Source organism: Lutjanus erythropterus, chromosome 6 (assembly GCF_056507025.1).
Source record: "Lutjanus erythropterus isolate fLutEry1 chromosome 6, fLutEry1.hap2, whole genome shotgun sequence".
Lineage (NCBI taxonomy): Eukaryota > Metazoa > Chordata > Actinopteri > Lutjaniformes > Lutjanidae > Lutjanus > Lutjanus erythropterus.
The window spans coordinates 42,695,033-42,934,470 of NC_139322.1; the positions used below are offsets into that span (position 1 = coordinate 42,695,033).

The 239,438-nt window shown below is 40.0% G+C and overlaps 3 protein-coding genes across 7 annotated transcripts; 1 reads left to right on the top strand and 2 right to left on the bottom strand.

Annotated features, from left to right (window-relative positions):
• The first annotated feature begins 4,011 nt into the window (after positions 1–4,011).
• LOC146326241 (immunoglobulin superfamily member 21-like) lies at positions 4,012–51,272 on the top strand. Of its 2 annotated transcripts, none has more exons than XM_084722002.1 (10): positions 4,012–4,149; positions 18,631–18,755; positions 25,004–25,125; positions 25,322–25,440; positions 33,021–33,136; positions 41,911–42,433; positions 44,084–44,184; positions 46,852–47,044; positions 47,131–47,169; positions 50,311–51,272. In XM_084722002.1, exons 1-10 carry the CDS (start codon positions 4,086–4,088, stop codon positions 50,391–50,393), a joined length of 1,485 nt encoding a protein of 494 aa, XP_084578128.1. In that variant the 5' UTR covers positions 4,012–4,085; the 3' UTR covers positions 50,394–51,272. The 2 variants fall into 2 exon arrangements, with proteins under 2 accessions (XP_084578128.1, XP_084578129.1); XM_084722003.1 differs by having other exon boundaries at positions 18,631–18,743.
• A 5,490-nt stretch (positions 51,273–56,762) lies between these two features.
• Positions 56,763–160,204, bottom strand: vps13d (vacuolar protein sorting 13 homolog D). Of its 4 annotated transcripts, none has more exons than XM_084722005.1 (69): positions 159,656–160,204; positions 156,286–156,430; positions 154,878–154,955; positions 151,266–151,456; positions 148,214–148,294; positions 146,771–146,887; positions 146,353–146,457; positions 145,868–146,038; positions 144,452–144,552; positions 144,021–144,189; positions 143,255–143,356; positions 142,403–142,592; positions 142,020–142,202; positions 140,945–141,075; positions 140,777–140,831; positions 137,066–137,245; positions 135,654–135,784; positions 135,439–135,571; positions 133,048–135,321; positions 132,761–132,912; positions 128,081–129,136; positions 126,381–126,471; positions 126,126–126,252; positions 125,858–126,038; positions 124,301–124,525; positions 113,090–113,240; positions 112,517–112,733; positions 110,521–110,692; positions 109,075–109,190; positions 106,867–107,091; positions 106,457–106,752; positions 105,258–105,391; positions 104,651–104,806; positions 102,139–102,325; positions 101,788–101,862; positions 101,476–101,676; positions 100,798–100,887; positions 98,713–98,853; positions 98,447–98,572; positions 90,654–90,756; positions 89,270–89,422; positions 88,760–88,895; positions 88,595–88,642; positions 87,628–87,778; positions 86,863–87,079; positions 86,526–86,773; positions 86,251–86,442; positions 86,012–86,138; positions 84,238–84,380; positions 83,311–83,441; positions 82,921–83,096; positions 81,234–81,357; positions 80,412–80,647; positions 78,323–78,425; positions 76,921–77,078; positions 76,688–76,796; positions 76,352–76,522; positions 75,920–76,024; positions 75,553–75,702; positions 72,866–73,015; positions 71,369–71,465; positions 71,137–71,285; positions 69,795–69,929; positions 64,382–64,549; positions 63,967–64,099; positions 62,483–62,678; positions 59,676–59,807; positions 59,357–59,597; positions 56,763–57,657 (listed from the first exon to the last, which is right to left on the bottom strand). In XM_084722005.1, exons 2-69 carry the CDS (start codon positions 156,380–156,382, stop codon positions 57,526–57,528), a joined length of 13,122 nt encoding a protein of 4,373 aa, XP_084578131.1. In that variant the 5' UTR covers positions 156,383–156,430; positions 159,656–160,204; the 3' UTR covers positions 56,763–57,525. The 4 variants fall into 4 exon arrangements, with proteins under 4 accessions (XP_084578131.1, XP_084578132.1, XP_084578130.1 ...); XM_084722006.1 differs by having other exon boundaries at positions 142,020–142,199; positions 156,286–156,490; XM_084722004.1 differs by having other exon boundaries at positions 156,286–156,490.
• Positions 160,205–203,310: 43,106 nt separating this feature from the next.
• lrrc38a (leucine rich repeat containing 38a) lies at positions 203,311–227,082 on the bottom strand. The gene is made up of 2 exons (XM_084722008.1): positions 226,189–227,082; positions 203,311–204,228 (listed from the first exon to the last, which is right to left on the bottom strand). The coding sequence occupies exons 1-2, from the start codon at positions 226,814–226,816 to the stop codon at positions 203,981–203,983; spliced, it is 876 nt and encodes a 291-aa protein (XP_084578134.1). The 5' UTR covers positions 226,817–227,082; the 3' UTR covers positions 203,311–203,980.
• Between the last annotated feature and the right edge of the window lie 12,356 nt (positions 227,083–239,438).

Here is a 239,438-nt window from a genome sequence, read left to right on the forward strand (position 1 = left end):
CAGTAAAAAGACAAACAAACTACAAAAGTTCACCTGATTGAGTACGAGGAGAACTTAGAGTTCTAAACCAAAAATATTTTTCAGTATTTACTCATATTGTCAAGAATATTGTCATCACTGTGTACCCTGAAAAAAAACCCTCAGTGAAACCTCCTGCTCCTGTTGGAGCAGAGACTTCTTCTCTGTGTTGTTACAGTGTGTATTCAGTGCAGCGAAGCCTTTCCAGTAGGCCAACATGCTGGTGGTGATGATCATGATATAATGAGATGTCATTATCTGTATCTGTATCTGTGTCTGTGTTCTCACAAACAAAGTGATCCGTCTCTGTATCTGTGTTCAGACAGAAGATCAGAAGTAGGAGTGGTTTATATTGGAGATCACACTCAGTCAGGCAAATGTTTTATTTTATAATCTAATATTCATTGGCAATGCAACTGTTGTGCCTTCAAAGCATCAAAATGTTTTATTATTGGCATATACATAATTAAGAAATATATTTCCACATCCTCATTCTGAGCTTTTAATCTCTCTCTCCCTTTTTATCTTTAACTTAACTAGCTTTTATATGAACTGAAGCCCTCTGCCACCTCCCTTTTAACTCAGGCACACTGAGCAGTAAGAAACTTAATAAATGTTTTAGAAATCAAAAGATTCTGTCAGAAATAGAAAATCTGCAATAAAGATATGCAAGTATATAAAATATCCTATAGTTTAAGGGAATAATCTTGGTGCATTAAATCAGTGATTGATTAAGTTGGATGTTGTGGGACATTTTTTGGAAGAATCAGCCATCTGTGTGTGTCTAAACATCTTCCAACTGTACAGTGTGGCTCTGAGCAGTGGCCTTCATGTATGTATTTAGTCAAGCCATCAACTTACTTTTGAACAACAGCCAAGCAGGCCAGCTACACAGAGAAGAAGTAGCAAACATGGGGTATGGTAATGCACAGCAATGCTGACACAGCCAAATACAGTCTAACACAGCCTGACACAGCCAGGCACTGAACCATGGCCATCTCTGTGTGTGTATGCAGGTGTATGTATGTTTTTAAAAAACACTCATTGAAAAGGCTCAAACCTAAGGGTGGGAGACATAGCCAGCTATGGCCTATGTGGACAGTATTTAGAACACCAGATAGTTGTAGACTGGTTTGTTTGGATTTGAGCCGGAGTGTTAAAAGAAGGAGGAGTCGCCAAAAAGTATTTAAGAAGATGTATTGAGTGTCTTTCATCAGTCTGATCCTCAAGTTTGTTGGTGTTGCTGGCTTGGAGAACACAATGCTTTAAAGCTGACTTTGTTCCTCTGCAGTGAGTTTCATTTTTTGTTACCATTACTGACTCAATAAGACCTTCCAAGACAGAGTTTTTCTACAGTTTTTGATAAGTGTTGTGGCACCAAACCCAGAACATTCTGGCCCACCTCAAGGTTTTTGTCACAACATGGGTGCAACCTTTTTAAACCATGCCAGGTGTCTGAAACCTTTACACTCAAAATAGCCATTTTTGGTTAAAAAAGAAAAAAAAAAAGAAAAAAAAAAACTGTCTGGAGCTGCAACTACTAAAGTCTCTTTTCCCTGAAGACTTTTCCCTTCTTTTTTGGTTTGACATCTGTAGCTGGCTTAATGTGACTCAAGAAGACAACATATAATTGAAAATTAATTGACAAAATATTTTTGGTGTACAGGCTGTATATTTTTACAGTTAAAAATGGTAAAACAAATGGTTGAAACTACTCAACATTTCAAGGCAAGCAACTGCAATAAATTGTTGAGTTTTGAGACCAACAGAAACTTTAAAAAGTTTTGCCAACCTATAATCTTTATTTGAGATAATTTACTTTTCTTCTGTAAATAAACTTGAATCTTTGAGCTTTAGAAATTAAAAAAATAAAATAAAATAAAATAAAATAATGGTTTTAATTGAAAATATTAAACCCTAACCCTAACCTTTTCAAAATTGAAGAATTTTAGTTAAAAAATCTGTTGCCTTTAAGTTTCAGTTTTCTCAACTTTGTTGTTTTTACAGTGTAGACCTACAACAAAGATAAATGAAAATTAAAATGTAAATAAAAAAGGGAGCCATGTGAGGCTCTGAACCTACAGGTTGCAGACCCCCAAATTATGCTGAAGTAATCATGAACCTGACTCTTTCTAAATAATAATGAACAGAATTATCTGTTACCATCACATCATTGGTGCTTTGTAGAATACTGTATTCTGATTCAGATGCATCTCTACTATGGACTGGGAGGGTTAGTCCACACTTTTTTCTCAGGATTGCTCCTTATTTTATTTAAAGGAGCAAAATGTAGCAATTCTGTGTGCACAAATGAGTCCAGTAGTCCACTAAAGAGAGTTGAAGCCATAGACTGTGTATTAAACAGGTTGAAATCCTATTTAACATACAGCCTATGGTTGAAGCGAGTTGTTTCTCCCCACCCTTGGGCAGGAGCTTCGCATTACACGCCAATGCAACGATGAAAATGTTCTGAAAACATCCATTCTGGACTTTGAGTTCAGTGACTGCTGGTTGAAAGATTAGTAATGATTTCTTATACTCATAAACAGACACGCACTCTTTCAGCAAACATTCAGCAATAATTTGATTTCTAATTAACGTTAAAGTAGTTTACAAAAAGTTATTCCAGCCTAGAGTAGGAGGTCAGCGTAGCAGGAGCCTTGATATCAGAGAAGAATTTTAGCATGTTTCCTTGATCTCTGATGACATATCAAGGCAGTGGAGAGATAATAAACTATGATACTTTACTTTACTCTACTACACTCTGGACTCTCTGGCTTTTTGTCTCCCCAAACACTGGTGTGACTCAACCTTGGATGTTGGAACTGGAGTGACATAACAAACTGTTTAAAGTGATGTCCACACAGCTGTGGCACAAATCAGATGACAGTACAGTCTGTCTAAGTGTTCCTTCCTTCATCCCCTGCATCACTCTCTCTCTGTCCATGACATGTACTGTCCTCCAACTCGTCGGATCTGACATCCTCAAGCTGTCCACTAGATGCCCTGGGACCTTTTCCCCTGTCTTCCTCCCACTTCCAGACCATCTCACTTGTCCTGCAGTCACCCCTAGAGGGTATCATGCCATCACTTGTGTGTGTGCGTGTGTGAGTGTGCGATCACTGGACCTGCAGCTTGTCCACAGCTTATCTCACATACTGCTGGACCAGGTTGTTGGTCAGCCTAATTCTTTGTGCACATTCATGACTGTATGCTGGACTCCTTAAAAACCTTGAAACCTTGAACTTTTTTTAATATAAAGTTTTCAGGTCATCCCAGTCTGGTTAAAAAAATATCTCAAAAACACCTTGAGGAAATTTCTCCAAACTTGGTACAAATGTTCACTTGGACTCAAAAATAAACTGATTAAATTTTGGAGGTCAAAAGTGAAGGTCACGCTGACCTCAATAAACACATTTTAGGTTTGTTAGGTCTGTTAGGTTAGTAATTCTATTTTTTAACTGTTCAGTTTTTTACCGAACACTGACTGACTTCTCACTCTTCTTAACTGGCCAAGTTATCAACAACTGCTTCAGTTTGAAATCTTGTTTCAGCTTGGGACAGCATATATGGAGGTCTTGTTAATGTTGGCAGAACATAACAAATGTCGCATTGCAGTAGGTGCTTCACCATCTATTGCTGGGTGGGGACCTGCACTCTTCTATTTTGAGTTCTGAAAACAAAGCAAATACAAACTCAAATATATATTTTTTACATGTGACCCTAATCCTCTTCCATACCGAAGACATATATTGATTTCCCATAAAATGAAAAGTATTCTCGTCAGATGGACTTGGTAGCTGAAATGCTGTGAACCGCTGCAGCTCCTTCATGCTCCTCAGATTGGAGGCAGTATAAAAAGAGAAGCAGAGGTGGAGAAACAAAGAGACAAGCTGAAGAGAGAGTCTGGGGCAGAGAGAGAGCGCTGGTGTAATCCTCTGCCTATAAACGTGAACAGTGGAGTGAGGCAGCCTCAGTGTGAAGGATGGGAGATCAGACGCTGCCATCGTCCTCCTCTCTGATCACAGATGGAGCATCGTTCAGTCTGAGCAGCAGCAGCCAGCAGGATGACTGGTCCTCTCGCCCTCTGCTGCCTCCTCCTCTCTGTTCTCACTGTCAGTCTTGCAGCCGGTAAGTGGACACAAAACATGAGACGCAGCTTCTCCAGAACACCTCTGTGTGAATGAGCTGAAGAGCAGGGCTGTAGAACAGGCTGCAGAAAGCTGTATGGAATATTCAGTACTTTTTGTTTGGAGGTGGCAAAATATGCTTGTGTTTTTGATTTTTTACTTTTGTTCTTTGGGATTATTAACACTATTTCAGTATTTTTGTTTTTGAACCATTGCAGCAGCAGTTATTATATTAGGGTGCATGCCGGTGAAAATTTCAACCTATATTCAGAGTTCACATTTAATTTTATATGTAGTCCTTTAACCTGCCTTATTCTTTCTTGTTCCAAAACAACAAGATGATGAAATGTTGTGACTGCAACGGTAGAGTTATGCAGTCATTTTGGGAAACAGAATCTTTTCGACAGTAATATCTTGATAAGATGCAGCGTTTTGGAATACAGTTTATGATGTGTTCACTTGTGGTTTCTAACTGAAAGCTGTGTGTGTGTGTGTGTGTGTGTGTGTGTGTGTGTGTGTGTGTGTGTGTGTGTGTGTGTGCCAAACCAGTGTTTCTATATTTTTTTAACCCATGTATTACATATCATCTTATTGATCTTTTGGAGAAATAATAATAATAAAGTTTATTTGTAGAGCACTTTTAAAAACCAGGGTTACAAAGTGCTTTACACATAGAACAAAACACTGAAATACACAGTAATGTATGAGTAAACAGGCAGGCATAAGGAGTAAAGGAGAAATGGATGATGAAAAACTAGAAATAAATAAGAATAGAAATAAATACCAAGACTAAAGTACAACAGCAATTTGGGAATTTTGGAAACACTGCTATAGAGTTTCATTGATTTTGTGTCCTTTCCCATCCCACATGGAATTTTTTGTTTTTTTTAACCATGTATTATTAGTAACAAGATACATACTTATCTGTCATAATGTAGTGAAATGAAGTTCTCCTTTAAACATAATCTGACCAATATGATGATAAATATGATCTTTTCTTCAGCTTCCTTTGTCAACTCCATCCTTCTGGATAGCTGACCAGAATTATGTATTGATATACAGAGGCAGCAAAATGTACACATAGAAGTACTGAATCAACATCTTTACTGCAGTAAAAGTGAAAAAGTACAAGCTCTGAAATATATTCAAAGACCAAAATAAAAGTACAAAAAAATGTACTCAAAGTATAAAAGTAAAAAGTTGTCATCAGCAGGACATTTCTATGAGCTGTTTCTGTAGAAAGCTAACTGAAACTCACCTTTTCTCCACACTGGAGTCTCCCTCACTGTTTGTTTTGTCTTGTTACATCTGCCATGTGTACACTTATGGACACACCATGTGTCATTGCTTTGCACATTTAGACTGTAATTAGTCTTGATGTTGCAGATGATGCAAAATAAAAATAATCAGTAATTCCTAAGCCAAAGCTAAAGTAACAAGCCCATAAACAAAGTAAAACAAGTACATTTTTGTGCACATTTGTGTTAAAAGTTGTCAGAAAAATAAATACTCAACTAAAGTTCAGATACCTGAAAAATCTGAAGTATAGTAATGAGGTATTTGTACTTATTTACTTACCAATTTTGTCAATACTGTAAAAAGACAGAATTGTTATATTATTGTTATGTCATCAGACATTAAAACAGTAGGGTCGAACAGAATCCAGGGTTTTGTAGAAACATCCAGTATGGATGATTTCAGTTGAGGACAGCACATTATTGAAGAGGGCCCTGTAAAAGGTTCATCCGGCCCTGGTGAGGTGAATGGAAACCAGTAGCTGCCATGGAAACTCATAAAACATCAGAAGGATTAGAAACATTTGATCTGCTTTGGAAAATATGTAAATGAATGTAAATGAATATTGGCTCCTGTTGATGACAATCTGAGCAAAAGAAAACAGATTTTGTATCACAGGGAATTCAGATGTTTATGCAGCCTGGTGATGTGTCTTCTAGTAAGTTACCTAACACTGTTGGAGATTTTGCCTCTCGGGGATAAAAAGCCCATTGTCTGACTCTGACCCATATTGCTCAAGGTAATCTGTGCTTAAAAATGATTAAATGCTTGTGGCTGTTCAAACCACAAAGTGCATGGATATTAATCCCAAAGCAGAATTCACAGATTTTCTGTCTATGATCTTGGAGGCCTCCGTCTACATTTTGGATTATGAATGAATTTCCCTCCCCTCTGGCAGAAAGCACAGAGCTGAGGCAGTCGGGAGCACTGACACAGTCAACAGAGCCAGTGTGGAGGGGGTGTCCTCAGGGTGCAGCCACTCAGTCTTTTAATAAGATTGACAGACAAACTGCAAAAAGTTACAAAGCATTGTGTAATGATTAAAAAAGTATACATATTACATTTTAAAAAGTATATACATATTATAAATATACTATGCTACTCTGCTGCCATCATTCCAGCATTACAGTTGGGCTTTGGTTTTTCATTTTATTTAATTATAACTGAGGTTTAACTGATTAATCCACATTAAGCCACATTATTTGCTCCAGTTCATTTTCAGTTGGGGATGTTTTGTCATTTTTATCCATCCTGAAAGGGATAGTTCACCCAAAAATGAAAATTCAGTCATTATCTACTCACCCTCATGCTGATTGAGGGTCAGGTTTGTTTTTTTACTCCACAAAACACTGCTGGAGTTTCACAGGAAAACAGTGTTGCATCTCACAAATGATGGAAGAGAATGGTGACCAGTTTTCAAAGGGAAAAACAAAACAAAAAAAACAAAAACAAAAAACAAGCAAACCATGAAATGCCTCCATACTTCTTGTCTGGCATAATTCAAGTGCCCAAATACTGTTCACTAGTGCATGCACTAATCACACCACACATGATGGTGTACATGTGCACATGAACGTGGCTCCAAGCTAAGAATCTACAGTGAAGCCTCAGGCTAAAAACATGGTGTAACTTTTTCAAATTTAACTTGACATGGTGGGGCTTTAGGAGTCTTTGAGGAATTATATGGGGTTATTTTTTCAACAGTTTTTAATATGTCTGGTCACCATTCACTTCCATTGTTTAGGATATAAAAACATTAAAAAAAGGAAAAAAAATATATAAAATGCCTCCATACTGCTTGTCTGGTTTAGATCCTTAGCTTGGAGCCATGTTTATGTGTGCATGTACACTGTTGTGTGTGGTGTACGTTTTTTTCCGTTTGAATACTGGTCACCATTCACTTCCGTTGTTTGGGAAATTCTGCAACATTGTTTTCCAGTGAAACTCTAGCAAAGTTTTGTGAACTAAAAAACTAAACCTGACCTTCATTCACCATGAGGGTGAGCAGATAATGACAGAATTGTCATTTTTGGGTGAACTATCCCTTTAATGGCTCAATGTTTTAATTGCATGATCTTTAAACATTTTCCTGCTTTGTGAACCAAAGTGTTTGATGTCTAAGCCATGCTAAAACCTTTCTTGTTCTTCATTTGGACAAAATATGTCAGTTGCATGTTTATCTGGTCGGTGTAGATTGTGTAGGTGTCAGTGTAGAACTTTTTTGTTCTTTTGTTCTAGATAGAGTTCCTGATGTTTGGGTAGATGAAAGGTGTTTGATATGCAAGTTCTGTTTCATGAAGGTTTTTTTGCCTGAAGTTTGGCAGCTTGTTAGCCAGATGACAGATGTGGTTGCCCTGAATATAGAAATGAACTGTGTGATCAAAGACGGGTATTAACATGAGGTGAATCTGCCATATTTCCCATTCAAAGCAGCTTTTGTTTTTCCTGATGTCCACAACCATTCCTAATGCAAAGAGCAGCAGCACCAGTTGAAGTGTTTGCGTATTCTTTCAACTTGCTGATGTGTTTGAATGTGGAGTGTTTAGCTGGCAGCAGGACACACGCTCTGCCTTCTATACTGGGAGAAATTTAGAAAAAGGAGAGCAACTTGGCAGGATAAGCCAGCTTTATCTCCTGCAGCAAAGACAACACAAGACATGGAATATCAAGCACTTTAGAGTGCACAGCCCTCTATAAAGGCTAAGCTGTTGAATTGTCCTTTCTATGTTTGTCACATTTAAGTAGGGCAAAAGCAGCCATAGTCCACAGCCAAACCTAAGCTGAGCAGGGACAGTCATATCACTCCCCAGTATCTCATTTCACTAACCTTAATCTCATTCCAAAATATGCTTCCCCTCAGTTTAATGATTGCTCTCTGTTGTTGAACATTATAAATCAGTTATCATGAGTGAGTGCTTTTTTTAAAAATTGTATTTATTTTTTTTATCATTATTTCAATGTTATTCTGATATGTGTTAATCTCTCTGCCACATTGTTTATGTGTGTGTGTGGAGAGACCCAAGCTTTGGCGAATGGCTGGCTCTCTGGATGAAAAGCTGGAGGGAGGATTAAGAGGAAAACATGGGAAAAATAATCTGTAGGCAGGCTGACGTCATGCGGCGCAGACCAGTGTGGTGGAGGTGAGGCCGACTCTGATGACAGAGGGCATGAGAACGCCTCGCAGCACCACCAGCCTGCCGTTCTGCAAGGTGCCTTTGGTCCTGGTCCATGTGTCAGAGTGCAGCCGCTCAGCCCACACCAACTACACACACACACACACACACACACACACATAGTCTGTGAAGAGTACAGCAGGCTTTGTTTCCCTCCCTTACACATGTGAAATTCATCTTTTCACATGCAAAATTTTACGTCATATTTGAAGTGTAATATTTCACATGTGAAATGTTCAAAATTCATATATGTTGCATTTAAATCACATTTGCAAAAGTATGAAATGTGACAGCATCATGTGAAATATCTGGAAATAATTTCACGCGCAATGTCCAAAATCTTAAATGTGAATTAAATAAATAAATAAATAAATAAATAAAACCCTACTAGTTTAAACTTTAAAAAATTCATTTATTCAAGTCATCATTTCAAAACACCAAGTGAGAAGAACTCATGACTATAAGTTCTGTAGTGTTCTGAAAATAAATACTTGAATTTTTAAGTTTGATTAACTTAAATAAATACAATTTGTATATTTACATCAAGTTAATGAGAAGGGCTTAGTTGATTCGTCTAAATTCAGTGAGTTTTTGCTGTGTATTGTATATGAATCTTGAATGTCTGAGGTCTTTTTCAAGTTAGATGTCTGAAAATCACATGTTCCTCTATCACATTATTATTTCACATAGGACTCAATTTATCACATGTGAAACTAGAATGTGAAATACAGAATCTAACAATTTGCTAAGCACCAATAACATATGCATTACATGTAAAATGCTGTTTAACACAATAAAACCAAATATGTGTGCAAAATTCATGTTTTCTCAATTGAACTCTAAACATTATATACAACATGTACAGATATCATGTGCCTATATGTGAATTCATCATAAATATTTTTTTTCTTCTATGTGATACTTCAAATTGATGTTCACATGCGTGTGTAGTTTTACATTTAACCTATGTAATAAATCACATGTACCTGTGTGGATTTCCACATGTGAAACAGTGTTTTGCATGTAATAAACATGTGAAATGCATTTCACATGTGATTTTGTTATAAGAGAGTTGTATATTCATGCAGACTTGCAATTTGCATTAACCCATTTAATCCCAGTGGTCACATAGCACAGCGAGCCGGTGTAAATACTGTTGCTCCAGAGGATTAATACGTAAGCAGTGAGCTGTGCGAGCTGTCTGTGTGTGTGTATTAAACTGGCAGCGGTCAGTTTTTAGTTCACTGTGGAGTACACTTGCAGGGTCGCTGGCCTTAATGGATAGAATGATTAATACACTTTGCTGTTTTAACAGCACCACCTGATGCTGAGCTGCTAATCTAACACTCAAGAAAGCCGTAAAGAAATGCAGCAGCAGCAGCAGTTGTGCATTACAGCTAAATTTAATCCCATCTTCTCCAAGGGATCGGCGTCCATATTAAACATTTAAGTGTCAGGAAAGAAATCTGGAGCACCGTACCAAATACTGCAGCTGTGAAGACAGAAAAGCATTTTTGTTAGTTGAAAGTTTTGATCACTTTGTCATGGCACTGACTGTAGATGAATGGTCACATGGACTTAGCATTCTTGGCTATTTGAGGCTATTTGTGCTGTAGAAGCACTTTTTGTTTCCTCTCCAAGAACGTTGGTGTGCTGTGTGCATGTCTAATAAAAATGTTGAACTCTATTCAGGTGAGTACAGCAAAAAGAGAAGATATTTATGGTTAACGTTATATTTTAATTGTCAGTTAAACTTTATTGGCATGATGTTTTAGATTAAACATGTTGCCAAAGCAAAAAATCATATTATAGACAATACAAACAATATAATATACGGAAAAATGTAAATGTTAAAAGTGAAAATAAAAAGAAAATAGAGAGAAAAGAATAATAACTTAGGCATGCTCCAATACCACTTTTTTTCAGACCGACTACAAGTACTTACATTGGGTACTTGCCGATACCAAGTACCGATACAAGTACTTAATAATGCCATTAAAGTTCTTACAGTAACTTTTAAATCATATTTTATTTTCATTAGATGGTCATTTTCTAAATGTAACAAATCATTGTTGCCATTTCCTGCTACTAGTGTAACCATGGTTACTGTACACATTACATTTTTAGGTTGTTTGTAGTAAGTTACTTTACTGATTTTGTGGTCCTTATTAACCTGTGCAGTTTATTGTCTATATGATATATTTCAGTATAATAATTTCACAACATTATTGTGGACTTGCAGAATTTCGTTAACTATTATAAATTGTGTTATATATGATAATTATATCATTATCATTTACAGCATTTTAACTGGTATTTTAATTAGACCTTTACATATGTAGTATTTAAGTTTCTTCTTCTTGTCCCTCTTGTCTAAGAGCTAATAGTTCTTACCTGTCATTGTTTAGGGGGGACAGGTATGAGTGTGGTGCCATGTGTGTAACAGTTTTGTTTACCCTGCTGTGAATCCCAAAGAGTGAAGTTGTGTGTATTGTTCTGTCAGGACATTTCGGTGAAGATTAAATACACAAAGAGAAGTTGTAGCTGCTTATTATAAAGAAAAGATGGTTATAGACTGGTGGCAGTGGTGTTTTTTATTCATCTTCAGATTAATCAACTAGTTTTCACCTGCCAGGACTTACTGGACAGTGGCTGACTGCGGTCTACAGGTGCAAGCTGTGCATTTATTTCAGTGTTACATGGAATTTTACAGACAGTGTCCAAAGTCATTGTGGTCATTAGCAGTGTTGGGTGTAACGCGTTACTGTTATAACATTACTTTTTTCAGAAACTAGTAGTGTAAGGCATTACTCGTCTGAAAATTGTAATATTATTACAGTTTTCCCAAGCTAGTTACTTGCGTTACATTTGCCAGTAGCACCTTCATCACACACAATGCACACAACACAGAGAACAGAAGGGAAGGGGAGGGGGGCGTGATTGGTCTGGGTTTGGCACGAGGTATCATTTACCATCACCGATTGGTCGACACCCGGCAGCAGAGCGGCACCTGCAAAGACAGATGAGAAAAAATGGAAGCGTCAACAACGGCAAGCTCTTTTTCAGAGGAAGGTTCCCAGCAGCAGAAAGCTAGTTTCGACGGGTGGAGATTAAGACATTATTTTGAATATGTTCAATGGAAGGAAAATAACTTGATGGTGAAGTGCACACTCTGCCCGGGGAGAAAGCTGCTCTCCACTGCTTGTAACTCTACCTCCAACTTGAAGAAGCACCTGGAGCGACAGCACAGACACATCAAGCTTGTTGCGAAGCGACGGAGTGACATGAACGAGCAGCCCTGCAAGCAGCAAAAACTTTCATTAGAACATAAAGTACTACCAACATCAAAATCCAAGATAAATAAGCTTGTTGCCTCGTACGTAGTAGAAGAAATGTTACCTCTTTCTACTGTCGAATCGCTGTCTTTTCGAAAGATAACTCCTTTGTCTGTTCTCCCTCCATCTGATGCATCTCAGGCAATTATAGAGTAATTAAGAAAAAAAATGTAACTAGTAATATTACTAGTTACTTTCTCCAGGGAGTAATAAAGTAAAGTAAGATGTAATATGTAATATATTACTTTTTTGAGTAACTAGCCCCAACACTGGTCATTAGTGGATGATGTTGAGGACAGCACTCTCGCTCATTATGACGACGCATCCAAACTAAACAAGAGTACCTTACCTGGCTGCAGAGTCAACCTCCACAGTTGACAGGAAACACGTGACCTCCACAGCGGAAATTGTTCTTCTTGTCCTGTTGGTTTTTTTCATGTGAAAGTCACATTATGTGTTTTCATGGTTTGGTTCTTAAAATTTACAATTTGCACAACCATAAAAAAAAAGCATATATTCATATAATTTCTTCATTATCTATTTTAAAAGACTAAATGCTTCACACAATATTTTAAACTGCACCTTCGCCCCGTCCCACCTCCATCATTAAGACACTTCACTACAATTCACTGTTAATTTTATTCATGAATGGAAATGAAATGAGACAAACAGAGGAGGAAGAAACTGATGATCGAGTCTTAAAGGTAACCCCAGACCTGTGAACGATCTCGCAAGTCTTTTAATAACTTCTGTGTTCTATAACAGTCCATTAAAAACACACCACGATCCGACGAGTCAATGCAATGCATGGCGAAACGTCGACCTTCAGACTGGGCTATGGGATTTATGAATCACAGTTTGTGAGCTAAACTAAATCCAGTGCTAACGTTAGTTTAGCTGTTTTTGGAACAGGCAGACAGGATGCTGAAAGGTGCTGTGTATTCACCTGTCTGTGCCCGACCTCACAGTGACCCGTTAACTGAGGAGGTGCTCTCTTGTGGAGGTCCGTCATGTTGTCTATTTCTATTTTTTAATTTTATTGGTGTATTCTTAATGTTTAATAAATGATTTATGTAAACATTACAGCATTTTAAAGAATAGGTGACATTTTAGACTTATTGAATTAAGTTCATATCCTCAATGTAAATTATTGTATGAAGGCTTTTAAGTCAATAGACAATTAAAATATTTCATGAATAAACTTTGTCTATATATTTTTTTTAATCCATGTGCTTATTTTTTATGTGCCAGTTTTAAGAATAAAATAGTAATTATTCAGAATGTGGCCAAAAATAAACATCTTCTGCTGTGGAGGTCACGTTTCCCGTCAACCGTGGAGGTTGGAGGTCTGCAGACAGGTCCCCCTCAAAATAAGAGGGTAAGCATCACCAAACGTCTTGAGCTCTGCATCATGGCGGTGCTTTAGATGTTTACTTGTATCGAGCAGCTACTTTTCGTGACATGGTATCAGGTGTGGGGTACCAGAGTAGTTTTATGTTGCTGGTATCAGTATTGGTGCGTCCCTGATAATAACCCTTACAATCAGAGCTTAGGCCATCTTTATATAGAGAAACAATTCTTTTCTTCAGATCCTCAGAGAGTTCTTTGCCATGAGGTGCCATGTTGAACTTCCAGTAACCAGTATGAGAGAGTGAGAGCAATAACACCAAATTTAACACACTTGCTCTGACACTAACGAGTCACATGACACCGGGGAGAGAAAATGGCTAACTGGGCCCAATTTGGACATTTTCACCTAGGGGTGTACTCACTTTTGTTGCCAGCGGTTTAGACATTAATGGCTGTGTGTTGAGTTATTTTGAGTAAATTTGACAGTAAATTTACACTGTTACACAAGCTGTACACTGACAACTTTACATTGTATCAAAGTGTCATTTCTTCAGTGTTGTCCCATGAAAAGATATAATTAAATATTTGCAGAAATGTGAGGGGTGTACTCACTTTTGTGAGATACTGTATTAGATCATTATACACTGTACAGTATAATACACAACTACACTCTGTAGTCTGACTCAATGTCCCGCCTACAGCACAGCACATCTGATAGGTTAGAAGTCATGATCAATCAGCAGACACACTGTGTCACAGACGGGGTGAGACAGAGCTGCACCGGTGAGCAGAGAGGAGCTGTGTAGAAGTTAAGATAGCCAGTGGTGGTAAGGGTATGAAAAATTTGTACTCAAGTATTGCTAAAATATTACTCAATTACAAGTAAAAGTACTAGTGTTAGAAAAATACTTCAGTAAAAGTACAAAGTATTTGTCAAAAAAAAGAGTGACTGATTTAAAAGCCGTCACAATGAATACTTAAGTACAAGTAAAAGTACTGACCTGAAAATCTACTTATAAAAGTACAAGTACCCCAAAAAAACTACTTAATTACAGTAATTTGAGTATTTGTAATTAATTACTTCCACCCCTGAAGACAGCTGATATCATTAAAGTTTCAATGAACATCACAGTTTTATGATCTGTTTCTTTGGTGATAGCATAGTTACATCAGTGAAAAAAGTTACGGTCTGGATTTCACTCAAGGTGATGTGACAGCTTTTAAATCAGAGATGTGCTGCACACAGCAGCATCTGTCCTGTCTTTTCACTGCAATTCCGCATTGAGATTTCAGGTATTATAACTTACACAAAAGTAACAGTGACAGTAAAACTATGATGCTCACATATGGTCCGTGGAGGGCAATCTGTACCGGACACGGGTCAAATGCGATCCGTTGCACCCTAGTTCTCTGGGGTCACATCAATAATTTCTCCCCTCCCCCCACAGAGAGCGAGCAGGTACCGATCAGCTGGAGGAGGAGGGGTGGGGGGGGACTTATTTAGTCTTATCATTTGTAGTAATATTAATTGGACATTGCTTTACATTTGAATCTGTGTTAGCTTTTCCATTTTAAGAGTTAATAGTAATAACTAGTTTTTAAAATAATTATATTGAAGGTGAATTTTTTCCCGATTTTGTGGTGCCCCCTGGAGGCCACAGTGCCCTTAGCATTTGCCTATATTGCCTAATGGGCTCTGGTTACACTGAACAATCTCTTGCTGTGTGACATGCAGAAACATACTCTCCTGCCAGTTCTACTGTAATGTATCTTCTCCTAGAAGGGTTTGAATGAGTGGGGAAAAAAAATCTCAATTTTTTTAGTATTTGGGGTAAGTTATGAGAAAATGTGTTTCTCTTTCAACTTCTCCTGTTCCACAGTGCACACAGTCTGTTTTTATTCTTTCTGGCCATATTCTATTACGGCGACCAGTTTCGATTGTGAGTTTATGATCACTCTGTCTATATTTTGTTACGGTTTGGGTTAAATATTGGGCTAACTGAAATTCTCTGTCGAGTAAACAATAGCATTCTAATTTATTTATGTATTGATTACATCTCTGTTTTCCACTGATTGAAATATTTTAATTTATTATCTCCATCTATTTGTTTTACATCTGAATTATGGGAATTATTGTCAAAGCATCAAAGAATATTGGTGTAGCTTCCTCATTTGTAGTGTTGTTTTTTGTTAAATATTTACTCATTCTGAGTCTGAGGACTGCAACATGTTTCAAAGTTGAGACAAGAACAACAAAAAGTTGTGGAATTGTTAAAAAACACCTGTTTGGATCATTCCACAGGTAAACAGGTGAGCTGGTAACAGGTGACCGTATCATGATTGGGTATTAAAGGGGGGTCATTATCATTAAAAGTTTCAGATAATGCTCAGAAATCTTTGCACACGGGAAAAAGACTGAAAAGCAACTGTGATGTCTTGAAAGTTTGGGAGCTTTTGTCTTGGAGCTTTTGAGTATGCAGGAAATGAAGCCAATCGTTTTTCCCAACTTGAATTCAGTGTATTCAGTCTTGTATTCAAAACAGGTCAACTTAATTCTTGCAGTCAAAAGAAAACAGATATTTAAATCAATACTCAAGTTCACAGTCTTCTTTGTGGCAAAAGAATTCCTCCTCTCAGTACATGTCTGACAGAAGGCCTTTCTCATTTCTCCGTTTGTATATCTTTGATTCCTCTGCTCACCTCTTCTCCTCGTGTCTCAGTCCCGCCCACCTGAGATGCGAGCAGAGGAGTTGATGAAGCAGGCATTTAACAAAATGAGGTCCTTGTTCAGAAACATCATTATAAAAAAACATTGATTAAATATGACATGTGGAACATCTGCATCTCAGAGATCTCAGATGACTTTAACAGTGTTCAGAACAATTTGTATAGGCTGATGTTATATACTTTTAATTAAATTCACAAGGTGGCATAAAGTGACAAGAATGTACAGATGATGTTTTTGCATTTATTATTTATTATTTATACACACAGACCTACTGTATATATACATAGCCTATATTGTGTGAAGCACCGGAGGAGATGAACAAAATGAATCTGATAATCTGTCATTTTTTGCTAGGACCAGCAGCTCTATAAGTCACTCCGTCAGATAGAGAACAACACAACAAAACAAGAGACTTGGGATGTACCTGATCTCCCCACACAACCCCAGGCTCATCTGAGATGGACTGACGCAAAGTGCAAAAAGTGTGCTGGGGTCTGACGAGTCCACATTTCAGATTGTTCTCACTAATCATGGACATCATGTCCTCCAGGCTAAAGAAGAAAAGGACCATCCAGATTGTTACCAGCACTAACGTCAAAAGACAGCAGCTGTGAGGGTATGAGGGTGTGTTACTGTCCATGGCATCATGGGTAACTGTCACATCTGTGAAGGTCCCATTAATGCTGAAAGGTAGAAACAGGTTTTGGAGCGACATATGCTACCATCCAGGTGACATCCTTTTCAGAGACGTCCCTGATTGTTTCAGAGAGACAATGTCAAGACACTTGTGGACGTGTTCCAACAGTGTGTCTTCATAGTAAAAGAGTTCAGGTACTAGACCGACCTGCCTGCAGTCCAGACCTGTCTCCCATTGAAAATATGGATTTGAAGCTCAAAATACAACAACAGAGACCCTGAACTGTTGAGCAACTTCAGTCGTATATCAAGCAAGAATGAAAGAGAATTTCACTTAAGTTTCAAAATCCTTAATGAGTATTTCAGCAAATTCAGAATGAGTGTATATTTACAAAAGACAACACAGCCAATCAGTTTGAACATTAAATATTGTGTCTTTGTGCAGTATTCAGTTAAATGTAGATTGAAAAGTATTTGCACATCATTGCATTCTGTTTGTATGTACATTTTAAACCTAGCTATTTTGGAATTGGGTTTTGTAGCAGAATCATATATATTCTGTATCATCTTTTTGCAGCTCTTCCTTGAAGCAAAACAATGTTATACTGAATTAAATATTCAAACCCAAGACTCCAAGTTTTATGGTTGCACTATTCCATCAAATGGCAATATTCTAAATGTCTTGAGAATCTTTTCACACGCATTTCACCAGAATTGACATCTTAGTAAACATCACTGAATTGACATAAAACTGTATAAACTGTAATATAAAATACAGAGCGGTTTTAAGTGGGTCTGAACAAAGTAAGTGGATATTACTAGTTAGGAAGATGTGTCTGTCTCTCAGAAGTCTTTGTTTCCCAGTGTGACTTGTGGAAACTTGTGGATTTTTCCTCCCTCATTCTTTTCCTCTCTGTGTTCTACACCCTCGATATTTCTCTTTGCTTTTGACCTTCCTCACTTTCATGTGTGTTATGCTTTTCTCTTGCTTTGAGGTATGTCTCTGTTACATATTCAGCATGAAAATGTCCTGCTTTCCCTTTTCAGCTGCTCATTTTTCTGGGGGAAGTTTCCATTAACAACACCAGAGTGTCTGAATAATGCAGTATAGACATTTCTACCATTTCACCTTTTCTATTTGAACACTAAAATATGTTACTTAATTATACAATTTATAGTTGTATAAGTTAACGAATATGGCACATAAATAAAACTCTCTGATATCTGAAGGTGTGGACACAATAACATAAACACCTGTACATTTGAATACAAGAGCAGAGTTGAAATGTGCTTCCATGAGCTCATGCCCAAACTTGGAGAACAGTGGAAATACAAACAGAACCTATAACAAATTACATTTGATTAAAGGGATAATTCAGCCAAAAATGAAAATTCAGTCATTATCTACTCACCCTCACACCGACTGAAGGTTGGGTTTACTTTTTTAGTCCACAAAACACTGCTGGAGTTTCACAGGAAAACAGTGTTGCAGAATCTCCCGAACAATGGAAGTGAATAGTGACCAGTTTTCAAATGTAAAAAAACAATTGGAAAAAAAACCCCAAAATGCCTCCATACTGCTCATCTGGTGTAATCAAAGTCTTGTAGGAGACTCCTAGGAGACTTGGATTACATCATACATCCCTTTAAGCTTCTGCAATATGAAAGTCCTAAGAGAGGTGTTGGTGTAACTTTTGTTGTTGTACCTATATATTGTTAAGGGTTCATGTTACGTTGACGTCCCTCAAAAGAAATCAGTGCTACATGTTAGTTACCTTGACTGAGTTTCGAATCGAGCTGAATGATTGCAGGGTTATTAATGCTGCAATGCATCACATCCAGTAATGCTTTTACAGTGGATTGCTTTTTGAAATGCATAAGAACATTACCTAACATGACAATTCACTATGGCAGCCATGCAGGGGAATGTCATATCATTTTCTCCTTTCTTCTCTCTTTGGCAGGTTATTTAACTGTTTCCATTGAGCCTCTCCCTCATGTTGTGATTGGAGACACAGTGACACTCAAGTGCAACTTCCAAACAGACGGCAACCTCAGAGAGATTGTGTGGTTTCGGGTGAGCACACAGGTGAACGTCATGCAAAACAGTTGATATGTGTGCGTGCAGTTGATGAATGTCTCTCCATCTCCTGCTCTCTGTGTGTCTGTGTCAAAATGTTCATTTTCAGTGTTCAGTTATGCTGCTCAGCTCATTATCCCTGTTGATTATCAAGAGCAATGGTCACATGTTAGAACAGAAAAAGATGTACGTTCTCTTCAAAGGTGACATATTTGCAGTAGTGGAAAGTATCTAAGTACATTTATATACTAAGTACTGTACTTAAGTACAATTTTCAACTCACTTTTCAATTTAGAATTTCCCATAAAAATATATATGAGAAGCTTATAAATCCATCATTGTTGCTACTTTTCAACCATTTCTGACAATTTCATTGACCAAAAGATTAATTAATTGAACAGATCAATGATCTGCCTATAAATTGTTAGTTACATTTTCAATTAGCACTAAACCACAGGTGTATTCTCCAGTAACAGGGGAGACTAGGGATGGTTGTAACACAGGTGTCAGTACCTATAATTTGGGCAGTAAAGTTAATCAAAATTTTGTCAAAAATGCAATATGACTTCTGCAACTTTCAAATCGCAGGAGGTGCAATATTTGTTAAAGGCAAAATGTTTCAAAAAACTTTTAAATTAATGAATAGCATGAAGCAGAGATGTCCTGTCCTACACATCAGATTTTACAGACTTAAAAAACATCTTCATTTGGTACAGATTCCTGCAAAAAAAATGTTTTTCAATCAAAATAAGAATAATGATGTAAAAATTATCATTACATCTGCAATAGTCAGAATTATTACAATTAGATATTAGATAAAATCGCTCAGCCCTTCCTATATCCCACTGAATATTTGGTTAGAGCTCTTGAATTTTTTCAGATAGAACCCTTATGCCTCTACTCCTGCACAAATATCAATGTTTACATCTTCTCCAGCTATGTCACAGAATTTTATTGATGTCAAATACCAGGAGTTCCACTTTTACAACCTGCCCCACTACTGGGATAAGTTGTAACATAAACTGGGGGAAGTTGTTACAAAATCAGTCAAGGTTTTAAAAATTGAGACCACACCACAAAATATTCATCTGAGAAATTTATTCCTCTTTTCATGAAGCCTGAGAACTAATCAAGACCTGGCCTCTTGTTCTTAAAGAAATAGTGCACTTCACTTAATTATCTACTCACCCTCATGTCAATTGAAGGTCAGAATTAGTTTTTTGGTCCACAAAACACTGCTGGATTTTCACAAGAAAACAATGTTGCAGGATCTCTCAAACAAAGAAAGTGAATGGTGACCAGTTTTCAAATGTAAAAAACACATCTGAGAAAAAAACATAAAATAAAATGCCTCCATACTGCTTGTGTGGTGTAATCTATCCATCCATCCATTGTCTTCCGCTTATCCGGGGCCGGGTCACGGGGGCAGCAGTCTGAGCAGGGGCACCCAGACTTCCCTCTCCCTGGACACTTCCTCCAGGTGTTCCGGAGGGACCCCAAGGTGTTCCCAGGCCAGCCGAGCGACATAGTCACTCCAGCATGTCCTGGGTCTTCCCCGGGGCCTCCTCCCAGTGGGGCATGCCCGGAACACCTTCCCAGGGAGGCGCCCAGGAGGCATCCAATATAGATGCCCAAGCCACCTCAGCTGACTCGTCTCGACGTGGAGGAGCAGCGGCTCTACTCCAAGCTCCTCCTGGGTGACAGAGCTCCTCACCCTATCTCTAAGGGAGCGCCCCACCACCCTGTGGAGGAAACTCATTTCAGCCGCTTGTATCCGAGATCTTGTTCTTTCGGTCATGACCCAAAGTTCATGACCATAGGTGAGGGTAGGAACGTAGATTGACCGGAAAATCAAGAGCTTCGCCTTTCGGCTCAGCTCCTTCTTTCCCACAACAGACTGGTGCAATGACCGCATTACTGCTGCCGCCGCACCAATCCGTCTTTCAATCTCACGTTCCATCCTCCCCTCACTCGTAAACAAGACCCCAAGATACTTAAAGTCCTCCACTTGAGGCAGGGACTCTTCTCCGACCCGGAGGGAACAAGCCACCATTTTCCGGTCGAGAACCATGGCCTCGGACTTGGAGGTGCTGATTCTCATCCCAGCCGCTTCGCACTTGGCTGCAAACCGCCCCAGTACAAGCTGAAGGTCCTGGTTCGAAGGAGCCAACAGGACAACATCATCTGCAAAAAGCAGAGATGAAATCCTGTGGTCCCCGAATCGGACTCCCTCTGGCCCCTGGCTGCGCCTAGAGATTCTGTCCATAAAAATAATGAACAGAACCGGTGACAAAGGGCAGCCCTGCCAGAGTCCAACATGCACCGGGAACAGGTCTGACTTACTGCCGGCAATGCGAACCAAGCTCCTGCTCCGGTCATACAGAGACCGTACAGCCCATAGAAGAGGGCCCCGAACTCCATACTCCCGAAGCACCTCCCACAGAATGCCACGAGGGACACGGTCGAATGCCTTCTCCAAGTCCACAAAACACATGTGGACTGGCTGGGCAAACTCCCATGAACCCTCAAGCACCCTGCAGAGGGTATAGAGCTGGTCCAGTGTTCCACAACCAGGACGAAAACCGCATTGTTCCTCCTGGATCAGAGGTTCGACTATCGGCTGAATTCTCCTCTCCAGTACCCTGGAATATATTTTACCAGGGAGGCTGAGGATCCCCTTGTAGTTGGAGCACACCCTCCGGTCCTTCTTCTTAAATAGAGGGACCACCACCCCGGTCTGCCAGTCCAGAGGCAGTCTGTCCCCAACTGCAACATGACATTGCAGAGGCATGTCAACCAAGACAGCCCTACAACATCCAAAGACTTGAGGTACTCAGGGCGGATCTCATCCTTGCCACTGAGGAGCTTCCGAACTACCTCAGTGACTTCAGCTTGGGTGATGAATGAGTCAACCTCTGGGTCCCCAGTCTCTGCTTCCTCTACGGAAGGTGTGTCAGCGGGATTGAGGAGATCCTCGAAGAATTCCTTCCACCGTCTGACAATATCCCCAGTCGAAGTCAACAGCTCCCCACCACCACTGTAAACAGTGTTGGCAGGGTAGTGCTTCCCCCTTCTGAGGCGCCGGACGGTTTGCCAGAATCTCCTCGAGGCCGACCAGTAGTCCTCCTCCATGGCCTCCCCGAACTTTTCCCATACCTGAGATTTTGCTTCTGCAACCACCCAGGCCGCAGCGCGCTTGGTCTGCCGGTACCCATCAGCTGCCTCAGGAGTCCCACAAGCCAACCAAGCTCGATAAGACTCCTTCTTCAGCCTGACGGCATCCCTTACCTCTGGTGTCCACCACCGGGTTCAGGGATTGCCACCACGACAGGCACCGGAGACCTTATGGCCACAGCTCCGAATGGGCGCGTCAACAATGGAGGCAGAGAACATGGTGCATTCGGACTCGATGTCTCCAGCCTCCCTCGGTATCTGGTCAAAGCTCTCCCACAGATGAGAGTTGAAGACCCCTCTGACAGATGGTTCCACCAGATGTTCCCAATAGACCCCCACAGTACGTTTGGGCCTGCCAAGTCTGTCCAGCTTCCTCCCCTGCCAGCGGATCCAACTCACCACCAGGTGGTGATCAGTTGACAGCTCAGCCCCTCTCTTCACCCGAGTGTCCAAGACACACGGCCGGAGGTCAGTTGACACGACCACAAAGTCGATCATTGACCTCCGACCTAGGGCGTCCCCATGCCACGTGCACTGGTGGACACCCTTATGCTTGAACATGGTGTTCATTATGGACAAACTGTGACTAGCACAGAAGTCCAATAACAGAACACCACTCGGGTTCAGATCAGGGGGGCCGTTCCTCCCAATCACGCCCCTCCAGGTAACACTGTCGCCACCCACGTGAGCGTTGAAGTCCCCCAGCAGAACGACGTCCCCAGTCAGAGAACTTTCCAGCACCCCTCCCATGGTCTCCAAGAAGGCCGGGTACTCTGCACTGCCGTTCAGCCCATAGGCCGAAACAACAGTGAGGCACCCATCCCCGACCCGAAGGCGCAGGGTGACAACCCTCTCGTTCACCGGGGAAAACTCCAACACATGGCGGCTGAGCTGGGGGGCTATAAGCAAGCCCACACCAGCCCGCCGCCTCTCACCGTGGGCAACTGCAGAGTAGAAAAGAGTCCAGCCTCTCTCAAGGAGTTGGGTTCCAGAGCCCCGACTGTGCGTGGAGGTGAGCCCAACTATCTCTAGGCGGTACCGCTCAACCTCCCGCACCAGCTCAGGCTCCTTCCCCCTCAGCGAGGTGACATTCCATGTCCCCACTGTGAGTTTCCATGTCCTGGGATTGGGTCGTCGGGGCCCCCACCCACGACCACCACCCAAATCACCCCTCCACCACGATAAGGTGGTGGTTCAAGGAGGGGTGGTGTAATCCAAGTCTCCTAAAGTACTGACATGCTGTTTGCACACCATCACAACACACACACACACACACACACACACACACACACACACACACACACACACACACACACAACGTGGCTCCAAGCTAAAGACCTGTAATGAAGATTCAGGCTAAAAGCATAGTTTAAATAACATTTTTTAAGTCAACTGGGCATGTTGACTTACAAAAAATGTGTCACCCTTTTTACATTTGAAAAGTGGTCACCATTCACTTCCATTGTTTGGGAGATTCTGCAACACTGTTTTCCTGTGAAACTCCAGCAGTGTTTTGTGGACTAAAAAACTAAACCCAACCTTCAATCAATGTGAGGGTGAGTAGATAATGACTGAATTTTCATTTTTTGCTGAATTATCCCTTTAACCCATGACTGGGGTGTTGTATCTTATACTCCACTGTAAGTGAATACACAAAACTCCTGACCTAAAATAAATGAAAAATGTCAAGGCTGAAATACTGCAGTGCTGATGAACTGATGAGATGCAGGTGAGGTGGAAATGGTCATGGTTGCAGAAGCCATGCCCACCTACACATACATACACACATAAACAAAGGAAAAAACACTGGAGACACCAGAAATACAGGCAGAATAACTGTCGGCAAGGTTGTGACTGTGACAGTAGCAGTATGATGGTTTGAAATGAGTATAGATGACATGCCTTACATTTTACACAAGAGACTCCTCTCTAACCAAATACAAGGTACAGAATTATTGCTTCAACATCGTCAGTGTTAATTAAATTATAGACTTGATTCAAAACATGGATTCCCTCTAACATTCTGTTAGATCACCTGAAGGTTACCTGTAGTCTGCAGACCACATTCAGAGGTGAAGAAATAAAGTGCATTCTTAATCACTGATTGAGGTTGAAATACCCCTACTGTCACATGATCCTCTGTTCTGTTATCTGCCTTGTAATGCACTTTGTAACTGTTGGTTTGATGAGTCATATATATAACGTTTATTATTATTATCAGCCACAAAATATCTACTTGTTAACAGATTAAAGCTTCATTGCACAACATCAGACTAATATATCCAGCGTTAAACATTACAGTTACACAGAAAATGAGTCTTGGTCATGGTGTTTGTGTCAAATTTAAGAGCCAATCAGAGCCTGTCAGAGAGAGAGAGAGCAGCTGCAACGCCTAGAAACTACAGCCGCCTTGATCTCATGAGGTTATTGTTGCCCACGTGATTGATTCTGCACGGCCCTGGCTCATCTCGAACACACCTGTTTTGACATGTCATAGCAGGAAACTTACAGGTGTATTAATGATTGCTGCATTCCACTTAGGGGAGGTCCTGCCACTGTCCATACTGGTTCAGTGTCACTGTTACTGGGACACTTAATGTGTGAGCTGTCATTACTGTTATTAGGTCCACCTGTGTTTTTCCTGGTATGACAACTCAAAATTTCTGCTGTGCAACCAGTTCATGACCTGAAAATCAATGCTTTGGCTATGAAATCTGCATTAATAAAATTGATCACATGAGTCTTCTGTCATCCCTTCTTGGTGAAAGTGGTCTTGGTACAATTGTCCCCCATGTTGATTCAGGTTAAAAACAAGTGTTTACCCCATAGGTCTCCATTATAAAAGAATCATCTTCAAAACAGGACACCTCCAACTACACAAACAGGTTTATTTTATTGTAAAATTTATCCATCATCCAATGTAAAGTGTATAGGGCGAACATACACTGTGAAGAACAATGTGCTGCACTGTGCAGAAGTAAACCGGAGTGAGAGAAAACATTTTAAGCATCACACATTATACATATAGATTATTATTTTTTCTACATGGTTGCAGCTGCAGTTTTCAAACTTCTCCCTCTCAGGTGATTGAAGGAGGCAGTGCCAAGCAGAAGATTTTCACCTATGATGCCATGTACAACACCAGCTACTCCCACATGGAGGACAACCACAAACGAGAGGACCTGGTCTACCAGTCAACTGTGCGGTAAGACAGGCTACTACTGTACAAGTTGGGTTAAGTTATAATTTCTGACACTGTAACATGCTTTCTTTTGAGTGTAGGGGGAGGTGATTTTAGTGCAAATTTGGATTTTTCCACATTCTGCCTGAGATATAAAAAAAATGAAAGCTAAAGTTAGAACAACGCTGTCTATAACCTTTGTATCCATGTATATGAACAGTCTCCCTGAGGTCCAGATGGAGGATGACGGCCTGTATGAGTGCCATGTGGGGATCTATGACAGGAGCTCCAGAGACAAAGTGATTCTGGCCTCCGGCAGCATAACTCTCACTGTCATAGGTATGGATTCATTTCTCAGTTTGTCTCAGACCAAATCTAGAAAAAGTTAGGGGATCGCCATATCCATTAGAATTCATCCAGGAATATCTGCGCCAGAGTTCATGGCAATCCATTCATTCATGGTATTTAAAACATCCAAAGGTTTCAATGTGCCTACTACACTAGAGAAGAAGTTAGAGCAGGGGTCAGCTAACTTTACTTTCAAAAGAGCCATTTTTGGCCAAAAAAAAGAAAAAACAAACAAACAAACAAAAAAACTGTCTGCACTATTGTAAATTCTCTACTTTATTTTTAGACTTTTCTTTTTTGGGATTTGGCATCCATAGCTTGTCAAGGGAAACTTAAGACTGGCCACTGGCAAAATTTAGAGGAAACGGTGCCAAGCCATGACATAGGCTATGACACATTACTCACATTTTAGTTGAGAAAAAATGAAAAAATGTTTTATTATTTGGTGAATAGGCTGCACAGTTTTACAATTGGCGAATGTGAGAAATCCCTTTATGCCCACAAAAATGAGATAAAAATTAAAGCTACATGAGGCTCTGGAGCTGCAGGTTACAAACCCCTGAGTTAGAGGATCACCAAGTAAGCAGGACTGATCCTCTGAAGACTGCATGTCTGTACCAACTTTCAGTTGTTGTTGAGATAAATGAGTGTGGACTGAAGAGGTGGACTGATATCTTCAGTGCCACAACACCAGCCTGGCTTAAAATCCACTCTGAAGATCACTGAATAACACATCGCATCTTGATGCTTTAAGCTGTGTCTGGACAGAAATGTGAAATGTTTTGCTGGAACTACAGTATTTTTGGGGTGCAGATCTTCCTAAAGTCTTGTCATCACAGAAGGTTGCCAGGTTTGGTACCATCATGTCTGTACAAAAATCTGTTGTAGTTAAGAAAAAAATAATTTGATCACGTTTGAATGTGCCATGAATTACACATGTTGTTTGTCCACAGAAAAGATGATATTGCAAATCAAGAAACTCTCAGTTTGTGGAAATAGGTAATCAGAAAGGCTACACAGCCAAAAGTCGCATAAGCAACATCATTACTTACTCTCTGCACAAGCTAATGTTAGCTGCTGAAGCTACAATACCTGTGTGTTTTCGTACTGGGATGTAGTCATGAGAGGAGCCTGACACACCAAATGGTTTGTTACACAGAATCATCTGGAAAGTCATCCTGAGAAATTGTTTGGAAAGGGGCAGGCACTTTCATAAAACAAACACTTTGCTGGTGATTTGATGAACCATCTGTCTGTCATGTCTAACATGGGCTAACTTCAACCGATTGGATGGATCAACCAGCAGACCCCCTGTGTTTAACACCCTTTGCCGTGTAGTTTTTTTTGTATATTGCAGTGTGTGAATTCTGGCCCGTGATTGTCCTCCAGCTTCGAAGGGCGTTACCTTCGCCATCCACTCTGTTGTTCGGCTTGCGAATGCTTGCGAGTGCCAGTCATGGCAGCTGCCTTTGTCACACGTGCCTCTCGTTGTTAGTGTTATGCTATTTTTGAATGAGGTACTCGTTTGAAGGGACTGGGCCAGGGAACAGATTCAAAACCTGATTAACGTTGACACACTCTTGCTAGGTTGTTTGTAAATTGTATTAGACACTAGGCATAGGAGTGCTGATTCTCTGTATTTTGGTTTTAAGAATTGATAAGGTAGATAGCTACAGGTTTTTCTTTTGTTTCTTCTATTTTTCTAGCTTTCGTAGGCAGCTGTTAGGCTCCCATTTTGGGAGCTCTCTTTTGGTTGTATTTCTTTCCTTGAGTTGAGCAGCACTCATCAGCCCTGTCGCCTGTTTTGATTTATCTCATTTGTGTTAATTGTCACTTTAATTGCCCGTGTAAATATATAATTTTAATTTTACCAATTACAGCTGGTTTATGTTCCTTCCCTTTTCCCATCACGAGCTAAGGGACATAACAGGAACAAAGGAATGAATGAAAGAGCGGGGTAGTTACATTTGGTAATGATTTTCTTTCATGACATATGATAAAGGGTTGAGTGTGTGTCAGTGGATGTATGTGGGATGGAGGTATAACGGTACAGATGAGTGAGGATGATAGGTGTCCGACGGTTTTGTATACACCTGATTTAATTGGTAATCTTGAGGTTGCATTTATGTATTTAAAGAGAGATGAAAGTTTTTTTCCTTTTCTTCCTTCTCTCCAATCTTTTTTCTGTAGTTTCTGTCACCATTCCTTCCTCCCTCTTTCCCTTCTGCTTCTTACTCATCTTCCCTTTCTTCCTTCTTTCCTTTCCCTCTTCTTTCATTCTTTAATTTTTCATCGTCCCTATTTTGATTTTCTTCCCTTTTTTGTTTTTTTGTTTTTTTTTTCCAGTTTCCAGATACGATAAAATTGCTGATGAAATACAATGTTTTTCTGTTAAACTTTACAAACTACTGATATGTTATTCTTTATGGCCATTGGTTACACCATGGGGTGGAGCAGGTTAACTAGCTCAATGTAGCATGTCTAAAGAAGAAAAGATGTCAGGGGTATATGTAAGTTATATATATTGTAAGTTTATTTGCGTTTTATAGTCTGTTTGTGTGTCTGTATATTGGGCTATGTTCTGGGTTATTGATCTCTACCGGGGTTTCCCCCGATCTTAAAGCAACCATGTGTGCTATAATACGTGACAGCGTGAGACGTGATGGTAGTAAATAAGAGTACAGAAACTTTTCCTAATAAATTAACCATTTGTACCTGGAATATCAATGGGATAAAAGATGCAAAAGAAATGAATGTCCTCAGACATTGTCTTTCTTCAGGAGCTTCATTTCAAACCCAGTGAAATACAATATCTTAAGAGACAGTGGGTGGCAGAGACGTTTGAGTCTACCTTCACATCCAGCAGCAGAGGCGTTGGAATACTTATCATTAAGAACATTTCTTTTAACCTAATTTCTCAAGATGCAGATCTAGATTGCAGATTCCTGATTATAAAATGTTAATATTTTTGGAAATAGATACACTTTAATCAATATTTATGTCCCTCCTTCATCTGATGTGGTATTCCTTAATAAAATCCAGAAAATACTTGATAAGTGTAGCAAACCCCAGCCATTCAATGATGAAGCGTACTGATGTTTCACAAGGCATTTATTCTGAACAGAAATTCACTTTCCTGTCCTTTTCTCCTTTCCTCAGGAAACACCATAAGAGCTACAGGAAGGATAAACAAAAACATAAATAATAAACATGAATGAGCCTTAACAAGTATACAAATATCACCTTAACACAACTTTAACCATACATGTGAAAATATTAGGCATAATATTTACTGACATATAGCACTTCTTTGTCAAAAACATGCCAAAACAGAAAGCTAGCATTACCACATAAACACTTAAAAGAAGCTAACATTTGCTTGACTGCAATGGCAACAATTCACATAAAACACCCTTTCACAGTTAGCTAAATTAAATTCACATGTCATAGAAAACCATCATAAACAAATTAAATAACATATATACCTTGTTCCCATTCCAGCTAGGTGCTTGTAAGTTTATATAAATCCTTTGCATTGGACAGCAACAGCATGTAACCTGTTTTTCCTTGTCCCTTTCATGAACTTTTGGACTGTTTTTGGAAGCGTCTCTGGCTTCTTAAATATATACTTCCTGTGCTGCCAGAAGGGTGCCAAAATAAACGCCCATTATATTTAAATACACCTTCAAAATAAAAGCATGGAGGGAACGGTTATTTAAACATTAGGAAAACAAAGGCTTGCCAAAAGTGATGAACAGATCAACAGACCCTTATAAGAGTAATTTACAATAAGACTCCAACAGGAAGAACAGGAAAGTACAGCCACCAACACGATTATCAGAATTTATCGCAATAAATGACTTACAGGATACATGGAAGATAATGAATCCCAAAAGTATAGATTATACATATTATTCACATGCTAAAAAACATACAGCAGAATAAGAGTAAATCTAACTAAAATTCATAATATCGTCATTTCAGATCATGCTGCAGTTACATGTGTAATGATACCTTCAATAAATAAATTTTCTCACAAAATCTGGAGAATGAATCGGAAACACCTTAATTATGTTAAAAAATAATATTGAGGTATTTCTAAGTACAAATATTGACAATACAACACCAACCGATAGACCTCCAATAGATATTATATGGGACGCATTTAAGGCATTTATAAGAGGGATAATGATATCATTTTCAGTTAAAAAGAAAAAAGAACTAGATCAGGAGATTGACAGAGTAGAAATATTAATAAATAATCTTCAAAATATTCATAAGAAAACTAATGCCAAGGATGATTTAGAAAGACTGCAAAAACTAAAATTACAACATGATAATCTTTTACTAAAAAAAGTTAAAGATATTAAGCACAATTCAAATAAGATATCCTATATATCAGCAAATAAAACAGGAAAAAGAAAAAGCTCTCTGGTTAAAATAGTAATTAAAAGACACACTGTAGTTTTGAAGGATACAGTTTACAACAGGCCAATAATGGATACTGAAATAATTAATCAAATATTTGTGACATACTATGGTATATTATATAAATCTGACATAATAACAAAGAATTATGACCCAATGCCATTTTTAAACTCAGTTGTTAAACTTAACTGTTGTAACTGTTGTTAAACTTAAATGTTTATCTGCAAAACAAAAAGAAGATCTAAAAATGGAAAATAACAATCTCAGAAATTAAAATTGCGATTGATAGCTTTCTCTCAAAAAAGGCACCTGGCATGGATGGACACAGATCAATTCATTATTTTTGAGTGTTGTTAATATTGCATGGAAACAACATGTTATCCCACAAACAATGTACCAAGCAATTATTAATGTAATCCCAAAATCAGGAAAGGAGGGTAACACTCCATCAGAGTATCGACCAATTAGTTGAATCAATAGTGATAATAAAATTATTACCAAAGTGCTTAAAAACTGAATAGCCAAGACACTTCCAGATATAATTCACTGCAATCAAACTGGCTTTATACAGAATAGAAATCTTAAAGCCAATATTAGGACTTGTATATCATTAATACAGAATGCTAAGAAGCAAAAATTTGATTTTACAATGATGGCAGTTGACGCAGAGAAAGCTTTTGACCGTCTGGAATGGGTATATCTTTTTAAAGTATTAGAAAAGTTTGAATTTCCTGAGGAACTAATTGGCATGATTAAGACAATTTATAAGTCATGAACAGCTCAGGTCTATGTTAATGGAACTTTATCTGAGGTATTTACATTAAGAAGAGGTATCTTATTTTGTTACAAATAGCACATTAAAAACATGGAAGAGAATTGAAAATATATTAGGTGTGCAACTTAGTACACCTAGGAACACTTAACTGGATTTCTTGGAGTGAAAGGGGAATTAAATATTTATCAGATATAATTATGCATAATAAGGTATAATCATTTACTGAACTCCGAAATAAATTTACATTGACAAATCACGAATGTGATATTTACAGCTAAAAAATTGGATTACTGAAAATTTTACTTTACAGTATGATCCAGTGCCCAGATCTTTTGAGGTCCTTTTGTTTATAGGGGGGAAAAGGGGGAAAAATCTTAGTAAATTAAATAATATGCTACTGATGGAACAATCTAAACAGTATTCACTTCAAAAAATATATAATGGATGGAACAAAGATCTCCATTTTAAAGAAGCTGAAACAAGAAGGAAGGTATTTTATACCCCACTGACAGCATCACTACAAATGAAAATCTCCAGTTAATACAATACAAATTAATGACAAGAATATGTTACACTAGAGACAAAATTCATAAGTTTTATCCAAATTCCTCTGATCGATGTGTGAAGTGTGGCTCTCATCACTCCCTTATACATTCCTTCTGGTCCTGGATATGGAAGACTGGATATATATTACATGTAAAATAAAATTATTTTTTTCAGCTCAAGTGTGTATTTTTCAATATGCTGAAAAAATAAGATACCCTTTGGGATGGCAGATTATGTTCTCCTCACTCATCTATAAGAAACTCATTTTAAAACACTGGAAAAAAACAGAAGCTCCCACTCTACAGATCTGGAAAGATTTGATGAGATATTATTTCTCCATAGAAAAGACATTATCTGAGGATAACAACAAACTAAAGCAATTCAATGAGGTTTGGGAACACATATATGTTGCTTTATAAGATTTAAGACAAAAATAACTGGTGGCAGAGAGGACAAGGGGGGACTCTGGTGGAGATCAAGGGCATAGAACTATTGTGAGTTGTGTATTAATGTGTGTGCATGCCTGAGTGTGTTTGAATGTTGTGGGGGTGAGAGCAATGTGAATAGCAGGTAGGAATGAAAGTCTTGTGTCTTGTACTTTATGTCTTGTGTATATAAATGTATGGAGGGAGTGATGTTTTGGGTTGCATGACACCATTCAAGGATAAGACATGTTATGGAAAACACTTTATGTTTTATTAGTTTTGTGGCTGAAATATTGCAAATAAAACTTAATGGTGTACAGTATGAAATCAATAAAGTTAATTATACAAAAATAAATAAATAAATAAAATAAAAATGTTTTGAAATGTCCACATTCATGGCACAATTCAAACAGGATCATGAAAATGATTTGTCTCTTTGTCAACTACCCTTCAGATTTTCACCAAAATGAGAGTCTATGGAGTTTACCCAAAGGGGGATGACTTTGCCTCTCAAAATAGTTACAGCAACTATTCATGTTGTTCTCACATTTCTCAGAGTTATTGGGATAGTTCATCCAAAATTGAAAATTCAGTCATTATCTAATCATCCTCATGCCAACTGAAGGTTGAGTTTAGTTTTTTAGTCCACAAAACACACTGGTATTTCACAGGAAAACAGTGCTGCAGAATCTTCCAAACAATGAAAGTGAATGGTGATTTCAAACTGGCAAAAATAACCCCATAAAATGCTTCCATACTGCTTGTCTGGTGTAATCTAAGTTCCTAAAGTACCAACATGCCGTTTGCACACTGTCACACACACCCATTTCAGACAGTGTGCACGGGCACATGAACATGGCTCCAAGCTAAGAATCTACAGTGAAGATTCAGGCTAAAAACACCAAACAAGCAGTGTTGAGGCATTTTATGTTTTTATTCTGTTGTTTTTTTTTACCATTCACTTCCATTGTTTGGCACATTTTGCATCACTGTTTACCTGTAAAACTCCAACAGAGTTTTGTAGACTAAAAAACTAAACCCAACCTTCAGTCAGCATTAGGGTGAATAGATAATGACTGAAGGATGGCTGTTTCCCCCTTGCTTCCCTTCTTTATGCTAAGCTAGGCTAACCATGTCCTGACTCCAGCTTTGTATGCAACACACAGACATGAGGTTGAGATCCATATGACATCTCACTCTCAGAGATAGTATATATACCTTTGATGAATTAATTGTTCACACTTGAAGGTGTGAGAGTCATCACCAGCATACTGACTCATCACTTAACCTTGATTTTTTTCATTAGTTAACTACCTCACAAGTTATACTGTATATTTACTTTCCCTCGGTAAGTGGAAGATGCTCTCTCTGAGTGTCTTTGTGTGTTTTCTCTGCAGTACCTCCAAAGTCTATCTCTGTGGTGGCAGCCAACAGTCCGGCTCCTTTCAGCCGCTATGAGGCCCAGAACTTCACTCTGGTTTGCATTGTTACAGGGGCAAAGCCAGCTCCCATGGTGAGATGGAACCTTTTTACTCTATCTCTCTTGAAAGCCTCTGTCTCCATAATCAAATTTGTGTGACTGCTTTGTGTGCCAGGAAGGGAAGCTTCATGATCCATCCGTCCAGTCAGTTAAGATCCTGGAAAACAGTGAAAGAGGATGATGTTACTTTCACTGCAGAGTGACATTAGGAGCACAGCTGGATTTGAAATATTTAGTGCTCATAGATGATAAAAAACAACAACAACAACAACAACAATCCTGTAGCTCCAGCTTTGGTCTGTACCCTCTTTGACATCTGTGGAAAATGTATTGGGGATTGATCTCAGGGGATTAGGACGGCTGTATATGTGACAAAACAAATGTTTTAGTACATGTAGCATAATCATAATCTTGATTGATTTAACTCTCTCTCTCTCTTTTTTTCATTTTCTGTGTTTATCTACTGAACTACACTGTCTGTTCAAACCCTCCTCTTATACTGGCTTATTGTAGTGATGATTAAAGACGCCGATCTCTCTGGTCATGTGACAGTGTACTCTGAGCAATGACCAAGATAAATACAGCAGCATGTAGCTGTAAGCTGACACACAGATATCTATAAATACAACAGTATACAGTTAGAGTGCAGCTGTATTGAATGTGGGTTATTTATTATAATAATATTAGAGATGTCACTGTTCATTTGCTTTAAATGACCTCATTGCCCAGAAGTGGGTCAGAGACTGAGTAGAAACAGATAATACAATAAGATATGATATTGTAGTAATCTTCTTGCTATGTAATCAAAATATTAAGTACATAGCATAGTCACATTTTAAGTTTAATGAAATAAGTCACTACATACAAAATTGATGGGAACTGTGTGAGGGATGATGTCCTGGTTTTTGTGCCTCATGCTGCTTGGGAAAAGTAATCTAAGTGAGTTACTGGAGTTCAGATAAATGTTATTATAGCATTAACTACAAGCAACATAACTACAACTAAACTAAAAAGTAAAACCTGGTGTGAAAAACATTTTTTGCTAACTGAAATTTCAAGTCTTTCTTACAGCAATATTCACATATGGATACGTACATTTAGGTGTCTGCTGAAATTGTTTTTCTTGTCTATAGGGTCTCTAAAAAGATCCTTTTGTTATGTCTGACTAAGGTGGAGGACCCAAATGCAGACACAGGAGGCAGGGGGTAGACTTCAAAAGGTATTTAATGAACAAAAAACCAAACATAAGCTTACATGAATGACGAGGGTGAATCCAAAAACAGGTAGGGAGGAACAAAACCAAAAATCCATAAATCCGAAAACACTGGGAAACACTGACCAAGACGGAGACGAGACGCGAGAGTGACAGAAACAATGAACCGACAAAGGAAGAGGACAAGACACAGGATTAAATACACTAGGAAGGGGAAGGAAAACAAGACACAGGTGAGGGCAATCAGGAACAGGTGAAAACAATCAGAGATCACAAGGGGAGGGAACACAGACAAAGACAGGAAGTAAAACCAAAACACATGAGGGAGGAACAGAAACTATCAAAATAAAACAGGAAACAACCAACCAGAATCCCAAACCATGACAGTACCCCCCCCTTAAGGGACGGATCCCAGACGTCCCTTCATAAACTAAATCAAAACTCAGTCCAAAAAAAAAAAAAAAAAAAAAAAAAAAAAAAAAAAAAAAGAGTCCAAGAGGAGCAGGGTGGGCGGAGGGGGTCCGGAGGAGGGCAAAACAAAAATCAGTCACGATCTCAGGCACCCAGCCTGGCAACAAGGATCAGAAGTCCGAGTTCATAGGCCCCGGGGACTGGACAGGGGTCAGACATGAAGGCTTGAGGGCCAGGCCGAAGCGAAGGCGAGAAGCAGAAGACCTCAGGCGGACGGCCTGAGTGCGGGGCAGAGGCGAAGCAGGAGACCTCAGGCGGACGGCCTGAGTGCGGGGCAGAGGCGAAGCAGGAGACCTCAGGCGGACGGCCTGAGTGCGGGGCAGAGGTAGGGACCTCAGGCGGACGGCCCGGGAGCAGGGCAGAGCAGGAGCAGAGCCCTTCTTGAGGCCGGCGACGAAGGCGAAGGCAGAGCCCCTCTGGAGACGGGCGACGAGCAGGAGGCCGACGGCGAGGGCTAGACCACTCTGGAGACGGGCGACGAACAGGAGGCCGACGGCGAGGGCTAGACCACTCTGGAGACGGGCGACGAGCAGGAGGCCGGCGGCGAAGGCAAGACCTCTCTGGAGACGGGCGACGAGCAGGAGGCCGGCGGCGAAGGCGGGACCCCTCTGGCGGACGAGCAGGAGGCCGGCGGCGAAGGCGGGACCCCTCTGGCGGACGAGCAGGAGGCCGGCGGCGAAGGCGGGACCCCTCTAGCGGACGAGCAGGCGGCCGGCTGTGCTGGCGAAGACGGAGGTGGAACTCCTGTGGCAGTTGAGGCGACAACTCCAACGGCAGCCCAGCCACAGCAGGAACTGGAGGCTGTGGCGATGGCTGTGGCGATGGCCGTGGCGATGGCCGTGGCGATGGCTGTGGCGATGGCTGTGGCGATGGCTGTGGCGATGGCTCAGCCGGAGCAGGAGGAGGTGAAGATGGAGGTGGCGGCTGCGGCAGTGGCAGCGGCCCAGCCGCAGCAGGAGCAGGGACTGGCGAAAACTGCAGTGGAGGCTGCGGCGGCCGCCCAGCCGGAGCAGGAACTGGAGACGGCTGCGGCCCAGCCGGAGCAGGAACTGGAGACGGCTGCGGCCCAGCCGGAGCAGGAACTGGAGATGGCTGCGGCTGCAGCGGCGGCGGCCCAGCCGGAGCAGGAACCGGAGACGGCGGCTGCGGCAGTGGCCCGGCCGGAGCAAGAACCGGAGACGGCTGCGGCGGCTGCGGCGGTGGCCCGGCCGGAGCAAGAACCGGAGACGGCTGCGGTTGCCGCGGCAGCGGCCCAGCCGGAGCAGGAACTGGAGACGACCCAGCCAGAACAGGAACTGGAAATGGCTGCGGCAGCGGCGGTGGCTGCGGCCCAGCCTGAGCAGGAACTGGAGATGGCTGCGGCAGCGGCGGTGGCTGCGGCCCAGCCGGAGCAGGAACTGGAGATGGCTGCGGCAGCGGCGGTGGCTGCGGCCCAGCCGGAGCAGGAACTGGAGACGGCTGCGGCAGCGGCGGTGGCCCGGCCGGAGCAAGAACCGGAGACGGCTGCGGTTGCCGCGGCAGCGGCCCAGCCGGAGCAGGAACCGGAGACGACCCAGCCAGAACAGGAACTGGAAATGGCTGCGGCAGCGGCGGTGGCTGCGGCCCAGCCTGAGCAGGGACTGGAGATGGCTGCGGCAGCGGCGGTGGCTGCGGCCCAGCCGGAGCAGGAACTGGAGATGGCTGCGGCAGCGGCGGTGGCTGCAGCCCAGCCGGAGCAGGAACTGGAGATGGCTGCGGCAGCGGCGGTGGCTGCGGCCCAGCCGGAGCAGGAACTTGAGAAGGCTGCGGCAGCGGCGGTGGCTGCGGCCCAGCCGGAACACGAGGAGATGATGGCGGCGACCCAGCCAGAAGAGGAGAAGGCTGCGGCGGCCCCATCGGGACACGAGGAGATGATGGCGGCGGCCCCATCGGAACACGAGGAGATGATGGCGGCGGCCCCATCGGAACACGAGGAGATGATGGCGGCGACCCAGCCAGAAGAGGAGAAGGCTGCGGCGGCCCCATCGGGACACGAGGAGATGATGGCGGCGGCCCCATCGGAACACGAGGAGATGATGGCGGCGGCCCCATCGGAACACGAGGAGATGATGGCGGCGGCCCCATCGGAACACGAGGAGATGATGGCGGCGACCCCATCGGAACACGAGGAGATGATGGCGGCGACCCCATCGGAACACAAGGAGATGATGGCGGCGACCCCACCGGGACACGAGGAGATGGTGGCGGCAGCCCCACCGGGACACGAGGAGATGGTGACGGCGGCCCCACCGGGACACGAGAAGATGGTGGCGGCAACCCAGCTGGAAGAGAAGATAGCTGCGGCGGCCCCACCGGGACAGGAGGCAATGGTGGCGGCGGCCCCACCGGAAGAGGAGGCGATGGTGGCGACGGCCCCACCGGGACAGGAGAGATGAAGGCTGGGTTACAGGACAGTGGAGGCTCAGGAAAGCTGGGCAGCTGAGGCTCAGGAAAGCTGGGCAGCTGAGGCTCGGGAACGCTGGGCAGCTGAGGCTCGGGTACGCTGGGCAGCTGAGGCTCGGGTACGCTGGGCAGCAGAGGCTCGGGAACGCTGGGCAGCTGAGGCTCGGGAACGCTGGGCAGCTGAGGCTCGGGAACGCTGGGCAGCTGAGGCTCGGGTACGCTGGGCAGCTGAGGCTCGGGAACGCTGGGCAGCAGAGGCTCGGGTACGCTGGGCAGCTGAGGCTCGGGAACGCTGGGCAGCTGAGGCTCGGGAACGCTGGGCAGCTGAGGCTCGGGTACGCTGGGCAGCTGTTCTTGGCTCGCAGAGTCCAATAGATCAAGGTAGATCTGTAACTCCCTCTTCATGTCACCCAGTCCAATTAGGAGCTGAGCAATTGGGGGGAAAATCCAAAGTCTGGGTCTAGACGACACGGTCTTTTCAACTAAAGAATAAACAAAAAGCTTACATCTGGGATCCGTGCATCCCTGGATGGCTGAGAGGAGCTGGCCACTCTCCTCAACAGTCTTCTTAAGTTCCTCTGCCAGCTCCACTGACACAGAAAAATCTGCTGGGTCCATGTCTGGTCGGTTCATTCTGTTATGTCTGACTAAGGTGGAGGACCCAAATGCAGACACAGGAGGCAGGGGGTAGACTTCAAAAGGTATTTAATGAACAAAAAACCAAACATAAGCTTACATGAATGACGAGGGTGAATCCAAAAACAGGTAGGGAGGAACAAAACCAAAAATCCATAAATCCGAAAACACTGGGAAACACTGACCAAGACGGAGACGAGACGCGAGAGTGACAGAAACAATGAACCGACAAAGGAAGAGGACAAGACACAGGATTAAATACACTAGGAAGGGGAAGGAAAACAAGACACAGGTGAGGGCAATCAGGAACAGGTGAAAACAATCAGAGATCACAAGGGGAGGGAACACAGACAAAGACAGGAAGTAAAACCAAAACACATGAGGGAGGAACAGAAACTATCAAAATAAAACAGGAAACAACCAACCAGAATCCCAAACCATGACACCTTTCTCTTCATAAGTAATTTCAGTGTGACCAATAATTAAGTAATCCACAGTCCTTCTGCATAGGCAGGTCACAATACTTGAAATTAAGTCATCAGTACCAATACCAATGAAATTCTAAGATTCTCTACACAGTAAAAAACAAAAGCAATCATAAAATTCAACCATTTTTATTTTTCTTTGCACCGGAAATAAATCTCTTTCGAGCTTCTAGGACAAAGCCTGAGGTTTTAGATTTACTCAGCCTGATGCAAATCACTGTTCCTCAGTTCTGAATGTGTCCTCTCAGGGTTCTCTCTCCACTCTGTCACATATTGTAACAGAGTTACATATTAGATATGCCAGAGGGGGACCCTGAGGACCTTCTAGTCTTCAGAAAAGGTTTAACATATCAGTATTTAAAATGTTATATTAGAATATATTATATTTGATTTATTTAATTGAATTATTAGACTATTACCTCCTAATTGTAATTTAAACCGCATATTCTATCAACTTTGCTTCAGAAATGAACGGGTTACTGTCCTAAAAACAGTAAAATAGAGTTATCGAATCAGATGTTTTTGTTGTTGTCTCGAGGCAGAGAAAGGTTAGAACTGGCTCACTCATTGGTTAGGACTTCATCACTTGGACATATGGCCATAGACATATAAACGTAAACGCCTCATTGAGCGGGTTGGCCCATTGCTGCGATACGTTGGCGTGTCCGCCATATTGGATGTGGCAGATCTGCCCCGCACACTAATGCAAGAAAATGGTCCGAACTTAATAAAGCGCCTTTCTACAAAGTGATTTAAATTAATGCCTTTTATTCACCCATTCACACACACACTAATATATTTGGAAACAAATATTTTTCTGAATAAAGAGCACGAACATTTACATTTAACTGATTCTGATTAATCATTTTGATATTCAGTGATTGATGAACATATATACATACATCTATCTGTACAGAGGGGGCACTGATGAACATATTTACATATATCTATCTGTACGGGGGGGCATTGATGAACATATATGTTACATATATATACTATATACTAACATATATATAGACTATAAGGCGCACTTAAAATCCTTTAATTTTCTCAAAAATCGACAGAGCGCCTTATAATCCGGTGCGCCTTATGTATTAATTCTGGTTGTGCTTACTGACCTCAAACCGATTTTATGTGGTACATGGCGCTCAAAAATCTGTCAAAATGTTTTAGTATGACTTTGGTAAGCTACGAAGCTGCACAGCTTGATGGATTGTCGGAGCATTACGGGTACCTTAGTCAGGAGCCTCATGGAGTAATACGTACTGTGCTTCGACATAATATTATGGTGTGTGTATAAGGACCCCAAAATGGCATCTGTTAAGAGACATGCTTACGAAGCGGATTTCAAACTCAAGGCTATCAGTCACACAGTAGAACATGGGAATAGAGCAGCTGTGAGAGAATTCAACATTAATGAATCAATGGTGCGCCTTATAATCTGGTGCGCCTTATAGTCCGAAAAATATGGTACATACATATATCTGTACAGGGGGGGCATTGATGAAAATATATACATACATCTATCTGTACGGGGGGGCACTGATGAACATATATACATACATCTATCTGTACAGGGGGGGCATTGATGAAAATATATACATACATCTATCTGTACGGGGGGGCACTGATGAACATATATACATACATCTATCTGTACGGGGGGGCACTGATGAACATATATACATACATCTATCTGTACGGGGGGGCACTGATGAACATATATACATACATCTATCTGTACGGGGCGGCATTGATGAACATATATACATACATATATCTATACAACTATACAACTATACAACTACAGTCTGTGTGTGTGTGTGTGTGTTTGTAAGCTGAAAACCTTGGAAAAGAATGGTCTTGCACAGCTTTTTCTGTGTGTTGCCACTCTGCATGAATGAATGAGGCATCTTCTCCATTCGCTCTTGCCACATCCAATATGGTGGCGACGTCAACGCATGATTCAGCGCTCAATGTGGCGTCTACGTATATGTGTCTACACATATGGCCACAGTCACAGTTTAGACAGTGGCAGGTGAATTAACCAATCATATCACATACAGTGGGTGGGACCAAAAATCATCCTCTCAGGCCTTCTTGAAGGACAGAGATCTGTAGTATCTCCTGGCCTCACAGTTATCTCCTGTATAAAGTACCTGTTTGATGTCCACACAGTGTGTTGTAGAGTTTGCATGTTTGCATGAGCATGCTGTTGAGTCCAGTTACCTGTCCCACAGTAGTTTGGCGGCTGTCTATGGGCAGCCTCCCTTGATTGTTGTTTCCCTTGCATGATTCCACATACCAGTGCACTGCTTGTGGTCTGATGAGCTAACATGCTTTGGTTTTGTTTTGTTAACTTTTTTTTATTGCATGTAGATCATAAACTCTTCAATATAACACCACTCACTGAGATCGATTGAGAAATAAACATTATTGTGCTTTTTATCCAGAAAAAACAAAGCTCCCCATTTACATGTATTTGTTTACAGGTCAGTCTTGACCCAACAAAAAAGGTAGCGACATAAATGTAACACAGGAACAAGTCCAAGTGGCCAATGTGCCGTCTACATGTATATGTATGTGGGTCTACCCTGTTACAGACAGACCAGTCAGAGCAACAAAATGTGACCTGCAACCAATCAGAGAAATTAAACCAAATTAAAATGGCAGCTATCTGTTTACAATCTTTCTCATACAACAACTAAACAGTGCACTATAATATCTTTCTGAAAACATTTTATATGAGAAACAGACAATGCAGTCACAATCTTGACTCATATTTGATCAGCACTGTTTAGTTTGACAGTTTGATCTGAGTTTCAGGAGGCGTTGTGCTGGATGGACCTGCTGACTGTACAGACTTGGCTAGACAAACAGCCAATGAGAATCATGAACTGTGTGACATGTGACTTTTTAGAACCCACCACATATTAAATAAATAGTTGTGATTGGCCTGACCGGATCCAAGGCTGGTGGAATCTTCTCCGAACAGAAAGGGGGCCAGGCGTATCTGCTAACACAAATGAAAACATTAGTTTAGCAGATCTGTCTGGTTTCCAGACTAATGTTCCCCAGCTCTACGGAGCATATAATGGTTTTATCGATAGGGGTTTGGAACATAACACCACGGGAACACAGTTTCCAGCTCTGCTATAAGCTTAATATTTGTAAAGCCTGTATTAACCAGCAGTTTCTCATGGCTTGTAAGAGTTTTACACTGAGGCTTTGTGTTTTGAAGTGATGACAGTGGCGCTGATCATAACGTCTCCTCTTCTACAATGTTTTCTGACATGATAAATGATATTTACCAGAAGGAACAGTAAAACTCTGATACCTGTCATGTGTGCAGTCCCTGAGTTGTGCTTGTTCCTGTTAAAGGGCATTACTGACTTCTTAGCATCTCTTTTAACCAGCTATAATTGTGACAAAGCATTTGGTTTAGTAAATGCTTGTCCTGGCCCTCAAGCCATCAAGAACACATTTTCTTTTCTAACCGAGGAAACAGGATCAGGGTTATGATCTGAAATGCTTCTAGTGTTCCTGTTGAGCTCACCTGCCTTTGTCTCTCTGCCTCCCAGGTGTATTTCAAGAGGGATGGTGAGCTTATTGATGTGGTTCCAACTGCTCAGTCTTCCTCCTCAGTTGGAGACAAAAGCAAAGACTCAGGTCAAGAGAAAAGCCGGGTCAGGAGCCAGGCAGGGCTTTGGAGCTCCCAGGTTCTCTCCAGTCGGGAAATTGATGACACCAAACTTCAGAAGTCCCTGTCCCTGCTGGAACAAGAGGGGAAGCCAGCTCGACTCGGCCAAGTCGGCCCTGATGAGCCCGAACCGGGACAAGAGCAAGGGTCCAAATCAGAACCCGAGCCGACCACCGAGGTGATCCCTGAGACAGTTGTGAGCAGGGAGTTTCCCCGCTGGGTCCAGAGCAGCGATCCCCTCTACTACTTTCAGCACCGGCAGCAGGCAGTGGGTGACGGCACCATGGAGGTGAGAGCCATGCTGACCTGGAGCCTCAACCCCCAGCTGGACAACGAGGCTCTGTTCAGCTGTGAGGTCAACCACCCTGCTCTGTCCATGCCCATGCAGGCCGAGGTCACACTGGGTGAGTTATGCACCAACACATGCAGGTCAGATTGTACATGAATATGAATATGACTTCCACACAAGACAGACAGATTATGCTAGCATATTAGCTGTTTAGCAGTAGCGCCAGCTCAGTTACCCCAGATAGTCATGTGATGCTCATCTTACAGCATGTAGGGGACATTTACTGTATAAGTAGATGCCACACTGACCACTTCAGCGTGTTGCTGCATTACAGTGATGCGGCTATTTCCATTAGTGGTGTATTCACAGGTTTATGATCTATGGAGTAAGGAAAGAAAAGATTTTATATAAGATTCCTTATATATGGTAAGGGACACCCAAAGAAAACCCACACAATCATGGGGAGAACATGCAAACTCTACAGAAAGGACATGTCCAAATGGGGAAAACCATTGACCTTCTTGTTGTGAGGCAAAAGTGCTAACCATTTATCAGCTAAATGTAGCATACAACTTTAAAAAAAACTATTTTTTGAATCAAATGTTAGCGTGCCTTGAACTTTTGAAGTTCTCTCAATTTTCATGTATTGAAAAAGTTTGCCTGTGAATTTAAGGATCTACAACAGGAAAGACGTCCAGGGTTGACTTGTTTATTCTCAAGGAAAATGCACATTAATCAAATGCAAATCCCTGTAAATGGGCCAATGTTTGCCAAAAAGCTGACTTTCCACTGTTGTTGGCTACGATCTTGTGATTGGAGCAGTGAGGGACAGGTTTTATTTAAGGTCAATCACTTCTCTTTCTCAATACAATTACTCAGACCACCTTGTTATAATAACAATAAAGATACACAATACTCTGTAAATACATCACATACTATCCCAGTATCTCAGGAGTCCTGACACAGTTAATATGCAATTTCAACTGAGCTAATGAGATGTATAATGAGAGCTACTGAGATTCAAACTTCAACACAACCTCATTTTTAGAGGACAAACTCAGGGCTATAAAGAAACAGAGGCAAACCACTGAATTCATTAATTCAAACTGAACTGAGAACAATAAACAGAAAGTGGGTCATCCTGAGCCTCCAGCACACTTTGTACTGCTGCACCTCAGGTGGTTTGTACCACAGTCACATGGAAAACAGGTGGACATGTTCTCTGTTCATCCTGGAACTGTGGGTAGTCACATTAAACTAATTTGTACTATTATGACTTTCCTATTAGTCAGAAGTCAGAAAGTCGTGAGAAGTTTTTCAATTAAATGTTTTTAAAATATCTATTAAGTTCTTTTGATTATTATGTAATTTATATTTTGCTATGCAGAAAAAAAGATGCAATTTGAAACAAAATACTTTTATAGCTTTCATTTGTGTATAGTTGAATATGTTATTTTATTCTTTAATAAGACACATTTTTAAAAATAGGTTGCAACTGTAGAAAAAAAAAATGCCTTTACAGTCTAAATGTAAGTGAACCACATAACATGTCCATCACTGTTCCCGCCATAATTACTACAACCACTAGAGGTCACACTTCTGTGGGAAATTAGCAGAGCTCATCTTTTCAATGTAACAGGGTTAAAGCCAAACATGTTTGTACAGAATGTATTTTTTTATTTTAAAATTACAAAGATATTTTTTGATGTATTTGTGCTATTTGTGCATCTCTACTGTCCAATGTGGTCTTTCACCTTTCTGTCAGCTGCTCCAAGAGGACCCAAGTTGTCCATGAGTCCCAGCAGGGCCAAGGTGGGAGACACAGTGCGGATCACTGTACAGGGCTTTCAGCTGGGACCTTCTGCAGTAAGTTTCCAACCAGCAGCTTTTTGAACATGGACGCAACGTCCAGTCTGTTTTTTCAATGTTTCTGTTGCATCTGGCTCCCTTCCCATTCAGATAGATTTCCACCTGTCCTGGATCTGTTCAGGCCAATCCCAACTGTTTGTTTAACATGGGGTGAACTTGATAAGTTGACTGACAGTGAATGTCACCGGATTTGAAAAATCACCCGTCAAATGTTTTGAGCATAACGCACCAGGCTCACAAATCTCAGATCAAACAGTCAAACAAGACAGAACTAATCAAATGTGAATCAAGATTTTGTCACTGCATTATTAATTTCTTGCCTCAGATGTTTCCAGAAACATGTTAGTGTTCTGTTTAGATGTAATTTGAGAACATTTGTGAGCAGGCTGCCATTTTTTTCCTGCTTGAAAACGGACCAAACATCTTCTCAAGTTGCATGTCATTCTGTGTCACAAGTTTCATTGCAGTGATTGGTTTTATGTCATATTTTGTTGCTCTTATTAGTTGTAGGTCTATTCCAGAGGTGTCAAACATACAGCCCGCAAGCCAGAACAGACAAACCGAAGGGTCAGATCCAGCCTGTTGGATGACTTTGCAAAGACTGCAAATTCCAGAACAGTCATTTGTTCCATTTAAAAAAACAGCACTTTTATTCTTGCTTGGCTCACTGGAGGTTGCACTGATAATAAACAGGCTCTATGCTGGGTCATGTGCTTATGTACAGACTATGTGACCATACTGTTCATGCAGGAGCCGCTGGTGGAAAATGTATTTGTCAAAAGAAGAAAAAGTGTAAAGAGAGTGTCAGGTTTTCCAAGAACTAACTCTGAACATTTTCAGAAAAGAAAGGGAAAAAACTGGAGATGTTGTTATTTCTAGGTCTTTATATGCACTGGTTTTACTGGTCCGGCCCACTTCGGATCAAACTGAGCCATGTATTATCCATAAACTAAAATGACCAGTGACAGTGGTAGGAGCATTTTGGTCTGTGCCTGCTGATAACAGCCCCTTGGAAATAAAAAATGAACTGAGAGATTCCAGTCTGGGGGAATGGCTACACAGTTTACATGGAGTGCTGCGTTCACCTCAGCAGGCGATGGCCACTGTCTTGCATTCACACATGTGTGACCGTACCCTAATTTGCATTTGCCCGGCCCTGTCACCATTGGGTCGGAAACATTCTAGTATCAGAGATATGGACAGAATAAAAAAAAGGAACTCTCTGACCACTTTTCAAAGTGCACCACAAGCTTTTGGATTGAGTTCCTTCCTCCCAGGCAGCAATTGGTTTCAGTTCCTGTCTGTCGACTGTGAAACCGAAACAGCAGAGACTTTAGTTACACCATGTCATGTGATGCAGTGAAGCTGTTGCAAACAGGGACAATGTAAAACTGGTTATTGGAAGGAAATGGTGGCTTTTTGAGGTGCTCTTTCACACTATAATAAAATGTGTGAGTGCAGAGGTATTTACATGTCTTAAACAAGCATTTAATGAGTGGGATTCATCTGCATTCCAGCTTTGCTATAAATAACAGTATGAGAATGTGTTTGGATGACTTTACGTCACATGTGACTGGCACTGTTGAGTGTAAACAGATGTGTTATTTTTGCCCTCTGAAGAGCACAGAGTGGTGCAGATACCTGCAACAGAGCTCCTGAAGGAGGAGGGAAGTTTCTCCAAAAAACATTTAGATGCAAATGATCTCACTGTTTCCAAACTCCTGGAATATTCCTGAAATTGAGCCCCTCTTCAGAAACAGTGGTCAGAGAATTGGTTTTGGTTTATTGGCTGGTATCAAATAACAGCAGTTTTCAGCAATGTGCAAAATAAAACCAACTTGCCAGAGGAAATCAACCTTATTGGAGTCAGTGTCATCTTTAATATCACTTAAAAAAAACTTTTGAAAGAAAATTTTAATGTAAAGTGAAGTGTTATCAGTTTTCTCTATTTTTAAACCATTAGGGCTATTCACATCAAGTGCAAAAAGCCAATGTAGAGAAAGGAGGAGAACTTAGGAAGTTTCACTGCTCAGTTCAGGATCTGAAACTGTATCACAGCTGAAACAGGACATATTTCAGGATGGCACCAAGTTTAAAGAAACAGAGGAGCCATTTCAGTGAGCTGATTGGCCCAGAGCAGCAGCTGTCTGTAGTAGAGCTTGAGATCTGTGCCTGAACCTGATGAGACCAGATGTTTTTTTTTGTTTTGTTTTGTTTTGTTTTGTTTTGTTTTGTTTTATTTTTCATTTTTCTACCCAATTTTGTTGTCCCTGTCACTGCCAGCTCCTACTGTTTGGTACATAGAGGGAAACTTGTTAAGAAAAACATCAGGCTGTAATCTGGTTCAGGCTAAAAATATGCTAATGAGGGATGGGTTTGAGTCAGGTTCAGACCAAATTTTGTCTGGCTGGGGCCTTTTTAGGCTCAACTTTTCAGGCCCAATTAAAGGCCTAAAGAGCATCACTGTCTGTACTAAAAAGTCCATTTATTTGATTGACTCTGTTTAGGAAAAGCACCAATTACAATTCTTAATAATTAGTTTCATCAGGTTAAATCTCAGTGTAATATAAAGTTTACCATCTGTCAGACTGAGACCAGCTGAGCTGCTGCAGTGCACTGTTACAGGTTCAAAATGTGTGTGTATGTGTATGTGTGTGTCCTCAGAGTGAGGTCTTCCCTGAGCCCATGTTCACGTGGACCAAAGTGGGTGGGCGTCTGCTGGATGGCAGGGAGGAGCATGATGGGAGGGAGCTGGTCCTTGAAAGAGTTCCTGCTGAGCTAAATGGCTCTATGTTCCGCTGCACAGCCCAGAATCCTCTGGGCTCCACAGACACACACACCCGCCTCATTGTGTTTGGTGAGTGTGTTTATATGATTTGCTCTGATCACGGTTAATCTAGTCAGTGTGCTCACAGTAAATACTTTTTATTTGTGTTTTTACAGACAATCCACGACTGAAGAAAGGAAAGGAACATTTTATTGGTGGGTCATGGGTCACTTCAGGGTCTGTTACAACTGTAACTGTGGTAACTTACCATTAAAGTCATACAGCAGCAGTATACACACTGGAAACTGGGCTCCTGTCAAAGGCAGTTTGTGCATTTGCAACACATAAGAGACTTATAGACACCTTAGCACTTGGTAGCTAGAGAAACAATGTCAAAGTCATTCTAAATTATCTATCTAGCTGTAAATAAACAGCACACAGACATTAATGAAATGAATGAATGAAATAGGAGGGTCTGTAATGTTGAGTTTCATAGACTTTGTTACCTGCACTACAAAAAGTACACATCTTTTTGCAAACAGATGCCTGCAGATGGCCTATAACTAGCACTTATTAATTGGAAAACACAATATGACCACAGCATTTAGCCTAACGTAGTCCAATTCAAATTTGATTAAAACACATTTCTCTAAGTGCATTAGTTTAAAGGGATAATTCATCCAAAAATGAAAATTCAGTCATTATCTACTCACCCTCACACTGATTGAAGGTCAGGTTTAGTTTTTTAGTCCACAAAACACTGCTGGAGTTTCACAGGAAAATGCCGTTGCAGAATCTCCCAAACAATGGAAGTGAATGGTGACCAGTTTTTAAATGTGAAAAACAACAGAATAAAAACATACAACGCCTCCATACTGCTTGTCTGGTGTAATTCAAGTCTCCCAAAGTATCACAGACATGTGAAGTTGACTAAAAATGTTATGTACACCATGTTTTTAGCCTGAGTCTTCACTGTAGATCTGTCTGAACTGTGTATGTGTTGTGACAGTATGCAAACGGCATCTCGGTACTTTAGGGCAGGGCTGTTTTCATGTTAAAGGGTGGGTAGCTAATGACTGAATTTTCATTTTTGGGTGAACTATCCCTTTAAAATATTTCATTTATTTTCTCAAAGGCCCAATGTGTCAGATTTACAGATATTTATTAGCAGAATATGTCAGAAATGGAACATAATATTCATAAGTATGTTTTCTGTATAATCACCTGAAAATAATGCTGTTGTCCAGTCAAAGTAAAAACTTCCGACTTATGACTTCCAAGCAACCTCCAGCTGACTGTGACAAATTTATTTGGGAAGTGCACAAACTGAATACAAGTGAACTGTCAGCAGTGCAGTGTCCTTTCTTCGGCAAATGACACAGAGGAGGGAACCATTACCATTTTCGAGTTCTGTGTTAAAGTTAATGTTACTGAATCCTTTAGAGAAAGGGAAGCCCCTCCCCTTTGGTTGTCTACGGAAAATAAATATCAAGGTAGTCAATGACAAGAAATTAATAAATTTTTGATCCCATTTGAATTGTGCCATGAATTACACATATGATTTTTGTCAGTTTCAAAGATAATTTTACAAGACAATTTAACATCGCAGTTTGTGGTAGGTTTGTTGTTGTTTAGTTGAGTGTGAAACCACATTTCTCATCTTGTACAGTATATGTCATCAACACCAACATCACTGCCCCACTTCTAGCAACTCCTGGTCCTTTTATCAGACGGGAAGAGAAAGAATGAGCAGATCTGTTGTTGTGTGATTACATCCCAGTACGCAAACACACTGGATGGATAGTTTTTGGATGGAGGTAGTTGTGACATCACTTACGCAACCATCGGGTGTGTAGTCTTTCAAAAAAAAATTCTCTTCACAATCTAATGCTTCCACAGTTTTATGACAAACTGACTTTCTTGACTTGTAAAATGATCTTTTTAATTGACAAACGTCATATGTGTAATTTGTGGTAGAATTCAAGTGGGATCAAAACATTTTTTTGCCGCAACATAAACCACAATACATATTTCTTCTGAAGCAAGGTCCCATGGTGGTCCTCCAGGAGGGTAGGACTTTGCCTTTCTATAGAACATGTTTTTACAAGACAGATCTACTCTATTTTTTATATCATAAGATCTAGCTTTTGGAGGAAGAAGTTATGACGTCACTTGCATCACTTGGCTGTGTAGTCTTTCTTACTATGCATCTTTACAGTCTTACATATCTATACACTATATACAATTTTTTTTGGACAAACTGTGACTTTCGTGGAAGATTTCTCTATAAACTATTGCAGGCTACATATTCTGTCCAAAGTAAGGTCCCATGGTAGAGGCACTTTGCCTCTTTATGTACAGAGGGCGCAGGTCCTCTTCCATGGACACCATCATAATTCCAGCATGTTTCTACAATAGCGCAGAATAGACAAACCAAACGCTGGCTCATGCATTTTTCATAAGTTTGGAACCACTGTAATTCTCCTACATGCTTGAGACAAACTGAGGTGAGTTATTCACTCTGTTGCAATCTACAACCTCATTGAAACAAACCACTAAATCCTCCACATCCTCCACATTGATCCTTTAACTAAAACATGACTTAGCTGAACATGAGGGTTGAGGACAAAAAAATGTATCATTTAAAGCACTGTTTCCCAAACTTTTTTTCTGGGGACCCAGTGTATAAAAATTGTAAACCATTCCAACCCAATTTTCAGCAGGCCTTATTAATAAATTCTTGGAGGAGGTCATTCAATGCACAAATGAACATTCCTGACCATTTTTGCTGCCTTTTCCACATAACCTTATTTTATTTTGATGCTTTTTTGAAAAAAAAAAAATATATATATATATATATTAAAACTTGAGAAATGAGAAATAAATTAATTTAGGCTGAGTTAACAGGCCATCTCATTGAATTTATTTCCTCTTTTCAGAAAAACAACACAGGATATTTTAGCCTACTTCGAAAATGAGACAAAATAAGGCCAGTTGGACAGAATTAACAGGTTCTTGTTTTGCCATTTCATCAATATATACATTTTCAAATGTTTTATAAAATGTTTACTGCAGAAATACATCTGAAAATTGCAGAATTTCTTCTATAGTCTTTTATGTAAATAGTCTTATATTTGGGGACCTAAATAAAATCTAAAATCTGAACAGACAAACCAAACACTGGCTCTAGATACGGCCTTTCCTTTTCCTACAAGCTTGGCAGGCACGTTGGTTGAAATAAGCTATTTCACTACTAGATGCCACTAATTCCTACACACTGGTCCATTAATGGTAAGTTGTTATGAGTTCACAGTGTAATCATATGGATCTCTAACAGTGTTCTTTTCTGTGTGCAGCCATTGATGCGGCAGTCAGTCAGCGTTCCCTCACACTAATCTCCACATTGTTGCTGCTGAGCTTCACCTGCGAGCTGACGTGATTTGAGGCTCTGCTGCTCCTCCACACACCTCCACCCACATCCACCTGAGGCACTTGCTCTTTGATGACCCCCTTGGCAGTAGCTAAACCTCCTCCCAGCTGTCAGCAGCCACATTCAGGCTGCTGGAACATGAAAGGTGCAGCAGGACTCCAACCCTGGGAGAGAGGCCAGATACTGATACAGCATCAGACACAGAAGAGGTCCAGGTGCTGTACAGCAGGCCCTCGCACTGTGAGCTGACTGGTTACTCTGCTCTGACTGGTTCTGAGTAGGTTATAGGCTCCAACAGCACCATCCTGACGCAAATCTTGGATGTCGACTATTCACACTGGATCCCAGGGAATAATGACATCGGAGAATGGTTGTCCCGATAGGCTGTGGGCTGGCCAATCAGCATAGCCAGACCAGATAGTACAGACACCAGTGTGCCCCTTATGAGACATTGCAAGATGCAATGTCTTAAATGTTACAAAAATAAAGGCAAGAATAGATATTATCATGAGTCTGTGGAAGGACCCTTAAGAGCTGATTAGACCAAACACTGCAGACCCATCAGGTATCGACTGGTTCTGACTGTTATTCTGTGAGATCTGGTGAAGGAGTTTTAAGGTTATTTTAGTTATCAGAAATCAACAAAGGTAGAGAACATTTGTAGTTTTTATTTCATTGTGCAACAGCTGCTCACCTGTAGCTCCAGTGACTTAGTTTGGGCCTGGTCTTTTGCTTGAGTCATTTCTTCATTTTATTTCCTTTCGGGATGTACAATCTTGAGCTTTGTACTGATCACACTGTGTTTCCTTGTTTAAATAATGGAGATTCCCATTGGGAATCTAAGAATGTGTTAATGGAAATTATTAAAAGCTACAAAATATCCTCAAATGTTGAGCCTTCACTGTATAATTCTTAGTAAAGCATTAGCTTCCACTGCATATATTACTGCATGTATCCAAACTGCTGTTTGACCAAAGGTGTGTTGCCACCTACCTTGTTTAGTCCGGTTAAAACAGACTGTGGTCTGTTTGCCCATTTAATTTGGTTTGTTTGGGCTGGTGTGAAAGCTGTCAATGGAACCCTGGTTCAGACCAAAGAACCAGACCAAGTCCGCCTGAAAAGGTGGGTCTCACTGTGGTTTGTTTTTGATGTGAAAGCAAATGAACCAACCGTGGGATTTTATGAAAGCACATGTGATTTTAGCAGCGTTGGGACTAACGCGTTACAAAGTAACGCAGTTATTTTTTGCAGTAACTAGTAATCTAACGCATTATTTTTAAAATTCAGTAACTCAATTAATGTTACTACATGATGTGTTACTCTGTTATTTTACGTTATTTTTTGTGTAGTCTTGGCTAGAGACTGAGCTGCAGCCAGAGCCGTGTAGTCCTGAATCTTCCTGTGTGTGTGTGTGTGTGTGTGTGTGTGTGTGTGTGTGTGTGTGTGTGTGTGTGTCAGCAGGAAGACGGGAGAAGACACACTGTGTGGGCATGTCTGTTTACAAGACTGGTATCATCATGGCGTCGGCGGCGGAGCCCAAGTCAAGTTTCTTTACATGGAGATATTCTCACTACTTGACCTTTGTCGAGCACAAAGACAAGAATGTTTTAGTTAAATGTAAGTTGTGTCTTGGATCAAAGATCTTATCTACTGCCCAAAATAGCAATTCAAACCTGTTGAAACACCTACAGAATCAACATGCTGCGACAAAGCCAGTAGCTAAGAGTACAGACACAGACTGTGATGCCACTTCACCTCCACCACCTGAGCAACAGCGGCTGGGTTTGAACTGAGGGACTGACTGCTCCTGCTAACCAGGAAAAAGTTGATAAAGCCATTGCAAGGTATGTTGTAGAAGACATGCAGCCAGTTTCTATTCTGGAGTCGCCTGCTTTCAGGAAGCTAGTTAGCATGATACCGGGCGTCACACGGCTTTTTCTAAGTACCTGGAGAGCGAATACGCAAAAATGGAAACCGAGCTAAAGAAAACTTAAACCTTTTTTTTCATAGTAACTAAAAAGTTACTTTTCACAGTACTGCGTTACCTTTTGGTGTAAGTAATCAGTAAAGTAACGGAGTTACTTTTGAAATAAAGTAACTACTAGTAACGGTAACTAGTTACTGGTTTTCAGTAACTAGCACAACACTGGATTTTAGCATGATTTCAAAAGCTAAACTAATAATAAATCCATCTGCTGATCATTACACCTGTTGAGAAGGCGATCAGATAATTGATAAGACAAGTATATACTTATGAAATTCATTTAGTAACAGCTAAGTACTTCAGTTTCACTTGGTTCATTTGTAAAAAGTCAACATGAACATGAGCAGTGGTTCTCAACAGTTGATTGTGAAGTACTGGTCAACTGTGGGGTGCTTCCAGGTTGATCACAAAATTTTTTGATAATGACACAGAAGCTCTGAAGTGCCAGCATCTGCATTCAACCAGTATGTGTTTATCAATTGTCACATACTGCCATCTACTGATTGGCATGCAAATACTGTGATTAATTCATAAACCACACTGTGCTGTGAGCACTAAGCTGTGAAAAAATGGCATACAATGGCAACTAGAACAGATAAGAAACAGAAAACAAATCATTTATGTGTCTGCTAGCAAAGAAGGGCAACCTTGAACAGCATTTTACAACCATACACAAAACCTTAAATAGGAATTTTTCCTGGCCAAAAGTGAGCTCTGAAAACGTATGGTTAAGTGACTGAAATCTCAACTAGCAGATCAACAGCCCATTTTCATGGGACCCAGCACCTGGGGACAAGCAGCCAACAAAGCATCATATCGGGTAAGTCACATACTTGTGAAACAAATAAAGCCATTCAAAGATGGAGAAATGGTGAAGGGAACATTTCTGGGGTGATTTTTAAAAGTGAAGCTGTAATCATGGTGGCCATCAAGGAAATTCAGTTGTCTAGAAACACTGTAACATGACGATTTGAGGACATAACAGAAAATCTTGAGGGTCAGTTTAAAAAGGACATCGACTGATGTGAGTGTTTCTCTCTTGAGTGCCACAGAGGAGATCTGAGCTACAGGTTTGTAAATGACACAGGTCCTTCATAGACTTTATTCATTATCTCTGTAATTCACCAACAAGCCTGTTTTAAGACATGATGGTTGTCGCCATGAAGACTGTGAACTCCATCCGTGCCAGAAACAGAGGAGACCCATACTTTCATGCTCAGGTGGAACATACTGAGGTGGAGCACAGAGTTGCTGCTGCATACTGACATGATGGGGTAAATTTCTGATGAGATTTTCTGCACTGTTACCTGAAGTGAAAGATTCTCTCAGGTAGTCTAAAGATGCACTGTAAGCCTAGCCTGATGACAAGCTCAGCTTAACCGTTTTTTTTTTTAAGAGTTTGTCAGACATTTTTACAGACTGTACACCACTCAAGCCAGTCGCCTCATACATGTGTTTCCGTTTGGCATTGATGTGGATGAAATCGCCTCTAAAGTGGGAACATTTTTCCTCCTGGACAGTACTGCAGTGGAGAAGAAAATTCTCACCCTTGAGAGTGACGACGTTCAGATGAAATCCAGGGCATCCACTGACATGAAAGGTGAATTCTGGCACCTGCTCTCAGAGGAGTACCCTAACATAGGAAGATGAATCTTTTGCCTGTCAGCCCTGTTTGGATCTACCTACATGTGTCAATCTGCCTCCCCCTACATGAAATCCATAAAGGCAAGTTCAGATCCAGCATGACACCTATTCATCTGACTGAGACTTGTCATCAGCTGCTACAACCCTCAGTATGAGAAACTAGCATCCTCCTCCAAATGCTAAAGATGTCATTAAGCAGGTAATCACTGCCACAGTTTTAAAGAAACTGGGAGAGTCTGACTCACAGGGCACCCCAGTTCTATAGAGAATCAAAGTCCCCCCCCATTTTGTTGGACCACCATCAGACCTTGCACTGGATAGAAATATGTATTGCAGTTTATGTTGAGAGAAAAACGTGTTTTTTAAACATGCTTGAACTGTGCCATGATTTATTTATTTACACATTTGTCAATTTAAAAGATCATTTTACAAATTGAGGAAATTGCAGTTTGTCGTAAAACAAACTGTCTCCTTCCAAAAGCTAATGTTAGCTGCTAAAGCTACATGTGTAGTCACACAAGAAACAGTCTTGCAAAATGATCTTTTAAATTGACAAACATAATATGAGTGCTTCATGGCACAACAAAAAATGTATTATCTCTTTATCTAGGGGTGTATTTGGCCTCTATATAGAATGTAACGCTGACATTAAAGGCTAATCAGCTAATAGGTTGTTTCATTTGTTAATAAAGTAGCCCAAATGTACAGTTTCTCACAACTTTAGGACACCACACACACATACACATTGCATACATAGGCTAGTGTTAAGAGTTGACCCTGGGATAACTTAGCCCATTTTCAAACACAGTTAACCAAAGCCTAAGTTGACACAGCTATTACAACCTTCAGCCCCATTTCACTCTGGCACCTTTTAGCCCTGAGTTTAGTCGATTTTCACGGGATAACCTCACAAATTGTGGGCTAGCCTTTCTCTGGAGCAGGGCTGGCCCAGAGCCAAAAACCTAAACCAAAACCCAAACACTCAGTCTGAAGTCAGGTTTATCCCACTTTAGAATGTGCTAGGATTGTACCAGTGTGAAAGCTTGCTGAGCCTGGGGCTAAGGATGTAAGTATGCTTGAGCCCCGGGCTGAGAACAGTGTGAAAAGCTCTCTGTGTGTATTGGACTTCGATATAATTTGTGGCAGATTTATTTAAGTATGTTGTTCTGTGGATGCACAGCACTACAAGAGACGGGTCTGTTTAGGCACCAAAATTACTTGGTTAGGTTAGGTTTACGGTCTAGGAAGTTACCTAAATGGGTGTGTTGTGTTCTCAAATGGACCCTTATGGATTTTTTTGCATATCTTGTTAAGACTCATTCTGAGCCAAAAGGAAATCATTATAAAAGTGATGATCTAACAACCTCCAATTTATAGACAAATTCAGCGAAATACAGGAAATTAACAAGCGACCATTGCTGCAGGGTTGTCTCCCTATAGTATCCAACATGAGAAGTTTACAATTTTCAACTTTTACACTTACTTTTTATGTAACATTACTTTTGACAATAATGTCTAAGAAATCAGGAAGAAGCTGTGTGGTTCAGCTGCTCCAACAGTCATGTCAAATTTCAACTTTGGACAAAAACAGAATGCAAAATACACAAACCTTTACTTGATGGCCTAAATCGGCCTAAATTCGCCAGTGGATTAATGAGGACACTTGGGCACATCTGATAGGTGTATCCTGCTGTGCACACCTGTGGACACACCTTGAATAAATTAAATCCATTGTGCCTCACGCTTTTCATTTGGTCTTTTGATCAGCATAAGATAGGACCCTCTGTGGTCAAAAATGAAGAGGGTGAGAAGATCACAGACAAGATTCAGGCTGCATGCAAATACTGCAAGATGGTGGTGACCTACGCAAGTAGTACAACCAACATGATGCAGCATGTCACCTGGAAACATAGTGAGAAGCTCAAGTCAACAACAGTAAAGAAACTGTTAAAAGGACAATCCACACTGAGAGGCAGATTTTCAAACTAGGAACACATATGCAAGCCTTAGTTTGTTTATTTGAAGAGATTTCAATTATTTAGTTATATTGATGTGAGATTTGTTTTAAAAATCCAGTTTCCAATTTTTCAAATCCAAAATATTAATTTATTTTTATTTAAGATAAAATATAATTTCAGTTGCACTTTTAAGAAGAAGACATATGGATTGTTTTGTACAGTTTACCTCAGAGATAAAAAATAAATTAAAAGGGATTCTCTTTGATTTGTTAAAAGTTGAATATATCTTGTAGTTTTTATATATTTAAATGTACATATTTTTTTAGTTTGTGTTTTGCAGCTACACCCTATCTTGGGCATGTTGTATTTTTTGTCTGTTTGACCAAAACTATGAAAAAACTCATGAGAGTCTCACAAACTTAGGGTTCCCTTCTAGACCCAACCAGCAGACACCAAGAGTGACAGACACGATGTGCCATTGCAGCAATGGTGACGCTGCTAGATGGTGGAACACCAAAGCGGTCGTCGGATTCATCTATACTTCAGCTGCAGAAAAGGAAGTGACAACAACTTGGATATAGAAAATGACTTGTTTTGTAGACACATTTAACTATGATTGCTGCCATGAGAAAAACCTTACAGAATGGAATCTCAGGTTATTTTGAACCTCAGGTTTATTGCAGTAAACATGACCATGACCCTCACCCAAACAGGTTCTGTGTCTGTGGTGACAGAATACAGCAAATACTGTGCATGTGGTTTGTTTAAGTTTGGAAATAACAACACAGTGAGTGCTGCAGTTGTGGTCTTTACTTTGAAGCGTTGTGTCCATGTGAGTTTATTTTACAGGATCACAGATTGAGTCCACGACCTCTCTGTCCTCTCCAACACACAGCTCTAACACAGCTCAGAATAATCTCATGTGACATCAAACCAAAAACCAAACGCTCAGGCTTCAACAAGGTCAGAGTGAAGCCTGTTGGGAGGAGGTCAACACTGTCCTTCAGAGGACAACTGGTTAGAAAGTAGATGGGGCTCATTAGAAAAAAGACTGTTAGATAAAAGTAGACATGTTGGACCTGGAGGTCTGTGTTTGTGAAAGGCAGAGAGACAGTGTCAGGCAGCTCCAGTGTGTGTGAGGCAGGGGGCTGCAGCCCCCCCCAACTAATAGTCTCTTATACACAAAATAGAGTTTAAAGGCAGTTACATTTCACATTATATCAGCTTCTGTTGTTTTTCTCCACACTTCAGAATTCATACAGTATATACACTAGTTTATAGGATTGGTATGTAGCTCTATTTACATTTCTGTCTATTCACAAACTTAAAGAACACCTGTAGCATGAGTACACCACCATAAAAACACACAAGTGTTCTCTGCATATACACAGTCAGACTAACACAGTCTTGCATATGTTTTTATGTCATGTACATGTATGTGCTTTGTCAAACATCAGGTCATGTGACCACACCAAGTGCACAGGTGTTTGACTTTTCCCTTTACTGCAGTATGTCAAACAGTTTCAAAGACTGAGGGCAGCAAGCAGTCGTATGTTCAGGACTCAAGCAGTAAGCAGTCCTCGTTCTCGCTGGGAGGCAGCATGAGCTGCTGCTCGTAGTACAGACTCTTGGCATAGTTGATTTCTTGAGAGATTTTGATGGCGAGACTCTCACTCTTCACATGGACCTGTGGACAAGATTGTGTCATGATTAACGACAGAGTGGAGACACTAATGCTGTGGTCACACACGCACGTCTGTTAGCTAACAGTATATAATGTTAATGTTATCAATAGCTAAAGGTATTGTTATTATTTAAAAAAATAATAGTTATTGTTAATACTACCGTTACATACCATTAGCTAACAGTTTTGTTGACAATAGCTAAAGGTAGTGTTGGCTAACAATATATAATGTTAATGTTATCAATAGCTAAAGGTAGTGTTAGTTATTGTTAATACTACTGTTACATACTATTAGCTAACAGTTTTGTTACAATAGCTAAAGGTAGTGTTGGCTAACAATATATAATGTTAATGTTATCAATAGCTAAAGGTAGTGTTAGCTAACAGTATATAATGTTAATGTTATCAATAGCTAAAGGTAGTGTTAGCTAACAGTATATAATGTTAATGTTATCAATAGCTAAAGGTAGTGTTAGCTAACAGTATATAATGTTAATATTATCAATAGCTAAAGGTAGTGTTAGCTAACAGTATATAATGTTAATATTATCAATAGCTAAAGGTCGTGTTAGCTAACAGTATATAATGTTAATATTATCAATAGCTAAAGGTAGAGTTATCTAACAGTATATAGTGTTAATGTTATTAATAGCTAAAGGTAGTGTTAGTTATTGCTAATACTACCGTTACACACCATTAGCTAACAGTTTTGTTAACAATAGCTAAAGGTAGTGTTGGCTAACAATATATAGTGTTAATGTTATCAATAGCTAAAGGTAGTGTTAGCTAACAGTATATAATGTTAATGTTATCAATAGCTAAAGGTAGTGTTAGCTAACAGTATATAATGTTAATGTTATCAACAGCTAAAGGTAGTGTTAGCCAACAGTATATAGTGTTAATGTTATCAATACCTGAAGGTAGTGTTAGCTAATAGTATGTAACGGTAGTGTTAACAATAACTAACAGTTTTGTTAACAGTAGCTAATGGTAGTGTTAGCTATCAGTATATAATGTTAGGGTTAAAAGTAGGTAAAGGTTGTGTTTGCTAACAGAATAGAATTCTGTTAAATAAGAATTCAATCTTATTTTTAATATATTTCTAATCCATATCTTTCATACTTTAACATTTAACTCTGGCTGAGACTCATAAAGTATGGTAGCTCTTCACTTTAGAACATGAATGCATCCTAATGACGGAAATTTATTGACTTTGTGACTTTGTATTTGAAAGGTTTGCCTTCAGAAATTAGTTCTTTGTTTGATTTGTGCCTGTTCCTTTCTGATTTGTGCTTTGTTGTCAGATGTATACCACCTGGTGTAATCTGATGCATGATTGGTATTTAAGATGGCAACTCTGTATAGATTAGTAGCAGTATGAGGAAGAGACAATAGCTCGCCATGCCAATAAGTTGTGATCCAGCACCCAACCCACTGGCCTCAAGAATGTGCACATCTTTTTCACATTGCTTTTCATGACTTGTCAGACAACAGCACACTCTTACTTTCCTTTGCAATATTCAATTGAGCATAAATCAAAACTAATTTGCTAATCATTGTATTCTTTTTTTTTTGGAATTGTGGTTGCATGAATTATATGAACTGTATTGTAAATTAGTGTTTCTGAGTAATCTGGCTGATCCTGAACCAGTCTTACTGTGCAGAGAGTGCCAGTGAAACATGAGTCAGATAGGTGTCTCACCATGGGTTTCTGGTGGGACGGGCCAGGAATGGCCACACCGCTGCTGGTGCTTTCAGCCTTCTTGGTGAGCTGCACATATACTTTCCCATGATCCTTAGAGACCAGGCAGTGGTAGAGGTCATCGTACTTGACCTCAAGGAAGATGGCCTCACGGTCCACGTAGTCCCCAGGCTTCAGGAAGTACACCACTTTGGAAGAGATGAGGACGCAGTAGCTGTCGATGGGCTCCACAGCGATGAAGCTGAAGGGGGGGAAACGCATAGTCAACTCTGGGTCTGATGGAACGGCAGGTAATCAGGTTGTTAGAATGGAGACTCACAACTCAGAGTGGATGTTGTCGGTGAGGCGGAAGAGCTGCTCCTGACCGTCTGCCTGCGTGGCTGAGTGGCGAGGCAGCAGTCCCTGAGGGCCCTTACAGCAGCGAGGCTTCCTGACCCGCTGCACACTGAGCCTGGACAACATAGCACAACACACATCACACACTGTACAGACTAGGAATATCACAAGAACCAATATTTCAGTACCAAGTCGATGCCAAAGTTTTGAAAACATGTTGTGTGCTCATTTTTTTAACAGTACTGTAGGTAGGAGATACCACAGATGCAAATCCTCTGAACATAACAGGGGCAGCATAACCGCTTACACATGCTGTAATCTGATGTTAAATTCCAAGGAGAAGAACACCTAACAGCACTGAACAACAACTACAGGTGTAAGACAGCAACATGTGCAGCAGCAGCAACAGTTCCACTTCAACTTGTCTTAAAGAAAGAGTAATGATGCTTGTATCGACCCAGTTAAGGCACGGGGCAGGCGGGCTCAGGTTGACTTTCTAGAGCAGGGGTCCCTAACTGGCGGACCACGGTCCAAGTCCAGACCCACACGCCATCCTATACGGACCCGGACCTATAACCAATAAATTATTAAGAAATTTTAAATTTTGACGGGACGCTTCTATTTTAACTGGTGCAACTATTCTAGTATTTCCTGCGCTTCTTTAGCTGATCAGGAAACACACAGACCAACTGCAGAGAAGCTGCGTGTGGAGGAGACTGTTGTTAATGACGGAGTTTATTACAACAGAAACTAACATGATGGTAATGACATTGACACCAACCAGATGCACTTATAAAATTAAACAACTGTATAAGGAGGCCTATACGTAAAACAGGAGAGTCTGTGTTTCTCTGTGAGAAACTTTCAGACCTTCTCACAGCAGAGTGAACAGGTGAGGGAGGAGAGGAGGGCAGACTGATCACTAATCAATCACTGATACCGTCATCCTTTCGGACTGATTAAAAAAATAAAAATGCCAAAATTGGTGACAAACCAAACCTGGGTGTCCACACAAATAAAGTCTTTGTGTGAAACACTGCAGAGTGAAACATCGTGCTGTTTACAGACAGTCTGCTGTCATTAGTTTGTGTCTAGAAGGGAACCCTGGTTGGTAAACCAGTCCCCTGTCCTCTGGGGGTCTGGGAGCGTCCTGCTCCAGAAGAAAAATGTTGTGATTTTAACATGTTAACAAAACATTCTGGTGACTGTTTCAGTAAAAAGAGTTAGTTCCATCTTCTGTTTGTGGTTTCTGCAGACATTACTACCTTTACTTTTAGCAAAAGCAAAAGTAATGTAATAGGAAAAAATGCAGAACGCAATATTTCTTATCTGATTACTCAATTAATCGGCAGAATAACCAATAGATTGTGCTTTAATTTTACTGGTTCAGCCCACTTGAGATCAAATTGGTCTGTATGTGGCCCCTGAACCAAAATGAGTTTGACACCCGATGTAGATGTTGATACAACTACTACACTACTTAAGTATATATCACTCTCATAACACAAGTTAGACATTATTTTAATTATAATTTTCTCTAACTGGACCTCTTTGAATTTTAGTTGAATACCCCTGTCCAAGAGAATACCACAGTTACGACTGGTAGGTCAAGTGACAAAGCAGCAATAGTAGGAAGTATTAATGACTTCCATAAACAATGAGCCTCATTCACTAACATGCAAAGAAATGTTCTTACTGTGTGCACAAAAGAAGTTCCCACGCAAAGTCACTGTCTGATGCTTGTATGAGGTTACACTGTGTTGAAATAAATTAATCAAATGTTCTATCAAGTCATTGGTTGTTCAGATACACTTCAGAATCATTACTGCTTTTGCTGTTAGCATTTAACAGGCAGCTGACATTGTGACCCCAAAATATCTTTTTTAAAAATTAATTTCATAAAAATACCAAAATTAGTCGACTAATGACTTGAACTAATGATGACTAATTGACTAGGAAAATCAGCTATTAGGAGATAACTGCACAGCTAACTGGCTAATGGCAGCTAGGTAGCAGTTAGCAGGTGTTTGTGGTGACTTGCAACAAGAAACCACAGACAATTCAGGCAGAGCAGCAGAAAACATCTTAGGAAAAACAGGAAATATTTTGTCGTGGGCAGACTATGCCTGGAGCAGATGACTCATAAAGAAATCACTATGACAAGATGACGTCTGCTCATGGCCAAAGTACAAGTATTCAGTGCCGTCTGAAGCCAAGGATTAGAAATTAAAATCTGATATTGTAACATTATATTTATGACAGAAAATAATGAAAAGCAGGATATGTCCCCTTTGACATACAGGTTTGTTAATTCACTTTCAATATGTGTTGTTATAAGCCGTAACACATTCAGACCTCCATGCTTTTTCTACAGAGAAAATCTAAAAATCTCTTGAACTCAACAGTAACACATGTAGGACTGTATCTATCCATTATTTTCACTGTTGATCATTTTCTCGGTTATTCGATTATTAATCCTGTCAGTCTTTCCTGTAGTTATTATTTTCATTATCAATGAATCTGCCAGTCATTTTTCCACTACTTGATTAGTTGTTTGGTCCATAAAATGTCTGAAAATGGTGAAAGAAGTTGATCGGTGTTTCGCAAAGTCCAAGATGATGTCCTAAGAAAACAAATAATACTCAAATTTAAGAAGACAGAATCAGATCATTTTGATTTTTCCTATTAAAAAATTAGGTGGTGAATAATTTAATAATCGATTATTAAATGAATCAATGCTACATACATGGAATCATTTTTTTCATAACACAGGTAAGAGACCTAACCCACCTGTGGTTACTGAGACTAGCCATGTCCCGGACCGTCTGTGCCGTCTCTGAGGCAAAGTCCAGAGCTCCAGCCACTGGTTTGGTCACAGTGCCGACCAGACCTTTTCCCAGGCCTGAGAAGAAGCCGCTGACTCCGCCCTCCGTCTTCACCCCTTCCACTGTGGAAGTGATGATGCTCGTCATGCCTCCAATGATACCTAGGGGAGGAGAAGGAGTTCATTTCAAAGGGACATGCAAACGTGTAGAGACAGTAACTTCACAGAGAACAGAAAGACTGTGGTCACTGAGGGATCAGCTCTTCATGTACAGCATGCTGTCAGTGGAGCCTCTGAGGTTACACAGCACAGTCATCTCAACACTGTGAACTGTGATAGCATGAAGCACTAACTCTACCCACACACACTTATTCACTACAATTGTTTGTTTGTTCTCTAGACTGAAGAGAAAGTCTGCTGATTTCATTATACAAGACTTATGCACGTCAGTCCTCATGACTCAGTGCTTCAGTCCAACCAAATTCAGATTTCCTGTTGAAACAGTAAGTGCAGGTAGAGTCTTAAACAGAGTAGAGTAGTTGAGTCTTTACTGACAAGTTTTAAAAAGTGTTCTTGAGCCCATGTAGGAAGGCGAGCTTGAGGAGACTTGAGCTCGAGGCTCATCTTTTTATAGACTGAAGTAAGTGGGACTTTTTTTTGTTTTTAATGCAGTGCTGACTGAGGGGTCAAAGGTCAGAGACTTTTCAATGTTCGGCCCTGCCTCTTAAGTGCAGAGATTTCTTCGGATTCTCTGAATCTTTTAATGATATTATGGATTGTAGATGGCAAAATCTATAAATTCCTGCACTTTTGTGTTGACAAGCATTCTTCTTAAACTGTTGGACTATTTGCAATAAATATAATAAGTATTTGTATAAGTGGTGAACCTCAACCCACCCATGCTTGTGAACAGCTGCGCCCCAGGTGTTTTTGGAGTATTCTATAAGTTTTCCAGTCTTTTGTTGACTTTTTTGAAATGCGTTGTAAGTATCAAATTCAGAATGAGTGTATATTTACAAAAAAGTTTATTAGTTTGAACATTAAACATCATGTCTCTCTACTGTATTCAACTGAATACAGATAAAAAAGATTTTTTGGGGGTGGCGGGCAGAGCTTTATGCCTTTAATATGTAATGACAGGAAAGGTGGACAGACAATGGGGGGATGACATGCAGCAAAGGGCCACAGGCAGGAGTCAAACCCACGGCTGCTTCAGAGGACTCACAGCCTCAGTACATGGAGCAAACGCTCTAACAACTGACCTGCCAGGCCACCAAACTAAAAAGGATTTTGACTTCCTTGTGATCAGGGAGCGATCACCAAGCTGGACAAACCTTTTTAACCACAACATTTTCAGGGGGCCCAGAGAGTTAAGTTGGTCACCCACTCAGCGGTTCCTTTGCCCACTAGCTGTAACTGCTGTATCTGTGATCAGACAGAAATGTTGTACCATGAGCCAGTCCATGGATCCCAGCGACCAGGTGCTCTCCACTGGTGGCTCCGTGGTATCTGATGTACTCTCGTTCACTCTGGTGACGGTTGTCCATGGTCTTCCCCAACCCATCTGACAAAGTCCCTGCAAACTGATACACAAAAACTGTGCTCATACCACAGGGCTTCTTACACTGTCACACACAGCGTCATATATTATGTGTTTATTCAGGGGGTGGCCACATTAACAGGAACACATGAACAATTTAATACAACAATGCAACAGCCAGGCAAGGAATTAAAGTGAAATGATTTGTGCTGCACCAGTGGAAGCACAAGGAATAATATAAAAATATACATACATACAGAACATTACAAAACTCATGCACCCACAACAGACAGTTACGGTTAAACACAGTTGAGCAGAGGCGTACCTTGGCAGCAGAGTTGGACACGCCGTGTGTCACGTTGCGTATGAGGCCTCCCACGTTGCCGTACTTGATGAGCTCGGACACACCCTCAGTGACATCGTTGAGGAGGCCCATGGGATTTCCCAGGAAGTCTACAGAGCCCAGGATCTGAGCTGCCTGGCTGATCAGTTCCTGCAGAGAGGAAACACCACACAGTGATGATCAATGACTAATGAAGATGACACAAACCGGACAGTCTGCTACATTGCTTGCCAGGGTTCAGACCTTCAAATCTGCCCAGTTGACTGGAAATGGAGTGTAGTGAGTTGACAATTCAGTCTACTTGTGGTCAAAAGTTTACATATCATGGCAGTCCTGAGTTTCCTATGATCCCTATAACTCTTAATTTCGTCGATGGGCATGGCCATACGGCTTGACCACGCCCTTTAAACAGCAGCCCCCCCGCCACGTTTCGCCGACATGCACGAAACTTGGTACACACGTGTATCACACCCAGACGCACAAAAAAATCTCTTGGACCCATAGGCCAAAACCGACAGGAAGTCGGCCATTTTGAATTTCCTGGTCGTTTTGGCGTTTGACTTGTCTCGCATTTTAACGAACTCCTCCTACAGGAAGAATCAGAACAGCGCCAAACTCGCTGGCTACCTTCTGCACTACACTCTCATCAAAATTTCTTAAAAGACTCTGCAGATTTGGAAGGGTGTGGCCACAGTGTGGTGGCGAATTTTGATGATTCGCCATGAATTAAATTTTTAAATTTTCTGCTATAACTTCTGTATAAATGGTTCAATTTGCACCAAACTTCACATGTCTGATAAAAGTCCGGCCCTGAACACACCTATATGAAAATATTCCATAATTATAGCGCCCCCTGTTGGCGACAGGAAATGACATGTTTTACACTTTGAGGTCCTGCTCCCATCATGTTCACCATATCAAATTCAAATCTGGTCTGAAAAGCCTTAAGACCTTGACGATGCCATATCATGAAGATCAGAATGTCTCGTTAAACGGTGTTGCCCTGGCGGCGTGGCGAATGTCCATGTTTCGCCACAACACAGGAAGTTGCTATAACTGGAGTGTATGTGGTCAGATCTGCCTGAAACTTCACACGTTTATTAACAGTCCTGTTCTGAACACATGGTATGAGTTTCGTCGATGTCCAAATGGCTTGGCCACGCCCATTAACGCGTTTCGCCAAAACACAGGAAGTGGCTTTAACCTCCCTGTACTTGGTCAAAACTGCCTGAAACTTTACATGGTCATTAACAGTCCCAGTCTGAACATGTGATATGAGTTTTGTCCATGGGCGTGGCCAAATGGCTTGACCATGCCATTTGACGTGCGGCGCTGCAAATAGTGAGTTTTGCCGAGGTTTACAAAAATTGGTATACATATGTATCACATGGAAATGAACAAAAAAGTCTCTTGGACCCATAGGCTAAAGTCAACAGGAAGTCGGCCATTTTGAATTTCGTGCTCAATTTTGGCGTTTTCCACATGACCTATTTTAACGAATTCCTACAACAGAAATATTTCAATTGACTTCAAAACTTGAGTGGAGCATCTAGACAAGTGTGTAATTAAAACTTATTAAAAGATTTGGTCAGTGTTAAATGCTGTGGCTGTAGGGTGGTCGCGAATTTTGGCGTTTTGCCATGAAACAGGAAATTGCTATAACTTTAGAGTAAATTGTCCAATCTGCATCAAACCTAACATGTGTGATAATAGTCATGCCCTGAACACATCTACGTAATACTGGGAGCAGGAAACAACATTGAATTCCTTAAAAAAGAAAATGTTCGAGGACTTCCACATAGAAAAGGAACATCATTTCTTTGCTGTGCCATTTGGGCTACAGCTTGTGTACCTGCTTCAACTGTGCTGCACGTGCTTCCAGTCTGAGAGGTTACAGTTGACAATTGGGCTGAAAACATGGTGTAAATGGTGTCTTTTTAGGTTACGTTTTACTGTCACCTCTTACAGACACTTAAATCACACCACATGAGCGGTACGGAGACATTTTGTGGGTTATTTGAGTTTTTTTTTTTTTTTACATGTACCAGATTTGGCTGCACAGCTGGTTTTTGACAAAGCTCAGGTAGCATATTGTGTGCTTGAGGTCTTCGCCTGTCCTCACGTCGGCACAGCGATGAGTGGGTATGGAGCGCCGTTTGGTTTTTGGCGCGGACCGTGGCTTCGGGGCGACGTCCAGCCGGCGGGCGGCGGTGGCCGGCCCCCACGAGCGGCGCAGGGGTGCAAGGGCCCGTTCAACGCTGCTTGCAGCTTTAATTTTATATGTTGTAATGGTTGAAACACGTGTGTCTTTGTCACAAAAAACACTGCCTTTTGGTTCTTTCATAAATTTATTACAGGTCCTCTGGAAATATGACAAAATCTGCAGGGTCAAAAATATACATACAGCAACTTGAAATATTGGTTGTGGTGATGTAGGAAGTTGTGTTAATCAACTTTTCTTGTGAGTAACTGTGATCGACTACAGATGATATCTCTACAGTAGACTCAACCACAAATGCTACAATGGGAAAGTCACTTGAAGCCATTTCAGACCAGCTACAGATCCTAAAATCAAATGTGCACACAGGTGTTTGTAAGTATAGAGTGCATGGCACAGTTGCGTCACTGGAAAACAGGAAACACAAGCTATAACCTGCTGCTGAGAGACAATTGGTCTGGATGGTCAAGACTCAACCAAGAATCACCAAAAAGCAGGTCTGCAATGAATTAGAAGCTGCTGGAACACAGGTGTCAGTGTAAACAGTGTTTTACATTGCCGGGCTGAGAGGCTGCCAAGCAAGAAGGAAGTCTTTGCTCCAGAAGTGGCACCTTAAGGCTGAAGTTTGCTGCTGATCACATGGACAAAGAAAGAAAATTCTGTGGTCATTGAGCTATTTGGCCATCATGACCAGAAAGATGTTTGAAGGAGAGAAGGTGACGCCTAACCCCAAGAACAACAAACCTATTGTCAAGCATGGAGGTGTTAGTATTTTTCTCTGGGGCTGTTTTGCTGCCAGGGGAACTGATGCTTTACAGACAGTAAATGGAATGGATGGAGCTGCCACCAAGGCAATGACCCCAAGCACACATCAAAAAAGGTAAAGAAATGACTAAATTAGGCTAGAATTAAGGGTTCAGACTGGCCTTCCCAAAGTCCTGACTTAAACCCCGTTGAGAACCTGTGGATTGAGCTGCACAAACAAGTCTGTCAGAAAGGCAACAAATTTCATTGAACTGCACCAGTTCTGTCAAGAGGAGTGGTAAAAGATACAACCAGGAGCTTGTGGATAGTGACCAAGAGAGCCTAACTGAGGTGAAAATGGCCAAGAGACATTTAAGCAAATATTAGCATTGCTGTATGTATATTTTTGACCCAGAAGATTTTATCATCATATTTCCAGAAAACCTGTAATAAATTTATGAAAGAACCAAAATACATTATTGTTTTGTGACAAAGACACACATTATATGAATCACTGGAAACTCAAAACTGCCATTACATACACTTTACAAGTGTATTTAAACTTTTGACCACAACTGCAGCATCATAGGCATGAAACTGTATTTTCTCTCTTTTGCAAAAATATCATTAAAAATATGACAATTTTACAGTTGAGATTCAGGGCATTTTATTTTATTTCAACATGCCCCAATCATATATATATATTACCACATGAGGCAGCAGTGACTAGATACATAGCAGCAACTCTGGGTAATAATCTTTGTCTAATTCAGTGTTTCCCAAACTTGTTTTTTGGGGACCCACTTTTCTAAAATCATAAACTATTGCGAGTCAATTTACGAAGAATTAATTTGTGCATAAATTAATGTTTTTTTGATGATTTTACTACTGTATCCAGATTACATTATATTATCTTGACACATCTTATCAAAAAGATATGCATAATTGAGATATAAAAGCATTTAGACTGTGTTGACAGGCCATTTTATTGTTATTATATTTCCTTTCACCAAACACTATAGGGTATTTTAACCTACATCAATAAATTAAACAAAAGAAGTGCATCTAGGTGGAATTAAGAGACTCATTATATATATTTTAAATGCTTTATAAAAGGTGTAATTCAGATCAAAATCTTACATTTGCAGAATTTCTTACATATAATCTTTTATATTTTCTGGGGACCCAAATAAAATCTCCTGTGACCCACCTGTGGGTCCTGACCCAGTCTCTGGGAATGACTGGTCTAATTGACTACAAAAATATTTGTGTCTTACATTTGTAATAATTATGAGTACATTTGAGAACAGAAAAACACATATTCTGTGTATGAGTGTAGGGGTGGATGCAGCCAGTGTCTTAGTGAAGGTATTAGTCAGAAATAGTGAGGGAGGAAAAGTTTTTCAGGAAACAAAGAGCAGGATTTCTCAAATTCTGGGGAGAAAACTCTCAATATACATTGTATACATTCAATCATTGAGGAAGATGTATTTAGGCCATAAGGAATGGGTTGGGAGGGGAGCACTATAAGACATCACAAAGAAATAAATTATTTGGGGGGATTTCAAATGTTTCTGCTGAGAAGATAAAAAAAAGTGGACACTGGACAGGTCCTGCATGTTCTGATGCCGTGGTTAGACCAGGTCGTGGTAGATGGAGGAGAGAGATGACACCTTTATAGAGGAACTGACTACAGTGTTGTTAATATGAGCTGGATCAGGGTGACAGACAGGTGAGTATGAAGGTTTTCTAACTGCAGCAATCCTCGAGGGGGTTCTAAAATACATTCACAGCAGGAAGTATCCAGTTCTGTGATGCACCCAGATTGGCTGCCCACTAATAAGAGTGAACATTTGGTAAAGCCATACCACCTCATTATTTAGGGCGTCATTCATGAATGTGTCTAGCTTCTGAAGAATTCCTGAGGGATTAGTGATGGGAATTACAGCTCTTTGAGGGGAACTGGATCTTACAGCTCCGTCTTTTCCAAAAGCTGTTCAAAAGAACGGCACATCGTTCTTTTTTTTAGGGGTCGGGAGTTACTGGGTTTATCTGTGAAATAACTACGAGGGTGATGACAGGATACAATGTGGATCAGATTCAAACTTAGACATCCAAATAAATAGAAAACTACTTATCAAAATCACAATACTGGCAAAAGGCTCATACTACAACCATCAGCTGACTGTCAACCCCCGCCTGCTTTTAACCTGTTGGTATGATCCTTGTCTGTCATCACATTCAGTTAGTGCATGCATGGAGTGCACATGGCCACAGTGTAGAGAAAATATCATCCTATTATTCTGTCTGTATTCATTTACAAAAAAAGGAAGAAAAATGAGAATGTCTCTCAGACGTGTCGCCCCGTTCACGACCAACACATCACCATCAGGGATAAAAACTGGTAGAGACTGACAAAAACAGGCCGCTTACCTCTCTGAAGTGTTTGAGGATGTCATTGATGATGATCTCCTGGGTCTCGTAGGGGTGCACTCTGGTGAATGGGTACATGTTGATGACAGCATCTTCAAACCGAACCAGAGGAATACCCAGGGTGCCTTTCAGAGCCTATGGTGACAAAAAACATCCATATGAAGAACACCTTGGCTGCCCGCACAAAGTCTGTGAGTCATATCATCAGTCTGGACCCATCGGTCCAGTGAGATTCTTCAAGCCCAGAATACCATTTTTAGGCAGTTGTGCAGCTGGATAAAAAACACAAATGTACATTTCAGTGAGATATTCTAAATAAGGGTAATCGTAAATATATTTTATAGCTCACACACTGGTTAATAAAACAAACTACAAAACAAACCAAAACGCTACTGTGATGGAAGCAGGGCAGGATGATTGAAACAGCTGGAGAGCAGCGCTCAATGGTGTGCTGGGATGTTATACCTGATCTATGAACAGGAGAATGCACATTTTTACTTTCTCTGACTGTGCAGATATCTGATGAGGAATAAAGGGTTAAAACATTGTCTCTGTGTTCTTGTTTTATGTTTTTTGTTATAATATTTCAGTCAGCTGGTAGTGTGTTATTTCATATTTTTCTTTTTTTTAGAGGCATTTCTTCATCAAAGATTATATATATTTAGTTTTAGTTTGCTTCTCCATATATCTCCCGTATGATTAAATAAAACTAGCATGTAGCAGAGCAAGAAAGCTCTATTTTAAATGAAATATTACATATTATGTTGCTGCAGAGATGTGGTTTACACATTATATTGTACAGACTAAAGAAAACATCTTTGTTTGGTACAGATATTCACACAAATCACATCATAATAATTTTAATACATTTTTCAATAAAAAAGAAGAATGTCTAGAAATTGTAAAAATAATAATTCCCTCTAATATGGCAAATCATATTGGAAGTGCAATATCAATATAATCACGATTAGATTTTTTAAAAATTGTTCAGCCCTAGATCAAACTTAAGGTCAAAATTTTAAACTGGTGCAACTGAAATCAATTTCAACCACAGGCTCTTATTAGAACAGTTCTAAAGCCACAGGCCGACAGCTGCTTTAATCCTTCAATTTTTATCAGAATCCCAAAAAGTGACATTTACCTTCTGTCTCTGTCCGCTGGCTAAGCTACCTGCATGTTCCTGTTAATTTCAATGAAATGCTTGTAAAATGCTCCTCTTTTCTGTCTAAAAGCTGCAGGGAGTAAGGTGGTGTCACCACCTGAAGCCAACAGAAGGTTAATGTTGCTCTCTATAAAAGGTGATTTTTGAAAAGGAGAAAAATAGGAGAGGATGTGAGGTTACCTTGAGATCAGGAGGCAGCTTGTGAGATGTGAAGACACTCAGTTTGACCTGAGGGAGGCTGATCTTCAGGTTCTCAAAGTAGTAGCGTTTGGGAGGCCCTGCATCCTCATTGGGCTTCTCATGGAGGTTTTCATCCAACTTCTCCAGCTCTGCATACACAACAGTTACGATTTATTTGACTTCTTTACAGCATCAAGCAAATATTAACAATGACATTGAGATAATGACCCACCCGCTTCTGTCTGTCCGTATCCAAAGAAACTGAGCAACTTGAGCAGCAGTTTCTCTTCGATGATGACTGTGAAGCGTCGGGCCGTCACCATCAGGTGCTGTGAACACAACACATTCATCATTAGCCAACACATTTTTGTTTTAATTTGTTATCTTTTCACCTTTAGTACTGAAGTATATGTTACTTTTGACTATAATACATGCTACAGACCAGTCAGCCAGAGGAGCAGAACCAAATGCCACTACAAGCGGTGCAATCACCCCAAGCAGAGGGGGAGAGAGCTGGGATAAGAGCTAAGCTAACCCAGTTTAGACCTAATGCCATTCCACTTTCTGGCTAGTGTCTGGTCCCAGGAAAATGAAGTGAAAATAAAAAAAACTCTCTCAGCAACAGAAAAACAGAGACGGCTGCATCTACATCGTCACCTTCACCAGACCTGGCTCCATCATCACATCCCTGATCAAGCTATTGCACTTGATGGGCGGAGCTTGTTTCATGCTCACAGACCAACTGTTTTGCAGAATGGTGCACAGAAAACAACCTACTGCTCAATGTCAGCAAAACCAAGGAGACACATCCCAAAGGATGGTGTGAAAAGACTACAGTAGTTTTGTCCTCACATATGAGTTACAACTGCTGGCTCCCCCGTGTTGGAGATGTTGACAATAAACAAAGTTAGTATTTTGCTTTCACTTCCCATTTATAAACCTGGGCCAACCAGGCTTTATATCTGGGATTGTCAAACCAGCCCTCAAAAAAACTTGCATTAACCCATCGTGACCATTCAGTCCACACACATCCCTCTATCAAATATCTCTACCCAAAGAGGAAATAAACTGTTGCTATATATACTCATGTTATATACAACAAATACTATATTATTGTTTCCTCCATTTTTATGCTCTTTTATGAATAAGAACTGAAAATGAGATGAAAAAATAATGTAATGTTTAAATGACGTGTCCATGGAAACAATGACGACTGCAGACAAAAAAAGTAGAAAAGATCACATCATGTCATTGCAAAACTCAAATGCTTAAAGAAGCTTAATTTGGTTATTTGTGATGCTGTTGATGTTGCTGCACTTTGTTTCAGACTAACTTGGTGGTGATCTGGTCTCTGCGCCAGTGTTTCCCAGACTTTTATTTTCTGGGGACCAACTTTTTAAAAATGACAAAACATTGTCCGAACCAATTTAGGCCTCATCAATAAGTTTTGGGAAGAGTTCATTTGTGCTTAAATAAACATTCCTGGCCATTTTTACGGCCATTTCTGCATCACCTTGTGTTATCTTAACACATTTTATTAAAATTATACACATTTTAAATTCTTCACAAATGAGAAATACATTTATTTAGGTTGAGTTAACAAGCCATCTTGTTATTCTTATTTACTTAAATATAGTAGTACAGTATCACTCTGGTGCACCAGGAATTATCTGGAAAAGAAAGACTTTGCGACAGTGTTGCATGTACCACAGCTGTGCTTTAAACTCACCTTGAAGAGATCAGTGAGCATGAGGTTGCTGGGAACCTTGACTGAGTTGACCTGCAGGGCCGGGCCGCTATCGTTGACGCTGCTGTCACTGGAGCTGGGAGTCACACACAGCATGACAGGCTGGGTGGTTCCCAGCAGCTGGTTGTCCACCTGATTACCACAAGATGACAGCACAAGAATTCAGTCAGCACTCCCCACTAAAACGGGGTCAGGACAGCCCTTACTGGATTTAACAGTTATATTAGCAGAAAATGGGTCTAAATGAGTCTTGATCATACTGTGTGAGCTTCACAATTTATATGAACTGTAATAATCTAGTGTCACTAATACCAGAATGAGTCTATCACAGTTGATTTGTAGAATAAGTTTCAGTAATTTGCAAAGTGATTTCAGTTGATATGAATGATGTGCAGTACAGTACACAGACATCACAAAGCAGCTGTTTTAACAAGTGATTGAGACCAGATGTTTCTGCTCTTTGTTCATATGAATCCTTGCTGTGTAACCAGAGTATCAGTCACACTTTCATTACAACAAACATAGCATACTCTGAGAGGTCCCACAGGGGTCCATCACTGGACCCTTCTTTTTGTCCCACCACCTTTCCCCATGGTCACATTCAGTAAACATAGCTACCTCAATGACACACACCTTGTCATGTCACTGTCCTCTAATGACATAAATTAAACCATGAAGTTCACCTTTCACTTGCGTGTTTATATATTTTTAGGCTATTCCACGATATACAATACATATCTTGATAGACACATTTTCTATAAACTAACACACTGGTTCCCACCTTGGTGTCCGGGCCCCCCTTAGGGGGACACCAGAAATCACATTGGTCTCCAAGACTTTGAGGTCCTCAAAATCAGATTTGCCCATGTCAACTAAAATCACAATTTCAGGGCTTGTACACCTTTTCCAAGATCAAATTAAAGCACTTTTCAAGCATTGTCAAGCATTTTTCCAGCTGTGGTAAATGACAAATTTATTTACAAAATGATTATTTCACCTCTTCATCATATATTATTGTGCTATTATCAACTATAATTATGTTTTGTGATAGAATTCTACAGACAGGTGACAAATTAAAGGAAAACACAACAAAACTCCATGTTTCAAACTGTGTCACCTGTCTGTAAGTAGACTTGATCTTTAAGGGTTGCAGATTTTGGGCATTTTCCTTCACTGATAGTTGAAAATGCAAATAATTGATTATTTGATTAATCATTAATGATTAATAAGATATAAAACACACATTTTCTTTCTTATGTTATTTTTCTCTTTTTTTCTTTTTTTAAGTTTCCTGATCCAATGACTGACTCCACCAGACAAAACAATATCAAGTTAATGCCATGTTAGACTGTTGATTAATTACCAATTAAAACATATTTAATAGGTTAAAATTTTATTTGACAATTAATCAAATTATTAATGATTAATCATTAACTTCCTGTACAATCTGGCTCAGCAAACATCTGATTATTTTATTTCTTTATCTAAAAAGATAACTAGCTAATTCAATCATATAGCAATTTATTATGAAAGTAATCTGACTACAATTTCACACACTTTATCCAAACATTTTTTAAACCTTGAAAACCTTCAAGTGTTTTAAGGATTTCCAGCACCTGTACAAACCTGCAATTTACGCGAAAGTCTGAATACAAAACTATTTAAAAAGAGACATTTCTTTGTCTTCAATTAAAAACAGCAGAATGGAATGATGGAATGATTCACTTATTCTGTTGGTGAATGTGTGCACCAACACACAGTTTGGATTGGGGGGGGGGGGCTTAGCTTTCCTTAGATACAAGTAACGGGGGCTAAAAGGAAAAAAGGCTGGGAACCACTGACCTAACATACTGTAAATTCTCAAACAGCAAACTGATCTTATAGAATATGATATATTGTTGTAGATTAAACTATCCATCAATATATAACAGAGTAAAAATGACCTCAACTGTTAACATCTACAGCAGTAAAATGCAACATACATATTAATGTGGCAGTAACAATCATCCAAAAACATCAGATATAATAATAAAACACTGACATGGAACATTTTACTGCACAGTTACTACTTCAGATAAGTTTTGTTAAAATACTTGCATACTTTTACAGTTTAGAATGGAGTTATTTAAGCAAAAGTATGAACCTGAACTCTTCTTTCAGCTCTGGTTAGCACACACACAGACAGGAAGGTGGGTTTGTGGGCAACCTATTTGCTGTGAGGTGACAAAGATCTATAGGGGTTGCTAGTTAGCAGCTATGATTCAGACTAAAGAAAATTAAAAGAGCCTACAACCAGAGGTCTCCCAGATAGATTTCAGTGGGTTGAGTAAGAAGCACGATTAGATGATTTTTTCCGCAGCAGAAACAACAACAACAACAACAACAGAAACAAACAAAGAAACAAAAAAAACCTTTCAGTCTGGACCAACTCTACTGTGAAGAGTATAAGGAGATGCTGTAGTAATGTTACAGGGACATTTTATTTCTTTTCTGCGGCAGTAAACAACACACAGCCTTTCAGTAAATATGTAATATGATATATTCTATCATAATAACTTACCTTGATACCTACGTCAGAAATAGAGTATGTGTGTACATATACAGTACAGTTACAAAATACAAACACAATTATAACTTGAATTACAGTAGTGAATGTTGTCATGGCTCACCTGAATGCTCTGAATACTGAGCTCCAACACCTCGTTGGCAGCAGTGCGGATGAAGTGGACGTCTATACCAGACAGAGTAGTGAACACAAGCTCCTCAGGAACCTTGTTGACCAGAGAGACCCCCAGACCTTCCTCCAAGTTCACCAACACCTGTGAAGAAATGCACAGAAAAGGCACATTCAAAAATGTCAAAAAAAAAAAAAAAAAAAATCAAGAACAGATATGATTAAAAACACAAAAAATACAGTGGGGAGTCATGAATGTATCCTGTTGTAATAATGTTTTTTGCCAGGCGTGAATGCCAGTGTCAGACCATATATGGAATTTAAATACTTCCATAAAATACCATCAGAGCTCCTCCTCATACCTCCAGCTCCTGCTCTGTCTCCCTCTTCTTCATGTCCTCTTTGCTCCGGTCCTGTTCTGTGCTGGGTGAGCTGCGGATAATTCTCCTCTGGTTGAAGTCACTGATCTACAAACAACAAACGATCTGTGAGGTTCACAGTCACTGTAATCTGTCCACAATTATCAGATGTTATCAGAGCATCAGAGAGCGGTTACATTCTGAAAGAATCTCTGTTTTCTGGTGTACACGAGTTCAATCAAACTGTGTTTTATATATAGCAGTCAAACTTGCATTCATCATTTTATCTCTGATGCAGTAAATTACATTATTTACTTAAATATTAGAGACGATAAAGAGAAGAGATGAAAATCTGAATTATCATAACTGAGCTTTAGAGTCACTGTACATTAAAAAGCCACGATTATTATGGGTTTTACCGGGTTCTGATCTCACCTGCAGGACACGTGTGGGTCCATCTGGCAGCACCTGGACTGACAGCACCCCAGATCCAGGTCTCATCTTCTTGTTGATGAACTGCTGCTCGGGGCCAGGCTCTAGCAGCCCAGAGTCTGGTCCTAGCACCACCTCTGCTCCATCATACAGGCCTGCCACGCCACCCTTCACCTGAATGGAACATGTCATCAATTCAAAATACAAATGGGGAAAATCATAGTGAAAAAATTGAATTTACTATAGCAGAATGTGAGTGTCATCGCTCAAATGTGACAACTCTGAACACATTTTTCAAATGCCACATCAGAGACATATGAAAACAGTCGGTGTAGCCACCTGTACTACGAGCCGGGGCAGGCCACAGGTCAGCATGCCTGAGCTAAAGTACCACGTCTGGGTGGTGCTGCGGCGTGAGTCTGGCCTCCTCAGCATCAATGGCTCAAAACTGGGAGAGACAAACAGGCAGAGAGACAGACGCCTCTTACATTCAGTTTTCAATGTAGGGGTCCAGTGAGCAAAACTGACTGTAAATGACTTACAGACACACAACAGGAGCACACAGTACAGACCTGTTGTCACTGACGGCTGCCAGCCCGGCAATGTCAAGCACCAGAGAGGAGTCCAGTGGGCGTGGCTGGGCTGGCTTGCTCTGGGGTGGAGATGAGCCTTCATGACACAGCATGCCGGTGCCGGTCATCCTCCAGAGCTGGGAGCGTTTCCCTGGCTCCTGCACAACAACCAGACTACAGGTTACAATACATTCATTCATGGACTTTATCTGCAACTCAAATATTTTATTTTCATTTTTGCTCAAAGACAATTAACAGACTCCTGCACAGTCTCGCTTTCTGCCGATACATTTATTAAATATTGATGTTTCATCAAGTATACTGACAGCATCAAAATATTTCCACATAAATAGAAATACAGAGACAGCCTCCATTTTTAATCATCCAATCAGAGGACTCCTGAGACTGACACCTGAATAGTGCTGAAAACACTCATTAAATCACAATAAATCTTATAAATGCATGTAATCTTACCTTGAAATACTAAGACATTGATATTTAATAATATATCAGCAGAAAGTGAGACTGTGTGTGTGAGTTTCTCTAATTGTCTTTGAGTTGAATCCTCCTCCAATGCACCTGTCACACATTCAGGTGTGCAGAGACTTTTTTTCCCCATATTTTCATTATTTCTTTCATCAGATTGTTGTTTTGATAATCAGTGAACGTTTTAATCTATAACATGCCAGAAAACAGTGATAGAATTACCAGTCACTGTTTCACAGGCATTTAGTTAACAATCATATAGACACTGGAGAAAGTGGAGCCACAGAATATTTTTTTTGCTTGACTAAAACTATTAAAATTGATCCTTTTTCATTAATTTCCTTTTTCATTGATGTAGGGCTTTGTGATAAATATCAGGACCAATAAATTATCGGCCTACAATGTTAAAACATTTCATTTGAATTCCTGGAAAAAGTGCTCCATAAAAGCTATAATATATAACAATATATCTGTTAAATTTTTTGATGTACATTACTAGAAAAAAATAAATGAATATTTGAAGAGTCAGGACTGTTATTTGGAATATTAAGTCACTTGTTGTTGCTCAGTATATCTCGACCTTTCTTAACCTCAGGTGTGCAACAATCTACAGGTTATATGAACTTCTTTATAAAATATAAAAATGAGAAATTATGGATTATCTTATTGGCATCGGTCATGAGAGGGAGGTAATTATTGGTAATCGAACTAGCTGAAAAAAATCTATATTGTGTATCCCTCAATTAATCAAACTCAGTGCTACTTTGTTCCTTCTTGTTTGTGTTTGTTGTTTGTGCGATGTTTAAAAGCAGCTGTCTGACTTCTGGGGGAGTTGTTGTTGAATTGTTTGACATTTTACTCAAACTCTGATCAAAGTCTTTTGTTCATTCTGTTCTTCTTAAATCAGTAACAGTACCTTCTTTTTTAGGATGACTCTTTGAGTCTTGGTGTCCACATCGAGGACCAGTTCAGCACAGCTCACCGGACGCTTCTTCCCAACAGGTCTCCTCTCAACATTCCTGCATCAACAAAAATACACTGCTTACTTTTATGACTTGAACTTTCCTATACAAGAAGACTTTTCTTTGAAGTTTAAGTTCTGGACATTGTATACATTCATTTGATAATGACAGCACAGAGATAGGACATGTGGGGATAGAGAATAGGGGGATGTCATGCACCTATATGGTATGTGTCCCAACCACTTAGCTATCAAGTGTTTAGGAAGAATTTCTATCCATTGTAGGTAGGGGTGTCACGGTATGAAATTTTAACCTCACGGTTATTGTGACCAAAATTATCACGGTTGTCGGTATTATCGCGGTATTTTTTAAAAAGTGTGTTGAATACATGACTGTTCAGCAAACAACAGCAATACCTCTATTGTCAAGTTTGTTGATGACACAGTGGTGTTAGGCCTGATCAGCAACAACAATTAATAGACCTATCTGAAGACAGGCCCCCTTCCTCCACACGAGCCCTATCATGCACCCTTCCCTTGTCCTTACACATATTCCATGTATATATCCCCCCCGCCACACACACCTCATTTATTCACACATACATCCCTGCACACTATAAGCTGAGCGACCAACTGCGTTTCACTACATGTCTTGCATTAGTATTACAAGCATGTGACAAATAAATCCTTGAATATGTTCAGAAGGAATTGATAGTCCTACAATAACATGCAAAATATTTAAATTGTAATTAAGTAAAAACACTAATACCACAATGTAAAAATACCAAAGTAAAGAATGTGAGTATTTTTTCCATCACAGCAGGTCAGTGATCAGTGTTTCAGTGACTCTCTGTGGATCAGTGAATAGTGTTTTATTTTTGGCAGCCCGCCACATTAAAAACATCGGCACCCCGACATGATTTTCTATTTTTGGAGCTGCGCACCTTTTTCGGTCGTGTCGAGAAGGTAACTTTTTATTTGCACAATTCTCACGAGATTTGTGTTGGTTATTTCTACTAAAATAATCAAACTCGCGCGATCTTTCGCAGGTCTAGGGTTCCCTTCTAGACACGACCCTCTCTGTCTCTGTCAAACTACAGACAGCAGACTGTCTGTAAACAGCACGGTGTTACACTCTGCAGTGTTTCACACAAAGACTTTATTTGTGTGGACACCCAGGTTTGGTTTGTCACCAATTTTGTCATTTTTATTTTTTTAATCAGTCCGAGAGGACGATGGTATCAGTGATTGATTAGTGATCAGTCTGCCCTCCTCTCCTCCCTCACCTGTTCACTCTGCTGTGAGAAGGTCTGAAAGTTTCTCACAGAGAAACACAGACTCTCCTGTTTTACATATAGGCCTCCTTATTCAGTTGTTTAATTTTATAAGTGCATCTGGTTGGTGTCGATGTCATTAACCATCACGTTAGTTTCTGTTGTAATAAACTCCGTCATTAACAACAGTCTTCTCCACACGCAGCTTCTCTGCAGTTGGTCTGTGCGTTTCCTGATCAGATAAACCAGTGGCGGAAAGACTAGAATAGTTGCGCCAAAATAGAAGCGTCCCGTCATAATGTAAAATCTCTTAATAATTTATTGGTTATAGGTCCGGGTCCATATAGGACGGCGTGTGGGTCCGGAGTTAGGGACCCCTGTTATATAGTAATACACACGTAGTGACTGTCAACTAGTTAAAACAAACGAAGTGTATGGCATTGTTGTGCCTTCAACTAGCGCTCAATAATGCCATGTCTTCATTTCACCGTCTCATCTCAAGTTTGTTAGGGGTTGTAGGCTACAAAGTGCGCCTGCGCAGCAACTTCAGCAGACTCAGATGAGATGCTGGAAAGGCTCATGGTGCCTACACCATGGGTGCGGTAATCCACCGCGATAATATATATTTTTAAAATTAAAACGGTAATTGTTATAGTCAATATTTTCACCGGGGTTTACCGCTACACCAGTAACCGCGACACCCCTAACTGTAGGAGAACACCAACTGATGTAAAATGTTATTAGGATTTAGTCGTGTGGTTGGTCCGTACTCTGAGAATGTGTGTGTTGCTGCAATGTAGATGAAGTTCTCGTAGTAGAGCTTGTTGTATTCTCTGAAGAAGTTCATGTCGGCTGTGACCTCGGAGGATCCGGCTCCTTTCACAGTCAGTGTGAGGTAGGGGGGCAGTGTGGGCTCATCACAGGCGTAGTCCAGCACAGAGCCAGCCTTCACCTCTGTGTGCAGCCGGATGTCAGCCACACCGTGCTGCCAAAATTGGATGGGCACCTGAAGGGATTCAAACAACAGAATCTATTCAGTTTATGATGTTTGGACTTTTATGTCTGTCTAACAGACGGACAGCAGGACAGCATTAAAGAAACACACACCACTCATTCATTTCAATGTCAGCAGTGTGGCTACAGAAGTATATGTGGATGGAAGCCTGGCCAGTGTCCGAAACACTTTGACAGCAGAATCACAGTCCTCTGAATCCGGAAATCAAACTTTCTAAAACTACAATGATCCTGCCCTTCTCATACAGTGACTGGCCAGATGTGTGTGGATGAGTTAACACAGGCAGCTTTGCATCTTGAGCTCTTTTGTTTAATTCTCTACAATAGATCATCAACTGCTTCTGACATATTTTTCACCAAAAATTAGCAGGTGGGTGGCAAATTCCACCCACTGCTCAGGTTCATGTAATGAGGCTCAGTGACCTCAGGGTGACGCTGTAATAATCAAGTTTACATTTTCACAATTATCTGAAAAATGTCAGATTTTGTGATTTTTCACAGTATACTTGCTCATACATAATTCAGTCCAGCCCTCAGTAACAGGTCATACCAGTGAAGCTGTTGTAACAGGGGCCTACCTCAGAGATGTTGTCAATGCGGAAGGGTGGTGGCAGCTGGTCAGTGTCAGAAAAGGAGATCTGGTAGGTGGCTCCCTTCAGGGTGATCTCTGTCCGCAGGAAGAAACAGTTCCCCAGTGTGTCCCTGTTCAAAACAACATCCACTTAAAACCAAAATCTTCACTTCATTTTTGGTACAGCATCAAAAAACACCTCGTAAACAGTGTTAGACAGAAGATCTGCAATGTACGTACTTACATACCTACATACATACCTACATATATGTACACACACATATATATATATATGTATGTATATGTACATATATATATGTATATATACATATACATATACACATATATATATATATATATATATATATATATATATATATATATATATATATATATATATATACACATGGCAAAGAGAAGTGCCATGTGACACAATTAAAGGTTAACTATGGATAGATAATGATCCAGATAGAGTCAGTTCCAGGGAACAGAGACAGAATTTAGAGATGAAAATGACCAGAGGGCTGTACTACGAGGGAAGCTCAACACAGCCAGGCATTCTTTGCATGAGCTGGTTTGACAAAACCTAAAGTCAGAGATAACGGGTATCATGACGGTGGTTATTAACTTCCTTTCTTAACTCAGGCTTTCTTCTTCAGACTCTGTGTGCGCTCACATAAAAAGGGGTGGCTGTTGGTGGTTGTGACTCATTTTCCATACAAAGTGAAGTGATCATGAACCACCCACTTCAGTCAAGATGATCATGTTATTGTAATGAAGAGCTGTGGAAAATATAAACAATATATTGCAGCAAAAAGCAACACTATGACTGCAAATAAGGCAGGAGAAGAAGAATGCTGCAGAAAATGAATGTGATTGTCCCATGGTGACAGAGACATGCAGATCTCTTCAATTTTTGGCCAAATCAAGGTAAAATGAGTGTAACTGACTGAAGATTTTCTCTGATAAATAGGATAGACTCATCTTCTAATCAGTGTTCTGAGCTGCAATATCAGCAATACAAAACTGACTTTAAATAGTAAATATTCAAAGTGTCTGTAGTTTCTTCATCTTTATCATTATTACTGTGTGGATGATACACTGCGTAAATTTAAAGTGTTAATATGATCTGAAGCAAACAGGGAAAAATGACTCTGCATCAAACAAACATAGGTTCCCATGACAGCCCAATGCAGACAGTTCATACTGCTGTTACATTTTGCTACAATTTTACATTACAGGTCTTTGTTGAGTGATATTACAAATGTAAAGCTCAGTAACTTCATTTGTAATGCCCTCCCTCAGTTATAATCTCTATCACTCATAGAACTTTGTTAGGAGAAGAATTAGTTAAAGTGCAGTGCCTTTTAAGCTGATTTAAGCTGAAACTCAGAATATAACCTGCTTTCGACCAGGTTATGAGTTCAGCATCAGTTACCATGGTGATCTAGCCAGGTTAAAAGAGAGACATCTTTGTGACACTGACTACTCTGACTTTAGACTCAACATACCTCACTAACACATTGATCTTGGATTTTAGTACAGCCCTCTGAGCAACAGAGCTCAATAACAGAGTGTGTAACTTGTGCAATTGTGATTTTTGGCTATAAAAACAAACAATTATCAACTGCATAACAAAATAAAACAAAATAAACTAATGAAAGCAGTGTCTTCAGAGCCACTGTATAGCTCACCTCATGTTGACATGAAAGGACTTGGGTTTGTTGACCTCAAAGCCACCAGACCAGGTGCAGTTGGGGGTGTCCATGAGGCGCACACACAGCAGCTGGTCGTAGTCATTACGGGGCCAGTGGAAGACAACACTGGAGCCCGGCAGGGTGGAGATGTAACCCTCCGGGTTGGCTGTACCCTGGGACAAATGTATTCATTAATGACTTGTGTTGTACTTGTATTAGTCCTCCTGCAGGTGAAACTGGGGGAGACAACTTACACATTAATGGCTGAATTTCATTCAGGTTCCAGTCTCACAGCCCTGTTATTGTGTGTGCTGGCTCACTGAACAGAGCCATCATTCATTTCATTAGTAATATGGTGAGCAGTTAATTTCTTTGTGCAATTCTCACCTTTCCTCTGGCAAACTCTCTCTGAGCAAAGGCCAGTTTGTGCGTGGAGCGGTTGTCCAGCAGGTAGCGCGGGGCAAAGGTGACTATGTGAGTGTCCCTGTACCGTCCTTTTCCTTTCCTCACACTGATGCCTGTGTTGATCAGACAGGGAACAATGACTACCTGACAAATGTTTTTACTGATTCATGTGACATTAGCTCCAAAATCCAACAGTGAACATTCTAAGAAGAAATGCCAAGATATCTGTTGTACAGTACCAGACCTTTGTTACAGGCATCAAAGTGTCAGAAAAGCCTTCTGCACAGTGTGGATGTGAAATAAGCGCTGTTTAATACCAGAAAATCTTCTATGTGTCTATACTGTAACTGTCTGCCATAGAAAAAGAACTACAGATTCAGTGCAGAAAAATGATTATTAATAATGGTCAAAAAGCAGATGTTCCACTCTATGAATACAAAGAAGGGAGAATGTTATGAGAATAATACAATTGGAGTCCTGATCAAAGGTAAAAGACAAAGAAAAAAGGAGTTGGGAAATTCAGTTCATCTGGCCTGGTTGCATCAGCATTTTGAGAACTTTTAATTATCCAAGGAGGTCATGAATACTAATTGAATAGAATTCTAATAGACTACTGCAATTCAGTTCATTTCAGTTTTCTTTGCAAAATGAGTCACTTTATGCAGGAAAATTAACTTTACAATACTGAACACAAGCTGGAAAAATACAATATCATGAAAAGCCCTCCAGTAAATCAAACTTTGATATAATAACTTTACTCAGTTCTTAAAAGTCTAATTCATTTGGCACAAAATCCCCAAGTCTGCCATAGTGTCACTTACAGTTTTACCAGTGCAGAGTTTTTCTTCTTGATCGTGTCAGGATCAGACTCTAGGTCAGTTTGTGCTGACTGTGAATGTAACAACTTGCCTATGTTGTAGATGAGGCCGGGCCTGTTCCCATGCTGGATAACCTTCACTGCCCTGACTCCACTCCCTCCATCCAGGGAGAAGCCCTGACACCAGCCTGGAACGCCATCTGGGTGGATCCCTTTCCCGATTCGCATAGTACACCTGGCATCAGAATAGGTGGGGAAAAAAGGAATATGAGGATGGATGAGTGAAAACAGCAGTAGGATGATGTTGGGTATATTTTTTCTCACTAGCTAAGACATTAGGTATAGTCCAGATGTAGGTCAATGGGACTTGAGAGAGGGATAGAGTGGTCAGATAAAAGTTGTGGTTGCACAATTAAGGGCTTGAAATGTGAGTATTCCACTTTCAAAGTATCAGTCGGGATGAACTTAAAAAAAAAAAAAAACAATGAGGAAATGTGTACAGAAGCTTTGACCCATGCATACACACAGATGGCAAACTGGCAGCAGATGTTGAGGTGCTGACCTAAAGTCAGAAATTAAATGAGAGGAATCATCATAGGTAGAATGGTGCCTCACACACATTTAATTTCACTCAATATATACATAACTAATAGATCCACATTATCATAAACAGTCAAACCAGCAGTGTTATTTGTACTTGCACTTGTACTGAGCCATAACTATTCCATAAGCACCATTACGTTTGATAAGCCAACTCTAATCTCAGATCTGCTCAGTATTTTATCAGTGCTGTCTCACCATCACATTTACATCCCCCAGAGTGAGGAGGGAAGGCCCAGACTGTATGAAAACATCATTAGCTGTAGAAATCCAAGATTACATCAAACAGCATTAAAAAACTGCAGAACAGAGTGCCAGTGGTTTGCAATAATATATTCTAATACTGTGCATGTATCACCAAGTGGCCCACCATCTGCACATGGATTGTGTAAAACAACAAAGTGTGTAAATAAAGCCAGTGACAGCTCTCCATGTCCTTGTTATCAGTCCTAACCATAATGCAGTTCATCATAATAACACTGACATTAATTAACAAAATGTGCGTAATACAACCATTGCCAAATGACATCCAGGGTGGGGGATACGATCATTTGGCGAGGAGTGAAGCATCAGTCTGATTGCTGTAAACACATATATATTAATAGTGAAATTAATGAAATGGTCTTTCTCCTGGTTGTTCCACGTAACAGAAGGGGGATCTCTGTTTCAACTTCAATTAACGATCAAGAACACACTTTATTGCTTCAGCTATGAAAGTGGTCTGCATACTTAAGATAACCTACAGGTGAACTAACAGGATGTTAGTGTCTCTTTCTGTATTTTCTCTGAAGTCTGCTGGAAACAGTCCGACTTGACTGCAGCTTTTTGTCTCCACCTCGTGCTGCGGCCACCTGATCTCGTCTAGTCTCCAGACGAGGCGCAGTTCATCTCGAATGTACCTATTAGCTGCGATGTCCAGCCCACAGGAGAAGCCAGATGTAACTAGTGACTGTAATTAGCTAGCAAACAGAGGAGAAGCCATTTTGAGCTACTTGGTACTTAATAGGAGTTGGGGTGTGTGGGCAGGGTGGGGATGATTTGCATAGTCATGAGTCCTTGAATACTAAATGAAGGCAACTATATGTAAGCCATGACCATGACTAGAATTGGACTTTAATCATTTATGGGTAATTGTGGGAGTGAAGTAGGTGGTAGTTTGGGCCAAGATGATTTCATCTGATTTACGTACATTTCGTAATTTGTAAGTTTAGTGTGGATTCTCTGCAGAGTTTTATAAATGATGTCCCTGGTCTCTGACAGACTTACATGGCAGGCTGCTCCTTGTCAGTGTAGCAGAACAATAACGGACTGAGGCTTCGGGCCAACTCGTGCTCCTCAAACTGGCCCGCTGCATCCGCTTTGCCGTTGTCCTGACGGAAAATTAACGGCAGACCTGAGGGAGGAACATGGTTTTAGAGAAGCTTCTTCTTGAAGCAAAGACTGGACTGGGTTTATTCTTGTAAAATCAGCAAAACTGAAGTTTTTAACAACAAAGAGAGCATTACCAGTCTTATTGATGAGCCAGTAGGGGGAGGAAATGAGGATCTTCAGCGCCCCCTGTGCCCGCAGGATGATGCGGATGGTGAGACACAGCAGATGTTTGTTGGTGTCGTACAGCCTCATGCGGACCACATAGTTCTGAGTCCCAGGGGGGATCAGCAGCTCTTTGCACACAGGGAAGTTCTCCAGTAGAACTCCTGAAGGACACACGTCATGAATAGCAGAGATGAGAACATGAAACATGTTCAGGAACTAAACAGCAGTGCGTGACGGTACTGACCTAGCTCCATGTTCTGCGAGGTGTCAGCAGCGTGCAGCACGGCCTCTTTGCCTGGCTTCAGAGTGCCTTTGATGGACGTTCCTTTGATGTAGAAGCTGAGGTCACAGGGCAGCAGGTTGGCCAGCACCATGGTGGGCAGCAGGTAGATGGTGTGGCCAGGCTGGCGGTAGATCTGCTTGGTACTGCCTGAAACCCTCTTGGCAGGCTGCTGCTCGGGGTAGTTCTCCTTCTTGATGACCACACAAAACCTGCAGGATGCAGAAAAGTGAGGGGCATGGTACCAGCTGTGAGGAGAACAAGAACTAAGAACAAGATGTGACTGACTGACTGTAGTTACCTGAAGTTACGCTTGAGGTTGTCATCAAAGTCTGCAGACTGGCACTCCCTCTTACTGCTGCTGATCTCTCCGGGCCGCTCCACACTTGTCCAGTGGATGGGAACCTTGCAGAAGAACAAGCCCAGGCCTTTGGGCCGAGCCTGCAGCCGCCACGATGTCAGGTGGAGGGGGACCGCCAAGGCCTGGCCAGGCAGGATGGGAGGCAACACCACTGGTTCTGTCAGCACAGGGACACAACTGGCATCATTATAATGACACAACATGACCCCAGATAAGATCAAATAATAATAATAAGAAAGATGAAATAAAATATATGACATATGTAAAATGAAATATAATAAAATAAAATAAAATACATAACATATGATACCACAAAGTTCAATTTAAAAAGGAAAAAAAAATAAAAAATCAAATAAAACTAGATAAATCACAATATAAAATAAATTTAACAAAATTAAGCATAATTAAATTTAATGTCATTTATTACATTTCATTAAGTTTACTTTAATATCATAACATATAAATTAAGGTTAAATTAAATAAATAATTAAATAAAAGACAATAAAAATAATTCTAATTAAGCTAAAATACATAGAACAAGGAAAAATATAAAAGTTAAATATAACATAAAATAGAAAAGGAAAAATAATGTTAATTAAATGTAATTATTAAAATCAAACCAAACTGGTCAGACAATCCACAGGTTTATATGATAATCTTGTAAAATGGAAATATGAAAGTAAAAGAAATGGATCAGTGTCTTACTGTCAGGAGCGGAGGGGCTGTCCAGTCTGACCTCCATAGGAACATCCAGCCGGTTCTTCACCATGAGGGCAGATCGGACAGTAATGACCTTCCTGGCACTGCCCTCCATTGTGATGGAGAAGACCACTCTGACTGGAGGCAGGGCCGAGAACTGGGGAGTGTTCACACACAAAACAAATCAGCTGCCATGGTTCAATTCATTTATTGGTCGACCAACAGAAAACAAATCGGCAGCTTTTTGGATAATCAAAGGTTTTCAAAGAAAAAAACATTCCCTAGTTCCAACTTTTTAACTGTGATGATTTGAGTCTGAATATCTTTAGGTTTTGGACTGTTGTCTGGAAAACAAAATGTTGGTGGGGTCACCTTGCATTCTGAGGAACTGTTTTGACTATAGACTGTGTGAGTACTCACATCAGAGACTTTTCAGCAGAATAATAAATAATGCAGCAAAGAGTCATTAGCTACAGCTCTAAATCTGTCTCTGTTGTGGTAGCCATTTAATTCAAAGGAATATAATAATAACTTTGATTGAAACACTGTAGAAGACACAGCAGGAATTGATTATTGACTCTGATGACTCTGTTGTTGTACTGATGGAATTAGTGTTGTGGAAATGTACATTATGCATTATACCAGGTCCATGCATTATATCAGGTCTTTGTGTGTTGCTGGCTACTATTTTAACCCCCCCTTTACTTCTCTCAATCAAAAACTATGATTCACAATATTGGGCTACATAAATACAACTGACTTGACCAGACTTGAAAATGTATTCTGTCTATAGCAGCCTCATTAGACCTATAAACAGCAATGTTGTTTCTCCTTTTCTAATCCATGCAGCTTTATTTCCTGGTGTAGACTGAGCATTACAGCTGCTACTGTGACTATAGACACAATTGTAAATGCTTGCTGTCAATGACTGCTCACTGCTCTCTGATTTAGAAACAAGACTTGCCAGACTTACATAAACATGTGGGTGGATGATGTTGGTTCTGCTAATAGGACTGCCGACCTGTGGAAGATGAAGGAGAAAAAGGAAGGGTTAACATCAAACTCTGGGCTAGTTTGTTAGAAAGCCTTAACACTGTGAACATGAATATTGTTTTTGAAGTTTTGAATTGTTGCTCACAGTGCTGGAAGAGTTGTTCCTGTCCGCAGCTGCATAACGGAAGAAAACACCCACTTTGTCCACAGACACTGGCTTCACTTGCTCCCATCCACACACCCGCACCAGCAGCTGGTGCAGCTTCAGCTCATGAGTGTGTCTACAGAGGAGGAGGCAGCAGGGGGTCAGTGATACAGAATTATAATCTGGAAATTCATTCACAGGTCAGCATGGCATCACTTATGGTAGACTGAGTTTTACAGGTTTTACAAGTTGCACAGACCAACACGCTGGATAAGTTAGCACATCTCGAAATCCCTGCCAGTAAGTGGATTTATCACACTTCAAGTCTAACAGAGGAGGAGAAATGCAGACAAATAAAAATCTAACTGTCAGATAGAGAAACCATTCACCGTTATGTTTCAGTGTGCCGTAAAAACTAGGAAGAATGATGGTCAAACAGTCCAAAGTATAAACACTGTGATATTCATTGAACAAAATCAACAGTGCAGTGAATGTGAATTAGAGGTATACCGGTGCCGGAGTTTCTCGCGGGCTTCAAACTCAAAGGGAATCTCCTCCCCAGGCAGCACCTCTCTCCACTGGCTCACATTGTGTGTGTCATCAGTTCCTGGACCGTGGACATCTGAGATGGAGTCTGCGCTACTGCTGTGAGACAGCGCTACCCTGTGGGGAACATGTGAAGAGCTTTACCTGGAGCCATTCATTAGGATGTGAGTCTACAGTTGGAAGTGTTGGTGTGCAGGGGAGAGCGTGCTCACTTGTCTGGTAACTTTCTCTATACATCTTCATACCAGAAAAAGAACTGCTTGCAAAAATGAAAAAATCCCAAAAATAATGGAAGCATGAATATACTAAATTAATTTCATGTTAAACGTGCTTAGAACTGTACATCAAAAGTAATTTGGTTTAATTTCCTGTCAATCTGGACCATAGTTTTTGAGATATCTTGTTCTGGATTAAAGTGTGCTGAACATACAGATGATTTTAATGCAAGTGGTCTCATTACATACAAGCTACACTGCACAATGAGATGTGCAAAATTTGGCGCAAATCAATAGTTGATATGATACCGTTTTCCTGTAATATCAGGATGACATGTTTAAATGTCACCAAATTTGGCAGTCATATACAGTAGTCATAGTCATACCAATTATATTTTAGCTACAGGTCACCTCATGTAACTTCTGCATATACCAAATGTGCTAGAGATGACAATACATGGTGCAAATCAGTCAGACATATGGTGGCATTATAATACAATATTGCTGTGAACTCAAAAGGCCACTTTTACCCCAGCGGCAGAACAACAACAGAAGGCCAACACAATAAAGCTAAATTGAAGCAAGAGAAAAATTAAGCTAAAACTGAAGGAAACTAAGACACAAGCAAAAGACTCAAAAACATAGTACAATGAGACAAATAAGTAAAAGAGATATGAACAGGAAAACAAGAAAAACATGACATGAAATAAGACAACAATGACAAAACAGGATTAAATGACATCACACAAAAGTAAGTCTATAAAATGGATTTTAAAAAGTGATTTAAAAGATGTCACTGATTCTGCAGCCTGATCTCCTTGGGCAGGTCGATCCAAAGTGGGTCAACATTTCAGCTATGTAGCTTCGGGCCAGGCTTTAAAAGTGATCAGTAAAATCTTAAAATCAATTCTAAAATGCACAGGGAGCAAATGGAGGAAAGCCAGGACGGGGGTGATGTGATATCATCTGTTAAAACATAAGTCAACTTTCCTTGGTCTACTGCTACCATCTAGTGCTCTTTTGGCAGCAAACTCGGTTTGAATTCTTGCTTGCAAGTCAAACAAGCTGGATCTCCGGTTTGTAGTACATGTAGTCATGGTAACATGCACAGTTATGGTTATGGGTACACCTACCTTGTGGGGGTCGTAGTCAGAGTGGCAAACCACATGGTACATCCTGTGTGGTTGCGCAGAGCATATGGCACAAATGGCTGCCTCCTCTTGGACAGCTTGACATCTGCACACAGAAATGAACAGCCAATCAGAGAGAAGAGAGGTGTGCTTGGCTGTTATTATTATATTATTCAGTACTAACAGTAGTCCTGTGTGTTCTATTCTAACAGTCATGCGCTTGCTTTCTTTTTGGTCTCTGAGACCTAAAAAGTAGCCAAGGCTCTTGACATTGTTTCCTTTAAAGGGGCACACCACCAATTTTAAACAAGTGGTAGTGACAGGGACAACTAGTCAGCCTGTGAGAACATCTGGATAGTATCTTCTGTGCCTCTGGAGACTCTCACATCATTAGGAGGTACTTATCTCAGTGTGAGGTTGGAGACTGCAAACAGGAAAGCAGCTTGACAATATGCTTTAAGACAGCGATTCTCAACCTGGGTGCTGGGACCCTCAAGGAATTCCCAAGATAATTTCTGGGCATTGTCAGATAGTTGTGGAGAATAAACTAACATAAAATACTGCTGCCAAGAAGCAGTTCTCAGTGACCTCAGGCCTTAAAAGACTTTCAACAGAAAAGACAAGCACTCAAAAACACAAGTTTGTTAAACAGTAATCCCTGAACAATCTCAGGCAGACTCAGGGTTTGCGAACACCAACCTGATTATTCAAGAGGGTTGAAAATGGAAAAGGTTGAGAACCACGGCTATATCTAGTGTTTCTGAAGCTTGGCTCATACAAGGGACTAAAAGCCATATCTGTGTCCCTGCTGATTTAATTGTGACCATTTTTAACATGCCCCCAACTTTAAAGAAATCACTGGAGTACCCCTTTAAATTGGAAACTTTTTTAGAAATGGAAAATCATACTGATTTTTTGTAAAATGTACCATCATTCTATAATTATTGTTGGCAAAATTTTCAAACTTTTACAAAATGTCAGAAAACTCATGTCCTTTTTATTTACCACAGTAAATGATTAAATTGTGTTGAAAAAAACATAAAAACAAAAAATAAAACAAACACAAATGTGAGCAGTGGACAAATAAAACTCTTTAACAAATAAACTCTTTAGCTGACTTACAACAGAGCAAAGAGAGATCGGCAACAGTTTAACCTCTGTGTCCAGCAGTTATTTAATTGGCAGAGTAGCCCTTCAATTTCTTTTTTTCTTTTTTTTTTTTTTTTACATTTCTTTTATTTATATCTCAGGCAAGAGATCGAGAAGTATCCACTGCTGTACCATCAGACTGAGGAGCAGCTTCTTCCCACAGGCTGTGAGACTGAAGAATTCCTCCTCAGCACTCTTCCTTATTAATTACTTTGATCTGTATTTTTATTTTATCTGTCAGCCAATTCCAATCAATCAATCTAAGAGGATACAACATTGAAATCTCACTATACAACCTTGTTGTAAATGATAAATAAATTGTTTTCTATCCCTGTATTTAACAGATGTCAAAACTAATATTCTTTGTTTAAGTATTTTTATACCCAAAACTACAGGACACAAAGAAACTGCCAAATCGTACAATCAGATGAAAGTTTGGCAGATCATAATCAAATGCTTTACAGTTGAGAATGTAGAGTGCTTTGCTTCATGACACAAAACACAGAAGATTACCGGCCATAATGACAAGGGAATTTTCAGAATGGAACCACAATTACTGGCCATGCAGTGGAAAGCAAATGACAAACAAGTCATGCTATTCAGGCAAAAAGGAAATTCAATCGGTCTGGAAGAGGTGGACAGAGAGGACAGGCTATAGCCATACTGAAATCTAATTAGACTGATTTTAAATATCATCATCACCACGCAAAACCAGCAACTCCACTGAATAAACAGTCTGTTGTCATTCAGTTGTGTAGCAGATTTAACTAAACTGCAGACAAAAGCACTAGACAGTATTCCTGCTATAAAACCATCAATATCTTTCCATTCCAGGTAGTTTCTATAACTAGGGCCCAGGAGGAGAGGCACAGGGTTCCAACACGTTGTTCCATTTCACAACTCCAGACTTTTACACAGTCAAATTTCTAGAAAAAGGGTAGCTATAGGCACAATATGTTAGATTGTATTTATTTAACATAATTGAATAAGTGATATTATTATTGTCCACCCACATTTTTAGTAAGAACTGAAAATGAGCTGAAAAAGTTACATTATTTAATCTTCACTGCATCTGTGCAGCCTTGTTTGTTCACTGTGCCCATGTAAACACGAACGAAGCCATAAAAGTTTTTGTTTCCTTATCAATAAAAGACTTTACTACTTTTTTGATAACTATATCAATGAATAACTCATGTTGACATGAGCATAATATCTTATTTATGGTTTGTGTATATATGCTGCTCAAAGATATTGCTGCATTTTCTTTCAAACTGGTTTGCTGGTGGATGTCTGGATTTGGTTCAGTGATAAGACACTTGGAGGAGAGCTGTGTTGGAGGCTATGACATACAGGCGTGTGCGTTCAGTTGTATGTCCTACTTCCTGTTTTGCTTTCAACAACAAGCTTGCTCTGGCCCACGTTCTCTTACACACGCTTGTGCTGGCTGCCTGCTCAAAACACCATTAAAAACACTCCTCCTGTATGATCAATTTATTTTTTACAAATACTGAATTTCATATTTTAGAACAGAATAGGAGCAACAGTCTGGAAACAAATATTTTTCTATACTTTCCTTTTTTTCCATATTTATCCAGACCTGGAAATGACTTCATCAAATTTCATAGTTTTCCAGACTGAGTAGGAACCCTGGGGTTAGGCCTGTTGTAGTTGGTTCTTAACTTTAAAACTGTTGAGTGTGAATAAGCTAAAGCCTGTGCAACACTACGGTCCAGCTTCACAAATACCTTTGTGAGAGAAATGAGTTTTAGCTACTTGAGTATAAAATCATATGAGCGATAAAGTAGCTACAAGCAATCAGCTACAAGCACTGGTTACTCACTTGATATTCATGTACCTCACTAGGAACATGAATATCTAGTGTCTTGTCAAGTTAATTTAAAGCTACCCTATGGGGTGTTCTTGTAAACATGAATTCAGAAAAAAGGGTTACACCCAGAGGTAATAAGAATGTTTTCGACTATCCAGTCTTCATCAACGTGTGCACATATAAAGTCTTCAATCACTGCTTAAATCATCAGGTGAGGACAATTGTTGGTTAATGTGAGCTCACATAGACTGCAGCCACACAGAGTAAACTACACAGCTTACTGACACACTTCACAACTCTACACACGTTCTACTGGATTTTCAGACATTGTTAATGAAAATAACTGACACACATAGGAAAATAAAACAACAGTAGTCATCACAGTTGACATCAGGTTCTTCACCGTTCAACCTCTGAGTGCGACCCTCCTTTCGTAATTCATGGATATATACAACTAGGATAATGCACAGAGGGCCAGAGTGCAGTGGTACTCTGCAGACAGAGATATTGTTCTCGTAAAAAAAAAAGACAAAAAAAACCCCAAAAACATAACTTATGTTTATATTCAGTGTCACTAATCAAAACTCAGAGTGCATATCCTTGAGGTCTAACAAACATGTTGAATGCCTTTCACTCTTCATGAAACAGGTGCAATTATTTTAAAATCCAGCATTGTTTACATCCATGTTTATGAGCTAGCATTTTTCTTCTTCCCTGTCTTTGTTGGCAAATTGCAGAAGACTTTGGTGTTTTATTACTTCCTGTGGATCAGTGGACTACTGACACACCATTGGTAAGTTTGTATATAGTGTCATCTAAATAATGTGAGAAACATAACTTTCCCAGCCTCTGCCACTGTTTTCACCCAAGTAGGCTGAGATTTGGCATAGAGGTCATGTGTGTGTTTGTGTGAAGGTGTGTGTTGGTGGTCATGCCATTTACTAAAAGGGGGGCATGCCAGTGGGAGTGGCCTGTAATGAAAAAGTGCATAATTTTTAAATTGATTCGAATAACACAATCAAACAAATGATCTGTTTGTTGTAGACTCTTGTGGGAGGCATCATTGGTCTTAGCAGAGAGTGTTTCAATGGTGTGTTATCCCTGCTAAAATACTTAAGCTACACCCCCTCCATAACTTACAGTCTTTTTGTTTCAGCCACTTGTGGGGAGCATTATTAGACTGAGGAGAGTTCATTTTTTGGGTTTATTTTACTCCTGATACCTCCTTTATTAGCTCAGTGAATCTTTTTCTTTAGCCATGGAAGACAAGTGGTTGTGTGTCTGAGTGTATGTGTGTACATACACTGCAGTAGCCAGACACAACTATTGTGAATTCATGCTTCTGTCTGTCGTACACAGTTTTACAGAGCCATAACCAAAGGAGTCAATAATCCTGCCCACTTGGTATCTTGCAGCTTACTTGTTTTCAGTCAGAGGCTGAAGATATATTATGAGAATTTCATTTAAAAATAAACTTTTTTCAGTATTTTAACATGGTTAGCCTTAATACCTAAGTCAATGGAACGCCCCATACAACAGTACTCAACTGATATTAGTTATAATTTATAATGTGATTATGTTTTAACAATTTGCTATATTCTGGAAAAAAGGTCTGCTCCTAAATGTCTCAGACTGTTGAAGTGCCATGTATCCCAGCTGTTCTGCTCCTGAACGACCAGCCTCTGCTTAATATATCACACTGTCAAAAAAGGATCATATTATCCAGTCTAACAACAGGAAAAAAAATGTTGGGATTGTGTTGGAGGCCTCCACAAAGCCACACAAAATCTAAACAGTTAAGTGTTTATGCAGATGTTGTCAACATGGAACTTTCAGAGGTGAGGATGCATCATGCTAAAGAAGAAACCATCTTGTCATGGACATTAGCTTTCAGTAAAATCCAAGATTATTTAACTTTACTGAATTATATACTTTGGTGGTACCATATTGTTTTATTTGTAGTGGTATTTTGCGAAATATTCTGTCTTTGTCAGGGAAGTGCAATTTTTGCAATTTTGGATGTAGCACTTGGCCATGTTGAGATTTGGATGGTATTTCAATTAATAGATCAGCTTTAATTAAAACTGCTGTCATTCTATACACATACTTCAGTGTATCAACTGGAGATCTATCTTGGGGTAGGGGGCGGGAGTATATATTACGCTCACCATTATTATATATTACTATTTATCATGAATAACGGGATCTACAATAAATATTTGATCACAAAAAAAGAACAATTTGCTGGCAGCAAACACATGAGGCTTTTGACTTTGTGCTGATTGGTCATAACTACAGATCGATATTGCCTCACAACACTGCAGGATGTCTAAGCAGCCATGAGGAACAGTTGGTGATGAGTGAATAAAAGCTCTGATACTCTGAGTGTGCTGCTGCGGGAGACTGTCTGGGCGACTAAATACTCTGAACTGTACCTCTGGAGTGAATCTGCTGCTCGAGGCAGGTCAAGCTGGCTGTGCTCCTAGTTCTAAGGTGAGCAAGAGGAGCACCTGACAGCAGAGAGAGACAGTTACTACACAACAGAGAAACATGCAGAGGGAACACACAACAGGGTTAGATGTTTATCATCCTCATTCTGTACTCTGTGCTGGCAGTCAGCACATCAATACTTTCATGAACAGTGCAGGTCATGCTTCACTTCCAGTCATCTCCCCTTTATTTACATGTGTTGAGAACAGCAACCAACACAACACAAGCCCATTAATTTCCTATTCAACTGAGACACCAGAAGAACTTGGCTGATGAGTGGCATTTTCATTGATTAATATTAAAATAAACTAAATGTTTTAAAAGGCTGGAGCAAAGCAGAATAAACCTCCCGTTCTGTCTACAACCCTTCACAACAGAACAACCCATCAACCAAGTTTCTTCATACAACCAAAGTCCTACCAGTCCTAAACCAGCGCCTTTAAGGATAACTGGTGTTATTCTATGTTTTTCTTGTTATCAACAAATCCCATGAAAATAAAAACTATATGTTCCACTGTCTTAATACCCTCATATCTGTAGCTCTCAGCCTCAAGCCCAATGATTCCTACTGTAGACCTAAATATTTAAAAACATCACCTCCCGCACATATTAAAAATGACAAACCATCGCCACACAGTTCACAACAGGCCTTATCGATTCTGGAAAGACTTCATTTGTGATAAACGAACATGCCTGACCATTTTTACTACCATTTTTGTATCACCTTGCATTATCTTGACACTTTATTGAAAACATATACACACGTTGAAACTTGAGAAATAAGACAATTTCATTTAAGATGAGTTAAGAGGTAATGAAAGAAAAGTTTGCCAGTACAACAGTGTGACTCACTGATGTGTTTTAACTGTTTTCGGACAACAATGGAGCTCTATGGCAGTGGTTCTCAACCTGGGGTCCAGGCCCCATTAAAGGGGACAGCAAAGATCTGCCTGCTCTGAGGTTGTCAAAAGTTTGCACATGTTAACTAAAATCACAATTTCTACCAAGGTCTGTATGCAAAACTATACATACTACGCATATACTAGAAAAAAAACTTACAAAATTGAGATTTTTTTTTGTCTTCACTGAAAGATACTTGCTGCTCATTATTATTTTTTTTGTAAGGATAATGGGAAAACCCAACTCTTTTGGGTTGTTAAAACAGTAAATTTTAAGCTTATACTAGAAAAGAGAGATACACCAAAGTTAAAGGTTCTGAGAATGGAAACAATTATAATTGATGATATTTGCTGACAACAGAGCTTTGGAATGAATAATCATTCTGTGTGTGTGTGTGTGTGTGTGCAGGCTTCTGTGGGTTGGGGGGCTCAGTTTTCCTTAGATATAAGTGGGGGGGCTCCAAGGAAAAAAGGTTGGGAAGCACTGTTCTGTGGTACTCAGGAGGAAGATTTATTAGACTTCTCAGTTGAGTTTCCACCCTGAGTACCTGGAACTTTTAGTCCCAGGAAATGCTTTTCAAGCAACCAAAAGGTTCCTTCAGCCTGTTGCTGTTTGCATTTCGACTGCAGTGTAATGTTGATTTGTTGAAGCACAATGATCAAAAAACAAGCTGGTTTATGGCTGAAGATTTTTGAAAATTACTGACAAAAATGGCTGAAAGGAAATGTTAGAAGTATACAGCCAATCAGAAATGTGTGGTATAGGTTTAAGTTCCTGTACTTTTAAGTAGTACCTCCCCAGACAGGGACTGTTTTAAGAGTAAAATGTCCACAGAACCTAATTTAGACTCTGTTCCTTAAGGTTTTGAGTCCCTTGTCAGTAGGTTCCCTGTCACTCGTTTGTACATACATTGACTGTTAGTTTGCTCATGGGATTTGTTGATAATGAGAAAAAAAAATAGCACATTACATTCATGACATATAATTTCTACTGCTGGTAGTGTCTTTTAGTGTTCTTTTGAGTTGGTAGATACACAAATAACTGACCAAAGATCACATCATACCTTTTTTTATTGTGTATTTAACTGTGGAGATTTCCAAGAATGTTTCCAAGATTTGTGTTAGTTTTGACTAGCTCTGATATTTCCAAATACAAAGACAGCAAAAAAAGAGGAAATCAACTAGAACAAGATAAAGCACAAGATGCTACCTATATATCTTATATATCTGAAACAGTCACCTGGCTATACTATTATCTTTTCATTTTTTTGATTTTTAAAAAAAGAAATAAAATTTTGTTATCCAAGATGCCAAATTTGGCCCTCCTTAAAATCAATTCAAAACATATTTTGACAGAGTCTTTGAGTGTTTTTGTGAAGTAAGAACTATACAGTGATTTGTTTGTGGTACTGTGTGTAGGTGGAACTCACTCTGTCCAAAGCTGGGTGGGTCGACTGATGAGCCCATCCAGGGCAGGGGGGGTGGAGACTGGGGGGTCTGTTCCTCCTCGTTGCAGTAGTCAGCTATCCAGGAGCTCTTGGTGGTGTTGTATTGTTCTGGAAGGACCACATAATTATATTTCTGGCTTGCGGGAGGAGTTTAACACTGGAACTGGAAACCAGCACAATGAGTGATCTGACTAAATATTGTGTGAACCCCAAACACTGTTCAGCCAGCTGTTTGTTTGTGTACTCACCCAACAGGACAGAAGTGATGTTTACATCCAGCCTCTGCCTTGCTCGGATCCCCATCTTCAGACGTGGAGGGTGGAGACGGCCAGCGGCCTGCTGCTGCCAGGACAGGAAGCAGGGCCAGGGCTCGATGAAAGGCTCCCAGCCTAGCACACACACGCACGCACACGCACACACACGCACACACACACACACACACACACACACACACACACACACGCACACACACGCACACAGTAATGACTACAATCTAGCAGCAAACCACATTTCTGTCTTGGGTGCTCTGCACTTTGCTGTTGAACTGATTTTAGCCCCAGTTTTGTCAAACCCCTTTTCATTCAACATCTTGTTGTTGGGAATAGAATTTTAAAATATATATAGAATGCATTAGGTTCTACTTCATTCTTGCTGTCAGTGCTTTAAATTGGATGTTATCCACCTCATACATACACAAGACTAGTATCTAATATCAACAAAGTCATTTTTGACCTGGGATGTAGACCTGTCTATTGAAGCCCATGTCATTCTGAAAAATGTCCCCACTTGTATCTGATCTCAGTTAATCTAATACGTTTAAAAAGAAAATAGAAAGACTTAAATGAAAAAATAAAGAATGAAGTTAATGACTTCAAATTCACTGGACAAAATAAGATGATTAATTAATGGTTCAATAGATTGGTATATACGGTATGATTAGTCTGTACAAGTAGGTATAAGTATAGGGTTGGGTGGTTGGATGAATATATTGTCTATCGACAATGGGCTGAATCCATTGCCAATTGCTTTCTTGGCCGATTTTTAGGATGATATTTGTCATGTTATTTTGCTAATGTAATAGTTATAATATAATAGTCTGCTCTGCACCGCACTCTCATCCAGTGGCACAGTACATACCCACTCAACTGACAACGAGGGAGCTAAGCTGGGTGACGAGTGAGAGGAAAACAGCCTGCAGAGTCAGACTCTTTACACTCTTTTCACACAGTGAATTAAGGATTTATTTTGACCAAACCAGACCAGAGTTGGTGATTGTTGGAAGAGTGGACAGACTAACAAAGACGGTTTTGGTGAGTTTGGTGAGATGTTTTTCTGTCGAGTTTAAATGAAGTGTTTTCCAAGGAGTTAACAAGCCAATTAAGGTCATCTTAGTTCGGTAAAAGAGAGAAACTTGAATTCAGAAGGGGAGCATCTTTATTTCTCTGTTTAAAATGGAAAATAAGTGTGAGAACATGTCAACTGTAGACACTTTGTGAGTTTATTTTGTCCATTGGATGTAGTGAATGTATGCAGCATGTGTAACATAGTGAATTCGTAGCTTGCACACATCTCCCAGCTGAGACTGGAGAGGACGGGAGGAGGTGGGAGGGGGGGTGATGATATCGCCAATCGCAGATGGATGGGCTGATGATGACTGTTTGGAAAATTTTAACATATCGCCCAACTCATATGGATATAGTGTTTATATGTGTATATACAGTAGACACGTGTGTACACATGAACATGAGACAAAACAGATACTGAATGTGAATACTGACATAATGGAGAAGGGGGAGGATGAAATAAGTATGTACTTCTTCCTACTCCTTTTCCTATTTTGCATGTAAACTGTTGTTTTGATTTGTTTCTTTTTTTTGAGAATTTCTTCAGTGAATCTGTACACGTTTTCTGTTCTGTTTTCATTTTGTTACTCTTACCATAATTTTGATGTTTTTATTGATTACTTTCCTTTTTACATGTTTGAAAATAAAAATCTATGTTGGTAACAGTGATCCAGTCTTAAGCACTGCCTCTGGTGGTTAGGAAACATGGAACAGAACAAGAGTTATGGTTTTACTACTGTTCTTTGAACTCTGGATGACCTCAAGAGTTCTCTGTCACTCAGAATCTTGATGAGAAAATTCCTCAGGAATAATGTAACTTTGTTAATCTTAAATTCTTGACTCAAGTTACATATATAACTACATAACAGAGCTGAGTTCTCTTTGTGGTCAAAAAGATGTTTCTCCAAAATACTGACTGAAAAACACACAATATATCACATTCACATTAAAAAACTAAACAAATGTTCTGATGCTGAAAGCAAATCTTACCTGACAGCTCTCTGTTGTAGTAGTCTCCAGACAGAGTGAAGCTGGCGTTACCTTCCTGGGTGGAACCAATGCGCTGCAGCACATAAAGCCCTGCAAAACATACAGTCAGCTTCCTGGATGTACAATTATTTATTTATCAAGTTTTTTTAAGCACCATTCATTGTGGTGTAACTGACTCTTAGCTAGTTCTTAAAAACGTGCATTTTAAGTCCTAAATGTCTAATACTGGAGCATTGACTCCACTGATATCAGTATTATTTGCTGATACAATTATTTTCTTTTTGCATTGTGCCTTTATTTATCAGTGAGAGGAGAGATTCAGACATATGGGGACAGAAAGAGAGAGAAAGATAGGACAATGGTACTAAGGAATCAAACTGGGACACTGTGTTTATATGCTGTATATCTTAACCGTTGGTCCATAGGACTACCTCAGGTCTATATCAGCAGAGGACCAGAGTATAAACAACAATAAACAACAATAACCACTGGTTACAACCACAACAAGCAATTTGCTTTGCACCAAACACTAAAGCAAGGTAAAATGTGGCAATTGAGCTACATAAACTTTCATTATTATTATTATTACAATACCAGTTGTCAATTTAAGAAAAATAATTCCCCAGTCTTCATCATATTTTTTATAATGGTGATGTGTCTTACGTAAATGAGACTTACGGGAGAAGGTGAGTTCAGCGAGTGGTATATCACAGTCCAGACAGTCATCAATGAAACAGATGCAAACACTCTCAGCCTTCACCTCCACCCCAGACAGAGGAGCTGAGTGGCTGCTGGAGCCAGAGTTGGCCCTGGCTCTGGGATGTCCTGAAAAGTTCTCAGCGTTCTCCAACAACCATGTGGCAGCCTGGTCCAGCTGGCCTGAGGGACGCATTAGTCTGTCTTTATATAGGTTTTTATTAAATAATGGTCTTACTGAGGTCTACTGCCAGGTTAGCAAGTATGGAGAGGAGTGCTAAAGATCTCACTCACCTTTACAGTGGAGTAGGGCTCTTTTGCAGTCCTCTTTCCTGAAGCCAAGGTCTTGTAAACGGGTCAGCTGGCCCTCTGTGGAGACAAAACACAAGCTCATAACTAGATGTTCTAAGAACAGTAATAAACAGTGGAATAACAGTACACCATCACTGTATGTAAACAGTAGCCTTGCCAATGTGTTAGAAAAGCTACATGAGTAATAATGATTTCAGACAACTCAAGATGTGTGCCAAAGAATTTTAATGTTTTTGGACACTAAAATATTTGTGCCAAAAATCCCTGGATTTTACTCTCTTCTGGGATGAAAAAGCAGACTGAAAATTAGTCTACATGTTGGTCTTTACATACCTATGAGAGCCTCAGTCTTCTGCCTGAAGCTGTCTTTGGGTGGAGCAGTGGACTCAGTGCTAGCTGCAGCAGTGGTGTCAGAGTCAGAGGGCAGTGGAGTGCTGGCAGTGGGGATGGACTTGGCAATGGCCAAGAAGAGCTGAATGTCGTTGTAGGACAGACGGATGTCCAGAGCAGGAAACTGAATCTGCCAGAAAGTCACACACACATCTATGTTTAATAGTGAATCTAAGAGCATTTCCACACACACAATGTGAAGAGAACTCAATGGATTGGGACTTAACAGCTGTGTAGCCTTAAGAAAACCACTTATTAGTGAGGCTACTCTGGGAAAAAGGCTTCAGTTTGCTTGGGAGCATAAAGATTGGACTCTGGATCAATGGAAAAAGGTCATGTAGTCTGATGAGTCCAGATTTACCCTGTTACAGAGTGATGGGTGCATCAGGGTAAGAAGAGGTGCCTTTTCTGGGCACTGAGCCAGTGGGGGCAGTGTTATGATCTGGGGTTGCTTCAGTTGCTCAGGTCGAGGTTCAGCAACGTTATGTGGCCAAAAAATTATGTCAGCTCACTACCTGAATATACTGAATGAACAGGTTTTTACATAAATGGATTTTTTTTCTTCATTAATGACATGGGCATATTCCAAGATGACAGTGTCAGGATTCATTGGGCTCAAACAGTGAAAGAGTGGCTCAGGGAGCATGAGACATACATACATACATGGATTGTCCACCACTGAGCCCAGATATTAACCCCACTGAGAATCTTTGGGATGTGCAGGAGAAGACTTTATGCAGAGGTCTGACTCTCCCATCATCAATACAAGATCTTGGTGAAAAATTAATGCACCTCTGGACAGAAATAAATGTTGTGACATTGCATAATCTTATCAAATACGATTCCATGGCGAATGCACGTCTTAATCCAAGCTAAAGGTGGTCCAGCAAAATATTGGCCAGGCAGTGCAGGAGCCAGTACTAGAGTGGACTGGGAACCAGACGAACCTGCAAGCTCACTTTTTATTTGCTCTGGCAGATGCATCTGGTCCCCTCCCATTCAGCCAACCTGGCCCTTGTCCAGAGCCAATCACAACTGTTCATCTAATATGGGGCAGGTTGGACATGAAACAACCAAGAGGGAGGGGGGCATTAGAGTGAGGCAGTGAGGACAGAAATGCATGTAGAGCCAGAACATCTTCACATCCAACTCATTAATTAAGGTGGTTAACTAATGTGAATTAAGGGTTTATTTCCACCAAATCAGAGTTGGTAATTGTTTTTGTCACAGTTTTGGATTATGTTGGACACTTCCTGTTTTATTTTGTAGTCTTGGTTCTCCCTCGTGTGTCTTTGCTGTTTTTACTTCCTGTCTGTTTTCCCACCCTTTTGATTATCATGTGTTTCACCTGTTTGCCCACCTGTGTCTCATTAGTTCTCCCTATTTAGTCCCTGTGTTTCTCTGTGTCTTTGTCAGTTTGTTGTGTTTGTTCCTCATGTCGGTCAGCTTGGATTCCCTGTGTTTCCCTTCTGTGTCAACTATCTTGTTTTTCCCCTGGACCATTTTTTGAGTTTACCTTTGTGGATTCAGTTTCATTGGTCTTTGGATTTTTACCTCCCTGCATCTGAGTAAGCCTTTGTTTCTTTTGTTTTATTTCATTAAACCAGCCTTCACCAGTTCCTGCTCCGGCTGGGCCACAGCCGCTATCGCCAGTTACTGCTCTGGTTGGGCCATCGCCAGTTCCTGCTCCGGCTGGGCCACTGCCGCAGCCTTCGCCAGTTCCTGCTCAGGCCATCCGCCCGAGGTCTCTGCCTCTACCCTGCCCTCAGGCCATTGTACCCAGCCTCTGTCAGTCCCTGGGGCCTATGAACTTATTGACTGACTGATCCTTGTTGCCAGGCTGTATGCCTGATATTGTGACTTTTTTGTTTTTTGTCTGCATTTGGGTCCTCCACCTAGCTGAAATGTAACAGTTTTAGCAGTTGAAAGACAAACCAGATTGGTTTTGGTGAGTTTTATTTTGGTTCTAGTTTGAATGAAGTGTTTTACCATGATGGTGAGAGTCATAAAACAGCTCTATCTAGTTAAATAATGTATTGTCAGACACCTAGAATAACAATCTGAGCCTGGAAAAGCAAGTAATCTCACTGGATGTACTTTAACAGGTGCAGTTGTCCAGAACAATTACATTTGGCCTGTTCAACGGCTGCAGGCTAAGGCCATCTATAAGACCAATTCTAAAACTTTTTGTACGTATTAGTCATTTAGCTACCTCAACATGAGTATACATGTTCACAGACATATCCGTGCTTCACTATCACAGCTCATGTCGGCACACTGTGCTCAGCATGATGTCACACATTTTGTTGCTCTGACTGGTTGTAGATCTATGGGGTGGAGCAGATCCCAGCTGACATTGGGAGAACCCCCTCGCTATTATAAATGGTGCTAACCACTGTATAGCTGTGCTGCCCTCAGTTACATATCTTATTTTGGTTGAGTGCTGGCTCCTGACCTCCAGTAACGGTGGAATATCCTCCACATTGAAGGCGTCCAGTAGACCTGAGCTGCTCTGGTATGTGGGGCTCCCACACAGCTCCACCTGAATGTTGACTGGGTCGATGATGGACAGCGCCGTCTCCTGCTCACTGCCCAACCGACACGAAAACACCTGGGAGTGACAAGATACTACGTCTGAATCAAAGCTAATATTGGATATTGTGTTAGTAGTTTGTAGCACTCGTGAACTATTGCAGTGTGTAACAATCATAAAAAATTCTAAAAAACAAACAAACAAACAAAACTAAGGTGTACTGGTTTGGCTATTAAGGATAAAAGGAAGGTGGGGGGGGGGGAGTTGGAGCATTTTGAACAATAGCAACAGTAACACAATTTGTATTTAAAGCAGTTTCCTGGGAAGCAATAATATTTGTGATGGCAGTAGAAGTACAAACAGTACTAGAACAATAATATTGTCAGTAGCAGTCGTTTATTATATAAAGTTGTCACTTTCAGATTGGGATTAATCGCTTTAAAGAATCCTGATAAACGTTAGCAGTGGTAGCACTAGTAGTCTTAGCAGTAATGTTTGAGCATATGGTGCTATGACAGGGAAATGTCACCTCTATTCCTGCGAGGCTGCCAGAGAAGGGTCTGTCCAGCAGACGGGGTTTGTAGGTGAGGACTGTGGTCCCTTTTAGAATGATGGCGTTAGTATCCAGACATGACGAGTCCTCCACAACCACAAACTCTGTGCCTGAAGATCGAACAACAATGTAAGACAAATTCAATAAAATGCACGGGTCAGGGCATTTATGATTCTCATATGCAGACCTACATCAAGTATTGTGTCAAGTTACAGCTCAATGACATTTTCACATTGAATAAAATTGTTCAAATGAAATGCTGGAGAGGCACATTTTACAGCTGATAGTGAATAATAGTCAGTGTTGGGGATGTCTGATAGACCTGGCAACTGGAAATGTAATAATAATGACCTTTAAAGCATTCATTTTGTTCTCAGTGGGGGGAGATTTAACGTAAAGATCAAAGTAAGCTCTCACACATTACAGATATTGAGTGTCATTGTTCATATCTTTTCGTTCAAAATGTCTGGTGTAATTGGTAACGCCAGTGTTAATAACACTTTATTAACGAGTGGGAATTTTTCCTCACCATGACATCCCTAAAGAGAATTGAGTACTGAGAAAATGGGCCAACCAGCCGGTTGATGTTATACCTGACATGTTGGCTCTGCAGTGGGTGATTAAACCTGCTCAGAATGTCATCAGTATCCACCTACAGAGCATCAGTGATATTGTGGAAGTGAGGTGCTTGCAAAGATCAAACGATACTAAAAGACAACAGCCACCCCACAGCCTGTTAACCCTGCTGCCATCTGGCAAGAGATACAGAAGTATCTGCTGTTGTACCTCCAAGACTATAGAGCAGCTTCTTCCCTGAGGCTGTGAGACTGCTCAATACATCCTCAGCACTGGACATTTATGTGTATAGGTTTATATGTCTATAAGTAACTATGCATATTGTTTTATTTTAAATGTATTTCTTCTCTGTATATGTTGTATGTGTGTGTGTCATTAAGGGACTACAACTTCCATTGCATTGTTCCGCCCTGTATTGTAAAATGACAAATAAATGATTTTTGATGACTTGAATGTAGAACCACAAATCATTATGTTTGAATAACAAATACGTTCTAATAAATCAAATTATTTATTAATTAGTAAAAGATGGATCTGGAAGAGTTTATGGCCTCCATGTGTATACTAGTACTAGTAATGACTGATCATTCTTCTCTGACCTGTGACGTTGATCTTGACCTCCAGGCAGCGGTCCTGGGTGACTGGCACTGTGGACCTCTTAGTGACCACACCACTCTTGACTGTCTTTGGCATGACAGCCCCCGTGGTGCTGCTGGTGACCGTGCCTGAGTCAATGCTAGTGTTACTGGGCCAGCGCTGCCGAGGCTCAGCACCTCCCGAGGTCTTCTCCACTGGTACCCGCAGGAAGTCTCGAACCAGCTGGAGCCAGTCGAAGATGAGAAAGACCCTCAGGTTGTTCAAGACCACTGTGAAGCAGGAGGACTCACGTGTGGATCTGCGGGAGGATGACACATAACTTGTATGACCAACTCTTTACTATCTAGCACTACCTAAAATCTCTGTTTTTACAGTTTAATGTTCTATGGGCTTGAAGAGTCTCTAGTCCTACCTGTAATGTAGTTCCAGCTGCAGTGACGCCCGGTTAGTGCCTGTTTTAGAAGGCTGGAGGATGCAATCAAAGACATTGGGCCTTGAGCCATCAGCTCCATCAGTGCTTTTATTTAGGCCTGTGTAGCGAGTGTCGTATGCCAGCAGGGAGTGAGACACTAAGTTGACAGACTTGGATCCATTGGAGAAACTCTCAAAGAGCAGCTTAGATTTCATGAAGTCAAACCTTTGCAAGAAAAATACAAGTAGAAAATAAAATGGCATGTTTTTTAACTTCACTGTAGATGAATGTCTACTTTACAGCTCTCAGCTATACACATCATAGTGATTCAGTCTATAACTAATCCGTGAAAGGTTTTAGATGAACTTGCTACAATCTGTGAGGGGTGTTAGTCTGCCCCAGACAGCAGGGTTCTCTAATATAGGTTGAAATCCTATTTGATATACAATCTATGTACAATCTATTGAAGCGAGTTGTTTCCCCCAACACATCCTCCCCAGACTCGTGGAAGTTCTGCAGTCTGCAAGAGCACTGTGGGACAGCAGGATGTAAATGTATATTGACAATAACAAGCGAGGATGAGTCCTCCACTCTAAGCTAACCAGAATATTTTCAGATTATAAAGTGGGCCGTGGCATTTCTAAATTTGGGAATGGCTGCAGTAAATACAGGGTGTCCACAAAGTCTCTTTACAATTTAAAACATTTATTACAAAAGCAATTGATGAGATATGTTAATCAGATTTGTTCTATGTACTCAGTGGTAGTTTTTAATCACATTTGTGTATTTCAGGTACCCTGTTGATGAAATAGCTTCTGTTAAATAAACCCCTAAAAAATGGCTACTCCGCAAGAAAAGGCACAATGTGTATCGTGGTTTATTGAAACAAAATTGGATATGCAGACTCAGCGAAACTACAGGATTGAGTATGGACAACTGTCTGGCAGCAAAATACGGATGGACATTGTAGGAGAACGATCAAAGGCTTGTCTTACACAATCAATGTTTTCCTCAGATTTTCTTGGTCGTCCACTCCTCCCTTTATCCAACACGGCCCGTCTCCACAAATTTCTTGTGCCATGCATGCATTGACGGATGTGACGGTGGATGTCTTCCACATTTAATCCTGTAGTTTCACTGAGTCTGCGTTTCTGATTGTGTTTCAATAAACCACGATACACACTGTACCTTTTCTTGAGGAGTAGCCATTTTTTAGGGGTTTATTTAACAGAAGCTATTTCATCAACAGGGTACCTGAAATACACAAATGTAATGTGATTAAAAACTTTGCTAACCACTGAGTATATAGAACAAATCTTAGGGATGTCCCGATACAACTTTGTCACTTCCGATACGATACCGATATTGTAGCTTTGAGTATTGGCCGATACCGATCCGATATCAGCACAAATCATACATACTTTTATTACTTATTTTGTAGTGTGGAATGTTAGAAAAGGCTTGATCAAGTGATGTTACTCAAACAGAGAACAATAGTCAGCAACCAGAGTCACCTATGGATAGAAGTGCGGAAAATGGACTGCTTATCGGAGCGTTTATATCAGAGATTTTAGATGCAGTCCGATAAAATCCGATACTCGTTTTTTGCTGATATCGGACCGATATCCGATATCAATATCAGATCAGGACACCCCTAACAAATCTGAGTAACATATCTCATCAATTGCTTTTAATTGCAATGTTTTAAATTGGAAAGAGACTTTGTGGACACCCTGTATATAACAAACTTCTCCTTTTAACGATCTCAGCATTTCCCATTCATTTAACTTACACCAAACTTAACATTATACATTCTGAAATGAACGTGTGTTAAAAGGACAATTGAAACGCTGGTTTTCAGTTCAGGTACAGTAACTCAACACCGAGAAGAAAAAATCATCTGGCTCAAACGAACAGTGTACAGCTGTGAAATCTTTGGTGCCTTTACACTGTTTGCCATGGTGCCACCATGATGAACTCAAAAATTTGTTGCGGTGTCAGGTTGTGAGGTCATCTGCATTATTTCGGTGTCATTGTTGATTTCATTTGCATCTAATAGACATGCCCATGCTACGCTGACATCTGGATCAAAGTAAATTTTAACAATGTGTGTGACCTTAGATGTTCTCCACAGTATATCATAAGTATATCTATTGATATATTTGGAAAAAAATGCAAATCTAAATTAGTATAGGGCTGTAAAAGGACCTTGCTAATGAGCGTTTGTGTTCAGTGGGTTTGGGGTTGTCCAAGAGCTCCAGACTGACATCCATCATGTCCACTAGGAATGATAAGTTGGTGTAGACATCTCCACTCAACACCGTCTGAAGAGAGACACAACATTAGGTTCTTAACTACAGTAGTACATATAGGGAAGCAATTATTAATGGCAAAAAGTGACAATTCATCATAAGACAGATAAAATGCCCAGAAACAGACAATTATAAAATACTTAATAAACTGTTAAATGTATTGCAAGCTGCATTTTTGCAGCTTGTTGCAAAACGTTGGAAGTACATAATCGTGTAAGTAAGAAACATAATCATGATCAAGGGTCTTAGGAGGTCATATGCTCTACAGATTGTGAAGCCCCTTGAAGCACATTTGTGATTTGTGATAAAAGCTATAAAGATAAAATTTACTTGACTTGCAGGCAGAGGTTGCGCTAGACTTTTTCATTGTCAGTCATTTTGACTGACAGGGTCATAAAAATCCCGTCATCTATTTTTACCTATCACTTTAATTTTTAAAATGATAATAATTACATATTCAATAGCATTTAATTTTGATTCATTTTTAATTAACCTCTTTTATCAACACCATCATGGTTATTGGGCTTTTTGAAGAAACTTCAGCTGCTGACACTAAGCTGCCGTGACACTAGGTATGTTCGAGATGATCCAGCCCTGCCCAGAATTGATCAGCGGTGATCGCCGCATAGTGCATGCCGGTTAGATTTGTGTCCGACTTGATCCCGACTTGCACATGTGGGCAACAATAACCTCACGAGATCGAGGCGGCCGCAGTTTGTAGAGCCAGATGCCGCAGCTGCTCTCCACCGACTGCAAACGCCTGGCTGTCACCTGATTGACAAGCGGCCGCCTGATCTCGTCTACTCTCCAGGCGAGGTGCAGTTCATCTCGAACAAACCTAATAGCTAATTAATATGCTCACTCGCCACCAAGTGGTCTGGGGTGTGAATTGCAACCTGTCAAAATGACAGATGACCTTCAGATTTTTCCGTCACCGTTTTAAAAAAACGGTCAACGACGGAAAATATTCGGTTAACGCAACCCCTGCTTGCAGGGTAGGTCCAAATATTTCATGTGGGGTTGTAAGAGGTTCTTATTCGATAGTCAGTGTATTTTCTATTGTAGATGCTGGTTGACAGTCCCCCATTGATAAACACCTTATAGAACCCTACATCAAATAATCTGAACTATCCCTTTAATTGCCCTGCAAAGTCTGGAAATCTCAAATCAAATTTTGAAAAACAATGTTCTTGAGAGTAGTTAAAGTCAATTACATCTAAGACATATGATATCATACTTTCTTAGCTGGCCTGAGTGATCAGGTCAAGAGGATTTCATGACAGAAACAGCATTTACTACAAATATAGAATGTCAGTGGAGATGTGGTTGCCTGCTGTCTCACATAGCTGCTGGGGTCCTGTAGATTGTAAGGTCGCAGGAAATCTTCAACAGGTTCTCCTAGATTGTTCTCCAGCAGCCCTCTGATCAGCTGGTAGTGCTCCAGGTCCAGAGAGCAGTGAACTGATGACAGGCTGCCGTGGATGGACATGTCAGGTACAGCATGGCTCAGCTCCCTGACAACATTGATGGACACAAGCATGAGTTTGGATAGAGAGTATGGTCCTATACTGATAATGGATCCATTCATACATACATACTACTTTCTTACAGAAAGACACAGTTTTGTGGCTAAAAATAAACCAGACCCAGTCCCTTTCTGAACAACTGCTGTCCATCCTCATTGCTAATGTAAAACAACAGTAACAAAAATAGTAATGTTCAAACTGAAACTTTTTTTGTAAAAATACACTCTTTCTGAATTTGATGTCAGCAACGCGTTTCAGAAAAGAACAGGACAGGGGCAAGTGAAGACTGTGAAAGTTGTGGAATGCTCAAAAAAGCATTCAACAGGGAAGCAGGTTAACTGGTATAAGGCAACAAAAAATATGAGACTCTAGACCAAATGAAAGAAAAAGTGATGTATTGCAGTAATAAACATGCCCCTGTTCCAACCTTCTTGGAATGTGTTACAAGCATCAAATTCAGAATGAGTATATATTTACAAAAAAACAATAAAGTTTGAACATTAAATACCTTCTCTTGTCTTGTCTATATTTAATTTAGGTCAAAAGGTTTTTGCAAATCTTTGCATCCGTTTTTATTAAAGTTTTACACAATATCCCAACTTTTACACAATTGGGTTTTGTATTGCTCTGTGTCAAGTAGTAGAATAATGAATTTAATGGTAGACCACTGCTGAAGGACTACACTACGCCAGTTGTACTTGACAGGTTGTAGGCAAGAGAACTCTGAGGGGATATTTTAAACCCCATTTTAAAGCAATAAGGAGTTACACAAGTGTGAAGAAAATTTAAGAAATTGGCCTTTATTTATCTCAACTGCAGAATAGCAGGCTTGCATTAGAGACAAACCTTCATTTTTGATTCTCTCTGTTTACTATTTTGGTTCAAAACTTTTTTTAATCTGCTCCCATTTGTCCTAATAATTTTATGTTACTGCATTATACTGTTATTACAAATACAACATTTCCTTCATCTGTTTCAAATTAAAAGCCCTTCAGGGTTTCAGTGGACAGAATTCCATCATTTCTTAGCAAGGCTTTTAGTGTGAAACACTTGCAGGAATGAGATGTAGAAACCTGACTTGCAGGACTGCCATACATACTTTATATATAGCTTCTGCTATCTTATGGCACTTGTACGTTGCTATAAAATAGAGTTTGGATGATAGACTGATACAACATCAGTGACTGAAACATGATAAGGTTTTACATTACAATTGCGGAACAACAAAGGGTTAAAAATACCATAACTATATTGCTGAATTTATTAAATTAGTTAGTTGGCATGCACATTACAGAACACCCATTTTTTCCTTTGTTTGCCCAGCTTGTATTTGGGATTGGCCTTTATTTGTTCATGGCAAATGTGTCCCCAGCCATTACTTGAGACACAGCAATTATTTGACAACTAGTTTTTATTTGAGAAAATGCTGTAATTTGCTGATTGATTCGTTTCTAAAAATATTTGTTTTAGTATTGCATGGGACGACAGCTGTCAATAGTAAATACAGACTAATAAAGTTACAGAGGCTTACTTATTTCATAGGTTATCCACACAGCATAAAAAGTTGCTTTATGCTTGGATGAAAGTACTGTTGGTGGGGTGGCCTTGGCCCATTGGGCCACTACATGCTGACTGTACTGTATGTAAGGCTAATCTTTCTATTATGTTTTCTCTTTGGACACAGACAGCACTATAACAACTATGAAAACAAATAGAGGGACAAGTGAAGATTGAGCCTTAGTGCTCAACATAATTGCAATGAAAAAAAGAATACAACTTTCTGCCACCAATTTAACAAAAAGCAGAGTGTACTTGTCCAGGTTGCGTTCCACTTTAAGCTTGAGGCGGCAGCAGTCTTTCAGCAGATTGTCTCCAGTGCGACGGACAGAGTATGAAGGAAAGATGAGGTCTGTGGCTTCAGGTGGTTTACCACCACTGTCCCAAGCCTGACAGGGCAGTCTCTCTGCAGCAAAGACATCCATCTCCTGCAGGTCTAGGGCAATGCAGTCCAACAGGCACACATGGTCTTCTGATGGGGAAAATACATCAGGTCGCAGTGACTATTATTTTTTTTATAAGCATACAGTTGGGATAGAAAAGTACTGCAAAAGTAATGGGGGGACAAGAAGCCCCATGAATGGTTCTGGCTTTTTCTAAAAAAGAATATAAGCCCAGCCTGCTTTTTGTCTTGAGTTTATTTTTTTTAAATGAGTCTTTCAAGATGACACTTGTGGCTCAGTGCTGAAAAAGATTTGATTACAAAGTAAACTTCAAAGTCTCTTATCATTAGCAAGGTTCACATTTTCACATGTCTCAGAGCTATCTATGTGCAATATTTGCAAGTGGACTGCATGTGCATCTTTTAGACTGTGCAGTGATGCTAACCTAAGCTATGAGGGCCATCCTCCTCAGGTGTCCTCCCTGTGTCTGGGGCCTGTGGCCTGCCAAGAGTGAACCCTGTGGAGGAGGAGCTAGAGGGAGAAGTTCTTGGCTTCTCCTGCTCACTACTCCTCCCTGCTGCACTCCGGACACGCTCCTTTATTAAGAAAACAGAAAGAAAAGAGACACAGAGTTGTTTTTAAGGTAGCAAAATATCACATACATTCAAAAGAAGATGTCTGTTCTCATTCTCATTCATCCAGGTCATGGTATTCGTATCAAAGTTTGTAGTAGGCAACTGCACTTGATAGAGTTCTTGAAGAGGGGCGGTCACATGAGTCACATGAGTCACATGACCCTCTAGGTGCTAACGACCCCATTAGGTTTAATACCTGATCTCCCAAACCAGTCAGGCAGAACTGAAGAAGCCTCCTGGATGAGAGGTGAAACGTTTTCAAGAACTCTATCAAGTCCAGTTGCCTACTACAAACTTTGATATGAATCAAAAGAAGATGGTTACTTTTTAAGGGGGACAATGCACAAAATAAGCCCAAACTTTACCAAGGGGATTTGATATGGTTTTAAGAAATACTTAATGATTCTGTTTCCCTGTTTTTGTTTTCTGCTATTGGAAAGGCACTACCAATCCCTCTTCACTTTAAAGCATTTAAACAGTGCAGAGGATAGGGCTAAAACAGACTACATTGGCTGGGGAATGTGGTTGTGCCACTAACAGTGTATAGGGCTTTTCACACTGCACTGCACTGTGCTCCAGGCTAATTAAGCTGTTTGCCCTAGGCTAAATAATCTTTCACAAGGGTTTTTCACACTGCATATTCTTAGCCTTGGACTAAGAGTTAACCTTGGGTCAACTTAGTCCCTTTTCACACACATATTGTTAAGCCAGGGTTAAGCTAAACACAGGGCTATCTGATTAACACTGCACCTGTACTAGCCTTGGGTTACATCGTCTGATGGTGCACTAACTGATATGAACATTTTAAAATGTTCCATGATTACTCAACTCTTTTAGCCCAGTTTCACACTGGCTCTTTTTAGCCCTTGGCTCAGTTGATTTTCAGGGGAAATCCGACAACTTGACCTCTTAACTTAACCCCAGCTTATCAATTTCTCTGTGAAGAGGGGGCTAAGTTAGCCCAAGGTTATCTCTTAACCCAGGGTTTGGGATAGCCCAAGGCTAAGACTATACACTGTGTAAAGCCCTCAAGAGAACAGGTATTTCTGTCCATGAACTCCCCTTTAAAAAATAACAACTCACTGAAGTCCTGCCATTTACACAGAGACAATGCAATAGTGTTACAATGAAGGTTCACCTTTCACAAGCCTTTGTATTTTTACACTGAACTAAGCAGCACCTGCATAAAACTGGCCCAACATGTCATTTTACAAAGGGTGCCAGCTCTGTGGAATTAAAATAGGCATGACATAACACAACAACACACAGAGAGCTGATAACCTCATTTATGACATTTTTTATCTGTTCATGGGTAAAAGGGACTTCGCTTCTTCTGCAACAGTTAAGATAATCACCTTGTGTGATGATGTGTGGGGAGGGATATCTCTCCTCCTGCCTGTGTGTGTGTGTGTGTCTGTTTAGCGCACACAATTCTATGTCAGTAATGCACAAAAGTGTCCTCTTGCATACATGCACCATATGATTTGAAGCACGGATTGTTGAGCCAATAATAGTTCTAACTTGGCGTCATGTCTTAAACAAAGATGCAAGTACAGGCCAGTTGGGGTTGAGAGTCACAAGATAAAAATCATGCCGTGTGTGATGTTTAAAATTATTTTAAATATGACAGACTTTTAAAACTGTAAATATGACTGACATCACACATTCGGATTAACAATACTAATAAAGATGTAAAAAGAAATCATTTGACAGAGTGGAGGTGTCTGTATCATAGCATCATGATAAGGTGTGAAAGAAAGTATCAGCCAATCAAAAATAGGGGGATTTAATGACGGTCAATCAAAACACAGGGCAATTTTACATCAGACATTAAAAAGAAAGAGGAGATATAAATCAGTAACACTGAGATTTTACAAGAGCCAATCAAAAGGACATAGGAATAAAAATGAGCCTATCACAACACAGGGGAATTTTAAATCAGTTAATCACAACACAAGTTTATTTTTACAGCCAATCAAAAGAGGGCAAGGTTTAAGACTTTTTTATTTTTATTACAAGAGAGGGTGATTTTACATCAGCCGATCAAAAAAAAGGGGGATTATACAACAGCCAGTCAGAAGAGAGGGAAGTTTTACACCAGCAAATCACATCACATAGGGATTTTACACCAGCCAATCACAGCAGGGGGGGATTTTCCACTAACCAGTCACAAAACAGTGGCATGTTACATTAGCCAATAACAGCAGAGGGGGAGTTTACAACAGCCAATCACAACACAGGGGGGATTTCACACCAGCCAATCAAAATACAGGGGGGATTTTACACCAGCCAATCACAGGAAAGGAGGATTTCACCCCAGCCAATCACAACACAGTGGGATGTGACATAAGCCAATCACAGCAAAGGGGGGTTTTACACCAGCCAAACACAAGGCAGGGGGATTTTACACTAACCAATCACAACAGAGCGGGATTTTACACCAGCCAATCGCAACACAGATGGAGTTTCCACCAACCAATCTTAGGAGGGGGGGATTTTACACTAACCAATCACAGGACAGGGTAGCTTTACACCACCCAATCACATTGCAGGGGGATTTCACAATAGCCAATCACAGCAGAGGGGGATTTTATACTAGCCAAAGACATCGTACTCTGATTTTACACCAGCTAATCACAGGACAGAGTGATTTTACACCAGCCAATCACAACACAGTGGGGTGTTACATAAGCCAGTCACAAGACGGGGATTTTCCAACAGCCAATCACATCAGAGGGGGATTTTACACCAACCAATCACAGGACAGGGTGGCTTTACACCACCCAATCACATTGCAGGGGGATTTTACACCAGCCAATCACATCAGAGCGGGATTTTACACCAGCCAATCACAGCAGAGGCGGATTTTACACCAGCCAATGACAGCAGAGGATGATTTTACACCAGCCAATCACATCACGGGGTGATTTTACACCAGCCAATCACAACACAGGGGGGTTTTACAGTAGCCAATCACAGCACAGGGGGATTTTTAAACTAACCAATTATATCAGAGGGGGTTTCTCACCAGCCAATCAAAACACAGGGGGATTTTGCATGAGCCAATCATATCGCACTGGGATTTTACACCAGCCAATCACATTGTAGGGGGATTTCACACCAGAAAATCACAGCAAAGGGGGATTTTACACCAGCGAATCACAACACAGTGGGATGTGACCAGGGGTCGCATTAACCAAATATTTTCTGTCGTTGACCGGTTTTTTAAAACGGTGACGGAAAAATCTGAAGGTCATCTGTCATTTTGACAGGTTGCAATTCACACCCCTGACCACTTGGTGGCGAGTGAGCATATTAATTAGCTATTAGGTGCTTTCGAGATGAACTGCGCCTCGCCTGGAGAGTAGACGAGATCAGGTGGCCGCAGCAGGAGGTGGAGACAAAAAGCTGCAGTCAAGTTGGACAGTTTTTAACAGACTTAAGAGAGATTAGAGAAAAAGACGCAAACATCCTGTTAGATCACCTGTAGGTTACCTGCAGTCTGCAGATCATGATCATAGCTGAAGAAATAAAGTGCGTTCTTGATCGTTGATTGAAGTTAAAATAGAAGAGATCCTCCTTTTGACGCATGTAACATCTGTTCTTTTATCTGCCTTGAAAAGCACTAAACTGTTCTTTTGATAAGTCATAACCTTTATTATTATCAGACACAAAATATCTGCTTGCTGACAGATTAAAGCTTCATTGCCTAACAGAAGACTGATATGTCCAGCATTAAATATTACAATTACACAGAAAATTAGTATTTTATACAACACGTGGTGTTTGTTGTCAAAATTATGAGCCAATCAGAGCCTGTCAGCTTGTCAGGTGACAGCCAGGCGTTTGCAGTCGGTGGAGAGCAGCTGCGGCATCTGGCTCTACAAACTGCGGCCGCCTCAATCTCGTGAGGTAATCGTCGCCCACATGTGCATGACGTCAGTGCAAGTCGGGATCAAGTCGGACACAAATCTAACCGACATGCACTATGGGGCGATCACCGCTGATCAATTCTGGGCAGGCCTGGCTCATCTCAAACGCACCTAGTGTCACAGCAAGTGAGTGTCAGCAGCTGAAGTTTCTTCAAAAAGCCCATTAACAATGATGGTATTGATAAAAGAGGTACGGTGTGGATTCTCTGTTCAGCTTGTTTGGACTGAATATTAATTAAAAATGAATCAAAATTAAATGCTATTGAATATGTAATTATTATCATTTTAAAAATTAAAGTGACAGGTAAAAATAGATTATGACGGGATTTTTATGACCCTGTCAATCAAAATGACAGACAATGAAAAAGTCTAGCGCAACCTCTGGATGTGACATAAGCCAATCACATGACAGGGTGACTTTACACCAGCCAATCACATCACAGGGTGATTTCACACTAGCCAATCTCATCACAGGGGGTTTCACACCAGCCAATCAAAACACAGGGGGATTTTGCATGAGCCAATCACATCGCACTGGGATTTTACACCACCCAATCACATCGCAGGGGGATTTCACACCAGCCAATCACAGCAAAGGGGGGTTTTACACCAGCGAATCACAACACAGTGGGATGTGACATAAGCCAATCACATGACAGGGTGACTTTACACCAGCCAATCACATCACAGGCTGATTTCACACCAGCCAATCACATCACAGGGGGTTTCACACCAGCCAATCACAACACAGGGGGATTTTACACCAGCCAATCAGAAGATAGTGCAGTTTTACACCAACCAATCAAATGAGAGGGGTATTTTACATGAGCCATTCGCAACACAGGGGGATTTTACAGTAGCCAATCACAGCAGAGGGGGATTTTACACTAACCAATCACAACAGAGGGGGATTTTACACCAGCCAATCAAAACACAGGTGGATTTTGCACCAGCCAATCATATCGCACTGGGATTTTACTCCAGCCAATCACGGCAAAGGGGGATTTTACACCAGCCAATCAGAGGACAGGCAGGTTTTACAACAGCCAATAAAAGGAGAGGGGCATTTTACACTAACCAATCACATGACATGATGGTTTTACACCAGCCAGTCACAGCAAAAGGTGACTTTACACCAGCCAATCAAAGCAAAGGGTGATTTTACACCAGCCAATCACAGGACATGGTGATTTTACAGTAGCCAATCACAACGCAAGGGGATTTTACACCAGCCAATCAGAGGACAGGCATGTTTTAAAACAGCCAATCAGAGGAGAGGGGGATTTTACACTAACCAATCACAACAGAGGGGGGGTTTACACCAGCCAATCACAGCAAAGGGGGATTTTACCAGAGCCAATCATGATGCAGGGGGATTTTACAGTAGCCAATCAGAGGAGAGGAAAGTTTTACACCAACCAATCACAACAGAGGGGGGTTTACACCAGCCAATTACAGCAAAGGGGGATTTTACAACAGCCAATCATGATGCAGGGAGATTTTACACCAGCCAATCAGAGGACAGGAAAGTTTTACACCAACCAATCAGAGGAGAGGGGGATTTTACACTAACCACTCACAGGACAGAGTGACTTTACACCAGCCAATCACATCACAGAGGGGGATTTCACACCAGCCAGTCACAACACAGGGGGATTTTACAGTAGCCAATCACAACACAGGGGGATTTTTAAACTAACCAATTATATCAGAGGGGGTTTCTCACCAGCTAATCAAAACACAGGGGGATTTTGCATAAGCCAATCATATCGCACTGGGATTTTACACCAGCCAATCAAATCACAGGGTGATTTCATACCAGCCACTCACATCACAGGGGGTTTCACACTAACCAATCAAAACACAGGGGGATTTTGCATGAGCCAATCACTTCGCACTGGGATTTTCCAACAGTCAATCAGAAGAGAGGGAGGTTTTACACCAGCCAATCAGAGGAGAGTGGGATTTTACACTAACCAATCACAGCATAGGGGGATTTTACACCATCCAATCACATCGCACTGGGATTTCACACAGGCCAATCACAGCAAAGGGTGATTCTATACCAGCCAATCACAATGCAGGGGGATTTTACACCAGCCAATCAGAAGATAGTGCAGTTTTACACCAACCAATCAAAGGAGAGGGGGATTTCACATAAGCCATTCGCAACACAGGGGGATTTTACAGTAGCCAATCACAGCAGAGGGGGATTTTACACTAACCAATCACGACAGAGGGGGATTTTACACCAGCCAATCACAGGACAGGGTGGTTTTACACCAGCCAGTCACAGCAGAGGGGGATTTTACACCAGCCAATCACAGGACAGGCTGATTTTACAGTAGCCAATCGCAACGCAAGGGGATTTTACACCAGCCAATCACATGACAGGGTGACTTTACACCAGCCAATCACATCACAGGGGGATTTCACACCAGCCAATCACGTCACAAGGGGGATTTTGCATGAGCCAATCACATCGCACTGGGATTTTCCAACAGTCAATCAGAAGAGAGGGAGTTTTTACACCAGCCAATCAGAGGAGAGTGGGATTTTACACTAACCAATCACAGCATAGGGGGATTTTACACCATCCAATCACATCGCACTGAGATTTTACAACAGCCAGTCACATCACATAGGGATTTCACACCAGCCAGTCAAAAAGGGGAATTATAAATGAGCCAATCACAGCAGAGGGGGATTTTCCAGTAACCAATCACAACACAGTGGGAGGTTATACCAGCCAATCAATCCCAGGGGAATTTTCCAATGGCCAGTCAGAAGACAGTGAGATTTTAGACCAGCCAATTACATCAAATTGGCATTTTACACTAGCCAATCACATCCCAGGGTGGTTTTTCAGTTGAAAATCACAACACAGAGGGATTTCACACCAACCAGTCACATCACAGGGGGATTTTGCATAAGCCAAACTCATTGCACTGGGATTTTACACCAGCCAATCACAGGAAAGGGGGATTTTACACCAACCAATCAACACAGCCAATCACAGCAGAGGGGGATTTCCCTGTATTATTGCAGATCATATCGTAATTGCAATATTGGTCAAAATAATTGCAAGTAGATATCTTTTTAAAATTGTTCAGCCTACATCAGATTCTTCCCAATACAAAGGACTAATCATGATACAGGTACCTTGTTATCCTGCTCAAACCCCCTTTACCAAGGCAGGACTGACCCAATTACTCATTTTATCATGCCATCACACTGTTTGCAGTATTGTGATGGGATGGGGGGTGAAATTTATTTTATCCACAGAAGGGGACACTTCAAGTCATATAAAACAAACACAATCAGACACACGTGGAAAGTTCATGTATTCCATGCAACAAATTTATCAGCAGGAAGCTCAGTCCATCACACAACCAGACAAACTGCAAACCAGGGCTGGACAATATTTCATTACAGCTAATATTTGGAACACCAAATTAACAGTAGATGTTCAGAAAGCAATGAGCATTATGAAACTACAACCCAAACCAAATGCTTCTAAACTGCTTTCAAGTGCAGTGACACATAATAACCGTTATGTCCATATTGAAAAGATCACTGATATATTCTGTCAGCTCTCTGTAGTGTGTTATTGGGATAATTTCTGGAGCTGAGAAACATGGTGTAAAAGTAAAATAAAATTGTGATATTGTGACAACCCTTTTCCACACCAAAAAGCAAAAGCATGCCATTGTACCTTGTAATGTGATGGATCCTTGTATGAATTAGCATGCAGTATAAAATTCTTCAAAAAAACACAAGATGCACATGAAAGACCAATACAACATTTTCCTAGTGTTCTCCTTCCAAAATACACTAATCTCACAACTCAAACCAATGACAATGTGAACAGGCCCTGTTCTTCACACATGACTCAGATAGCTTGATGTGACTGTTAATGATTAGACAAAATCCCACACTCAAAGCTGACTTAAAATCTATCTCAAAATGTGGTCAGAGCCTTAAAGGGATAGTTCACCGAAAAATGAAAATTCAGTCATTATCTACTCACCCTCATGCTGAATGCAGGTCAGATTTATTTTGTTAGTCCACAAAACACAGCTGGAGTTTCACATGAAAAACAGCGGTGCAGAATAACCAAATCAATCACCAATCACCAAACAATGGAAGTGAATGGTGATCAGTTTTCAAAAACAAAACAACCTCTGTACTGCTTGTCTGGTACAATCCAAGTCTTCTAAAGCCCCAGCATGCTGTTTGCATTCCATCACACACCACACACCCAGTTCAGACATCATGCATGTGCACGTGAATATGGCTCCAAGCTAAGGATCTACAGTGAAAATTCAGGTATGCCGGGGCTTTGGGAGACTTGGATTACACGAGACAAGCTGTATGGAGGCATTTTGCGTTTTTATTCCATTGCTTTTTCACGTTTGAAGATTTCACTTTCTGCAGCACTGTTTTCCTGAAAGCAGCAGCAGTGTTTGGGGAACAAAAACTAAACCTGACCTCCAATCAGCATGAGGGTGAGTAGATAATGACTGAATTTTCATTTTTGGGTGAACTATCCCTTTAAGCCTAAACCAGCAAAACTGTATGTTATTCACAGTTAGCTGGATCATGACCAGCAGCTTTTCAAGTTGATCTTCAAACATTACACCATTTTCAGATAAAAACAACTACTTTCATTATGAGCAGAAATACAAGTCATTTATTTCTATTAATATTTTTTTTACATGTACCCTGTGGTACACTTATATATCCCTGCCAGATATGATTTAAGACATATTAAATTTCTCTGCTTGGACTGATAATTACTTTGTTCAAAAATCTTTAAAGTACATCTCTTTGTTCTCCCTGAATCTATGAATGTGCAAATATTTTTCTTTTCAAAACCTGAACACAATATATTTTCAATTTCAGTGAAAAGTCCAGTCTCAGTGTGTGTAAAGGAGGTTTTAAGTTTCAACACCACACTTTTGTACATTGCATACTGGTTGGCTGCAAAATTAGTTGTGATGTCACAAAATCACTCGTTGTCCATAATTCTGCAGTGAAGGTCAAATATCACAGTGAAGGAGCAAAGAGTAAAATGCGCTTCCGGGTAAAGGGACACTTTTGTATACACACAAATTGTATACTGTGGGATTGAAACTGTCAGTTTATATCAGCTCAGTTTTAAAAATCTGAGTCAGATCAATAAACTATAGGTAAATTATTCAAGTTCTGATTTCAACTAAATTAGTGAACAGGAACTGAATCAGGTTAAGCTTAAAAAGAGCTGGCCCTGGACTTAACCTGAATCTAATCTTCTGATGCATAATAACCAAAATGTTAAAGACATAACTTTTAAACATTACTTACAATTAGAGAGTGTGACAAGGTTTAGTTATGGAGGCATACATTATACTGTTAAAGAAATCAGCAGGCAACACTGTATTCATTGAGCATTTCAGATCAGAGTCACATGATCAGGGGCTTCATTTATAAATGTGGCATCTGCAAAAAAGAAGGCGTATACAACTTTCTAAGCAAAAGTTGGGATTTATAAAAAACAAACTTGGTGCGAAAATGTGTGGTCCTCCATGCTGACTCTGACCCTGACGTACATAAACTGGAGAAAAGATAAACTGTGACTTCGATTGACAGAAAGATGAAACACAAGAAAAAATGTGAAATTGATACACTGTGTGAAATCAATCGAAATATTACCTCACACACATCATTATATGAGGATATATTTCACAAAAAACGATAAATGCTGTTCTTACAAAGAACACCCAAACACGTTTGATTTATATTCTCTGTAGTGAATGCATACAGAAAAAGTACAATTTAGGATAATGAATATAAACATTATATCTATTATATGGAAACAATCTAATTTAGTCTGTAATCATTGAATAGTTGCATGTTCCGACATGTATTCTAATAAATAATACAGTGCACAGCAAGAATTACAATTAAGAAAAATTACATTTATGCTGATTCTTTTTTCAGTGATCCATTTCATAATTCCATATTGTATTTTGTAATCTGTTTTTTTTTTTTTATGGCTTTCAGCTGGTTTTATCTCTGTGTTTAAATATGTTGAGTCGATTGTATCTGTAAGGACACAGCTACTGCTGGAGGGTTAAGGTGCACAGCCGAGGTGCATCAGGGGCACAGAGCGCACAGCTGCAGCACCTCCAACCAACTTGAACATGCAGCGAATAAAAGAAATATAAACCATTTTTGTGAATAAGGCTCCTGTCGTTTTGGCACATAAATGTGTTAGTAGTGCATTTGGCATACTCTCACCTTAAACAAGGGGATACAGATTATGCAGGCAGCCAGTTTCTCATTAAAAGAGCGAGGTGTCTTTCTGCTACCTTTGGCTCAAACAAACACACTCATACGGCCTGTTGCTCTGCGCTTATACTTTTGTGTCTGACCCCTTCTTTTTGAATTAATCATGGTAAGTATTCAACTTTGTGAGGCAGCAGCATTGACAGTATCCTTCACATGCTGCCACTCTATAATGTGTTGAGTGTCGACCAAACAACATATTTTCCTTGTCTGAACTTCCTCAACAAAAATGCTGATTTGACACTGTGAAAAATTCCCTTTTTAAGCCTTTCCCTGAGCATTCCTGAGCGTTTGCCATGATCTGTCTAGTCAGTGTGAATGAATATTCATTTTGGGGCATTTCAATGACCATTTATAGGCAACTAAAGGCACCACAAGACGCCCACAAAGGGTGCACCACATTTCAAGTTGATTGTCATGTATAAAGGAAAATCAGCGTAAGATGTGCTCTGTTTTATAAAACTAAATATTTTTGTGAGTAAGCCCTTTCTGTTTTTCTTCTACACACCATCTTTTAAGGTGAATCCTACACACACAGTTACAAATGAGGCCCCAGCTCAGTTACTAAAATAAGAGGATGATGAGAGATTATCAGTGTAGCTCTTAGGGAGCCCGGCTGGTGACATGAGGTAATCCTGAATATTTAAACCTTGGGTAATACTATTAAATGCATAAATGAATACAGTGAAATTAGTCCAAAGAAGAGAACCAACAGCCAGGGAACACTGCACTGGGGGATGAACAAGCAGCATGACTCACCAGAGAAGGGAAAAAGGCATGTGCCATGGTGAGTTTCTCTACCTTATCTCTGAGGGAAAAGGTCCCATGAGCCCCAGCTGGCAGGAAGCAGTTCTGCACCCTCAGCTGCCCGAGGTTGGCCACAATGACCCTTGGTGACCGCGAGCTCTCTGGGATGAGAATCACCGGGGCGCCAGCCTCAATATCCAGCAGAACCCTGGATGCCCGCTGAGGATGATCCCGCACCTGAGGCAGGAGAGGCAGGAGAAAGAGATCAGAGAGAAGAACAGTAGATAGACAGAATAGAGGAAAGAGAAGGAGAAAGTTGAGCAGGAAGCAGCTGAGAAACATCAGGTTCATTCTTTTTTAAAAAATGTTATTAAATAATACACATTGGGTAAGACCTGTACGTATTTTCAAATCAACACTAATCCTGCAACCTAGAGAAATAATACTGTAACTATATCATGGTTAGGGCTGCAACTAATGATTATTTTTTATCATCAATTAATCTGATTATTATTTTCACAATTGATCAATTAAAAGGATGGTTCACCCAAAAATCAAAAATACATATTCACCCCCCAGCCTGTAGTGCTATTCATCCATCTAGCTCAGGCATGTCTTTTTCTATGAAGGGCCATGTGGCTGCAGGTTTTGTTCCTGAGTACACCAGACTCGACTCATTTAATCAACTGATTTCAGTCATCAAACAGCTGATTAGTTGAGTCAGGTGTGCTGTTGGTTGGAGCAAAAAAATTTGCAGCCACTCAGCCCTTTCCAGAATAGGTTGGATATGCCTTGTTTTTTGGTATGAGTTGCAGAATTTTGGAGATATTAGCCATAGAGATGTGTAAATGGCATACTGCTTGTGACTTTGAAAAAACTGAAAACAGTGTCTCATTCCAAAAGTCCATAGATCATCTACAGACTCTGTTGTGAGCAGTTTAAGCTAACTACTTTTTCTGCAACAGAATCTACTGGAAGTGCTTTTGAGTTTAACCCATTTTTTCTCTAGTAAGAAAACAGTTCAAACATGAAACTGTTCTTGAGTAACTGGGATTTCTGGAGAGACACTGGTTTTGAATTTTTCAGATGTATTTTTTGGGCATCATGAACCAAGTGCCATTTAATCCCATTATACTGGAGAGAAGGCAGGCAGCTCTACTAATATTTCAAAATCTCTGCAACTGACACCAAAAAGATCTAGATAATAAACAGCCCCACAGGGGGAGCAGTACCCATTTTTGTTTTGGGGGAGAACGCTCCCTGTAATCATTTAGACAATAAACCATCATAAGAAATTGTGAGCAATGCTGTTCACAACTTTCCAGAACCTTAAGTGACATCTTCAAATTGCTTCCTTTGTTTAACCAGTAATCTAAAACCCAAAGACTTTTCATTTACTGTCAAAGAAAAGCAGCAAATCTTCATATTTAAGAAGCTGGAGCCAGGAATCCTTCATTTTTGCACACAAAAAAAGACTAAAACAAATTGATCATCTAAACTAATTTTCTTTTGATCAACTAGCCTAATCCTTGCAGCTCATGATAAAGTGTCTCAGCAGATAGTGCTCACAGCCTGGCCCTCCATCGCAGCCCTCTGCCTGCCGAGGACATCCTGCAGCTGGGTGAAATGTTGGATGAAGGCCACCACCTCGGCCTGGAAGCGTTGGGTGTGGACGTACTGCACTGACGCCATCTGCAAGGACACCTTGATGTCACATTCCCGCTCCAGGTAAGGGTCAGGCTGGCCATACCTGAGTGGACCAGAATACAAAAGTGACTAAAAAAGTTCTTCAGTATCACGCAGAGTATTTCTCAGTTGAAACTTTTGTGATGTGTACTTTTGGATGTTGAAAATCAGGGCCTCCCCTCCTCGAGTGGTGAACCGCTCTCTATACAAATCTCCATGAGGGGTGAGGTCACTGAGGGACAAACTTCCTAAACTGCCTTGCAATGCCAGGTCACCATCTGAAATATTAGTCATATTGTGATTATATTAAATATCAAATTATTTTCACAATTAAATCTAGTCATGTTAAATACAATGTTGAAGGAGGGTGTGTTTTATCTAAGCAAGATGAATGTTTCATACACACCCAACATTTCCAGATGAGCAGATAATTTGGACACGCTCGCTCTGGCAAGCTCGTTGAGTTTCTTGTTCAATACAAGAGACAAAGAATGAACCTGAAAATAAAAAAAATGGACAGTTTTAGTCATGAAGAACTCACTTCAGATATGATTCTTATATGTTCACAGAGAATTAAACTTAGAATTACATTTTCAGAGGAAAAAGAACATGTAGCACAAGTTATTTTTGTTGCTGGGTGTTGTATTACCATATTTTAAATGCCATTTAGAGGCCATAGGTAGGAGTGGAGACAGAAAGAAAAGATTACAGATTTGAACAAATGTTTGCATTGAGAAGATTTTTCAAACTATATACTATTTATGAATAAAACTGTTCTTTTCTCTTTTCACTTTCTTGAATATGGAGTATGGTCGAATTAGGTCTGAGGAGGATGAACATAGTGGTGTAAGGAGGAGGGTGGGTTTATGTAGTTAATTGATCGTGGTAGGACAGAAAAGCATGTTGCTTCTTCCCACTCCTTTTCAGGCATGATATGTTAATTTACATTTCTCATTGAATGTCTGTTCATTATTTATTGTATTTTCTATGTTTCATTTTCTACATATTTTACTTTATATTTTAAAAATGTTTGACATAAATAAATCAAATCAAAAATCATGTGGTGGACTGAGATTGACATGAACTGGCAATAAGCATGAACAATAAAAATATTAGAAATGGATATAAATGAATTACTGACACTTCAAACAAGAGTTTAGACTTTCATTTGAACTAAAATGTTCTCACTGAAATTGGAGCAGTGTATAATAAAAATGCTTCATAGCAATATTTATCCCACAATCTCTACCATGGTTTCACTGTTAAAAAGGTAAAGGTAAAGCATTAAGACCAATTTTACTGGGACATATACAACCATACATTGATTCATTCTCTGAATTTAACTCATTCTATTATCAGACTCGTCTTTTTCAAAGATGAGTCTGATTGTCTTTTTACTGTTTGGTGTGGAAAACAACATTTTTTTATTTATACGGTATCTGTAACATTTGCTCCTACTGTACATGAATATGTAACTGCAGCCTACCAACCTGTCTTGTGTTACTTGGACATCCCAGCTAATTCAACTAGAAGCCCCTGCTCCAGTGACCTATAGGGATGCACCGATACCGATACCAGCATCAAGTATCAGTCCCATACTGCCCTCACATACTTGTATTCATAAAACTACTCTGATACCCTACATACAAACATGTAAATGTGTAATTAAAGTACTAGTTAAAGTGGTGTAAATGATAATGAAATAATTATCATATGTAACAACATTTATAACAAAATTTTATTCTTGAAGTTCATAATAATGTTGTGTAATTATTATACTGAAATATATTATGTACACAGTAAACTGTACAGTTTAATAAGGAACAAAAATCAGTAATGTAACTTAGCACTAATAACCTGAAAACATAATGTGTACAGTAACTATGGCTACACTAGCAGCAGGAAACAGCAACAACAACTTGTTACATTTAGAAATTGAGAAATGTGATGAAAATAAAATACATTTTTATAGTTACTGTAAGAACTGTAAAGGCATTATCAAGTACTCGTATCGGTACTCTGTATCAGCAAGTTCCAAAATCTAAGTAGTTGTACTTGCACTCAGTCTGAAAAAAAGGTTGTGTCGGTGCATCCCTAGTGACCTACCTTGAGGTCCACTTTAGTGTTGACAGCCTCTGTTGTCTCCTCCTCACTGGTGTCTGGCTCATACAGAGAATGTCCTGGCACAGGTTCAGGGGACGTTGGGTGCACCTTCACTGCATGATTATTGGCTGTAGAGCCAATACCAAAGAAGTCCAGGATGACTACCCAGGTCTGTAGTGTGATCAGAACGTCCAGGCAGTTAAAGTCAACATCCACACTTCGTCCCACACTGCCATAGCGCGTTTTGAATTCTGGATGGTTCTGGTCCACCAGTAGCACGTTGATATGAACTAATGAGTCGTCAAAGTCTGGGGGTGGCTGAGGGGAGGGTGTATGATGGGTAGGAGAGGGAGGCGGCGTGCTGGGACAGTCTGGGTCTCTCTTGGATTTGCGAGTGCTAGCTGACGGGGTGCTGGGATGCCTTTGGTAGAGCTGGAAGACGTTCTGGGCCTCCTCCATGTGGGCGGGCAGTGAACGGGGCATGTCTGGGTACAGGGCATTGGATGCTGATGGACAGCTTTGGGAAAGATACTCCTTTGGACTGAAGGTGGAGGGCTTGGGAGCTCCACGAGACACCATCAAATGTTTGTACTTGGACTCAGGGTTCTGCTCCAGGAGGTCCTCCATTAGCAGCGAGCGCAGAGCCAGCTGGACTGCCAGCAGGTGAGGGTGGTCTTTGGTAAAGTCTCCCTCCAGATCCTGGAAGCGGAGACTGACCAAGCCCTGGGAGCCCTGGGTCAGGTCAGCGCTGAGCTGGACCTGAAGCTCTGCCACATGTAAGGTGACTTTGAGCTGAGTGAAAGAGGAAGAGTGAAGGGTGGGTTTGTGAGACTGGAGAGGCAAAGGAGAGGAGAGTGACGAGTGAGAGAAGCTGATGTGGGGAGGGTCCCTGGCAAACAGCCCTCCCTGGGGGTCAGGGAAGCGGTGAGGTCTGGTGGAAGAAGGAGTTGGTGGTGGGGGTGTGGGCGGTTGGCTGGGTGTGACACGTTGCTCCTCAATCAGAGACAGATTGTCAAGTGTCTGGAGGACTTGTTCATACACAGGCTTGCACAGGAACACCTATAACCACAGTGCCAAATCATTGTTAACCAGTCAATAAAACCACATCAAAACTTTCATTTAAAGGCTCTGAACACACACTAGTTGGGTGACTGGACAAATATGTCAGCGACTAGATTGACTCCATCAGTTGGGTTTTTTGGGAGATTCTTTTTGGTGATTTTGTCATTCTGTTTTACTAATGTAATGGTCTATAAAGTGACAAGTGGTGCTCAGCGACACACTCTAATTCAGCTGCACAGGACACACTGATGTTCCTGGCAACAAATTTCCCTGTTGATTAAACACATACTTAAATTTAGACTAGTAGACTAGTCTAACAGGAAGAAAACTCTCATTGATTGAGCACAATTTATTAATTGATATTGCCAAACACTCCAAAACTAGTGCATATATTGAGAGGAATTTGAAACTGTTAATCACATTCTACAATAGTGATATCGTATTTTAAATGCACATTATCCTTCAAAACATGACAACAATCCACGCAATGCTTCAACTTTTCACAGTGAACAGGGTTATAATGTCTGTGGGTTAACATCTGACGTTAGCTGCCAGCCTGACATACAGTGTTACTAATGTTAGCAGTGCTAGCAGCAGCCTGCTCAGCCTGCAGGTTAATGTCGTCTCCAGATCAAGTGTTTATATGCCAGTTTATTTTGACTATCATCATTATTTTTTATATCAAAATACTCTATGCTGGTTTTATGAGCTGTCATCTGTCTGATTTTGCTGATAACAACATGCTGCGCTGGCCAATCAGGGCATTTGTGCTATGCAGCCATCTGTTGAACCTGCGGCACCAGCTAGTGGCAGGCAGCTGCATAAAATCTTTGAGGCAACAGTTAATTGGCATTGTTCATGAATAAAATACTGATAAATAGTTTAACTGACTAGTATTTCTAGTGCCGACTAGCGAGGGTGGCAATGTTTAATCATATAGTCGTAATCGTGCAGATCCCTACTCACTATGCAGGAAGTCAAGTGAGAGGAAAGCAGTCTGTAGAGCTGCACTATTTACACAGTTACTGACTTGGTGAATTATGGATTTATTTTGACCACACCAGAGTCGGTGATTGTTGGAAAAAAGAAAAGAATGGTGGGTGGGGGTGTATAGTTGCATTTTGTCTTGAGCTGTACTGATTATTATAATCAACATCTGTATTCTGATAATTGATTAAAAAGTTTGAATATTTTTTAAGAAACATACATGCATGAATATATAGGCAATCACTGGTTGATAGGCTGATGCTGGATAGTTGTCAAAAATCAGCATACCGCCCTACCTAATGCACACTAATGCTGACAGTTATACTGACTAATTAGACCTCTGCTCAAGGTTTTAGGTGGATGGAGTGGAGTAGAATTACATGGGGCCCATCCACTAATACAAATGTTAAAGGTGTGATGTGTCCTGCCCTAACCCTAACAAACTCACAGTACAATGAGGGAGATGTGAGTCAAGCCTATATAATGCTGACATGAGGTCAATGTGCCAAAATAATTCAAAATACTAGTGTGACTTTATGCTAGGTGTGCTGGGCCTTTGAAAACTTGGATCATAGATTCTAAGGCCCCTACAACTAAAGCTACTTTGACTTGGAATGTGTGTGATTACGTCAACTTCTCAAATACTGTCTGTGGTCTTAATCTATTTCTACTACAAAGATTTCCTCCTTGTATTAACAGAAAAGAATATCAACAGCAAAACAGGAGGCTTCTTCCTCAAACAAACTCAAAAATTCCTTGATGTTTATATTTTGTCTTATTTTATTCATGACAGTGTACACGTCCACAGCATTATTATACAACAACAGTCTTGTCATACTCACACTGTGTTGCTCAAAATCACTCACTTATTAAATAATTCTAAACTTTTTTTGTTTAGAGTCAAGTTAAACACGCAATATAATTTCTCCCACTAGGGGTCTCTCTCACATTTAGAACAATAAACAATTGTTTAAAAGCATGGCATGGGACGTTTTCTTCATTGTTAAACAACCACCATTGCAGATCAAAATCTACCTCTCATGACTCAGGCAGGAATTATGTTCATCACATTATGTTTAGTCACATTCATGACTTCCTTCCTCAATCTTTGATGTATCAGACATATCCTGTGTTTTCCCAACAGTTAAAGCAACTAGTGGTTAGCAGGAAACAAGCCATCACCTTCAATAAATCACGAATTTGTCTGGGTTTAATCATTGCTCAAAATATTTGGGTGGTACACAGGCACAAAACTCAATGAAATATATAGCATAAGGCTGGCATTTTTAGACATTTTAATGCAGAAATGTTTCATCTTATAGCTTTATTGTAAATGCTACTCAGCACTTCCTGCACAGATCAGTAGACCTGTAGAGGAGTCTGGAACTGATGAGTGAATGAGTAGAGTATTTGTTTTAAAAAGAGTGGTGAGTATGACATGACTGCTGTGCTGATGGAGTTAGTGCTGTGGTTTACTAAATTTCTTCTTTGTGAGACATTACAATATGCTTAATCTCCTCTCTATATTTTACATGGTCTTTATTGAGGACTCTTACTGTTTTTACAATATAAATATTGCTAGTATTTGAGACAAGGCCATTATTTGAATAACAGCTTGTGTTTAAAAAGTTCATTTGCAAACCATATAGCCCCACTTTTATTTATTTTCCTAAATCCATTTTGATAAAAGGTCTCACTTTTAGTGCCCGAGCACTGACCTCGGTGATAGGACCCTATTGAAACTGAAGGAATTATTATTATTCTTTGCTATTATTCCTTGAAAAGAATCACATTGTAGAGGTGCTCACCAAATTTGGCTCATGTGTTAGTACTGTGGAAAATTTATGTGTGGTATGGCAATGGGCAACTTGGCCATGCCCTCTGAACAGCAGCCCCCGCGCCAAGTTTCATCAACATGCACAGAAATCAGTACATACATATATCATGCCCAACTGAACAAAGGGACCCATAGCCTAAGCCATACAGGAAGTCGGCCATTTTGAATTTCATGGTCAATTTTGGCATTTCACACATGTTGTATTTTAACAAACCCCTCCTACAGAATTAATCAGATTGACTTCAAAATCATTGTGTGCCATCTACACTAGTTTGTGATTCAAAGGTATTAAAAGATTTAGATATCGTTGAAGGGCATGGCCGTAGTCTGACATTCAATTTTATGTATTGTCATGAAACATGAATAACTTTGGTGTAAATGGTCCGATCTGCACCAAACTTCACGTTTGATAAGAGTCCCAGCCTGACTACATTTACATGCCAATCAGGAGTTATAGTCATAACACCACCTAGTGGAGACAGGAGGTGACATCAGACTTTTTTCTGCAGTGTGCAAAGCAGTTGACAATTCAGAGCCTTGTCAACAAGTTGGCTGACACAGGCTCCAACTGGCGCTGTGGTGCAACAGCCCATCCAACACTGCTTGTAGCTTTGTTATTTTTAAAAATTTTCATATGACATATTTTTCTATAGTGCGCTCAGAGGAATATAATTCAAATTGGTGTTGGTTTATTCATTTTAAGATTATATTTTATTTTATATATTATAAGAAATATAATATTTTATTTATTTTTGCAAACAAACTCTTCATTTATTGTATTATTAATAAGTGTATACCTGAACAGGGTTGACAAATTTGCCCTCAACTCTCAGCAACCCAGTGCTCTTGCATGGCTCCTCTGTGGTGAGGAAGGTAAACTGGGTGTCTTCGTCAATGGGAACCTTCTCCAGGGTGAACTGTATCGTAGTGTCTTTCAAAATATGGAAGGCTGATGAAGAAAATAAATTACATGAACTTGAGTGACAAGCTGCATATAAAATGTAAGCTTGCATTATCTGCATTACAAAGTACATAAAGTCTAGCATTCAGTACACAACTATCTTTATATTTCTAACATTCTCACCTTTACCACGATGGAGAGATTCAAAGAAGTCGTGACGTGTGAACTGTGGTTCATCCTGATTGATGCTTCCATTGTGGGATGGTGACATGCTGCCAATGTTTTCCCCTCTGGGTGCCCTCTTCAAAACCAAGTGACTCAAGTTGAGTGAATACAGTCGAATATCCTTCACCAACACCTGCAACCTCTCTCCTTCAGAGTCTTGCCCAGTAACAAAATTCTGGATTGTTATGCTTCCCAGATGACCAACCAGTAGCTCAGGGTGTCCAGGTTTACGGGGAATGGACACAACTGGTGATTCAATGCTGATATTAAGGGTCAGCTTCACTAAGAATGTGTCTAGGGTTGATTCAGGCTCCTCCATAGGAAGTTCCTCCTCATCCTCATATAGATAAGCCCAGCTTTGACTCTGAGTCCGAGTTCTTCTTGACGGGGTCTCAAAGAGTGAAACCATACCACTGTACTCTGCTGTCTTAGTGGCTAGAACTGTTGACACTTTGGTGGCAGCACTTTTCAGCATGGAGCGGAAATTGTCTTCTACCTCATTGGCAGACAGACTCAACTCCTTCAAGAACTTGGCTGAATGGTTATAGTGCAAGGATGCCATCTGAAGATGCAAGGAACACTCCCCTTGGGATTTCTCCATAAGATGGAAATTCAAAGCCTCTGAGGGAGAAGCTCCTGTGTCAGCAAAGAAAGTTAACCCACCAAGAGCTGAAGAGCTGTCCTCAACATTGCCGATGCTGACCACAAACTGGCTTCGACCTCCTTCCTGGGTTAGATCCACCAACTGCATGGACCCGAGTGAACCATTGATGTCCAACCGACTACCCATTGACACATTGACCTTGGTGCCAGTAATGCTTGCAGTGGCAATCTTCAACCCTTTCTTCTCTGCACCCAGGACGGTTCCAGTGGACACGGTCCGAAGGAGAAGCAGGTTAAGGCGGTGGATCTCCACAGTCAGCTCTTTGTTCTGATCATAGGTGGACTGATATGTCTCCTCCCCTTCTTCATTGTAAGGTTGTTTTGTATGTTGTTGTACTGATGATGTCCATGCGTTTTCTTCTTTGGGGAAAGACTTCTGTAGGAACTTAAGTAGCTCCACCATAGTCTCAGGGTTCAGAATAATGTCCAAGTTATTGACTTGCATGCTTGTCACCTGCAGGGAGCTGTCCAGGTTCATTGAGGGGCAGTCTGAGCTCACAAACTGGTACTCCAGCTTAATCAAGGCCTCCTGGTCTTTCAGAAAGGAACTGAAGGGGGAAAGTCTGTCCATGGGCATACCAGAGGATGACTCAGTGTGGTGGCCCTGATGCTGAGGAGACCTGCCATCAGACGACACAGGGGATGAAGGCTGGCTCTCTCGGAGGCTGCCAGTTGGTATGTCAAAACTGAGATGCTTATGAGAAGCCACAAGCAGGTCGAAGTCTGAGCCATAGGTCTGTAAGGTGTCCACCAGGAGAAGACCATGGACAGTCAGAGAGACTTCAGCATCATATGGTCGCTTGACAAAATGAGCATTTGTGCCAAAAACTTTGAGAACTGATATGTAGCGGCCATCACTCTCTACACCAAGCTGCATATAGTTTATGTTAAACTCAGCTAATAGTAGACGGGATTCCACCAGGACCTCCCGTGTGTGCTGCTCTAAAGTCATTACGCTTTGGGTCAGGTTCCTGGCTGAACCTTGTAGCTTCCAGGAGCTATCCTCCCTCTGAAAGATCTTGTCATGGCGGAGGGTAAGAGGATCAGAAGACCTGATATTTGGGGCTGTCTCTTGGTTTTTGTCCCCTTCACTTTCAGATGGACTGCTTAGCCTAGCCAAACAACTCCGAAGAGCGGTCATCTTCTCAAGGTTGATATGGACTTTGAGGTCTGGTAGGGTTCCAGACAGCACAGCCCCAGGGAGCTGGGGGTCTGATGTGTAGCGCAGTCTCTGCTCAAGCTGCAGCAGGACATTAAACTTCTCCACCACATGAGTCGGCCCTACCTCACTCTCTTGGAGATGTTTCCAGCTGTCGTTACAGCGACCCACCATTATCTGCAGATCCTTAAAGGACAGGGAGTATTTTTCATAAAGCTTTCTGCTGTAGGCCTGTGTACTTTCAGGGGATCTGAGGCTGGGAAGTTCAGGGCTTTTGAGCTGTTCTTTCAAAGGCATGTCTAGTTCAGGGGGCGGAGACTCTGGCGGGGTGGCAAGGGGTGTCTGATACTCATCATCACTCATGTCTTCCCTTTCAGGTTGAGTAGGTTTTGAGCTGACCTTAGTGTCATCTATAGGGAAAATTAATGACAACAAATATCAGCTAAGTTATTAATCTCATTAGACCAAAGAAGGAAGATGTTTGGGTGGATCTTTTTATTCTTCTGTGAAATGATTGACTGTTTTACCTTGAGAGTTGGTGAGAAGAATTCTGCCTAAATCAACAACGACTAGCATCGGGTCCCCTGACTGGAAGTCATCAGGGAAAATCACCTGGGGTGCACAGATGTCCAATTTCATGGTCCAACGCTTACTGTTTTCCTATAAGGCAAACACATCGGTGGTATTTAGAAAAGATGTATTGCCAGTTATGGCATGCCATCACCCAGTGAATCTTTCTTACAATGAACTCTCCCACAAGTAGCTGATCAATAGTTTGTCGGATCTCTGCCTTGGTCTGCATCTTCAGCTTGTTGTACTGCCTCCTGGCAGCCTCTGCCACTCTCAGCTCCAGCTCTGACTGGTAGCCAAAACCTGGGTATCAAAGAAATATGTTTAAAATACAATAATCTGCCGAAAATTCAAAACTATCAGACATAATTAAGAAATTATACTAGTACTACGGTGTTTGAAATAACATAAAAGGTTTATTGGCCCTCCCCCCTCTCTTTGTTAATAATAATGTTTTCATATCAAATGTAGTGAGGCTTTGTTATTCTATTAAATGAATAGTTCATCCAAAAATGAAAATTCAGATGCAGACTGAAGGTTGGGTTTAGTGTTTTAGTCCACAAAACACTGCTGGAGTTTCACAGGAAAACAGCATTGCAGAATCCCCCAAACAATGAAAGTGAATGGTGACCACTCTTCAAATGAAAAAAAAAAAACAGAAAAAAAAAACAAAAACTCGTCACTTGTTTGGGAGATTCTGCAAATGCTGTTTTCCTGTGAAACTCCAGCAGTGTTTTTTCGACTAAAAACTAAACCCCACCCTCAGTCTGCATGATGTTAAGTAGATAACGACTGAATTTTCATTTTTAGGTGAACTATCCCTTTAAATCAAAGTTTTACAGGCTATAAAGGGGCATTAATCTAGGTCTGTGATGTTTGTTGCAGTCTCAGCTGCTAGCCTGCAGGATCCTCAAACTGTTGTCATGGTGTACATCAGTATGTAATGTAATGTAATGTAATGTGAACAAGTGGCTTTCATAACATGAAATCTTTCCTGTGTTTTATTTGAGATTTGCTTATACTGCAGGGTTTGATGCAACGCATCACAATGGAGGTGTCTCACTGTCTCTTTATTCAAGAAAAATGAGAAGAAGACTTGATTAACTCATTAAAGACCATACATTGAAGGAGTGAGCCAGTTGTTTAGACCATCATCTAATTAAGTTGATCATGAGACTGGCTGCATCAGGAGCCAGATTCCGATTCAGCTTGCCAAGTGACAGTATCTGATTGATCACACTGCATGCTCACTGAAGAAATCAGAACAGCATGCTGCAGTGTCAGGGGAAGTTCCAGATACCAATTGAAATTCTCCCTGGGAACAGAAATTTCTGAAGTTCTTTTGCGGCTTCTTCATAGTCGCTCAATGATCTCTTCTTTAATGTGTTGTGAGATTAAACCCCTGACACAGCTTTACGTTTAAAATAAAGGAAACAAGGACACTAGATGTTCCTGTCCATAACAGTAATTGCTGTAAAATTGTGCTGGGCAGCTGCCTACAAAGTGAAATTTCAGCAGTCACGTTGCACACTTTGTAGCACAATGTATGCACACCAAAGCAGGGCAGCAAGTGTCAGTTCTTACCTGAGGTATGAACTCTTCCTTTATAGAAGAACTCCGTCACTTTTTTGATTGCTTGTGGATTGTAGATGATGTTCAATGGACTCGTGTTCACTTCCAGTCTTCTCTCAAATTTACATCTCACAGGGTTACGCTCATAAATCATCTCAAACACCGGTGATGAAGAGCACTCTGCACTGCATCCTGACAACACAAAAACAAAACAAACATGGTCTCTATTAAGAGGCAAACATTTCTGTGAAAGCATGGTGTGTTGCTATTCATATGGCCACCCGAATCTGACTATTCCCACATCCTGACTATACAGAGATGTTGGACTAGTGGACAGTGAGGTTTGCAAAGGCCTTGGTGAGACTATGTGACTTTCAAAGTCATGAGATCTCTGTACTGTTCACACTGCACAACTTTTGAATCTTGAAGTTGTTTTGGTTTGTACACTATATGACTGATCAGCAACAGGGGGTCAGACATTATAAGATCTTTCACCTGAGGAATTACTGATGAGCCTGTCTGTTCTCCAAAGTACGTTTAGTCATGAAAACACACACACTAGAAATTACATTAAATAATTAATACTGTAGCATCAATGTGCAGCATGTTACTGTTGTAGCTGCTGGAGCTGGAGTCAGTGTAAACTACTTTAACATTTTGGTTCTATATTTGGGCTTTTCTGTCTGTGTTCTTCTGTCTCTCCCTCTTGGCTCCTCTCCTATCCAAACCCATGTGTATTCCGATTGTCTGTAGCTCTTTGCATGACTATCAGATATGTCCCAAATACAACTAGATATTAAGCTTGATATCTTCTGGATATCTGTGAGGCATTGACAAGCTCTTTGAACAGTTTGTACATAGCCATCGAGTGCCAATTTGCCTCTGATTTGGGGTCTTTTGTCTGATATCTCCAAAAAGTGTTAGCAAGTGTACAATCAGGGCTATAATCATGAAGTGTGAACTGGGTATAAACTGCTCATGAACCACATGCAGCCACTGCTTCTTCTACTACCGTCCACCATGACTTTATCAATACCTCAGCTGACAGAGCAGTCAGAGGATTTGCAGTCAAGCCATTCCACAGTGTATTAGGATTATATTACTCAATTTTGACCAGGATGTATAGTAATTATTTCTTTGAGTATGTGCAAATCTGATGGTTTTTTTTACATGACAGATGACTAGTCACTAAAACACAAGTGTGACAGGTAAAACCAGAGGCTGATATGAGAGTGTAGCAGCTGCCCTGCTGGGGTCCTGGATTGTAATGTAACTTGAACTCTGTCCAGTTACACTACAATAACATGTAGGTAAGGTAGAGCGGCTACAAAGCATCAAAATAATTTTGAGCATTTCTAAAACTGAAAAATAGATAATAAAAATCTGGAACCACAAGAACATAAAGAACATAAAGAAGCAGTTTCATGAGAGTGACCTGGACAAATGCCATGAGCAGGGTAACAATATTGGAAAATAAAGATTTGTGTAGACTTACACTTCTATGATGGCACATAAAAAACCAGCTAAGTACATTTTTGACAACTTTAACAATTCAAACTGCATGTATGTGAAGTAGTCAAAAGATCACAGCGAGTATTCATTTTATTTAAATTGAGAAAATATTTGATGTAGTTTACAATTTTACATCATGTAGAGAATCACACTTAAACTGACAGCTTAAACAGACATCTTTGAGGAAAATTGATGAAAAAATGGCTTGCCTATGTGTCAACTGTAAGGTCTGACTTTGTACAGCAGAAATATGGTAATATCATGACCATGTTTACTAATGTTCTCTTTCTCTCTAAGGGCAGAGCTAATATGGATTGAGATGAATGTGGGCGCATGTATGTGTATATAAGTAGCTTTTGTTGTTATTTGACATGGAACCTCTCTGTATATATGTATACACATATATATATATATATATATATATATATATATATATATATATATATATATATATATATATATATATATATATATATATATATATATAGTTATATATATTTTGCATGTCTCCACTGGTATTTTTGCCCATTCATCTTTAGCAATGAGCTCCAACTCTTTCAGGTTGGAGGGTCTTCTTGCCATCACCCTGATCTTTAGCTCCCTCCACAGGTTCTCAGTTGGATTCAAGTCAGGACTCTGGCTGGGCCACTGCAAAACATTAATGTTTTTGTCCACTAACCATTTCTTCACCACTTTTGCTGTGTGTTTTGGGTCATTGTCGTGCTGAAATGTCCACTGGTGCCCAAGGCCAAGTTTCTCTGCAGACTGTCTGATGTTGTTGTTGAGAATCTTGATGTATTGCTCTTTTTTCATGGTGCCATTTACTGTGATTAGATTCCCTGGTCCATTAGCTGAAAAACACCCTTAAAGTATTAGGTTCCCACCACCATGTTTGACAGTGGGGATGGTGTTTTTAGGGTTGAAGGCTTCTCCTGTTTTACGCCAAATGAAGGATACATCATTGTGGCCAAACAATTCAATTTTTGTTTCATCTGACCATAAAACAGAAGACCAGAAGCCTTCTTCTTTTTCCAGATGGGCATTTGCAAAGGCCAAGCGGGCTTTTGTGTGCCTTATCTGGAGAAGTGGCGTCCTCCTTGGTCTGCGTCCGTGTAACCCAGCAGTGTGCAGTGTCCGTTGGACGGTCTGCCTTGAGACGTTGCCACCCGCACAGCCCATATTCATCAGGATGGCCTTGGAGATCCTTGGATTCTTTTTCACCTTTCTCACTATCCTCCTGGCCAGCACAGGTGTCACTTTTGGCTTCTGACCATGTCCTCTGAGATTTTCCACAGTGCAGAACGTGTTGTATTTTTTAATAATACTTTGCACTGTAGCCACTGGAACTTGAAAACATTTAGATATGACCTTATAGTCCTTTCCAGACTTGTGAGCAGCCACAATGCGCAGCCGCAGGTCCTCAGTGAGCTCCTTTGTCTTAACCATGATTCTTCACAAACCAACTGCAGAGAGCTGCTGTTTTTCACCTGTTGAGTTGATTAAAACTGCTGTTCCCAATGAATCGCTGTAATTAGGATGCTTTAGAACAGCTTGGACTATTTGGAATAGTACAGAACTTTGGATTTTCCCATAGACTGTGACAGTTTTCAAAGGGTATGAATAATTTTGGACATGCCACTTTTTGTTCAAATGTAAATAAAAGCTGAGAAATAATTGTTTCCACAATGATGCCTCTTGTACATCGTCTTATTATCTTTTGGGAGAAGCCTGTGTCATTTCCGGTCCAAAAAAACTTGCTGGTTGAATAAAAGTAACTTTAAGTCAAAATTTGCCAGGGGTATGAATAATTTCGGGCTTGACTATATATAAAAATAGTTTTTTTTTTGGTTATTATGTGTGAAAAAGGACTATTTAGTTTTTCAGTTTGTTATTTACCAAATAAATAACAATAACATTTTTAGTTTTAAACAAGTTTTTGAAAGACTTCTAAAATATTAAGGTTTTCTCATTTTTATTAGGCACTGTATATGTATACATGTCAGTTTTTGTGTTTTATTTTTACTATTAACTTTTAATTTATTTTATTTTGTATTTAATTCTCTTTAACGTGTGTTTTCCGCCCAGTTGTCATGTGTATCATGGTGACTATTTGTGTTCTTTAAAACAAAACTCAATAAAAATGAACAACAAAAAAATTAATTGAGAGAATATTATTCAATCAGTTCTTACAAGAGAAAACAAAAATCTTACCAGAGGTACTGCTGGACTGGCCCGATGGCAGATTAACAGCAACAACAACTTTGTCCTATAACAAGTGACAGATGTTAAATACTAAATATATTATATTATATAAATATCATGTGCTCGAGGAGCTGCAGATCACTTTTTCAAACTGTTGTTCACATCATGACTGCTTACCGTTTTGGGAGACACCAGAACAGGGAAGATGGTGCCCTGAGTAGTCAAGTCTCTCAGGAACAAACTCCCCAGCTTAACAGACAGCAGGGACGACTCGGAGCGAGGGAGAGACTCTACACTCACTTTCACCCCTGTGGAAACATGGTCACACATGGTCTCAGTCTGTTGTAACAACTATGTCTGTCTATGGGACAAAAACACCTTGAGCCCACTGGACTACACATTTTCAAAGAGAAACAACAGAGGCAAGTTGACTCTCTAGGCTTTCATTTGGTTTTCACCTGTAAAATCTGTTCTGTTGCAGCTAACAATTATTTTCATAATCAACTTAGCTGTTATTTATATTATATATATATTTAGAACAATATATTAATTGATAAATTCGTCTGAAAACAGTGAAAAATATCTATTAACAGTCCATGATGTCTTGTTTTGTTTGGCCAAAAGTCCAGACCCTGAACATATTATGTTTATTTTAACATAAAACAAAAGAGACATCAGATATTCACTTCTGAAAAGCTGGAATCAGAGAATGGCTGACACTTTGTCTTTAAGAAAAGATCAATCAATCAATCCATCCATCAATTATTAAATCAATTTTCAAAATTATTGGCAATGAAGTTTGATGACGTACAATAAAAAGACAAAAATCTGTCGACTGTCAGAGATTTTCCTAAACAGATGTAGCAAGGTTGTTATTCTTTTGGTATGTCTGGTTCTATTAGAACAGCTGTGGGCAATGGTGCAAAATTGAATTAGCATGACAGTTATACAACTATACTGGATTTACAGGATTTTTGCCTCACTTTGATGAAGAACCTTGATTTTTAAGAATTAAATATTGACCTAATTAAGCCAAAACAGTGATTTTAGTAGTTACTTTACCTGCAAACGGTTTCTTTAATGATCCACACTTTTTAATTAATATGGTAATTGTCTTGAACTAAAAATGTCTAAAACTACTGATCCCATATTGATAAAATTAATGATGTACTTCACAATCATGAAAAACTACACTTATCCCACAACCAATCCTGAAACATGTTTCCATCTGTCCAAACAGTGTTTTGTGCACCTGAGAATTCCAAATGGATGACCCCACTCTCATGCAGCTTGTCCCCCCTCCTGTCCTGGTGGAAGAGCATGACTCCGCCCTTCTCCAGTAAGAACTCCAGCCGGGCAAACAGGTGATCTCGTCTGGTGAACGTGTTGAGAGTGTGAGAATCCTCCAGTGGATCAAACAGATCTTCTGTCTCTGCTGGAGAAGCATTACGTCAGCAGGCTCAGCAGTCAGATTGCCTGAATGTTTATGAGTTTATCTGTCTGTCACTACAGAATGTCAGATGATACAAAATACAACAATCTATTTTATTATACACTAGTCTATCAATTTCAAAAATTAAAAAAAGAATATGTGGTTCAAATAAAGCCAATCTTGTGGTGGGAAGAATTTCTCACCCAGAATATCCCACGAGGAAGGACTTGGCAGGAGCTCTTCAGGCCTGTCTGGGTCCTGGGAATCTCCATACCAGCCTCCCCAGCCTGGGAACCAAGACTGCAGGTACTGAATCATCCCTGAGCTCCCACTCTTGGGGATGGATGTGGTGAGTGAACAGGGCTGGGGGTCACTGCTGGGCTCTCGCACATTCTGGAAGAGAAGACACATGAAGAACAAAGGTTGAAACTACCTAGTGTTTCCCCTACCTTTGGTTTTGGGGGAGCCGCCATGCCCCTCGAAAGAACCAAAATATTTTATTAATTTTAGACTTTGAACTCTTCACCTTCAGAGACTTCTATTTTGGAATTTTATTTTGAAAGTACCACTTTTGTATCTTCTTTCTGTTGCTGCTATGTTTGTGCTTTTGTTGCAGTGCAGAAGTCACAATGAACAATCAGGCTCATGGAGCACAATAACTCAATTCTCCTCAGTTTTTCATGTTGTTGCATTGTCTTTTTGATATGAAGTGTATTAATTGTGCTGCTGTAATGTTGGTAAAAACCTATTTCAGTAATTACTGAACCAGCAGGTCTGCATTTTTTCTGTAGAATTTGTGTGTTGCTGCAGGACAATTTTTTGTCCGCCGGTTGGCTGAACCTATTCTGCATGCAAATTAAAGTAATATCTATACATACACATCCATATTTGAGATGAAACCATTTATTTATACCGAAATCCTACCAACCTGACTCCAGCTCAGCACACAGCCCTATGCTTTCCATCAGTTTTATTGGCCGTTGCGCCGGTTTTGTCACAAAGACCTGGCAACCCTGCTCTGTTCTCTGACATCCATATGAATCATCTGAGCTTACCTCTGCAATCTCTTCCTGCTTTCGAAACCAGTCGTGGACAATTTCTCTGAGACTTTGCAGTTCCTCTAATGTCTGCTCCTCTTCCACTCGATCCAGCTCACTCTGGGTGACAACAGCAAAAACACAAACCAAACAAATCAGTTCAATGTGTGTTCAATGTTTGTTCAAAAGCACATCATCTTAAAATACCAGACTGGGTACCAAATGGAGTAAGTGCTGCTATTTTATCTAGAAATATAGAAGGTGTTTATGCCAAGTTTGGAATTAGGGTCTTAGCATCTGGCAGGTTACAGGTGGTTGCAGGATTAGAGAGCCTGTGTCAAGCAAGGAAAAGTTCTCTTTCCCTAAATGTCTGTAACACAAAAAAACTGATTCCCATCCATGTCACTGGTCGTCCCATGCAACCATCCAACCAGGCCTGCTTAATAACATATTGAAAGTAATCATTATTGTATGTATGTTTTAGCCTTAACAAGCCTTAGCTGACAAGGTGGTAAGCTTTAGGACTTGCCGCCAAGCGCAAAGTATCTCTGTCTGACTTGTACCAGTACATATAGCGATTAAATCTGTCTAGGTCTAATTGATAACTTTAAGCAGATGATTTTTAATTGAGTTCTCCACTTATGGTTATGCTAGTATCTGACAGATTTGGAATAGTGTTGATATATTGATATTTTAAACTGTGTTTCTTGTTATGCACCAAAATAACAAACTCCTTGTATGTGAAACCTACGCAGCAATACACCTGACTGATTCTGTGCAATACCTCTTCCTGAGGACTCAGTGGGACTCCTTTGAGCCTTCTGAAGTAGAGGCTGGTGTAGGTCTGGGCATCTTGTGCTCGCTGCAGGGCAAAGTCCCAGCTGCCTCGCCGCCGCTGCTCCCTGATCTCACTCAGGTTGGCCTGGATGGCAAACATCCACCACTGCCGGCAGCTGCAGGGTAGAACACTGTTAGAAGCCCAAACCTGATTCAAGGATCCAAAGGTTTATTACACAAACATTATGTGTAGTGAAATTAAATATGGTATGCTCTTCAGACTAGAACAAAACAGAAGACTGTTGGATAAATTAGTTTTGCTCTGTTTGAGGGACAGAGTCTGATTTTTTTATGTCCAAAGAAATTTGCAAATGTAAGATAATGAGCTGACTGTTTGCTTCCGCTATAAAAACCTTCAGCTTTGAAGTTTGAACTTACTTCCCAGAAATGGGAACTTTGGGCCTCCACTTTCTGTACAGCATCTCTCTCTCCCGGCGGTCCAGCTCTTTGAGGAACGCCATGATCTGCTGGTACTGGACCTAAGAGACAACAAACACACAAACGCACACAAACAGTCAATACTCTGTCTGCATGCTCCTGTTATATAAACTACTGAGTAGACATTAGACATGTAGTAGACATGAAATGTGGACTCGTCAGATCTCAGATGAGCTCGAGCTCAGAGAAGTCTGCAGTGTTTCTGGATGTTGTTGATATATGTCTTTCTCTTTGCATGGTAGAGTCTGAACTTGCATTTGTAGATGCAGAGTCAAACTGTGTTTACTGACAACAGTTTTCTAAAGTGTTCCTGAGACCATGTAGTAACATCCTAATGAAATTGGTTTTTAATGCAGTGCAGGTCAAAGTTCACAGATATTCAATGTTGGTTTTCAGTCTCGCCCCTCGTGTGGAGAGATGCCTCCAGATTCTCTGAATCTTACAATGATATTTTGAATTGTATATGCTGAAATAACTTTCTAGTAAAGAGAAACATTCATAAACTGTGGGACTACTTGTCCTCATACTTTTTCACAAAGTGGTGAACCATGAGACTGAGCCTTTTGAGGACGCCCCTTTAACCCAATCATGATACTGTCACCTGTTACCAACTCACCTGTTTTTATCTGTGGAATGTTCCAAACAGGTGTTTAAAGCATACCACAACTTTCACAGTCTTTGTTGGTCCTGTCCCAACTATTTTGAAATATGTTGAAGGCATCAAATTCAGAATGAGTGAATATTTACAAAAAACAAAGTTCATCAGTTTGAACATTAAATATCTTATCTTTGTACTGCTTTAACTGAAAACAGATTGAAAAGGATCTCATATCTTTGCATTCTGTTCTGGTCTGAGAGGCTACAGTTGACATTTAGGCTAAAAACATGGTGTAAATGGCATCTTTTTGGGTCAAATGTTAATGTTGGATTACACCACACGAGCAATATGGAGACATTTGTGTTTTTTTGTGTTCATTTTTTACATTTTAAAACTGGTCACCATTCACTTCAATTGTACTGGATTTGGTTGCAGCGCTGTTTGAATTGTCTGAAGTGTTTTGTGAACTGGAGATCTTCAACCATCCTCACATCAGCACAGGGGTGAGTAGATATTGAGTGAAATTTCATTTTTGGGTGAACTATCGCGTATTAAATCATGAAACAAACATTTTCAACAGTTGATTTTTACATAGGTACACAGTATGTTTTGAGATGGAAAATCTGACAAAGAGAAAAGATCTTTCATCCTTTCTTTTGATCTCTGAGAATTTCAGTGTGCCATCTTAAAACAGAGACATTACTTGTTAACTGAGCTGTCATTGTTGACAAAAAAAAATATCAGGTGTCCATACAGACCTGTGACAGGCGTAAGGACATAGGCTCCAGCTGAACTTGGCCCTCAATTCGTGGGGTGTTTCGGGACCTCAGAGGCTCCTTGGAGGCATTTCTTCTGAGCAGCACAGAGGCACACACTGGTTCAAAGATGTACTGATGCTCGCGGCTCTGCATGCACTGAGTCATGGCCTCCTGTATAGGCACAAAACAATCAGGTTACGGGCTGTTTCCCAGAGTTGGGACAACCTTAAGGGAGACCTTAAAATACAACTTACGACGCACGTAGTGCTACGAAGGCTCTGGGAAACAGGGCCCAGATCATTCATTTGGAAACTCATCTCTTGAACTGCAGAGAATCTTATTCTCTCATCATCACATTACATCACTCAAGAGAATTTCAATAGGCAGGTATGCTTGTATTTTGTGATTTATCAGTCATTACTACAAATCACCCCACTCTTTCATAATGTTTACATTTAAGTCATGTGGGAAAATTCATCTCTGACCTGGATCTGATTTGCAGGCAACTTTCCCAGCATTTGACTCTCTGTATCCCAGTAGACACTGAAGTCTTCTATCTCCAGCTGCTTTTGTCGGAGGAGCTTCTGGACCTGCAAATACAAATAAACTCTGTTAAACTTAAATGGAAAGACCATTGGTAGTCCTGAATTAACTGGGGCAGCCTATTACAATGTAAAGATTTCATTTATATGAGAAACTGAGTCAACACCACAAAAACTATTTTTCTGGTGAATGTGATGAAACACTAACCAACTGCCTGTATTACATATTTAAAACAAAATACAAATAACTAGTAGCGTAAAATGAAGGAATATTTGGGGCTAAACATGAAACTGGACAATCACAGCCACTACACAAAAATGTGTGAGTGTGTGTATCATTAATCACTGAGTGGATCTTTACCGACTCTTTGGAGGGGTTCTGAGCAGAAACTCTGTTGATGCAAACCCCGAAGGAGAAGGGTTTCTCTGGGTTGGAGAAGTCATCCTCAAATCTAAGATGCACATCTTGGATCTTCAGCTACATGTGAACCAGAAAATCAAAGTTTAGTCTGTAACTAAGGCTCAAACAGTAACAAGGAAACAATGATACAAGGCAATTTTATTTATCATTTACAACAAGTTTGTAAAATGAGATTATGGTGTAGTACCCTCTTTGATTAACTGATTAGTTGGAATTTTCTGAAGAAATAAGACAGAACAGACTAATTAATAAGGAGGAGTTCTGAGGACATACACAGCCTGAGGGAAGAAGCTGCTCTTATCTCTGTATCCTAACATTTATTCTGATCTGCTATTTACTTATTTAGGTATCCCTCTTTAGAGTATTTGTATGAAATAAACCTTGTGTATGCTTGTTTAATTGTATTTTATCATAAGAACTCAATTGCCAATTTATTAGATACACCGAGCTTAAAGTTCACAATTTTTCAAGTCTGTGGTAAAACGATAGTCGGATGCTCATATGAACACTGAGACAGGTTTTTGCTTGATGTGCTCATTTCACCTGTTCATACTGGCCATTTAAGATTCCTGCCTGATGCCGTTTTAATGTAAGTGATTGGGGGACAAAATACAGTCCTTGATCCCTACAGAAGTGCATTGCAAAGTTGACCAGTCTGAATTAAGTAAATCAAGTGGATGTCTTAGCAAGTTAGTCTTTTTAGAACATATTTTGGAAATGACTCAATATTGTGTAACTAATGTAAGCTCCATATTAGCTTCAGATTAACTTATAATGATATAATTCACATAATGACGCTTGTGGATTTTATCTGCCCTCACTTACAATGACATCACTTCAGGAACTAATCTCTTGGCGGTCGTTATGAACAGTAGTAAGGATTCAAGCACGTTAAACCTGATCGATTGCTCAAAAAGGCCCCTGACTGAAAAACTGCAACTCTATCTTTTAAACTACTGCTATCTGTGGCAACCCATGCTGTAACAGCCTCACCTTGTGCTTAACCCTGTTTTATTTTATGCTCCTTACAACATCTCCCACTATTGTGACTCCCATGCACACCTTACACTACAGTGATGCACACAAAACATGTGCTTTTGTTTTGTACTTGCTTTAGTTCATTTTGCTTTATATAATACTGCTGAACAAAAATGCAGTGTGTCTGTCTCCCTTTTTGCATGGCCTTTTAAGTCAAGTTGTGACAAGTTTGAAACAATAGCTCTGCAATAAATGTTCGGTTTTTGTTCAAACTGTTGAAGAGATGCGTTGACATACAGTTTGTGGTGCTGTCGAACTGTACTGAATTACACATTATTACGTTCTGTTATTCAACCTACCCTTGTTGATATAAATTGACACTTTACCCAATGTTGGATGGCTTACCTCAATGTTTTCCACAATCCTGGTGACCACTGAGGCAGTGACAGAGTACCAGTAAGATTCTCCTCTCTGTTCACACTCACTCTGCAGGAGCCAAACACATACCATCATACAGTACAGGCACACACAAATACAGTCAACGACAAGTAACTATAAAGGGAAAAGTGTAAGTAGTAGCAGAATATAAGTTAGAAACAATTAGGACAGGAAGGCCAAACTGCGTCAGTCAATTCCATTATTCCCTTCAGCTAAAGCCGTCTGTTTTCCTGAGAGAAAATTCTTTTTTGGGGTCTCACAATTGACCCCCCACCCCTTTTTGCTCTGTGCTCCAACAGTAGTTGACCAAGCTTGGTATCCAGCAGGACCTCAGTCAAATTTCTCCATTTCTTTTTCTTATATTTAGATATGCTATGTGCTCAGCTCGTGGGTGTTCAAAAGAAACCCACACTTTGAGGATGGTTCAAAGATGTTGCTGGGTGACCTGTAAAAGTTACATATAATCACAACCTAAGTTACACTCACCAGTCACTTTATTAGGTACAACTTACTAATACCAGGTTGGACCCCTTTTGCCTTCATAACTGCCTTAATTTTTTGTGGCATAGATTCAACAAGGTGCTGGAAATATTCATCAGAGATTTTGGTCCATATTGACATGACAGCATCACATAATTGCTGCAGAATTGTTGGCTGCACATCCATGACATATATCTTCCCTTCCACCACATCCCAAAGGTGCCCTATTGGATTGAGATCTGGTGACTCTGGAGGTCAGTGGAGTACAGTGAACTCACTGTCATGTTCAAGAAACCAGTTTGAGATGATTTGAGCTTTGTGACATGGTGCGTTATCCTGCTGGAGGTAGCTGTCAGAAGATGGGTACACTGTGGTCATAAAGGAATGGACATGGTCAGCAACAATACTCAGGTGGGTACTAAGGGGCCCAAAGTGTACCAGGAAAATACCCCCCACACCATTACACCACCAGCAGCAGCCTGAACTGTGGCCTGTGACAAGGCAGGATGGATCCATGCTTTCATGATGTTTAATGCCAAATTCTGACCCGACCATCTGAATGTCGCAGCAGAAATCAAGACTCATTAGACCAGACAATGTTTTTACAATCTTCTATTGTCCAATTTGGGTGAGCCTGTGTGAACTGTGGCCTCAGTTTCCTGTTCTTAGCTGACAGGAGTAATACCCGGCGAGGTCTTCTGCTGCTGTAGCCCATCTGCTTCAAGGTTCAACATGTTGTGTGTTCAGAGATGGTCTTCTGCATACATTAGTTGTAACAAGTGGTTTTTTGAGTTACTGTTGTCTCTCTATTATCTGAACCAGGCTGGCCATTCTCCTCTGCCCTCTGGCATCAACAAGGCATTTTCACCCTCACTGGATATTTTCTCTTTTTCGGACCATTCTCTACCCTAGAGGGGGCTGTGCGTGAAAATCCCAGTAGATCAGCAGTTTCTGAAATACTCAGACAAGCTTCTCTGGCACCAACAACAATGCCACGTTCAAAGTCTCTTAAATCACCTTTCTTCCCAATTCTGATGCTCGGTTTGAACTTCAGCAGGTAGTCTTGACCATGTCTAAATGTATTGAGTTGCTGCGATGTGATTGGTTGATTAGACATTTGCGTTAACAAGCAGTTGAACAGGTGTAAATAATGAGGTGGCCAGTGAGTGTAGCTACTGTTAGCAAAACGCTACCTAACTAACTACTGATGTAAATTAGATAGCCAGTTAACTAGTGTTTTGCTCATTTTTGCTATCAGATTTAACTAGCTAGCTAACAATTAATGTAAATTAGCTAGTGTTGGGACTAATGTGTTACAAAGTAACACGTTACTGTAACGCCGTTATTTTTTGCAGTAACTAGTAATCTAAAGCATTATTTTTTAAATTCAGTAACTCAGTTAACGTTAACTACATGATGTGTTACTCCGTTATTTTACGTTATTTTTTGTGTAGTCTCGGCTAGAGACTGAGCTGCAGCCAGAGCCGTGTAGTCCTGAATCTTCCTGTGTGTGTGTGTGTGTGTGTGTGTGTGTGTGTGTGTGTGTGTGTGTGTGTGTGTGTGTGTCAGCGGGGAGACGGGAGAAGACACACTGTCAAGTTTCTTTACATGGAGATATTCTCACTACTTGACCTTTGTCGAGCACAAAGACAAGAACGTTTTAGTTAAATGTAAGTTGTGTCTTGGATCAAAGATCTTATCTACTGCCCAAAATAGCAATTCAAACCTGTTGAAACACCTACAGAAACAACATGCTGCTACAAAGCTAGTAGCTAAGAGTACAGACACAGACTCTGATGCCACTTCACCTCCACCACCTAAGCAACAGCGGCTGGATATTAACCGAGGGACTGACTGCTCCTGCTAACCAGGAAAAAGTTGATAAAGCCATTGCGAGGTATGTTGTAGAAGACATGCAGCCAGTTTCTATTCTGGAGTCGCCTGCTTTCAGGAAGCTAGTTAGCATGATACCGGGCGTCACACGGCAAATGGGACGAAACACTTTTTCTAAGTACCTGGAGAACGAATATGCAAAAATGGAAACCGAGCTAAAGAAAACTTAACTTAAAACTTAATGGGAGACCTTTTTTTTCATAGGAACTAAAAAGTTACTTTTCACAGTACTGCGTTACCTTTTGGTGTAAGTAATCAGTAAAGTAACTGAGTTACTTTTGAAATAAAGTAACTAGTAACGGTAACTAGTTACTGGTTTTCAGTAACTAGCACAACACTGTGGAACACCAAGCATAAAGGGGCAGGACTTTGGAAGGGTCCATTTCAACACGTAAGGTGCAATTCAGCAAGATGATACACTGCTGTTACGTTAGTAGTTGTGATCTCTTTTGGTTTCTCATCTCTTTTCTCTCTTTCTCACAGATTATGAATCATTGTAAGAACCACAGAGAATAATATTTCAGGGAAATAATCTCAACTTAGTAGAAGCATGCAGACAAAAACTTATATGTTGTACATGGCTGGAGTTCTTTCAGTGCGAGGCTGTGATAATGAAATATGAGATGTGTAGCATTGATACACCTACTTTGAATTTGTCTTCGAGAGCCTTGAGGAGACGTTTTTTGCGGTCTCTCTCCTCCTCTCTCTCCTTTTCATCATCATACTCCTGCAGCTGGGCAGGGCCGATGATAAGGTTGAGCTGGGACATAGAGATGACCCATGGGTCACTGTGAGGCCGATAGAAAGGGATCTGCAGAGTAATCTTTCCAATGAAGCCTGGTGAAAGAAAACATCACAGATGCATGGATCACACTAAAGGAAACACAACCTGTTAACACCAAGAATTAATTAATATTTAAATACAGGATCTACAGTAGTTAGGCCATTTTTTTATTTAAAAAACATTTACAAATTAGGCATTTCAATAAGAGGGTCTTTGTAAAGCTTCCACAGATGCAATAGAACTTTAAACTGTCCATTAAATTGTTGCTTATAATGACCTTTGTGTTAAACCAGGCCTTTTGTCATTTGTTGCCAGTGACAGCACTGGAAAATAGTTAGAAATTGAGATTTTGAGGTCTTTGTTAAATGTGAGGAGTACTTCTGATTCTGTGAAAACAACTGGCTGGAGCTTTTCGAAGTTAAAAACAAAACAGCTCAGCTTCGTCTGGAATTTTTAACAGAATGTCAGCATTACAAAAGAGGACATGCTGAACTTGAAAGAAGCAGCCATTTAAGAGACAGGGGGGTCTAATCAAAGACACTTTTTCATTTGTTTACAGTCTGCCTCTTATGAGTATGGAAGTACAACACTAAATTGCTGGAATATTCCTTTAATGTACTAACCCCATGTGTTTTAGTATTTGAACTAGGGATGCACAGATACCACTTTTTTAGACCAAATACAAGTACTTACAATTGCCATTACAGTTCTTACAATAACTTTAAAAATGTTTTCATCACGTTTCTCAATTTCTAAATATAACAAATTGTTGTTTATTGTTGAATAATTACACAACAATATTATGGACTTGCAAAAATAAGTTTAGCATTACAAATGGTGTTATATGCGATAATTATTTCATAATTTACAGCACTTTAACTATTATCTTAATTACACATTTACATATGTAGTATTTAAGTTTCTTCTTCTTGTCCCTCTTGTCTAAGAGCTAATTAGTTCCTACCCGTCATTGTTTAGGGGGGACAGGTATGAGTGTGGTGCCATGTGTGCAACAGTTTTATTGACCCTGCTGTGAACCCCGCGGAGTGAAATTGGGTGTACTGTGCTGTCAGGCCATTTTGGTGAAGATTAACAGGAGAATAAAGAAGAGTGCACAAAGAGAAGTTGTAGCAGCTTATTACCAAGAAAAGAGGGTTAGAGACTGGTGGCATTATTTTTTCTTTGTCTTTGGATTAATTGGTCAAAGCATTCAACTAGTTTACGCCCACCAAAACCTATTGGACAGCAGCTGGCTGCGTCTGCCGGTGCACTCTGTCCGTATATTTCAGTTCTACATGGACTTACATGAAATTTACAGACAGTTGCCAAAGCCTCTGCAGTCATTAGTGGATGATGTTGAGGACGAGTCTGATAATGACACCACGACCAAAAAGTAGGGTAAGCATCAGCAAACTTCTTCAACTCTACATCATGTTGGTTCTTTAGATGTTTGCTTGTGTCGAGTGGCTACTTTTCGTGATGCTGTATCAGGTGTGGGGTATCGGAGTAGTTTTATGAGTACGAGTATGTGAGGACAGTATCGGACCAATACCCAATGCTGGTTTCAGTATCAGTGCATCCTTAATTTGAACATCATCCAATTTTACCCACAGGTCTTCGTAGCTTCCTTGTAAAAGGAAGGCCTGTACCCGTAAGTTAGAAACAGACTTACACACACACACACACACACACACACACACACACACACACACACACACACACACACACACACACAGTTTCCTGAAATTCTGCAAAATGAGGACACAAGAACACCATATTGTAATCAATTATGGTTATGATATAATGACAATTATTTCTTCACTTGTCCAGGCCATGTTGCTTATCTAGTTGAGCTGGGATACAGTCATGAAATTGAGTAAAAAAGTATTCATCAGATGATAATATTTTGGAGGTGTATGTTTTTAAGTTTGTTGTAAGCAATATTAAAGCTAAAGGACAATTCCAAAAGAATATACTGCATTGTCTGGAGTTTGGAGGCATCCAAGTACTTCTTACACCTCAAGACACAGCAAAAGTTACAGATTAGTGCTGGACAAATTTTCTTCCATCATCCTCCAAGGGTCCAAGGGACTTTCCCTTCAAAAGAACCCCTCAATACTCTCTCAAGACTCACTGTGAAAAGCAAGCATGCATGAAGAATGCTACTCCTCCGTCATTAGATTAGAGGACATGTGACCAGACAGGAAAATCCTGATTCAGCTTGTTATGATGGAGGGGACACACTGACAGGCTCTGAGAGACAGCTGTACAGCTAAACTGAAACACTAAACTGAGCTTTTCTCTTCTATTCTTGCCTCTGAAAAGCAGCGTTCATCCCTCTAGAAGAGTTCAAATATCATTTCAAAGTAAAGATTTAGTAAATGTCACAGCACCCGAAGATTTGTCCATCAAAGTTAAACGGGCTGCACAACTCTTCTCCAACATGTCTTTCTCTAGTCAGAACAATTCTAGCTAGTTTTGACTTTTGGGCTCCATGTAAAAAGCAGTAAATATATATGTGTGTGTCAATAACCTAAATGAAACAAGTTGCTCAGCTATTGGTGGTGGAGTTAAACTCCTTCAACATGTGACAAAAATAGCTGCAGTGTCAGTAAATGACCAAAAATGGAGCAAATTAAAGTAATGACCTCTGTGAGGCCCATGTGCCAGCCACACTGGCATGGCCCCTATCCTCATACTGTGTGGCTGTGGCGCGGTGGTCCAATATTGGAAGACAGGTGGTTCGTTCCCTAGCTCCCTCGAGTCTGCAGTATCCTTGGGCACGATACTAGGGGTGCAACGGATCGCAGTTGTCTCATACAAATCAGCCCCCACAGTTCGGCACGTTTGTGATCCATGGAGTACATGTAATCATCATAGAGAGACATAGTTTTACTGTCACTGTCATTTTTACATAAGTAATAATACTTTCAGTGCAGAGTTGCAGTGAAAGTCAAGACAGATACTGCTGTGTTTTACTCTGCAGCTCATCTCTGAAGAGCAACTAAAGCCGTTGGTTCGCTTTGATTGAAATCCCAACCATAACTTCAGACATTTTCACTTCTGTAACTATGCTGTCGTCATAGAAACAGATCTTAAGATTGTGATATCCCCCGAGACATAGCCCTCAGTGTGTGAGTGTGTGCGAATGGTTTGATTCTGAGGACCAGATGCACCTTCCATGCCAGCCCCTGCCATTAGTGTATGAGTGTGTGACTGAATGGATGAGTGTGACACATTTTGTAAAGCACTGTGAGTAGATGGAAGACTATACTATACCACATAAATGTAGTCCATTTATCACAGGTAGATATGATTTTGGTACATAATAGTAAAGCTTTGGTTCAGAATTTAAGCCCACAGATCATGTACAGTAATCTGAGGCAAAATAGTGTGGAACAGTGAGAAAGGATTGATGAGAGCAGTAAACGTGCAGCCCCTGACTTTGTGAGCTCATCAGTCAGTGTGTCTCACCTGCTTTGACTTCAAATGGCAGGTCAAACTCTCGAAGGGCATCTTTCCTCAGAGGAAGGTTCTCCAGCTCCACTGCACCTGAGGAATGATGGGAAGCAGATGTATGCTGTCTTTGCCAAGTTTGAGCTGCCTCACTTTCCCAATGAGGTGATCACTTTGGTGATTTCCATTAAACTGGTTAGAACTGTTTGTCACACGGTGTGTGGATGACTGCCCCATGTAAAGGACCATACCACTGGTTTCAATGTCTTAACTTACTTCGTACATGCACACAGTGGCACGTTGTAGTTTATAAAATCCTCCTAACCAAAACTGATGTAGTCAAATACAGCAGCCCTACAATATATCATGAAAGTTCTAATGTTAAGTTCTGGTTCAGGCTGTTTCATAGGTGTTGTTTCAACTTTATAATCATGTTAAGAGGACACAGTTTGGTGCTGTTGAACTGTGTTGTTTTTACTATTATTTTGTTTACCTCATTTATCAATAAGGCCTCTCCACATAATGCAAGATAGTTCAACGGCTATACAAACTATTTCTAAGGGTGGGCAGATCAATCCCAAATTATCGATACTTCCAATACTACATTATTGTTTTTGAAGACTGATTCTGTCGTCAATAGGATTGAACCCAAAATAGGATCCGTTTCAGTTTTTTTCTTCTATGTTTTACCATTTCAATTCCATCAAAGAGCAGAGCTGTCTGTGCAAACAAGATTGAGTTGTGTAGCACATGCTCTTTGCTCCTCCAGTGCTGTCTGTGTCATGTGCACTCAAACAACACGTGCATCATGGCCGCGCTGCGCGCCACAGTGCAAGCCCCAACCAGTTTGATACAACACATAGTGACAGGTGAACGAAAGGAGCTTCATTTGGAGACATGACATGAAAATGTGTTGTTGGAAGGATGTTTGCTATAACTTTGTTCAAACACAGAACCAAACATTACAAGAAGGAACAAGAAGGAGGTGTAACACAAAAGGGGAGGAGGAGGAGGAGGAGGAGGAGGAGGAGGAGGAGGAGGAGGAGGAGGAGGAGGAGGAGGAGGAGGAGGAGGAGTTGGAGGGAATGCCTCTGTATCCAGACCCCACACACAGAGAGAGAGTTGACTGACAGTCTTTGTAGGAGAGGCTCGGGGAGGAAGATCCAGGTATATAGTAGTTAAATTAATGTTTTAGTCAAATTGGATCTTCAGCATTGATTAATGTCACATTTTTAAACTGTTATTGCTCATCAATAGCTGTTATTTAGCAGACTAGTTAAACATCAGACATTAAAAAAGCAAATTTTGTGGTACTGCCCTCCCCTAACTACATCCTCCAAAATGATCATTAAGTTGAAACAACACATCTCTACAACAATTTAAACAAGAAGTGCACATTCTGAAAAACAGAAACATATGTAATTACCTTTGAGAAGGGCAATGGAGAGCTGATCTGTGTTCAGGTTGCTGACATACTTTCCCAGGTATGTGTTAAGCACCCAGGCAACAAGACCCTCCAACATCCTTGTGGCTCAGGGATGATGAGAGGTACTCCGAGGTGTGGGAGGAAACTGTGACGATGAGATCACAAGCCTCTCAGTTGTAGCCCTCACAGTGGAGGAGTTTAATATCTGATAAACACAGGAAACAAGTTTTATTTATCAGTTGAGATGAAGTGGCTTAATAAAGGCAGTAGTTAAAAAAAAGTTACTTTGTTCATAGCTACAAGTTTAATAACAGGCTTCAGTATGACTTCGAATATGTCTTATCAAGAATGGTTAGTCTGTCAATAAATTTGGTATACAAGACATAAGACAACTGCCCAGTCAGACCTCAAGTTTACAATGTTCATTACCGCATTTATGTACTATTACAACTCAGAATATTCTAATATTCTATTCTAAAAGTCACATTGTGATTACTTTGACAGATGTTGGCAATTGTGATCATTTTTTCATTTCATCTTCACTCAAAAAATGTGATTTTTGTTGGGGTCTGCACTGGCGATGAAAGGATTAAAAGGATTACTGGTTTCACAATGCAACAAGGTACAATTCCAAACAGGGTTGGGCTAATGGCTGACAATGATCAACCAATGACCATCCCTCTACCACTGTAACATCATGATTTGAAAGCCCTCTGTATTTGAGGTAGTGGTTCCCCTCAGAGTTGCCATCAGGCAGCAGTTGTTGGCAATGTTTTGTTTTTGACATTTGGGAGAGAAAATTATTCAATTAATTTAACTGGACTAATTAATTAAAATATTTTCTTATTTAATATGCCCAAACACATTATGATCAGTTACACTGATGGCAACAGTGTTTCATTTTTTGCAGGCCACTGGTCTGTATTTCTTAAATTGTGCCGTTGATATTTATGCCATTGTTTTCTTAATTTTGCTTGTTAAGTGAGAACTTACATTTTGCCAAAAAATACACTTAATACCTTTTATTCAAAGTTATAGATCAATATAGAGGTAAGTTCCATATTAAATTCCTTATACGACCATTGACAGTTGACTTCTCACTCTTATTAAACTGCATGTCTTTGGACTGTAGGAGGAAGCCAGAGTACCCAGAGAGAAGCCATATGGACACAAGGAGAACATGCAAACTCTGCACAGAAAGGTCCTGTCCCAGTCGCAAACTCCCCAGCCCCCAACTGGCTGGGGGATTCGAATTCAGGACCTTCTCACTGTGAGGCGACACTACTAAAAAAATATATACCTCTTTTAAAAGAGGTCATACACACACAAAATATTATACATATATGTACATACATACATACAGACATATATATATATACACATACACACACATATATATATGTATATACATATGTATATATATATACATATATATATATATATGTATATACATATGTATATATGTATACACATAGTTAAAGTTAAAAGGATAGTTCACCCAAAACTGAAAATTCTGTCATTACCTCCTCATCCTCATGCTGAACTGAAGGTCGGGTTTAGTGTTTTAGTCTACGAAACATGCTGGAGATTCACAGGAAAACAGCATTGCAGAATCTCCCAAACAATGGAAGTGAATGGTGACCAGTTTTCAAACACAAAAAGCAACCAAAAAAAAGACATTAAGTTCTTCCATACTGCTCATCTGGTGTAATCAAAGTCCTAAACCCCAGACATACCATCTGCACACCACACACACCCAGTTCAGACAGTATGCACACATACTAGAGCTGCACAATATATCGTTTGAGCATCATCATCGCAATGTACATGTGCGCAATAGTCACATTGCAGGTCCTGCAATGTAGGAGGCAAATGAACTAAATGTGTTCTCATCTAATTTCAAGGGTACCTGACAAACACTGCGCACAGCGATCTACCAATCACAATCGTTCTTAATCAGTTTGCCAAAGCAGACCACGCCCCTGCATATGGAGTGAGTCACAAGATCAGTGCAGGTTAATTATCCACAAGATGGCAGCAGTGCAGCATAACATAAAGTGCTATTCAAGTCATCTGGTGAAAATTTCTGTATTTTTTCATATCGCAATATATATCGCAGGATTAAAAAAAAAATCGCAGTTTTTTCCAATATCGTGCAGCCCTAACGCATACATATATCATCTACAGTGAAGATTAAGGCTAAAAACACAGTGTAAATTATGTCTTTCAAGTCAACTTTGCATGCTGGGACATAAGGAGATTTGGATTATACTTGACAAGCAGTATGGAGGCATTTTATTGTTATTTTCAGTTGTTCTTTTACGTTCACAAACTGGTCACCATTCACTTTCATTGCTTGGATGACTGTGCAACACTGTAAACTCAACCTCCAATCGGCATGAAGGTGAGTAGAAAACGATTGAATTTTCATTTTTGGGTGACCTGTCCCTTTAAATAAATATCCAACTATTTGGATAATCATCAGTTTCAGTTTTTAAGAAAGAAAAATCAAAATTCTCTGACTTCAACTTATTATATGTGAGTATTATCTAGTTTCCTTACTCATCTATGACACTAAAGTGAATATCTGGGTCGTGAGCCTCAGATATGGCAGCGCTATGTGACAGGCTGTTTAGCCAAACGGAATGTCAAAGATAGCGTTATCTTCAGACCAGTACTCCTACTTTCCTGAGTCATACAGGTTATTTAATTAGTAACATTGTCGGCAGACAGCAGACTGAAAGTGACAGCAACATGACAGTTAGAGGCTAAAAGTAGTGGCACACAGTGTCTAATCACAGTCCAGGTTTGCTCAGGACTACTGCCTTCACTGATCCGCCGCTGGCACAGTGACAGAAACTTAAGACACTCAACTAAAGTTAGCTGTTAGCAACTTAGCAGCATCATAACATGAACTGACCACAGCTCTCATGACCTCTGCGTTACTGTAACAAGTTATATACCATCAGCAGTAGTACTGAGGCTGAACAACAGACCACAGTTGGAGCTCTTCGCCTACCTGATGCCAGTCTAATGTCACTGTCACAGCAAGTGGTCAAGACTGTGAAAGCATTAAGGACAGTCACAGGACCACAGGGACAGTTAGCGTTACATAAACTGTCAGGCAGTGTTTAACATTAACTAAAAAAACATCAGCTAAACGAGGACAGAGTGAACATGACAGCGGACTTATTGGAAAACTTCCATTATGAGCAGAGAAACAGAGCAGAGCTCAGCGTGGTTGTGGTGGCGGACAGAGCAAGGTTGTAACCAACTCAGCTAACCACTTAGCTAAAGCTAGCATGCTAAAGTTAAGAGCTCAGAGGTAGCAACAGACAGCAGGTGAATCAGACTGAGAGGAAACACTGACCGCGTCTGTGTTCATAGAAGCACCGTCAATCCTCCAGAACACACAATACAGGCCCGCCGTTGTACTGCAGGACTTCAGACTTTAATGTGTCGTTGCATCGTACGAGATAGACACACTTCCTAATAGCGCTCAACTTCCAACACACACTTCCTGTCACGTGACAAAAACAAACCATTCCTTTCGTGCTGCGTTGAGACAAAACGGGGAAACGGCGACATTTACATTAAAATACAAATTATACTGTGCAGAAACGTTCTATCGGCGACTTATACGATCTAAAAGCTTCATTAGTAGGCCCACATAAAACTGTAGCAGCTGAACACACTGTAATCTTCTTATTTTATCTTTATCTTTCTTGTTTTATATATACTAAACTTAAAGTAGGTTGGGTAGTGCATTATTTACCTAACTTATTACCTGCCTACTAAAACTAACATAATTTTTCTAATTGTTAGCGGTGAGCGTATTTTTCACATGTATTTGTCACTATGTGACAGGATTTTCGACAGAGCAGTTCTAATATGAATACTGTAACTGTTGTACACGGCCAGACGCCGGACAAAACAAAGAAACCCTAAATACACCGTGAGCCCTTCAGTCCGGGACATCGGCACCTACAAATGCTAGTTTCCTCGGTCGTGTCTTGAAGGGAACCCCAGACCAGCGAAAGATCTCGCGAGAGTGAGTGTTTTAACTATATATTATAATATTTCCCTAACCTAAATCAAGACTTTTATGTCCCTAAACCTACACACATTTTAACCCAGAATTGTCACATTATAAACTACATTAGTCTGTATAACGTGTACAATAAAGAAACAACTAGGACAAATTTCGTGGGAGTTTCGCAACTCATGGGTTCCCTTCTTGATATGATCTGTTTCCTCCTCAGAGAGGCGCTGCTGCACTGAAATTCCAGCAACCTACAGGATGTGCGTTGTGTCATGCTTAAGATGAAATACAGAAAACAAACAATGTCCAGAATACTAGAGTAGTGACCCACAACTACACACTGCATTAAGTTCAGGAAAAGAAAAAGAAAAACAAAGGGTTAGTTATAAAGATGCAAAAGCCATAACGTGGCTACACACACACACACACACACACACAGTACCAGTCAAAAGTTTGGACACACCTTTTCATTCAATGGTTTTTCTTTATTTTTTATTACTTTCTACATTGTAGATTCATACTGAGGACATCAAAACTACGAAGGAACACGTAGTTAACAATAAAGTGTTAAACAAACCAGAATATGTTTTATATTTTAGATTCTTCGAAGTAGCCACCTTTTGTTTTGATGACAGCTTTGCACATTTGATCCCCACTTAATGAATGTAATTCATTTTGTTGTTGTGTATTATTTGTTTTGTTTGGGAAATGCTATGTTCATTGTGTGAGAAAGTAACCTGAATTTGGGTCAAAAAGTAGATTGTTGTTTGCACTGGTCTGTGGCCAGGACCGTTGCTCTGCTGGTTTCCCCTCATAACAACAGAGGATCCAGTAGAGTCCGGTTGCGTCTCCCTGCCTCATCATTCTTCCTTGCATTACAGGTTCGTAGTATGTCTGAACCGTACATTAAGTGCTGCAGTTTGTTATAAAATGTCGTTGTATAATGTTAAGTTAATGTAGAATAATTAAATGACCGATGAAATTGATTAATTTCATATTATAAGGAAGCTGTTTGCCGCGAGTAGCTGTAATGGCGGCGCTGGTTGGTTTTGTTAGCTTGGGCCACACGTCTCCATTTTGTATATTGTTAGACGTAGTTTTAAGAGTTATTGTTATTTGTTAAAGTGTGTGACTGTATTTCATATTAAAACTGTTAAGCATAGGTCTAGGAGATACTTAATAGTATCTGTTTCTCAGTGCATTTAAGATGCAGAAATAGCAAAAAGTATGTGGATAAATTAGTGTAGAATATGTTGTTTTGAGATTTGGGGATTTATTTTATGTTTTATGAACATAGAAATATGTCAAAAAGAGGACGGAATATGTTTAGCAGTAGTAAATACTGGATAAAATGGACATATGAAACAGTTTAAAATGAATGTGTGTTTAATAAGAATTGTAAATAAATATAACAACAGAGAATCCAGTATCAATCAACTAAAATTAGAGAAAATTTCCTAAAGCAAAGGTCCAGAACATCATGATGTCTAACTTGTGTTATGGGAGTGATATATATACTGAAGTAGTGTAGTAGTTGTATCAACATCTACATCAGGGGTGTCCTGCATCATGTCTAAATATCAGCACTAAAACCACCCATCCTGTTCACTGGTTCATGTGTACTGTTTATTTACATGTTGGGCGAAAGTCCGCCCTGTTTTTTTTAAACATTTGACGAGTTTAGTGAGGTGTGGCTATGAGTGTGGCTAGCATGCTGTATATGAGTAGACAATTGACTCTGTGTAATGTGAACAGGACAGAGCATTCATTTTTTTTGTTTACTTAGTACTTAATTTGAGAATGTAATGTTATGTCGGTCATTTATTCCTTTCAGAATACTGTATGTAATTTAATTAGACAGGGATATTTATTTTCATGTGACGTATTTTTTTAATGTTATTTGTCTTTGCTGAGTAAGAGATTTATTATTCTTTTGAGTAAAATATTTATTTCTAAAAAAAAGTTTATTTTCACTTGTACCGCAAGGTAATGAAGCCAGCAGTCACTGTGATAGCAGACAGCCGAGATGAAGAGTGTTACTGTGAAATAAAGTGCAGCCAAGGTCTCGAACCACAATCTCGAATCCTGCGTCAGGTGCCTCCTTCTCTCCGCACAACACTCTACTACCAACATAAAAGAAAACCATAACGCAGAGTCCAGGGGAGGTGTAGAGAGTCTGGCAACGGGCATGCAGAGGCGGTGGGTTGCATATACATATATATGTGTACATATGTGTGTATATATATGTATATATATAATTCATTACAATTTTTTAGAAAAGCTGTCGAAAAAGGCCTGTGACAACTTGTTTGTGGTCCAACAAAAAATGCAAAAATAAATGTGACAGATTAAAGAGAAATATCATTTAGAAAGAGTAACACACATTAATGATTAAAAAAAACTATTAAGAACGGCATACGTAATGTGGTGATGGATGTATGTCGGACCATAATAGCTTGTCAGTGGGCACAAGCTTGCAGCTTGCAGCCATAGACACCACCCATTGCTCATGGTTGTGATCCTGCTGGAATCCTGTACAATTTGAGTCAACCAGTGGAATATCGATTCTGACAACCATGCAACACTCAGACATTTTGGTAATTTCATTACTGTTAAAACATCCAATTCAAGACTTTACAGCTTGATAACTCTTCTGGATGACTGGGGGAGAACAATACTTCTGTGGCTGAAATGTGAGCACAGCTTTTCAATGACATCAGTTGTAAAAGGGTCTATAGATAATAATAAGATGAGAATGTGTGCATTATTTTCTTTCCTTTCTCAAGAGTGACTGTGAATGTCTTGCACATCATTTCAGGGCAGACTATCCAATAGCTATTGGATGAAAGTGGTGTTCCAACAGACTGATATGGCCATATCCATGCTGCTAGCATGGCTAAAAAGGAAATGAATAGTGTCCGTGTACAGGCAGAAGAAGACAGAGCCCAGGCTTGGTTCAGTCTTTTATTGGAAGCCTTTATGCAAAAGATTTGACATTCTTACAGAGTGAGAAACCGCTTCAGGTTTTACAATATTTCATAGACATGACTTAACATGAAAGAAAAAGAGAAATGAATGAGGGTAGAGGAAGAGACAAAAAAGAAGAAGAAAAAAGAGGGGAAAACGCATCTAACCCACCCACTTGCCCACCTGCCCAGTACTACTTGTAATTACTGGGTTTGTATTCACTTTGTGTGTTGTTTGAGAGATAAATGGTGACCAAAGCTTTAAAAATTGCTTTAGTTTATACCAATCCTTCCTTTATATCATATATACATTAGTGAGATATGCACTGGACACAAACTCAGCAACTCTTCTGTCACTTTGGTCATTCATACCCCTAATCAAAATGGTGAGCTGAGCATTGATGCTTTTGTCAATGTGTGTATGTGGTGAAAACTCGAGCTTTGCTGCATAACTGATCATAAATGTCACTTGATAACTTGCTAATCCCCTCTGCTACTGTGTTTGCTAAATGTTAAACAAGCTATTCTTCTCTGGACAGAAAATATCAGTGTATTGCAACCTGCAGTCCTTCAGAAATACATACATGCAATACATTTAAAAAATAGACGTTTTTATTTCTGTTACATACAGTTGAAGGGTATGTGGTATAAAACAACTAGAAAAATAATAAATAAAACAGTTATATCATATTGGGTGGCATGGTGGTGCAGTGGTTAGCACTGCTGCCTCACAGCAAGAAGGTCCTGAGATTGAATCCCCCAGCTGGCTGGGACAGGACCTTTCTGCACGTTTGCATGTTCTCCTTGTGTCTGCGTGGGTTCTCCCTGGGTACTGATTATTTAGTATTTCTGTATTTTTTCCTGACAAAATTACAGCTCTCAATAGAAACTTCATAAATTCTAGACAAAATGAATTTCTTAAGTTTACATCATAGCTATCAAAAGTAGTCTTCAGTGTGACAGTAGCTTGATGTAACGCCTGCTGCCAGAATTTCATCACAACAGTCCTAACAACAGTTACTGATGAAACAATGTTTTTAAAGCTGCATGTGTAATTACTGGCCTGGCTTCATCTCTAGTTTATCAGCTCTGAGAACACTAATCCATCCAGACCACACAGTGTAATCTCTCCAACCACAGTCAGCTGGGAGGGACCTGAGCTCTGTCTGATATGTTCTATTCATGTTACAAAAGCATGTTAACCCATTGGGAATATTCAGTGCCCTTTTAATGTTAAAAACTTCCAGGTTGACCATTTGGAATTATGGACAGTGGGACAGACGTTTCCAAAATGGGCCCCTCATCTACTGAGCAGGATGGAATATAATAGCCTTATAAGAGCAGCACAGCAGTGTTTAATAAACATCTCTTTAGATGAATGTGCAAATGTTATTTAGAGGTTAGTTAAAAGTTAGTAGAGGCTAGTTAAAAAAAAAATAGAGCAATAGATAGTATAAATACATAATAATAGCAGCTGAAATAATAGTAGTAATAGCAATAGTAGTAGCAATAATATGATATTAATAGTATGATATGGTAGCGTTGCATAATAAATATAATAATAGTGATGTAATGTAGGATATATATATATATAATAGTGATGTATATGTGTAATATAATATCACAATACAAAAAAATATATATTCAGATAACACAGAAGCAGGTGTGCCAGTGCTGAGCACAAAATAGCAAATGTGCCTGGTCACGTCTTCATTTTGCCTTCATTGTTAGACCTCTTGCCCATGGCTGCACAGACCAGGTGTATGTGCATAGCCACCTGTACCAGTAGCACAATGGCTTTGCACCAGGTGTGAGAATGGGCCCATTCTTACATCACTGATGAGAAAAAATTCTCTGTTCTTGTTTGAACAAGATTTTTTTTTCATGTTGACAATAATATATCTATGACCTGTGTCATAGATGTCTGTTGAATTGTCAAATAAGCTGCCAGGTAACAATAATGACCTAGGAATCACATTCATTTATTTTGTGGCAAATTTGCCATTCACTGCTGTCACCTACATATCTCTTCAACATTGCCTGGAAGTCTGGGACAGTGCCTAAGGAGTGGCAGACCTGGGGGTGGATCCCCTTTTCAAAAAGAGGGTGTGTACCAATTATAAAGGCATCACATTACTCAGCCTCATCCAACCTTGGATTGAAGATGAACAATGTGGGTTCTGCCCCAGTTGTGGAACAACCGACCAGCTTTTCACTCTCGCAAGGATCCTAAAGTATGTAAGTAAGTATGTAAGTAAGTATCCTGGGAGTGTGCCTATCCGGTCTACATGTGTTTTGCGGATTTGGAGAAGCGTATGACCGGGTTCCATGGGAGACATTGTGGTAGGTGCTGCAGGAGTATTGGGTGAGGGGGTCACTGCTCAGGGCCATCCGATCTCTGTACGCCCAAAGCGGGAGCTGTGTCTGGGTCTTTGGTAGTAAGTCGGACTCTTTTCTGGTGGGGTTGGCCTCTGTCAGGGCTGTGCCTTATCACCAGTTCTGTTCATGACTTTCATGGACAGGATATCGAGGCACAGTAATGGGGGAGAGGGTGTGCAGTTTGGTGGCCTGAGGATTGCAAAGCTGCTTTTTGCAGATGATATGGTTCTGATGGCATCATCAGTCTGTGACCTCCAGCGCTTACTGGATCAATTCACATCTGAGTTTGACACAGCTGGGATGAGGATCAGTACCTCTTAGCCTGAGGCCATGGTTCTCAGCAGGAAACTGGTGGATTGTCTACTTCAAGTAGGGAATGAGTCCTTACCCTAAGTGAAGGAGTTCAAGAATCTCAGGGTCTTGTTCTTGAGTGAGGGGACAATGGAGCGTGAGATGGACTGGAGAATCAGAGCAGCAAGAGTGGTATTGCGTTTGCTTTATCGCACTGTTGTGACGAAAAGAGAGGTTAGGCGGAAGGCGGAGCTCTTGATCTCCCAGTCAATCTTCGTTCCTACTCTCATCTATGGTCAGGTGAAGGGTGGGTCATGACCGAAAGAACAGAATCACGGATACAAGAGGCCGAAATGGATTTTCTCAGGAGGGTGGCTGGCATCTCCCTTAGGGATAGGGGGAGAAGGTCACTCACCTGTGAGGAACTCAGAGTAGAACTGCTCCTCCTTTGTGCAGAAAGGAGCTAGTTGAGGTGGTTCAGGCATCTTGTAAGGACGCCACCTAGTCACCTCCCTGTTCCAGGCATGTCCAGCTGAGAGGAGGCCATGGGGCAGACTGAGGACTAGGTGGAGGGATTAAATCTCTGCCCTGGCCTGGGAACACCTCAGGATCCCCTAGTCAGAGCTGGTTAATGTAGCCGTAGAATAGGATGTCTGGGGTCCTCTGCTGGAACGCTTACCTCCACAACCCAATTTTGGATAAGCGGTTGAAGATGGATGGATGGATGGATGGATGGATGGATGGATGGATGGATGGATGGATGGATGCTGTCACCTGGAAGCTCATTTGCCATTACAGACATTACATGGCAAAGATATTTATGGAATATACGTGTATGTCTGATGGATTTTGATAACTGAATGGATCATTTCGCATGATGGTTTAAACAATGAAAGCATGTTTAGAATTCGTGAGTTGTCTGACAGTTTAGAGTGCTGCCCGCAACCAGGTTATGAATTTAGTATAAGTTACCATGGTTATCAGGTTAAAAGAGAGCCACCTTTGTGACACTGAAAATCCTGGCTTTAGACTCAACATAGCTCACTAACACATTATTCTCGCTTCGTAGTTCACCCCTCAGAGCAGCGATATAACTTCCGAAGCAGAGTGGGGTAGCGGGCAGGCCTAGAGCACATGCCTGGGTATGCCCATATAAGTAAGTCTGGCACGCATTGATGTCAATGTTACTACACCATTAAAAAAAAGGCAGTAAAACACAGCGTGCAGAGCCATCCAAAACAGCTTGCAGGGCTCACTTCCAAATGCATGAACCTCAGTATTTGAAGCTTTGGAATCGTTTAACACGAGTATCTGACATTGTGACAACATTTATAGGTCAGAAAAGAGGAAAAGCATAATAGTTCCCCTTTAACGCTTGTGCAACGTCACAATAAAGGAACAACATACACAAATATCACTAGAGTTTCACAAATCAAGGGTTCCCTTTCAGACATTACCGAAGAAAAGCATTTCAGGGTTCCCCAAACTCAGGGCTGCCAACTTTTCAAAAAACCTTGAAGTGAGATTTGGTGGAACCAACCAAAATTTTGCCGCATACACAGCAGGAAAACATAAGACACAGCATGGCTCATTTTGTGCATGTTTAATCATACAATACAATAAGATGAGTATTCAGAGTATTCATTAACAGAAAAGAACATTGTACTGGCTTGTGGCCTTTTTTGAGGCCTTGATGATTGCTGGGGAGGGCTCTCACTTGAAGCAGGGGTCCAGGCCCGCCATTTTTATTGTCATTATTGATGACAGGGTTCCATCCAGGGTTTTTGATACATGGTCTACAACCCAAAAGAATAAGCATTTTAAAAAAAAGAAGCCATTTAGGGATGGCTCATGTGCTTAGAGACAAAATTCTAGTGATACTGTGTTTTAGTACTGAATTTCCCTAGTGTTAAAGTGCCTTAGTATAGAATTCAGATTATTTAATCTCATAACAAACAAAAACAAAAAGATAAACAGAAATTGATGAAAAAATCCTAACCTCTCAATAAAGTAAAGAGCATCTTCTACGCCACATTCCAACCTCTGCTGAACATCTACAAACTTGGTGTGCTTGAGCAGTGGCTCTTGTAGGGGCAGCGTTGATGAGAAATGCCAAGGCAGCTTCATGGAATTTCTCCATCTGCTGTGGTGTGATGTCTCCATCATCCAGGAGCCTGTTGAGCTTAGCCCTCGTGGTGAAGCCAACTTCCTTTACTTAGCTTACTTAGCTTTACTTTAGCTTTCAGTTAGCCCGAAAAACTATGACAACCTTACCAGGTTTTTCACCTCATCACATGAGAAAAGGCTGAGTACAAAGCTAAGCATGTTCTCATCATTTTAAAATTAGAAGTATTAACAATAATGATAATGAATGATGATAATGACCAAACACTGACCTGGCGAATAGTTTGCCTTTTCTTTAGAGGCAATTTCATGAAGCTGTTTATGGCCCTGCAGCGCTGTAGGCACCATAAACTTTGCAAATGAAGTTTGTCATCTACACTACAGACATTTACAGGTGTAAAACAGTGGGCAACACTTGTTGTACAAGATCCCAGCAAAAAACACCAAACAGAAGAAGCACACAACAGCAGAAGCATATCCCACCCTCCCAATGTACCCCATCATGCAATAAAAATATTGACAACTGCTCTCTCTGGAGCAGGTTGAATGAGGTGAATGTTGGTATAGCCTGGGACAGGGGTATCAATCAGAGGTTCCAATCCGGCCCACGGGATGACTTTGCAAAGTGTGAAAATTATAGAGAAGACATTCATTTTAAGGTTGAAAGGATTCCTCGAGTAATTCGATTACTAAAAAAATCCATACAACTGTACAGCACACTGTGTTTCACATGTGGGGGCTATTAAAGACCAGAGTATTGATGAGTGCTGACATTTAAATTTTGATGTAAGTTATTATCACACGGCTGCAGCATCTCTCCTCTCTGCATCAATGCAGCTCCTCCATACACACACGTACAGTACAGACACACACAGAGGAGGTCAGTGTGATTCTCTGACATATTAATCCACCCGCGATTCAGTTTTCACAGCAGCAGAGAAGCTGCGTGTTGAGGAGACTGTTGTTAATGACGGAGTTTATTACAACAGAAACTAACATGATGATTAATGACATCGACACCAACCAGATCCACTTATAAAATTAAACAACTGTATCAGGAGGCCTATACGTAAAACAGGAGTCTGTGTTTCTCTGTGAGAAACTTTCAGATCTTCTCACAGCAGAGTGAACAGGTGAGGGAGGAGAGGAGGACAGACTGATCACTAATTAATCACTGATACCATCGTCCTCTCAGACTGATTCAAAAAAATAAAAATGACAAAATTGGTGACAAACCATACCTGGGTGTCCAGAGCCAGCCCTACCCAATGTGGTGCCCTAGGTGAGATTTTATATGGCGCCCCCCTCAATTGGCGTATTACATAGGCTTACAAAAGAAATCGAATAGCATTGTTTTTACCATTGTCTTTAAGACCCCTCCATACCGCCCAACTACAAATATATAAAACTGGTTATTTACTGATTAGCATACCATCTGAGTCGCTCAGAAGCAAGTTATCAACTTAACAGTACACTGTTCTAAATAACTGATGCAGTACAACTGATGCTTCATTTCATTACTGTATCTTTGCTTTCCCTCTTTCTTTCTCCTGTTTTTCCTCCTCTTCTTTTCTTTTTTTTTCCCTGTGCTCCGGACAGTTTAGGTCATTTTGACATGTTTACAAAGTTCTCTGTAGGGGTGCAACGGATCAAAAAACTCATGGTTCGGATTGTATCACGGTTTTGAGTCACAGATCGGATCATTTTTTGGATCAGCAAAAAAGAAAAAAGTGATGGGATTAGGGTTAAACTATTTTTAAAATGCACTTGTCTTTGATCTTTGCCTGTCTGTAATTATCACCGTAGTTATGTAATGTAATAATAATGATAATAGCAATGATAATGGTAATAATGTTAAAAACTTAAAACTTATACAGTGCTGTACTATGTGTATACTATACATATATTTGATCATTATACACTGTACAGTATAATACACGACTATGCTCTGTAGCGTAGTAAAAGTAAAAGTACTAGTGTTAGAAAAATACTAAAGTAAAAGTACAAAGTATTTGTCAAAAAAACTACTCAGAGTATTAGTTACTTTTAAGTGATGATGTCACCATCACCTCTCCAGACTAGATCTCTAAGTTTTCTGTATTTTGCTTTACCAATAGTTAAAACATTAACAATCAATGAATCATTAATAATTGATTTGATACAAAACAAGTGTTTTTTTTCCCTCATTTTGACTGGCTGTTTTTTTTTTCTTTTTTTCTCTCATTTCAAGTTTTTATTTCCTTATTCAGCAAATGTCTCCAGCAGACAAAAAAAACCTAGATGAGCTGCAGTTACTGCCACGACGATTAAATATCAATTGATACATTTTTAACTGCTTAAATTCTTAATGAAAAATCAATTAAAGATCAGTCATTAAATATACTTCTGTTTTGTCCTGGTTTTCATTGGCTTTTTTGCTATCAAATCACTTTATTGGTGAGAGGGACCCGTCTGGAGGGAAGATAGCGGACAAGGACGCTGCCATAGCTCTACTCCATACCAGAAGTCCAAACCAGAAGTTGGTCTTCTTCGTGTATCTTGTTACTTATTCAGCGTTTACGGTATGTCCAGACAGTAGATTGCTCAGCTTTTCTGCTCAGCTTTTTTTGAGTTTGACAACTCTGGCCTAGAAGAACAGAACCTCGCCTGATTGTCATCTTGAATAAAAAAAGAAAACAAGGTTGGCAATATCACAAGTATACACTTAACAATTCCATGGTATTTGTAATAGCTGTATAATGAAAATGAAATGAGGAACCATACTGGCAGATTTGAAGTAGCTGGCCAGAGGGTCATATAGCCTCAGAATCTGGGTCACACAGTGCTCAAGGCTTAACCAATGAACAGAGACACACTGGAGGATCTCCATGTACTCTGCCTCGTGGAGCTCACAAAATTCTGTTACAGACATTATAATTATAAATTACATGTGCTCAAAAGCACTGTATTTCAATATTATAACTGGCAAAAGTGCATACCTGTCAAGTACCCCTTCTGGTTTGTGCTACCCTTGAACCAGTAGCCAACATCAACTACCAGGTCCTCCAGATCAAATTTGGACACCTGCAATATCTGAATCAGACTGTAAACATTCAGTTAATGCATGTAATCACTACACAAATATAAAGTCATATGTAAAGTACAATTAAGCCTATACTCACATCCAAAAACCCCGCCACAGCCCATTTAGCGGTGTTGTGGAACACATGACATGGGCAACCATGAATATAAATTCAGTTCTTTCAGGGTTCTGGAGGCGATGGAGTTATGTGAACCTGTGTTCACAGCAAGATTGTCTACAGAGAGGCCAACACAGTTTTGCCATGGGATACCCTTTTCTTCCAGGGTGGCATTGATCTTGCTGAAGATGACCTCTGCTGTCCCACACCTTGTCCCGCTTGTAGTGCACATCCCCAGGAAGCGGTGGACAACCTGATCTTTTATAAAGATCTGGACAGTTGGGGGGGTTCATCTTCTCTACTCCTGCATACAGCATATAAGCATATAAAGCCTCCGATCTTTTTATATAGATGGTTAAACTAAATCATGCCAGATTATTGTCGAGGAGAAAAACATAATATTCAATGGTTTGGGAAATACCTGTGTCATAGGATCCATCTGTGATGAGGGTGTATGGTCCTTCTCTCATTTGTGCCACCAACTCACATGAAGTCGTGATTCTGGCACACCTGTACTCCTGGACTGTTTTGGAATCCTTGAAACACTCCTTCAGAAGAGACCCCAGGGTCAGCAACAGCAAGTGGCACATTGTGCTGTACCAGTGTGACATTTTGACCTCAGCCCTCCTTGTCTGTAAGAGAAAATTATAGTAGTACTGCCCAAAGAACACAGTTAAGTTTAAATAATTTTAGACACCAGAACAGAGCATGTGAACACAACGGGTAATTAAGACATACACAGGACTAAGAAAACTAGACTGAGAAACATAACACAGACATATAAATCCTAGACAAGACAGTAATTTAGTCATAACTATCAACTATGACAGTACAGTACATTACACAAAACTATTTAACCTTGAAGGGCCTGTTGTTTTTCCTGATGGCTCTTGCTCTTAATGTGTCGCACAACATCTGTAACACCCTGGTGGCAACATGTGATTTCTACACAACATACAGAACACCCGTAATGTGTGCTGAGGCTTCCTTTAGTGAGGAATGTCCATGTTGTTGTCCACTCATTCTTAAAGGTGTATCTGTATGTTGCAGATCCAAACAAGGCTCTACTCTTCGGCCCCTGCTCGGGCCACTGCTGTTCTTGGGGTCTTCCTGTCTGTTGCTGTTCTGTCTGTTGTTGTCCTGTCTGTTGCCGTTCTGTCTGTTGCTGTTCTGTTCTTCCTCACTGTTGTTCTGTCAAAGCTCTTTTCCTGGGCAGCTGATTGTTTGAAAAGTAAAACAATATGCTCCTCTTTCCTCCTCTTTATGGTGCATCCTTGAAACTTTTAAAGATTAAAGTGGTCATTTTGGTTTAATAAATCTACACCACTGTACCAGTTACTGTCTCTTAACAGGTTAATATCACAGGTAAGTATGTTTTAATTCCTCATTTTTTCTTTAATAGGTAAGAATAAAATGTAACAGGTAAGTAACCATGAAACTGTCCTTTTAAATAATAGACACAAATAAATGCAGTGTTAATGAACAATATATATAAAACATTTGTCTCTTGCATTTGTCATATTAGGGGGCGATCCCACCCATAGGCACTCCTGCGGGTGCTCTGGTGCTCGAGCACCCCACCCCAACCATCACTGGCGTTATTTATTAAATTTGGGCACCCACAGGCAAAAACATAAATCAGCGCCTATGATCCCACATACATCAGATGCTAGAAATGCGGTCACTTCAAACAGCACTTTTTCAATGAACACTCAAAAAGAAAAAAAAAAAACAGCCAGGAGCACCTGTGGAGCGGGGGTGCATGTGCAATCACAAAACTAAACTGGTTGCTTCAGTTTGAGATGCAGTGTACATAGGAAAACAAAGGTTTTACTGGCGTCCCTAACTGATCAGCATATCAAAATAGGAGGCGCTATTCCGTGCTGCTCGCTGGGAGGACAAAGTTAAGCTAGCTGCTGCGGCAATTTAGTAATTAAACACTTAAACCTCAAAATAATGTTCACAAAACACTCGAAATACCTTAAAATGTTTTCAGAACACACACAACAAATTAGCAAATGTTATTTAAAGTTTAAGGGCATAAATACTCAAAAATACATACCTGAAAAGGGGGAAAGCAATCGTTGATGCTTGGACACCTCTCTTGCCGCTCAGTCCAGGATGATGCAATGAACTGTTGTGAACTGTCTTGGTATCGCGGGAGTGAGCCCATGGCGTGCATGATGGTGCGAGCCAAAGACAGTTTTGTGGGTATGGGTTTCAGACTAGTAGAGGATTGTAGCACCCAATAATGTAATAATTTACTGAAAATGTAATAACGCCTGAAAATGTAATAAAATTTGCACTTAACTCAATCGAAAATGTAATAAAACCCAATAATGTAATAACTTGACCAATAATGTAATAAAATATTCTGACTGATATTGTAATAACATTTTTACCGATAATGTAATACCTTATTACATTATTGGAGATTTATTACATTTTCAGGTGGGTTTTTAAGAAAAAAAAAAAAAAAAAAAAAGATAATGTAAAACTTGACAGATAATGTAATATAGAGGTCTATATTTTGTGTTTTGAGAATCTAAGACTGTTAAATACACTGACTTTGAAACAAGAGAATAACTATTGCTTCCCTAAACATACTTCGTTCTCCACAGTTTTCCAACGAATCACTACCTCGTGAAAACAACCACAAACCAACAAAACAAATTTAAGTAACACTTCATTTGACGAGGGTATACATAACTATTCATAACACCAACACATTATTTAAAATTTGACATAAATATATCCTCTCATAAATGGTTATTATATCACTTTGAATGACGGGGCGGCATTGCTCAGTGGGTAGAGTGGCCGTCTTGTAACCGTTGCTGGTTCAATCCTGGCCTCCAGAGCTCATGTTGAGGTGTCCCTGAGCAAGACACCGAACCCCTAACCGCTCCTGATGGGTCGTGATTAACGTCTTGCATGGCAGCTCTTCTGCCATCAGTGTGTAACAGCTGACATACCGTGAGATTTACCTCTATAAGTACAGGTTTAATAAAAATGTCAGCATATAAATGACAAAACATAATGACAACTGACTTGGTTATTTTTTAACTTTTGGGGTTTACATATATATATATATATATATATATATATATATATATATATATGGTTATTATACATTATTATATAACATTATTAAAACTATATGACCAGAGAGACACAGAAGGACACTAAATGTTCACAAAAGGACTATTAATATGGATCTTGCTCCAGTCTATCATTTATCCTGTGGCGTGTTGTGTCAGATGCTCTCTGTGGTCAGGACAATGGCAACCCACTGAAGCCATTAAGATGTTAGAATGTTTGACTGTTGTGATGTTTCGTCCGTCTCTTTCTCTGTCTCTGGTCAGTTTTTTTTTTTTTTTTTTTTTGTGAAGTTGCACTTTAATCTTTTCTTGGGTCCTTTGATGGAAACACCCTGTTAAATGACTGCTTCAGGATTGGTTATATGTTATATGTTATAGGCTATTATATTAACTGTTGTTTACATCATTAACATGTTTGTTAATAAATGGAGATTGCCTGAAAAAAGATATCTTGGTTCGATTTTTTGAATTTTATACTATGGGTCTGTGAGCAGGGCACCTAAGAAATCTGATCACCTTAGTATGTTACTACACTATTTCTAGAATTGTTTGTCCTGTGCAATCACCTGTTGACTTTACACTTAATATAGCAGTGCCCGCTCAGTTTTCAAGATAATTTAATCTTTATTTAAAGCCTACAGGTAAATCTCATAATATACTTTATGACTGACCACTTTGTCACTTGACATCCTACTGATTAAAAGTGAGACCATTAATGAGTGAGGCCTATATTTATGTCAGGTGTCATCTAATGTGTATGTGGGTGTTAGGAATGCTTATGTTATATCTTTACAAATGAAGTGTCACTGACTTGTTTTCATGAGGTAATGATATGTTGGAAAACTGTGAAGTGAAGAGTTACGTTTAGGGAAGTTACCTGGGGTCTCCAGTGCTGCTCAAAAACTATACCAGAATTCCAGCTCAGAATTCTGGTCACCAAAGGAGGTAAGTCCATCACACACTCAGCAGGACCAGGATGTCCCTGAGTATCTGCATGTGCATATAGCTGTATAGTATAGGTCTGCAATTCAGTCATTCTGTTGTTTCAAATCCAGTGTAGGCTATATAACAGTCTTGAATTCTTAAAACACAAAATGTAGAACTCTATATTACATTATCTGTCAAGTTTTACATTATCATTTTTTTTTAAAAGACCCACCTGAAAATGTAATAAATCTCCAATAATGTAATAAGGTATTACATTATCGGTAAAAATGTTATTACAATATCAGTCAGAATATTTTATTACATTATTGGTCAAGTTATTACATTATTGGGTTTTATTACATTTTCGATTGAGTGGAGTGCAATTTTTATTACATTTTCAGGCATTATTACATTTTCAGTAAATTATTACATTATTGGGTGCTACAAGGATCTTTGCAGGATATGATTTGTGCGAACTCAACCCCCTCATGGTCTCTGGAAGCATAACTAATTGATCATGAATGGCTTCTCTCAGGCTCAACACATGTGCATTTCAGCATTAGAAATTGGAGGTGTGGCGTGAGAGCGTGTGAAGCCAAACAAATGCATGAGTCTCACGGCCAATGTGTGAGAGTTGGCAGGTGTGCCAAACTCTATAACACAATATTAAAAACAGACTACGATCTCACTAGTAAATATAATGCATGGTGAAATGTGAACAGTCAGGTCATGTGTGAATAATATAGTTTATGAACTTACTTAATCCAGAGCAAAAGGTAGCTTAGCCATTTGTATACCAGGCAGACAGAATGTAGTGGTTGTTGTGCTGTGCTATGCCTTTCTGCAGCCCACCTCACAGGGAGTCTGATATAATTTCTTATCAAGTGAAAGCCCCTTCAGCTTGCACCCTGACAGGGTTAGGGTTGCAAGCTGGGGTGTATCAGAGCATATACAGTGGATATAAAAAGTCTACACACCCCTGTTAAATACCAGGTTTTTGTGATGTAAAAAAATGAGACCAAGATAAATCATTTCAGAACTTTTTCCGCCATTAATGTGACCTACAACCTGCACAACAAAAACAAACTGAAAAATCTTTTTTTTGTTGTGTCATTTTGTTTTCTTTTTTGTTTTTTGTTTTTTGGGGGGGGGGGGGGAATAAATAACTAAAGTAATGTGGTTGCTCAAGTGTTCACACCCTCTTATAATTGGTTATGTGTCTGTGTTCAGAATTAAATAGGAGTCAGTACACATCTGTCATCATTTTAAGTGCCTCTGATTGTTGCTGTTGCTGCTGTTCTAGTAGGTTTTTCCTGACATTTTCTTCACGTCTTACAGCAAAAGCCATGGTCCTCAGAGAGCTTCCAAGCATCAGAGGGATCTCAATGTTAAAAGGTATAAGTCAGGAGAAGGGTACAAAAGAATTTCCAAGGCATTAGATATACCATGGAACACAGTGAAGACAGTCATCATCAAGAGGAGAAAATATGGCACAACAGTGACATTACCAAGAACTGGTCATCCCTCCAAAATTGATGAAAAAACAAGGAGAAAACTGGTTGCCTGGTTGCCTACAGCAACATTAAAGGAGCTGCTGTAATTTCTGGAATGTACTGGCTGTGTAGTACATGTGACAACATTCTCACAATCTCGTATTCTTCATATCTGGGCTATGGGGTAGGGTGCCAAGATGGAAGCCTTTTTTTACAAAGAAAATCATCCAAGCCCAGCTACATTTTGCAAAAACACATATGAAGTCTCCCAAAAGCATGTCGGAAAATGTGTTGTGGTCTGATGAAACCAAGGTCCTTTTTTGGCGCTAACAGAACACTGCACATCACCAAAAGAACACCATACCCACAGTGAAGCATGGTAGTGGCAGCATCATGCTTTGGGGCTGTTTTTCTTCAGCTGGAACTGGGGCCTTAGTCAAGGTGGAACGAACAGTTCCAAATACCAGTCAGTGTTGGCACAAAACCTTAAGGCTTCTGCTAGAAAGCTGAAGATGAAGAGGAACTTCATCTTTTAGCATGACAACAACCCAAAGCATACATTCAAATCAACAAAAGAATGGCTTCACCAGAAGAATTTTAAAGTTTTGGAATGGCACAGCCAGAGCCCAGGCCTGAATCTAATTGAAAACCTGTGGGTTGATCTGAAGAGGACTGTGCACAGGAGATGCTCTCACAATCTGACAGATTGTGACAGATTTTTGCAAAGAAGTGTGGGCAAATATTGCTAAGTCAAGATGTGCCATGCTGATAAACTCCTACCCCAAAAGACTGAGTACTGTAATAAAAGCAAAAGGTACTTCAACAAAGTATTAGTTTAAGGGTGTACATATTTATGCAACCAGGTTATTGTAATTTTTTTTTATTTTTGTATTTTCCCCCCTAAAAGATTTCAGTTTGTTTTTCAATTGAGTTGTACAGGTAATATGTCACATTAAAGATGGAAAAGTTCTGAAATGATTTATCTTGGTCTCATTTTTTTTCATCACAAAAACCTGGCATTTTAACAGGGGTGTATACACTTTTTATATCCACTGTACACAACAGAACAGATGGCAGGAGGCGTAGAGAAACAAAAACAAATCTTTGCATCCTTTGTCAGGATCATTCACTGCTAAATCTATGGAAGCCCGTTTCCGCCACTGAAAGAAAAAAATATCCTCAAGGTAAGTCATAATTATGAGATAAAAAGTCATAATTATGAGATAAAAAGTCATAATTATGAGATAAAAATTCGAAATTATGAGATAAAAAGTCATAATTATGAGATAAAAACTCACTTCTCTACATTAGACACAGAAATCTAATATCATGTCACTTCTTGCCACTTTCAAAACACCGGCTTTCAAAACCACACAATTCAAACATTGGATCAAACACAGCCGTCAGGTGTACAGACACTTAACGCTTAATTGTAAATTCTCCAGGTAACAGGCGAGTTTACTTGTACCAGATTTATCAAATGTGCACCACTGGTTGACCATGTTGTAAACTTTAGGTTGACACTGAGAGGCTGGACAGTGTTCAGCCTGACCTCAGCAGATACGCTGTTGCAACAGTAATTTGACATGAGCACAGCTGAAAAAACACCTTTTCTCTAAAATTAATACAATGTAGTCCAGAGCCTGAGTGTAATTTATACTTTCTATTTTGTCACCACAAATGTTATTGCTTGTTATATTCTATTTAGAATATGGTATATAAGCACAGTTTTGATTGTTGTTGTTTTGATTTTCAGTGCCAAATACAAACTTTAGAAATGCATGGAGGAATTGACTGATCTTACAATGTGGAGAGAAATAATTTTTAACAATGTCTAAAAAAAATAAACCAAGACTATATCATAAAAATATAGAAATATTAAAAGTGTTCTAGATTGAGCACAGTAGTGTGTAACTGGTCCAAACAGAATCATATGAACCATCCGTGTGCTGTATGTGACAAAGTTGAGTTTTTACAAATTATTGAATAGTCTTAAATGAAATGTTTCATCTGAAGTGTTCTGCTACTTGTTGCTGTGTGTACTGTTTTGACAAAACTCAATTGTGCTTAAGCAAAACAGACTTCTTCAGGCTCACCTTTGTAATCTTATGTTTTTTTGAATGAAATCTCTGAAATGATCCCATTGGAATATTTGCACTTTATGTTTCTGCTAGTTAAGTAGTATTTAAACTTGCCCTTTGCCACTACATGTTACAAACAAGAGCATTACGCTCCAACCCCCACAGCCATCAGTAGTCCTGGCAGATGTGAATCCTTCACTACATTGCTGCTGACACAAGCCCGTTGGCTGGCTCTTATGTCACCTCCCCACATAATCCAGGGCGGGCTGACAGTGGAACAGGGGCCATCTGTTCCACCTCACAGATCCACTATCAGGCATCCACATCTGGATGAGCCATCACCATCACATCATCTCCCTCCCTCCCTCCCGACCCACACACCCACCCACCAGCACCTGAAAAGTTTCTAGTCACTTTCACTTTCTTTTAAAGAAACGCAGCTCACATTAACCTCCTCCAAGCATCCCCTAAAGAAGAACCACATGATGTTTTTTTCTATTCAGAGCCTTTCCACTAATCAGCCTAAAAAAGCTTGACCTCCTATTGCATTACACAATGTATCATGCACAAGTGTAAATATGGTTGTAGAGAAAAAAAATGAATGTTGGTCGTCATCGGACAGCATGAATACCACAGCAACTTTGAGAGAAATCCTGACTTATCTTGAGAAAATGTGCATAATTTGACCCATAATGTGATTTTGTCCATTCAGTCCAGACTGAGATATCACCGCAACTATTAGATTGCCATGAAATTTTGTACATTTCCAGAAATCAGTGCTACTGGGACTTTAGGAGACTTGGATTACACATGAGCAGTATGAAAGCATTTTCTTGGTTTTCTCTGGTTGTTTTTTTTTCATTTGAAAACTGCTCACCATTCACTTCCATTGTTTACGAGATTCTGCAACATTGTTTTCCTGTGAAACTCCAGCTGTGTTTTGTGGACTAAAAAATTTAACTCAACCTTCAATCAGTATGAGGGTGAATAAATAATGGCCGAATTTTCATTTTTGGATGAATTATCCCTTTAATGTACACTTGTATTTTCCCCCTTGCCTCTACTCATGATTTGCTGCTCGAGCCTTAGACTTTAAGTTATGACGTAACAGATTTTTAAATTGATTTTTTCCTTTTTCTATCTTTACATATAGTACGGTAATTTACTTGTGAAAAATCCTGAAATTCCAACTTGCAGTCGATACAGTATTGTTGGAATTCTGAGAACAAATGCTCCCTACTTTGGCAAAACTCACAGTAAGCACTGATAAATGAAATGAGAAACACTACAGTCAAAAAATGGTCTGTCTTTCTGAAGGTGGGTTGATCTAACTTCAGCCACTGTCAGGCCTTGATTGAGAGCATGGTCAACCAAAGTTGTGCAGATTTCATTAGAAATATTATCTCACCTTCCTCTTCTTCCTCCTCCTCTTGTTCTCACTGTTCCTCTCCTCTCTGTTCTTTCATGCTGCTTCATTTTTTCCACAAAACAGCAGAGGTCATCTGAGGCCTCGTTTATGCTCTGACACATGATTGAATTTTTTTGCCAGTTGAGTTTGAACAGGTGACGTGAGTGAAATCAGTTGGTAGTAGAAAGAAAGAAAAAAGTACTGGTATTGGTACAGTCTCAATAACTGTGAATATCCAAATGCAGGAATATAGGAATTGGATCGGAACTTAAAAAGTGGATCACTACATCTCTAACTGAAACCATAGACTTTAGTGGCCTCCATGTAGAAGGCTGCATGTGAAGGCTTTGTTATTGTTCTTTTTGGCGTGCACATCAGTTCAAGACTGTTACCAGTTCACAATGGAATCTGATAAGGGCCACATTTATAAGATAGTGTGAACAGCCACCAAAACATCGATTAATCAGAACTGAGTACTAAGGCTTGCAGTGAGACCGTAGCCATGGTCAACCAATGGTGCTTGACTATTCCTTGTCCTCCACCTGGTTTACCTCTTTCTCTTCCTTTTCTCTTCCTCTCTATACAGTACTGTAATGTTGCCTTCCATTTTTGTCGAAGACACTCATCCGTTGCCGTTTTACAGAACGTTAAACTCATTGGTGAGTTTACAATTTAGTAACTAAGTGTCTGCACACCTGACAGCAATGTTTGAAAAGTGTGGTATTTTGAAAGGCAGTACTGTGAAAAGGTAAAGAAGTGACATCATGTTAGATTTCTGTGTCTCATGTAGAGAAGTGTGTTTAGTTGCAAAAGTGTGAGGCTGAGGATGTGTACATCTGGGCTGAGGTTTTGCTCACTGAGTGTCAGGCTTCACTAACTGTGTTATTTTTTTAACATTTACTGTGCAGGCAAATGTAAAAACTGTAGTGTGTGTACAGTAAAAATTATAACTAGCAACGGATCGCAGTTGACCCGTGTCCTGTACGGATCGCCCTCTACGGTTCGGCACGCATGTGATCCACGGACTACATGTGAGCATCATAGTTTTACTGTCACTGTTACTTTTGTATAAGTTATAATACCTGAAATCTCAGTGCAGAGTTGCAGTGAAAAGACAGGACACATGCTGCTGTGTGCAGCGCATCTCTGATTTAAAAGCCGTCACATCACCTTGAGTGAAATCCAGACCATAACTTTTTTCACTGATGTAACTATGCTATCACCTAAGAAACAGATCATAAAACTGTGATGTTCATTGAAACTTTGGTGATATCAGCTGTCTTAACTTCTACACAGCTCCTCTCTGCTCACCAGAGCAGCTCTGTCTCACCCCGTCTGTGACACAGTGTGTCTACTGATTGATTGATCATGACTTCTAACCAATCAGATGTGCTGCTGTAGGTGGGACATTGTGTATTATACTGTACAGTGTATAATGATCTAATATATGTATAGTATATACATAGTACAGCACTGTATAAGTTTGAAGTTTTTAATATTATTACCATTATCATTACTATTATCATTATTATTACATTACATAGCTATGGTGATAATTACAGACAGACAAAGATCAAAGACAAGTGCATTTTTAAAATAATTTAACTCTAATCCCACCACTTTTTTCTTTCTTGCTGATCCGAAAAATGATCCGATCTGTGACTCAAACTGTGATACAATCTGAACCGTGAGTTTTTTGATCCGTTGCACCCCTAACATATATACATACTTATATCTATACAACTATACAACTAGTCTGTGTGTGTGTGTGTGTGTGTGTGTGTGTGTGTGTGTGTGTGTGTGTGTGTGTGTGTGTGTGTGTGTGTGTGTGTTTGTAAGCTAAAAACCTTGGAAAAGAATGGTATTGCACAGCTTTTTCCGTGTGTTGCCACTCTGCATGAATGAATGAGGCATCTTCTCAGTTCGCTCTTGCCACATCCAATATGGCGGCGATGTCGACGTATGATTCAGCGCTCAATGCAGCGTCTATGTATATATGTCTATGAGAACACATGGCCGAGCTGTAGCCAGTCTCTTCTAGTTGTCTTTCACATCAAGCCACCACTCATACTTTTGTTTTCCTGCTAGGTGAGCACATATATTGATGTTATGTGATTGTGCTTGTGTTGTAAAAAAGAGGTTGCTGGTGTATATGTAAACATGAATGTGCAAATGCGCATTTTCAATGTTAGACGCTAATCGCGAGCTAACCGCTAATTCATAGCTGAGAGCTAATAGCGAACAGGCTTGTAAATTAGTCACTGTAATGACTTCATTGTTTATGTGTGTTTAATATTATAAACACTGTACAGAGTTAAAAAAAACTTTTGCACTTGAACAATGCTGAGAGAGGGGAGAACACATGGCCGAACTGTAGCCAGTCTCTACTAGTTGTCTTTCACATCAAGCCACCACTCATACTTTTGTTTTCCTGCTAGCGTGGGTGGACCAGAGTCAGGCAGAGACCGCAGACCCAGGACTTGTCGCCAGCCATCACTCAGTTCTGCTCGTGGACAACTTGAGTATCTGAAACAAACAAAAACTTTTCTTTCTATAGAGCTCTATAGTATTTTTCTCTTGGGTACCCAAATTTTGTTTCCTTTACTGGGAGTTATTTTTTTTTCCTGGATTAAGAAATACCACCTTGTGGATCACCACAATTTGTGGAGAGGATTGACTGTGCATTACTCTAGAATAAAAGGACTGATTTATGTTGATAAACACTGCAAAGAGACTGACTGAAAAGAGACATTTTACAAGGTTTTGAGTTGTGCTATTTCATTTTACATTGTTGGCAACTATTTGTGTTGCGGGACTAAGTCAGATCATTTATATTGAAGCTGAAGAGAGTTTATTTTATTATTATTTTTAATATATATATATATATATATATATTTATATATTTTTTTTTTTTCTTGAGTGCTTGTGTCACTAAAATGAAAGAACATAATTTGCTTTGAGCAAACACACTGATTTAAAGGGAAGGTACGTTCCAGTCTATAAAATCTTTTATTTTATTTTATTGGACTAAGGTAGCATACTACTGCCAGACCCAGAAATAAATTCCCGCTGAGTACATTTGAATCTGATCTCATCTTTGTTGTTGTTATTGAAAGAGGGACAAATTGATACTTGGTTACATATACATCTGTAGTATTACAATTACAGAGATTTTGTTATGTTTGTAGAAGAGTGAAAATCCCACAAATTTAATATGAAAATGAAAAATGATCTTTGTGGTCATTGTTGTTTGTTTATGTACTTCAGAATGGCTCAAAATGTGTCAAAGTGGCGCTCTGAGTAAGTTAATAAAAACTTATAGACACATTATATGCAGGATAGGCTGTGCATTTAGAAGTCCACTTTCAACCTTCTCTTCCACTTTCCCTGTATCTTATGCTAAACTTAAGCGCAAGTGGAAAACGTGAGGCGCGATGGATTTAATTTATTAAGGTATGTCCACCTTTGCTGTCCTTTGCCAGGGGCGCAAGTGGTATTTGGCCCTGCCCCATCCTATCAGATGTGCCCAAGTGTCCACATTGATTCACAGGTGAGTTTAGGCCTAACATGCAATAAACCAATCAGAAAGTCAGCTCTCATCACCTTTAAGAAGCAGGTGCGCCAGCAGCGCAAGCAGTGGCAGCATGATGGTGGATTTACCAGGAGGAAACAAAGATGGAAACAATAATATGGAGACAGCAGGACGTCTCCAAAACAGCTTCATATGGAAATAGTTTATTTTACATTAATGCCTGCAAAAAACAATATAATAGATGAACCGCAAATGTCATGCAGATATGTAACTGGTTATGTTTTACACTGAAGTACCTTGAAATTGTGTTGTATTTTATAATTAATTATGATTATCATCATCATTATTATGCAGCTCTGCTGGCTGAGGAGTGGGGAAGAGAAATGGTGCAGTAGAGAGGGGAGGTGAACTGGTCCGGTCTAGCCAGGAAGCTGGCTGGCTCTGCTGGCCCACCTGAGCCAGGTGGAGGAGCTATTACATGGCGGTCCGTGCTCCTCCTTCTTCTCCTCTCCCACCTAATCCTCATCTCCTCCTCCCATCCTCACTCCTCTGACCCGCTGTGAAACAATCAGAGAGAGTTTCTTAAATTTGAAGTGCCCAAAATTACACAAGGATCTATCCAACCAGCTCAGATAGAAGCACATATTTTTCTCTCAGGTTGGGCTGGACTCCTGTGGTCAAATATAGTGTCCTGTATATTTTGTATGTTATAGATCATAATTGTTTAACCATTATTTTTCTGGATTAAAACAAACATGCAGACACAAACACTACAGCTGCTCCAGCTGTTATGCTGACTCATCTGATAAAGATAATCTGACAGCTGTGATTTGTGCGCATTTTGCAGGTCTGTTCAGATTTATTAGGCCTTATAATAAAAAAATAATTTCTTCTTCCTTATTAGTGAGTTTATCTTTAAAGACACACACTCAAGCACGACTGTTTAACATTAATGAAAAGTGTTCTGTGATTGTGGAGATGTGTGTGCGCCTCAGCCAATGCTTTTAACTTCAATATTTACACTTGATATGTTCAGGTAACACTTTACTAATCCACACTCCTGTGTGAGGAAGAGAATGACCATAAATGAAGGTGTTTTGTGATTGTGCAGATGTGTGTGTTTCAGCCAAACATGCCGGGTGCTATCTTGTGCTGAAAGACCACAGACTTTGTGCTTCGACCAGGTTTAAGCTGGTCTAAAGTGCAAGTGGTTTTTATTCCAATGTACCGAGCACAAGATAGCAAATGCCCCACCGGGCCACGCCTTCGGTGGAAGTGCATTTGCTATCTTGCAGACATGGCAAAAATGGCACAAGATAGAAACACCAGCAGCACAACAGTTTTGAGCCAGGTGTAAGATAGGGCCCTAAGTCTCTCTCTCTCTCTCTCTCTCTCTCTCTCTCTCTCGCTCTTGCTCTCTCTGTTTATGGACACGTGAGCATCAGAACTGGACCACGGAGGAATGGAAGAAGGTGGCCTGGTCTGATGGATCATGTTTTCTTTTACATCACGTGGACGGGCAGGTGCTTGCACATTGCCTACCTGGGAAAGACATGGTACCAGGATGCACTATGAGATGATGGCAAGCTGGCGGAGGCAGTGTGATGCTTTGAGCAATGTTCTGCAGGGGAACCTTGGGTCCTGCCATTCATGTAGATATTAGTTTAAACATTTACCATCTACCTAAACATTGTTGCAGACCAAATACACGCCTTCTTGGAAACAGTATGCCCTAATGGCAGTGGCCTCTGTCAGCAGGGTAATGCACCATGCCACACTGTAAAAATGGTTCAGGAATGGTTTGAGGGTCTTGGTGCCAGATACCACAGCACACGTTCAGAGGTCTAGTGGAGTCCAGACCTCGACAAGTCAGGGCTGTTTTGATGGTCATAATGTTATGGCCGATTGGTATAAATACATATTCAGGTTTTTGGCTTTTGATATGCAAACATATTTTATTTAAAAGGTTCACAGATTATTAAATCACTTTCTTTTGCACTAAATTCATTCAGACATTTTGTAATCTTTTATTCTTTCTAAAGATTGAAGTTTAATTGTCAGCAAAAAGGTTTGTAGATGTGATATGATGGGGTTAATTATATCAACACTTGATCAATCTAAACAGTCAAGAACCTACACAAGAATAGGCCACGTCCAAAGTAGTGATGTGTGGGTTAGGGTTTTTTAAGACCTTCACGCATCCACCCTGAACTTGAACTGAATGTTCTTAAGAGACTAAGAAAAGAGACTTTTCAGCCTGTCAGAGTCTCTGCTATCTGCCTGTCAGTGCACTGTCCGTGGTGCTGAACAAGTGGGCTAATGTTTCTGTAAGTTATTCATAACTTACTCAGAGCACTGCTTTGACATGTTTTGACACGCTCTGCCCAAACCTGTGATATTTTCTAATGAGCTGTTTCACACCCATTTGTGGGAAGTTGTTATAGTTTTGGAAGCTGAAGATTTTCACCTTCCCACAAATGTACCAGTATTTTTTTTTTTACTTTTGTGGGATTATTACATTAAAAGCCACAGATTTGCATAACGCTTGTGGTTTATTATGTTTATGGGCTGTTATATTGTTATATTGTGTTACAACCTCCTGTCAGGTGTATTATTGGCTGTATATCTTCACATGCAGTTTATGAAGTTGCTGTTCATCGTCATGCAACATCGTCACTCTGTCCTCTGTCCCCATGATGAAAACTTCCCCTTGGCCCCCTCTGCCCGCTGCAGTCATTGATTGCCCTTATTGTGGCAAGTCGTTTTTTTCTTTGAAGTCATTTTCATATCGAGATGTTTCTTCTTTATTTCAGTGACAGTCTGACCCTCCATTTACACAGCATTACAGCACTTGCTTTTCCTGTTTCTTTGCTTTAACAGGTCTTTTAATTTCACTGCTGATGCTGTTAAAATGGCAGACTTTACTTTAAGAATCTCTGAAAGCAGGATGTGAACTCCAATTAAAGTTATTATTAATTTTAGATGCAATTTTCATGAATTAACACTTCCTGACATATGGGGCAGAAAGCATAGCCTTATATGATATTACTGGGGTGTAAAGTATGCTAAGTCTCACATACATGCACTCAGATAGACACAGGCAGATCATTTACACAGATATCTTAAGTTAAGAATGTTTGTATCACAAAAGTAAAAGAAATTTAAGATAAGAATAGGAAAATGTTCTTGTATGAGGCCCAATGTTTAAATCAAAGTTGGCCCCACCCTACACGACTCACAACTGAGTGAGGGTGAGAGACATAGCGTGTGAATAAGGAGAAAGAACACCGATAATGAGAACAAAGCAGTGACTCAGGGAAATAAAATGTTACTTTGTAATTGTTTCACAGCAGTTAAGTACTTGCAGACAGACAGCAGTGCAAGGAGGCAGAATGCACTGTAAACATTAGTCACTATGTTTTTATAGTGCTCTGACCTCACACCCTGTGTGTTGTATTGGCTGGGGGCTAAACACTGCTGCCAAACAGGCTGAAGCCCAGGGACGTCCCAAGCACAGCAAAACATGAGAAAAAAAAAATACAGATGGAGGGAAGGGTCTGTGCAGCTAACACTGACAGCAGAATTAGTGAACGCACCCACTGAGAGCTCAAGAGAGAACACATGCAGTGTGGATATGAGTGTAAAGCAGGTAAGCAGGAGCGTAAAGCAATCCGACAATACAATGCCTTTTACAGATGCCAAAATCATCACCATTCAGCTATACAGCTGTCAGTGATGACACAAAATTATGATGATCAGCAAGTCTGAAATCTGAACTGACTGCTCACTATTGACTAAACAATTTTTTGTCATTTAACTTTTTATTGACTTTTCATTATAAATGCAAATACACAACCAGTGTCTAAATATAAGCATTGCAAAGAAGATGAAGTCAGCATTTTAAGAAAAATAAACAAACCTGACAGTAACAAGCTAAATAAGAAAAAAATAAAAAACTTAAGAGACTGAAAATAAAATAAAGTACATGTAAAGATAAATAGTAATGTGCCCTTTCTTGACAGTTACATAGATATAAGATATATGGGGAGTGCACAAATATTAGCCATTATGATCATCACTATCTAATCATTTCCAAATAAGGAGCCCATACCTTCAAAAATAAATCCAGATTATTATTAATCTTACAAACAAGTTGTTCAAAAGAAGCTATCTTGGTTAGTTCATCTCTCCATTCCTTAAAGCTGATCTTTTCGTTTGACTTCCAGTGTCTCAAGACAACCCTGTTTCCTGTTGCAAGAGCTAATTTCACCCATGTGTGTATTTGTGTGGATAGGCCAGATTTCCTCGGCAAAATACCCAAAATACATAAAGCTGGCCCCTCTCTGAACTCCGCCTTCAGTACTTTATTGATACATTGAATGACAGCCACCCAGAGGTTATGCACCATCTCACATTCATAGAACATATGTACCAATGTACCCCTTTCCTTCTCACATCTCCAACATTTATCATTCTCCCTAAGTCCCAACCTAGACATTTTTGCTGGAGTCCAATAGTTCCTATTCAATATTCTAAATAAAATGAGCCGTGTCTGCATGTCTCGGGCTATAGTGTACCAGGACCTAATTGTTTCATCCCAGACCTCTCTGTCAATAGGTGCCCCAAGGTCTTTTTCCCATGCTAACTTAATACCTTCGTAGTTTGGGGGTTGATGTCTTCTAAACATGTCATAAAATCTGGATGTCCCTCCTCTAAGCTTCCAGCCTTATCGCCATAACTCTTGAATACAGGAGACAGGTGCAAATTTGACCTTTCTATCTGCTGTTGTAATACAGCTCCTTAACTGAAGGAACTTCCAAAAATCTTTGCTGAGGATGTCATATTTAGAGATACATTGTTCAAAGGAGATTAAGTGTTTCTCGTCAAATACATCTTCCAATAACCTTACCCCTGCCTTCACCCAATTTTCCCACATGACTGATTTTTTGTTAATTTTCAATGACTTATTATACCATATTGATGATCTCATAGTGTGGTAATAGTTCAAATTGCACGCCTGGTGGGCCCATCTCCAACTTTCTCGAGAAAATGCCAACACAGGGTTTCTATAAGGTACATCACTTCCTACCTGGGTGAGGAAAGCTTGCACTGAGAAGGGCTCTATCAACTCTTTCTCTATTGCCACCCAGGCAGGAGCACAAACCTCTGACATATTTGACTTAGAGAGCTAACTGAGACTGAAGGCATGGTGATACCAATCTATTCTTGGGCATCCTAGACCTCCCTCCTCTACTGATGCATATAATTTCTTTTTATTAAAAGCAGGCTTTTTCCCCATCCACAAGAAGCCACCTATGGCCCTATTAAATCTAGACAGAAGGGAGGGAGGGAAGTCCAAAGGCAGCATGCTTGTTATATAATTAATCCATGGTATTGTAATCGTCTTCACTAAATTTATTTTTCCAATTAATGATAAACTTAATTTTGACCAGTTTTGTAAATTACTTTCAGTTTTTTGGATAAGGGGCAGTAGATTTAAATTCATTACATCTTTTAATCCTGGGGTAATCATGATCCCCAAATAGACCAGCCCAGATGGGAGCCATTTAAATTGCCAATTATTGCGAATACTGGGAGGGCATATTTTAGACAAAGGCATTGCTTCAGATTTTGACCAGCTGATCTTGTAACCTGATATACGAGAAAAAGAACTAATCATGGATAAAATATGAGGTACTGCAATTTCTGGGTTACTTGACAGTAATAGGATATCATCCGCATATAATAAAAGTTTATGTTCTTTTTGCCCTGAAACAATGCCTTTAATATCAATATAGTTCCTAATTGCTGAGGCCAAGGGTTCCAAAGCCAAGGCAAAGATCAAGGGAGAAAGGGGACAACCCTGTCGGGTCCCATATGATAGTCTAAAAGGGTTACAAATATTCCCATTTGTGAAGACAGCTGCCTCTGGACTTCTATACAACAATTTCACCCATTTAATATATACATCACCCACATTAAACTTCTCAAGAGTTGCAAATAAATACTCCCATTCTACTCTATCAAAAGCTTTCTCTGCGTCCAGAGAGAAAGCCACCACCGGTTCCATGTTGTTCCTCGTTTGCCATACCAAATGTAGCAGTCTACGCAAATTATAAGCTGAGGACCGTCCCTTAACAAATCCCACCTGATCAGGGTGGATCAAGGTAGGGAGGCACACTTCTAGTCTTAACGCCAATATCTTGGCCAAAATCTTGGCATCCACATTAATTAAAGATACTGGTCTATAGCTCCCACAATACTGTGGGTCTTTGCCCTTCTTATGTATCAATGTTATTATTGCATTCTGCATACTCTCCGGCAGGCTTCCTCTGTGAAACGCATCCTGAAAAACAGTGAGAAGTCCTGGGGCCAACAGGTCAGAAAATGACTTATAAAAGTCTGTGGGAAATCCATCCCCCCCTGGAGACTTCCCAGCACTGAGACATCTAATCGCTTGTTGAACCTCCCCCAGTGTGATGCATGCCCCCAGCCTCTCTCTAGCCAATTCAGTTAGTGCCGGTAAAGTAGTCCTACACAGAAAATTTTGAAATTCACTCCTATCCCAAGAATCCTGTGATGTATATAATTTTTGATAGTATAATTGGAAAGCATTATTTATTTCTATAGTATCTGTTAAGATTTCCCCTTTCTCATTCTGTATTGCCGAGATCAAAGTTTGAGCTTCTTGTTGTTTCACCCTTTGGGCCAATAATTTCCCTGCCCTTTCACCCTGTTCATAATATTTTTGCCTACACTTTAATAATGAGAATTCTGCTTTTCTCTGCATAATAGTGTTTAATTCAAATTTTGCCTTGCTAAATTAGCCAATAAATTCTGGTCTCTTGTATCTGCGTATTCCCTCTCTAGGTCTTTTATTTGTGTTTCTAATTTAGAAAGTTGATCAGATGCCTGTTTTTTTTTTAGAAATGATGATGAATGATGAATATTGTATTAACCTACCCCTTAAATATGCCTTAAAAGCATCCCATACTACACCTGGATCATTCACTGTACCCTCATTAATTTCCCAATAACCTAATATTTGTTGTCGTATAAACTGACATGAATTTTCATTTTGGAGCTGAGATGTATTCAATCTCCAACGGGTAGAACGCCCCTTACTCTCACTCTTAAATCTCAGAGTCATATCTACAGGGCCATGATCAGTAATAACAATATTACCAGTAGAAGTCTGCTCCACCATTGGTACAAGTTGCTTTGATATCAAAAAGTAATCGATCCTGGAATATGATGCATGGGGATTAGAAAAAAAGGTATATTCCTTCTCCTGAGGATGCATGAGCCTCCATACATCAACAAGACTAAGTTCCTCTGAAATAGTATCGATAGCTATCTGGGATTTCTGAATATTCCTAGCTCTACCCGCATTGCCTGATCTATCTAATGTATTATGCCTTACTTGATTGAAATCGCCTCCAATTATAATATCAGTATTTCCCATACTCTGTATTACTGCATGTAGGTTATAGAAAAACTCTGGAGAGTCTGTGTTAGGGGCATATATATTTACTAATGAACATCTCCTGCCCATTAGGTCTACATCAATTGCAACCCATCTTCCCTCTGTATCTGATTTCTGGTCATACACTTTAATGGTCACAGTTTTGTGAATCAAAATAATATCCCCTTGCTTATTGGATGAGAATGTACTGCAAAAAATCTGACCAATCCAGTCCCTCTGTAGCTTTTTTGATTCTGTTGTGTCTAAATGCGTCTCTTGTAGAAAGGCGATATCCGCCCTCTTTTGCTTAAGATACATCATAAGTTTTTTCCTTTTCGTGGCTAGGTTAGCTCCCTTTACATTCCAAGTAACTATTTTTAATGTTCCTGTCATGTTATAAATTGCTTTATGTTTATAATGTATGCTCGTTGTGATGAATAACCAGAGAAATGAAGATGTGCTAATGAATCATGAAAATAAATAAAAAGAACAATAAAATATAAAGCAAAAAATACCAGCAACCAAGAGACCAACCTAACCAACCTGTCCAGGTTTACTGTCATTTGGAACCTTAAAAAAACAGCAACAAAAAAAGAAACAACCGACCATAATAGGTCCGTGAGACTATAAGTGCCTGGCTGCTAAGCACTCCTTAACCCCTCTTCTAATATACATTTTATACCCTTATATTTGGGCATCTCAAGCAGCCACTATAGAATAACTTAAATCCATCAATATTTTCTTTATCTCAATATTACTCAATACCCCTTTCCTGTATAAGTTAAATAGGCTACTTCGTTATTTAGTTATCTTAACCCCACACCAATAACCAAACATCATGGGAATAAATAAATAAATAAAATAATAAATAAAAAATGATCCAGTTGAGGCACTCATCCATAATATACAAGTCTGCACTGTATTGTTAGTAGTCACCAAAATGTCCAAATAATATCAGCCTGTCTTTGACCCATTTTTGAATACAAAATATATATTCCAGGCTTAACTTGAGTAAAACTTAAAACATTATACTGTGCAGACATTATAAAACCCTAAACAGTCATGTGGGATATTGTGTCCTCAAGTAATTATGAAGAAGTCCTACGGGTGTGGGGGAAAACCATTTTTCACCTACAACTTTTGTCTTTTGGTCCATAGATCAATACTACACCATATATGTTGAAATCCAGTGCTTCAGGGGGGTGTCTTGCCTTCTATCTCATTCTAGTGGCAGTCTGGTGGCTCAAGCCAATGTCAGCGTAATGTGGAGATGAAAGCCTTTGCCTCCGCAGGTGTAGTGAAAAGATGACGCTTGTTATTTACTGTGATCCTCAGTGTGTCTGGATACAACATTGCATATGACACATCCTTCATGCTCCGGAGTTGGCGTTTGACTTCATCATATTTTTTGCGCTTCTGTAGTGTGTCTCTGGATAAGTCCTGGCTGAAATAGATGCGCTGGCCCTTCCACTCGGTGTTTCCCTTCTCACGTGCGGCACGCAGCACCGCCTCTCTCGCGCTAAACCGGAGAAATTTAACCAGGATGTGCCCGCTGAATCTTGCTTCTGTGTTTGGTTTAGGTCCGCATCTGTGTGCTCTTTCAATTTCAAGGCCCCCGCCAACTTCCATGCCCAGGCATCCATCCAACAGTGTACGCACAAACGTCTCCATATCCCCTGCCTCTGCGTTTTCCACGACACCAATTATGCAAACGTTATTCCGGCGTTCTGCGTCCTCCAAATAATTGACTCTCTCCTGAAGTTGGTCCACAGTTTTCCCGACCTGCCTAACCGTTTTCTCCCTCGCGTAACATCCATCTTCCAAGTTGGAGATGCGAGTTTCAGCCTCAGTGAATCTTCCTCCAAGCTGTTGAACCGTGGTCTGCAGACAAACCAAACTCTCTATCACTCCACCTATATCAGTCGTGATACCTTGCAGCATGGTCTTGATGCTAGCTAGCTCAGTGGCTACATCAGCCTGTTCCTCCGACGAAGCCACCTCTTTTCCATCTTTCTTCTCCCCTCGCGTGGTTGGCTTCCTGTCAGGCATGTTCCCGAGTTGTTCCAATTAGTGTTAAACTTCTATTTGGGTATTTTATGACAACATTTAATACCTTTAGAGGGGTATATCGTGCTCAGCCCTGCAGAGCTCTCTACTACACAGCCATACCGGACTCCATCCCACGTGACACCCCATCCCACTATTAAGTGTGTTAAATAGGCAGCAGGGAATGAGTCAACATTATTTTGGATACAGCACTTGTTTGGTTATGTAGCCATGGTGACAATAAGAATTAATGAGAGGAGGGGGAAGTCCTCATTTTCTGCACACGTTGTCCTCTTCTTGTCCTCATTAGCCCATCCTTCCAGCTGGGCACAAAGGGTGAAGAGTGAGAATAAAATGCTTCATCTCCTCTCTGCTCACACTGTATCCTGTGCACTGGAGTGTGCTACTCAGTCTGACATGGTGCTCTAGTTTTACCATTAGCTTTGTTTGTGCACTGTTTCCAGAGGCTACAATTTCACTTTGCAGCACACATGACACTGCTGTTTGTTCACAGACATTTGTTGTTTACAGCACAGTCACATGAAAAAAGCACCTTGGTTAAAATAATCTGTAACAAACCCTCTTCTTAAATGGGTACATGTACAGATTTTCTGTGTGTGATTCAGTGGATTAATACTGTGTCCATCAGCAATTCAGAGCATTCCAACACAACAATGCAGAATCGAGTGGAATGATTTAGTGCAGTGGTTCTCAAACAGTGATACCAAGACCCTCATGGGTCTGTGACACTCTGTTAGGGATGTGCTTATGCTTCCAATGCAAGCCCCAGACCTGGCATGCCACTGTGATAGGAGAAATCTCAAACAGCACAGAAGATACATCAAGGCTGGTAAAGGCCAGTGGCTCACGAACCACTGCCCTTGAAAAAAAAACAAAACTCACAGATGGAGGAGGACACCATATCCAGGAGCCATGAGTGGAAGGAACAACACTGAGGGACAACGCATATGGTGAAGTTGACATGCCCAGGGAGGGAGAGTAACTTTAATGTTTTTGGTAGTGCAGAAGGATTTTGTGATATCATGAATGCGCTTCTTTACTGAGAGGGATGCTTTTATCTCAATGGAGTCTAGAGTGATGCCAAGGAACACTTGGTGCAAGGCTGGACCTGGAGTTTTCTCATCTGACAGAGGAATGCAGAGAGCTTGAGAACAGTGTTTTAATTTAGACAGCGAAGAACCTGAGCCATCATGAAGGGGATCTATCAGAAGGAAACTGTCCAGTAGATGGAGGATGGAGGGGACTCGGACCTTGTTTAACAGGATCCAGCAAAGTGCCTTTAACAGTAGGTTGAATATGCCTGGGCTGCTTCTGCAGCTAAAAGTGAGATGCAAGGCAAAATAACACATTGAATCCCTCTTGATGCTGAACAGATTCCACTTGGAAGGATGGATGGGGACAATTTTAAATGCGTCAGTAATATCTGCTTCCAAAAGTCAAGCACCTGGATCCATTGGCTTAATTAATTTGATAACATTGAATATCAACAGTGGCATAATGAAGAGAGTATTTTCTTGTGGCTACGCCAATAGGTCTTATGCCGGACACAGGAAAAGGGGAGGACTGAAATGGGCCAATAACGTAACATTTATTAACCTCTTTCTCTAACAACTGGGAAACTATTTCTGGTTCTTTAACTACTAACTGGAGATTTTTAATAACTTGGGGAGAAGAGAGGACCGCAACCCAAAACTCTTGAGAAAGGCCAGAGAGAAGGTGATCCTCGAGCACAGAATCAGGGTGAGAAGACAATTCTGCTGTTAATGAGTAAACATTTATTGGAGTAGATGGATGACTACTCAGAATGCCTTTGAACCACATCAGTTTTCTGGTCAGGTACGATTCTGTAGAACAGGGAAGTGTAAAGGGCAGATGGACTGCGTGCATCTTTTGGCCTGCTGCAGATGTGGAAAAAATAGCCATTGGGAATTACAGGTGTTTTCATTGAAATTGTTACAGATTGGAACATTATTTACACACTGCACGGCGGCCTCTCTTGTCAGTGGGAGGCTGAATCAGTGGCTGAAGAGAACTCATGGAGGAAGAGGACCAAAACAGCACAGCTGGGCACAGGGCAGCGACATGACCTGGATTCCTGCAGGAATTGTAGGAAACAACTATGGAGCGCAGTGGGGGAGCCGATTGGAGTAGCTGATTCTTTCCTGGGGAGTGGATACTCTGAGGGATCACAGCACACTTGTTCAACCAACTCCCAGCGCTGGGAGAGGGGGTGGTCTGAGGATGGTGAGATGCCATGGTCGTGAAGTTGGGATAATAGGAGCTCTGTCTTGTCTGAAGAAGTGCTGTCACGAGAAAAGCGAGTGTTCCTACACTGGCTGACAGATGAAGGAGAAGGGAGTAAACCAGTGCTGGGAGCCTCCAGAGGGTCAAGGTCGTAGTCAGACATCAGCTGAGAGAACAACAACCAGAAGCAACACAAGGTGAGTAGAACATAAGTCATTTGCAGAGATTGTAATGACAAGTGTCAGTGCAAAGAAAGAACTGATTTAAAGTTCGACAGCAGCAAAAAGAGACCATGGCAAAATCTGATTGAATTAGTAGAGAGGAAAGTGAACGCCCACAATCAGCTGAATGAAGCGTAAAGGTGGTCCTCCTGATTGAATTTATGCTGAGCTTCATTTCTTTGATCAAATTATCACCACAATGGAAATAAAAGGCAATAACAACTTTCAAATTTTAAACTAATTTTACAAAATCCAAAACTCTATGAGCCCATGCATTTGTGATGTATATTACATCCCACAATGATAAAGTCTTGGTAGTGCTCTCAGAAGAGATCAGTCAAGAGAACCTTTTTAGAATATTTTGTCAGACTCTTTGGTTTTGGAGATGAATGTTTCGTCAGTTGATGCATCCAGTTGCATTACTTCTTTTACTGACATTACATTAGGGAGATGCTTGAGCAGGTTGGCAGATGCACTTTTATCAAACAGAACAAAATGGACTTAGAGCATTCACGTTTCAAAGCAAAATATCTTTATTACATCTTTTCTGTTATCCTCTGTAAACCTTGCCTTTTATTATACTCACTGAAATATCCTGACAATCCTCGTTCATCCTCAGTAATCATGACATGTAAAGCCCTTTCAAACTGGAGATTACAAATCTAGTTGGCACCCAAGTAGCTGCACACTCAGACTCACAGTCCAGAGAGAGAAAGAGAATTTTCAGATATGTGACTTAGTGACTTTCAGATATTTCATGTCATCAGATTGAAACAAAAATGTCCACATACAAAACGTACAACAAAATAAACATATGTAAAGATATGTCCATATATTGTTTAAAGGGTTTATAAATGAGCTCATCATGTAAAACTGGATAGAATATGATGTTTGATGCCATGAATTACATAAAAATATACAGTGGAAAAATATGGACTTTTTTGATAAAACCCTCAACTTGGTTTCTGCATAATGAAGCACTGTCAAATCTCGATCAAGAAATCCATCAGAGGAAGATCGGGGTCAATGTTAGAAAAACTGAAGTCATGGCTCAAACCCCCCTAAAACTGTATTTGTGAAAAGAAACTACTACTAGGAGAGTCAACTCTAACTTTTCTTCTACTGTGCCTATAATTAGCACCAAATTACACTTCTTTCCATGGAACTTCATTAGAAATTTTTGGGAAATTATGACCATGTAAACTCAACATTTCCATGATGCTTGAAATGCTATTTCAAAGCTTTTTCCACAAATATGGTGGAGATATATTGAAATACTGGAATCAGCCATTAGGCTGAATCAGGCTTATCCACCATGTTTATGTTTTAATTGTAGAATGTAAACCTCAAATTCCCTAGATCGGGGGTCTACAACCTGTGGCTCTGGACCCACATGCGGCTCTTTAGCTGCTCTCTAGTGGCTCCCTGTGGCTTTGGAAAAAACATTATGTGGCTATAACAGTTATTTTAATTTTCATTTATAATTGTTGTAGTTGAGAAAACTCACACTCAAAGGCAACATAGTGCAATATATTTTTGAATTTTGAAAAAACTTTGCCAAATTGAGATAATGTACTTTCCTTCTTTGAATAAACTCAAATCTTAGCGCTTTAGAACACCCCAAAAAAATGTATTAAAAAAATTATTGAGTAAATTTATGAAGTGAAAGTTAAAGCGGTTCACCCAAAAATGAAATTTCACTCAATATCTACTCACCCCTGTGCTGATGTGAGGATGGTTGAAAATCTCCAGTTCACAAAACACTGGAGCTTCAGCAGAAAACAGCACTGCAACCAAATCCAGTACAATTGAAGTGAATAGTGACCAGTTTTAAAATGTAAAAAAAGAACACAAAAAAACACAAAATGTCTCCATACTGCTCGTGTGGTGTAATTCAAGTGTCCGTAAGCCGTGACATAAAAAGACCAAAAACACGCCATTTTACTCTCAGTTCTGATCCTCGTTCACACACCTGAAGCGGGTACACAGGTTCTCACCCAAGCATCGTGGCTGCAGCAAAGATGTTCCTCTTCTATGTTGAAGTCCTCAGACATTTTCTTCTTTATTGAAAGTTTGTGAAGTAACTCTGCGTGTAACAAGTCACTATTTCTGAGCAGATCTCTCTCTGTTGTCTGAGTCGCTTCCAGGTAGCATGTAAACACAGATGTGAAGGTATTGCGAGATCTCATATATCTCGTGTCGTACCCCTTGAGTGAGAGCCTGTGTACCCGCTTCAAGTGTGTGCATGTGGATCAGGTCTGAGAGGATACAGTTGACACTTAGGCTAAAAACATGGTGTAAAAGGCGTCTTTTTGTTTTATTGTTGTAGCTTATGGACACTTGAATTACACCACATGAGCAGTATGGAGACATTTTGTGTTTTTTTGTGTTCTTTTTTTACATTTAAAAACGCTGTTTTCCGCTGAAGATCCGGCAGTGTTTTGTGAACTGGAGATCTTCAACCATCCTCACATCAGCACAGGGGTGAGTAGATATTGAGTGAAATTTCATTTTTGGGTGAACTATCACTTTAATGATGGTTAAAATTTCCAGTTCCAATTTTCGATGAAAAACATTCAATTTTCAGGCACCAAAATAAAGACAATTCAGGTTTACAGCTCATCTAAAGAACATCTGAAGAAGAAAAGTAGATTACCTCAACTAAAGATTATAGGTTGGCAAAACTTTTCATTTCAAAGCTCAAGAATTTAAGTTGGCCTCAAAACTCAAAAATGTGTTGCAGTTCCTTGCCTTTAAATGTTGACTTGTCTCAACTTTTTTACAGTGTAAAAATATGCAGCCTGTACACCAAAAAATAGTTTGTCTTGAGTACCCATATCCAATTGCCACGGATGCCACAACAAAAAAGAAAAGTCTTAATGGAAAAGAGAGAATTTAATAGTTGTGGCTCCAGACAGACTTTTCTTCTTCTTTTTTTAAATAATAAATAGCTCTTTTGATCATAAAGGTTGTAGACCCCTGCCCCAGAAAAAATTAGAGCACATGATTTCAGTGTCCTCAGTGATAGCCATGGCCCTAATTAAGAGCATGAATTGTAATTGAAAATAGAGAAAAACAGATATTGGAGATGGGAAATTTCAATTCTGGGATTCTACATTGTGCTGACGTGGTTATTAGCCTTAAGGCACTTGTGGCTTCATTTTTTGTCTATAATGGCTGCTGCTTTGCTACAACCAATGTATGTTGTACCATCTCTCTGAGGCCTTTCTTTGCACATAGTGAAAAAAATGACCAGACAGATAATATATAAGTATGTAACTTATAGGTGTAGTATTAGTTAATATTAACTAATTTATAGTATGATAAATGCTAATGCTAAGTGTCACCATATAAAGTTATGACATTTAATCAAATATGAAAGGGAACAAAGAAATATGTGAATGGGAATTTCAGTTTTATAAATTGAATAGAATAGACGTGGCTGAAATACAGTTTATCCTGATTTGAACACACCCCATTAATTCCAATTAAGGGTCATTTTAATTTAATTTTTAATTTGCTACAACAACTAGTAATATTTCAGGCAATAGAGAGCTGCAACCATTGTGGTAATAGCTTGTGTTTGTCCCTTTCCTGTTTCAAGATAACAATGCTTCCATGCACAAATCCAGCTCCACAGAGACATGGTCCTCCCAGTTTGGTGTGGTGGAGGGACTTCACTAGTCTGCACAGAGCTCTGACCTCAATCCCATCCAGCACCTTTGGGATGGACTGGAATATTGACTGTGAGCCAGGTCCTGTCGTCAAACATTAGTGTTGGACCTCATGAACTCTTGCTCCACCAATGATGAGATATACAGGGTGTATATCTGTATAAAAAATTATATCAAAAGCAATTGATGAGATATGTTAATCAGATTTGTTTTATGTACTCAGTGGTTATCAAAGTTTTTGATCACATTCATGCTTCACACATGGAGCAAAAGATCACTGATGCCATTGCCACCATTGTTGAGGCTATGCTACATCAAACATGGCAAGAAATCGAGAACCGTCTTGATGTGCAAGTAATGGTGCCCATATAGAGGTGTATTAAATTAATTCAATATCTACTTTTCATTTTGTAATAATTTCCACAGATTTGTCTATTCATTTGCTTTTGTAATGCATTTATTAAATTGCAAAGAGACTTTATGGACACCCTGTATAATTGCTGTTTTCACTGCCAGGAGGTAATGGACGCTGTAAAAGATCATCTGACAAAAAAATTGTCCCTTGAATTGAGCAGCAGCAGTAGAAGATGGTGTTATCTAGCATGAAAATATAAGTGCTCAGCAGCAGATCCATGGGACAGAGAGTGCTGCAACCCAGCCACTGAGCTACAGTCCCCGGACCTCCACAGTAGCTGGGACACAGCAAGGCTGCTCACACCACAGCCCCTGGGATTTGTATCACAGCCAGGTCAGACAGCACTCCAGACCCCGACCTCATGGACAGAGTGTTTCAGGCAGGGGACACACACAGCTAATGTTAGCCACACTGGTGACAGTAATGTCACTACATAATATGAAGTCGATATTCTGCTTAAAAATGTCTCTTTCATAAAAATGCAGTTTCTCATTTTTTTGTCTGAAAAGTGATTTTTTTGATGCAACCAACCAACACTAAACTGCTTATAAAAAAGAATGAAGAAAGCTCAAACAGAACGCTTTTGTGTCTGAAACTAGAAGATTTGTTCTTTATTTTGATATATAAAACTGAATATTCTGTGGGTGCTGGAAAATCAGTGAATTATATTATTATTTTTTTAAAGAATGCTGGCAGGGAGAGAGTTAATGCTCTGCAGCCAGGTTGGATACAGTATCATGATTTGTAAGTTTGTCCATGTACCTTCAACAAAGTCTTTGGAAAACCCAATGTCAGGGGGCATGAACATGTTGCTTTTAGGCCAAGGAGAGCCAATGTGCATGTAGATGCAGCCAGACAGCCAACTACTTCCTGAACGTGAACTCTGGACACAACTTGTTCTGTAGTTGAAGCTTTATGGGTCTATATTAGGTCTATTAAGTTGAGTGGCAACAGAGCCATTGTGATCTCTGTCTGTTCTCCAGTTGATTATTTATGTATAATAATAGTGATTTTGCCAATAACCCTGTCATAAAATAAATGTAAATGTTTCTATTACTTATGATAACTCATGCAAAATGGAAAGAAATTGCCTTCAGCAGGCTTGACTTTATGAGCTAATATTTATGTGCAGCCAGGCATGTAGGCTCTGTGGGCAAGGAACTTTGAGGAGGGAAAGTCCAAATTCTCGGCTACCATTAGCTGTATCTGAAATGTTATTGTTTCAGTGGATTACAGTGAAAGTCTGGACTAATCAAAAGTTGGCCATACAGAAAAATGTATTACTTATAGACACAGAATATCTTTGTCAACCTCTGAACCAGTGCAAAGTTAACAGGTTGAGTAATTGAATATATTTCAATATATCTTCAGCTACATTATGAGGCTTTTGTTTAAGTATTGGAATAAAAGAAAATAATAAAAAAAGAAATTTAAAATGAGAATATTTCAATATTTGAGAAAGTTTGTTTTCAACCCTGACAATTATTCTTTCAACAACCAAGATGGTGCTGAGCAAGGCACTTAGCTACCTGCTGTACCAGTGGAACCTCTCAGTAAAGGTCTTGGGTAGACCTGAACCTCAACCTGTAAACCCAATGACCTGGCACAAACACAGCCTCATTAGCTCTGCGTAGGTTCTGACTTAAAACATCAAGCATTTTCAACAATTCTTTTCCAGGGGAAAGCTCAGCTACTTTGTCTGGTTTGGACTATGACTTATTTGATTTATTCCTTTATGCAGTGGCATGTATTTTATTGAATCCATAAGAAACTGATAGCTTTGACTTGCAGTTGGTGTTGTGTTATAGTGCACATAGTGATAGACTGCTGTAGTACAATCTAATTTCAAATGCAGTCAAGTATTTTTTTCATCGAAAGAAGAGCAAAGAACAGCACTGATGACTTTTCTCGAGGGAAAAGATGTTTCCACTCTTCTCCCTACTGGCTTTGGCAAGAGTTTGATCTGACTGGTTGAAGTTAGACCGTGTTACATATAATAGACAGTTGGTTCATTCAATCACCTGCCAAATATTTTTTGAAAGTGCCTGCTCTTTTCCAAACAGTTTCTAAGTACAACATCCCAAATGGTTCTGTGTTGCAAACTACCTGGCGTGTTCTGTTTGCCAAGTGGGGCCAGCCCTTTAAACAGGAATGTTTGTTCCTGATTTACTGAGGGATGAAGTCATACGATATGTCAGTCAAATATTGGACAGTCCCTCCAGGATTTCGCAGGCTTTTTGGGGGATTGTTGTGGCCTACAATTCCTGATGTTATTGCATTTTTTCTAAAAAACTGTAATACATGTTGCAATGTTTTAGGTGCCTTTTGCAAAAAAAAAGAAAAACAAAAAGGCTGGAACAAGTGAAAATTGCAAAAAAAAGTTGTTTTTTAAATAATAAATAAAAATAAATGGCAAAGGGAGAATGAAACTATACTAAGTGTGGGTGTTCTATCTGAGCTTACCAAAAAGGCTCAAGATTACAAAATTTCTCACAAAATATACTCACTTTTGGGGTATTCCACAAAGAAGCAAAATCTTTTTGGAGTGCAAACTTAAAACCAGCAAAACAAAATTACCTAATTATAAAAAAAAAAATATAAGTGCACAGAGTGTTGATAAATGTCAGTAACTATGATAAACTATGATAAATCTCTTCAGTACCTGTGACAAAATAAAAAAAATAAAAATACAAAAATAGTAAATAAAAACATTGAGTTGATACATTTAGACACAAGTATGATTTTTGTGTGGAGGGGACTGGACTATGTTTGCTGGAACTCACAAGAAAGTACAATTATTTGTGAAATTTGCAGAAAAATTGCGGTGACTGGACAAAATTGCAAGGTCATACAGAATTCATCGCCATTGGCTGAATTTGTGTCAATTGTTGCAATCGCAAAATTGCAGCTTCCTGGAGGGACTGGTTAGAGTTTTCCTATTGGCTGTTGTGTTTTCAAAATAAATTGGCATGGACAATCAGTGAGGCGCAGACACTCTAAATTGCGTCCTCAAGGTTTTTGCAGTGATTTATTAACTGCTGCTCATTTCAAATTTATTGCACACAAAGAACTGAATATTCTATTTGTTTTGGATACTGCTGTCTAAAGACTAAAGACTTCCGCTTCTGCATCAATATAATATAATACATGATTCTAATTTCACTGTCACATAAAACATCTTAAGATATGAGTGCATTTACAGCATTTTTCGACTCAAACATAGCTGAACCATGTTATGTGATATGCTACTTCAGTATACTTTAAGATGAAACATTGCTGGGACTATTACAAGAAATTGCAGATGATATTACAGACACTCTAATGTTGGTCCACCTGAGCACAATGCACTGTCCTGCACACAAGTGCAGCGATGGAGAGGTGTAAAAGAGAGATTATTTTGATGCCGTCACTGACTAAATCTAACACTGGGACCATCTCAAAAGAGTAAAATACCCTGTAGTCCAATTTTTTGGCCTAAATCACAGTTGTGTTTTTAAATTGGGTACATAATTTCAGACCTTTAAACAACTCTAAAGGACAATACAGGTTTTACTGGTCACCTCCCAGTATGAGCTCTTCCTACTAACACCATAGGTGTAATCTGTTATATTTCCCTTTCTGATCTTTGACTCCCTATAATCCCAGTACTACATCACTTGTGTCCGTTCTCCACCTAGAAAACCTTCACCAATTTCAGTCTTATTGAGAAGGACTGCATATGTTTTTCAATAGTATATGTGGTGTAATGCTGCAGCTCTCCTGCTCTCATTTCACTGATCAGTGTCTCTACAGTCAATACTGTACACAGAAGTGTAAATTGCTACATTCAGTGAACACAATACCTATTCAGAGTCATTCAAGCCTATCTGACATTTCCTGAACCAGTCTGTGATTCTCATGATAGCTCAAGCGTGCTCTTGGATTTGACATGGTGCTTTCAGAATGTGGCTGTTTCACCTTTCCCACCACCAATCTCTCTTTGCTCTCATTTGTTGAGCTTTCTCTGGGATACTGAGAGAACCCCTCAGCAAGAGTTTTGCAGGAAACACTTGCATTTTATGTAATTCTCTTTTCCCCCTCCCCCCATCAGTCATTTCCTTCCTCCTCATCTCCTTTGCTGCCTTTGCTGAGGCGCTGGAAGCAGTGGACTGTAGAAGCGAGGAAGAAGCTGGCCATGATGGCCGCCACTGAAACAGAGATGCCGGAGAAGATGACAATGAGGTAGTCAGTTAGAGTGAGGGTACCATGGCACTCCCGGAAACTGTCTTCAGACAGTAAACTGAGGGGAACACGACGTCCATCCAGAGGCAAGGAGCACTCTATACCCTCCATACCTGGGAAGAAGAGAGAAAAAAACAAGAGAACCAGTTGATATACTGAACTTTCTCAATATTATGGCTGTCCCACTCCACAGAACTCAGTGGTCGGCGGGCATTCAGACTGAGAGACACAGAGCTAAATAATGCAAGGAGCAGGGTGGCTTAATAGCGAAGTCACAACTGCAATGTCTACAATGTCTACAGAAACTTTTAGAAAAACTTTTAACAACAAACTTGATGGCAGGTGTCCCTGCTGTGGTGAATCACCTGGAACTGTAACATTAGATTACACTACATAATGTTAGCGGTTAATTTACTTAGGGTATTATCACAGTTAAGATAACTTACCAATGCCTGTTACTGACCTCAATCACATATGCATAAGAAGCTCCCATCTGTTATAAATCTAGCATAACATTAAAGTAACTTGCATACAAAGGAATTATTGAATTAAGACACACATACAGGTGAAATGTACCTTGAAAGCTCAACAACAACACACCAAGATACTGGTGCCTCCGTCACTCAGATCAGTAATCTGTGAAATTGAGAGGGTGAAGATGACAGAGTGGTCTACCCATTCACCACTGGGCCAAGAAATTTCCAAACATGGCACCAATGTGACGTAATGATCCTTCTCTCTTTTTTAGTTTATTTGATGTTACCAAATGACCCTTTGTTTTCTGCCAGGCCCCTCTGTGTTGGCACAAGTTAAACAACTTAAGGACGAGCCTAGGGCAGAAATCAACTACTGGCACCCCATTTCCCCGGAAGCCAGTTTTCTTTCTCAAGATTTGGTTGAGGCCAAAGCAGAGCAAAAAGAGAGTTACATCCATCATGTGAATGCAAACAAACTCTCTCATGAATGTGTAGCGACTTCAAAGAACAAAAGAGTCGCTGAGAGGCTGAGGCCAGGCCTTCCACTTTGTTTGACGCGCTTAACGGAAAAAATCACTGAGATACAGAAAATATATTTAACTTTTTATTAACGAAAAAGAATAACCAACGTATGATACCGTGCACAAACTCATAATCAAAATGATCACAGTGATTAAAGGAAATAGCGGTCAACAAAAAATACGGCGACCCCGCTCAACCTCTCTCACGCTAGCCACACACGCTCAAAGGAGGTGAGCAGGTGCCTATATTAACTTGACATCCCCGCCCATATCCACTTGACCTACATATTACCTCATTAACAGGATCGTGCAAAAGTAAACAATAACAAACACCAGTATTTAAATGAACACACCTAGAAAAATCCCTTGAAACTCATTCATGGCTCCTATATTCCAGCCCCTAATTATTAAGTTATTACACATAATAATTACCCATATTCATATTAATAGGAGACATGAAACAATTAAAACTTAATATTCAAAGTCCATAGCACATATATTGTCTTCTGTCTTCTTTCTTCCTGAGTCAAAGGTCAGTAAAGTCAAGTCAAGCCAATATTCAGGCTCAGTCAAAAGGATTTTAGTCTTCAATCTGTGCCAAGTCTGTCAGTCAAAATCAAAGTCAAGCTGGAGGTCAAAGTGTCACAATGTCCAACAACTGCTCCTCATCCAGCTTCAGCTTCCTGTAGTAGACAGATCTTTGTTATTGGACAATCCAGGCAACTGCTCTTTGTCTTAATCCGCACCTGACGCACAAATCCTCTTCTGTCTGGAAAGGTTTGAAGGACTTTTCCCATAACCCAGGAATTTCGAGGTGCTGTGTTGTCCATGATAAGCACTATATCTCCAGGTTCAATATTGCGCTTCACTCTGGACCATCTCTGACGCTCCTGTAGTTGTGGTAAGTATTCTTTAACCCACCTTTTCCAGAATAAATCCGACATATATTGCACCTGCTTCCATCACCTGCGAGCATACACGTCGGCCTCCTGGCAGTCTCCTGGTGGTAAAGTTGGTAAGGTTTTCAACAGCAACAGGTGGTTTGGTGTCAATGCTTCCAGGTCGTTTGGATCTGTAGATGCTTTGGAAAATCAGACGGCTGTTGATGATGGACCGTATGAAGACCCTCTTCATCCAGGTTTTGCACATTCAAAGTAGAGTTGAGGACTTTCCTCACAGATTGGATTAACCTCTCCCAAGGTCCTCCATGATGTGAGCCAGCTGGGGGGTTAAAGGTCCATTTAATTCCTTTCTGAAGAAGAGCATTATTGATCCGAGACTGATTCCACTGCTCAATAGCTGTTCTCAACTCACGCTCTGCTCCGATGAAGTTTGTTCCATTGTCTGAGTGTAGCTCCAGGACTTGACCTTGTCTCGCAATAAAGCGTCTGAGTGCATTTATGAAGGAGTCAGTATCCAGTGAAGGTGCCACTTCAATGTGAATTGCACATATGGCCAGACAGGTCAAAATAACACCATACCTTTTCACAACACTCCTCCTGCTCTTCACTTCAAATGGTCCATAGTAGTCTACTCCAACACGAGTAAACGGTGGCTCATCTGGAGTCACTCTTTCGGCAGGCAGATCTGCCATTTGCTGGGACACAGGCTGAGCATTCAGTCCTCGACAGACGGTACACTTCGACAGAACTCTTCTTATGGCTGTACTAGCCCCAGTGATCCAATACCTCTCCCGCAGTTTGGCTAGCATATGGTTACGACCACCATGCCCCACTTCTCGGTGAGAAGAAGAATGTCTGAGATGTGGAAGTCTTTAGCCAGTATTATGGGATGTTTAGCCTCCACAGGCATAGACGACTTGCTCAGCCGACCACCAACTCTTAGAAGACCATCTTCAACCAGTGGGCAGAGTTTATAGATGTGGCTACACCACTTCACACTTTTGCCATTCTGCAGCCTAGAAAATTCCTCTGGAAACTTCTTCCTTTGGCAGAACCTGATGATTTCCAGCTCCGCCTTTTCCAGCTCCTCCACTGACAGACAACTTGAAAGTGGCTCCCTTTTAAAAGCATCCATATCTTTCTCCAACAAACATCCTTGTTGCATTACATCCAAATCAGACTGTGCAAGCTCAATGCTCAACTGTTTCCTCTTCTTTTAGCAAGCCAAGAGCCAGTTCCTGATTCTCAAAATCCATGCCACAGATTTTTTCAAGCCAGTCCAAGATGAGAAATAACTGATCATGTGACTCACAGCATCAACCTCTTCGCTGGCCTGTACAGTATTCACTGCAGCAGCTTTCTTGACCTCAGGGTCATCTGATGGAAGCTGATGAGCATCCTCAGGATTTACAGGCCACACACACTCAGGTTGACAGAGAAAATGTGGACCTGACACCCATGTTAGATTTTTGAGGAATGCATCCACTTTCAAGCCCCTAGATGCCACATCCGCTGGGTTGCTTGCCGTGTTCACATACCTCCATTGAGCAGACTGTGAAACTTTGAGAATTTCTGAGACCCTGTTGGCAACAAAAACTTTGAACCTGGAAGTCTCATTCTTGATATATTTGAGCACAGATGCACTGTCCGTCCAGAACACAGAATTCTGAAGATCCATGTGTAACTCTCTCCTCCACAAGACATCAACATGACTTGCCATAGTGGCAGCGATGAGCTCCATACGAGGGATGGTAACAGATTTAAGTGGAGCCACCCTAGCCTTTCCAATGACAAAAGCACTGTGTACTTGTGAGTGTACACTGTGTGACAGCAGGTAGGTCACTACCCCGTAGCCATCTTCACTTGCGTCGCAGAAATGGTGCAGCTGTGCTGTGGTTGTTTCTCCAAAGTCTACTGGTTTCAAGCATCTCATGATGTTAAAATCCTCTAGACGGCACAGTTCCTGCAGCCAAGTCATCCATTCATTAGCAACTGATTCAGGTATAATGTCATCCCAGCCAAGTGATCTCCTGCACAGATCCCTTAAGATTTTCTTAGCGGACAACACGACAGGGGTCAGGATTCCAAGAGGATCATAGATCGAGCTGACAGTTGAGAGAATTCCTCTCCCGGTGAGTGGTCTGTCCTTGATGATAATCTTAAACTTAAAGGCATCGGACTGAATGCACCATTCCACACCAAGCACTCACTCCACTGGCAGTGGATCCTGATCCAGGTCCAACACTCCCATGTCCTTGGCCCGGTGACTTTCAGGTATTGCAGCCATAACCTCACGTCTGTTGCTTATCCATTTCCGAAACTGGAAACCACCCTTTGCACAAATGGAGATCAGCTCATGATACAGTGATACAGCTTCCTCCTACGAAGCCACCGACACCAGACAATCATCAACGTAGAAGCAATGTAGAACCTTTTCAAGCGCTTCTTGGCTGAACTGTTCTTTACTATCTTCTGCGCATTTCTTGAGAGCAAAATTGGCACAACTAGGAGATGAAGTTGCCCCAAAGAGATGTACCATCATCCTGAAGTCACTGAGGTTTTGATTTAAATCCCCATCAGGCCACCAGAGAAACCTTAACAAATCAGCATCTTCAACTGGTACCCTTACTTGGTGAAACATGGATTCAACATCTGCCAAGATCACCACTGGTTCTTTCCTGAACCTGGTCACCACCCCAAGTAATGAACTGGTCAGATCCGGTCCTTGTAGGAGCTGATCATTAAGAGATGTTCCTTGGAAACTCGCTCCGCAGTCAAAGACAACTCTGATCTTCCTCTTTGTTGGATGGTAAACACCATGGTGGGGGATATACCATACCTTGCCATCACAGCGTTCCAAGTCCTCTTCAGGCACTCTTTCAGCATAACCTTTGGCAACCAGATCGTTCATAAAGGCTATGTAGTCATACAGTGCCATGTACTGTGTAGTACATGGCACGTTGCTCAACAATTATCCTGTTATTTGGCATGTTGAGTTCCTCATTCCTTAATGGTAAGCTGATCTGGTAATGGTCATTCACTTGCTTTGCTGAGCCAGTAACCAAGTCCATAAACTTTTGATCCTCTCTTGACATTCCAGGTTGCTCGTCCATGTTGCATTCAGGAAAATCCACCTTGTACTGTTGCTGCCAAAGTTCATCCAAGTTCACCACTGACACTCTGTTCACTGATAACTCTGGCTGTTCACAGTTCATTTCTTCTTCACTCTCTCCCTTTAGAGGTCCATTCACAGTCCAGCCCAGCATTGTCCTTATTGCATAGGGTCCGCCATTTACACTGTGAATGACTTGCAATGGTTCCAAGGCCCTAGGAACATCCTTGAAGATCCCTCTGTTTTGGAATGTTCCCACTGTGGACAGGCATACGCTCCTGTGTGAAAGTCTTGGGCAGTTCACAAAAGTTATCACATTTTAAGCCAGCCACCTCCAGTCCTGAAACAATGTGGCTGCTCACCACTTTTTCTTGGCCCATGGTCCGCAAGAGAATACGTGCCTTCTTTCCTGTGAGTCCAAGCTTGTACATCAGTGACTCAAAGAAGAATACTGCTGTACTTCCTCGATCCAAAAAAGCATAGGTGGTAACGATTTTGCTGCCCTTCTTCGACTTAACTTGTACAGGAACTATAGGAAGTTTACAATCATGATCACCAGCCCCAGTGAGACCACTTGACACCAAGGTACTGTCCACCATCATCTCTGATTTCCCTTCTGCTCAATCAGAGTCCTTTATCTTTTCCTTTGGAGGAATGTGAAGAATGTTTGGATGTAGGAGACCACACTTTGCACAAGAGATCCGTTTTCTGCAATCTTTGCTGATGTGTCCTATACACAAACAGCCAAAACAGACACTTTTTTCTCGTAAGAAGCCTATCTTCTCTTTGTGGGTTCTCTTTTCCAACTGAGGACACCGATCCAATGTGTGTCCTCCTCCACAACAAAGACACATCCTTCTTGCAGCTTGAAGCTGTTCTCTCTCTCTGGTTCCAGTCTGGATTTTGTTTTCTACAGGAGCTACAGTGGTAGCAAAGCTGGTTCCTTTCATTCCAGAACGAGACTGTTGCTTATATTTGGTTACACCTTTATTTGTTGTTGCTGGGGGAGCATCATGTATGTTTCCAAACACTGGGTCGGTTAAGATTTTCACTTGCCTCTCAATAAAATTGGTGATGTCACTGAATGTAGGCCTCTGGTTGCGCCTCTCCTGCAGCTCACAGGCTACGGTTCTCGACTTGTCTCTGAATTTATAAGGCAACTTCCTTATAATGGTGAGCATATTGGCAGGCAGATCTAGCTCATGCAAATATTCCACTCCTTCCATGGCATTAGAGGAATAGACTATAATCTTGGAGAGCCTTTACATCCTCTGTCTTGATAGGAGGCCACGAAAGAGCCTTCTCCATATATGCAGAGGCTATTTTCTGTTCATTACCAAAATGCTCCTTTAGTAGAGCTTTAGCCTTAACATAGCCCCTTTCTGGGTTAAAATGCTGGCAGCTTCTAATCAGTTCCTTTGGATGACCTCTAGTGTACTGCTCCAGGAAATACAGTCTGTCACTGCAACTCTCAGTCTTTCCACACCATTGTCAAAAGCTTTAATAAATGCATAATATTTTAATGGATCACCATCAAAAATTGGGATCTCTCTCTTTGGCAACGATGAGAGGCGTTGTTGCTGTATCAAAAGTGTAGTTATTTCATTTTGCTTTCTCATAATTCCCAGCATATTATTTTGATCCTCATTATTTGATCCAGATCCTGCATTCCATATGTCTCCATTTTGATTTTGAACTGAATGTTGTTTGGATTCAGTCAGTGACACAGGCTCAGAATGAATGAATTGAGGTACAGTTTTCTCCTTAGGCCTTGCTCCTGGATCCACACAATCATATTTAGTTTCCTTTTGTTTCAGCGACATTTGTGGAATAAATTAATTTGCATTAGCATTGAGAGCTTTTGGTTTAGATTTTCCTTTTTCCAGGTAAGAGTTCATTCCATCAGAACGCTTGGATATCGAACCCTTTCCACTTCTGAGACCGTAAGACATTTAATTTAGCCATGTGTGCTGCAATTTCTTCATCCAATTTTAGCTGCTCCTTCTTTCTCCTCAGCTGTTCCTCCTGTTCTTCCAGTTCGTGTTTGTCCTTCAGAAGTTTCTGTCTTGCCATTAATGCTGCCAAATCAGCCTCAGCTTTAAGACGTGCAGAAGAAGCAGTAGAAACCGCAGACTTTCCTCCAGTAGCAGAGTTTTTGCTTCCCACATTTGATACACTGTTACTGGGTTTTATGTTATCTTGCATATCCTCCGTCATGATTATGGACATAGCCTCAGTTGGTGCTTGATGTTCATCCTCTGTTGGGCAATCAAGCACTCCTTCAGTGACTGCAGCAGGATCTGATTGACCAAAGCTGTTATATTGTTGTGGTTCCTCAGATTCACTTAGCCACTTTTTAACATCCTCCTCAAATGTGTTAGTGTATTTCATGATGCTGGTGAACCATTCATTTTGTTTGTTTCGTTCATCCTCGGGCAATAAAGGAATTAACACATTATGTGACGTGGTAGCATTTTCACAAAGTTGAATTAAATTCGCCAGATGAGGTTGAACCTGTGAGACATTTTCCTTGCTTTTCATAAGTGCTTTCATTTCAGGTATGAGACCTTTTATTTTATTCACAATGATTTTGCGTTCATACTGAAGTTTTTCGATTTTATTTGCCCAGGCTTTGGCTGTGAGTTTAGTTTCTCTTTTTCCATGATCCATTTCAACACCAGCATTTGTTTCACTCATTTTCACACTTTGATTTTTCCTTTCAGTTTGTGCCTTTAAAACACATCCGTTTCAAAACTTGCAACAACACCGTTTATTTGACTCGTTTTCCTTCATTGATTTCCTTTTCAGTTTTTCAATATATTGTTTGTGCATTTCAACCAACATCCACAGAAGGAAAGGATATTCATCCAATAATCATCATCCCACAAAGCAACAGAGCAGCAGCAACTTCAGCCGATGCACCTTCGGATTCAGTCCTCATTCAATAAAGCAATCGTTCCAAATGAACAAACAGCAGTCAATATGCAAGCCGCATTTCTTTCATTAATACACAGCTTCATGCGCACATCCACAGGTGAGCTTACCTGGCTGTAGTTTGCTTTGTCAGTGTCTCCAAATCTGTATAACAGCCAGCGCCTACCACCGTATTTTATCTCTGATGTTTATGTGATTTAATCCTCTTCCTCTTTTCGTCCTCTTGATCTCTTGATCTGTTGCGCTGTCCGATGATGCTTTCCTTTGAATGCCTTTTTTTGTTGACAAAAATGTAGCGACTTCAAAGAACAAAAGAGTCACTGAGAGGCTGAGGCCAGGCCTTCCACTTTGTTTGACGCGCTTAACGGAAAAAATCACTGAGATACGGAAAATATATTTAACTTTTTATTAACGAAAAAGAATAACCAACGTATGATACCGTGCACAAACTCATAATCAAAATGATCACAGTGATTAAAGGAAATAGCGGTCAACAAAAAATACGGCGACCCCGCTCAACCTCTCTCACGCTAGCCACACACGCACAAAGGAGGTGAGCAGGTGCCTATATTAACTTGACATCCCCGCCCATATCCACTTGACCTACATATTACCTCATTAACAGGATCACGCAAAAGTAAACAATAACAAACACCAGTATTTAAATGAACACTCCTAGAAAAATCCCTTGAAACTCATTCATGGCTCCTACATGAATGCTGATGTAGCTTTGTGTCTGCTGGACGTGTAAATAGGCAACAGACTGCTAATATGTTAGCAATGCCATTTTTTGTAAGGTGATAAAATATCAGTGTTGTATTGACCACTGCCCCTGGTGGCCAAAAAAAATCAATGAATGCAGGTTTAATGGCTCATGTCATGTCATGGGCATCAATGGTGCATATTCTCAAACAGATTTTCAGTTCAGTTAGCACAAACTAGATGACACACAGTAAGCATTAAGCTCTCAGGGCCCCTGGTGCAGTTGCATGCTTTGCCTCGGGGTAATCCAGCCAGTTGGTAATCCAGCAATGGTTGTATCTCTATAGATGCTGCAGCCCTGAAACATAATTTCAATTTTGGAGCTGTTACATGTAACCACTGGCATTGCCTACAGCATCGATGGAGACTAGTAGAAATCCATCTTTATACAACATATATGCTGCAGGTTAGATTGTATTAGGAACCACAGGTGCTATTACTATTACATAACTCTTTAAAACCAAAGGCTAATATTTAATATAGTTCATATTAGATGTGTATTAGTTGTAGTCTCTGCAAGCGTTGTAAACTGAAAACTAGAGACAGAGTAGAGTGTTTTCTGTACCAAAGCACTGTAACACCTCGAAAACATTTTGTCCATTGTGTAGAGAGAGGCTCTTCCATTTTATCCTGATTCCTTTGCAGCACTGCTGTACCCAAGAGTCACTAGACATTATTGTCAAGTGTGTGTTTATACGTGTGTGTCGGGCTGTGTATGTGTGTTTGTATATGTGTGAGTCACTGTAAGACCAGAAGGGGTTTTCCACATGAAAAGGGACTCAGTGACCTCATCGCTTGGTGATATTCCAGTCACGTGGCACTACAACAGGCAGCCAGACTCATGCTCACACAGACATGCAGGAGACAGACAGTCAGACAGACAGGTACACACCTCCTAACACACACACTGCACATATATAGACAAGAACACAAATATGACAACATAAACAAATCCAAAGACACAAATATGCACACATTAGTGCATGAGCACAACCACTGAAATATATTCATAATGTTATGTGAACAAAGACACATGCAGGAACACACAACATTCATACAGGCACCACGTGCACTGCACATGGATAGAAAACACACACAGACAGCCATGCACAAAAGTGTGTGATCAAAGACATGTACAGGTGTACACATGCAGATATATGTTACTGAAATGAGCAAATGCATGTATTGATGTGCACACAACTATACATATATTTGTTCCATGCAGATACAAACACACTCACAGAGAGGATTACATGAACAAAGATAGTCGTGCACTAGACATGAGACAACATGAAATTTTCATATCATGATTATAGTGACCCAAATCATCACTAAGTTATCAATATTATCACAGTTTTGTTAAAATGTACCAACAGGGCTAGAATTGCTGATATTGACATGGATAATTTTTTATTATTAAAAGCTGTTTATGTGCTTTGATGTAGGAGAGAGCAATGTATCATTATTTATAAGGTGAATCCATATATATATATATTCATTTCTGTTGAAATTATTAATTAGATAACAAGTTTCATCAGGATGAACTATTGATAGATTCTGGATTCTGAGGCATTCCCCTCCTACTCCTCCCTTTCTTTCTGTTGCACCTCCAAGTTCTCTTTCTCCTAGTGTTTTGTGGCGTGCTTAAACAGATCTGGAGTGAACAGCTTCCAGCCTACCACACACATTTTCATTTTCAGGTATGAAATAGCTCCAAACAACATGTGCACCACAGCCTGCTGTGTGTGCATGATGCAAAGACAACAGCAGTGGAGAAGAAAAGAGCACATGCACCAGTATGCGTTCTCAAAGAACACTGTTTGCACAGATGGTACTCTACAGCACTCTTTTACTCTTTAGTCTTTACAGTACAGAACTGCAGAAGTTATGTTCTCAAACCTCAACAGGGCGGTGAGGTTAAAACTGTTTACAACTGGGTGTTACTCAGTGGTGCAGTGGCTTGAAAAAAGGCTTAAAAGTCATGTTTAAATCTCATTCTCATTTAAGCAACCATTTAAGAGGAGAAATAAGATGTCAGTTGTAATAAGATGGCACCATGAGACTGTTATAGCAGCTCCAACCCCTTTCTGTGCTTTTGCTGCTTGTATTCTGTGCAACCCAATCTGTTTCTCTGTGCAGTTAGCCTTAACAAGGCAATATTATTTATATAATTTTCTCCTAATAGAATGCTACACACCATGTGTATTACAACATGTGTGCAATTATCCTGCACAATTATGCATATATACCCATATATCTGTCCACATATCCAAACATCTCCATATATCTGTATATGTGAAAGGTGTAGTGTATACAGTCTTGAATGGTTTGTTGAATTTATTGTTTTATATTATATATTTTTATTTTATCTTTATTTTATTTGCATCCTATTTATCACTCACTCCTTTTGTGAATTTCCTCATTGTGGGATCAATAAAATGTATCTTTTTTTTATTTTATCTTAAATTATCTTGTCTTGAGCAAGAATCAGTCTTCAAAAACGTGACACAATATCAATATCAATATTTTGGGATAAATCCACCAACCCCTAAAATGTGCTGAAAAGTACTTCCATGTTGCACCATCATGTTACTACAGAAGTTCAGAAAGGACAAACCAAACACTGGTTCTAGATATGGCCTTTCGTGGTTTGCATGATTTTTGCAACCAGTGTACGTTCTCCTATAAGGGAGGGTGAGATCGCTCACCACTATGCCACTAAATGCACACACTGGTCCTTCTGAAATCTGAAATGGTACAACTGATCTTCTGGAACGTTATCATGGTTTATCGTAAAAAACAGTATCTGTTTCATCCCCAATATACACATGTACATGTCAACAGGAATGCAAAATGGCAACAGAGACAGGGACATACAGCTAGAATTATACAGTATGTATATATAGACACAAGTGCATACATATAAACACACACCATTCAAAATGTAGTCAGGACCATGGATAGTCATGGTTTGACTATGATCAAATCAGTTCACTCAACTCCTAAAGCCATTTAATCAAACTGTATGGGTGTGTGCTATAGCTGTGTATAGAGTGAATTCTTGCTGTGAGGAAAGAGTCAAGGCATGGGTAGCTTTGTGTGAGTATTGTGGTGTCACAGTATCAGACACACTGTAGTGCTGAATAAATCATATTGCTTGTTCACATTGACCCAACTGATGTAAACAGCCAGGGATTGTGTTCACAGAATGTAAGTTGCCCTGTAATTCTCTCACTCATTCTTATTTAAACTCAAGAACCATGACAGCCCAGGTAAAGACCAACAGAGCACTTCCACTCCTATGCTTTACACAGTGTTACTGTATTGAAATAAGTCATTGGGCCTCATTCACCAACAGTGTGTATGAAAGTTTTAGGCACAAATCTGAGATTCATCATAATTTTCTTACCTGAATTTGTTTGTACTCTGCAAAGAAATTCAGAACTGCCTCAGACTATGTGTATGCACAAATTATGACAGCCTGGTTGTCTTAGAAAATGTTGAAACACACCCTGAACTAAATGTAAAGAATATAAAACCCACATTCATGAATAACAAAAAGAACAAAACATTTTTTCCTTCTTTTTATGATTTTATCATAAATATGATTATCTGTTTTTATGTTAGGCACTTTGTGTTGCATTTTATGAATGCATTGTGCTAGATTATTAATTATTATTATTATTATTACCATCATTACTGGGTGTCTTTGTCTTTGCTGGATGTCACCACTTTCTACCTCATTTTTTTAAAATCCCACTTAAAGATATTTTCAATAATTGCAGTGAGCCTCTCATGCTGGGCTCACAGATCAGGCACTCCTTGTTTTCTGCCTGTTTCCTTATTTTTCCTCTGCTCTGTTTTTCTATTTAATGCATTAGCTTGTTGCTGTTAAAGCATTTGTTTTTCATCTGAGACACAGTCTCTTTCATCTGAGACACAGACACAGGGACACAACATGCACCATGCTTTGGTTACTGCAGACCAAGGAGTTATTATTATGAGTTGCTAAAGTTTCTTTTCTGGTTTCCTCCTCAGGCACAGCCATTGCAGTGGTGTGTTCACAGTACAGACTGAATGTGGCAAGGTGGTGCTCAGCACTGGTCGACAGCATCAGGGAAATAAAGCATTGTGTCCTGCTTGTTTCACAGTGGTTAAACTCATATAAACACTACTTAACACCCACACACACTGCAGCAATGCCTAATTCTGCTCAAATGTAACAGTGTTACAACAACTTAAACACATTCTCTATGATACTTTCCTATGCAAACATATTTCTTTATATAGACAAAAGGGGGAGTGTCAGATTGCAGGCAGTGGGTGAGCCAGACAGTTTAGAATGATTCTAACTCACATAAGCATGGTGGCTGGGCGCATGTTTCATGAATCAGACAGTGACTTTGTGTGGGAGCGTTTTTGTGCGCACCATCATAACATTTCAATGCGCATGTTAGTGAATGAGGCCAATTGCTTTTTTAAGTGACATAGCACAAAAAGTAGCCAGTTCTCTGCCAAGTGAGCTTTAATACCAAAATCAATTTTAGGCTTGTGCATTACTGACTCTGGAAACATGTTTATACCTATTGCCTTGGTGATGGCCAGTAACTCCCTCAAACTTTGCTTCATTTTTATTCTAATTTGTTACACAGAGGGGACGGCACGGTGCTGCCTCACAGCAAGAAGTTCCTCAGTTCAATCCCCCGGCTTGCTGGGGCAGGGCCTTTCTGTGTGGAGTTTGCATGTTCTCCCTGTGTCTGCATGGGTTCTCTCCGGGTTCTTCAGCTTCCTCCCACAGTCCAAAGACATGCATGCTAAGTTAATTGGTGACTCTAAATTGCCCGTAGGTGTGAATGTGAGTGTGAGTGGTTGTCTGTCTCTATGTGTCAGCCCTGTGATGAACTGGTGACTTGTCCAGGGTGAACCCCGCCTCTTGCCCAGTGTCAGCTGGGAAAGGCTCCAGCCCCCCATGACCCTTTCGGATTAAGCGGTTACAGACAATGAATGTGGCATTTTTGCCATGTGTGTAAGATAGCAAATGCACTTGGTCTGTCTCTGTGGGCATGAGGTCTAAACATGAAGGCAAAACAAAGGCGTGATCGGCGCGTTTGCTAGTTTGTGCTCAGCTTTGGTGTAAAAACCACTTGTGCCTTAGGGCCCTGTCTTATGCTGATCTAAAGCACAAGTGGAAAGCGGGAGGAGCAATGGATTTGATTTATTCAAGGTGTGTCCAAATCCACCTTTGCCGTCTTGTGTCAGGGGCAGGAGTGATATTTTGCCCTGCCCCGCCCTTTTCGCCACCAGCGCAAAGCAGGATACACCTATCAGATGTGCCCAAGTGCCCTCATTAATTCACAGGAGAATTTAGGCCGAACATGCTATAAACCAATCAGAAAGTCAGCTCTCATCACCTTTGAGAGGCAGGTGCGCCAGCAACACAAGCGGAGGCAGCATGATGGTGGATTTACCAGGAGGAAACAAAGAGAAAAGATTTTTAAAGTGAGGAGACAGATTTCCTGGTTCGAGATGAGAATGCTGACATGAGAGTGTCTCTCTGATTGTTTCGCAGCGGGTCAGAGGAGCGAGGATGGGAGGAGGAGATGAGGATTAGGTGGGAGAGGAGAAGAAGGAGGAGCACAGACAGCCACGTATCTGCTCCTCCACCTGGCTCAGATGGGCCAGTGGAACCGGCAAGCTTTGCAGCTGGACTGGATCTGTTCGCCTCCCCTCTCTACTGCACCATCTCTCTCCCCGCTCCTCAGCCAGCAGAGTTAATAATGATGATGATGATAATAATTAATTATAAAATACAACATACTTTCAACGTGCTTCAGGTTAAAATATAAGCAGTTACATATCTGCATGATATTTGCAGTTCATTTATTGTATTGTTTTTTGCAGGCGTTAATGTAAAATAAATTATTTACACATGAAGCTGTTTTGGAGACGTCCTGCTGTCTCCATATATCGCGATTTCACTCCTAGAAACAGGAGATCTGTCTCCTCACTTTAAAAATCTTTTTAAAGGTGGTAAATCCTGGTAAATCCACCGTCATGCTGACACCGCTTGGTGGTAATGGTAATGAGAGCTGACTTTCTGATTGGTTCATTGCATGTTTGGCCTAAACTTGCCTGTGAATTAATGACGTCACATGAGCACACCTGATAGGTGTATCCCGCTTTGAGCTGGTGGCGCAAAGGGCAGGGCAAAATATCACTCCTGACACAAGACTGCAAAGGTGGATTTGGACACACCTTGAATAAATTAAATCCATTGCGCCTGGTGTCTGGCGCTTGCCACTTGCGCTTTAGATCAGTGTAAGATAGGGCCCAGAGATTGGGTTATGTACAACAGACTTTAAGGCGATTACTGCCCATGGCATCTTCTGGCCCACCCAGCCAGACCAGTCGAACCAAATGCCACTGCAAGCTGTGCAATTGCCCCAGGTAGACAGGGAAGAGAGTTAATCTAACCCAGCTTGGACCTGATGCTGTTCCACTACCCAACCTACTTCTGGCTAATGTGTGAAAATAAAATGAAGAAAAAAGGAAGAGATTGTTCTGTATCGTCATATCATTACATCCCAGATCAAGCTATCGCACTCGACGGTGAAGTAAGAAAAGGGGAGAAGGACTCTGTGTTTACTTCAGTGATACTTGGTGTTTCAATGCAGTGGATGGACAAATTTGTTTTCAGTGTTAAGATGTCAGCTATACTTTCTGCCCAAAGAATTCACCAGTGTCTTTACTGCTGCTATTTACATTCCTCCAAATTTCAGAAGTCTTATAGCTGGTGGTTTCAATCAAACAGACCTCAGAATTGTTTTACTTAAATTTCAGCAGAATTCCCACCAGAGGAACAAACATTGGACCATGTCTACACATGTAACAATTATTTTCATCATTGCTTAATGTTGGTCATTTTCGTGATTAATTGATTATTTGTTTGGTCTATACAATGTCAGAAAATGGGATAAAATATTGATCCATGTTTCCCAAAGCCCAACATGATGTCTTCAAAATATTCAGTTTACTGTCAAAGCTGACTAGAGAAACCAGAAAATATTCACATTTTAGGAGCTGAAATCTGAGAATTTGCACATTTATTCTTAAAGATGACTCTAATTAATTATAGGATTATTAAAATAGTTTAATTGATTAATTTAATAGTTGAGAACTAATTGATCAATCAACTAGTTGTTGCAGCTCTAAATCAGGCCATATTTCCCTGCTGACCTACTAACCTGACACTGGTTTGTTATACAGAACTGTCTGGGAAGGTTTCAATAAAAACTGTTTGGAAAAGGGAGCGCACTTTTGTAAAAACACTTGGCAGGTGATTGGATGAACCATCTGTCATGTCTAACACGGGCTAACTTCAACCAATCAGATCAACTCACCAAACTGAAGCCGGCCGGAAGAAGAGCAAAAACATCTTTTATGGAAATACTATTGTTGTGTCCACACTAACCTCTTCAGGAGCTGCTACTGTTTGTTCAAGACAAGTCATTTCCATGGATGCTTCTCACTGTCAGCACACCTGAGACCATGCCCGTAGCTGCCAGTGGTCCCTCCGAGGATGTTGATTGGCTCACACCACCTCTAGTGTTGACACAAACCAATAGCTTGGAGCCTGCCAAGATGGATTCTCGTGTGATCTTGTGATCTTGCAATCTTGCCTGGCAGGGTAATCAACCTACATCCAGCTGATAAAAAGGGTCAAACCATCAAAAAAAGTGTGGATGCATGAAGCTACAGCAGCTCTACAGGACTATTCTGAGTGCACAGACTGGCAGATGCTCAGACATGCTGCCATCCAGCAGAATCACATCAACTTTGAGGAACATACATCATCAGTGACATCATATATCAGAAATCATGTTGGTGATGTGGTGAGAGTTAAATCATTCCCCAACCTGACAGCCTGGGTGAATGGAGAGGTGAGGGCTCATCACCTGGCATCAGCAGAGACTGGAGAAAGACCTCAGTTTCAACAACATCAAATGAGACAAGTGATTCAGACCATAAAATACTACATTTGCATTTGTAAGGCCACATTACCAGATGAGCTAATTAACACATTGATCACTTTGATCTCCTCAAGAGTCAGCTGTAAAGTCTACTCCAGAGGAATCTTGCTGAGAGTAACTGCAAGCTACTGGGCCTGATAACATCCCGGGCTGTGCACTAAAATCATTACTGACATCTTTAATATATGTCACATGAGTGTTACCACCCGCTTCAAGACAACAACTGTTGTCCCTAATGCTTAGAAAGTCTACACTGTCTAGTCTAAATAACTGACTGTGTCTGACTAACTGAATGAATGACTGTGGTATCCACCCCAATTCTGATGATGCTCTTTGACAGACTGGTTCTTCAGCACATGAAGAGCAGCCAACATGGACCCTCACCAGTTTGCATTAGGAATCAACAGATCCAGGTAAATTTCAGCCCAACATTCAACACAATCTCTCCCATGAAGCTCATTGTGTAATGCAGTGTTTCCCAACCCTGGTCCTCAAGGCACACTGTCCTGCATGTTTTAGATGTTTCCCTGCTCCAACACACCTGATTCAAATGATCAGCTCGTTATCAAACCTCTGCAGAAACCTGATAACAACCTGATCAATGACAATGGTTTTAGGTTCCTGGGAATCAACATCGCAGAGAACCTGTCATGGACATCACGCATCTCCACCCTCATAAAGAAGGCTCAGAAACAGCTATATTTTGTAAGGAAACTTAAGAAGGCAAAATTCCAGTGACAAGTTCTTTGGTTTTTTTTAAGAGCAAAAGGAGGCATTCTGCCATTACAATTTGGCATGGGATGAGCACAGCCCAGAACAGGAGCACTGCAGCGCTTAATTTAAATCATCAGAACATCATCAGTGCCCATTAGGGGTGTGTATCTCACTGACTGAGAACAATTTGATTTGTATCTCGATACATGTTCGATGATATGATGTATCTTAGAAATTTTTAAATGGCCAATGATTTGGTTTGATATGATTCATCTCCGTCAGAATACGATGCAATGCAATACAAGACAATGCAATGTGTGAATATTTACATTTTGATTCAACTAATGCTACATTTGTGCTGTCTTAGTTGAAAAATGAAATCCTGATAGTTTTACTAAATATAGTCACAGTAGAGACAGAGAGAAGGAGACATTACAGTGATGTTAACATCTTACTATCATGTGCAAATGAGATCCTGTAGCCTAAATGAGAATCTATGAACAAACTTTAAAACTGTTTAAAATATCAGTATTTTTGCAGTAAGATGATGTGCTGCTCTGTTTCAGATGAAGAGTGGTGTGGTTTTGATTAGTGTGGAGGAACAGTGAAGTACTACCTGCTCTCACAGTGACATGATGTCTCTGTGGGTCAGACTCGTGGCTCTGTACTCTGCTGTCAGACATGTTTTGCATAAATGATTTGCAGCAGTGTTTCTCATCTTTCTCCTAAAACCCAAAACTTATTCTATACTTGCACGTTATGAAAGTTTAGCGATGCGATGTATTGTTTTCAACACCATCTGTTTTGAGTAAATGAAGAGGAGGGAGCGCTTGTTTTGTGTGAGCACAGCAGCAGACATCCAGCGAGAGTAGTGCAGGCAGAGGCAGGAGGAGAAAGAAAATGGAGGGAAGTTACAATGGCAGTTCCTTGATGCCAAAAATGAGAGAGATGCACACCCTATTGAGATGTATCGATATGCAGAGCGTCTGAACTGATGCACTCATATCTTACACATTAAAGTCCGATGCATCGGATGCATGAGTGAATATTTTACACTCTTAGTACCCATCTGCTAAGCATTAGAGATATCAGTTAGATGAGGACCTGACAGATGACCTCCTGAGGGTAGAACTTTTTTGGTTTTCATACAGTAAACATATTATATTGATTACCTTCTTGTTGTGTCTTTCCTGCTGTAAAAACTAAATAAGCTGTATATTTTCTGAAGCCTTTCTTTCCATGTTTGTGTTCACTGAAGTGTGAACAGATGTATTGCACTGAGACAGAAGCCTGGATGAGAAAATGTAAACAAGGCAGCAATTTTTTGTATGAAGCACGTCAGTGTGTTGTTGCCAGGGGTGGAAGTAACTAATTACAAATACTCAAAATGCTTTAGTTAAGCAGTTATTTTGGGTACCTGTGCTTAAGTATGCCTTACAAATGTAATCTACTTAGTTACTTTTAAAATCATATAGTAGTTGAGTGATGAGTACAATTTTGAATTAATATCTAAACCTTTCATCTGCATTTTAGTTGCCAAGGTAAAACAGGCCACTAAAAACATGAACTCAAACAAAACAAAACAAAACAAAACAAATAAAAATGCTGTGCCACATATTTGGAGTAAGGATGTTAATGATTAAATATAATTGATTAATTGCTGTTAAGAATCTAAATGTGTTTGTGGATATTTAATCAATAGCGACAGAGCCATTTGTTAAATAGGGGAACTTAAACTTAAATGGACAAAAAAATGAAAAAAAGTATTTGTTTTATAAATGATCAGTGATTGTTAATGTTTTCAACTGTTGGCTAAGAAAAACCCCCCACAAAATTTGCAAACCTAACTTGGAGAGGTGACTGTGACAACATTTAAAAGTAACTAATACTGCAAGGAGTTTTTTGCAGTGACTACTTTGTATTTTTACTTTAGCATATTTCTAACACCACTACTTTTACTTGTAACTGAGTAATATTTAGGAATGTAAAAGTACATGAGTACAGATTTTCAATATTCTTTCCACGACGAGTTGTTGCTGCCTTGAGAGAGTAATTCAAATGGTGCATGTGTGTATCATTTTGGTGTAAAAATACAATTTTCAAAAACGATTGTTAGATTTTGACTGCAATATTTCATTTTGACACTGAGGTGAGAGGTTTATATGTGTATTGTCTTATTGACTTGTGTGGAGAGTTTTGACACAATGAGCCAAATTCTGCAACAAGTGTGTAAGGAATGGGCAAACATTGTGATAGGAAATGTTAAAAGGTGTTATACTGTAGGTCAAAGTGTCATGATAATGTATGTATATTTAAGTGTTAGTATGTTGCCAGTGGTTCAAAGTAACTATTGTAAGCACATTTACTACCTGTACTTAAGTACAGATAATGTTGATAATTGTACTTTTACCCCTCTGCACATATTTGGATGCTTCAGTTACTAGTAACTTTGCAGATAAAGATTTGAAGAGCTAAAATTAGCATGTGAAATATGATCTATTGTTCTACAGAATATTACAAGTTCTTACTCAAAGTCTGGCTCAGTTGCACACCTGAGCTGCTTTCAGTCTGTGTTTCAAGACTGAAACTGGTCTCAACATAATCTGGCAAATGGTAAATATTATCATATCAGCAGAAAGATCAGGAGAAAGATCAGGAGAACAGTTACATCCCACATCAAACCAGAGGCCATCTTCTCAACAAAGACAGGAGTTTCCATCTCCTGTATATCCATCTGTTCTCATGTGACTGATGCTCATACTATGGCCACGTCATGACAGCTGAGCTGAGAACTCCAACTGCTGATGGGTGTACTATGAAGTGATATGTTAGCAAGGTATGTAGTGTCTAAAGTCAGAGTTTTCAATGTCATTAAGGTGGCTCTTTTTTTTTTAACCTGGTTAGATCACCATGGTAACTGATGCTGATCTCATAACCTGGGTGTGGAGCAGGTTATAATCTGAATTTCAGATTAAATCAGATGTAAAAAAGCGCCACTATACTGTATGTCTGCTTCAGGTCATATTAATACTTTAAATGTACACAGTGCACCATCCACACACTAAAAGAATGATGAACCAACTAGATACCACTGTGAATACTACTGCAACTATTTAAAGTCTGTTTTGTATTGCTGATATTGCAGCTCAGAACACAAAATTGCTGAGTCTATCCTATTTATCACAAATCTTCAGTCAGTTACATTCACTTTACTTTGATATGTCCAAAAACTTCAGTGATCTGCACGTCTCTGTCATCATGAGACAGTGTAAGACTGACATCATGTTTAAATCTGGTGTATGAAGTTTAAAGTTTAATGTGCAGTTGTCATGTGAGAAACAAATGACAGCATTAAGATCACATTCAGTCAATCAGTAATTTTCAGACAGCATTCTTCTTCTCCTGCCTTATTTGCAGCAACAATGTTGATTTTGTCGTTTCCACAGCTCTTCATTATAACAACTTGCTCATTTTGATGAAAGTGGGTGGTTCTTCACTTTGTGTGGAGGAAGAGTCACATGATGCAGCAATTGGCTAGAGCCTTAAGAAGAAAGTCAGAGTTATCAAAGCAAATTGATAACCATTGCTGTGATACCTGTTATCTCTGACAGGTTTTAGGTTTTGTTAAGCAGCTCATGCAAAGAAAGCCTTGCTGTGTTGAGCTTCCTTCATAGTACAGCTCTCTGCTAGTTGTGGGGTACTTTTTAAAGTTTAAACAAAGCACTTTGCAAAATTAAGTTTATTACACACAATATGTGTCAGTATTTGGAGGGGTCCACAGTGTTTCTTCAAAGTGTTTTTTGTTTCTTTGTTAATGCAGTATGAGCTCACTATGCTATAATACTTGCAGATTGTGAGCAATATTGATCCAAAAATAAGATAAAATATTTCCTGGAGAAATCAGTTTTTTTTACCTGAAATTACCTGTGTTGAAAGTGAAAATCAGGTACATTTGGTCAAATACTCATTCAGTTAGTGAAATGAGTCTGCACTATGGACCTTTTCATTCCTTGTCCAGAGAAAATAAAAACATATTTGTTTTTATCAGTGTTTTGTATTTTTTACCTTAACAATAACTATATTCATTATATTTGTATACAAAGTTTTTTTTCTTAAAGTAAATTAATTCTATGTTTCCCTGAAAAACATAAGGTAAATCTGGTTTATTCTGCATGTGCAAGTTGCACTGATGTCTGTATAAATGCCTTCAATATTATGCAGTGTGCAACAATGGCTTTGTCTCATCCATTGTGTCTGGTGTCACAGCATCGCCTGTCCCTATCCCCATAATAACAAAAAATCAACTCTAGGACAAGATAAACAAGATGCAACTGTCTTCTAATTCACTACCATTTTGCGACTAAAGTAGTGCGACACACATAATGTGTTGTGCACCTCTGACCACAAAGATGGAGACCTGTTGTCACTCGCATCACTCTAACTGACAAGGTTTGTTTTTGCATGGATGTGTTTTAGTTATTTCATTGGGTTTCATTTGTTCTGATGGCAACTGCTCAATCATATGTTAAGAGTACATGTATGTCAGGGAAATGATTGGATTTCCTCTTCACTTGACTGGGACAAAGACCGCAGGTCCATACTTTAAGCAGCTTATATCTTACCCTTTGGGAGCTTGTGGCGGTTCTCCAGCAGCCATACAAACAGTTTGGCAAAGTGGCAGTTGCAGAACCAGGGGTTGCCCTCCAGACGCAGCAACCGGAGGGAGGGTAAGGATTCCAGGATGCTGACATCCAGCTCTGTGAGACCGTTCCTCTCCAGCTCCAGCTCCCTCAAAGATGTCAACCCTGTGAAAGCATCCCTGCCCACCATGTTTAGGTAGGGGTTGTTCCCCAGTCGCAGTTTGATTAGACTCCTGGACTCCCCAAATGTTCCAGAGGGGATCTCAGTCAGGTTGTTGCTCCCCAAGTCCAAGAAGACTAATCTAGAGGAAGTGCTCAGGGTCCCTGGCTCCAACTGGGAGAGGGAGTTGTTCCTCAGGTCCAGGTAGACCAGATCACTGTAGAGGACCAGGAAGTCAGAGGGGATCCAGGGAATCCAGTTGTTGGAAAGCAGGAGACGGCGAACATCCAGAGGAATGGAGTCTGGGACTCTGGTTAGACCTTGGCCGGTGCAGTCCACAGTGTGGTGGTCTGGACACAAACAGCTGGATGGACAGTTGTGGCCTCGCGTAAGCAAGGTAGAGGAGATCAAGACAAGGAAAGGCTGCAGCCAGTTAATACATGGTAACATTGTCGAGGGGACAGCAGCATTAATCAGGACACCGGGGGGTAAGGGGGTCTCAACAGTGGGTGAGAGGGGAGTTCAGGGAGATGGACAAATAGGAAGGTTACGATCACAGGGAGGGAAGGGGAAGGAAAGGTCAGATGATGTAGGTTCAGCGTGGCGCTGGCATCCTTCCGTACTCTATGCACTGCACTATGCAAGCGAGAACAACCCAAAAAGCCATCGAGCAGTGAGCGTTGTATTCCAGGAGATCATGTAACAAGCAGCCTGGATCAAATAGCAGCCTGCTGGCTTTGAGGGAAGAGAGAGGAGGAGCAAAAGAGAGAGCGTGCAAGGGAGCGGGGAGGAGGGGGGATGTGAAAGGGGAGAGGATTAACACAGAGGTAAATAGAGGGTAACAAACCAGAGGCAAAGGGGGCGGGGTTTGTGGGGTAAGCCATGAGACATGTGTTTGTGTGTATGTGTGTGTGTATCTATGTGGACTAGCAGGGAGAGCCCTACATGCCTCATTAGTCAACTACTGAGGTAAACCAGCTGCCCCTGTCGTCAGTTGGATCAGCCGAGTCCTCGCCATCTGAAATCCTGTCTGCGTAGTTTGATGTGCACTCCCACACAGACAAGTGAAGATGAGGATGCCATCAGCCCTGTGACTCACATGTGACGCTGTGAAATACGTGCAGCCAACAGCAGTGTCCCACGTAGTCTTCTGGAATCCCCGCCGTTTCCCCCCCTCCTCCCTGCCTCCTGCCTCCTCCCTCCGTCCCCTTTTTTTTTCTTACCTTTGTTCCACTCGCCGTATGGGGTTGGAAAATAGGTAGTTTCTCAGCTTGTCGCCATGACAATGGTTCTGAAAAATTTACCAGGAGGTGGACGTGGAGATAAAGCATGGAAGTGTCACTTTGGATGTGAAGCCATCCCTTGACAGCTCTTAGCAGGCTAATTCATGTGTATCAGTCATATACAAAACACAAATGGCTGATCGTAAACAGCTGCGCCAGTTGATGTAATACGGGCCAATTACACTACAAGAAATAGCCTAGTGTGTTATGTTAATGACAAAATGTCCACTTTTTCACATATATTCTCTTGGCAGGAGGATTTTTGGCATACATCTGAGGGATTGTCCCTTCCTTTTGAAAATGAATTGAAAAAAGCCTTATATTTCTGTATAGCTGTATAGCCTTTTACTAAAAAATTTTTTAACCAAAACAGGGTCATAACTGGTGTAAGCATAACTCCTGATTGCTGACTCAGTCAAAAGATTTGATTGATTTGTTTATTGAATTCCATCTTTTTTTTCAGTTTTTTTGTAATAAGGTTTTTCCTGTAGGTAGCTGTTTCCTGCATGCTGCTGAACAAAATGCTCCCGCGCTTGTGTCTATCATCATAGAAAGAAATGAAAAAAGCGAGAAAAGTGCCACAAAAAAGCAGGATAGCACAGCAGTATGTTGCATCAAGTGTATCTATACTAAAGTCAGTCCAGTAACAACTGGAGGAGGTCGTTCAGTAAAGTGCAGATCCTCAACAGGCAACAGATAGTGAAGCACCTACTGCAAAGCCAGCTCAACTGCCAGATGCAACTGGCTTAGACTTTGAAAAGTTCTGCTGACATTAGCATGACCACCATATATGTTGTTTGTGTCCACTAACCAGTCTAGTTACAGTTTACATCCATGTCTGTCCACACTCATATGTCTGTAGTGAAGACTTTGAAGGAATTTAATATTGAACTTACCACTACATTGACATTTGAAGGACTTTAATGAAAGCTATTAAGTGTATTTTGGCAAAATTTAAATTCTCACTGCACATGTGTGGGACTGACAAACTGAGTATTATGATAAGAGTTGTCATTAATGACCACAACAGGTGCCTGTCTGTTGTCAGCGTCCAAACTCCTCAACGCTGACGACAACACATGGGTGCCTGTTACTGGGACCCAGAGTAGTCATCACCAACCATGACAGGCACCTGTCTGTTGTCGGGGCCCAGAGTCATTGTCAACAACTGCGACAGGCCGCCGCCTGCCGATGGGGCCCAGAGTCGTCATCACCGAACTGACAGGAAGCCGCTGGTTGTCAAGGCTAAGAGTCATTGCCAACAAACAACAGGAAGCTGCCTGTCATCGGGGCTGATAGTCATCGTCAACAACCAACAGGTGGCCATCTATTGTCTTTTCAACATCTTCTCAAAATCTTTTAATTTTCTCTTCTTTGACGTTGGAAAATATAACAGACACAACAAGATGTGTTTTTTTATTTTCTGAGGAAATGTGTGGGTTTAATTCCCATTTTATATTTGTGGCAGTAGGTAGATAGTTTAGCTGCTGTCTTAGCTGCTGTTCGTGTTCGTGTGTATGTTTGTATGTATGTATCCACAAAGAAAAGTATACCTGTATGTGTTGTAAATGTTCAATGTAGAACAATGTATAGGTTTATTTCAGTTAAAGTCCCAACAGTGATGGACAAGACTGTATGTGGGCTTTTGTACATACTGACCCAGTGTCATCATCACCGAGGACGACAGGCAGCCACCTGTTGTCTGGGCCCATAGTCGTTGCCCCGACCAGAAACTTTTTGATATTTGTGGCCATGTCTGTCTCTGTGTGAAATAAAGAACTGAAACCTGACCAGAGATCTCTAACTAACTTTGTTGGAAAGGTGATTTACTCTGTGGGGGAAATACTAAACTGAACACAACTGAAACTTTGTGAGATCCTAATTATCTCCATCAGGCGTCAGCGATCGCTTGTGTGCATTCCTGTGTGAGTGAGACCGGACCTGAAGCTTGCCCACAGTTAATCTCAATACTACTTGCCCGATCAGCAATCAATTTAATTTTGTGCATATTCATGACTGTATGTTGAATGACCCCTGTGATTCAAAATTCTTGAAAAACCTTTGAAAACATTTTTTCAGGTCCTCCCCTTCTTATGAACACAATATCTCAAGAACACTTTAAAAGAATTTCCTCAAACATAACGCAAATGACCACTTGGATGTGAAGATGGTTGCTGTAAACTAAACAAACATGTTTTTGACCATAACTCAAGCATTTATATGCTATAAAAAATGCATAAAAATCACTGTTATTGCTAATCACTGACATATCCTAGTCTCTGCCTTTAAAAATGTATTCTGGTACAGTTGCTAATTACCTGTTAAAAAAGATTGTCAGTGATGTAGTCCAAGTATCACAATGTTAAAGTAATGTAACTTGATTACTTTCCATTCCATTTCCATACTTTCCATGTTTGCATTACGTCAATATAAAATATGGTGAAATTGTTTAGCCTAGGGTTTTTAGGGCTGCAATAATGATTATTTTCATAATTGATTAATTAGTTGATTAAGTGATTTGTTGCTTGGTTCATGAAATGTTTGAAAATTTTCAAAAATGTTGATCATAGACCAAGATAACATCCTCAAATGTCTTGTTTTGTCCACAACTCAAAACCAGAAAATATTCAGATTTAAGAAGCTGAAATAAGAGAAACGTGACTGAAAATGATTAATCAGTTATCACAATAGATGCATATTAATTTAATAGCCCATTAATAATAGATGAATTGTTGCAGCTCTAAGTGTTTTATTTGTTGTTAGGTTTATTAGTTTGTCCAGCTGTTCCTTCCTTTGTTGTGCACAATTGATTGATTGATTGATTGATTTAAAGACAAAACAATGGTGAAATTAAGCATTTTTTCGGAGGGCCTTGATATTGAATTGATGATCATGTTGTTGTTTATCTAAAAATAATCCCATTTTAGTAAAGTAATCCCATTTTTTACTGAATCTAGCTGTAATCTGATTACATCTTTTTTTGGTAAGTGTAATGGAATACACTTACTTTTTTTGTATCCAGATTATATAATCCTTATACATGTAATCCATTACTCTCCAAGCCTGCGTTTGCATTACAGTAATTTACTGAGTAGCCTATAACTTGAATTTATATCCAAACCTTTAATCTGCACATTTGGATCCAATGAGGCTCTCAGATGAAAACCGGGACATGTGGATGAAAACAACGAGTGCAGCAATATAGGTAAAATTGTTTTGGTGTGAGCTGCAGTGTTATGGAATTATCGAAATATATAAATTGGAACTAGATACGTGCCTCCTCTAGTATATACTCAGGCCTGGGGAGAAACAAATTGCATGTAAGATAATGTTTTGTTATTGGGATAAGAAGTAACTTATTTTATATTCCAGATAGATTTGGAAAAAACAGATTATTAGTAGGATTAGAGTTTTAAAATAAACAACAATATACTGCCATGCACAATGCACACACAGCTGTCAATTCATTCTCATGGCCTCCAGTGAAAAAATGCAACATTTTTTGTCTTTATATCAGTCAGTCATTCAATAAATAAAATGGACACAACAAAGGAAGAAAGACAACACTTAGAGCTGCAACAGTTAAATGACAAGTTAAGCTGCATGTATTTTGTGACAGTAAATTCTGCTGACATGCATGCAAATGACACTTATGTAATTATGTATATATGTATATATATTTATATGTATATTTATAATATGTGTGTGAATGATGTATGAATCTGAACAAGGCATTCATGCATGACACCCAATGTTTTACTACTGCTGTGTGCAGTAGTAAAACATTGTATGCCGTATTATGCCCTATGCATGCGCTTGAACAGTAATAACTGATATAGAGGGCTTCATAAAAGCTGTTACACAGTGACCAATTAAAAAAGAGCTGATAGACCTGAGAATATTACAATTTTTATTAGTAATCACTAGTGTGAATATAGACTAGGGCCAAAAATAAACCACAAATATAGTCTGTATCATTTGTCTCAATACTAAATTAACAGTTTAATCAGACTGAATACTGTTTATTTCCAGCTACAGGCTTTCAGCTTGGCAGATTCTCTGCTTCCCTCTTGTGTTGAAAGCTTGAATCACATTGTGATAACCACAGTGAGTGAACGCATTTGGGTACAGTGTTCAGTGGACAGTCAGTGACATTTTATCTAGATATGTTTTTGAGTTGCACTGCCATGAAGACATATAAAAGACATTATTAAGAGCATTATTCTAATCATAATCTGCTCATATTCCAAGCAGAACTCATTGAAGCCAGTTCATGTCAAAGAATGAAATGCTGCACATACTGCATGTCACCATTGTTTTTTTGTTTTTTTAATTTAATTTTATTTTATTTTATTGAAGACAGTTGCTACAAAACTGAGTTTGTTGTGTTTTTCTTTTCTTTCTTTACTTTTCATTTTTTTGTTTTTTTTTTTACAAAATAAACCAATAACAGTATTACAAATAATTCAAATCCATACATGATTCACAGGTATACCATCAAATATACATTTATACAGAGAAACATAAAATAGAAAAACAAAAGTCCAAGTGAGATCACAGTGGTAAGGACTGAGAAGAGAGGCGTGTTTGGCTGTGGGTGAACCATCTAGAATCTAACATCAACCTCTGTGTCCCATGTGCTTTGGACCAAACTCTGTCTACACAGAGGAGAAATGCTTTCAGGGTCACCACAGGTCAGGCAAAAAGGAAGATTGTGTGGTAAAGGGTACTGTTGTGTACTGTATAAAGCTGAAATACTGGATGCTGAGAGTAAATTTTCACTTCAACTGTCCAAGGAATTTGATTATTTGAAAAGTGCCAAGATTTCATGTAGGCTTAATAAGTTTCAGACTGAAATCTATACTCTATATGGAGCTATAGAAGTTATCAATTAGAATTCAGTTCAGTTGTTCAGAATGTTGTTGATGTATGACATTACCCTCAAAATTGTGTGTTTGAGAACTACACTCATTCTCTTTCTTTCAGAGAATGAGATGAGAAGGTCAGTCAAAAAATTATCCACCTACAACCTGAACCCCAAAACAGAGGAGTTAATTGCTGCAACAATTTCTTGATGAACATCAATTGGATGCAGTGACTTTGCACAGGTTCCAGCTGTGGTACTGTCACAATGGTACTCCAGATACTTACAGACTACTCTATACTTTATCGTTCAGGCTCTATGTTGTACCATTGTTCCTGTACAGACACTAAAACCAAAAGCATGTGCTAATTCACTCTGTTTGGAAACCTGGGGCATCATTTATAAAATAGTCTTAGTTTTGTACTTGAACTCATTCTTAAGATAATTTCTGATCATGTGCTTGAGTTTGATTCATAAAAAATACTGAGCATAAAAAACGAGAAGAAAAACTGTAACTGAAGCACCTGTGATCTAAAATTTCTTAACCACTTGCCTGTCTTACAACCAGTGATTTCCCTTTATATTATGCAGCACAAATGAGGATTTCATCAGGAACAATGTAAAAAAAAAGTTGAGAAAATTATTTATTATTTATTATTATTTATTAATTATTTCAAGGCAACTGTATTCACTTAATTTTGAGTTTTGAAGCAAACTCAGACTTTTCAGGTTTGAAATAAATGTTTAAAAAAAGCTTTTCCAACTCACAATATTTTATTGACATAATTTACTTTTGCTCTTGCAGTGGCAGCTGGCTCGACCTCCGCCTGCAACCCATTTGCTGCATGTCATCCCCTCTCTCTACCCTCTTTCCTGTCTGTCACTATCAAAAAATAAAGGCAAAAGCAAAAAAAAAAAAAAAAAAAAAAAAAAGTGAAGACAGTTGCCTTGAAATGATATGTGTTCTCAACTTTTTTCTTTTTTTAAAGTTTTCTTTTATTATTATTATTATTATTATTATTATTATTATTATTATTATTATTGTTATTATTATTATTATTATCATTATTATCATTATTATTATTATTGTTATTATTATTATTATTATTTTAACAGTGAATAGCCATGGACCAAAAGAGAAAAGTGAACTTTTTTGGAAGACGGGACCAAAGTGGTGGTAGAGGAGACTGAAGATAATTCCTATAAAAATGTTTATAAAGCTAATGTCACCAAAGGTTTGGGCACATTTCTTTCCAAACTGCAATTCCCCGACAAAACCTACAGGAAAGTCAGCTTCAGACTTTGTTATGAGTAATAAGATCATTTCCACTTAAGGTTTTCTATTGAAGTCATTCTTAGGATCAAAATAGATGGTAAGTCCAAGAGGCCTCTGCACTTTGACCGCAGACATTGTGCAGAATAGATAAATAGATACAGATAAACATAGATATATATATAATAGTTTTCAGAACTGTTCATCAAGAAATTGTTTCAGCATGTTACTCCCCCTTATTTTCTGTTTGTGTACACAAATGAGACACAAAGTATGAATGAGTGAACCTTGGTGTGTGGATATTTGGATACTGATAGACAGCAGAGCTGAGTTAGCTGTTTCCAGGATAACCACGTTCTGTCTCCAGCTCTGTACTTAACACAGAAATCTCAACCTGAGAGAGAAAGCAAACAATAAATAATAATTTCCAATTATGTTGCTTTAGAACCAGTTTTCAACTTGTCTACAGTCAGAACCAGGGACATTTCAGCTCTATGCAAGCTCTGAGAAGCTGCCACAGTGTAGTTCAAACATGGGCCAGCACATGGACGGAGCACAGCACACACACACTGAAACAATTACAAAAACATATAATGTTCTCTTCAAAATGTACATAGATAGGTCATATTCAAGTGAGGTTGTGTTTGTTCTCTGTGTTTGTGAATGATCCCATGTACAGAGATGAGACAGCCAGTGCTTATAACAGTGAATCTGTAGTTCAGCTCTTAACGCACACAGTTGTTTCATTAGACAGAACAGAGAAGGTGAAGGGAATATAACACTGTTTTTAGTGAGTGAGCCTTGTAGCATCATCTCTCACGGCAACAGAGTAAAACACAAAGATCTGAAAGGTATTTTCAGTTGCTCTTCACAGAATAATTCACTTGTTTAGTTGGATATTAGACACTTTCGATATCTCCCATATAAAACATCACTAAAATTCACTTTACTTTCTTGATGCAAAATGAGCATCATTTTGGAATTAAAGGACTAGCTCACCCAAAAATTAAGATTCAGTCATTATCTACTCACTCTCATGCTGATTGAAGGTCAGGTTTAGTTTTTTAGTCCACAAAACACTGCTGGAGTTTCAACGGAAAACAGCGTTGTGGAATCTCCCAAACAATGGAAGTGAATGGTGACCAGTTTTTAAACATAAATAAACAACTGATTAAAAACATAAAATATACTGCTCCATACTGCTCGTCTGGTGTAATCCAAGTTTCCTAAAGTCCCAACATGCCAAGTTGACTAAAAAAAGTTATTTACACCATGTTTTTAGCCTAAATCTTCACTGTAGATCCTTAGCTTGGAGCAACATTCACATATACATGCACACTGTCTGAACTGTGTGTGTGGTGTGACAGTGTGCAAACAGCATGTTGGGGTTTAAGGAGACTTGGATTACACCAGATGAACAGTATGGAGGTATTTTATGTCTTTGTTTTTTCCAGTTGTTTTATCCATTGACAATTGGTCACCATTCACTTTCACTGTTTGTGAGATTCCGCAACACTGTTTTCTTGTGAAAACTAACAAAAAAAGCCCAACCTTCAATCAGCATGAGTGTGAGAAAATAATGACTGAATTTTCATTTTTTGGGTGAAGTAGCTCTTTAAATCTTTAATGCATGTGATGTTGGTGCAACCCAATTTAGCCCATGCTGATGGTAGACATTCATTCAGGTTGAAATAAGGATCACATGTGACACACAGTGAGGGGAGGGCTCCATTCAGATTTTGATTATCTTTTTTCCACCAGGAAGCCTCATTGTTCAGTTACTTTTACATGATAGGAAAAGATTTAGGTTGAAGGCTGCTTCTAATATATTTTTTTTCTGTCTCATATATTTAGACAGAAGAGAACAAAATTATAATCATGGCCACTAAACTATCATGATTATATGCTCAGATTTTTTTAAGATAGGATTTGAAGAATTAAAAAGGGTACGAATTGGAACCATACTGTGTTTTTCTCTAAAAGGAAGGAAAGGAAATGAAAGAATTCCCAACAAAAACACATGAAATAAAGCCAGTTTGAACAGTAGCAGCTGTGACACAGTGAAATGTGCTGCCTGGGCCCAACGTGTCAAAACAGTGAAATGTGCATACCATGCATATGTACAGTACAGTACAGTGTCTGTGCATCTGTAAAGCCTATAGGACCATTGTTACAATAATGCCACGCTGTCATATGACAAAATAGTGCAGACAGGTATTGAAAAATCTGACATTTTTCAAATATCAAAGAAAAAATGAGGATGTGAAACAGAAATCTGTTGGAAGAGTTTTAAAATAAGACATGTGGAAGCACCTTTCTTTTGACTGCAGTCATTAAAAATGGCCAAACAAGTCATGTGAATCCAGGAAGTTTGACACAGAGCACAGGGCGCAGCCTCGATGTGCAGTATGTCTAATGTGCTTTAGAGATGAGCTCATCTTGTTCAGTCCACTAAACATAGAGAATGTGTTCAAACATAAACATGCACCAGGAAATATTGTACATGTAAAGCAGTTCAGTGCATTTCTTCAAACTCCAGCTTAAGACCTCCCTGTGTGTAACGATCAGGAGAGGGAGGTAAAAGTGCAGGGACAGATTAACTATGGCCATTTTGCCCGCCATTTCCACTTTGCCCAGTTGCTAATCCAGCATTGTGAAAGTGTGAGATTCACATGAAACAGACAGTGAAGCAAGTTTAAACCTGAAGGGTATTCCATCAATGTGGATAAAGGAAAAGCCTGTCTTATTTTGATAAGTCTGGCTAATTTAAGTGAGAGATCCTTTCCATGACTGTGTCTTAAAGGAATCCCTGTTCAGTAACCATGGTAACTTATACCACTGAACTAGCCTGCTATGTGGCAGGCTAAGTGTCAAGCTTCATTTAGTTGTCTATGCAGGAACACAACTTTAGACCTTTTTTCTATTTGACCAAGCTTGATTTTATGTGTTTACTGTAGTTTCAAAGAGCATATTAATTTAAAATAAGTTAAGAATATCATGTCTCACAATTTTATTGTCTTCAAAAACCAACAACATGCTTTCATTTAAAAGCTTCACATTTACAGTTTAAGAAAAACGTGTGCCAAAGTTTATTCATTCATTTTGTTCAACTGTGATGAAAAAAAAAACATTAAGTTGTCAGTACATGGGGCAGATGCTCTGCCAAGTGAAGGCCAACTCAACACATGCTGGGATCACATTTTCTTGGCATTTAAGCTGTTTTTTTTTTTGCCAGTCATCTCCTTCGTTTTGTTAATTGCAGCACTATTGGCCTTTTTTATGATTACACCTTTATAATCTTCATATGGTTTAAGCTATTTTGCTGGGTTTGTTTCTCTGCTCAGAAGAAAATCTCTTCTTTTTGTGACAGCTTATCCTCTTTTCGACAATCAGCTGTTCTGGGCTGCTTCTGCTCTCCATGCAGACTTACAATGAGTAAGCATTGACTACACCTGGCTAAATTGTCTTAGTGGAACAGCTTAAGCCTTGAGTGGAAGTTGAAGTTAATTCAAGAAAGGCTTTTTCCCTGAGGCACAGACCTATATATCAACTTTGATGGAATACCCCCCCACAGTGAATTACAAGTGAGAGTTTGGTTTGGTGTGGTACCTGTGTGAGAACTAACCCATACAAATGTAAGAGAGAGATGTTCTTCCTCCAGATTTTAAAATAGTAATGTCAAAACATCACTTGCCAGCTGGGAGAAAATTCATTGGACTTTGGGGTGCTACTGGGTGCTATCAAAAAATCAGTTGTACCTCACACAAATCAAGGGCATTCTGACCAGTTACAAACAAGACCAAGTTCAATGGGGTGGGGGACGTTAAGGACAGTACATTAACATTGAATGAGTAAAGCTGTGTTTTGTGCAAGTACAGTGAAGGAAGAGGTTCAACATACTAAATATCCTGATACCAAAAAAGAATCACCCAGACATCACATGACCCAAGGTGAGAATTCACTTTTCTGTACTGTGAAGTATAAATTATTGTCATAACAATTATAAAAAGCACACTTTTATCAAAATTCACATTTTTAAAAACAAACAAAATAGAGTTCTGAACGTGTACGGTTTCTCTGATGTCTAAAAGTCATGTTCTCTTTAGAATCTCTCTATGCACATAGAGAGATCATCAGAGCAAAGTGGAGGGGCTCATATTTCATATATGTTAATATGGAGCACAGGATCTGTACGTTCTACAGAAAACCTGAGAGGTTTAACACATCTTACAGTCGGTCATGATGCCGTCCGTTTTTCTTGCAGACTCACAAGAACAACAGCAGCATTAGGTATTTGCATACTACAGCCCATGTTTAAAGCTCTAATGGTCTGGACTCTCTTCTGTCAGAAGCAATTACACTGTTCCCAACCTTCACCAAAACCATGGCACAATGTTTCCCAAACCCTAACTGAAGGTTTAGCTGTCCAAACCCAATTAAAGGGATAGTTCACCAAAAATAAAATTCAGCCATTATCATTATTGTTTTCCTGTGAAACTCCAGCAGTGTTTTGTGAACCAACAAAAAAAACCCAACCTTCAATCAGCATGAGAGACATTGCCAATCCTGCACGATTGCTAAGGAGTTGAAATATGCCAAATCATTTTCTCTTAGATGAGATACAGAGCTTGTAATATTGAGATATTTTATCAACAGTGAATGCAAAGCACTTCTGTTTAACCTGCTGTTAAGTCTATTCAAACATAGAAACAATTGACCTGGGAGTAAACTATTGTTGTTTTCTTAAAGGGATAGTTCACCCAAAAATGGAAATTCAGACATTCAGTCAATCACCTTCATGTCGATTGAAGGCTGGATGAGATGAGATGAGATGAGAGATGAGATGCTTTATTTGTCATTACACAAGTGCAACACATTACACAGTGCAATGAAATGACATTCGGTTACAACCCGTCCCAGAGGACACAGAAGCACAAAGACAGTACGAATAATTGACATGGGAGGACAGGGGCAGGAGGACCACGATGCAGCCGATCCGGATTTTGTCTTTTAGTCCACAAAACACTGCCGGAGTTGCACATTAAAACTGTGTTGTAGAATCTGAAAGTGAACGGTGACCAATTGTTAAATGTAAAAAAACAACAGAATAAGAACAGAAAATGTCTCCACACTGCTCATCTTGTGAAATCCAAGTCTCCTAAAACTCCCAGCATGTCAAGTTGACTAAAGAAATGTAATTTACACCATGTTTTTAGCCTGAACCTTCATTATAGATCCTTAGCTTGGAGCCATGTTCACATGCACCGTCTGAGTGTGTGTGGTGTGACGGTGTGCAAACGGCATGTCAGGACTTAAGGACATTTGCATCATTTTTTACATTTGAAAACTGGTCACCATTCACTTCCATTGTTTGGGAGATTCCGCTATGCTGTTTTCCTGTGAAACTCCAGCAGTGTTTGTGGACTAACAAAATAAACCCACCCCTCAATCGGCATGAGGGTGAGTAGATAATGACTGAATTTCATTTTTGGATGAACTATCCCTTTAAATCACGTAGTGCATAAAGAAATAAAAGTATCAATTCACTCAAAAAAAAAAAAACTGCATTAGTGGTGGAGTGGTAACCAGACTGTAAACAAGATCCAGCTTTTTGTTGGTCTGTATCCCAAAATAGGGGAAAGTATATTGATA

What these genes read in the sequence shown, in the direction of transcription:
- vps13d (XM_084722005.1), bottom strand. Translation starts at nt 156,382, where the DNA reads ATGTTGGAGGGTCTTGTTGCCTGGGTGCTTAACACATACCTGGGAAAG. An exon ending in TCTTCTCACCAACTCTCAAG is followed by an intron (nt 135,322 to 135,438) that starts GTAAAACAGTCA and finishes TTTTCCCTATAG; the next exon opens with ATGACACTAAGGTCAGCTCA. An exon ending in GCAACACACACATTCTCAGA is followed by an intron (nt 78,426 to 80,411) that starts GTACGGACCAAC and finishes TTGTTGATGCAG; the next exon opens with GAATGTTGAGAGGAGACCTG.
- LOC146326241 (XM_084722002.1), top strand. Translation starts at nt 4,086, where the DNA reads ATGACTGGTCCTCTCGCCCTCTGCTGCCTCCTCCTCTCTGTTCTCACT. An exon ending in GCAGGCCGAGGTCACACTGG is followed by an intron (nt 42,434 to 44,083) that starts GTGAGTTATGCA and finishes CCTTTCTGTCAG; the next exon opens with CTGCTCCAAGAGGACCCAAG. An exon ending in AGGAAAGGAACATTTTATTG is followed by an intron (nt 47,170 to 50,310) that starts GTGGGTCATGGG and finishes TTCTGTGTGCAG; the next exon opens with CCATTGATGCGGCAGTCAGT.
- lrrc38a (XM_084722008.1), bottom strand. Translation starts at nt 226,816, where the DNA reads ATGTTACCATGTATTAACTGGCTGCAGCCTTTCCTTGTCTTGATCTCC. An exon ending in CCGCCACAAGCTCCCAAAGG is followed by an intron (nt 204,229 to 226,188) that starts GTAAGATATAAG and finishes TCTTCTTCCCAG; the next exon opens with GTATGGAGGGTATAGAGTGC.